This window comes from Candoia aspera, chromosome 17 (genome assembly GCF_035149785.1).
Source record: "Candoia aspera isolate rCanAsp1 chromosome 17, rCanAsp1.hap2, whole genome shotgun sequence".
In the NCBI taxonomy this organism is placed as follows: Eukaryota; Metazoa; Chordata; class Lepidosauria; order Squamata; family Boidae; genus Candoia; species Candoia aspera.
The window spans coordinates 530,633-797,703 of NC_086169.1; the positions used below are offsets into that span (position 1 = coordinate 530,633).

Sequence of the window (267,071 nt, forward strand, 5' to 3'; positions counted from 1 at the left end):
TCTTTCTCTTCGGAATAATGGCATTTCCAGACCTTTTCCGAGAGGCATTACTCAGCGGCTGCTTGGGGCTGATGTCATCCCATTATCTGCAAAGGCTGCCAAGGAGGAAGGGGAGGGGAGGGGGTGGGGATGCTGGACAGCAAAGAAAAGGGAAAAGCCTCACATTTTCTGGAGCTCTCAGCCCCTCTTTTCTCCCCTCTTTATCCCCCCTCCCCAGCTTCTTCAACTGTTGCTGAAAGTTGACACTAATTCAGGGAACTCACACACATCCGGTGGCAGTGAGCTCCACTGGGGAACATCTGCTTGCCCCCAACTTAACTCCTAGTCAAACCCATTTATCTACCTGGGCGAGGCTCCATGATTGGTTGAGAGGTTGCAGCCAACGCAGGACCGATGGGCTGCCCAGCAGACCCAGGGTGAGGCTCCTTTCTGTCTGCCCCCTTAAGGGGCTGTTTGGCTCCCGCAGGAGCCCTGAGAGTTCTCTTGGCTTCAAGGGGATGCCAAACCAACTGTTTGCTCATAACTAGCCAAAGCCCATCTAAGCTGGCTGGCTGTGCTTCTGTGCCAGCAGGAGTTCTCAGGAGGGCTCCTGTGCATCTACAGCAGTGTTTCTCAACCTTGGCAACTTTAAGATGGGTGGACTTCAACTCCCAGAATTCCCCAGCCAGCCAGAGTATTATTTCCTATCTGGAGTCCTACCCTGAGCTACAAATATCCACTTCTTTCCTATCTGCTTGAGGATGGGGCTCCAGCAGCACCTTGTCTGGAAGACCAGAATGGCACAAAATCACCGCACTAGGAACCAACCAGCCTCTTCCAAGCCGGAGGGCAGTTTCCCCTCTGCATGAAGGGAGGAGGTCACCCCCTCAACACACACACACTGACACACGTGCTCACACACACACCCTGGCCTGGGCTGAAACCTGACCCGGGCAGACAGTTGGCACCAGCTGGTGTGAAAATAAACTGGTCTCCTCCCCTGAGCAAGCCACAGCCTCCCTTGGATTCCTGTTGGCTGCAAGCAAGATTGGGGAATGTTTGCAAGAAGCTGACCCCTGGGAAGCCTTTGTGGGGGGCAGGAATGAAGCTGACCAGTGGGACTGAGAAGGACCAGCGAGGGAGGCCTTGAGGCTTTCTGGGCAGCGGGGGGGGGGGGGGGAAGAATGGTTGCTGCTCCTCCCTGGCTCACCCAAGCTGGTGGATCTCCTTCTATGGCCTGCAACCCTGCATGGGAGGGTAGGGGCCCCTGTGGCCCAGAGGCCACCAGTTGCTGGTCCTCCCTGGTCTCCCCGATGAGAAGAATCCCCCCCTGCAGGCCAGGAACCCCCATGTCTGAGGAAGCCTCGTGGCAGGGGCTCCCTCCACTTTGCACCCAAAGGGCAGCAATGAGGGTCTTAGCACCCCACACACACACCAGTCCCCTTTCGACCCAGTGAAATCAGGGAGGTTCTGTCACCTGCCGTGAAGCCCTCTGGATTTGAGTTTCTCTTCCAGGCTTCAGCAGCTGTCCGGAGCCCTCTCTGCTGGGTGGCAGGGTGCCCAAGGGTGGACTTGGCTGTGTCTCGTGCCCAGCTGGCGAATACACCTGCTGCCTCGGCCCCCCGCCACCCTGGGGCCAGGGAGGAGCAGTTGGGCCAGCCGGTGGACCTGCCCCCTCTGGGCATTCCATTCCAGCCTCCCTCTCTGGGCAGCCTGCTGCCCCCAACCCTGCCCGCTGCCTGCTCTCCTTCCAGGCTCAGAAGGAAACCCCAAACCTGGCTCTGACCTCCCTCAAGGGGATTCTGGGGGGAGCCGTGGCAGAGCTGGGATTGCCTCTCGGCCCTCCTCTCAGCCTCCCTGGCTGGACTCTGTAATTACAGAGAAAGCATAATATTTACTGCTTTGGAAACGACTGGCGCCAACGCTGGTCCGTTCCAGGTTTCTGGGACGTTTCCTGAGCTCCTCAGCTTTGCGTCCCAGCGGCTAACCTGACAATTTGGGGGTCTTGTAATGGGCACCGTCTCCTGCTTCCCCGGTGAGATTCTCAGGGGGAGGACAAAGCCATTGGGACAAGGCATGCAGGGAGGGTCCCGCAGCCCCCAAGGGCTCGTTTTGTGGTCCCCTGGCAGGAGGGGAGGCCCAGGGAGTGAGCCGAGCATTGGCCAAGCCACCGCCTCGCCTTCCCTTCCCAGCCTCTGATCAGACGCGGAGGACAGCGGGCTGGGGCTGGAGAAGCTGCAGCAACTGCTCCCTGCTGGCTCCCCCAATTTCCATGAAACCTGAGCGCTCCCCTTGCTGTGACCCCTTCTTCCCAGGGCTGACGGTGGCTCCGGGGCTGCATTCCGGATGGCCCGCCTCCCCTCCCAGCACAACTGGTGGGGCTTTAATCCATCCATCGCTGTGGAGCCCTGTCAAAGGTGAGGGGGTCTCCTGTGATCTCGGCTTCCCCCTCCCCGCTGCGTGCTTCTTTCTCGGGCCGATGCAGGCAACAGCTGCAGACAGGGAAGGGCTGCGGACAGACAACCACCGGACGGGGGCCGTGGCCACGGCCGCCTGCAAATGCCTCTCTGCTGAGGGAGGGTCTCAGAATAGATCTGGGGCAAGGGGCTCTGCCCTCTGCGTTTGCAGCCCCCGGCTGCTCAGGGGCTCCTGCCTGGACGTTGCAAGGCTGAGGTGCAAATGGTGGGCTCAGTGCCCAAAGGTAGGCAGACCCCAGGGAGCGAGTGCCCCCAAAGAGTGCAGAGATCCTGGGGGGGACGGTGCAAAGGTGCTGATGGGGTGCAGATGCCAACCCCCCCTCTGAATTTGTGGCAGCAAAAGCTTTCCCAGCTCTAAGGGCCTTCAGGGTTAGGGTTAGGGTTAGGGTTAGGGTCAGGCCCTCAGCAGTCACGCCACTCCCTTGCTTTCAGGGGCCTCCCCATTTGCCAACTGCCAGGGGGCCCCCACTTTGCCTAGGGAGCAGTCGGCCTTCCCCCCAGCGAGCCCTTCCTGGCCTCAGCACCCAAGCCAGGATGCCCCTTGCCCCCTCCGTCCTCCTGGCCAGCCTTTGGAGCAAAGCCCTCTGGAGCCGCAGCACAGCCTTCCTTCAGAGGCAGGCAGGGACTCCTCGCCACCCAAGGGGTTGGCTTTCCATTGACCACAGTGGAGGAACCAGGGAGCCAAACAATGGCCACGGAGGGGAGGGGGGAAAACCCACCAGCATGTCCTTCATGAGCTCACTTCCACTTCATTTTCCCCTCCTCCTCCTCCCCCTCCCCCTCGGCATTCCTCCAGATGGAAGGGAGTCTGCCTGGCACATTTGCTGCCTCACTACCAGGCAGGGGGTGAGGTGGGGGGTGGCGTTGCCCCATTGTTCGCTGACTTGGGAGGTGGCAAGATGAGGTTTTTCAGGAACCAGGAGAAAGAGGCAACTCATGGAGGGAGCAGACACACAAACTATGTGGTGCAGCAGTGGCGAGAAGACGCAGGAGGCAAATCTCATGTGGGCAGCAAGGAACTCTGCCCGTTTCTACTGAACAGTCTGGGAGAGCTTGAGATATGTGGGCAACAGGCACAGGACTGCTAATCGCCCGCCCCATCTGTCTATGCCCTGCCAATTTTCAGAGTTGGGCTGAGTGAGGTCATTGCTTTGAGGTCATCCTGCCCCCCCTCGCTCGGTCCTTCCTGGCCCCCATTGAAACAGGCCACAGAAAGCTCCTAATTGCCTGGACCCTGGCCAAGCATGGCTGCAGACAAAGGGAGGCCGTGGCTGGCTGGCAGCGCAAAAGAGTTGCGCTGGGGCAGCCCAGGCGGCTCTGGGGTGGGGGGAGCGAGGTTGGTGGGAGAGTGACTGAGAAAGAGATGGCGGTGTCACTTCCACCACAGAGAGACCCTCACCAGGATTCACTGTAGCCGCCTGCTGCCAGAGGCCAATTTGAACAGTCCCGGGATCACCTGCCAGCTTGGAGGACCAGGACCCTCTCCAAGCGCAGCACTCAGCCACAAAGCAGAGCTGTGGGGTCCTTCTTGTCATTCTGGATGCGCCCACATGCACCTCTACCCGACCCACAGCTGCTGCCCAGCCATTTCCCAGTCCCGTTAAGCGAATGAGATCCTGCATCCTCCATCGCCTGTTAGACTGAGCCGCCCCCGAAGGGTTCATTCTTGATCACGGCTGTTCTGGGCCGAGAGCAGCTCCGGATTTACCTGGGGGGCAGGACCGATTTTGCTTCCACCCCACAGACATCACCTAAGGGGAGAGGCCTGGCTTCTTGCCTACCCCTGCCTCCTTCCTCTTTGCAATGAATCCCCACCTCTTCCCCCGGGAAGTAAGTGCAGCACCACGGGAAGGGGCCCACATGGAAAGGGACGGCATTGGGGGGCCGTGTGGCCGAAGGACCCCAGTGGTTCCTCCTGCCCCCTTCACAGCTGTGCGGCTGCTGAGACTCACAGGAGCAACTGTGCTGTTCCGGACCCTCTTGCTTTTCCCCACTGAAGAGCCTCATTCGGCTTTCCTGGGGCGGGTGGAAGCTGCATTTGCAAGGCATCAGTTTCTGCAAAGGGCCCCCTTCTCTGCTCCAGGGGGAGGGGGCTCATTCAGCGCAACAGCTGTCAGTCCCCTCCCTCCCTCCAAGACAGCAGGGAAGCTGGGTTCTTCTCCTGAGCAACGGGACAGGATTTACCCCCCAGAGAAGGGCTGCCCTCTCCAGCACCCCTGCCCAGGAGCGGCTCATTGCTCTGGCTTCTGATTGGCCGCTTTCCCAGCTAAGTCTCCGGAGTCCTCACGACTTGCAGGGACCCACCACGAGTGCCTTATTTATTTATTTAATTTCTATCTCACCTTTATTATTTTTATAAATAACTCAAAGTGGTGAACATACCTAATACTCCTTCCCCCTCCGATTTTCCCCATAACAACAACCCTGTGAGGTGGGTTGGGCTGAGAGAGAGTGACTGGCCCAAGGTCACCCAGTTGGACTACAACTCACAGACTCCTGGTTTCTAGCCCAGCACCTTATCCTAACAGCATGGAAGCAGCGGCTGAGCGGAGCATGCCCTTTGCCAGTTAGGCTGTCCGGAGGCAGGAAGGGCCTCTCCCGGGCACGAGGCACTCTGCCAGTCCAATGTGCCAAGGCCCTTTGTGTCCACAGGCAGCCATGGCTGCTGAAGCCTGGCGCCCACACGATGAGGGCAATGCCAAAGAAAAGGCACCTGGAGAGCATATCTCTTGCTGGTGAGCAGAGAGGAAAAGCAGAGTTAGTTCGTCCCCTGGTGATGCCAAGACCTCTGAGTCAGGTCTGGTTCTCAATAGAAGATGGAGGCTTTGTTTTCCAATTCAGTGACTTCAGCCCTGCTGTTTGCCCTTAAAAGGACCGGTTGGGCCGAGAGGACAGAGTTTATCTGACTTTGGAAGGGGCTTCAGGGCTGATGCAACCTCGAGTGCAAGGCCAACTCCTGGCTTCCACGCCCTCCAGCCTTTGGAAGGACCTGGGATCTGTCAGAGGATGCTGGGGGCAGAGCCCAGCCCCGCCACCCCGCCACCCCCTGCCCTTGAATGAGAGCAGGGGAGGAAATGCAAACTGCTGCTCAGGTTCCATCCAGTTCCTCCCTGTCTCCCACCCTTGAGGGAGGAGACTTCTGCCCCTTTCGTGAAGGGTCCCTCCACCTCCCTTCTCTCTGCCACTCAGGCTGAAGAGCTGCAAAAGCATTTGTTGGCCAGCTGGGTCACCCTGGCATCCTTTTATCAGCCTCAAACTCTCTTGCATCTCCAAGGAGCCCCGCCTGGCGATGGCCCAGAGAGAGATATCGCTGCCTCTGCCCTCCTCCACCTCCGGGGCCCCACAGAGGGATTGCCGGAGGCCATTGCCAGAGGCCTGGGGCAGCCTGGCGCTGCCTCATTTTGCAAAGGTGCTGGCGGAGGCCGGCCACTGGAAAACCAGCCAGCTAGACTTTTCAGCTGGAAATTTCCCTGCTTCAGCCTGCCGGCCAGTTTCAAAGGCTGGCCTTTGCTAGTACTGTTTTCAAGAATATTGTTATTCCCCATGCTTGTTTCTGTTAAAAGTTGCACTTTTGGACACTTTTGAGTCCAAATTGTTTGCCACTCCAGGGCGGATGGGAAGGAACCCCTGGCCGGCCATGCTGCGACTGCTTCAGTGTTAAAAACAGGAGCGAGTGACGGATTCTGGTGGCTTCAGAAACAGGTGGCGCTTTGGAGGGTGGGGTGTCCATTTTTGCCCCGGGAGGGGGAGGGGAGGCAGCCACATTTAACTCTCTTCCAACTCCTTCAAATATTTCTGCTCTCCAGGGAGATGACAACTCGGCTGCATCCGTCAAAGGCATATTTTAAGGTCCTCCATCACTTACACCGTCTGGTCTTTGCTATAAAAAGGGCCCCCTTCCCTGCCCATTCCCCCACAGCAGGGGAGGAACGATGACCCTCTTCTGCCCAGTTACTCAGAGCACCTGTTCTTTGCAGCCGTTGAACATCCACTGCCGAGGGAAGATGCCACCCCACTTTCTAGCACTTTGTTGCCCTTCCTCGGCTAGAAAAAGCCTGCTAAATATCTGAGATACGACATGCGCATCGACAAAACGTGGCTAAGAAAGAGGACGCGGATTTTTTTTTAACAGAAAGTTTCTGAAAACAGTTGAATAACGTCCCTCTTTTCTGCGTGCCCGTTAAAAAATGATTTCGCCTGTATGTTTATGCATCGGCTTTTTTTCAGTAGGGGTTATCATGGCAGCAACCGTTCCGCCCCCCTCCCAAGAATGGCCATGAGGCGTCGCTTTAGAACGTTAAGCAAAACACGGAGCATTGTACATGGTAGGAAATCAATTGCTTTATTAGAGGCACTGCTGTAGAGCTCAGTGGTTTACCATCCAAGCTTAATTTAGAAGGCATCAAGTGCAGGGGGGGAAATGACCCTGGAGACTGTTTCTGAAGCAGACCCCTCGGCCCCCGTCCCCAGCCCTCCTCAACCCTCTGGGGAGCTCAGCCCAAGTTCCGAGGTGGAGCCGGGCCTGGATTACTGCTTGAATTCTTGTCATTAAAAAGGGGGGGGGGGATCAACCTCACACTTGGGGAAACTTCTGCACCCCCCTCCGCTATGCTTCGGTGTTGCCTGAGTCTTCTGGGGCCAATGCTTCATCAGCCCAGCTGGCTTTCCCTCTTCAAACCTTTTTGCCCAAAGCAGAAAGCAGATGCTGGGAGACGGTCATCTGCAGGGCTGGGCAGAAAAGACGAGGCTGGGGGGAGACACGCACCGATTCCGAGCTTGTTCCAACGGGCCGAAATGCTGCCCGGGCCAGCTACAGGGACTGGGGGACCAACCTCTTGTTTGACTATCTTCTTCCCAGGCGGGTGCTGGGAAAATAGGGTTGAAAATGTCAGAATTGCTCCCCAAATTCATGCCAGCTCTGCCTGGGAGTTCTGGGAACTCTAATCCCAGGACATCAGGAGATGGCTGGCTGGGACCAGTTCCACCTCTTTCCCATCACCGGTGTTATTGGAGAAGGACCTGATGAAGAACTGGGTTTTTTTGTGCCAAGTAGGGCCAAAAGAAGGTTAGAGGAGCCTTGCTCGGGCCGACTCCCCAGCCAAATACAGCTGCCTGAGAGACCCTCCCCCGCTCCCAGGGCCGCACTTTTCGGCTTCCCAAATACTTAGGAGCAGGTTACCAGCGGCTTTCCAGTGTTGTGAGTTTTCCCCTCCCTCTTAAAAGCAAAGGAACATCCTGATATTTCTACAGAGAGGAGGGAACGAGGGTTGCCAGTGGTCTAGATCGATCCCATTTAAAAACAGTGGTATGCATGCCAAAATGGGTGCCTTGACACCCCCCCCCCAATAAATGGGAACAGAAAAAAAATTATTCCTGAAAAACCAAGTTAACGGAGAGAAGAAGGGGAGGGAAAGGGAACAGCATCACATCTCAATTACGCTGAAAACTCTGACCAAACTTAGCTAAAATTCCTAACGGCTCTCGCTTCGAGGCTGATCCCTTCACGCCTGGAGCAAATGGGGGCACAGCTCTTTTACGCAGGAGAAACTGCTTTGCACAAAGCCAGAGCAATGTTCCGAGCCTTGCTCTGAAGAGAAGCAAGGGGTGACTACTGGGAAACTGGGCCGGTGGGCTGCTTGACGCTCCCCCTGAGCTGGTTCCTTTATTCCTAGAGTAAGGCACACTGGCATGTCCCTCTAGATCAGTGTTTCTCAGCCTCAGCAGCTTTAAGATGTGTGGACCTCAACTCCCAGAATTCCCCAGCCAGCATACTGAGGAATTCTGGGAGTTCTGCAGCCAGCCTGCTGGGAAATTCTGGGAGTTGAAGTCCACACATCTTAAAGATGCTGAGGTTGAGAAACTCTGCTCTAGATGATGCACTTCTGACACAGGTAGAGGGGGGCTTCGTAAAAATTTGCTGGGACAGCTCCACAGTAGCATAAGCCCAGGGACTGAGGGAGAAAGAATGACCCAACATTTTTGCATCAACAATACAGCCTCCAGACAGGCTGTCTGTCTATATTCGGGGCAACACAGTTCAGAGGTACAGGGTGTCACACTTAGAAAAATGGGGCACGAGACTAGATCTTATTAAACAACTTTTTTTCCTCCTGGGTACGGCCAGAAGCAGATGAAACACAAGATTTTCTTTTTTTGAAATGGTTTCCCAAATTGCTGGTTGCACTTCAAGGGAATGCAAATGCTCCCTTGCTACCAGACACTGGACTTGAATGCCTTTTTTCTTTTAAGAAAAGAATTTTTAAAAAGCCTAACACAGAAAATGTTAAAGGGGTGAAAACGTTGCCCAGTGAAGCTTTTGATTGTCAGTGGGACTATCTCAAATTTCGAAGAGAAGGAAGACAGCTAGAAAAAGAAAAGTTTGTGGAACTGAAAAAGAGGTGATGCATTTAGCAGGAATTACACTGTTTGTCACCGGCTGGAGTTACTGGCTGAAAGGCAACATTTCAGTTGTCTTCCGAAGACTGGAGATCCATGGCCCCTTCAGGCCGGAATTCCAAGGGTTGGTGGCGAATCTCGTCGCCAAACAGGAAAGGCATGGCCTCCAGCTTGGTATCCTTGCCTCCTTTCACACAGGTCTTCTGCCGTAGGTCATCCAGTATGTTCTCATCTAGGGTCTCCAGGCCTTCCTGATCCAGGGAGACCTTCTCAAGAACTTCAGGACTGACATCTCCACTTCTAAACCCTTCTTCGCTGGCTGGGATTGGTGGTGGACTCTGGCTTACGGTCTCTGCCATGGGGAAGTTGTCCAACCCCTCTGTGCAGAACTGTGGGGCGATAGTCACCTCCTTGATGAATTCGTCTCCAGAAGGGTCTGTCTCGTCCTGTCCAACGCCGTTGAGAAGTTCGCTTGTGAACTGCTCCAAGCTGGGTTCCCCCTGTGGTCCGTTAGCATTGCTTTCCGCCAACAGGTGGGGTTCCCTTGGGCTGGTCATGGGAGAAGAGCCCTTCAGAGCCCCTGTGGAAGCCTGGGGTTGATCCTGGTCCAGAGATGCAGGGGGAACATGGACAGACCTTTCTTCTGGGGAACGTTGGGCATCCTTGCCAAGGGCTCCCAGCTCGTCCCCAGCTGCCTTGATCAACTCTTGATTAAACTCCAGAGCTTGTTCTACGATTTCTAGAATATCGGAGTCTCTCCTGCTTTCTAGTGAAAGGCCCACCACATCCTCCGGGAAAGTTTCGGGGAATCCTGGGCCTGGTGGATCTTCCACAGCCATGATTTTCTGCTGAATCGGATCTTCTGGGTCCGAGACATGGAAACATTCGTCCTCGTAAGATACCAAAATGTCAGATTCTACAGCCCCTTTTGGACCAGCCGGAGAGTCTTCTCCTTCCAGCACTATTTCTCCCAAATCAGTGACACTGGTCAGGGGTGAAACCTTTGTGGGGGCCACATCTTCAGGATCTTGGTTGCCAGATTCCAGGGGGGCCTCCTCCTCTTCCTCGTCTTCTTCCTCCTCTTGCTCCTGCTGCGCGTAGCTGGGGTCAAGCCCACCTGCTTGGAACACGCAGTGCTCTTCTGGCTCAAAAGCACACTCTGAGGCCACCTCTTCCTCGGGAACCTCAGGCCCTTTTTCCGCCTCGCCCCCTTGCCGTGGGTCTTCCTCAGGCTCTCTGCCAGGTACCACTTCCAGCTCTTCGTGCGCATCCTCTCTTGCCACCTCAGCCTCCACCGTGCCCTGATCATCATGGTCTCCCGTGAACCGTGGTGCTTGGGTCACGGCTTCTGCTAAGCCCACTGCAGTCAGAGCCTCTTCTGGGCAAGGCCTGTCTTCCTCCGGGAGACCCTGTGGGCTGCAACCCCCTTCTTCCTTGGGAGCCCCGTCTTCCACACCATTTTCCTTTGCTGGCAGGATGCCTGCACTCTCTTCTGCCGAAACAGGGGGCTCATCTTCTTGGGTCAAAAGAGGCATCTCTTCCCTCTCCAGAAAAGGAAGGGGTGAAGTCTCAGTCATGGCCGGCACCTGTCCATTGTGCCCGTGCAAAGCAGTGGGATCTGGCAACGTCTCCTCCAGCAGGACACGCTCCTCTCCAGTCCCGTCTCTCTCACTGTTGGGGTTTGGGCCGGATTCTAGAGGTTCAAGGATCTCCTCGGACCCTGAGTCCTCCCTCTGGGGAATGAGGTCAGCTGCAGGTCCCTTGGCCTCTGGGGGGGATCCCGGCTCTTGGTCTTCTTCTGGGCAGGTGGTCTGTTCACTCCAGGGGGCTTCAGCCACCACTGGCCATTCTCCTGCCTGGCGATTGTCAAGCCCAATTTTTTTGTCTTCAGAGCACTCAAGGGCATTATCCTTGTTTTGCAGCAAGTTTTCTGCCATGAGGGTGCCACTTACTTCTTCCATCTCCAGGGCATCTGTGGCTTCTTCACTTTCTGGCATCTCAGAGGCTGCCATCAGGTCTCCTTCCTTCAAGCTGCTACCTTCAGCTTGCAGTGGAGCCTCTGAGAGCTCCCCACCTCCTTCCTTCTGCTCCTCCAGTGGCTGTTCTTCAGGCGCCTCTCTCCTTTGCTCTTCTTGAAGTGTCTCCTGCATCTGAAGGCTTGCCATATCCTCACCTGGCAAGGTAGCACCCAGTTCCAAGGTACCTTTGGGTGCCTCCAAAACTAGGTAACCTTCTCTCTCTGAGGTTCCTTCATCTCCCACATCTTCTCTGAGAAGACTTTCGGATCTGGAAACATCTTCTCCTGCCTTCTCCTCATCCTCTCCTGTGACTTCCCTGCTCTCAATCACCTTTGGCTCATCTGCCACGGTGTCGTCTTCACCTGTGGCAGAGCTTCTGCTTCTGGGCAGGGAGTCTTCCATGCAGAAGACCTCGGAGTCTAAACCCTTCTCATTCTCTTGCTCTGGTAGAGCAGAATCAGTCTCATGAAAAAGCTCTTCCTGGCTCTCAAACGTCTCCTGCTCCACCTCCAGGAAGAGAGGCTTTTGCTGTTCACCTGCATGGATGGTGGGCAACCAGTCCTCCCTGGCTGAGCTTCCTTCCACCTGCAGATGCTCGCTCCCCAGCACATCACACTGGTTATCTTCCCAGGGTGGACTCCAGGGCTCTCTCCTTTCTTCAGACACAAGATCTTCAGTGCTCACCATCTCCACATCTTCAGCCCCTCCATAGACCTCCTCCATGTCCACTTCTGAGGCTCCTCCAAGAACATCAGGCTGGGGACTGCCATGCTCCTGGCCCTCCTGGTTGCTGCTATCATTGGTAGGTGCCTCTGTGGCAGATTCTGAGCACTTGGGTGCTTCTCCCAAGTCATTCCCCAGCGCCATCCCCAGGAACACAGGCAGCTTCTCATCGGCATCACTCTCTTTCCATTCTGGAGATCCTGCTTCTTCATAAGTCTCTTCTTCTCCAGTGACCAAAACTGCTACATCTTCCACAATCCTTTCTACCCTCGGCAGTTCTGCCCCCAGGGGCAATGGGGCCTCTGCATCCAGAGCCTGCCAAGCCTCTTCTGTTCCTTGCAGCTCGGCCCAGGCTTCCTGGCCACCATTGACCTCAGCCAAGTCCTCACAGGTCTGGAGGTCCTCCAGGAGATCAGTGGGTTGACCCTCTCCCATGTGGTCTTGCTGGGCCATCTCCAGCACCTCAGCACTTAGGGAAACATCGTCCTTGTTCTCCTCTTCCAGGGATGAAGGGCGGTCAAAAGAAACATCTGCTTGGCTTTTGACCGCGTTGAGCAAGCTGGACTCAAGGTGAGCCTCTTTTCGGTTCACTTCCTGGATGGCGATTTCTAAAGCTTCAGTAACCATCTGGCTTGGAAAAGGCCCATTTGGGACATCTCTCTTTCCTGGCGGCCCACTGCTGAGCCATCTCTCTTCCTCGCCCTCCACCTCCTTTTCTCCAGATGCTGCTTCTTCATCCCCTCCTGCACCTTCGGCCTCCCTCTGGACTGGGGCTCCCTTTACACCCTCTGCTCTTTGCTCGAGGCTCTTGGCGGACCTTCCCAAAGCCTCCTCCAGCTTGGTGGAGTTGAAAGGCGGAGGGGCCGGTGTGTGGAAGACGGACTGGGCCATGCTCTCCTTCACCGTCTGGCTTGGCTGGGGGGAGCCCAGCCTGAAAGCAGAGGCCTCCTTTGGTGGCAACAGCCCATCAATGCCTTTGGTGGGCTGAGAGCGCCGGAGGATGGTGTTGGCCTTCTGGAACTCCCTTGCCGCAGAGCCCTGGTTCTTGGGCCCCAGGTTGGCGGAGAGTGACTCGGCTTTGCTCTGGAACCCTCGAAGCTTCGGGGCCCCCTTGGGGAAAGCGACAGGGCTGGGCCAGACATCCCGGCTCCCCAAGCACCCCCAGTCCATCGGCGGCCCCTGCAGCTTGCTGTGAGTGGCTTCCGTCATCGTATCTGTGGGCAACACAAATGGGGAGAGTTAGTGTGCTGGTCAAAGGCAATGCCACTGGCTGATTCCTCTGCCGAGGCTCATCTGACTGAGTGGATGGATCTGCGACACGTTGAGTGTGAGGCAAGTGACAGTCTGTGGAGGGTGAAGGACAGGGTCTCTTTGGAAAGGTCTGCAGGCCAGTGTCACGGGAAGCAGCCCAAAGTAAGGGTTTGTTATTCTCTCCCACGTGGGAAAGAGCAGCCGCCATGGGTGTTTCTAGGGATCCTTGTGCTAAAAGCAACTCAGCACAATCTGTGCTTTCCCCAGGAAGCAGAAATTAGGAAGGGCTGCTGGGCACTGCGGCCATCAATAGGGAGATGTGGCCCAGTAAGTTTTCCCTCTGGGTCAGGGAACTGACAAGATCAGACTTTCCTGCTGAATGGCAGAAAAGCGTTCAGACGTTTTTCATTCTCTGGGCTTCCTGCCGGAGCCCCTGCCTTCATCCGTACCTCTGAGACCCCTGGCAGTCTGGAAATCATTTGCAGGCATCTGCAGCCTTGTGCTCTCCGCTTCCAAGAGAGTCCTGCAATGCAAAAAGGGGGGATTCTTGAGCAGGGTGGGGGGCGCAGAAAGTGCCTGGAGGGTTATTTCTGGCAATCCAAGAGGCCACCAGGAATGTCCACCAACAGCCAGGCATTCCTCCACCTTCCCAGCGCTGGGAGGCTCCCCCTCCCCCCCCAACAGGGGCGGGGGGGGCTGGGGCTAAGGCTAGCAAGCTGGTGGTGACATCATGCGGAGTCTGCTGGCCTTCCTCCCTCCCCCCCCTTACCGGCATTCTCATGCTAATGGAACACGACCCCCCCCCCCGCCTCCTTTTGTGTGGGAACCGTCTGGGGGAGGAGAAGGGAAGGGAGCAGAGGGGAGGGTCAGCCCGGTTCCCATGGGATTCTGCTGGGGGGAAGTTGGGACTCAGCGAAACGTCTGCAAGTAAGGAGGCGCGTTTGCAGAAGAGACGCGCGAGACGAGACTCCCCCCCCCCCCCCCCGCTTTGCGGAGGAGAAAAAACCTGGTCAAGAGCTCTTCGGCCCTTCCAACAGGCAGAATGGCGGGGGTGGGGCTGTGCGTGCAGGGCATTGGCTGCCCCTGGCTTTATTTGGGAGGTCGCTCTGTCCGGCGCCCTCTGTCGCAGGGGGGCAGCTCTCCTCTGCAAGGAGCTGGCGGGGGCGGGGGTCCTCACCTGTAGGTGGCCACTTCGAGGCTGAGCGACATCTTCAGGTGCATCAGCTGCTGTCTGTCGTCCAGCACTTGGGCGATCTGGCTGCGCAGCGACCGCTTCTCTTCCTCCAGAGCCTCCATGGCCATCTGTTCCGGCAGAGAAGGAGACGCGGGGTCAGCGCCCTGGCCCTGGAGGGCTGCTCCCGGCCATCCAGGGGAAGCACCCCTCTTCCGGGGTTCCCCCGGGATGCTGCAGAAGGCCCGGCGGAGGCGCCAGCGGGGCCCTGGGGCTGGGGGCAGGACCCGGCAGGCAGCTGCGGGGCGTGGGGATCTTGCATTTCTGCCACGCGGGTGGGTGTGGCAGCGGACCGCTCAGCTTTCAGCGTGGCAGAAAGAACTTCTTTTGTTCTGCTCTCCTCCCGCATCCAGCACGCCCGCTCCAATCTCTTCGCTCAGCAGCTCAGCCTCAGGAAAGCTTCTCTGGGCCGGTTTCCCTCAGACTTTGTCGAGCGAAGCCATTCAAGAGCGGGGGCCAGCCTTGGCAGCTCACTTTCGGCTTTGCACCCTATCCTCCCCATGCCATGCAGAGCCCCCGCAGGTCACAAAACAGTTGGTCAATTAGCTACTTAGCCCTGAGTGGGGCAGGGCGTGGCCCCCTCCTGCTACGCTCGGGAGGCAAAGAATGTGGAGGGCCCGGGGTGGCTGGCTGCTCCCCGTCTCCAGGGAGGTGTATTGAAATCTCACCTTCAGCGTTGGAAGGATAAACACAGAAAAGTTGAACCCGCTTTCTTTTCCTTGAAAAACATCCTGGCTTTTTGGAATTGCCCCTTCCCAGCTACCCCACCGCCCTGCAATTGATGGCTGCTTGGGCAAAGGTTGACACTGGCATCTGCTGGGGGCCCCAAATACATCTGTAATCATTTTCAGGGACAGGAGGCAGGAGAAGGAGCTGAAACCAGGGACCTCTTAATGAGGGGGTCCTTCACATCCAGGAAGCAAACAGGTCAAACAGAGCGGAGGCTCCCCAAGTCCTGGGAGTCACATTTCTCCTGAGAGAGCCCCACCTCCCTGCTCCGCCACCTGCCTCCCCTAAGCTGGGGGGCTCTCACAAGGTCCTTGGCCATCCAGAAATGTTCTGCAAGCCAGACCACACAACCTGCAAAGAGTAAGGAAATACTTTATAACTGGACCCAAATCGTCGTGGGCTTGTGTGCTCAGGTGGGGGCAGGGTCCTTCCTCCTCCCTCCTGGAATATGGCTGCCAAATTGCTCTAAGGAGGCTATGAAAGGAGGAGGCAAGGGAGGGTATTCTCTGGGAAACACCCTTCACAGGAGACCACTCTCCCCCACAAAACACCCAGACTTGTGCACCCTTGCAAAGCTGGCACGATCCCCACCCACCCTCCAGCCGCTTCCTGCCCCCTCCCCTGCCCAGCCCCAGCTTCCGTGACTCAGCAAGATGCAGGTGGCTGGACCAGAGCCCTGGTTTTTGAGGAAATGCCAGACAATTGTGCCCTTTTGCCAGCCAAGTTTGATGGAGTAGCTCCTTCCGGCATACGGCCACTTTTCCAAGCCACCACGCCCCTCCAAGTGCCACAAGTGAACCCACGAGTCAGCTGCCAACCTGCAACCCCAACCGAGCTCCAGCGAGGAACAGGCTGGACCCATGGCCGCCCCGAGCCCTGCTGGATTCAGAAGGGGCCCCGACCCACCTGCAGCTTCTCTGCATCCCCCTGCTGCTGGGCCCACTGCTGGGAGAGGCTGTCCTCTAGGCTCTTCTTCCGGGCCTTGAGGCTGGCCAGCTCCTTCTCCAGTTGCTGCAGCTGGAGCTGGTTCTGCCGGTTGCGCTCGGTGGCCTTCCAGAGGTTCTCCTTGGCTTCGCTGAGGGAAGCCTCCAGCTGGGAGACCTCCATCTTGTAGGTCTCCACCGCTCCCTTCCAGATGTTGGAGACCCTCTTGGCGTAGTCTTCGACCTCCACAGGCTGGAAGCACCCCGGCACCGCACGGAAGCTCTCGAAGCCGCGGGAGAAGCCGGTCACGTCTCGGTCCAGCCCCAGCAGTTCCTCTTGGTGGGCCTCCGCCAGGGCTTTGATCTCTTCTTCCAGCTGGGCAGCTTTCTCCCTCAGCCAAATGTGGGCCCGCTTCTCCTCCTCCATCTCCTTCCGGTGGATGGACAGGAGCATCTTGGCCTCTTCCTGGGCTGCCCTCTCCCTCTGGCACCTGCTCTTCACCTGTTGGACCGCTTCATAGAGGGAGTCCCTGGCCAGCTCCACCACACACTTCTCCTGATACGCTTGACCCAGAGTGGCCCTGAGTGCCGCCACCTCCTCCTCATACTTGGCCCTCCAGGGGTTCTCCCCCGAGCCCCCTTTCAGGCCCTGGATCTCGGCTTTCAGCAGCTCATTCTCCTCCTCCAGGAACTTCACCCTGGCCAAGTAGGCCTCCAGGCGCTTGTTGAGGTCCCACATCTGGAGGGACTCCTCTCCCATGGACCGCGAGGCCAGGAAACCCTCCATCTTCAAAGATGCCTTTCGGAGGCAGAGTCAGCCGAGCACAAGGCGGACAGAGGCTGGCGGGCAGGGAGGCAGGAGCCTGGCTGGCGAACGAGGGCTGGGCAGCTCTGCACCGCTATTCATACAGAGGGGAGGCTCTTGGCCAAGGAGGCTGGGCTTACCCCCCCCCCATCGCCTGGGAAGAGCAGCATTCCTCGGGAAGCCGGGTGGGAGGAAGGAAGCTTGCGGGAGAGACGTGCCGCCTTGAAAATGCCTCGCCAGCTGCTCCTGTCTGGTGGCAGTGCCCCCCAAGAAAGCCAAGAGGGTCCCCACCATCTCCCTGGTAGGGAGGCCACAGAAGCTCACTTCCAAAGCTTTGTGGGATGCCTGGCTCTCTCTCGCTCTCTCGCTCTCTCTCTCTCTCTCTGCTCCCCCCACCCCCACCCCCCAATTTCTTTCTGAATCTACACCACCATTTGCCTTGGGAGAAAACAGTGCGGATGGGAGAGGCAGACTCTAAGATACGTGGAGCAGAAAATGCCAAAAGGGCAATGCTGGACAGTGACCGCGTGGAGAGGAGAGGGCGGTTTGGAGTGGAACTCCAGAGCGCCCAGAGCGCTGTGATCCAGCTCCAGCTCCAGCTCCAGGCGGGCTCATGCCGGACTCTCCTGCTTCTCCACAAAAGGCATCGGTGGCATCGTCTTGGGGTCTCTGTTCCGGGCAACCCCCCTCCCCCCGCCCAACTGTTGCGTCTGGTCAAAAAGGCAGGCGTTTAGGACTGAGAGAGGGCCAAAGGGGTGTGTGAAGAGAATGGATGAGGCATTGGGGGAACCAGGGAGGGTTTCAAAGGGGGACCAGGCTGGCCGGAAGGGACCCCGCGGCAAGAACGCCCTTCAGAAGGGGAAGCAGCCTCCCCAAAGAGTGCAAGGGCGCCATCTAGTGGACAGAAGGCCCAAGGCAGCACTTGAAGGCCAGCCCTGGAAACTCGGGGGCAACGGCTGGCTGCTCCAGAATCTCCCCCTCCCCTCTGGGATCTGTCTGTCAGGGCCTGATGAAGAGTGCTGTGCGGATCCGAGCTCGATTACCAGCGCCTGTTAAGTCCCTAGCTATGGCGCTGGAGAGAACCCACCCACCCACCCCCGTTTTCCCTTTGCAAATGATGGTGAGATGAAGGGCTGACTGCGAGTGACATCAACCTGCACTGCCATGAAGTAACTCCAGGTGAGTTTTCTTGGCACGATGCTTTGTCTTTCTCACTTCCAGGATTTTTTTCTTTCTCAGTTTCCCCCTGGCACTTATGGTACGTGGAGGCCTTCGGTCTCCAACCACAACCAGCTGAGCTGGGCACTGTTGCCCCTGGCTTGGAACAGGGGCTCCGGGGAAGGTGCTTGCGATGTTCTCGCCGGGCCGCATCAGCTGCTCAGGGAAGCCTCTGGCGCCCCCTGGCTTCGGCTTGGGATCTAACCCGCCTGCTTAACCTCCACAGGGATTTTTGCCTGTGACGTGATAGTATTAATTTTAGCCTGTTTTTCACACAGGTTCTTTCACTTCAATGTTTTCTCCATGACCTTATGAATAATAAACGGCCCTGAGATGTTTGGGATGGTGTGTGGTGTGATAAAGATTTCAATTAGTACATAAATATTGGAAGGGAAGGCAGCATTTGGAGAGAAAACTGGCAGTCTGTGGAGGAAGAGAGATGGTCCCAAGCCATCCAGGAACTGGTCTCTGTCACCACCTGGAGGAGGCACACCCCAAACTCTGACTGGGGTCACCAAAGCAAAGCCCCTTCCTCTTCTTTCAGGGTGCATTTAAAAGAACCCCCCATCCCCACCCCGTGGGCTACGCTTCAATAGCAGACTTTCCAAAGGCTTTATTGAGGGCAGGCAGAGAGCTCAGTCGCTGGATCTGCTGGGGGCGCGCTCTGGGCGGCGGCGGGCGGCGCGCTCGGACCCCTCGCCTCTTCTCTCCAGGCAACCGGCAGCGCGGGGGGCATCCAGGGGGGGCCGTCGTCGTCGTCGTCGTCCTCCTCCTCTTTCTCTTCTTGGTCGTCCGCGCAGAGCTCACGCGGGGGGACCTGGATGCCCAGCTCGGCCTCCACCCTCCAGAGCCGGCTCCGCACTCGGCGCAACTGCCCGCGCAGCGCTTTGATGGAGCGGAGGCACTCCTGGCAACTCCGGTAGTCCCGCTGGCCTGAGGAGCGGGAGCGGGGAAGCAGAAGACAGCCCTCGGGGCTCCGCCGGCCAGCATCCCTTCCTTCCCGCAGCGCCGCTCCGGGAGCCCTGCTCGCCTGCCCCAGGGCCTCCGGAGCCGGGGCGCAAAGGCGAGGCCGAGCGCGCGGGGTTCTCTCCCTGGCCCCGCTGCGCTTCCTCGGCCGCGGAGCAGGGAGCCCTCCGGCCCGGCCCCGGGGACCCCTCCAGCCACCGGCCGGCTTGCCCCAGGAAGGCGACCCCCACCCGCCGCACTCACGCTCGTGCAGGTGGCGCGCCTGGCGCTCCAGAAAGGTTTCCAGCGCCTCGTGCAGGTCCGGGAGCTGCGGCGGCAGCGGGGGCGGGGCCGGCGGCGCGTGCGGCGCGGGGAACAGCAGCAGGGAGCAGCTGGAGAGCGTCGCCGCGGCGGAGAGACCCTGGCGCGGGGAGGCCAAGCCCAGCAGCTCCGACGGGGGCGGGGACGGGCACCCCTGGAAAGCGCCTGCCGTAGGAAAAGACGGCGTCGGCCGAAGTCCCGATCCGGCTCGAAGGGGCGGCGCGCGCCCTAGAAGCCGGCAAGGCCCGGCGCAGCGGCAGGGCTGGGCGGGGGACGCGGGGCGAGGGGGCGGCCAGCGTCCATGCGCACCTTCTTTTTCCCGGCGCTGCAGGCGGACCTCGGCGCGGATGAGTCTCCGGCGGCTGCGGCAGATCTGCAGGCTGAGGGCGCGCAGGGCGCGCGGGAAATCCCGGCAGGTGCGTCGGATCCGCAGCTCTGGAGCGGAGGGAGAGCGAAGGGCAGAATTCGGCGGCGGCGGCGGCGGCGGCCGGAGGGGTCACTGGCCCCAGGAGCTCGGATACTTACGCCCCCGGAGGTACTGGCCTTGCAGCGCCTTCAGCGCCTCCAGCCGCTCTTGCAGCGCCTCCAGGCTGAGCGTGGGGCCCGGCGCCCGTTCCGCTGTGAGGGTGGCCGAGGGCGGCGGGGCTTCGGAGTAGAGGAAACCGGACCCGGACCTGGAGGCCGGCGGAGGCGGAGGCGAAGGAGGAGGCGAAGGCGGCCTCGCTGCAAGAGGCAGGAGAAGCGGGTCAGCGCCGGAGGGGAGGGGGCGCCTCGGCCTCCGCAGGGGAAGGGGAAGGGGAAGGATCGGTGCCAGGGCCAGTCCCGGAGTTGCTCTTGCGCGGCGGAGGGACGTTGGGGGGGCGGGGAGGAACGGAATTCCAGCCTCTGCGGGCCGCCACTCACCATCTTCTGCCTCTTCTCTCTTCCTGGGAAGGCTGCTGAGGGGAGCAAGAAAGGTCAGCGGAACAGGGGCCACGGGAGACTCCCAGGTGCCAAATCCCCCTTCCTCCAGCATCCTCCAGCCGGCCCTCGGCCCACCTGGAGTGGGTTGGGAGACCACCAGAGGTGCCCAGGAGATGGCCACGGCCAGCTCTGCTGGTGCCAGTCGATGCCACAAAAGCACCCCAAGGCCTCCGTGAAGCCACCACGGTTCTGGCTCACTTTGAAGACAGGGGCATCGCCTCACAGGATCCACTGGATCCCCAGCCCACCCTGTCCATTCCCCAGAGGCCCTGCCAACACCGGCGCCTCTGGGCAGAAGAGCTGGGGGGAAGGCGCCGATCCTTCTGACCAGCCGCCAGTGTCAGGAGATGAAGCGGTCCACCCCCCCCCTTCAGCCCGATCTGCTTGGAGGGACGTTCCAGTTCCAAGGGGCCACTCACTCGGGGCTGCTGTCACAGCTGGGCCTACAGGAAGAGCGGAAAGGAGGGCATGGTGAGGTTGGTAGAGGGATGGCAGCCCAGGAAGGGGGGGGCAGGGCAGCCGCAGCCCCACAGAGCGGAGGGGGCTATGCCCCTGGGTCCGGCGGGAGGCCCAAACCCAGAAGGCCCTGCTAAGCACCTCCAAATCTGGCTCGGCCCCCTCCTTGGCTAAAAGCAGCTGCTGAGGGTGGGGCTCCCCCAGGGCCACAACTGGGGGGGGCAAGCAGGGCATGTGCCCTGGTCACCGTGCTGGGGGGGGTGCCAAAATGGGTGCAGAATCCATGTTTGCCCCGGGTGACACAGACCCCGGTTGCGGGTCTGGGCTCCCCTTGGGTGGGCGGAGGTCCTCTTCCATTCCAGCTGCTGCTGATGTGGGGGGGGGGTGAGACACCAAAGTGCCTTTCAACAAACCCCAGCATGCCCTCCAGGCAAGCCTGTTCCTCTGAGGGGTGGGGCAGATGCACCCAGGGGTCAGAGGGTGCCTGCCCCTGCCCAAGGGAGCCTTCCTGTCCCGCTCAGTACCTGCTTCCTAAACAGGACAGCCAGCTTCCCATCCCGCAGCCGAGGGGGCCGGTCTGAGCTGTTGCTGCTGCTGTTGCGGAATCCCTGCCATCTCCCGGGCACCGGATTCCGGGGCCTTATGAGGTCAGAGCTGCCGGCCCAACCCCACCCGCTTGGGGCACCAGCTTCAAGGACTCTGCTGGTGGGAAAGCAGAGACTGGGGGAAGAGGTAGCTGCCCCACCGGCCCCTGGTCTCAAACCCTTCCTAATTGCTCTGGTCATCCTGCCAGCAGGATGGGGCAGAGCCATCTTTCTGCTGGGAGGGCAGCGATGGGTTTGGGGAAGCCCCCAACTCACCACGTTCAACTCAGATATAAACCCAGGACCCATTTCTTTGGGACGCGGAGGGCTTCTTTCCACTGGGCCAGTTCCAGTCCAAGCCAAAGAGCTGTGGGTCACAGAGATTTCTAATTGTAAATCCTGCCCTGAGCAGGGGGCTGGGCTTGATGGTCTCAAAGCCCCTTCCAATTCCAGGATTTCTGTGGACTGGCTCCCTGCCCCCAAATCTTAGGACTGTTGCAGGAGCCACTCGCTAAACTGTGCGAGCCAGCAGCAACGACTGAGCCCCTCCCAGGGGCCAACTTTTTGCAGACACGGGGAACAAGCCAGGCTGGGGCTGAGAAACCCCACCGTGACAAACCTCTACCCTTTAAGGAAGCGTAAAACCTTTTTGGGGAAGGGGGTGGCTGAGGCACCCGCTTTCAAAAGAGCAGAGAGGCGAGAAAACAATGAGAAACATTTTTTTTTTAAAAAGGCATCCAACTGCTTTTTATTCCAAAGTGACTGATCAGTATATTCCCTCTAAAAATTATTACTAGCGCAAAGCATCGGCCGGCCAGGATCAATGCAGGTTGGCTGGGCAGAGACAGGTTCCTATTCCTGCTGTGGAAATGTTGGATCGCGCTGCCTTCCTGCCGGGCATCGGAGATGGACAGGCGAGGACGATGGAATCTGGTTCGTAGCACCAGGGAAACCAGGAGGCCGGAGGGGGCCGAAGAGCAGACGGCCAGTTACAGGCTGGTGGAGCAAAAGAGGGACGGGGGGGGGACGGGGGGGGGGACAGGATTTATTTATTTATATTCCACATTATTTTTTATAAATAACTCAAGGCGGCAAACATACCTAATACTCCTCCTATTTTCCCCACAACCACCACCCTGTGAGGTGGGTTGGGCTGAGAGCGCGCGACTGGCCCAAGGTCACCCAGCCGGCTTTCGTGCCTAAGGCGGGACTAGAACTCTCCGTCTCCTGGTTTCTTGCCCAGCGCCAGGATGGAAACGGAGCCCTGCACAGGTGACGATTCTGCCTCCTCCCCCAGCAGGTGATATTCCAAGATAGACTCCCTTGAGGCTGGGAAGCTCCACCCAACTCCCCTGGTTGGACCTTTGGTTGCCTACCTCTTCCCATGATCTCTGCTTTCCTGCTCTTCCTCTTCCTCCTCTTCCTGCTCCTCCCCAGGGGCTGCCGTTTCCTTCCTCTCTTCTGCTCCTGGCACGTCGACCGGGGTGCCACTGCTGCCATTCTTCCCCTCGTCCCTGGCCTCCAGCAGAGCGGGCTTCTGATTCTCGGCCTCTCGGGCGACGTCCTCACAGCCCGGCTTCTCCCCAGCCACTTCCGCCTGGTCTTCCCCGTCTTTCATGCGCTTGGGAGAGGAATCCTGCAAGGAACATGCTCCTCTCAGCACCCTTCTGGGGCCTAACGCGACGTGGGGTAGCTAAAGAGGGCAAGCATTCAGCGCCAACGCCGCGGGATCGATCAGGCAGGCGTGCTCTGGGGCCAAGAGCTCCTGCCTCCCCTGCCCGGGCAGGCCAGCGCACCGCCAAGGCCCAGACACCCTACCTCCAGGGCCGCCGGGGCCTTCCTCTTGCTGGCAGCCTTCTCGCTCTTCTCCCTGACCTGCTCGTCAATCACCAGGTCCCCCTCCTCGTGGCTGCTGCCCTCAGGACTGCCACCCTTGCCCGTTTCGGGCTCCTGCTCAGCTTTGCCTTCCTCCGCAGGGAGCTTCTTCCGAGCCGGCTGCCAAAGCAAGCTGTGATCAGCGGGAGGTGCTCGGAGAAGGGCGAGCAGCAGGCCCCATCCTGGGGCGGAGAAGCGAGGCGGTGGCCGCAGGGCCAAGGCCGCCTCAGTTTCCACAGGGGAAGCAGGATCAGGCCCGGCTTCTCCGCCTGCCTCCCCCCTCGTCAGCGTGTTTAATGCTGTGCGGTCTATGACCTGCCCCCAGCTGTCCCGTTCCGAAACAAGAACGCCCAATGCATCTGCCGAGATCAGGCCAAAGCTGGGGATGGGACCCTCGGGAATTTGAATAGGAAGCCCAACCCAGAACTGGCCGAGGCCTCAGCCGGTCCTGGGTTCAAGCATCAAGCTTGATGCCTCCCTTTCTTTGCACCAGCAGCTTGGGTCCTTCCTAGCACCCCTCCCTTTCAGCAAAGTGGTCCCGTCCACCCACACCCACCTGGTATCCCGAGGCCTTGACGGTGGGGTTGTTTTCGATCTCCCACAGGCCTTCGCTGAACCCTTTCCGCTTGTTCGCTTTGCCAAACTTCACCTTGCACTCTTCGTATGGAAAGAGGTCCTTGGCACCCAGGAAGGCCCTGCGGGGGGGAGGGGCAGAGAGAGGGGCGGATTGTCAGACTGTGCCAGCATTAAAAGGGCATCTGAAAATTAAAAGGAAGGGGATTAAAGGGAAATTAAAATTAAAGGGAATTTCCCGGCAGTCAGGGGACAAAGTGGGTAGAGACTCCCCTCCAGTATCAGAGGCAGTCTACCTTTCGCTCCCAGGGGCTGAGGAAGGGACGATGGCCGCCCCACTGCATGGGTGGAGGGTTTTTCTGTGGGCGCCTCCTGGGGAGCAAGAGGGCCCTGATCCAGCACGGCTCTTTGCATTACTCACGTTTCATGAGTTCCAAAGAAAAAGACCTGATATTTGTTGGAAGCTGATTTCACAGCGGATTCTGGCATTTCATCAATCTGTGCGGAGAGAGGGGGGGTCAAACATCCTCCTGGCCGGTGGGGGGGCCCTGAATGCGTGAGCCCTCCCTAAGCTCCCGTCTAGACGCTCCAGGCAGAGCAAACGCAGAGCAAGCTCAGCTCATTTCGCAGCAGCTGTGGGGAGGAGCAGCAGCTAGGGAAGACAAAGGGGCCTGGACAGACTCCACCTGGAGGGCCCCTCACCCTCTGCAAGGCCCTCGGCTCGCCCCCCCGCCGCCCCCTGCCCAGCCGGTTCCCCTGCAGGCTGGCTGCTGATGCACAGCAGAACACTCCCCTTCTCATGTTTGACAGGGGAGTGGTTAATACGGCGGGGGCGGTGGGGTGTTAAATAACCTGCTTCCATCCCCAAGAACCTATTCTGTGCTCCCCAACCAAAAGAGAGGACGGAAGGAGCAATGGGTCAAGGGGGCCCCTCCCTGTCTGAAAGCCCCTTCCTGCTGCCCCTTCTGGGAGAGGAAGGGGGGCCCAGAGCAACCACGAATGACCAAGCAGAAGACAGAGTTGCAGCTCAGGAGCTTGGCATTGTTCCTAATTCCCCATTTGCAGGTGAAGACTTGAATGTACCCCTCTGTCCCCCGCAAACCCCTTCACAAAGCCCCCCCCACACGGACTGACTCCCAATTCACACCACCTCCTCCCTTCCAACTCTCCAGAGGACTTGCACGCTTGGAATTCATAAAATCGAGAAAACGTGAGCCCAAACAAGACTTGGCGCCAAGTACAGCCTAATTCCTCCAGGGCCAGGGAAACGCATGCTCCCTCTCCGACCCACCCCCAGGTCAGGAGACGCTAATTGTGGGGGGCATGAGGCTACCTCCCTCTCCCCTCCACTGGGGGGTCGCACCCCAAGGGCTTGAAGTCACAACCAAGTGGCCACTTCAAGGAGTGGAGTTAGGTCAGACAGCAAGGTGGATGCCCCAGGTACAAAGGCAGTCTACCTTTGCATGCTGGATGCCAGCTGGCTCCAGCACATGCCAAGCCAGAAGAGGCTTCTCCAAAAGTCAGCAGCAGACTTTGTCCCAGCCACAGCCCGGCCCAGCGCCGTTAAGTAGCCAACGCTGGAGATGCGGTGAAACTGGGTCAGGTGACCCAGCCGGCTCTTCCTCCAAGGAGGCCCAGCTGCCGACGGTTCCTCCTGACTCACGGCTGCGGCGGCTTCTGCTTAGTCACGGCTGCTCCCACCCAACAGGCCAGCCCCACCCCGCCCCCAGGACTCAGGTTTCCTTGCCCAGCGGGTCAGGCCGAGCAGCGGGCTGGGCCAGGAGTGGTGGTGTCACCCTTTTCAACTGGGGGGCAAGGCTGGGGGGAGGAGTCAGAACAGAGGGCAAACCCTGAGAGGCAAAGAAGGGATCTTCTGCGGGCCAAGAGCTGGTGCACACGAAGCCTTCAAAAGCGTCCCCTAGGGGGAAGCCCGGCACGTGGGGCCGTTCCACCAGGCAACAAGCAGAGGCCCAGGAGGAGGGAGGGAGCCCCATCTTTGGGCATCTCGGGACCCTTCTAGGAGGACTTCTGCTCCCCTGTCCAGGTTTCCGGTGAATCTTGACCGCCCCTGGAGCACAGCCAGCCTATTTTCCCACCACCTCTTCCAGGCATCTGAAAATTAGATACGTGTCTTTCTGGCTCGCAGGGCCCTCTCACAGCCCCGGGTCAGGGATTCCTGGCTCTCCCCTCAGAAGCCTCCTTGCACAAAGGCAGCTGGCGTTCAGGGCAACACCCCCAGCTCTGCCCCCCCACCCTTTGTGGGTTTCATCTTTTGCCCGCTGCCCACCTGCTGAGATCCTGCAGAGCACAGGCTGGCCAGCCGCCTCGTGCACAGAGGGAACAAAGGCTCCCATTATTGTCCCAGGAGATGGGTGGGCACGCCCCTGCTTACCACCCTGCCAGCTCACAATCCCTCAGGCGCACGGGCAGACTTTGAACAGGTGGGCCCAGGCAGCAACTCCTGGCTCTGGAGCTGATACAACAGATCTGGGTCCCATTTTACCCCACTGAAAAAAAATGCCCGACAAGCTAACCACAGAGCGGGGGGGGGGGGGGTAGTTCCATGCACATGCCAAATGCTCAGTGTGAGCACAACACAGTCACGTGCACACAGCCCCTCGTGTTTGCACAAACAACCCCGGGATCACTTGGGCCTTAGGCAGCCTAAGGCTGCTCTTTGGAGGTCTTTCCGCTTTTCAGCCTCAAAGAGCCCCTGTGGTGGGTCAAACTGCTGGATCCAGGGAAGGCAAAGCAGAAGACTGCCTGCCTTTGGAAGACAGGCCCCCAACTTTCCAGGTCTCCTGCTCTTCCGGCTACAAGCAAGCTGGGGTTGCCAAGGGAGGGGACACAGAAACCACTGTTTCACCATCATGAACTCACCCAATGCCATTGCCAGTCCTATCCTAAGATCTTTTCTACCCCTGGGCGTGATACGTGCATGTGGGGAACAGAAAGCCCCACCAGGTTGCAGAGGTGGAAAAAGTCTGGGGAGGGCACAGAAGCACTGCCTACGCTGGCCAGGTGGCTGGGAGGCGTCCAGAAGTGGCCCCTCTGGGATAACGCCCCCCTCCCATGTCTGGCTGCAGATCAGCTCCTTTGTGCCGAGGGGAACTTCGCGAGGGGAACTGTGCAGCCTGGCGGGGAGCTCCTGTTTCTCTGCCCTCCCCCTGCAGGGAGGAGGCCCCTTTCCCCTCCCCTCCATTGGCCAGGAAGGAAGTCCAGCTGGACTTCTGGGAGGGAAGGAGGGCAGGGAGGCAGGCCGGGCTCCTTCCCCAGGTGAGGTGGCTGCCCCACAGAGCCACCTCCAGGGCTCTGGGGCAGCCTCTCGACCTACCTCCCTTTCAGCAGGCGTCAGGCTCCAGTCTGGACTCTGCCACTCCAAAACACGCCCCAGAACCAGCAGGGAGGAAACGGGCAAGGGATCTCTGCAGCCACCCTTGGCGTCCCCCAGTTCCCTTGAGACCCCCGCCCCACAGAGTGTCCCAAACGGGAGAAGCCCCCCAGAAGAGGAAAAGAGCCCCCTTTCAGAGTGGGCAGTCTGAGCGTGGGGACCACGGGCCATGCTTGCCTCTGGCCCCCTAGGGCCGTGTTCTCGCAGGGGAGTAAGAGTCCAGCTGCGTATCCAAAGCACGGGCCGGCTCAGAAATCCACTGCTTCGCTTCTGCTTGGCCACTGCTGTGAAAAACAGCGGGAGGCTTTCTCCCACCAGGAACCCCCTAGCCAGGCACTCTTGTGCCCCAGAGGGAAGACCCTCAGGGCCAGTAGTGGCCAGGCAGTTCTGCCACTTGCCCACCTCTTTTATAAAGCAGTGCTCCTAAAACTGGATCTTCCACACTCTGGTCTCCACCCTCGACCTTCATCTCCAAACACATCCCTGGGTTGCATTAGTGCATGCACATGCGCCCAGTTGCAGCACACAGTAAGAGGCATCATGCACAGAGGGAGCATTTTCTTTCCCTACCAAGGACTCCTCCCACCATTCAGCTGTCCTGCCCAGAAATTAGCAGCATTTGCTTTTAGCCCACCGTCCCTTCAAGCAAGTGGTTGTGCTCAGCGTTCTTACGGGTGTATGGAAATTACATTTTCCAGAATGGCTCCCAGGGAGCATTCGACCTTCCGATTTAGGAGCAGGCATGCTTCCTTGCTGATGAACAGCCAGCGTCCCCAAAACAGGAATGAATTCATTTTTTGACCTAGGAATTGTGAGCCAGATCCTGCCCTCCTGGTGGGCAAATGGAAAACCCACCTTCCTAACGGGAGGCAGCAGACACCCCAGTCCCCCTCAAGAAACCCTGGTTCAACCCCCGTGGCCTTCTTTCTCAGCCCTTGGCTTGATCCAACCAGGAAAAGTCCTCAACTGACCCCAGCAAGATTCCCTTTGTTTGCCCCTGAATGAGGCTGGCTTCACAGAAGGGGCATCCCTCCCCAGATTCTACAGTTGCTCTGCTCCCCACATCTGCCTGCAAAGTCCCTCGGTCCTCAGCCACTTGGAAAGGAGGTTGCCAAGAGACAATTCACAGCTCTGGAAAGAAAGCTATGCAAAGTCTGACTGCCTCCTCCTTGGATCGCCCATCTTAGACCACGGTAATACCAGAGCAAGCAAACCGTGCCACGCTAAACATGGTTTTGAGTAAGCCACAGTTTGCAGAGTTCACCCATCATACACAGCCCCAACTGAAGAAGCCACACTGCAGCTTAGTGCAGTGTCCCAAGTTCACGAATGCTTGTCTCTAGCGCCAACAAATCTGGAACTTAACATCTTTGTAACTCTCGTCAGTCCTCAATAATTGTTGTAACAGCCCCAGCCCTGAAAAAGCCATCCCCCCCCCAGTCCCTCACACTGACATCTCCATCCTTCTGGTAAGCCCCCCAGAGCTCTCCAGGTGTCGGTGGAGAACGCGGGGCCCTGATTCAGAGAAAAAACCCAGTGATTCATAGCTTTGGCTGCTGGACTGTTCAACCCATTTCCTCTTGGCCAATAAACTGAACCAACTTGTATGATGCAAATGCGAGCGGGACACACTATGAAAACTCCCCTAGTTAGCCACCTTTGTTAGGTGGGAGCCAGGCACGCTGCGTGCACAACTCAGCACCCCCTTACCCAAAAGGAGGCCTGCCTGTCTTGGGTATGGAGCTTACTTCCCTTAGCGGGCATAAGAGAGCAGGCCAGGAGGCCCGGCCCAATGGGAGGGACCCACCTACGCATAAGCAAATAAGACTCTTAATTCAGTCAGTCAGCATGGCTACAGTGTCCTTGAATCGCTGAACCTAGGATGACTTTATATCGTTAACTCCAATCTCGGCTACACTTGCACAAGAGCCAGGCTGTTGTTTTGACCTGAACACCACCGCCACTGGATTCATTAAAAAAAAAAAAAGGAAAAAAAGCCACGTTTCTAGTCCTCAGGGTTACAAAACATGCTAGAACTCCAAACCAAAAACCACACACACAGGGCATCTCACAGGTACCTGCCACGTTTTGGGATCCTAATAAGTCATAGCTACAACATGTCCCCAGGGCTATTAGACTCCTGAACCCTTAATAATCCCTTCTCACTCCATGGGTACACATGCTGTGTGTAGGACTGATATTTATTAGGGATCAAGATTAGAGGAGAATGGGTAAAGAATATATATTACATGTTATAGTAATTATGGTATTCTTATTTTATTGCTCAAGCCAATTGCAATGAAATTTCATTCTAATGCACACTTTGATATATAATGAAATGACAATAAAAGTCTATCTTATCCTATCCTATCCTATTAACATCCCTAGGAAGGAAGGAGGAAAGGTATTATTAAAAATATGTCAGGGATGAAAGCGAAGTTAAGACAGGGAATGTATCTAGAAGCCTTATTTTTCCTCAGCTGGTACAAGCCTGCACCTTTTCAGGCAGACAGAGGTTGTGCTCTAAGTCAATCCTTATGGGGTAAACCAGTCTCAGTTTGATTCACTCTTCACGCTACGCCACAAATCATGGTTTACAAGGGAACTAACTGCAATTCCACGGTGATGGTGCATGCATTTTGTACGGGCACTATAAGCTTGCCACATTATTGGCAGAAAGAGCATTTGGGAAGACAGGGAACCAGCCTAGGCACACTGACCCTTCTCACCCCCCCCCCACACCGGGGGCATCCCAGAGGCAGAGCATCACCCCTGCTAATCATTTAATACAAATTACAAACTCCTTTTCGGCAAAGGCAGATCATCTCCCCTCTGCAGTGAGTTCCAAAGATGGGGGCTGCTAGCAAGAGGCCCTGCTTCCCAACCAGCCGGTTCCTGAACCCGCGTGGGGACTCGGGTCTCTGGGCTCTGCGGACCCAGGAACCGAAGTATGCCTTCCGGTTATTCGGGACAAGGAGCAGGACCCTGGCCAGAGTTCTCCTGCAAGGCAACTCAAGGCCTTGGCACCGGCCCGGTCGCTGGGCAAAGGCAGCCGACCCCTCCCGCCACCCCCGGCGCTCTAGGGCTCTACCCTGGCCAGGGGGCCGGGGTTTTGCCAATGTGCAGTCGGCGGCCCGGGAGAAGGTCCGGCGCCGCGCAGGCTCGCCCGCGTCCCGTCTTCCCGCCGCCGCCGCCGGAGAAGTTGAGCGAAACGCGCGAAGAGCCGGCGAGCACGCTTGCGCCCCGCACCCGGTCCGGACCCAGCCCAGGAAGCCCGGCCCGCGGGCAGCGGGGCCAGGCCCGGCAGCACAGACGCGCCACCCGCGGGGCTTGCAAGACGCCCGGGCAGCACTTTCCCGCCGGGCGCCACTTCCTGGCGCGCGACCGCCAGCCGCTGCCGGGTGGGCCGGGGGGGACTCCTCGCCCTTCCGGGCCGCCCGCCCGCCCGGCCTGCAGGCGCCCCGCCGCCCCGGCAGCTTACCCGGGCGGGCCAGTGCGGGTAGCCCTTCATCTTGGCGAAGACCAGGTCGCCGCACTTGTAGTCGCGCGGCCGGCTGGAGCGGGACATGGCGCGGGCGGACGGGCCGCACGAGCGCCCCCGCCGAGGCCGCCCTGGCCGAGCGATCCCGGCGCCTCGCGCGGGCCGCCGAGCAACAGGCGCGCAGGGGCCGCGGGCCGCGCTTGGCGACGCCGCCGCGGGCGCCTTCTCCGACTCGGGGCGCCTCCCGTTCGCGGGCGCCGGGCTGGGCTGCGCTGGGTCGGGTGCCGCCGCCGCCGCCGCTTTCCCCACCCCCTGGCTCCAGCCGAGCAGGCGGGGCGGAGGCGCCTGGCGAGGCCGAGAGCGCAGGGCACGGCGGCGGCGAGGGGCGGGCGCTGGCGGCGGGGCGCGCGGGGGGGAGGGGGGAGGGCCGGGCGGCGGCGGGGCCCGGCCGCCTCCCCCAGCGAGCGCCTTTCCGCACGGCGCGGCCCCGCGGCCGGGACGGAGGCGGGCGCCGGCCGGGAGGAGCGGGAAGCGGCTCGCTACTGGATCCGCGCCCGGCGGGGCAACTGTTGCACGAGGGCGCGGGCAGCCTCCCCCGCGCCGCCCGGAGTGCCCCCGGGAGAGGCGGCGCGGAAAGCCAGGGCGGCCTCGCTGGGGGGGGCGGCCCCCCGGCCCCCCCAGCCCCGCTCCCCTGTGGGGCGCGCCTGACAGCAGCGGCGGCCCCTCCCCTCCGCTAGCTAGACGGGGCGGGCAGGGCTGCAACGGGCGGGGGCGCCCCGGGGCCCGCGGACCCCTCGCTGGGGCGTCCTCGAGAAAGCCCCCCCACTCTTGGCAGGCGCCCCTGCAGCCGCGCAAGGGCTGACGGGAGCAGAGGCGTCTCTTGGAGCTAGGCGAGGGGAACCTTCTGCCCAGGCTCGGTTTCCCGGCGGACCCCGCGCGACCAGAGCGCCGACGAGCCAGTAGCGGCTTCCGCCGCGGGGCCTTCTGGGAGCGGTAGTTCCCCTCCCTGCTCGGGCGCGGAGGAAGGCGGTCGGCCGGCGCAGGGCCCCTTTCTGCTTCCAGGAGTCGCCACCGCCCGGGGCCGAGGGCGGGGGACCGGCGGGCCGCTCGGCCTTCTCCCGGCGGGCGCCGTTGCCATGGGGGGCGCCGCGGCCTAGCGCGCCGGACGAAGCCTGGGACTCGCGTAGTCGCCGCCGCCGCCATGTCCTTAGTGGCCTACGCCAGCAGCGAGGAGGAGCGGGAGGAGGAGGAGGAGGAGGAGAGCGACGAGGGCGCCGCGGGGCCGGGGGGGCTCCTCTCGGCCCTGCCGCCGGCCCGGCCCGGCCCGGCCCCGAAGCGGCGGGCGGCGCAGCCCGTGCGGATCGTGGCGCCGCGGCTGCGCGAGGAGGTGAGCCGGGGGGCGCGGCCCATCGTCCCCGGCCGGCGCCGCCCCGCCTGACCGCCCTCTCTCTCCCGCAGTCCGACTCGGAGGAGGACGAGCCGGCGCCCAAGAAGCCCGCGCGGCCCGCCGGGCTCTCCGCGCTGCTCCCGCAGCCCCGCCGCTCGCCCGCCCCGCCGGCCGGGCCCCGAAGGCCGGACCCCGCCGCGCCGCCCTCCCCGTCGGCCATCAAGGCGGCGGCCAAGAGCGCGGCGCGGCAGGTGGCCCGACAGGTGGCCCAGGAGGGCGAGAGCGAGGCGGCCCCGCAGCCCTTCTACGCGCCGCCCCCCCCCGCCGCCGCCGCCGCCGCCGCCGCCGCCCCCTTCCCCGACGACCTCCCGCCCGGGACCGAGCCCGACGGCCAGGACGGCGCCGCGGCCGACGCCCCGCTGGAGTTCAAGACGGCGCCCGGCGCCCGGCCCGCCCCACCCGGCTGGCCCCCCGCGCCCGGCCCGGGCTATGGCGCGCCCTACGCGGTGAGCGCGCGGGGAGTCGGGGGGCGCGCGGGAGGGGGGTCCGGCGGGACGCCGCTCTGAACCGTCTCCTCCGCAGGGCTATTACGGCGGGGGCTACTACCCGGAGAGCGACCCGGCCTTGGGGCCGCCCCCCGAGGGCAGCGCGGACGCCGCCCCCGCCTCCTTCATGGACGACGAAGCGGTGAGCCTCGCCGTCCCGGTCCCGCCTCCGCGGAGCCGCCGGGTTCGCTGCGCGGGGCGCCCCCTGCGCTTCCCCACCCGCCGCCCAGCCTCCCTTGGGGACCCAGGGACTTGCTGGCCCTCCTTCTGGAGCAGTCACCGGGGTGCTTCCTGATGGGTGCCCCTGGGCCCTGTCGAGGCAGGCAGAGACCCCTGTCTCCGTCCCACCCCCACCCACCCTGCCTTTGGAGGCCCTTCCCCAAACCCCGCTGCCCCTTTCTTCCCCCCTCAGTTCAAGCGTCTCCAAGGCAAGCGCAACCGGGGGAGAGAAGAGATCAACTTTGTGGAGATCAAGGGTGACGACCAGCTGAGCGGGGCGCAGCAGTGGCTGACCAAGTCGCTGACCGAGGAGCAGAACATGAAGTCCTTTAGCAAGGTCTGCCGGGGGCTGCCCGCCTGTCCTGGGTGGGGAGCACTGGGGAGGGGGCTTCGCTTTGGCCAGGACCTCTGACGTCCATTTCTCCTCAGAAAAAGGGGGAGCAGCCCACGGGGCAGCAGCGGAGGAAGCACCAGATCACGTACCTCATCCACCAGGTGAGGCCCTTGGTTTCGGTGGGTTTAGCCCCTCCTCCCGCCTTGGCTGTAGCGGGCAGTGATGTGGGTCCTTCCCTGCGACTGGCCCCTGCCTCCTAAAAGGGCTCGGGCCTCCCACACAGAAGGCAACGCCAAATGCCCTATCTGATGCTGTTGCAGGCGGGCGGTGTGTTTTCCAGGGAGGGCCGGGTGGCGTTTGTTTGTCTCTGGAAAGCCAGTGGCTCTTCACTGACCCTCTGGTTCCCCTGGCAGGCGAAGGAGCGCGAGCTGGAGCTGAAGAACAGCTGGGCAGAGAACAAGCTTAGCAGGCGCCAGACGCAGGCCAAGTACGGGTTCTAGTGGCCCTCCCGGCGGCATGGCTGGCCAGCTGAGGACTGCCCTGGTCCCGAGTGGGGATGGAAAGCCGGGGATCGTGCTCTGAGAGGCGGCAGAAGCAGCTGGAAAAGAGCCGGGGGAGCTGCCAGAGGCCGCGCATCTGGGCGCCTCGTGGGACGGCCCTGGCAGGGCAGAGGGGGCACGTCTGAGTTTGGGGGCTCTTCTCCCCTCGGTTCATGAGACGGCCCGGCTTCCCTCTGGCCGCTTTTCTCTCAAGTAGCCACCAAGACACGGGAGGGGGGGGCCGTCCGGACTGGGGCTGGCCGCCATCCCCACCCCATCCCTCAGAACTGCCTACCTGGGAGGCAGAGGGCTGTTCCAGTCACTCTGGACGTCTTGCTTGACTGTGGGGCTGCTTCTTCCCCCCCCCCCCCCCCCCGTGTATATGGGTGTTTGTTGTCCCGACCGTGTCTTGGTCCTGCTGCCGGCCAAGGCAAGTTCTTGTTTTTGTGAATTGGCATCGCTCCCCACCTTCCAGTTTTAGTTTGCAGAGTGTCCTCAGAGCCTCCCCAGGACTCAGGGTTTCGGTCCCAGGGGCTGGTGGTCCCACCTTCCCCTGCAGAGCAGCCCACCCCCCAGGGAAGCCCTCTAGCACAGTCCAGGAGATCCTCTCCTGCCCTGAGTAAAAGCAGCCGGAGACCTTTTAAAAAAATTGTTTTTGCAGCTTATTGAATTTGTTTTTCTTGGCCCAGCCCCTAAAGGGGGAGCACTTTTCCACTTGACTGGGCTGGCGGCCTTGCCTGCTGCTCTGCTCCTCGAATGGCGGGCGAGCAGACTCGGGAGGGCCAAGCCAGGGGGTCTTTCGTCTCGCCCGCCTCCATTGCTCCTGCAGCCTCAAGCCGCCTCTCTGCTAGGCCTTCCCTCCCCCTCCCCCCTGCTTCTGGTGGTCTTCGTTTGCGGGCACCGTGTCCGGATTGTAGCCGTTTCCTGCCGAGAGGACGTCCCTCTTTGCTGCAAAATATCTGTATTTAGGTTTGTTTGTTTTTTTAAAAGGATCTTGGTTTATTTCCCTGGACACTTTAGTACTTAGAAAAGCTCCCTGTCCCTATTTTGAATATTCAATAAATAAAACTCATTCAGTAATTTATTTGTGTTTTATGAATTTGTCCAGGGAAAAGAGGCTACTGGGGAATAAAATGGGAATTGAACTTGGAAACCCCCCTCCCCCCACAGAGTGTGAGGTGGGGGGAGATGGCTGGAGGGGTCTCTGAGAAAGGGGAAGGGGTGGAGTCCTGGCACCTGTTAGCGGGGTGGGGGGGTGGAGAGGCTCTTGCGTTGATTGCAATTGCTGTGCCAGAAACTGCCCCCGAGCTCCTCAAAGCAAGCACGCCTTAAATAAGGATCCTCCTAAGGAAAAGGGGCAGCGCCCCCTTCTGGCTCCAGCTGCCCATTGGGGGGCTGTTTCCCCTCCTGGTGGGAGTCCGGGGCCCAGAGCAGAACCCCGATGAGCCTAACCTTGGTGGGCTGCCTGTGCCCCTGGGACTCGGCTCTTGGGGAGACACGGCCTGTGCTGCCCCACCTGAGCACGGTGCGGGGGTCTGGCTGTGCCCAGCAGAAAAAGGGGCTCCGAGGCCCCATAAACGCCCAACTCCCTTGGGCTGGGCTCGGGAGAGGATTCCTGCCCTCTCAGGATCTGTTCTCCTAGCTGGCTCTGGGTATAAGGACCCCCGTCCCCTAAAAGATGGCGAAAAGCGTCCTGGCTGGGAGCAGAGGGTGTGGAGCTCAGCAGCACCCCGGCGGGGGTGGGGGTGGGGGCTTGCAGGCAGCTTCCCCCCCTCCCACCTCCCAAACCCCCTTCTCCAACTGCCTTCCTCCCCCAGCCTGGGCAAGAAGGAAGAGGGCAAGGCCGCAAGGTAGACTGCCTGGTGCGGAGGGGCTCGAGGGCTCACGTAGGGGTCTGCCTGCCGGCCCAGGCGGGGAGGGGCGGACCGAGAAAAGGGCCCGGCGCAAAGCCGGCGAAGGGGGGCTGAGCTCGGCCGCGCGGGGCTTGTGGCCCCCGAGCAGCGCTGCTAGCTGTGCCTTGCGGGGAGCTCGCCGGGCGTCGAAGCCCGCGGGGCGCCCCCCACCAGGCCGTAGCGCCGCTCCTCCTCCAGGAGGGTCTGGCCAGGCAGCGCAAAGGGGCAGTCCCGGCCCGCGGGGGTGGCCGCCGTCCCGGCGCGGGGGCGGCTCGCAGCGCACTCCGGCGAGGAAGCGGCGGCGGGCGCTCCGGACCGGGCTCCCTCTGGTGCCCGAGCCGTAGGTACCGGGGCGGGCGGCGGGAGCCCCGGAGTGCACCCCCCTAATCCCTGGCCGCGGCTCGCTTTCGCTGCGGGGCTCTGCGGGGTGCTTCGCTGCGGGGGCGGGCGGGCGACGGCTGAACGAAAGCAAAAGCCGCCACTTCCCTTCGAGGGCGCAGCGTCGTGTCGGCACCTGCGGGGCGGTTTGGCCCTCAAGACGCGAGCGCGTTCGAGCGGGCTGGGGGCCTGGGGTGTCGGGTCTGATTCTCGGGGGCGGTGGAGGGGGGCCAGGTCTGAGGGAAAGGTGCAGGTGGTGGTGGTGGCCCCTTTGTCAGTGGCCATCCCGAAAACGGGTGTTGAGCGCAGCACCTCCTTGCCTGCCTCTGTGCAGCGGGAAGAGCCCTTGCAGTGTTTCCTCCAAGCCAAACCATTGAAACTCCTGAGAAACTCGGCTCTTTTGTTTTGTGCCAGGATATGGGGGAGAGAATATAAAATCCACCTGTCCAGGTAGATGATTCCAGCGCGGTGTTCAGACCTCTCCTGAACGCCGGTGTGGTCTTGGTAATTGGAAGCACGCTCTTTAAATCTGGTGAGATTGTAGAAATTCTGCATTTTTCACACACAGAGGAAGCAGCCTTCTTCCAGGATTGAAATATGACTCAAATTGCAAAAAATGCTGGCAGATTTTGCTTCGTTTTTCTTTTTTTCCCACTGATGGATGTTTTGCACCCTGAGATAGTGGGCTGTGCTGTGAAAGGATTAAACAGAATATGCTTGTTTGCAGGAGCGGAGAATGGGGGCGTTTTTCCTGGAGGTTGTTGCTGAAGGTCTCTCTGCCCCGAGAACAGAGATGTGGGGCTCCTAAGAGAGCACCCCTTCCCCAACCCTCACCACGAAGCTAGGCCTCTGCCGCGCCTGCTTTGTCCGTGAGCCAAAATCCCCTTTATTTGTGAAATCCCTGGCCTGCATGAAAGTGCTGGAAGAGCATCAAGAATCCAGGAATTGCAACATATTTGGACATTTAAGTGCTGGCTCTTCCTTCTGCCTTAAATGAGCCGTTTGTTCTTCTCATTTAGAATATAAAACTCCACCTCGGGAATAATAAATGTGAGATTCTGGGCAACAAGACAGCCATGGTCCAGCTTGGAAAGGAATGCGCCACTGCAGCCTGGCTGGGGGTGGGGTGGGAGCTCCCTCTGCCCTGGTGATTGTGGGCATCTGCCTTTGGGGACTGCTCCCCCCTCCATCCAGCTGGGATGTTCTCTTGATATCCTCTGAAGCCTGCTTGGCGGCTGGCATCGTGGCCAGAGCTTCAAAGAACATCACTGGACGCTCTCTTATCGGCTGGCTTGGCTCGAGGGGCCCTGGAGCCAGGCGGCTCTCCTATCGCTGTCTTGCCCCTTCTGAAACATGGCCAGTGCCCGGAAGGTGGTACTTCCCCCTCCTTCTGTCTGGCAGTTCCCATGCTCCAGCCTCCCAGAGATGGGGTAGCTCTTGCTCTCCCAACCCCTGGCCTGCTGACCCATGCCAGCCAGGCTGGGCTGGCCTGAAGTGGAGGCCCTGCGGAGATGGGGAAGGGAGCCCCCAGGGCACCCCCCTTGTCTGGCAGTGGCAAGGATGGGCCTGTCAACGTTCCAAAGCCATTTGGGGCACACCTTAGTCACTGGGGAGGGAGGAGGTCAGGACCCTGGGAAGGGGGGGGCAATCAGGCAGCATTCAGGGACCCTGTTCAGGGACCCCCATGGCTTGGCTCTGGACAAGCACAGCCAAGGTAGTGCAGGCAGCCCGCCAGGCCCCCGGCGTCGTTTTTCCCCTTGCTGGTTTTTCATCTGTTGAGCAATCTGCGCCCTCCTGCCCCCCACCCCCACCCGAGGCTTCGTTCACTCCAGTCCCAAACCTGAGGGGGTAAGAAGGGAATGCGGCTGGGGAAGTAGAAGGGGAAGAGAGGCTGCAGAGACGCTCAAACACGCCGGAAACGCAGGCCCGGGTAGGAGGCTGTTGTCGGGCCAGGGCGGGAGGGGGCAGGTCGGGGCCGGCCCCTGCGCCCAGCTGCCTCTCCTGTCTCCGCCCTTTCGGGGTGCGGGGCCCCGGGAGTGTTTAGGGGCGGCTGCTTCCGCATGGCCGAGGCGAACGTGCGAAGCGTCTCCAGCCCCGGCTGGCGGAGCGATTCTGAAAGCGCGAGATCCGGATCGGTGCAAGGGAGCCAATGGCCGTGCAGTTTGGGAATTGTAGTCCCTGGAAAGCGGGCCCCCCGCTCTTTTGGGGTATATGGGAAAGGGCTTCTGGGTCACAGAAAGACCCGGGCGGGGGCGGCGGGGGGCGCGGGTTCCCTTCGGGGCTCCGGAGACCTCCAGCCAAACTCTGGGGACCCCACTTCGGGGGCGGCGGGCGGGGAGGGTCTCCCTCTGCTGCTTGTGCAGGTGTGCTGTGCAGCTCCGTTGCCCCCCCGCGGGGCGGGCGAGGCTTCGCGGCACCAGGAAGCAGAGGCGGCCGACTGCCCGCCCTCGCTGGAGGACTGGCGGGGAGCCGTTGCAGCCGCTGGCCGCGGGGGCCCTCGCCGAGGAGGAGACGGGGGGAGCTTCCTGCACAGGGTAACGGGGGCAGGGGCGGCTTTGCCGAGGCTCGGAGCTGCCAGGTTGGGCAGGCGCGATGCCTGGTGTGGGAGATCCTCAGCACGAACTCCGAGAAGGGAGCCCTCCCCGCCCGGTTTGTGTCCAGCTGGGCGGGTCCGGGCCGGGGGTGCGGAAGAGGCGCTTTTGGTACCAATAGGGCCCCCCCTCCCTTAAGGTGACTGAGCGCGGGACGGGACTGCCTGCCTCCCGCCGCTGCCTCTTGGCCCAGCCCGGCAGCCTGACTTGATCCGGAGCGGGTTAGGGGGACCCTCCCATTTGGATAGCGGGGGGGGGGGGCGCTGTTGCTTGCAAAGAGCAAACCTCTTCCTTGCTTCTCTCTGCAGCTGATGGCTAAAGATGGAGGAGGAGCAGAAGTCCACCCTGGCAACCAGGTGGCTGCCGGGATCCAGGTGAGGGGGGGCTGGGCCCCAGGCCTCCCCTGCCCGACCCGCGTGCCTGCCTGCCCGCGGATCGTCCAGGGCGTCAGGGGCAGTGTGGGAGAAGTGGGAGGAGGAGAGCCGGCTTAGCCCAGGGTGGCCTGGGGGCCCCTCTTCCTGCTAACCAGTTGGATTCAAAGGGAGGCTCTCCCTGGCTGCAGCTGCGTGGAAAGGCTGCAAGGCTGCGGTGATGCCGGATTTAAGTTGGGGCGAGGTGGGAGGAAGGGAAGGGGTTATGCAGAAGGAGAAAGCGCCCACAAGTCCCTTCAGCAGATTTCGACTGGGCCCCCCCCCCCCACCGAAGAGGCTCCCCCAGAGCTCAGCAGCTCCCCTGGCCCCTTTCTGGGGAATCCTCTGCTCACCCTGGCCCACCTTGGGCCAAATGGCGGGTTAGGCACCAGCCCGCAGACCCGGGGCCCTTCCTTGGCAAGCGTTGCTGGCCGGCCCTGTTTGCCCTCAGCCTCCATTCCCTGCCGCTTTAGGAGACACCGTGCAGCCTGGAAGACGACGAGGTTTTCCTGAGCACCGAGGCCCCAGCGTCACCGAGGCCCAGCACCGCCCTGGCCAGTCCCTTCCGCCACTGCAGCGTGGAGGAACTTTATGAGCTGCTGGAGCAGTTGGGCAGGTGAGGCCTGCAGGGTGTGGAGACCGGATAGCGCGGGCGTGACCACCTTCGCTCTCTGGCCCACTGAAGCCCGCCGTGCATCTCCCAGGCCCTGGGCACCTCGCCTCGGCCGGATCTTCCAAGGGCAAGAACAGGTTCTGCAGGAGTCAGCTGAATGCCTGACTTCCCGTCCCCCCCCCCCGCCTTCTCCCCCTTCCAGCGGACACTTTGGGGTGGTCCGACGCTGCCAGGAACGGAGCACCAGCCTTTTCTACGCTGCCAAATCCATCAAGGTGAGGAAACGGAAGGGCAGCCGGCTGGGGCTGGACCGCGAGCAGGTGGAGCGCGAAGTCTGCATCCTGCAGCAGCTTCAGCACCCCAACATTATGCGCCTCCATGACGTCTTCACCAACAAGGCCGAGATGGTGCTGATCCTGGAGCTGTGAGTGCCAGGGAGGAGGGCCCCGGGGAGGTCCCTCTTCCAGCCCAAGGGCCCATTCCCCCCAACAGCCACCCAGTGCAAGCACCCGCAGGCCTGGGAGTTGGGACCCTCCCTCTCGAGCCAGACGGGAGATGCTGCAGCCCGTGGGCCCTGTTTGCTCACCCAGTTTTAGATCCTGGAAGGCATTCAGGGAAGATGCAGGCGTGTCTGAAATCGCCCGGTGCACGTTGAGCCTACATTTGCCCTCTGCCTTTCGGTTCTTCCCTGGGACCGGAGGGGAGAAGCTGCCGTTTTCATTAACTATTATCCGTCCCTGTTCTGTCAATTTTTCTGCACATAAAAGTAAACACCAGCGATCAGACACTCTTCGGAGCGGGCATAACAGGCCACCCTTCCCAGGACTGGATACACTGGGGCTTAAGCCCCTCCGGGCCAGCCTGGTTGAACAGGTGTGAGTGCCTTGGGGCACGATCAGTAAGGGGGCACCCCCAGCCCCTAACCCTCTGCCTTGCCGCAGCATCCAGGGTGGTGAACTGTTTGACTTCATTGCGGAGAAGGAGGTGCTGTCCGAGGACGAGGCCATTGAGTTCCTGCAGCAGATCCTTCTCGGCTTAGCCTACATGCACTCCCGCCATGTCGCTCACTTCGACCTCAAGGTACCGCCCTGGGGGCTTCTGGGGTGCCCCGAACCGGAGCCCTGTTGGGCTGAGCGTGGGCAGCAGCGCCAACCCCCACCAGTCTCCCGTCTCCCCTTCTGCAGCCGGAGAATGTCATGCTGCTTCAGAAGGACGTCCCCAACCCCAGGATCAAGATTATTGATTTCGGGCTGGCGCAGAAACTGGAGGAAGGGGCGCCCTACAAAAGCCTCTGCGGGACCCCCCAGTACATTGGTACAGCTTTGGGCCAGGGAGGGTGCGCTTTCCCCGCTCGGGAAAGGGAGGCCGAGGCTGTGCCCGGGCTGCCCCAAAGTCCAACTTCCCTGGAAGGCAGGCAGGCCCTGTTCGAAGAAGGGGACGTCCACCTTTGCGGGGAACCCGGGACCATCTCCAGGAGGAGCTGGGGCTGAGTTGTAGCCCTGGAAACTTCTTGTGGCTGCAGTGGGAATGGGATTTTGGCAGCCGGGAAGGTCTTGGGAACGACGCGTCCTGCCGCTTGGTTCCCTCCCTCCCTCCATTTCTTTCCCCCCAGCTCCTGAAGTGATCAACTACGAGGCCCTGAGCACCGCAACGGACATGTGGTAAGAGGCAGCTGGGGGGGATGTGGGGGGGCCCTTAGCGGCATCGTGCAGGCCTTGGATAAGCATGGCGGGGAGAGGAGGGTCAGGAAGTGGTTACAACGGAGCTTCTCTCTCTGACGCTCCCGCAGAAAAGAAAGCCCATGTGCTAACCCTTTTCCTGGAAAAGAGGGAGGGATCCTGGGGGGGGCGCTTGTTCCTCCCCTCCCTTGGTTGACAATGTCACCAAGCTCATCCAGGGAGAGAAACGGCTGCTAGACGCGGAGAGTCCCTGCTGCGCCCTCAGCTCTTCTCTTTCTTCACTCCTAGGAGCATCGGGGTGATTACCTACATCTTGTAAGTACCTGCAGCTCTTTTTCCTGGGGAAGGCCGGGGGGGCGCATTTCAGCAGATCCTCAAGTACCCCCCAGTGGGATGCTGTTCGCTTAGGACAGGCCACGGAAAGGACAGCCGTGTCCTCTTGGTGGCTTGCGAAAGGAAACTTGCTGGAATTTGCCAGCTTTAAAAAAGATAAATAGAAATGAGGTGGTGCAGGTGGTCCTTGCTTAATGAATACTCATTTAGTGACAGTTCAGACTTAATGACGGCGCTGGAAAAACTGACTTACGACCTGTCCTCGCACTTACAACCGTCACAGCGTCTCTGTGGTCGCATGGTTGCAATTTGGGTGCTTGGCAACCGGTTTGCATTTATGACCATTGCAGCGTCCTGTGGTCATGCGATTGCCTTTTTCAACCTTACCGGCCAGCTTCTGCAAGCAAAATCAATGGGGAACTGTGTGATTCGCTTAACGATGATGCGGTTCAGTTAACACCTGTGGTGATTTGCTTAATGACCGCCACAAAAAGGTCATCAAGTTAAGTTGGATTTGCTAGGACCGCTTCGCTTAGCAACCAAAATTCTGGTCCCCATTCTGCTCATTAAGCGAGGACTACCTGTAGCATGCTTCGGGTCCCGTCAGCCAAGGAATGTCAGCTGGCAGGGACCAGGAAGTGTCCTTTTCTGCTGTGGCGCCTGCCTTCTGGAACACCCTCCCTCCTGATATTAGGATGGCCCCGACCCTGTTGGCTTTCCGGAAGGCCTTGAAAACCTGGCTTTGTGCCCGGGCCTGGGGCCCCGAGTGCGGGAAGGGCCCCATTTCATGGTTAGGTTAACACCATGGCTTTTAGATCGCCCAGCTGTATTTATATTTAATCTTTGTTATTTTTATTGTTTTATATTACGACTGTTTTTATTGTTGTTAGCTGCCCAGAGTCACTAGTGTGAGGTGGGTGGCAATATAAATTGAATGAATGAATGAATGAATGAATGAATGAATGAATGAATGAATAAATAAATAAATAAATAAATAAATAGCTGGGGATCAGACCCCTCCAAACGTCCCCTTTCCTGCCTTCCTTTTGAACCGATCCCTTGATTTCCAGCCGCCTTCCAGGCTGAGGCCCCCAAATCATCTCTCCCTCTAGGCTGAGCGGCATGTCCCCATTCCAGGGGGAGACGGATGAGGAGACCCTCTCCAACGTCGTCTCCGGGAATTACGAGTTCGAGGAGAAGTACTTCGGCCAGACCTCGGAGATGGCCAGGGACTTCATCCAGAAACTCCTGGTGAAGGAGCCCAGGTAGCCACCAGCCCCTGCGAGCAAGACGGGCGCCACACCCACGGACACCCCGTCTGGAAAAGGGGCGCAGGAAGAGCCCCCTGGTTGTGGGGAGCCTCTCTCCTTGGGGAGGAAACAATAGCAGCCAAAATAAGCGGGGGGAGCAGCAGCATGGGCGGGATGGCCCCTTCCCCAAATGGGGTCTCCTCCTTTTGTCCTTTCCTGCCCACAAGAAGCCGTGCATGAAAGGAGGAAAACGGATCTTGGTGTGTGTTTCAGGGACCGAATGACGGCAGCCAAGTGCCTCCTTCACCCGTGGATCAAGGCGAGTGCCTGGGAGTCCTCCCTCCCTCCCTGCCTCCGTTCCTTCCTTTTTCCCTCCCTCCCTCCCTTCCTCCCTTCCTTTTTTCCTCCCTCCCTCTCTCCATTTCTTCCTTCTTCCTTCCCTCCCTCCTTCTCTCTGTTCCTTCCTTTTTCCCCCCTCCCTCCCTCCCTTCCCACTTTGAATCCCCCAAGCTGGGCATGGAGGCCCCCCTGCTCTGCAGTTCCCCGTCGTGGCGGGGCTGGCCATTGGGAACCCAGCCTGGGTTTCAGGTGCTGGACGTTCTCCTTCTGCCCCCCCAGCCGCTGACCCGGAAGCAGGCCACGAACAGGAGCCGCTCCTCCATCAACATGAGGAACTTCCGCAAGTTCAATGCCCGCCGGAAGTGGAAGGTGAGCCGAGCGATGTCTCCTGGCCGTCCCCCCTGGCTGTCCCGGGCTGGGCGGCGGAGGTGCCGACTTTGTGCCCCGAACCGGGAGCCTGTGTCTCCCTCCTTGCTGGGCAGCGTGCCTCGTGGGCCTCGTTGTCCAGGCCTCACCCTGCTCTCCGCCCTCTGCAGCTCTCCTACAACATGGTCTCGGCGTGCAACCGACTCTGCCAGCTGCGGCTCCTGTGTCAGCAGAAGACGGAGGAGGCCCTGGTGGCCCTGGTGGGTGCCGAGGAGCCCCACCACTCCCTGCCAGGCAAGGGGCTGGTGGGCGGGCTGGTGGGCGCTGGTCTTCCTTGCCTGACCCTTCTGCCCTCCTTGCGCCCAGCAGCGGGACTGCGAGAGCGACCAGGAGGACCAGCCCAGCAGCCCAGCGGTCCTGCTCCGCAGGCGGCGAAGCATCTGCTCCTGAGTCCGTCACCGGCTCCCGTCCGCCCACCCCTCGCCCTTCCGCCAGTGCTCAGACGCCGGGGCAGTGGCGTCACCTGCCGGTCCTGAACGGGAGAAGAGGCTCCCCGGTCGGAGGACGCACTTTGTTCTTCTGGATGGCGGCAGTGAGGGGGCCCCTGCTGCCCCCCAGCATGCGTGGCGTGGCACTTCCCTTGCCCTGCCGGAGGGAACCTGCGTGAGCTCCTTCCCGGCCTCACAGCCCCGTCCAGTGTGTCGGCTTCTTGACCCTCCCTTGGCTGCCCCCACCCGCCCAGCAGAGCGGCCTGCAGCAGGGGTGGGGGCAGAGGCAGCCTTGCAGGAGGTCCCCTTTCGAGGCCCCTCAAAAAGTCCAATGGGGGAGCTGGAAGATTCCCCGACGGGGAGTCCTGCACGTCTCTCCCCCTGCTGTGCTCCTTGACCCGTGTTTTCATGGCTGTGGGGAAAGGCGGCCCGGCCAGGTCCTTTCAATCCAACGGGGGGGGGGCTCGCTGCTGCCCCCGCCCCCCTGGCTCCCACTGCTCCCTTTGGAGAACAGACACTCTCCCCAGGCGTCTGAACAAGAACAGATTTGAGCAAGTGCCTGGCTGGTTGTAATTTAAAATTTTTTTAAAAAATATAAATAATAAATTCACCAAAATATATAATATATATTAAATAAATTCACCAAATAAATAAATAAATAAATTCGCCGAAAGGGAGGAAACACCATTAGAAGGTGTCCCATGTTGCATTTCTTTTCTGTTTCACTGAGCTTGGTTCAAATTCAAATTACGAAGCGATCGGAACAGTGAAGTGGCCGAATAAGACTGAGTGCGATGCAAGGATGCAGCAGGGAGTGGCGAAGAGTCCAAGCTGGCCAGGCCTGGAGCCAGGAGGTCCAGGAAAAGTCCCCCCCCCCCCACAGACAGGAGAGTCTCATCAACAAGAAAGGAAAATTCCAGTTGGCTGCAGGGGCCTGTGATGGCCACCAGGGGGCGGCCCACTCCCATTGCTGAAGGGTCGTGCGCAAAATCCTCTATCTGGGGCAAAGTGCAAAATTTCTTCCACGAATGACCAGGGCTTGCACTGGCTGAGCAAAGAAAACAAAGCATCACCAGTTAAGCGCCAAGACACTTCCCCTCCCCGTGGCGGAGAGGGAAAAAAAAACAAGGGCAACGGCAAGCAGACACCGTGGCCTTCTGGATTTCTGCTTGTCATCAGGTGTTCCGCGCCCAGGGGAAAAGGCCGGCCGTGCATGGAGGGGAGACGCGCAGTTGGCATTTGAGGTGCCCTGGCCCTGGCCCTGGCCCCAGACTCAGGGAAGACTTTCAAACGGGGCACTATCAAAATGGGGATCCAGAGCTAACCAGCTCTTGGCTCTGCTACCCACAAGCACTGCCAGGTTGGGGACCCAGAATCCCGGAGAAGGTCTCTCTCGGAGGGTCAACCCTGATGTGATGGCCCACAGAGTCAGTCAGAGCTGGTGGCTTTAGACACCAGTCTCGGGGCAGCCACACGGAAGAGCTTTCTTGCTGCTCTTTTCCCAAGACTGACTGATTGATTTCTCAAGTTAGGGGGATGTCTTGGGGAATTTCCTTTCTTCCCTCCCTCCCTCCCTCCCTCCCTCCCGGTTTTCTGAGACCAGCCAAGGTCAAAGGCCTCATCTGCCACAAGGTCCTTCAGTCCACATCGGCGGTCCCCTCTTGCTCCCGAGCAAACACGCCGGAGACGCCAAGCCTCAGAAATGTTGGCTTGGGGAGAGAAGCCGCCTGTCTGACGCACTGGGGTGTGCGGGGTGTGTGTGTTGCTCCTCTGATGCACTGGCTGGGGGTGGTCTCCTTCCTGCCCAAGCTCTTCCTGGGAATGGTGCCTCTCCCGGTGTCTCAGAGCATCCCCTGCCTCTTTTCCACCCTGATGCGCATCCTGCGGAGTTGAAAGGCCTTTGGTGCTGTGCCTCTCTGAGGACTGGGGGGTGACCTTGGAGCTGTCGTGAGGAGGCTGGGGTGGCACCTTGAGGAGGCAACCCGAGGTGCCCATGCGCTGCCCCCACCTGCCTGCCCCCCCTTCCCAGGCCTGGCCCTTCCCTCGATTTCAGCCAGTGGGCCCCTGCCCAGACCGTGCCCCCTCCCCTGGGTGGGGGCGAGAGGAAGCTGCTGCGCCTGTTGCTCGTTTCCGTCCCTCCTTATTGACCAAACAAGAAGGGCAGCCAGTCCCTGCCTCCGTCCCCATCTCGCTGGAGTTGTCAGGCTAAATATTTTGAATGTAACTTGTGAAAACAGCCCTTGGAACGGATCCAGCCTGAGCAGGAGGCCAGGCAGGGCTGGGGGGGGGGGCAGGCATGAGGGAGGAAAGACACTGGGCCCCACCCAGCCGCCTCCACACCTGGGGCTCCGGACTGGCCATGCCTCCATTTTCCGGCCCTTTCACTGCTGCGCACACGTGCCAGAGGATGGTTGCGGGGGCGGTGCTGCCCAGGGACAAGGCCCCCCTGCCCCCCTGCTGCAGAACAGTGGCCCCGCAGAGAGCCGGGCATTCCTCTCTCTTGTGCCCCCCTGGCAACTGACAAGGGTCCTGGGCTGCTGCCAGCTGAGAAGCCAACCTGGCCCCCAGCCCATCAGAAGCACCAGGAACTGCTGCGCCACATGCAACTTGCTTTCCCTCCAGCACTGGGCCGTTCATGGACCATGGAGATGACAGGGACCAGGGGAGTCCCTGAGGCCCCCCTCTGGCCCACCCGAGCGGCCCTGCTCTTCCTCTGCCTGCTGGGGCTCGGCCCTGCACCAGCCGCTCCAGAAAGTAAGTCCCTCCTGGGTTGGGTGAGGTCAGCCTCCGGCCGGGCACAAAGACACAAGGCTCAGCTGCTCTGTGCCCAGGAAGAAAACCCTCTCCATGTGCGGTGCCTGGGGCACATGCCTTGGCACAGGGCTGGGCATCTGGGTTGAGGCTAAACTAAATGGAAGCTGGGCTGGATTGCCCAAGAAACGCAGTGGTGGCTGAGCCTGTGGGTGGTGTGAACCAGATGGTTCCCTTCCACCGCATGCTGGGACTTGGAATGGGCACAGCATCTTAGCCAATCCTAGCTGTGGCAGTTTACTAACCTGCATTCAGAGCTCAGCATCTTGCGTGAACCTAGCCAGTAGCTCCAGAAGAAAGGCCAGTCAGATGGACGTCCTTAAAAATGTGCTTATTTTTGTTTGTGTGTGTTAGAAATCCAGCAGTTGGCAGTTGCTGAGCAGAAAGGGCCTGCTGGTGTGATTCCACACCCGGGGTCACCTGTCTGAGAGAATCGGGGTTTTGGAGGAGGAGGACAACCAGTGGGGCCCTGTGCTAATAAAAACGATGTTAAGGTGGGGGAGAAGCCCAATATGCTAATCTAGTTTTAAAGTCGTTTCTCTGTGCCTCAGAAGACTGCTAAGCGCCAGTGCTTTGCTCCATCTTTTGATAACATCAGGAGAGAAAACTGGATTAGCCTATTATCTGCAGCTGGCATCTGAAGAGGGGGTCACACTCTGCAAATTAAGAGCGATTGGGCTTCCCACTCAAGGGGCTATAGCTCACCTCTAACAACAGCGAAGTGTTTCTGCTCCCCTGAACATTATTTCTGTGGGCACAGTCCAGCCAGGTGGGAATTTAAGTCCAAAGCAAAGAGGCTGCAAGGGAGGAATCAGTTCCGAGGAGGAGGGGTGGGGTGGGGGGGCAGGACCTTTCCTTGGATAGCTGTAGGCTGGCTACAATTTTGGATAGAGGGCTTTGAGCAACAACCAGAGGTCTTGTTTCTGCTATAGGACCTGTCATGGTGAAAGGAGGACATGCATGCGTGGTTCCCATGCCATTCTGTACCCCTTTCCTCTCTCTTACGTCCTGTTATAACTTCAGGATGGCACAGTGACAGGGAGAGATGCATGGCTGAACCACTGCATGGTCTCTGCTGGGTTCACGCCCCTGGAGTCGGACCCCAGGGGGCAGGGATAGGAAACGGGGTGCACACTCAGGGCTCGGAGTGGGTCCTCTTGAGATTGGCGTGGCTGCAGCAGGAGAGAGACTCGCGTCCGCTGACCAGAGCTGCAGATGCATCCCACCCTGTGAGGGGTCCGAGTCTGTCCGGGGCACGCCTGCCCTTCCTGTTTTCTGTACTCTTGCTAGATTTATAGGCACAAAAGATACTTTCTGTGTTGTCAAACAAAGGAGAACCAAAACACAGCAGCCTTTAGTTAGGCTGGCTGGGTGAAGGGGAGGGTCCTTCCTCTCCGGAAGAAAGGGGAGAGCATTTCTCTAGGGGACCAGCTCCCACCCCCCCCATTAGACATTATAGAGGCTCCTAGCTGGAATCAGGATGGCGGGGGTGGGGGAGACACCTTGGTTCTGAAACTGGCAGGGGTGCCTTTCAGCCAAGCTGAGTGGCACCTAAGCATTTCATCAATTAAAAAGCCATTAATTAGCAGCAGCTGCTAATTCAGAGACTTCCTGCCAACCCCTGCATTTTTTTTTAAAGGAAAGGCTTTCTTTAAAAGAAGGGAGTGGCATATGGGCCTTCAGTTTTTATTGCAGTCCCCGCAGCAATATTTGGGGTCCCTTCCTCTTTCATGCCTGCAAACAGGAACGGGGTGCAGAAGCAAAGGAGCACCAGAAGAGCCCCCCCCCCCAGCCCAGCCCAGTCAGACTGAAAGAACCAAGCTTGGGCCAAGATGAATGCTGGTCCGGCTCCACGTCTCAGTTTCCACCATACGGCCGTCTGGTATTTATTGATTCCCCAGGATATTTTCCAGCAAGGAAGCAAAGATATCAATCCCTCCTCCCAGTTTTTCCACATCAAGCCCACGAGAGAGTTGCGGCCGGGTCAAAGAACAGGCTCAGCCAGGTCCCTCCAAGGCTTAGCGGCTGCATTCGCACAACATGCTGCTTTTGGTTACTGTAACCTTGGTTAGGACTGCTTTCCTTGTTCTGGGGTGGCGTTGCAGGTTGTGAGGATCCACTGGTTGGGTTCCTGTGTGGGCTCATGTATTAACTCAGCCTGTGGCTGAGGACAGGCCAGCATGTGTGTTGAGGGCACCCCTTCCTCTCTGTGCCCCTTGGAGGAAGGTGGGGGGTTAACACCCCCACTTCCGACTGTCGCTTCCTCCCTTCTATGAGGGCTTTCCTCATCCCGTCTCTTTCAAAGGAGAGGCAACGTGTTTTGGCCGCGGCTCCCCAAGGAGATGGGCCGGGGGCCAGGCATTGCTGCCAGGGTGTCGGCTGCCAAGATGTCAACCCCACCATCTGTGGGGTCCCCTCCTCCTCCTGCACCAATTCCCCTTGAGAGCCTCAGCAAACATGAAGCTCCAAGCGGTGTGTGAGTGAACATCTGGACCTCCCCAGACAGAGAACAGCACCTGTTTAAACAGCCCAGCCCTTTCTCTGCAGAAGGTGCTTCCCAGGGAGGAGGGAGCAAGCAGCCCTCAGGGCACACAGGGGCGGGGGGGGGGGTGGATTTCAGGGCTGGCCTGGCATCTCTCTCTTGTGCCCCAAGACCTCTGGGCAAGGCCTTGGCCAGCAATTGTGATCACTGGTTGCTGGGTAAAAGCAGAAACAGACAGGGGAGGTTGCTGGCAGGGGCTGTTAACATAGCCGGCCCTCTAAGCCCCCCTCCCCAATCTAGCTGCTAGAAAGGAGCTGCCTGCAGCCAGCTGTTCCTCTGGAGGGTGCCAGTGTTGGCGCTGCAGTAGCAGGCAATGGCAGGAGGCTTGGGGCTCCTGTGCAAATACCAGATGGGGGGGCTCCAACCCCAAGGCAGGGACCAGATGGCAGCCATGCTCACTCAGTGCTCTGCCAGATGGCTTCTGGGTGTGCTGGGAGGTTAAGGACAAACAGGCCCTTCGTGAATAGCTAGGCAGTTGTCACAGGCCAAGGTGGGCCAGCCCACCCCCTTGCCAGGTGGGAGCACCTGCAGGGACCCACCAACCCCTCTAGCATCACTCCCTGGAGTGATGGAGCATTCTGCACATGCCCAAAGGCACTTTCTCCTTTACCAGCCAAAGCGGGGCTGTTTCTTTTCGGAGCCTCCCTTTGGCGGCTTTTCTTGACCATTTCTCTGTTTCCTTGCGCCTCATCCTAAGCCCCGCAGGATCACCGCCGACCCAACGGCTGTCCTGCATTTTTGCCTGTGGAAGGCTGGACGAACGGGCAGCCGATGGTGACGCTGAAGCCGCGTAGCCTTTCAAAATTAGGCATTGTTTTAGGAGAGGGAGAGCACCGAGGACAGAAAAGCCTTTCGCCGTGCGCCGAGCTGCAACGGGGCGCTTCGGGTCCGAGGACAAGGTCAGGGTCGCGAGCCCCCTAACCCTCCGCTTCGCCTCCGCAGTCTGCGAGAGCATGGACATCCGCGTGGATCCCGCGCAGCTGCGCCGCCTGGAGAACTGCTCCGTCATCGAGGGCAGCCTGCAGATCCTGCTGATGTTCACGGCCAGCGGCGAGGACTTCCGCTCGCTGGCCTTCCCGCGGCTGGTCGTGATCACCGAGTACCTGCTGCTCTTCCGCGTTTACGGGCTGGAGAGCCTGCGCGACCTCTTCCCCAGCCTGGCCGTCATCCGCGGGGCCAGCCTCTTCTTCAGCTACGCCCTGGTCATCTTCGAGATGCCGCACCTGCGCGACATCGGCCTGCGCAGCCTGACCAACGTTCTCAACGGCTCGGTGCGGATCGAGCGCAACCAGGAGCTCTGCCACATTTCCACCATCGACTGGGCGCTGCTGCAGCCGCCGCCCTCGCTCGAACACAACATCATTCTGCACAACAAGCCGGCGGAGGAGTGCGCCGACGTCTGCCCGGGCATCCTGGGCGTGGAGGAGCCCTGCGTGCAGACCCCGGCCGGCCTCGCCGGCCCCATGCAGCACCGGTGCTGGACCTCCAGCAGCTGCCAGAAAGGTGCGGGGGCTGCTGAGCGGGAGGAGGGGCAAGGGCAGCTGGGGGCCGTGGGAAGGCGCCCAAGCGCTCATACACGCGCACAGCGGGCGCGGGGGGAGCCGCTGGTGTCGAGCTCTTAGTCGTTCGCCCTGCTGCGTCGGTTTAATTTGACGAAACTCGACCGGCAGCTGGAAGGGGACGGGCGCACGCACACCACGCTCCCCAGGCCCGCCAGGTTAAGCCCGCCGCGCAGAAGGGAAGGGCGGGGAGAGCAGCCGGATCCTGGTCCTGGAAAGCGGCCGCGCCTCTTCTCCGCCGGCCGCCTCCCCTTTCCGTCTGGGTCTCTCTCTGCCGTGAAACGCTCATAAACGTCCGCGAGTCTCCCCGGAGCCCGTTTGCTGTAAACATGAGAGGTGCTAATGCAAACAGACGGCAGCGTGTCGTGCGGGGGCCAGCTGGCCGCTTTCCCGCGTGGGCGCATCTCTGGCGGGGCAGGGAGGCCGGGAGTTTGGCTTTCGAAGCAGCGCAGCCTCTGCCTCTCCGCCGAGGGGGCAGAACGAGCAGCCCCGCTCCAGCTCCCCTCCCCCGGGTCTGCCTCCGAGGGACCCAGGCAAAAGGCAGGCAACCTTCCTGTGTAGTTGGGGGGGACGAGCAGCCCCACCGCGAGCCCAGCAGCTGATCTGGGTTGGTCTTAAACAGCCAAGCAGAACTGAGCCTCCCAGGTGGGTCACTGCAGGACATCCCAGGCTGTGGGGTAGACCAAGAGCAAGGCGTCAGAAAGATGTCTCAGAAGAAGCAGAAAGCCAGAAACCCCCCCACCCCCCCACCCCAAAAATAGGACAGGGATGTGCAATCTCCAAGGCTGAAGGCTATATTTTTTTTCCAGTGAACAGCTCTGGGTAGAAGATTGCTTTAAGAGTTTCTTGGCTGCTGAAATGTTTTGCTGTGAACCTATAAATCCGATGTTTCAAAAAGTCAGACTCCAGGTCAGACTCCAGAGCCACAGGCAGCTGTGGGAGGATCTGAAAAGGAAGAGGGATTTGGATTCCCCCCCCCCCTTGTTCCGGGTTTGGGGTCCCAGGGAGCGAGGTCCAGCTGATCGGTCAGTTCGATTAATGGCAGCCTCCTTATGCAGAGAGCTCGAGGCTGAGCATTGGTGTTGTCACATAAGAGGGGGCGGGGCATCTAAAGGCCTGCATCCCTCCCCTCCAGCAGGGACCTCCAAACCATCCAGATTTGCTAGTGAGTCTGCCGAGTCTTGGCCTCAAAACCTGGAAAACGTAGGAATAAGGTTAGCTGTTTGGCAACCAGGGAACATCGGCCCTCTTCTTGTTGCCTAAACACCCAGTCTTAAAATCTGAAAATGACCAAATCAAAGAGACGGAGGGAGGCCTGCTGGGGCTCTGTTACACCAAATAAAAGAACGGTATTTTGTAAATAGAAAGGGATAGACATTTTGGCACAAATCTTGACTAGCACACGGCAGGCAAGAGACCAACCTCGATTTCAAGGTCTGGACAGGGCTGAAATGGTAACTTGGGCAGAGAGCCAATTCATGGACCCCCCTGGAAATGTGGGGTGTAAATCTGCTGGGCTTGTGAATGTGGGCGGGGAAGGTGAGTTCCAGACCAGAAGGTCCCAGGTCTTTAAGGGGGCAGTGCAGCAAAAAGGACTCCCCTTTCCCTGGAGATCTTTGTGGGGAATTTTCACAGGAACGTTTGAGAGGTGACTGGAAATCAACAGAGCGGCAGCAATGGCCCTGGCGGGGCGGGGGCGGGGGCGGGGGCGTGTCGTGGCCAAAGCCTCGCCAAAGCCAGGGTGCCAAGCCGCTCACTCCCGTCTCCCCCCTTCAGTGTGTCCATGCAAAGTCGGAGGCGCTGCTTGTACAAGCAAGGAGGAGTGCTGCCACCCGGAGTGTCTGGGGGGCTGCAGCCGCCCCGGGGACCCCCATGCCTGTGTCGCCTGCCACCACTTCTACTTCAACGGGCGCTGCCTGAGCTCCTGCCCAGACCTCGCTTACGAGTACGAAGGGTGGCGCTGCGTGACTGCCGAGCACTGCGGTGGCCTGCGCAAGGTCTCCGAGCATCTCCGGGACTCCTCCAGGTTTGTCATCCATCAGAAGCAGTGCCTGGCCGAGTGCCCCCCAGGCTACCAGAAGAACGAGAGCAGGTGAGGAGCGGCCCCCGGTGTCGTTTCCCCGTGGCTTGGCTCTTCTGCCAGCGGCTTGTTTTCATCCGTTGGTGGGAATGTTTGTGGAGATGGAATTTGATGTTGGGAGCGGGAAGTCTCTTCCTTCGTTAGCACAAGCGTCAGCACTTAATAACTGCTGGCAGAGTCGGCGTCACCATCTTTAAAAACCCATTAAGCTAATTTCCTCCTTGTGGCAGCCCTCTTTAAAGTTGCTTAACTTCCATACACAGCAAGCGTCCCCACCTTTGCTTTCAGAAACCCTCCCCAAATCTCAAGAGCCCTCAGTTGAACCCACCGATGAGATGTTGGCTGTTTGGGACTGGAGGAGTTTTCAGACCCAGAGATACGAGGGCCCCCCAGTTCTGGCTTCCCGACACATTTGTGGGGTGCTGATTAGGGTTGGAGTGGATGCGAAGGCCTGTTGCTCCCTGCAGTGCGCACGGAAGGAAGATGCACCACGCACCTCCCTGGCAAGAGAGCCAATTTTGCACATGGACTTGGAGGAATAGAGTGTGTGGTCCTCAGCCTCTCTTCCTTTCCTTTCCTCCTTTCCTTTCCTTTCCTTTCCTTTCCTTTCCTTTCCTTTCCTTTCCTTTCCTTTCCTTTCCTTTCTCTTTCAGCCTTGTCTGCCACGAGTGCGAGGGGCTGTGCCCCAAGGAGTGTAAAGTGGGCACCAAAACCATTGACTCCACTCGGGCAGCCCGGGACCTGGCCGGCTGCACCTTCATCGAGGGGAACCTGATTGTTAACATCCGCCGGGGCGGTGAGTGGCTCCACCTCTGTTTATGCGCTGCGGGGAGAATTCCTCCACCCACCCACCCCCACCCCCCACACTTGTGGCTACATCTTGCTCAGCAGCACAGTCCAGCCTGGCTCACCGCAGCCTCTCTTCTCCTCCTGCAGAAAATCTGGCCTCCACTTTGCAGAGCAGCCTCGGCCTGATCGAGACCATCACTGGATTCCTGAAGATCAAGCACTCCTTTGCTCTCATCTCCCTGACCTTCTTCAGGAACCTCAAACTGATCCGGGGGGACTCCATGGTGGATGGGTGAGTGGTAGCCCCGAAGTCGCCAGAAGCCTGCCTGCTAGCGGAAGGAAGGAAGGAAGGAAGGAAGGAAGGAAGGAAGGAAGGAAGGAAGGAAGGAAGGAAGGAAGGAAGGAAGGGGCCTTCACCCACGGGGGAAGCAGCTGGGCTCCTCTGCAGCACTTGCTCTTTCAGTCTAGCCTGGCACGGGAGCAGCGCGCTTGGCCAGCAGCATCCTGTGCTCTGTGGAGGGCCAGCCAGAGGTGCTGGAGAACCAGCTCACTGGTGCTGGAGGGAGGGCAGGAGGCAGAGGCTGGGCTAGGGAAGGGCCTGATCCTGCAAGCCGGGGCCTGAGCCCGCCTCCTCCCTTGGCTTTGCCCTCAGGAACTACACTCTGTATGTGCTGGACAACCAAAATCTCCAGCAGCTGTGGGACTGGAGCCAGCACAGGCTGTCCATCCCAGTGGGGAAGATGTATTTTGCCTTTAACCCCAAGCTGTGCCTCTCAGAGATCTTTCGGATGGAGGAGGTCACGGGGACCAAGGGGAGGCAGAACAAGGCGGAGATCAACCCCCGGACGAACGGGGATCAAGCGTCTTGTGAGTCGGCGGAGAAGGCAGAAGTGGTCGTGGGGGAGGGGAGGGGAGAGAAGAAGGGTGGGCGGACACCCCTGATCTTATATTGGTTTGTCTAATATTTCAGGCAATTAACTGTAACTCTTTTGAACAATCGTGGTTACTAGTTTCTTGCAGCAAAACCAAGAGTTTCAACCTATGTCCTTTCAGGCCACAGCCCTGACAGAAAAGTCTCTATGCTGCTCTTCCCCTAATTGGGTAGATAAAAACCTCCCGGTGCTCTTTCCTATTTGAACTTCCCGCTGGCGTTGCCTTCACCTAGCAGCCGCCCTCACACAGGCCCCCCCGGTCCTTTTGGAGGGCTCCCTTTCAGTTGCTTCTTCCCCCTTCCAGGCAAGACCCAGACCCTCCGCTTTGTGTCCAACACCACTGAGTCGGACCGTATCGTCCTCAGATGGGAGCGCTACCAGCCTCCTGAGTCCCGCGACCTCCTCAGCTTCATTGTCCACTACAAGGAATCGTAGGTGCCGGGGAGGGTCTTCTCCAAGGAATCCTCCCTAGGGGAAGGGGCTCCGTGCCCCTCGGGGGCCGAGGGCTGAGGCCGTTGCAACACACACCCCGCTGAGGCTGGCCCAGACTTGCCCTGGCTGAAGGGTCTGGGGGCAGGGCAGAGCCCCGCTTGCCTCCAGCTAACCCTGGTCTCCTCCCCTCAGCCCCTTCCAGGACGTGACGGAGTACGTTGGGCAGGACACGTGCGGGGCCAACAGCTGGAACGTTGTGGATGTGGAGCTTCCCCTGAGCCACGACCAGGAGCCGGGCGTGACGTTGCAGAACCTTAAGCCATGGACGCAGTACGCCATCTTCGTGCGGGCCATTACCCTCACCACCGCCGAGGAGAGGCGCAACTTCGGGGCCCAGAGCGAGGTGGTCTACATCCGCACCCTGCCTGCAGGTGAGGGGGCAGGGGCCCGAGGGGCCCAAGGGGCGAACGGCAGGGAGGAGAGTTCCTTTCCCTTAACTGTCAGCTGCCGAGTCAACTTGGCTGAACTGCCATATTGCAGGGAGAGCACATGCTTTTCTCTGGCAGCTGTAAAGACGAACGTGTGCTTAATGACATTTTTGTGAGAGCCAGGGATAACTCATGCAAAAGAAGGAGGGCAGATGCCTTTGAGGCGGGGAAGGAGGAACGTGCAGTCCCGGACCGGAAGGGGCGAAGGGGCCACGTTCTGGCCCTTCTCCTTCTGCCTCCCGGCTCCCACGCTCCCCCCTGCTCTCCGAATTGCAGCACCGACGGTGCCGCGGGATGTCATCTCCATGTCCAACTCTTCCGCACACCTCATCGTCCGGTGGAAGCCTCCCTCGCAGCCCAACGGGAACCTCACCTACTATCTGGTGCTGTGGCAGCAGCTGGCGGAGGACTCGGAGCTCTTTGTCAACGACTACTGCCACAAAGGTGAGGCCCGGGGCCACTGCAGTGCCTGGGGGCCAGCCTGACCCGTCACTCGCTGCCCGCTTCACCTCCACCTCGCTCCCCAGGGCTCCGCCTGCCCACCAGCAGCGCAGACACCCGCTTTGACACGAGTGACAGCGAGGGGCATGAGGACACGGAGGATGAACGGTGCTGCCCCTGCCAGAGTCCCGTTGGGCACAGCCAGCCCAGTGTCGAAACTGTGTCCTTCCAGAAGAAGTTTGAGAACTTCCTCCACAATTCAATCATCCTTCCCAGGTGAGTCAAACGTGACGGGCAGATTTCCTGCTCGGTGGCTAAGAAGCAGAGGCCGGGAACTGGCTGGCTTTCTCCCTCTTTTTCCAGACCTCCTTGGAAAGTCACCTCAATCAACAAGGTTTCTTCTTACCGGTAAGTTTAAGACCTTCTGAAGGATGGGCGCCCATGTTTTTCTTCGCGCGGAGAGAATCCGCTTTTCTGCTGGGGGGCGGCGGGCCCCTAGTCTTGCCGAAGTGTTCTTACTGGCCTGGGGTGGGGTAAAGTGTGCCCCCCTCAAAGCAGCAGGGCTGCCCGCTGACCCTTCTTTCCCTGGCTGTGACAGAGTCCCTAAAAGGCGCAGAGACACCCTTGCTGTGACAGTGGCGAGCCAGGCCTTTCCCAACACCTCCTCACCTCCTCCAGGGAGCCCAAGCCAGGGAGCCACGGCCCATCGGTCTGAGTTTGACTCTAAGACAGAGAAGGACTTCCGCATCTTTGAAGATAAAGTAGTTCGGGACCGGACAGCAATTTCCAACCTGCGCCATTTCACCGAATATCGGATTGACATTCACGCCTGCAACCATGCGGCCCAGACCATGGGGTGCAGTGCTGCAACCTTCGTCTTTGCTCGGACGATGCCAGAAGGTGAGCGAGAACAGCTTTACGCTTTTCTTGTTGAGAGTAGCAAGTTACTGAACAGTAGATTTCCGGTGTTCCTGAGATAATTAACCGCAGAACAGTTCGAATTCAAAATCTCTCTTAGCGGCCACCCTCCCTTGCAGCATGCTGTGCTCTGGGCTGGCCCAGAGAGTTCAGGGATTCCCCGTGCGTTCCAAGAGAGGCGCAGAGGGAACGTGGGACCTCTGGTGTAAGCAGAGGCTTGGAACCAGCCAGATAACCACCTGGGCACAGGAGACCTTCAGAACATCTTGAGGAGCAGATGGGTGGCTTTCTCTTCTGCCCGCTCATAGGGCATCCTGGAAAGTCTTTAGTGGGATGACACAGAATCTGCTTGGCACAAGCAATAGGACTGCCAAAGGTCTGTGAAGAGCCTGGGCAGGAATGGCCAAGGGAAGGACAGACTGCCACCACCCACAGCGTTTTTCGCCTGCTCCCATCTCTTCCCAGCAAAGAGATTGTGGGAAGACTCCAGTTGCTGGTCCAAAGGCTTCCTTCCACCTTTCTAACCTTTGCCCAACCGCCTTTGCTCTTCTCCTGGCCAGCTCAAGCTGACAACATCCCAGGAAACATGACCTGGGAGCCAGCCAGCAAGAACAGCGTCCTCCTTCGGTGGCAGGAGCCGAAGAACCCCAATGGCCTCATCCTGAAGTATGAGATCAAGTACAGCCGGGAGAGCGAGGTGAGGACTGGTAGTCGGGGCAAGCTGAGGCCCAGACAGCTCCTTGGTGTTGCTCCTCATGAGCAGCTTGTCCTACCGTCCCTCAGCCTGGTGGATCCCGTCTCCAGAACACTTAGCCCTGGCCAAGGTGGTGGGAACTCTGAGAGCTGCAGCCTGGCACCTGGCAGATGCCTCCCTGGGCAACTCTGACCAGCTACGAAGCAGCTCTGCTTCCTTGCAGAAAGTCATCTCTGTGGTCTGCGTCTCCCGCCATCGCTATGCCCAGTATGGGGGCTACCATCTCGCCCTCCTCCAGCCAGGAAATTACTCTGCTAAGGTTCGGGCCACCTCACTGGCAGGAAATGGTTCCTGGACCAGCCTGATGAAGTTCTACATTCTCGGAGGAGGTGGGTTGCATGGCCAGCTGGCTTTCCTTAAGTCGCTCTTCTTCCTGGAAGACCTTGTGCTGGCAAAGGGGCACGAGATGGTTCCTCCCCCAGGTCTCGGGAACCCAGCAGCCCATGGAGGGATGCCAGGGGTCATGGTTTACCAGTATCTGCCAGGTCAAAGTGAGAAGATGCTGGGATGTTTATTCGTTCTTGCATTCACTTAAATCTGCCTCTTCTCTCGTGAGAACAGGGCTCAGAGCAGCCTGCCTAGGTGGGCTTCAGCTCCCAGAATTCCCTGGCCGGATTGGCCATCGCTGAGAATGCTGGGAATTTAAGTCCAGACATCTAGAAATTGGCCAGGTTGGAGAACAGGGTCCTTGAGCATCAACAGACAGGAGGAGTCGCATGTCCAAAGGGAGACAGACAAACTGTGCAAAGTATGGCCAGCAGATTCCTGGTGCTCTCCTGTCCAAGGACTAAATACATGAAATGCTGTGGTTATCAGCCACAGATGAAATTAATGGAAGGAAGGAAGGCAGGAAGGCAGGAAGGCAGGAAGGCAGGAAGGCAGGAAGGAAGGAAGGAAGGAAGGAAGGAAGGAAGGAAGGAAAAAGCTAGCTAGCTGTAGGAATGTATAAATAAGAGAAAGGTAAGGCTTAGTATTAAATTCTGTAGTGCTTTTACTTTCGAAAATAATTGTGAGCCATTTGCAAACGTAATAGAACTTAGTAAAAAAAGGGTTAAGCACAAATGATTGCTTGACATCTTTTAAGAGCCCCCTCAAAAGACACCCCCCACCCCAAGGAAGGACAGAAAGTCTTCCACTTAAGTTTATTTCCATGACATTAGCAAGAGACCAAAGGCTGGCCAAAGAGTTGTGACTTCCCTGAAACTTGTCTGACAAGGCGGCTGGAAGTATGTTGTCAGACAGCGGGAAAAGTAACAACAGGGCAAAAGGTTTATTTGGCACAGTGAAGGGGAGCAGAAGAAAATATTGCATAAATAAATTATTAGACGAGGAGGGGAGGAGAAAGCAACTGCAGAGGGTGGGAAATCACACGCAATCTTGTCTTCCTGTGAAAAAGCAAAAGTTCCCATGGTGAAAGAGGTTGTGTTTGTTTGTTCATTCGTGCTTCTCTTTGGTCAGTTGGGGTGTGATAATCGCATTTCTCTCCCCCTTCCTCCTTCACAACCCCCCACCCCCCTTCCAAGTAGAGGAAGAGGAACCCGGAAATTTTTACGTGTTCTTGACGCTCACCCCGGTGGTGCTGATGGTTGGGATCACGTGTCTGGCCGTCTTTGTCTTCTTGTACAACAAGAAAAGGTGAGCTTCGGAGAGCAGGTTGCCTGAGATGCGGGGCCTAATGCTTAAACAGTAGGGGCTGGGGGGGCTGCTCTCTCTGCTGCCCTTTCCATGAGGCACGTCACTTCCTCAAAGGGGCGGGCGGTGGGAAGGGTGGAAGCCAAGTGCAAAAGCAGGATTGGCCCTTCAACAGGGCGCCGTTTCTGGGGAGTCGCGCCAGTGAACTGTTGCTTCGGATCAGAGGTGTCCCCTTATCTGGGCTCCCAGGCGGCCACATGCAATGCAGAAGCACCCAAAAAATGTGAAGTGCCCCCCCACCCCGTGCCCTGATCTTTTCTATGTGACCCTTGCATTCCAGGAACGCCGAAGGATACCCCAGCGGCACGCTGTATGCCTCGGTCAACCCTGAATACTTCAGTGCCTCCAACAGTGAGTGCCAAGGCCCCTTCCGTGCCAGCCCAAGGAAGGGGGGGTGGCCCAGCTGGCATGATGGTTGTGGGTTGCTTGGGGCCACTGGGGCTTTGGCAAAGGTCTCCACCTTTTCCCCTTCTCAGTGTATGTCCCCGATGAGTGGGAGGTGCCCCGGGAACGGATCACGATCCTGCGAGAGCTGGGCCAGGGATCCTTCGGGATGGTCTATGCGGGGATAGCCAAGGACTTGGAGCAGGAGGGCGAGGAGACCCGGGTGGCGCTGAAGACCGTCAACGAGCTGGCCTCCATGCGGGAGCGAATCGAGTTCCTGAACGAGGCCTCCGTCATGAAAGCCTTCCGCTGCCACCACGTGGTAAGGGAGACACGTCTGGGGCAAAGGGACGAATTTCTCCTGCCAGGAAGAAGAGGGGGGAGCCGTCCCAAAAGTGGTTGGCAAGGTCCGCATGGGGGTTGGGGGCCAGAAAAGGCCCAGCTGAGCCCCCTTTAGCCTGCCCCCTTTTCTGCGGATATCAGCACGTGGCGTCCGTCAGGGTGCAGGCGTTCTCAGGAAGCTCAGCACTCTCGACTCCGGACTTTGTGGACACGATCATCTCGCCAGCCATACGGAAAGGGCCACCGTTGCCTTTTTCCGGGTGTATTTTTAACTTCCCAGTCCAAAGATTCCCCGGTGATTCCCCCGTCTTGGCGGTCACCAGGTCCAAGCCCACTAGCTTTCTCACAAGCCAGTCTGGTTAGGCATGGAAACTGCTGGGGCTGTGTGCGTTAGGGATCCTGAAACGCTTGCCAAACGCTCCGCTTTGTCTTTCGGGCCTCCAGGTTCGCCTCCTTGGGGTGGTGTCCCAAGGCCAGCCGGCCGTGGTCATCATGGAGCTGATGACAAGGGGGGATTTGAAAAGCTACCTCCGTTCGCTCAGGCCGGACGCCGAGGTGGGTCTTTTCCCGCACCTTGTGGCTCAGATTGCAGGCAAAGCAACCTCGACTGAATCATTGGAGACGATCTGGGGCAGAGCAAAAGGCTCCTCCTTTTTGGCACTGATTTCCAAGCGATAGCAGGAGATTGGAGAGACTGTGAATCTGATCTTCGTCGCCACACTTCCTTTCTGAGCCTGGCTCCAATCAGCTGTGTTTGTTGTGCTCTGGGCCCTTGGGATGATATGCTTTCCTAGCAATCCTCCACTCACAGAAGCCACTGGGGAAGTCAGACTGGGTGCCAGGCTGACATCAGTCTGGTAGAGCTCCCCCAGGGATATGTCTGTGTGGCACCTGGCCACAGCCTTCACAATGTGCTCCCCAAGGCCCAACAATTCCCCCAAGATTACAGTTCCCTGTTCTGACTCCCTTGTTACCTCTTCTCATAGAATAACCCCGGTTTGCCTCCCCCTTCGCTGAAGGACATGATCCAGATGGCTGGCGAGATTGCTGACGGCATGGCCTACCTCAACGCCAAGAAGTTTGTCCACCGGGACCTTGCAGCCCGCAATTGCATGGTGTCCGAGGACTTCACAGTCAAGATTGGAGGTGGGCTGAGGCTGGGCAGGCGTGGGGGAGGGACAGTGGCTCCCCGTAGCAGCCTGGGGTGGCTCGGGTGCTTGGAGAAGCTTTGATCCTTGGATCGCCAACCTCTCATCTCCTCCATGGGTTCAGGAACAGCTCTGCTCATGTTTAGCCCCCCTCAGTGGTTTTCTCCCTTCCCAAAGATTTTGGGATGACCAGGGACATCTACGAAACAGACTATTACCGCAAAGGGGGGAAAGGCTTGCTGCCGGTCCGCTGGATGTCTCCGCAAGCCCTGAAGGATGGGATCTTCAACACTCAGTCGGACATCTGGTGAGCCCGTGGGGGCAGAAGAGGTGGGACATTGCAGCTTGGCTTTTTGAAGTCAGCATTGTTCCCCAGGGGGTGTGGGTGCTCCTGGGGCATTTTGTAGCCCAAATGGCAGACTGTGCACTTGGCTGTGCACGGAGGGTTTGGCCTTGGGAGGAGACCCTGGGCAGGGCTGGCCTTGCCATGCCCCTGCAGCCAGAGGAGAGAAGCCCGGGTGGGGAAGGGTGGCCATGGGAGCCCTGGGCTGGGGGTGTGGAACAGCCCTCTCAGGCCACTCTGTTCCAGGTCCTTTGGCGTGGTGCTCTGGGAAATTGCCACCTTGGCGGAACAGCCCTACCAGGGCATGTCCAACGAACAGGTGCTCCACTTTGTGATGGACAACGGGGTCCTGGAGAAGCCCGAGAACTGTCCTGACAAGCTGTGAGTGGCTCCCAGAAAGGTGGCTGTGGCAGGGCTTGCGGGGAGGCTAGTGCCGGCCCCAGTTTCAGCAACCTTTCCCCTCCCGATCTCCCCCTAAGCTGCCCAGACAGACAGCGGAGCTGTTTCCATGGTCTCCCTGAGCTCAGTGCAGCCCCTTCCTGAGCACGTCTCTGTGCATTCCTGACTTCCACCCGACCCTGGTGGTCTCCCATCCCACGGCTCTCTGGGCCCAAACCTACTTAGCTTTACCAGCTCAGACAAGGGCAGCAAGTAGCTGCTTCCTGGTGGAGCAAGGCTCGCTTTCTGCCCAATTTGGTTATGGGGCTACCCCTCTCCTTTCTGGAGGGTGAGTCCTGCACACAACGGACTTGGACTTAAAGGACTGCGCATCCCTGGCTGAACAGCGAGCTGCGCGAGAAGGCCGAAGCCCGGCACCACACGGCCCCGTTCCCTGCCTAGCGGCTTTTCTTCTTCTCCCCCTCCCCAGGCATGACCTCATGACTCGGTGCTGGCAGCAAAACCCACGTCTGCGCCCGTCCTTTGTCCAGATTCTGGAGAGCATCAAGGATGACATGAGCAGCAGCTTCCGCGCTCACGCCTTCTTCTACAGCCTGGAGAACAAGCGCAGCAGCTCTGGGGGCGCTCTGGACCTCGAGACAGACAAGCTGCTGGAGGAAACAGAGGAGGGAGAGCCAAAGCCGGCGGCCCTGGCCCCCCACGGCAGCAGCCCCCGGCTTGTTCTTGGTCCTGGCCAGGCCACAAACTGTTGCTCATCCAGCAGGAAGCCACGCCTCTGAGGCTTGGCCAGCCCAGCAGCACGGAGGGTCGGACACCCTGCCGGTCAGGGGGCTGTGTCCTGGATTGCCGGCCCAGTGGCGAAGGACTCCCCGAAAGCAAGGGAAACTTTTAGGAGGAACTGTTTTATCACTCATTTTGTGAAAGATGGGAGCAGGGGCGCTTCTTTGGGTGGGCAGAGCCTGACTGGCATCTGGGCATGAAACCTGCTCGGCCTGGGGCATGTGCAACTTTATCTCAGGACCAGCAGCCGGCCGGGCTCTCTTTCTCCCAGGCTGCCAGGATCTACGGCGGCTCCAGCTGGGGGTGGGGTGGGGGCTGCTTCCAGAAGCCACGCAGAGAAGTAAAAAACACCCAAATGGTTTTATTAAGCTGTCGGAGGGGCCCAGAAGAGCAGCAGCTTCCCTCCCTGACCGCTCCCTTCCATCCACTCTGCTAAGCCCAGTTCCCGGATGTTCTCTTCGGCCGGCAAAGTGACAGGGACTCCTCCTGGCTCAACTCTGCCCCCAAACTGGTTTTCTTTTGCCAAAAAGGGGAGTTGGAAATGAGCAAAACCATTGAGAACTGGAGAAGTGGTGGGGGTCCCCGTTAGACAAGAGTGACGGCGCCTTTCCAGTTGGGGCTGAATTCCAGTTTCAGTACCCAGTCATGGCTGCAGCCCTCCCCTTTGGAAATCTAACTTGGCGTCAAGCGGCTTCCTCTTTTCCTGCAAATGGCTTTGTTTCCTCTTCCGGCACCCCTTCCTAACCCAGGCTTCAAAACAGCACCCCAGCAATCTAGTCCAAACGGTCTGAAGCTTCACCGGCCGAGTTGCCCCTCTCCCTGAAGAAAGTCCAGAAGCTGAGAACTTTTATCACGTGGCACAAAGGCTCTCGAGGGGAGCTTGGAGGCCACGATGGTGCCATGGGAGGGTGGAGGAGGGGGATCCAGCTCACGCCTCCGGGCCTCCTTGGCTGCTGAACGCAAATGTCCGAGAGGCCCACGGGCCTTGGGGAAAAGTTCCCAAAGTGAATTAACTCACCAGCCCCAAATCCAGCCATTGTCCTTTGCCAGAAGGAATCCACAGGCCTCGAGGGGATCTCGAACTGGGGGACCGTCTTCCTGGGATGCCCAGCCCTGCTGCCTGCAGCTTTTTCTGGAACAAGAAGTGCTTCCTCTCTGCAATGGGTGGGGTAGGGTGGGGAAGGACGGAGGTCCGGAGGCGAGGCCGAGGGTTGCTGGCTCCTCTCTTGGAAGCCTGGGGGAAGCCGGGCTGGAACGAAGCCCCCCAACACCAAGTCACGTCCACTGTCTCTTCTCTCCGCGGAGGCTGTCCCACCGTCCATTGCTAATCTGGGCCAAAGTTAGATGTGCTGGTCATCCTGGCTCTGAGTCCTTCCCTGCGGAGGTCGCTTGGGAGAGGCGGCAGCGAGCAGGCGGCGGCCTCACCGGGCTTGTCTTCGGAGGGGAGGCGACGGTGGGTAGTGCCGGACAGGGGGCACATCATAGTGGCTGGGGATGTGGCTGTTTTTGGGGGAATCGTAGTGGCTGGGGGGGATGGCCAGAGCCCCTTGCGATATGCCTTCTGCCTCAGCCAAAGCGTTCGCTAAAGGCGGGCGAGAGGAGAAAAGAGGGTGAGGGCAAAGGAGCAGTGATGCCCACGAAGCGCCCCTCCCTCCACTTCTGCGTGGCTTCTTCAGGGCTCCCCCCAACCTGACACTGCTTGACTTCCGTGTATCCACGGTTCATTGATTCAACCCACACCACTACTTCTAATCTGCAATTCACATGAATCCATAAGACAGAGTTTCCCAAGCCCCGGAGCGGGTTTTACACAGCAGGCCAAGCCCCCACAAATCCCACCGTGACTCAAGGCAGCCTGTAAGCCAGGCATGTGCGCAGAAATAGACACAGCAATTTGGGGTATCCCGGCACTGAGAAAAAAATCATAGGTGTCGGGGAATTTCTCTGTCATCCTGACCCAGAGGGGTGCAGGAGGGGGAAAGGAGGTCTGCAGTTCTGCTGTGCTGCCACAGTCTCCCCCTCCCCATTTTTTTTTTTTTTTTTGAAAAAGAAAGGAATCCTGCCATGCCAACTTTTGCACCTTTTTATAACGGCAAATTCAAGCTCTCGTGTCTGCAGATCAGCCTTGAAAACTGCAGACTCGAAGTACAAGAGAACCCTTGTGGACACCCAACTTTTGCTTAGGGACATCCCCAAAAAGCCTCCTGGTTGCACCTTAAAACCTTTTTCCCTTCAAAACCATCCATCGCATGCAGATTTCATGGGTCCTCCATCTAATCCACCAGGATTTCTTTAAAATTGAGTGATCATTGTAAAAGACGTGCAGTTTATTATCTTTTTCCTAACCTGATCGCAATTAGCTTATCTTGCCTTGTAATCTTACGGTGTCGGGGGAATGTTACGAGTTTATATTTCTGCAAAAACACCAGGCCCAAAAGGGCAATAAATGAAACCCAACCCTCGGGAGGCTAAGCTGCTGGGTGTGGATGCCACTGCCGGAGCCAGAAGTCGCAGGACAGTGAAAGCGAGCCTTGATCCCCCGACCCCAGTACCTTCCTCTCCCTCGGCCTCGAGGCTGCAGGAAGGGCCTTCGAAGAGACCGATCTCCGCGTAGGACTTCTGCTTGCGGGGGGATTTCATCTCCATGTAGCTGCCCTCTGAGGGCTTGCCAGCGGGGCTCGGACAATCGTTGATGGTGGCGTAGGGGTTCTCGCTGCTGAGCGAGCTGTCGCTATGACCCCAGGGCGTCTCCTTGGCGTGCACTAGGAAGGAAAGAGGCCGGCGGTCAGGCGCGGCATTTGCGGCATCCTGCAAGCCGAGCCTTGGTGCTGCTAGTTGTCCTGCAGGCTCAGCCCAACTTCTGTGCGGTTGGGGATAAGGGGACGGTGCTGGAGGAGGGTCGTGGCTTCTCTTGGCGGACACGGTTGGCCCCCCAAAGCAGCCTTGCGTCCTCCTAGAGATGCGAACCGAGGAGGGCCGTCGTTCCAGCTGCCAGCAGCGGCTGTGCGTGACAAGCTAGCAGCCGCTCTCTGCGAAGGGTCTCCAACAAGTCATGGGGAAGTCCACCCCCGCAGCTCGTTACCTTGGCAGCGGTATTTTCCAAGGCTGTCAGTGTAGCTGCAACTCCGATCTAGGTAGCCTCCCCCTGCAATAAAGGGGGCCGTCCAGTCAACTGGAATTTGCTTTGGTGACGGGGCTTGGAACAAGGGGGAAGGAATGTGCAAAAATGACAGGAGCCGAGGTTCTCAAAACATCCTCTGCCCCAACCACATTTTTGGTCTTTTCCCACTTTCTCAAATCATGGAAGGCAGCTCTGGAATATCTGTTTTGAGGGAAGTGTTCGTGTGTGTAAACAAGAGTTTCCTAGACCCCACGTGAGCACGGCTGCAGCGTGGCACACTATTCTTGGCCTGTAGAAGAGCAGCAACCAGGGCCAAGGGTTATGATTAGGAGGTTGAACGGTCAGTGGGGCAACACACTGTCTGGGGCAGCACTTTCCTCTCCCTGCTCAAACCTGCACCCCTTCCAAGGAGGGTCTGCAGGCACTCACCGTGCCCGGGGCAGCTGAGGGCTGGACTCCCCCTGTGGTGCTTCCAGTCGCCGGGCAAGGTGGCGTTGCAGTCGGCCCCGTGCAATCCTGACCAGTCCCGCTCCAGGCTCTGTGAATGGAGAAAACGTGGCTCTTCATTGCTTGTAAGCATTGGAGGAGGAAGGGCAGCGAGGGGAGGCCGGGCAAAGGGAGGCAAAGCCTCAGAATCAGGCAGGACCGTCGAGTGGGGCAAAAGAATGACGTGCCACAGAGGGGTAATTAATCCCAGGAAAATCATGATATGAGGTCATAAGCCGAGGAACATCACCCGAAGGAAAAAGCTTTCTTCAGCGCTTGGAGGCTTTGAGTACTTAGGAAGAAATCCGGGGAAGTGCAGATTGCAGGATAGGAAAGGTGCCACTTTCGTAGGGATGCCAACCCCTGCCCCCGTCTGAAGCCTTGCCCCCAGGCCACCTCCAAGTGTCCACGGAGAGAGCCTGTTAGCAGCCTTATCGCCCAGGGTTGGGGGGTTTTCAAGGGGAGAAAAGGGCAAAAGGGTGGTGTGGCTGTTGCCCCCCATGGGGCGTTGCAGCCGTACCTTGCCAGGCTGCTCCAAGCTGCTTGGGATGGGGAAGGTTGGAGAACACGGTGAGAGGGTGTGGTAACTGGGGTTGGAATAATAGTGGGTGTGATTGGGAGGCACATCTGGAAAGACAAGAGCCATTTGCTCACATTAGCACGCTTGAAGCGTCCTCTGCTTCGCCCACGTGTCAGAAAAGTTCTCCGAGGGCGCAGAGCAGCCACACAGGGGTCGCCCCACACCGGGGTGCTGTCCCCCTCCCCTCTTCGCTCGGCCCCGAGCACCCTGCCGCCTCCCCGGCCACAGGCTCACCAGGGACGACGTACTCCGAACTGTCCGTCCTCCCTGTGGTGTAGGCCACGGAAACGTGCTGGTTCTCCTCCTTCTGCCGCTGCCGGTAGCAGAAGAAAAGCACCAGCACGGCGGCCAGCACGGCGGCCAGGATGACGATGCCAATCACGGCACCCAGGGAGGAGGCGGCGGCTGGCGGGGCCGGGACCGTCGCGAGCGGGTGGCCGGGGCTGCCTGTGACGCACACAAGGAACGAGAGAGACTTCTGCAGCTTCTGGCCAGGAGTGGGGAGGGCAGTCGAGGAAAGGGTGTTCGGCTCTTCCCTGATGACTGCTTGACAATTGGGGGTGCATGGGGGTCTCTCTCCCCGACTTGCTCTCAGGACCACGAAACCCCTTTACTTTTGCCAGGAACGCAGCAGTTAGGCACAGCGGTGACTGCTCCTGGACCAAGCGGCAGGGTTGGTTGCCCTCTCCGTTCGGGGCCCACGTTCTGTCGCGATTCGGCCTTCCTGAGGAGCCAGGGGCCCGCCTGTCCTGCCCAGAGACCGCCCTCCCACATCTGTGCTCTCTGGATGGGCAAAGCCCCCAGAATTTCTTTTGCATGCAAGGACATCCTATTGTACCCGCCTGGTACGATCTCTCATTTTCTGTTATGATGGAGTGTCCCTGTCCCAGGAAGCATCCCAAAGCATCTGCCCCTCCAGGAAGAGATGGAGAGAAGGAAGGAAGGAAGGAAGGAATCAAGAGAGGGAGGGAGGGAGGGAGGGAGGGAGGGGAAAGGAAAGGAGAAAGGAGAGAGGAAAGGAAAGGAAAGGAAAGGAAAGGAAAGGAAAGGAAAGGAAAGGAAAGGAACTCAGCTCCCAGTACTGGATTGTTTTTATTTTGCTTGTTCCTGTGCCTCAGAACCTGCTGCCCCAAAGAGGATTCTGGAGAAGACGGGACATGGCTTCACCCTTACTGGTCTCACAATGCGCTCCGGTATAACCTGAGGGACACAGGCAGCCCCCTGTGCCTGGATCACAGAAGGCCTCGTTCCGGCATTGGCACTGGGCGGTACAGTTGCTCCCAAAGAACCCGGGAGAGCAGCCTGCAAAGAGACCAGGTGGTTTAGTGTGTGGCATTGACTCATGGACTGCACCAACCCCGAAAATGAGGAATCTCGAGTGAGCAATTTTGGGATGCCCACCAGAGGAGGCTTGAACGGCACAGTCCTGGCCATGGGACTGAGCAGAAGAAAGCCCCCAGGCCAAGATCCTTCCCGACCACTGTGGAAGAGGGGCATTCTGGATATCTTGAGCTAGAAGGCCTGAGTCGCCCCTTGGTTTTGCAGCCAGCTTACTCACGTCTAGAGCAATCGCTGCCCATCCACCCGGGAGGACAATCACAGGAGCCGTCCACGGGGTGGCAGATGGAGTGATTGGCACACTTGCAGGGCACAGAGCACTTCTTGCCATAATGGCCGGGTTGGCAGGCTGCATTTAGGGCAGGGGGTGGTGAGGAGGGGAAGAGGGGTGAGATCAATCCAGTGACCGGGAAGGGAGAGACCAACTCAACATTTCTTGCCGTTAATAGCCAAGACTGGCACTTGAGAGGTTTGGGCCAAGAGATGCAGTTTGCAAGTGGGCTGCTGAGCTGCTTTCTCTCTCCTTGCCTGCCCCCCGCCCTCCAGCGGTGGAAACGGGGGAGAGTGCTACCCAGAGCTCACGGGCTGCTGCCCAAGGTGTCCAGAGGACAAGGATGATTCTTTGAGCTGCCCCGCAGAGGAAGGAAGGCTGGTTTACTCACACCGCTGGCAGTGGGGCCCCCGGAAGCCAGGGGTGCACTCACAGATCCCATCCTTGGGGGAACAGCTGGCGCCATTCTTGCATGAGCACAGCTGGTGGCACTGCTCCCCCCAGAGGCCCTCTGCACAGGGCTGGCTGCAACGGGGTCCTGGGGAGAAGGAGAGAGGTCACAGGGCAGCTCCCTCCGTGCCCCACGGAGCAGGAGCCAAATAGACATAGCTGCCCAACCAGCAGGTGGCACGAAGGCTCTGCTGGGTGGGGACTCAGAAGAGACGTGACTTGGCCAAAGTCAGAAGGGTCTGAACTGGCCTGACCCGGTGCCACCTGACCGTCCTCCAGCAAATGAGGTCGATGCCCCCACCAGGCCCGCCCCCTCCTTCAGCTGGCTGACAAACCACCCAGCCACCTCCCTACCTTTCCATCCAGGGAGGCAGCGGCATTGTCCGGTGACGGGGTCACAGCCAGCGGCGTTTTCACAGGCACACTTCCTGCTGCAGCCCAAGCCATAGAGCCCGCTCTGTGCAGGAAGAAGGGCGAAAGAAAGGAAGAAAGAAGGGCAAAGGCTGGCAAAGCAGCCCCCTGATTTCTGCTTGGGGGCTTGCCCACCTAAGACCTGATCAGGGCCACCCCCAAGGACTTCTTCCCCAGGAATGCTGCCCTCTGCGGCAGCCTCGGGAGTGACCCCAGGGCAGGTCCATTGAGGGAGAGTAACGTCAAGACCCTGGCAGGCTGGCATCTGAGCTCTCTGCCCAGGCCTCTTACCGGGCATGGCTGCGTGCACTGGCTGCCTTGCCACCCAGCGGTGCAGGTGCATCCTCCATCGATGGGGCTGCAGGTCGCTCCGTTGGCACAGTGGCAGGTTTGGTTGCAACCGGCACCCCAGGTGCCCTCAGGGCAGGGGGCAGAACAGTCTGCTCCCTGCCATCCTGGCCGGGGAGGAGAGGAGACAGAAGGAGGGAGATTTGCAGGAGGCCTTGTGTGCCATGCCTGGCTCAAGGTCTGGATTCTTTGCACCACCCCTTCTCTCTTAAAAATAGCCCAAACCCACAAACCAGGGTAACTCTCATGCCACCCACTCAGTGGATCCCTGCCTCTGCCTCTCCTTCCCATTTCACCCATCCCCAGGATGGGGTCCTACCTTCCTTGCAGAAGCAGTCCCCATCTACTGGAGAACAGCCCAAGGCATTTTGGCAGCTGCACTCCTGAGAGCAGTTCACCCCGTAAGTGCCATCTGGGCAGGGGCTGGCACAGTGCTTGTCCTGCCCAAGAGAACAGCAGTCAGGAGATCCAGCTGGGCTCTGGAAAATGCCCCCCTCCAGCCCCCAAGAGGTGCTCACTGTATAGCCAGGGGGGCAGCCACAGTGCCCCGTCTCGGCATCGCAAGTGCCCCTGTTCAGGCACAAGCAGGGATCCTGGCATCGGATGCCGTGATATCCATGGGGACACATCTCGTTGCAGTGCAGGCCGGCCCACCCGGCCTTGCAGGAGCATTCTCCGGAGACGGGGTGGCAGCTGTGGAGGCAAGCAGAGAGACGGTGCCCATCCAGCGGGCTTGTCCTGAGAGACCAAGGAGGCTGTTCTCTCTAACTGTGCCTTCACCCTGGAGACCTCTTTGGCCAGCGCTCAGTCAACCCCTGGGAGCCGCGGGCTGGCCCTGGAGTGGGTCTGCGCAGCAGGGCTGTCCACCTCCCTGGCCATCCCCTCCTTTGCCCTCTGGGCCAGAGCTCCCTCTCCAGCCTTGGAGAGCCCCCCAAGCGCTCCCACCAACATGGAGGGGGAAAGGCGGCAGGCCAGGCAGGCGCCATAAGAAAACAAAGGCCTCTGGACCGACCTCTGCGTGTGCCGAGGGTCGCAGAGACAAGGAAGGCGGCAGCTGAGGCCGTACAGCCCGGGAAGGCACTTGCGCTCCTCGCAGCGGCTCCCGTAGAACCCGGCCTCGCACAGGCAGGCCCCGCTGATGTGGAAGCAGTGGCCCCCATTGGCGCAGTCACAGATCTCGGCACAGTCTTGCCCATATTTGCCAATGGGGCACTTCTCACGGCATCTGGCGGAGGGAGGGAGATGGGGCAGGACGGTGAGGGGGCCAGGAGGACGGAGAACACGTGCGACATCTGCCAACCGGCCAACTGCAACACATGGCTTAGAACGACAATCCCAGAACGTGGATCTGCCACGGCCCAGAGCTGCAAGTGGGGGGGCAAGCAGGCCATGTACCCCAGGTGCTGCGCTGGGGGTGTACCAAAATGGGCGTGGAATCCATGTTTGCCCTGGGTGACACAGACCCTAGTTGCTGGCCGGCTATGGCCAACACAATCCTTTAAACTGGGGGCCGGGGGGGGCAACTTCTGTCAACGCAAACGCTTCCCCAGCGTGTCCAAAAGGGACAGGCCCACCCCCTTATCTGGAGGGAATTCAGTCCGAGATGGGGCTGGCTTGGCATGATTGCCAAGGCCCCCACAGCAGCGCTTAAGACAGCAACAAGTGGCCCCACCTGTGCGCTCCTCCCCGGCTCCCCCGCCTCCTCCTCGGACTTGGAGGGGGCAACCTTCCAATCCTTCCCCAGGAGCATCTCACTCTGCCTTCTCTATTGTTTGCAACTCCTTTTAAAAAGCTGGACCGTGGCAGCGTTTCCTTCCTCCTGCAGTTGGGCGGGAAACACTCGCCCCTCCTGCTAATCAGAGCCAACCTAATTTGTAATGTGTTTCCTCCATTAACGCTGACCGGGTCTGCAAATGGCTGCTGCTACTTTTAGCAGAGACAGGGCGACTGGCCTTGGCAGACACGACATCCCGTGGAAGAGGGTCCAGTCAATGGCCACGGCAGCTGGGCAGAGACCTCCGTCGGTGGCCACGGGGGATCCCACCAGGCATCGGGTCGCCGTGGCGGCTAAAGACAGGAGGTCAGTTGTTGGGAGGCCCTAGGATCCTCCCATCGGAGGAGTGGATATCCGAAACAGATGCCTGGCTAGTTTCTGCTTGACCACGCTCAACCAAGGAGAGCCTTCCGTCTCTGTGGAAAATGGTTTCCTTCTCAAGTTGCTACTATTGTTAGGAAGTTCTCGGCTGGAACGTGCCTTTCTGTGACCGAAATTGTTTATTCTGCACAAGAGAGAACAAGCATTGGCCCTGTCGTGGGACAAGCACACGGGTATGGGGAGAAGGCCGTCCTAGCTCTCTCCTCCTCCTCCTGTCCTCGAAGCCAGATGTCCCCGTGTCCTCCTGTGTCTAGCTTCTAGGTCCTGATGAACCTTGTTGCCCTTTTCTGGACCTACTCCAGCTTGTCTGAACCTGTCCCAAAGGCCAGACGCAGGACTTGAATGGGGGTCTAGCCAGAGCAGAACTGGGGCAATTCCTTCCTGAGATTTGGAAGCGAGACTTCGGCCACCCTCAGCAGGCTGGTGGTCAGCGAAGACCGTCAGGAGGACCAACAAGGCCCAGCGCGGACCCTCCCGTCTGCAGAGGGGTTACTCACTCCTCTCCCATGTAGCCCAGGGCACACCGACACTGGCCCGAATCAGGGTCACACTGGCCTCCGTTGTGGCACTGGCACTCTTCCTGGCAGCTGGAGCCAAAGCGCCCACTGGGGCACCGGGTGGAGCAGATGTCGCCCTGCGGGGGAAGAGGGGGCGAAACCGCCCGGGGAGAGACTTCAGCCAACAACGAGGGCCCTCTTGTCACATCGCACTCTGTTGTCAAACGGCCCTTCCTCCATTCCGTGCTCCGGTTCCCATAAATCGGAAGGTGGAACCGATCGCAAAGAATCAGCGTTTTTCAGCCCCCCTGCAAGGGGCTGGGGAACGCTTCTGGCTCGCAGGTTGGAGGCTGGGGGTCCACCTCCCTGCCCCCCCCACCTACCATCCATCCAGGTGGGCAGGCACATTTGCTGGATGTGGGGGGGTGGCAAACACCCCCGTTCTGGCAGGGGCAGTAGTCTGGGCATTGGAATCCCTGGGTGCTCTTGGAGCAGGAGACCTCGCAGCTGGAAGAGAGGGGAGGGTGGCGAGCTCTGCAGGTCAGCCTCAAGGCCACCGCCTGCACCAAGGCAGTACAAGGAGCCCCTGACCTGCGACCACAATAGGGTTAGGGTTCATCAGAAAATTCATCGTTAAGTGGTACAGTCATTAAGCAAAGTACCACGTGACCACACCCGATCTCATGACATTTTTGCGGCAGTCGTTAAGCAAATCACTGCAGTCAGTAAGTGAATCGTGCAGTCGTTAAGTGAACCACACGGTTCCCCGTTGACTTTGCTTGTTGGAAGCCGGCTGGGAAAGTCGCAAACAGCAATCCTGTGGACGCAGGACACTGCAACCATCGTAAATCCATGCTGGTTGCCAAGTGCCTGAATTCTGATTGCGTAACCGCAGGGATGCTACAATGGTTGGAAGTGTGAGGACTGGTTGTAAGTCAGTTTTTTCAGTGCCATCGCAACTTTGAACGGTCGCTAAACAAATGGTCATAAGTCAAGGACTGCCTGTAATGACCCTGCTTCTGTAGGAAATGAACTTCTCACCTTTGTGCAATCCGTAGAATAATTCTGCCCCCAAGCCTGCTGCACTGTCCGTCAGGGACAGCCAGAACAGCAGAGCTCCCCCAGGCCCTCCCAGGTTTCACCCACCCAGCCGGTGCAGATCTTACGATCGTGCCAGAGGGGATCTCCTAACGTACATTAGACCCTCTAGTCCAGCCCAGATCGAGCTATTTCAGCTCTGCTCCCCTAACGGGCTGGCAGGTGGATGCTTGCCCTGCGCCTCAGAGTGGCGTTGCTCTCGAGCCGCCCTGTCTGCCGGTGCCGCGCAGCCCCTCGTTCCTGCCCCCCCGAATGCCCCAGCCCAGCGCTTCCACCCTATCTCCCCTGCCACTCACTGTGGCCCAGCGTAGCCCAGAGAGCAGAGGCAGGCGCCGGTCACGTGGTTGCAGCCCGTGCCATTCCTGCAGTGGCAGTCCAGCTGGCACGCTTGGCCGTAGGTTCCTGTGGCACAGGGCTCTTGGCACTGCAGGCCTCGGTAGCCAGGGGGGCAAGCGCAGGCCCCGCTCAGGGGGTCGCAGCTGCCTCCGTTCAAGCACGGGCAGGGGTTCTGACAGTTGGGCCCCCAGGACTGGTTGCTGCACTCTGGAGGAAAGAGGGAGAGACGGTGCAGTCCTGCAGACACCTCGGGGCCTTGAGCCAACCTGCTTCCAGGAGCATTGGCTGCCCTCTCCAGAAGGCAGGACAGGTTCCTGGCCTCCACGCCCCTGATGCTACCTCAGCCAAGTGCCCTGAAGGAGCCTGTCTAGACAAGGGGAAGGCCTGGCCCTGTGCCTGCCCACAGGCTGCTCGGGGACTCACTCTGAGGCTGGTGCCGAGCCCCACCCAAGGTCTTTCCTTTCTAGCCAGGGGCCTCTCCAGCTGTGGGCCCCGAGGGCTGGCTCAAGGGGGTGACTCACCACTGGAGCAGTCCGAGCCCCTCCATCCTTGCTCACACTGGCATTGGTCTGGAGCCACGCACCGCCCATGCACACACTCCTGGGTACACCGAGCTGGAACCGAGAGGGGAGAAGGAACGGCATCACCAGCCAGTCCCTGCCGTGCTGTGTTGTGACCAGCAGAGCTGCCTCCCCCGGGGGGCTCCCTCCCTTTCCTTTCCGGGCCGGGCCCTGTTTTGCTTTTGCAGCCGGCCACCTCATGCGGCTGGGCACGCAGACCGTCTCCCCTTCCACAGCAGGAGGGGCATCGCTGCGTGGAGAGGGGCTTACGGACACAGATGTCCTTGCTCTCGTAGTAGCCCTGGCAGCAGTGATGGCGTCTCCGGTAGTCCACTTTTACCCCTTGCCGGTAGGCAGCCTTGTACAGGACTCTGGAAGGGCCGAGAGGAAAGGCTGCTGGGCACCGCCTCTGGGAGAGACCGCTCTGTGCCGCAGCCCGGCCAAGGCCTCCCAGCCGCCACGTGGGGTCTCTGAGGGCGAGAGGCCACCCTCACCTGTGCTGAGGACAGGTCTTTGCCGAGAGCCACGCCGGGCTTCTGCAAGGCTCCGTGGACTCCTGGACGAACGGCTGCACGAAGGACTCCTTGGACACGGTTGTGAAACTGGGGGGACCAACGCACATCTTGAACAGGGTGGGCTCTCGGCCACGGCTCGCCCACCACTCTAAAAGGCAGGGGGCTGACGTGCCCAGGATGAGGGGGAAATGGGAAAAGAAGTGCTTCCCAACATCTGGGTGGGGAAAAATGGCCTCTTCCTAAAAAATTGAGTGGGGGGGACTGAGTCCACTCCCCTTCCCCTTCCAGCCCCTGGCCTTGCTACTGCTGCTCTTTCCCGGCTCCTCACCTTTCCCAGTAGCTGCAGACATTGGGGTCATTTGGGCTAAGTGACAGGGCCCGGTCCAGCTGCAGCCACAGCACCAGGAAGGAGTAACGGTGAGGAATCATCCTAGGAGGAGAGAACAAGGAGGAGGGATTTATGGTGACTGCAAAGGTGCTGAGGGTGAAAGGGGGGTCTCCCTTCCCTTGCCAGGAGGGGCCTGTGGCTTGGTGAATCTGCCGGCAGCGTCTAATGCTGAAAGGGCGGAAAGAAAGGCCACTGGGGGTGGCAGTTACAGAGAGGATGGGCACGGCTGCTCTGGACTGTCTTATAACCAACATCTGGCCAGCGGACCTGGATGCATTCAAAGAAAGTGGGGCTGGGTGAAGCCTGCCCCTGGAGTTCTCCAGATGTAGCTTTGGAAATGGCCTGTTTGCTTTCAGGAAAAAGGAGCGCTCTAAATCAATGCGTTTGCAGAACTGATTAACACTGCCTGACTTCGCCTGCCTCCCTTGTGGCATCTTTCCAGCGTGATGGACATAAACACAGGAACGCCTGTGTGAAAACAGGAAATGCGCAGAGCCAGGGGCTTTCTCGGTGGGGCTGAAAGAAGGCTGGCATCCGGGGAGGACAAACACAGAGACCCCGAACGGTCCTGTCCTTTCAGCTGTCTCCCCAGGCTGTCTCCGAGGTCAGCGTGTCCTCTTGGGAAATCACCATAGCACAGAAAGAGGATTGATGTTGAAACTGAGCTATCAGACAACCACGTGTGGCCTGCAAAGCATGGATGAGCACAGAAGGACAGGGACGTGGTTCCCTCAAGGCCTGGAAATGCCCAAGTGGCCTGGATGAAATCCTTCCTCAGGGCGCTGCGGAGCTCCTAAGCTGCGGCAGCCAGCATCAACAGAAAAACAGACTTTCCTTCTTTTTTCTGTTCCTTCAGTTCCAAGAGCCCAGCTTACACATACGGAGGAGATTTGGGTTTGAAACAGAAACTAGGAAAGTAGGTTGGGAAGATCATTGCGGGATCAGAAGGGAGCCACTGCGATTTTAGGCCAGAAGGCCCAACCCCCTTCTGCAAATTGGGCTTCCATTACGCAAACATAGTCTGCAACAAAGTTTCTGCAACTGTGGCCATCTTTTCCTAAGACCAGGCATGACCGCTGGCCCCGGTCAGTTTCTCATGGCTTAAGACAGCGGGCAGTTCTCCATACGGGAGTTGAGGTCACTTTGATGGCGCCAAAAAAACTCCCGTTACAAAGCAGCAGCTCCCACAGCTGGCAGGGAAGGAGTTAAGCCTCCTCCCCTCTCTTGATGTGCTCCGCCATCCCCCCCCCCGCCCTCCTTTTGGCAGTAGAGCAGCGGCACCATCCACTCCGGCCAATTCCCTTAGTCCCCTTTGCTGAGTCAGCAAAGATTTGCAGCCCCTCTATGGCTGTTCCCAGGTCCCTCCTACTGATGTGGGCTGGGTCTCCCAGGCACACCAAAAGCGGGGAAACATGGGCTTGGGAGAGGAGGATCTGTACCCCCCTCTTCTACATTCCTCCCAATGTTTGCACCCGAACATCTGAGCACCCATCCCTGCCCAGGAGCCGGGAGGTTTGGCAGAAATGCACCCTGACGCGAGCCATAACTGGAACACGGCTGTGCAGAGGCAGGGGCTGTGGGACCCGGTGGCACCGGGGACCCAGGAAACGTCCCTCCAAGCTGGTTGGAAAATCGTACCATCCTTGGGGACCCACCAACTGTCCAGAGATGCTCCTCCTTTGCCAAGGGAAGCAAAGGGGGGCATCTTCTTTGCCCCACCTTCCCTCTCACCCAGGGACCACCCATGGAACATGGAACATGAAGAGGAGGAGAAGGAGAGGCATCCTGCCCCCCCCCAATTGCTCGTGAGTCTGCAAAGCTGCAAGCAGGAGCGTGTCCCGGGGGCAAGGCTCGCCCAGCTGCTTGGATAGGAACGGAACGCAGGCTGGGCCTTTCAGAGGCTTGTCCAACTCCCGGGGAGGCCTGCGGCTGTGTGCGCAGCCCACGCGTGTCTTTGTGAGCAGAGCTGGATGCAACAGCCCTTCGGAAGGCATCCTGGGGCTGCCCCCTCCCCAGATTTAGCCCCTCTGAAGTCTTTCAACCAGACCTCAGGAAGGGGTCCAAATTCTCTTTTCTAGCAAGGCGTCACTTTCATAGCCAGAGCTGTGCAAACATGGCTTTCTCGCTCAGCCAAGGCCCACTGCTCGCTCTCCACCGGCCCTCTCCTCCAAGTTGCTAGGACCCAGCCCCGCCACCAAAGCAGCTCGGGCCCCAAGGCTGACTGGCCCTGGGAGTTCCCCTTCCCCTCTTGCCAGCCCCACTGGAGCCTTTAGAGATACCCTGTCTGGAAGGGGCTCAGCTGGATGGCCTCAGCCCAAAAGGCGGCCCTCTGGTGCAATTTGATGAAGCACTGGGTTCACATCCCTCCCCTGCCTTGGCTGCTCCTCTGCCTGACTGGGAACCGGAAATGATCCTGATGCTTCCCAGATGGAGACTGTGGGAAACCGAGCTGATTCCTCCTTTGCAAGCCGGGGATGTCCCTGCAGCACCCCAGCTGGTTTGGGGCAGGCAGAAAGGAGGGCATCCATCACACCTAACCTCAAGAAGGAGGCAGCCCCTGGATCCTCCTGGCTGGCTGTGACACACAAAGCAGGATGGGACTTCGCTTGCACTGGGTGGGGAACCACCAGGAGATCTTAGGGCTGCAGGCTAAACTGGGAGGCTAAACGCATTCTGCAAGAAGACTGTACTGGTGCCAAGGAAAGTAAAGTCTTGCTACTACTAATGCTAGGACAGGAGGCGTACAGTAAGGTTCTGCCACCTGCAATCTGTGTGTAGTCACACAGAGACCTTCAGATGAAGCAGCACCTGGTGGTCCACACCCTTTCTGCAACCGCCACTGCACCGTGTTACCATTTCCGCAGGCAGGATAAACTACAGAAAGAAGAAACGGGGTACGTGATGCCCCACAAGGTTGCCCACTCAGTTCCACCTTCTTCAGGGAAAGATGATCTGGGTGGGTGGAACGTTGATTATTGGGATTTCAGAAGGGAGAGAGGGGGAACCAGCCACTGCCCCCCAGAAGCACGGGAGGGTCAGCATTGATGCTGCAGCTGGAAGGCTTGATGGCAAGGCCTTTGCTGAGCCACCGCAGAGCCGGTGGGGGGCTGTGGGAGTGGGGGAAAAGTAGGAACAAGGAGAGGCAGGAGAAAAGCTGGTCTGAATTAAAGCTGAAGCCCCAGAGCATCACTGCGTGGGAAGCAAGTAAGCCAAGGGCCAAGAGGCTCTCGCACGCCCCGTCATCCATTGCCAGAACTTGACCTGATTACAAGAGAGATTTCTTGGAAGACAGCAGGATATCTTGGGGGCTGCCCTGGTAACGAGTGGGCTTCCCTCCTCCTCTGCCCCGTAATGGATGGGCAGCAAACTTGAAAGGTGCCCCTGCCTGAAGCCCAGGCTGTTTGTTGGGGGGTGGGGGTGGTTACAGGCCTTGATCTTTCCAGAGTCTCAGATGCTTCAAAAACAAGACACAACGGACCCACAAACAGTGGGAACGGCCCTGCGCTGCCAGCTGAAGGGAGGGCACCCAGCAGCCCACTCACATTTAGCGTGTCTGGAAACTCAGCCATGGCAGAGATGGGATTCAGTCGCCAGGGAGCTGCTTGCTTAAAGGAGGCAGACAGAGGTCTGCTCAGCCCCTCGGAAGGGGGAAAACCAGCTTGGGTTCAAGGAGAGCACTTAGGATGACATTTTCTAAGGCTTAGGAGGTGGATGTTTGGAAATCACTGTGCCTTCTCGTCCTGTCTGCAACTGCCTCAGGGCCTGGGCCTGTCCCCATGACCTCATCACAGGAAAACGCTGCGGCATTCAGGCCAGAGCAGAAGAGGGTTGTCAGGAAACAGGCAACAAATCTGCAGGAAAAGGGTGTTTGCCAAGCGCACGCAGGGCAGGTGTGGCTGAAAGAGGCGGGCGGCGGGCGGGCATGGCATCTCACGTGCCTCATTGTAGCCTGGATCGGCACCGCCAGATGATCACCAGACAAGTTCCTATCCCAGAACGGTAGCCAAAAAAGGTTGTGCCACCAACTTAAAAAATGCCCCTTCCCCTAAAAACAAAGCAGTGCCAGCCCATCTTCTGAAGGCAGGAGGGTGAGATTCGTCCTCACTGCCTGGTTCCTCCGGGCCTCCTGTCTTTCCTTCCCCCAGATAGGGGGCTGCTGTTTACACCCCACAAGACTCATCAGACTCCCATCCTGCTTCCTGTTTATCGGAAATGAGCAAGGAACAGTGTCAGCCGAAGTGGGAGGGCAAGGCTTGAAAGCCATGTCAGACCTCTGCTATCCAAGGGTCACTCTGGGCTCCGCTCCCCACATCGTGCTTGCAATGGGGAGGAGGCCCAGCAGAGAAACGGGGTCACGAAGGAGCCCAGACCTTTGCCCGAGGCCCCTCTTGCAGCCACGTGGTTTTTCTACTTCCCAGTCTAACCTAGGGCGCCACCAAAGACTAACTCAGTTTAACCTTGCTTAGGTTCTTGAGATCGGCCACGGTGGCTGAACCACGCTTGAGGCCTTCTCCCCTCCTGCTCTTTGCAGCCCCCAAAGTGAGCAGATCCACAGGGGAAGTGGGTCCTCCTCTCAAGGCTGATTTCTGTTTTATCTCCAGAGGGACTTTGCAGAGCTTTCCCATGGCAAGTTAAAGCCTGTGGTTTTCAAGGAGACCTGCCGCGCAGAGATAATCCCCTCTGGTTACTTTTCTTGAGTGAACATGGCATTTTTAGAAGGCACGTCAAACTAACCCTTCACCGCAAATGCAAAGCTTTATCTAGGAAACCGTTGTATTTGCAATGTATGCGTAATGAACACTGGGGAGAAACGTAGGCAGGCTCCCAACGTTAAGGCGTCCTGGACGCCACCCAGCACAGCCCGGGACTAAACCTATTTGCTAGGACCAAGGGTAGGAGGCAAAATCTTAGAGAATTCCCAGGGTGCACTTAGAAAAATGGAATTGCAGGCCTCAGTGCACAGCTCCGGAGGTGCCAAAGCATTCTTTAAGCTTTCATCAGTGTGGTACGATCCTGCTCTGTCCGCCCGTTTTGGACACGCGAAGGCCCTTCCGCGGGTACATGTTAAACAACATTGTCATCCGCTCTGGCTTCAAGCACAGCAGCTCTTTCAGAGACGGTCCTGCTGCTCCGAGGCTCTTCTCCAACTAGAGCAGAGACCCCAAGCGGGTTTGGGCCCAAGGAGGGCTTGGAGTGGGCCATTTCCAAATTAAAAGGGCTCCTACAACTTTGGAGAAAGGCAACCAGAAGGACGTGACATTGGAGGAGGAAAGGGACGGCATCCTGCTTATTGTGCGAGAGGTTCCTAGTGCCGTCTTCCCCAGGGAGAAAAAGCCCCCGGGTGTGGCCAAGGCAAGGGCATTCTAGCCAAATGCCCCCCTCCCAACTGGCCAAGAGGAGGGACCTGCACCCTGGTCTAGCTGGGCAGCTGAGCTTGCGCCTGGACTCCCTGCCCTTGCTTAAGCCAGGGGCAAGCCAAGTGTGGTCTCCGCGTTCACCCCAAGAACTTACCTCCCTGAGCTTCTGGTGGGTCAGCCGAGAGAGTCTTCACACCAGGGGTGCCCGCGGGGGGATGCTCTGCCCGTCCTCACTGCTTCTCGCCCGGAAACGCCTCTCGATCTGTAAAAGGCCAAATCCGGTCCCAGCTCCTGAGGATTGCAGAGTGGGACATCCCAGCCCTTCAGGATCAGCCTCTTCTTCCCAGGCGATGTTGGGTGGCTGAGTGAGAAAAGACGAAGTGCGAACATGCAATCGGAGAGGAGGGGGGACAGGGAGGCAGGAAGGGGCCGGCATCAGCTGGCGCCTTCAGGAAGCTTTGACGAGAAAGCTCAGTGGAGAGAAATAACAAAAAAAAATTTTTTTTGGCAAGAAAGCCAACTGTTTGGAACATGCAAACTATATCCTGAGAAAACAGCCTGAAGGAAGAACTTCCCACCCATCTCTCCCCAGCAGTTGGAGTGCAAGATCTGGGGTGGCCCAGGGACCATTTAGGGGTGCAGGGCTCCTCCCCACACCCTGCAGAGCTGGGCATGGCCTCCTCTGCAGACACTGGACAGCTAGCGACACCCATCCCGGCTCAGAACTGGAGCCGCGCAGAAGCTAAGTGGGACACAAAGGGGGTGGCCTGGATTCATGGAGTCCCGGCTGGCCGTTTAGAAGTTCAGCAGAGCTTCCTTGCAGTTGGGCCCAAACTTAGTGGAAACCGATGATGTCCGAAGCCCCCCCGCCCCGCGAAAACCAAGCAGAATCAGAGTTGTAAGCACATGCAGTACCCCGCCTTTCGTTCTCCAGGCGGTCCTCCAAGACTTAAATCGTACGATTAATCCCACTAAAGCTTCTGCATCTCTCCAGCATTTCTGCGAAGCTAAGCAGGGGGGGAGATCACCAGGAATCTGGGGAGGGGGGCTTTTTCAGGGGCCCGCCTAAGGAAGGGTGAGCACAGAGCAAGGTACCCTTCGAGGGTAAACCTTGGTCCTGCATTGCCGGAACTGGGCACCTGGAGGAGCCCTCGGCCCTGTCCCCAGAGAAGGGGGCAAAGATGTGAATCCTTGCCCGGCCAGCAAAGACCCCTTTTGTAAACGTTTCCCCAAGTGTGTGTCTCTCTCTTGTCTCCTGCCCCCCCCCCCCACCGCCCCGGTGGGCTTCTCTGAGAGGAGCCTCAGTCTAAGAGGCTGCCTCAGTCCCTGGATGTCCAGCTGCCTCGGCCTCCACCAGGGGGAAGCAGAGACTCTCTGGCCACCCCCAGGCCATGCGCAGCCTCCCTGGCATCTACTTGCGCAGAACCCTGGAGATGATGCCAGCAGCCACTCTTGCTGTGCCTCGGTCTTTCTTTCCACGGAAGGCTGCCCCTTGGCATGGGTAGGCGGCTGCCTCAGGCTCAGCCACGGCAGAAGAGATCCTCAGGTGGACGCACGTGAGAAGCGGGTTGCCCTTGCTACCTCCTCCCAAGGTGTTTGGGGCACTTCTCAGCCAAGCCTCCAGCTCCGGAGGGCCCATCCAAGATTGATCCAGGGCTAACCCTGCTTAGCTTCTCTGCCCAGACAGGATCCACAGAGGGCAGCAGGGTCCAGTTCCTTCCTGAGCCTTGCCAGGGTCCTTCTGGCTGGTCTCACCCAGGACCCGAAACCATACGGGGCCCATGTCCACCTCAGCATCCGTCCTTTTGCCCGGGGCCAGATCCGGTCACACAACCCCCTTTGCCGGGGGCCTGAATGAACACTTCTGCGGGCTGGCACCCTCCTTGGCGCCGCAAAGGCACGCCAAGCGGGGAGAGGTGAAGTCCCACCAAGCTCAGCCACGGGGGAGGGTGAAGTGCAGCTGCAAGGCCGTTTGCTGCCTGAACCCGCAGGTCAGGTGCTGGGAAGGAGCAGCCCCACGAAGCCCCTGCTGGAGCCGAGGACCGCTGGGGGGGGCCTCCACTTCAGGGGGCACCACTCCACACAAAGGGCGGAGGAAATGTCCTGCATCAGAGGGCCTTCTCCTCCCTGGACCTTGAGCCACCAGACCAGCCACTCCAGCAGCTCCCCGCTTGCTTCCCCAGCTGCTGAGGACAGATGCCAGCCCGCCCCCCCCCCCAGCTAATTGCTTTTCCCCCTTAGCCTAAGAACGCCGATTGCTGGTAATGATTTCCACATTCCATAGGTGCTGCCTCTCTACAAGGCAATCTCCCCACCATCCGGGGCTGCCATTAGTTACAATTAGCCCGGCAGAAGCGGGGGGGCTGTGATGGATGGGCTTCTGGGTGTTTCATGGGGGAGGGAGAGGAGGAAGCCGCAGCACCACCTTGGCGGGAGACCGCCATCAAAGGGCCATCACGCCCTGGGGAGCATTTCAGGACCTCAGCCCAGCTGCTCCATGACCTGCAGGCTTCGGGCCCTCCTCCCTCCCTCTCTGGCTTCCTCACCCCCACGCCCCGGCCTTCAAGTACAGCTCCAGCCCTTCCTGCCCCCCCGCCCGCTTTCAAAGACGTTTCTCCTTTGGAAAGGCATGGGATGCACCAAAGACCCCTTTCCATCTATGGTTCCTAGTGGGGACAGTGCGGGGAAACATTAGTGAAGCCAAGAATCATCCCCCCACCCTGGGGCAGAAAAGGGCAGCAGGGCCTCTCCAGCAGTTCTGGCTGCAAAATGCCCAGCAGCCTTCGTGGCTCGGATGGACTGGGAAGGAGGCCGGGTCCTCCACCCGCTGGTCCTGGGGGCCAAGTGGTGGCAGTCACCCCCCCCCCACATGTGGACGGAGCCCACATTTCCCCCTTCCTGCCTCTGCCGTGGGCAGCCCTCTTCATTCCAGCTCTCAGTTCAGGCAAGAGCAGGTGGGTTCGTGGGTGGGTGGGCTGCATCGCGTTCCATGGAGTTAAAAAAGATGGTCATTGGGACAAAGGAAGCAACACTGGTTGAAAAGGGATGGCTTGGGGGACATGCGAAAAGCGTCCTTGGAATGGCAACGGTCAAGCTCTGGTGAATATTGCATGTCTGTGAGCAGGGCCTCTTTGCTACATCAGAAGAGCCCCCTTTCCCACCTGCTTCAGATTCATCTCTTCTTTATGGTGACACTTCCTGGTATATCTTAGGGGGTTGGCTACCTTCAGCTGTGGCTATGTCCTCACTTAATGACCATTCATTTAACTACAGTTCGGACTTGCAATGCCGCTAAAAAGCCCAACTTGCGACCTATCCTCGCACTTACAACTGTCATAGCATCCCACAGTCACGGGATCGCTATTTTCGACCTTTCCAGCCAGCTTCCAACAAGCAAAATCAATGGGGAACCGTGTGATTTGTTTAACGACCATGTGGTTTGCTTAATGACCATGTAATTCGCTTAACAGCCGCATCACTTAGCAATGGAAATTCCAGTCCCAATTGTGGTCATTAAGCAGGTCACGAATTCATCCCTAGGCTTTGTGGGATGCGGTGGCTGAGAAAAGCTCTCTCCCTGGGGTTGGGCGTCTCCCAGCTCACCCCATCTCTTGGTTAGTTAGAACAGACCATGGGCATCAAAGATGGGCAAGAATGCCCCCTCCACCTAACCCCGCCTCCCCCTTGGTTTTAGGGCTCCTCTTAATTCCCACTTGCTCCCTTTGGCCTTCTCTTTTCCCCAGCCCCTTGGCAGCTTTGCGTCATTTGTCAATATCACAGACCCAGCGAGATGCGCTCTGAAACTTAACGCCACCCCACCCTCATCAGGCCTTTTTCCACCTCAACCCAGAGGTGGGGAAGGCAGCATCAGGAGGAGAGGAGGAAGATTAATGTCAGGGCGGCTGCCACGAGCCTTCCCAGGGGCTGAATCAAGTTTCATCCGCGTCTCCCTCTGCCCGGGTCCAGGGAAGAGCAGGGATGGACAGACACATGGATGCCTTGGGGGGACACCTGGAGCGCAGCCAGAGGTGCTGCTGTTGCACACTCAGTCACACCTCCTGAGCACATTCAGGGGCTTGGAGGAAATGCCTGTGGCTGGTAAAAGCCCCCCAGCGCACAGCTGGCCTCTTTCTGGAATGCCAGGGGCCCATGATCCCTGCTCCTTTTGGCCCCACAATTGCCCCTCTGAGTAGCAATAGGCCTAGAGCACCCATGGCACCCCAACGCCCAGCTTCTGCCCTGGGTGCACATTGCCAGCTCACTGCGTTTGGCCAAAGATGCAACCCTCGTTCCTGGCGCAGTCAATGCTGCCCACACAGTCTTCGGGACCATTCCACGTCTGCGGTTTTCTCTTGGGGCTGGGCAGAAATCTCTCTGCGGCTTTGGGCACCTCCACCTGCAGCGGGTGCCTCGGTCCCCGTTCTGCCCCCTGAGTGGGAAGGGAGGTCTGCTGGCACCCTGAATCAAACATCTCTGCTCCCCCTGCATCTGCCCCTTCCTCTCGCCCTGGGCGACAACCAAACCACCCTCGTTCATTACTTGGATGAAATCAATTCAGCCCCATTAAAGCCGGATCCAGGCCGTGCTGAGCCCAGCTGGGCGTGAGTCGCTCCCCCATTACCCCACAGATGTGATTACTGAGGATTCAATAAGGCTTTTGATTTGATGAAGGTGTGCATTTTCTTTCTCTCGGGGGGAGGGGGCAATCACTTGTCCTGTCACCCCCGATCAGCTTTGAAAGGCAGAGACACAGCCCCGGGTGAGCAGCAGCACCCCCCACTCAGATGGGGTGGGGAGGAGGACCAGGATGCGTCTCTGGCATCTCTGTGCAGGGACGTTGCCCCTAACAATGCAAAGGGGTGGGGAGGCAAGGGGGGGTGACTGAAGAGGATGGGACCCCATTTCCTTTGGCAGAGACTAATAATCAGAGAAGGGAATAATCAGAGAAAGAAGCGAAGGTGAGCTGGACACATTCTGCCTTGGGACCAGACATGGCTGCCCTCTTCAGATCCCAGAAAGTGGTCCCTCGGAAGAGCATCCAGGCCTGGTCTCTCATTCCAGAGATGGAAAAATGGATTTTGGTTACACGAAGGCAGATCTGCAGGGTGCAATGCAAGGGAAAACTTCTTAAAAGTAAAAGCAGTTGGGGTGGGAACCAAATCCTGGATGGCCATCTGTCCAGGGTGACTTAATTGGGGGTCCTGCACTGGGCAAGGGGTTCAAAGCCCCTTACTGCTCCATAATTCTATTGTTTTACACCTGGGCACAATCTCTGCATTTCTGTGAAGAGGAGGGGAGGGAAGAAAATGTTCCTGTGGACCAGAAGGTCCCTTCTGCAGCACCAAGATGGCCTGGCTTCATCGGTGCTTCCCCAAGTTGGAGCGAGTGTTGCCTAGCAAAGTGACTCCCACCCACATCACACAAACCAAGGCCGATGTGGAGCTTTGGGGCTCCCCCCCAATCCTGTGCAGTGGTGCATGAACGAAAAAAAGGCAGGCACGTCTCCCTCCAAAGATGTGAGTGAATCCAACAGATTTTATTTTGCTATTCGGGCCAGGTTCTTTCCAGCACCTTCTTCCAATTCATACAAACATCTAACACCGAGAGCTCAGCCTGGGTGTGACGTGTCCCCCAAACATCCTTGAGCGCCTGGTGACCCTTCTTGGCCGCCTGAGAAGGATTCACCCCGGGGAGGGGAGGACAGGCGGTGTCTGTCCAGTCCCAGGACGAGGTCTTCATCACCTTGCTAATATAGTAAGTGCTTAGAGAGGGGGGCAGGAGGACTGAGGAACCCCTCTGGAGGAGCCTAACACCTATATCAGAGGTCCCTAATCCCAATTAAGTATCATTCCTTCTGCCTTGAAAATTGTGTTCCACCATCAGCGCCCCGTAAGAGCTGGACACAAGGAAAAGCCCATGTTGCCAGGTGTGGGGCGGGGGAAGGTGACCGATTGTCCTGCGCTAGTTTAACAAAAGGCATTTTTCACAAGAGCCTTTATCCCAAGCTGAGCAGCCCTGCTGGCTGCTGATAGCTTGGGGCTCTCCCATCAAGCTTGTCTTCCAAGTAAGCAAGAAAAGCCACCTGCCAGGGCAGAGGGGCAGAAAGCAGGCCGCTGCCGTCAGGCTCTCTCCTGAGGCAGGAAGGCTCCTTGCATTGCAATCTCCCTCGTATTACGGCTTTAGCCTACATTAGAAACAAGTCCAGGTTATTTTGGATGCAACATAGGTAGTCCTCGACTTACGACCATTCGTTTAACGACTGTTCAAACTTAAGACGATGCTGGAAAAAGTGACTTATGACTGGTCCTCGCACTTACAACAGTTGCAGTGTCCCCGCAGTCACATGATCACCATTTGCGACCTTCCCAGGGGGCTTCCAACAGGCAAAGTCAATGAGGGAAACTACATTTGCTTAATGACTGTCATGATTTGCTTAACGACCATGGCAAAAAAGGTCGTAAAATTGGGTGCAACTCACTTAATGACTGCATCACTTAGCAATGGAAGTGCTGGTCCCGAATGTGGTCATAAGTCGAGGACTGCTTGTATTCAAGTCAGAAATTCACCAGCAGGACCGGAGCTTCGTTTTAGATCATGCTTCAAACGGATGATGGGACTTCTGCTCGCCTCAATCAACCGGGGTGTCAATCTCCCTTTCACAGCCAGTTCTAAGTCTCGGGTTGCTTCTCGCATCCAGGTTTGTCTGGATGCTCCGGATCCCCCACCCAAAAGCTATTTATTATAATGAAGATCGACAGCTTAAGACAATAAATAATAATTTGCAGCAGCAATGTCTTTTCTCACGCCTGCTCTGACACCGCATTTGTTGGCTTCCCACAAAAGGCATCTGGAGAGAGTCACTTTGATCGGCCGGTGAGCACCGATGGAAAAACAGGTTGACGTCACCCAGACCAGGCCGAGCGGCTTCCCTGCCTCGCCCCCACCCCCACCAGTGGGTCCGTTTTGAGTCTGCCCGGCTGCCTCCTAGGACCCAGCGTTGAGAGAGGGGCGTCGCTCCAGAGAACCGCTGTCTGCCGAATGGGGCTTCCATCAGCAGATCGGGGCCCTTCCCCCAGATGGGTCTTTATGTACACAAGGCCGAGAAACGGATGCCTCTCTCCCACCTCCTGCCCACGTCAGGCCGCGAAACCAGTTTGCTTTTCCACGAGGGAAGAGCGTCATCCCTGCCAGGTTGAGTTCGGAAACGGATCTTGCACGGGTTGGGTGGCTTGGCTGGATGGACGGATGGACGGATGGATGGAGAAGTTGGGGGCAACGCCCCCCCTCTCCCCCCCGCTCACCCTTAGCTGAGAATAGCCAGATACACGGGGGGGGCCTTGACCAGGGCTTGCAAGCGGCCGTGGATGTCCTTCATGTTCTGCCGCTGCTGGGGCTCCCGTTGCCAGCAGCTCTGCATGATGTCGTAGACCTCCGAGGGGCAGGTCCGGGGTCTCTCCAGCTCCCGGCCCTGGGTGATGCATTCGATGGCCTGTGGGCGAAGTGCGAGAGGGAGCTCTGCTGTACGTGCCCCCCAGAAGCAGGGACAGGGTGCTTAGGGTAAGAAACCGCACGGGGCGGCCGCCGCCTTGTCTGCACACCGCCGACGAGCTTCCCGCAGCGAGAGCGCCACCTAGACCAGTGTTTCTCGACCCTGCCCCCTGAAGACGGGCGGCCTTCGACTTCCGGAATTCCCCAGCCAGTGCCCAGGCCACCCTTTACCTCCGTGTTGGACAGCTGGTACCAGGGCTGCTTCCCGTAGGTGAAGATCTCCCAAAGGACCACGCCGAAGCTCCAGATGTCGCTCTCGGTGGTGAACTTGCGGTAGAGGATGCTCTCGGGGGGCATCCAGCGGATGGGGAGCATGGTGCGGCCCCCCACCTGCGGGGGAGGAGGAGGGGGAGGAACGTGGTGAGCGGCTGGGAGGCACAAGCCAGCGGGGCCATGTGGTGGGAGCCGAGGCGGCAGAGTGCCAAGGGCGCGGTGCAGCAGATGCCACGTCCTGCGGCAGGGTCTGGGGCAGGCGTGTTTCTTGCCACCCGGAAAGGAGGGGGCAGGCAAGGCCCCAGTGGATGGGTGCCAGTGGACAGGCTCCAGTACAGAGGGGTGCTCAGCACTCTTAGTCATTTGGGGGGCGATGGCAGCCTTGGGGAAGGGCACAACATCTGGCCCAGGAAGGAAGACGTCCCTTCCGTTCCAGGAGCGTTCCTGTAAGTGCACTTAGAATGCCTTCTCCTGGAGGCCCCGAGCAGACGCTGCTGCTGCTGCTCCTCGCTGGGAACCCTCCTGTCTCTTCCCTCGCAGACTTTCCACCCTCCATTTGCCTTCTTGCTCCGCGCCCTCTCCCTCCTTTTAATTAACCATTAAATGGCAGCTCTCTGCCCCCCTCCCGCCTTTCCACCGCTAAGTGCTTATAGGTTTTTCCACCCCAGGCCCCATTAAAAATGGATAGAGGCTGGGGGAGAAACTAAAAGGGAAAAAGAGAGGGAGGAGTGGCCTGGCAGGTCTCCCCTGTCCCCCCCCCCCCCCCCCGCCTGTCAGGAGGTAAATCCCTTCAAGGCCTGGGAGGGGGAAGAAAGCTGGTCCAGGATGCTGACAGCCACCACTTGACCACCAGGCCTCACAGGGTCACTGCGCAAAGTGCAGAGGAGTTTGGCGGCGAGAACCCAAAAATGCCTGGTGGGTCTTCCTTGGCGAAGCCCTCCTCCCACCCACCCCCATGTTGCAAACCCCAGAGAATCGGCATTGCTGGGGGAGGACGCCTGTTGGAGTCTTGGGGGGAGGCCCAGAGGAGGAACTGCCCTAGAAACAAGAGGCAGAGGCTGCCCACGGTGATGGGCAGAGAAGAACAGCAGGTGCCAGCCAGGAGAGAGGAGCATCTGAGGGGGACTCGGAACAGCCAACAGGAAAGCAGCGGGCTCCAGATTGGCAGCAGGGAGTGGGAGTCTGGCCAAGGCCAGCAACAGCCAGCGGGAGATTGTTCCAAACTCTCCAGAAGGCTGCAGGTTGTGCCCCGTCCTTGTCCTTACCCGATAGTAGTCTGTGCTGTAAATGTCCCGCGACATGCCGAAGTCCCCGATTTTCACCACCAGGCTGTGTCCCACCAGGCAGTTTCGGGTGGCCAGGTCCCGGTGGACAAAGTGCTGGGAGGCCAGGTAGACCATGCCGGAGGCGATCTGCGTGGCAATCCGCAGCATGTCACCCAGGTTCAGCTGGCCGAAGGACTGGCCGTTCCCATTGTCCAGGATCTTGGCGTCTGGCCCGTGTGACCTGCAGGGAGGGAGATCGGTGGGACCTCGCTCGCGGGGACCGGGGTGTGGCCAGCATCCTCTTTGCTCCTTAATTGGATTTTGTTTAGGGGATTGACCCCCGCAATGCAATCCTCTTTGGAAGTCGAACGGGCAATCCACAAATTGTGCGTGGCCTCACCATGGCAACCTTTTTGTGCAAACCTGCACCTGGAATTTGGGAAGGGCAGGAATGCAGCTGGGCAGTGAGGGCAAGGTGTGGTAGCTGCCACCCCTTTGGGTATTTCTTCCCCCATCTGCCCACAAAAGATGGCTACTCACGCCGTGCGCGGAAGATGCAGCAAAACCCTGAACTATTTCCGACTCAATCACCGTGAGCCAGGGAGGAGAGGAGGATGGCGAATGGGCACTTCCGGAACCCTGCACCTGAAGACAGCTGGATGTCCTTTGGCTCCCTCCTCTGCCCAGGGTCTGCAGGACACCGACCCACCCACCCCAGGAGGGCTAGTCCAGGGCCATTTCCCAAAGCAGCCTCCCCATTTTCTGTCCTGACACAAAACACGGCTGACGGTACCGGCCAAGGTGTCTGCAGCAAGCCCTCCATTAATGCCAACTCTTATCACCATAACCCTCCGAGCGGAGCTGCCCATGCGTCCGAGGGATGCTGGCAGCTCTCGCCTACGGGCAATACCTGGGGGCCGATCGAAAGAGCCTCCGATTGTTCCAGCTGATGGCCAATCCCCTTCAATTTGAGCCTTTCAGACAACTAATCTAATCAATATTGCAAAGGGAAGATTGCATTAGCCGGGGAGGGAGAAAGGCTGGGGAAACTGCTCCAGTAATGGAGCAGGGGAGGGGGAAAGAGACACGGGGTGGGGGGTGGGGAGCTGCAAGAAGGGAGGAACAAGTTGGGACAGTTGGGTGCCACGGCTCCAACAACTGGAAACTGGAAGGAAGCGGGAGGGTCCTCTGTGCCTTTCTGTGCTGTGTGGAGAGACGTGGTCCACCACGGACACCACAAGGGTTTCCTCCTGGGCTCACCAGGGACACACCCGGCCCATCTGAGGTGGGAGCAGGAAAACAGGTGCTCTGGCTTATGGGTCTCCCACCCAACAGATCTCAGCCAGGCCTTAAGGCAGTGTTTCTCAACCTTGGCGGCTTGAAGATGGGTGGACTTCAACTCCCAGAATTCCCTAGGCAGCATGGCTGGCTAGGGAATTCTGGGAGTTGAAGTCCACCCATCTTCAAGTTCCCAAGGTTGAGAAACACTGCCTTAAGCTCTTCGCTTGTTAACCCGGAACTGTGCATTTTGTCTAACCAGTGCATGGGACAAACGGGATGGTCACAGGAATGGATGGACCGGCGAAGGGCGCAAAAGCAGAGCCTAAAATGGACATGGTGTCCTATCTGAGGTGGGCTGCCTGCATCTGATAATGTATTTTATTTTATTTCCTTTTTATTGTGTTGTCACAAATCCCAACACGTTATGTTATTTCAGTACAATGATATTTATAGGAAATAATTACAAATTCTTGACATTCTAATTATTTAGGCAATTCAGAGCATGGGTAATGAAGAAAAGAAGGGAGATGTTCCATCAGTGCTAGCTGCAGTTTAGTATATCAGAGTCATGAGCATCCAAATTATTTGGCTCTTTCTTTCAAAGTTCAGCACAACATTGGAAAGGAAAAAATTTTAAAAAAAGAAAGAAAGAAAGAACGCGCTGAGACTTTCATCAAGGTATTTGCCATACAATAAAGGTTTCGGTCTTAAACCAAACAACCCAATATTAAAATCTCTGTTTTATTGCCACCTGATGTTTGTGTGTGTGTATATACATCACACACACACATTAATGATAGGAAAAAATAGATGAACAAGGCGAATTTAACAAACATGAAACAAAATCAACAAAAATTAAACAGAAGTAACGAAAAAGGGAAGAGAGAAAAAATAAAATAAAATAAAATATATATAGGTAAAGGTAAAGGTTTCTCTCGACATTAAGTCCAGTCGTGTCTGACTCTAGGGGGCGGTGCTCATCTCCGTTTCAAAGCCGAAGAGCCGGCGTTTGTCCGTAGACACTTCCTCCGTGGTCATGTGGCCAGCATGACGACACGGAACGCCGTTATCTGCCCGCCGAAGCAGTACCTACTGATCTACTCCCATTGGCATGTTTTCGAACTGCCAGGTTGGCAGGAGCTGGGCCTAGCCATGGGAGCTCACCCCGCCGCGCGGTTTCGAACCGCCGACCTTCCGATCGGCAGCTCAGCGGTTTAGCCCGCAGCACCACCGCGTCCCAGACAAAATATATATAAAAAAGGGTTATTAAGTTTCTGACTCCCCATCTACACATCTGCTAATCTGCGACGCCCGTTTGCATCCAGGCCGGCCCAGAAGCCACGCGCGCGATGCGTGGCTTGCGTGGGAGCCTAGCCAGACCTCCGCCGCGTGCGTGCGCTGCCCACCCCGCCGCTGCTCCGAGCCCAGTGACGTATTTTGCACTGGCTGCAGGTCAGGGCACTATCTGTGCAGTTTAGGCTGTCTCCCACTTGCCCCCCACCCCGGTGGGCCAATGCAACGGGGCACAACGCTGGGGGCGGGCATCGCAGTGCCGGCATCTCCCCGCTTCCGGGCGTCCTACTCACCGGAGAAAGCGGTTGAGGTCCCCGTGCTTCATGTACTCAAAGAGCATGATCAGCGGCTCCCCGTCGGTGCAGACCCCGTAGAACTTGACAACGTGCTCATGCTGCAGGACCGTCAGCAGCTCCGCCTCCCGCCGGAAGTCCAGCCGGGCATTTTCCGTGCCTTCTTTCAGGGTCTCCAGAGGGAGGAAATAGGGGGGCTGCTCAGGGAGGAGGGCTGGGGCCCCAAACCGAAACAACCGCAGAACCCAGCCACGGGGACCCTGGCGGTCCTTCCGGCCATCCCTTCCCTCCTCCCCAGGCTGCGAGCCCAGCCGGCGGGGCAAGAAAGGCGGGGCGGGCGTCCTCACCTTGACGGCCACCAGCATCTTCTCCTGGGAGGGGCTGAGGTTGTGGCACTCGGCCAGGAAGACCTTGCCGAAGGCGCCCTCACCCAGCTCCCACTTCAGGAGGATGTCTTCGCGCTTGACGTGGCGGACGGCTGTGCGGGGAAGGAAGCAAGCGACAACCACCCGGGACGGTTAGAGGGAGCGGGGATGCCCGGCGCCGCCATGGGCCCTGAGATGTGGGGGCAGGCAGAGGGAAGAAGGGGAGACCTCCCACAGGGGAGACCGCCTAGCTGGGGCCCAGGAGGGGCCGGAGGATTGGGGTCCCCCCGGCCCTCCGGCTGCGGAGCCTGGATCAAAACCCTCAGAGACCAACGGAGGCCGAGTGCCACCCCCTGCCCCCTGGCACCCACCAGTGTTGCAGAAGTACTGGGGATTCTCCACGAAGCTGCTCTTGGGCGCCTCCAGCTTGCTGTCTGCAGACGAGCGGGGGCTGCTCCCCACGTCCATGAACTGCAGGGACATGGCCAGGTCGTCCTCCTGGGCCAGCACCACGGACCCTGCAGAGAAGGCGGAGAAGGCGAGGGGATTGCCAAAGCCCCTCGGCGGCCACGCTCGAGCCCCGGGGGTAAGGTGGGCTTGGTCGGTCTTGTTGGTCAGCCAGGGCTATTGGGTCAGCTGGTCAGGAGTCGAATGGTCACGGACAGAGAGAGACTTGGGGGGGGGGCAAGCCAGGATGCAGCCCCGTTCCCAAAGAACCTGGCCAGTTTAGTAAGGAGGGAGTGGCTGAAAGTGTTTGGCGTGGCCAGCGTGTCTGCGACTGACCTAGTTGTGTGAAGCCCAGCCCGCCTGGTAAGTGTCTAGTTCCCCTGGGGAGGTGAGATCCCAGGAGAGACTCCAGAAATAGCCTTTGCAGCCAAAAGAGGAGGAAATTTTCTCCCAGGTCCTGGGATCCAGCAGCCACGGGGTCCCAGGGGGAAAGGAGGAGGAGGAGGAGGAGGAGGAGGGCCTGAGCTGCATCATAACTTCTGGGAAGTTTGCAAATTCTGGAAGAGGATCCACAAACATCTTGCAGAAGTGGTTCCAGGATGTTCTTTGACTTTCTAATCTAACAGGTTGTTCAGGTGCCCCCCCTGCCAAGATCCCCTTTTCCAGAGGGTCCCCCAAGAGAGCCTCGAGACCAGGCACAGATCTTTATGGCAGATGGGAGGCGGCAATGGAGATCGTGACCACCAGCGCCTGCTTGGAGAGCATCTGCCATCTGATGGGCCTGCGGAGCGCGAGGGGCGTGTTTGCAGCGCCAATCTGGTGGCCCCCCTTCTGAAAGGGAGGCAGTGCCAAGGGAGCCGTAAGCAGAGCGTTTAAGCCTCCAGTAATTACCGTGAGAGGGCCCATACCCCGCCAGCCATTCCCCATGCATCTTCATCAACGTCAGGGCATGGCTGCCAGAGCCCGGCGGGCGGAGATAACGGCTCCAGAGCCGCAGCACTCCACGTAATATGGGGGCAGCGGGCTTCCAAGGGAACAGACCGCTTTCAGGGGGAGCTGGCATTTCCTTGCAGGACCTTGAAGGGCTTGGCCCTTGCCCACTTCTGGTGTGCCTCTGACTGGCCGGCCCAGCCTGGGCAATAGGTCCTGGTGGTCTCCCCTCCACCCTCGCACCTGTAAAGCTTTCACAAGAGCAGCCAAAGGCAGCTGAGGTCTACCCGGGCCTGGGGAGGGGGCAGTAAGGAGGACTGGCAACATGGCATTCCTAGGAGGGCAGCCTCCCTCGCTTCTCAGCCCCTCCATGCGAGGCTTGTTTGCTGAGAAGTGGATGTCGCAGAGATGGCCCAGGATGCAGAGCCCAGCTTGGTCTCCTCTGCCAGCTGGAGCAGCTCTCAAGCAGCAAGTGGGGGGTGGGGTGGGGGTGGGGGGTCTGGATGACTCTGACAACAACAAGTGGCTGCTGCTTTCTTCCCTCCCGCCCCACTGCCTCTCCCTGCCTTTCCAGCCCCCCTGGGGGTGATTCAGGCCGATCAAGCCCATTTACAGCCTGAATCAATTCCAGCAGTGAATTAGCAGCTGATGCCTGCTGAAGGGGGAGGAGAAGGCTAATGAAATGGGGGGGAGGCTGGGGGGAGGCAGCTCCTCCTTACCCTGACGCCTTCCATTCACCAGGGCCCAGCCCTCAGGACCACCTCCGCCCGCCCGTCTGTGCCAGTATGGCCACGGCTGCCCTTGAGAGCCACGAGAGGGACACCAAAGGCCGTGGAAGATGCCAAGTCCCTGGACTGGCATGGAGGGCAGTGTGGGGGGGGAGAAATCCCCCAGAGACTTGCAGGGGGGCCAGGGAAGGAGACAGAGTACCAAGGCTGCTGGGAAGATGAATGGGGGGGGGTCCGTCCCTGACTAACCGGCAGGTGGTCTTTCTCCCCTCCAGGCTGCAAGCGGGCATCCCCCTTGCCCAGGCCCTGAAGGAGGTGCTGTCAGGGCAGAGCTCCCTCCAGCCCCAGAGCAGAGGAGGAGGCAGGCAGGGAAGTCCAGTGCTCCTCCTCCCACTTACGCTTGATGCTGAACTTGGACCGCTGGCCGCATTTGTTGAGGATGACCAGCATGACAGAGAGGAATATGCAGGCGCAGACTGCCAGGACCACGGCCACGGAGATCTGCGGTGGGGGAGAGAGAGCGGCACCCTAGGCTGGCTGCCCCGAGAAGAAGGCAACAGGGATGTGGACCGGCAACGCTGGCCAGAGTCCTCGTTTGCTGATGGCCGTGGGGCCTCCCCCTCCCTCCCCAGGGAGTCACCAGCATCTTGGCACTTTACCCCAACAGGGTGCTCCTCTGACGTCTCCACAGGCCCCTCCTCAGTGCTGTTCGTGTCCTTCGTTCCTGGGCACGAAAGAAAGAACAGAAGGGGTTCGTTTCCGGGCAGCCGGGCGCCCCTTGGCCTTGGCAGGGCCTGAGGTTCTCGTCTCCAGCCCCGCCTTGTCCAGGGCCTTTTCCCGCACTTGGCCTTCTGCCCCCGTAACCGCCCTGCCTTGTTTTCCCCACCCTCGCTGCCCTTTCCACAGAAGATCTGGGGGTGGGGGGAGGACAGTCTTTGGGTGCTGCCTCAACCCACAGAGAGAGGATCTCTCCCTGGGAAAGCACCCCAGTTTCTACACCCCATCCTTCTCCCAACCAAGCTCTGTGTGTGTGTGTGTCTGACTGGCCCTTCTCCATCCCAGTCGGGCCTCCTTCCACCTCCCAGTGGCAAACAAGAACAACACTTACTGCCTGGTGTGAGGGAGCCTAAGGCAGCGTGGAAAGAGAAGGAGGAGAAGAAAAATTGGTGGCCCTCCAAAGCTCAGGTCTCCAAAAACAAACAGCCCCTGAATGGCACTTTCTCTCCTTCTCCCTCTGTCTTGCACACACATTCACTCCGGCGTGTGCGTACACATCGGCCCCTCTCCGGCTGAAAGCAGGAAAAGAGGGCCTCCCCAGCACATTTAGGGTGCCCTCGATTCTACACACGTCACCCATTTTCCTAGGGAAAGAGGCAGCAGGGTGCCTCTCCTCTTCCTAATTCATGCACCGCCCTCAGTGTTTCTGCCACCTCTGGCAAAGCCCAGTTCTTCGCGGGAGGGGTAAGGCATCTTCAGGGAAAGCGCATCTCTGCGGTCGCAGACCCCGTGTCCTCTGCGCTCCCCCTCGCGGGGCCAGGAAACCAAGCCCCTCGCGCCCCCCCGGCCGCAGAAGCAGCCCCGGACCACGGAGCCCCGTACCGTGGAAGGGTTCCTCCTCCTGGAACGTTCCGTCGGGGATGTCCATGAAGTGCTGGTAGGTGGTGCACGAGGCCGTGCCCAGGGCGTTGGCGACCAGCAGGGTGTAGTTGCCATTGGAGAAGTGCGTGGGCTTGTTGAGGTTCAAGCAGCCGTGGATGGTGGTGGAAGTCCGGGCGCCTTCCAGGAAGAGGGTGGTGTAAACGTATGTCGTGTTGGGGAGGTCGGCGTTGTTGAACTGCCACCGGATGCTGGGCGGGGGGTTGCCATCCACGGAGAAGGGGATGCATGACTGGTAGTAGTTGACCGCCTTGCTCACCTCGCGAATCACAGCCGGAACTGCAGAAGGGAGAAGAACGAGGAGGGGGCTTCTGCAGGGCAGGCGGAACCGGACGGCCCCGTGCCCCTGCTGGGAATCTTCACTTATGAGACTCGGCAGGAACTTTTGGACGGGACACCCTGCCACCAGATCAAGGCTGGACTGCGGAGGGGGCGTGGGGAGTGAAAAAATTACCCTTCGGTGGAATTATCATTTTTTGTCCCTGGGTCTGGTGGCTTTGACCTCTCAACTCAGCTGCTGGCAGCCGGACAGGAGAAGAGGGGGCTCAGAAGCATGGCCATTTGGACACATCACCAGGCGGGTTTCTTGTCGAGCCACAAGCTTTCTCCCGGCTTTGGATCAGCAGCAAACTGGGTGGTGGAGTCCTGAACTCTAAGGTTGGACTGTACCACTTGGGGAGGAGGTAGCAAACCGTATTTCTTTTCTGGTTTGCTGGGAGGCCTGGCATCCGCCCTGGGGTGTCTTTTCCTCTCTAACCTTCTTGCAAGGAATTAATATCCTGCTGGGAGACAGAGAACTCACCGCCCCCAGCTAATATTGTTTTCTAAGCCCCCTTTGCTGAATGCAGTCTCACAGCCACCCTGCCCCGTCTCCTTTCCCCTTACAGGTCACGTTCAGCCGGGCCACGGCTTCCGCTATGCCTGCTTCGTTTTCTGCTCGGCAGGTGATGTTTTGCAAGTTGAAGCTGGAGGAGACATTGGTGATCTGCAGCGTGATTTCAGACTCCGACTTCTGGACGGGCAAGAAGCACAAGCCGCTGACTAGCCCCTGCCCTTCTTCCCAGGCTGGCAGAGGGGCCCTTCCGAGTACACCCAGCCTCCTTTGGAAGCCCAGATCCCAGATTTCACAGTGGAAGGGCCGAGAGAGCAGAGGCAGGCAGGTGAACGAACCCACCCCTGCGAGATGCCCAGAGCCGTCGGCTTCTCTGCTTTAAGGGCTCCAGAGGCCCCTCCCGCCCTGCTCCACCAACTGGGCATGCCCCAGGTCCCAGGGGGTCACCACCACCTGCAACTCGCCTTGATTATGATGGGGGGGTCAGGCCCAACCTGGGGCACATCCCAATCCGCCACCGGCTGTGGCTTTCCTGTGATGTGACACGTCAGGTTGACGCTCTCGCCTTCTCCCATTGGGGCGGGATCGTAGTCAATACGGACCGTGGGGAAATCTGCACAGAGACGGAGTGGGAGAGCGGGGCCTTCACCCAGCTGCCATGAGACCCCCTAGCTGGGAAGGGATGCTCTCACAGTGGCTGAAGGAGCTGGGAAAATTCCGGGCTGGGCTGGAATCGTGGCAAAGCCACCAGGCAGGAAGGATGCCATGTCCACTGGCGGTTCTCGTGCCCGGAGAGGCTCTGCCCTTACCGCAGCCCGTGAGGGTGAGGTTGAACACGGGAACCAGGGTCTGGTCCTCCTGCACGCACTGAAAGGACTGGTTGCCTGACCACTCCAGCTGCCTCTTCTGCCACCAGGACTGCAGCCACAGCAGCCCACAGATGCACCGGAGGGGGTTCCCCAGAAGGACCCTGCCCAGAGAAAGGGGGGGGTGAGGTGGGCACAGTCAGGCTGAGAAAGCCGCAGAACCCCCAACACTCCCCTCCGGAACGGGGAGTCCGGAGAACATCCATTTCCTTGTTTTTAATTTTTTTTTTGTTAACGTCTCTGGCTCTCTGGAATAGCATTAAAAGGGAAGGGTGATATTTGCCAAGACGGATAAGGAAACCCAATTTATCCATGCTGCTCTTTTAATACTTGCTTAAAGTGGAGTGGATCTCCAAATTGCATTATGGAGTGGAAGATGCGGCCAGGCATCTTTTGCTCTGAGCTAATCAATACAGATTGAGGAGGGGTGCACCTAGCAGGAAAGCTGAGCTGCGTCTGGGAGGTGGACTCGGCCAAAAGAAAAACGCCATGTGTAGCTGTGAGGAAGGGGGCTTGGCCGCCGCCCCCCACCCATCCCGGCCAGGCCTGTCCTCAGCAGTCAAGCAGGAATATTTTGCACATCCTTAGTCAGGAGAGGCTAATTCGCTTCAACAGGAATGGTAAGGAATCAGCAGAGCCCTTCAGAGTAAATTTGGAGGCTTGAGAATTCGAAGGGCCCTGAGGAATCCTGGCTGGTTTCAGCAAAGCCCTCCTATTACTTGGGAAAATGAAATCTAAAGACAGACCGGATGATGGCACAGGAGGGGAGAAGGACAAGACCAAACTCTGTGGGCTGGAGGGGCAAGGGGCGGGATGGGGACCGGGGGCAGGGACTCACAGCTCCTGCAGGCGGAGATGATAGAAAACCCTCCAGGACAGGAACTCCAACTGGTTGAATGCCAGATTCCTGCAAGGAAGGAGGAAGCAACAGGTGTCACGGGCTGAGCCCCCACTTCCTTCCCACTGTCCCTTCCCCGCTGCTGTCCACAGCCTGCCTGCCTGCCTGCCTGCCACCTTTCCCAGCTGGGACTGGCCCAGAAGCTTCAGCCAATAATTCTATACCTATTTGTTGCATTGCTAGGTTGACATGGGTTGCTGAAGGGACAGCCTCGAATGGAGGCAGCCCCCGCCCTGGTGCCCTGAATGGACCGGGGTTTGGATGCCTGGCTATTATAGCCCAGCCAAGCCTCATCTAGTGTCGGGGGCTCCTGTTTGTTTGGGCAGCAGCATCACATCTGCCTTTGCTTGGAGGTGATGCGGTCTCTGGTGTGAGGGAGGCTGAGGGCCAGCTGGACAGCAGAGCCCAGGAACGAAAGCAGTGGTTTCTCCCCTATGGAGCCCTGTCCACCTCCCCCTGGCCTTGGCACTGCCCTCTGCCCCCGGGGGTTGCCCAATAGAAGCCTCTCCAGTCGCTTTGGCTTGCTCTCCTGCAGGGCACGAGGGGCTGCCACCTGGTGGGCCGGGGCAGCCACCAGCCCTCTAAGCCAAACCCCCTTGGGCAGGAAGGGACGGGAGATTTGCTGCAAGGCCAGGGAGGGCTGTGCTGAACAGGAATCCATCGATCATTCTGGGTTGCAGAGGGACATTAACCCTAACAATGATTAATCGCGTTCCAGCCAAGCCGTTAATGAATGAAGGGGAAGGGGCAAAGTGGAGACATCGACCTGGAGGGGGAGGGAGGGGCCCCTGGGATTCTCAAGACTGAGCTGAGGATGGGGGATTCATTTGCTGGAGCCTATCCCCCTTCCTGAAGGAGCTTCTACGATCGGCCCCTGGCCATGCATTCCCTGAGCCAGGACCGGAGGAGCCATCCAAAAGCTCAGAGGGCCTCCCAAGTTGGTCCTGGGGAAGGCTTGAAGGAAGGAGTTGGCTCCAAAGGAGTTGGTACCAAGAACAGAGATAAAGGCCTCCCCCTGTCCCACCGTGTCTGATCAGGTGCTGCCCCAGCGAGATCAGCCATCATTCAGACACTTCAGCTGGTGGTCCAAGGTTGGGGCTATTGGCCCAGGATATTAGAGCCCACCGGACATGCCCAGAAGTGCTGTCCAGACCTGGCACCCCACCCAAGGAACAGCCCTGGACATAGCATGCCCAGGCTGATGTGCCAGGCCTCTCCTATGGCTTTGTGACCAGACCTCTGCCTGCAGAAAGCAGGTGCCTTCTCGGAGACCCTGGTCATTCTGCCCAGAGTGAGAGCTCGGCTGCCCACCCCACTTCCGTGGCATGCGACAGATGTTCCCACTTGATCGTCCTCTCAGCTGGAGGGGAATACCAAACCAATGGCCCACCCCCTGCCTGGACCTACAAGGCATTTTAGACAGAGATGGGGAAGGAAGGCCCCCCAGCTGGAATTCTCCCCTGGAAGAGTGGCCGGCCCCTCTGCCCTCATTTTGCCAAGGGGAAATGGAGGCTCAGGAGCAGGCGCTCTCAGCCCCGGGGCTGGGCCGGTGGGGTGCCAGAGGAGGGAGATCCAAGTAGCCCCCAGCCAGAAGGGCCCCAATTCCAGGCACTTACACGTGAGTCAGATTAGGGCTGGCTTTGAAGGCATCTGGGGCGATGAACTTCAGCTGGGTTCTTGCAATGGTCCTACAAGAAAGGAAGAAGGTCGTATCTTCCCCAGGAGGGGCCACAGCAGGGAGCCCCAAAGGCCACCGGCTTTCCTGTCCCTGTGTGCTGCCTCCAAGGGGCAAAGGTCACCCGGCCCTCCCTGGCCAAGAGGGCTGCGTGAAAGGATGCCACTGGGCTTGTCGGAAAGGGTCCTTGTGAGGCAGCCAACCCCAGTCCCTGCCCAGGAGGCATCTCTCTGTAGTAACAGCTGGAAGTGGGGGTCCCAAGGGAGGCTTTCAGTGGAAGGGGCCCTGAAGAAAACAGCGCGGCCCCCCGGGAGGAAGATGCCCAGGATAGTGGGCAGCTGGTTTTCCAGCTGCTTTCCTATGCAGACCTCGAGACACTTTGCCCGGGTCCACACAGCCCACTAAGCCCTTGTGGGGTTGACCTGGCCTTCCCCTGCACCCTACGCTTCATGAACCACAGGTGGAGGCAGCCGGCTGTGGCTTGCCCTATTATCCGTTTTTCAGACAGCTTCGTGCAGCCTTCCCCAGCTGCGGGCCCAGCCTTCCAAGGAAGCAGCGCTTATGAGGGGCTGGTTCAGAGTCTGAGCGTGTTCAGCTGGTAGAAGAGGGAAGTATGGTGGCCCTTGCCCACCCCTGCCCACCCCCCTGACCAGAGGGAGGAAGGAAACGGACTCTCTGCACACGCAGAGCCCCTGTGCCAAGCCCTCCCTCCGCCCGACACTCTTGCCCTGGCCGAGCCCACCATCCCCCGAAACTCACAGGTTCTTCAGCTCGCGGGGGGTCTTCATGTCCTCCCCAGTCAGGTTCATCAGCCCAGCCTGGTTCTCAACAACTCTGAAAAACAGGAGACCCCCTTTGGCCTCTGCAACTGAGGGGACCCTGCTGGAGCCTGGCACTTTCTGGCCCAGCTACGGTTCCATTCTGTCATGAGTACTGATGGGGAGCAGGAGGGGGCCCCTATCCAGGGGGGGAAACGCATGCATAGTACTGAGGAGTTAAGCAGCCATTCAAAGAGACACAGGTCAGACCCGCCTTGACTTTTGGGGTTTATCTGTCTGGGTTTTCCCACGCTTCTTCAGTTTGTTAGGATTTTCTGTCTAATGTAGCAGTAATAAACACTAGAGACCTATTCCTTGTCTCAGCGTGGTTCCTGGCTGTTAGGACACATTCTCACCCTTACCAGCAGGGCCATAAAATGGAGGGGGAGGGGGGGTGGGCAGCCTGCCTGCCTGCAGGTGGTCAGATCCGGGTCTGGGGAGGAAGGAGGGCAGCCAGTCCCCCACCGCTGCCCCTCCATTTCCTGTGGCTCCTCCAGGGTTTCGACTAACCATTGGTAGCTCAGGTGCAGATAGAGAGGAGAGGAGAGGATTGACCGGTGGCCACAAACATGCTTGCCCGTTCCAGCCCGGGACTTCCCATCTTTCCCGCAGACCCCCCCCCACTGCCTGCTTCTCAAAAAGAACCCTTTCTCCATCTTCAAACAGCCAACCCAACGATGCTGCAGGGGAAAAAAAACAGACTTCAGACCTAGACGGGGACCCACCCACAAGGCATTTCCATGGGACGGGGATTGCCTAGTGAAAACGCGAAGTGCCTTGGAAATCCAGGAGCCGCATTTCGGTCAGGTGCCATTCAGCGGGGCTTATGCTCAGCCATGGGGCTAGTGCACTCTGGCTCAGCGTTGGGAGGACCGAGTGGCATCTCCCCCCCCCCCCCAATATGGCTCTTACGGGAATTCCTGTCTTCCTGCCACCGTAATTGATGGGTCCCTCTGATGTTGGGAAAAACACAGTGTGGCATAATGGCCCATCAGCTTCTCCCCACTTAAGCGGTTCAGAAGATAGAGAAGAGCTATTAGCAGAAACCCACAGCAGAAACCTGTGGGCAAGCGGGAGCTTGAGGACCAGGCAAGATAGTGTCCCCATCCAAAGGGCAAATGAAAATACAGTTCACACACACACACACACCATTCCTGCAAAAATCTTATAAGAAACCCCTGATCCAAAAGGCTCCCAGATTCCCCACACCTTTCACAAACAAGCAAGTCATACTGGGCCACTGGAATGAATCTCACGCCAGACGAAGCAGCATTCAGAGTTGCAAAGGGTTTTTTAGGTGACTGTCCCTGAGCAGCACTTGTTTTCTATGCATTAATAGAATAAATGTGTTGACAGTTTTGATTCCCCGCCTTTATTTTGTTCCTCGCACCAAATGAACGGAAAAATGTGACGAATGTGGCTGACCGCCACATTTTGAAATATTTACTGGCCGCCTAATACATTTAGATCCCGGTATTCAAACTATTGATTTTTCCTCTCTTCCAATATTTCAGTTCAGTCCTCTTTGCCCATCACACGTAAAACTGAAGTTACATGTGATTTTGGTTGGTGCTGCTTACAGGCTGTATGTCAGTGCTGCTAAATAAGATTTCCATCAATGTGAAAGAGAGGAAAAATGTCCACACTCTCCAGTTTGCAAGTTATAAACAGCAAAAGGGAGTTGGTGGGTTCTAAGGAAAAGGGCAAGGTTTATAAAATAGTAAACAAACATCCAGGTTATCAAAGAAAGATGACGTTAAAAAGGGGAACAAGTTGCGTGTGTGGGTGTGTGTGGGTGTGTGTGGGTGTTATGGGGGAGGAATAGAAAAGATGTGGGTGGTAAAGCAGTGCCAAGTGACGGTCTCCGCTGCATTGCGGGCACAGGAGTATGAATTGCGACCTGTTGCGGGCTCAGGATGTGAATTGGGGCCTGCGGACTGCCCTAGCGATGCCAGAGAGCACCAAGAGTCTCCTGAAAGCTGCTGGGAAAAAGAAACTGGCATTTTTTGGGTGGAGGGAATATAAAAAGGAGTTGCCAATCTATTCCACCCTTCATTGAGAAAGTGGGGGCGGGGTTGGGGGTCAGCCGGTGGTCTCTGTGTTAACCAAGATGACCCACAGTGGCACTCAGTGCCCCCAGCCCTCCAAACAAGGGGTGGGGTGGGCACAGAATTGCTCAGGCTGCTGTGCGCTGGGTGGCACACTTGTTTCAAATCCTACCACACCCCAGGTTCATTACTGGAACCCAACACGCCTTCCTGGCACCCCTCTTTCACTTGGCGGAGGTGCTCATCAGCATGACACGGCTGCTCCATTATTTGGGGGACTGCTTCCCAGCAACACTCTTAGCATTTAGTGGCACAATCTGCCATGCCACGTACTGTGTTTCCATTCACATTCTGACCCCCAAATTCCTTTGAGGCTGGCCTGAATCCCCACCTCTCTCTTCCAGGAACTCCCTGCCAGCCTGGCCTTCTTCCACAATGCCCAGTGTCTGCCCAACGTGGTGAACAGTGTTCGGCTGCCAAGCGTGGCACCCTCTCTCCGGAGGCCTGGTCTCGTGGCACCTCCTCGGCTCTCCGGCTTACGACAGGACAAAGGGCCCGCCCGGGGTGGGTCTTCTAGGAAGCTGGCTAATGTGCGGTTCCTGTACCAGCCGAGGGATGCATTACGCCCCCCAGGGGAGCCAGCCAGGCACGGCCACGCTGAGTGAGCCTCCCAGTTCCTGGAGATGAGGCGGCCTCCCTCGCAGGGAAGATGGCTGGTGGCCAGGAGGCCAAGGCGGCTTGCTGGCGGAGGAGATGCCTCACTCAGATGCCCAGGCAGGATGCAGCCCCTGAGCCCCGATGGAAAGGGCTGCATGGCCCCTCCAGGCGAAAGTGGGGGGTGATTCCATGGCAAGTCTCCCCTGGCTACGTTGGGAGTGAGGAGACCCACTGGGCCCCCTCCCGATCCAGGAGCTGCGCTTCCCACCTTTGGCGGCCCAGCAGAGGCTGTTAAGGAGAAAGACCCCCACGGGGAGAGGAGAACTCCCTGCTCCTCCACTGGGGCTTGTCTCTTTGTCTCCAGGGAGGGCCGAGGAGAGCTCAGTCTCACCGATCCTCCCTCCCTGGGGATTTTCCTCTGCAAAAGCTGCTGCTGACCCCCCCGCCCCCGGTGCCCCTGCTTGACAGGGCTGGCTAGGTCCACGCCAACCAAAGCGCACTCCCAAACCTTGGCCGCTTTCTGAGCGGCGCTTCTAGCTTACTCGGTGTGCGCGGTTCTTGAACTCTTGGCTCCGGGCACAGCAAGGACCTATTTTCACTTCTACAAGCTCTTGGGGCCTGGCCGCTGCCTGGCACTAGAAGGCACACCTGTATGGGCAGCGTTTTACATTCGTCCCCCCCCCCCCCCGCATATCTTTGCGTCTCCCTTTTCTCTCCTGGCATCAGGGGACCTGGAAGATGGGCAACCAGGTAAGAAACAGCAGCTAAACTCTTCTTTCGCGTTTTACCCCAGGAGAGGAAAGACCTCGGAAACGGCCATCTGTGCAGGGCACAGCTGCACACACAATCTTTTGTGAGGGGGTGTTAGCACGGCAGCCGTGGATGCGTCCGACCCGGGCCCTGCGGCAAAGCAAAAGCCTGGAATCACCCCGAAGTCTGCCCAACCGCGTTAGCAAAGTTTGTGCAGAGGCGCTCAGGAAGAAGTTGCCCAACGCCCCGGATTGGGTACCCTGCAAATACCATTTGGAAAGCAGCCTGCCTTTGTCTTTGACCCAGGCTCACAGGTATCTTAACTGCGATGGCCCTGAATTCATCCGGTGGGGAGAAACGGTCCTGAGGACAGAAGAGGGAGGGTCCTGGGTCCTTTGAAAGCAGCACCGGCTCCGCTGCCTCTGGGGCTTGTCCTGCCGCCAGTCCAAGAGGGGCAGAGCCGGGCAGAAGCTGGGTTAGACCTGGCTTGGTGCGGAGGCTGCGCCGGCTGCCAAACTTTGCTTCGGGATCCGGTCTCTCTCGGCTCCTGCGAAGACCGGCTCTGTCCTCTTCTGGGGAGACCCGCGCCGCTTCCGCTCGCTCCCCGCAAGGTGGGAACAGGGGATCCCTCTGGCCCCGGACAAAGGGTGCCTCTTTTCCCGCCCTCCCCTCCACCTGCCCAGGTTCCCACCGAGACTCACATTTCGGTGAAATTCTCCAGGCTCCGCAGCTGCGCCAGGGACTGGATGGTGTTGGGCTCCTGGCAAAGCAGCGCGGTCAGGTAGCACCGGCACTCCTCCAGGCAGGGGGAGGCGGCACTTGGCGGCAGGCACAGCCACCCCAGGCAGAGCACCAGCCCGGCCGAGGCGCGGAGCAGGCTTCTCCCCCTGGGCTGCATCTTGGGCCCGGGAAGCAGCCGCTCTCATCTGCTCCCTCCGAGAGCCCCGCGTCGCCAGGGACGCTCCGGGCATCTGCCTCCGCCCGGCTCCTCTCCCCGACTGAGGGACATGTGCGGAGGCAGCGGCTGCTCCATTCCTGGAGGGACTTTCAACCTTCGAGGGGCGGGGCTGCCGCCCAGGCCCCTCCCTCCCAAAGACACCGTCCCGCCCTCTCCCCCGCGGCCGCCTCTGGGGATGCGGGCCGGGCAGGACTGCCGGAATGCTCCGGGGAAGGCAAAGAGGCTGCACCTGCCGCCTCCGATCAGGGCGGCGGGGAGACGCTGGCCCAGCACCCGGGAGTAAGAGCGCGCCGGCGAGGGCAGGCTGGCTCGGGGACCTGGGGCTGAAGAGGCAGAACCTCGTGGGGAAGGACGCACCCGGCTGAAGGCCCGTTCACGCGGAGGCAGGAAGGGCGCAAAAGAGGCGCTCTCTAAAATGGGAGGCTGTGCCCAGAGGGCAGGAAACAGCCCGTTTTCCCTCCCCGATCGGCAGCCACCTCGGTGCGGCTTTTATCATCCTTCGCCCTCGTTCCTTTGACCTCCGGACAGCCAGCAAACTGGCAGATCGTTGGCTCAACACCCGCCTTGAAATGAGTAATCACTTAAAACATCCACAACGTGGACATGCATTTACGTGCGGCAGAGGCAAAGCCACATCTGGATAAGGGGCCATTGGAGCACCGCCGCTTCCTCCCACTGTTAGAGGGACCCACCACGTTCCTGGACCCGCTGCCCTTGTTGTGACCCACCCCCGGGCAGAGGGGACTATCGAACCATAGAAACACCGATGTTTGACTTGCCAAGCCAGTGGGGCGATGCTACCTACTTCGTGCCCCCCACCGCGCGGAGCAGGAGATGCTAGGCTTCGTTTCCCGGGTTTGCGTTCAGCCCTAGGGCTACACCTGCCATCCACAGAGCAGTGCACCTGACCACGTGCAGAGGGCATCATAAAGAAAGGCAGGTGCCCACAGAGTGAGGATTAGCGGAGAGTTGTGAGTTTGGAGGAGGAGGAGGAGGAGGAGGAGGAGGAGATGAGGAAGGCCAAAGAGGACCACCAGCTCTTGGCTTGGTTTCAGCTCCAGACCAGCTTGTCTCCCTCCCTGCTCTTTCCGCGCAGCGTTTGAGCGGAGGACGGGCAATGTGCTCTCCCGTGAAAAAGGAGGTTTCGCAAGGCCCTCCGGAAGGGACTCGGCCGCTGCTGCCTTTCCGTGATTTTAATCCCCTTTGACCCTCCCTGCTCCCCCGACGCTCTGCGGGGAACGAACCCCCTCGCCGGGGCGTAGTGGGAGGTCCTGGTTCCCGTGGATGGGGCTGCGAACGAGGCAGCGTCTCCCCGCCCCATCTGGTCCGGTGGGAAGGAGGTCTCGGTGGGAATAATCGTGGCTGGCTATTCTGCAGCAGATGGCTCTGAAGGCCCGTTCAGCAAGCGCTTCGCTTTCATTAAAACAGGACAGAGGATGCAGATTTGAAACCGACGCAAGGAAGTGCGTTTGCAGCCCGTTGCATAATGGCTCCTCGGTCCAAGCAGGTGCTGCCTGCTGGGAAATTCTGGGAGATGAAGTCCACATCTTGAAGTTGTCGAGGCTGAGAAACACTGCTTTAGAGGGATGTCAGTCTCGCAAGGCCCCAAAGAATCTGCAGTTTTATTAGCATGCAGGTTAAGCTCAGTTTTTCTCTGATCACAGCAGCAGCTTTCCTGGGAGGGAGCTACCACACCTTCCCCCCACACCCTGCCTTGCTTAAATGTCTTGAGCCAAGGAAAAGGGACGCAGCCCTGCTCCAACAGCTCCAAATTTTCAAAGGCAAGCCTGGTGCAGCAGCCTCAAAAGGCCTCTTTCTTGTGGCTTATCTTGGCTACTGTCCAGAGGACAAAACCCTAGATTCCCACACCCTTCCCTACCATGGCCATCTCTGCTCCCCTCTGCCCCCTCCATTACCAGATCCAGTGTGCAGATCCACCCCATAATGCCTTGATTGTTGGGACGAACAGAAAAGAAAGGTTACATCCCTATACTCAGGTTTCCTGATTGTGTTGACACGCTGGATTCATCCACCATTGGAAAGTGGTCTGGGACCAGTTTGTTTCTCTTACTTACTGGGGGTAGGAGGGGGGCAGAAAAAAATCCATTCCCAGGCCCCTAGGATGAGTGTTAGGGCTTAGCTATTCAAGCTTGGATAGGCTGTGAGCATTTGGCTTCACCATAAATCTTGATTCTCCTCTTGCTAATTTGTTTTGACAGCGATATCTTGACAGACTTAAAGTAGATCCCCCGCTTTCTCCACCCCCCCCCGTTGCATTTGGGTGCGATGCAGAAAAATCAAGTTAGCAACAGCACTTTGAAGGCATTAATTGCCTTGATGGCAAACGCTTCTGGGATTGATAATGCCAACAAACGCCATTTCTCATCCAATTAATCACTGAGAAAGGAGAACGCTCGCGAGTCAAGAGCTGTCCAGTGGAATAGGATCTGGGCTTTTTAAAAGAACCCTGAGTCATGGAAAAGAGGAGAAGCAAAAGAGTTTTCCTGGAAAACCGGGAATCTTATTCCGTGTGGCAGCTAAATGGCAGCTAAATGGCCCGTACGACTTAAATCAGCAATAAAACCTTGAAGCTTCAGAGAGATGCCAGGCTCTTCCCACTAATTGCAAGAGGAAACGTGAAACTCCTACTTCGCAGGCTTTCTGAGATATTTAGCGAAAAGACGAACACAAAAAGATTTCTGCATGTAAATTCTTTGGGTCAAAAACGTTTAAAAACTCATTTTGTAGCACTAATCGGAAGTACTTCCCTTTGGGCGGGGGAGATTGTTGAGGAACTGCCCTTGCTAAGTCAGCAACGCGGCAACCCTTCTGGAGGGGCCACAGGACGCCCCCGCCTGGCCCTGAGTCTGTGGAACTCGCGGCCACGGCAACTTCCCGAAGGAAAAGGTCCCAGGACGAAACTGGTCAGAGCCGAAGTCATTTTTCCTTCTTTTCCTCCCCAGCCCGCCCCCGAGCGGACCGATTCCCCCCATCGGGAAGGCTCAGAAGCTGCATTTTCGCGACGGCCGGCCGGTGATTCCCGAGCCACCGCTCGGACACCGCTCTCTGGCGGAGCGGCTGCTCCAGCAGCCGCCCCGGGGCGCAGACGAGGCGCGGCCCCTTCCGGAGAGACCCGACCTTGATCGATCAAAGTTTGCAGCCCCAGCGGGGGGAAGGTGGGAGGCAACGACACAAAACGCGCGTGGCAACCCGAGGAGGCGCCCCTTGGTGCACGCGTTGATTTATGCTTTGCACGTGCATCTGCATTTATTCGTTGAGTGGATCATTCCTTGATGGACTCCGCTGGCACACGCTTCGCTCGCCCTCGCTTTCCTCGGGTGCAAAATCGGCCGCTGCTGCTGCCGCCGCCGCCGCCGCCAGGCAAACGCGACTCCTGCACGGGCGGCCTGTAGCCTTCCGGGTGGTGCCCCGTCCAAGCCACGCCGCACGCGCACGGCCGCCGCCGCCGCCCTCTGCCCCCGCCCCTCGCGCGGGGCTGGCCCTGCGCCTGCGCCCGCGCCCGCGCCTGCGCGGCGGGCGCGCGGGAGGCGGGGCGGCGGCGCGTGCGCAGTGGCGCCCGCCCTGAGCGGCGTTGCTGGTGCGACCGAAGGGGAGGGAAGATGGCGGCCGGCGGCAAGGCCTCCTCCGCCTCCTCCTCCTCCGCCTCGGCCTCGTCGTCGTCGTCGGGCACGGCGGCCTTCTCGGCGGCGTCGCCGTCCTCCTCGGGGCTGGAGGCCTCGCTGGACAGGAAGCTGCAGGCGGTGACCAACACCATGGAGTCCATCCAGGGCCTCTCCTCCTGGTGCCTGGAGAACAAGCGCCACCACGCCGCCATCGCCCGCCGCTGGATGCACTGGATGCGCCGCTGTGAGTCCGCGCCCCCCGCGGCCGCGAGGGCAGGGGCGGCGGCCGCTGCGGAGGGGGCGGCGGGGGCCGGGCAGGGGGCGGGCGGCCCGTTGGGAGGGGAGGCCGGGCGGGGGGCGGGGCTGGCCCGGAGCGCTCCCTGCGGTCCGCCGCCGGCGGTGTTCGGGGCGCCCCCGTGCCGGCGGCGTCGGTGGGGAGCGGCCGGTCCCCGCGGCCGCCCGGAGGCGGGCTTGGGCTTTGCCCCCGCGAGCGGCGAGGTGGGCTGAGGGTCCCCGAGGCTGCGCCGCGCCGGCCTTGGGCTGCCGTTGCCGGGCGGCCCGGGCAGGGCGGGGGAGCCGGGCCGGGAAGAGGCTCGGGGGACGGGGCGGGGCGGGGCAAGGCCCTTCCCCCGTCCCTTAACTCCCGGGGGGTGAAAGCCGGCCGAGGCGGCGGGGAGACCCCCCAGCCGAGAGAAGGCGCCGCTCCGCCGGGCGCGCGGTCTGTGCGGAGCCCTCCGCGCAGGCGGCCTGCGGTGCAAACGGCGCGGGTTCGTCCCGTTGCTTCGGGCGAGGAAGCGGTTCCGCGGAACCCCTCCGTGCCTCGGGAGGCGGTTGTGAGCGGGGCTGGCGCAGAACCGCCCGAGCCCTGCCCTTGCGGAGAAGGGCTGGCTGAGGCTGTGGTCTGCTGGGGGTGGTCTGCGGGTTGCTCTCGGATGGAGCCAGGATGCCGTGAAGTTTCACAGAGATAACAAGAGAAATTGTCCGGTTCTTGTGATGTGTGCAAATTCCAGAGGAACGGGCGGCCGGCTGTTGTCTCTGGTTCTCTTCACAGCTAATTTTTCAGACAGAAAGTATTGAGGGTAAAGTATTGTCGCCAATAAGCCCTTAAAAATGGCTAGACTGCTAAAAGGTTTACAGGTTATTTTCCTTGAGACAAGCTGATTGATTGATTGATTGATTGATTGATTGATTGATTGAACTTCTGGACCACCCAACTCGTACACAACAACTCTGAGTGGCGTACAGCAATAAAAATAACATACCACTAAAAGTACAATGTAATAAATATATATAAAGATAATATACATATAAAGATACAAGTATAAAATATAAATACAAGATGGCAAATCAAGATCTTATCTCTGTCCGTCCCCCCCAGGCTACTGGACAAGTGGCACTTCCAAGTTTATAGGAAATTTTTAGATGATTACGAGTCTTATTTCCACTTTGTTGGGTACATTTCTTGTCTTTTAAAAATCCTTGTCACATAGGAGATTTTTAGAAAAATTGCCTTGTTTTGTAAACATTGTGAATGTTACTTAAACACGCAGGTTGGTAAACTTGCAAAGTCTGCTTGCCGAGTCAATCTGGTGTTTCTGAATAATCTATACCAACCTGCCACCCTTTATCCTTGTTGCAGCTGTGACTCCCCAGATCTGTCTGGGAATGGCAGGAGGAGAAACACATCTGGAGGGCAGCAGATTGGGGGAGGCAGATTGAGATGGGCCTTCTGTTTCAGTCTTTGGAGATGGAATGAAAAACAGGCCAGGCATTTTACTGGAGGAGCTTTAGAAGTATGGAAACCTGAGTTGTGAGTGAGTAGCACTGCTGGTGACAACAGTTCCTTTTTGCATGGACTAGATTCTGAGGGGGTGCCTGATCAGGCTGTTTGTCCTTTTTTTTGTCCTTTGGGCTTTTAAATTCACTTGATTTCTCTCATGAGTTGGAGAGTGAATTTCCCTGAGTAAACTGAAGGAAATTTCCTGTGCTGGAGCCTTTTCACTATTTCATGGTTTCATTTGCAAGGGGGAGATGCAACTTAGTCTTTCTTTGTGAGAGAATTTTGTTACGATTCACAGGTAGACAGGATTTGCTGTTTTCTCTACTGCCAATGTTGAGGTTGCGGTAGAATACAGAAAGTATGGCTAGCTGCAACACATGTCTTGAAGAGGAATGAAGGTTGCCTTGTCAGATTCCTAAAAACTGCCGGTAGCTGCTCTGGAAAAAATTCTGCTGTTTGACATGAATGGTCATTCAGTGGAAAGGCTTCTGGTGCTCATAGTAAGTGAGAGCACATTGGCAGGTCTTCCCCACCTTGAAGTGCTCCAAATGTGGTCGGACTTCAGCTCCTAGAAGCCCCAGCCAGCAGGAGAGTGCTTGCTTAAAAGGAGAACCCACCAGCCTAGAGACTCTGCTGTGTCAGCCTCCAAGGTCAAGCTTGTTGTTTGAGAGGTGCTTTGCTTACTCACGTTTTCTAAACTTTCCTGTGAACCCAAGAGTCTGGTTTACATGCGTATGCGTTCTCTGAATTTCTGAATGTTAGGAGTTGCCCTCTTTCTAAGATTTTCAGAATTTATGGGATCTGGAGGTTGGCATGAAATTGTATATATGAATTGGATATTTGCTGGAAATGTCACGTAACATTAAAATCTTGAAGGACTGAAAAATGTTTCCCTTAGCTACATCCCTGAGGGAACATCACCATCTGCAGCACAATTAGTAATCTCATTAATTTGACTTGAATTTCCACCTAAGGCTTAGAATCAAGATTATAAAAATTATCCTCAGTTTTCTAAAAATGGCAAATTATTACTGTAAGTTACAGGTTTCTGTTTGCCAATAGTGTTACTGACCACCATAAGGAGCGCAATACAAAACTAGTTTAAAAACTTTATGGTGCAGTTGAAAAAAGCCATATTAATTGTCTTATACACGTGGGTGGGGGTGCAATGCAGTCTGCCTGTAGAAACAAATAATTTACTATTTCAACATTTTAATCAGATGTCTGCTATGCTCCAGGATAAGAGAGTTCTCACTGGGCTAAAATCTCATGGCGGATACATTTGCGGAGTTAAATATACAGAGTGAGGGCCCTTTGTAAAGTGGAAGAGAGGGGTACATAGAATGGAGCATTGGCTAGTCTGGCAGTACAGTATTAGTGTGAAAGGCGCCTCCGGCCTTGTTTTCTGTGGCTGCAGAATGTTCTGTCCCTGGCAATTCTGTGGGGAAAGATAGCTTTCCCCTACCCTGGCTGTGGGGTGCCCCAAAATTTTGGGTCCACCTACATCAGTTGCTGAAAAGAATTTCCATTCTCAAGAGCAGAGCTGGTTAGAAACGCAGATCTTGCTGGGCGCTTCAGGGGGTGCTGTCTGTCGAGTTTCAGCCCATCAAGAGCTGGGTGGCCCCAGGTGTCAGGTCTGACTTTGGGTCGATGCTCAGTTGCTGACTCTTGAATGGACAGAAATGCTCTGGTTGTGTATTTTGGTCCCACCTTTGTTGTATCTTTTTATATTGGTGTAACGAGAGAGAGAAGAGAACGTGTGAGATGCCCACGTGTTACAGAGGATGGTGAGGAAGGGGCCTTGGCAGCTTTCAGACGGGTGGACTTCAACTCCCAGAATTCCCCAGCCAGCCAAGGAAGCACTTCCTTACAGGAATGTTTTTCAGCATGTCCTTGCAAGTTGGAGAGAGCAAATGAGGTTGGAGCGGTCTGGTGCAGCATCAGTGTTGAGGCTTTGGAGCGGGTTTGCGCTGTGCTGAAGGAGGGTTGCTGGGGGTGGCAGGAGTGGCAGAGACACTCCAGGTAAGTGTCTCTGCCGCTCGAACCCCCTGCTCAGTCTGAAGAGTTTTTTGGGGGTGGGGTCTTGCACCAGAACTCTCACCATGTCCCTCTTGCACTGATTTGTCCTTGCACAATTATGGCGAGGATTCCTCAGACAGTCTGTGCAAACTGCACTTTGAAATTGCAGGACATGAATGGCTATAAACATCTCTCCGAGGGGCATCTCAGCACTTTGCTGCTCTCCGTTGTTGTTGATGCATTGATTGGGTCATTGTTTACTTAAAGATTTATCCAGCCCTTCACACACACAAAAATGTTCCTTGGGTAGCTTGCAAAACAGTGATTAGATAGTTCCTGCCCTCAAAGATGCAGTGCGCAAAGAAGAGGAATGGTGGTGGCAGCTGGTTTGCTTGTCCAGGTGAATCAAAGTACGCAACGTACTCAGATCGTGCACCGGGTCCCTTCTCTGCCTGAGCTGCCTGTCCTTGCACAAAGAGGAGCGCGGTCCATGACCAGGTTACGGTTAGGATGTACCGTCCATGACGTTGCAGCCCTGCTCTTCTGAGTAAGCCACTGGTTGGTTTCGCACCAACTGCATCACCGAGCCAAACGCTTTTGGGCTTTGTTCGCGCATTGGCCCATCTTGTGTGTATCCATGACTCCATTTGTTGCAGGAATACAACAGATGTATTCCTCATCCGGTTGGGAATCATGGCAGCCAGCTGAATAACTGGTTTGTGTAGTCCCCTGATATAACGGTGGAAATTGGCCCACTGTACCCGGAGGGCACCAGTGTCGGACTCAGTCATGCTAGTGATATGATTTCTTTAAAGTGCCACAGAATGTTTGCTGTTGGTCGTTCGTTGTGGCGATGGGGGCTGAACGTCCTTGTTAATACCTCTGGCAACAGAAATCGCCTGAGAAGGATAGCTTGGCCGGTTGCCATTTTAGCCCAACAGGGACTGAAAAAATTTAGCCTACAGTAATCCTGAAAGGAAAGGTGGGGAGGGTGGTCTGCCAGTGCAGCAGCCCAGGGCAAGGGGTGCGCTTCAGCAGTCCACTTGGTCCTTGGTTTGCCAGGGTCTTTGGCCCCTGCAGCATGGCAGAGAGAATGGCTCTCCTGTCCCCCGGCAAGGGGACAGACAAGTGAAGGCAGGCATGGGGTGGGGAGGAGAGGCCTGTGCAGGTTAAGATTCCTAGAAGGTCAGCCCCTGGGAAGGAGGGCTTTTGCTTTGCTTTTGCTTGTGCTGGCAAGGTAAAAGATGCTCTTTTCTTTCCTGGCCCAGTGAGGCAGCTGATAGAAATAGCACTTTTGCAAATCCTCAGCACCCTGTTCCTGGCTGTAAGTGGAGACGGAACTTGGCTAGGTCACTCTGCACACTCTTCCTAGCTGGTAATCCAGATTTTTGGAAATCAGGACGCTCAGCCAATATGTTTAAAATAGTAAGGTAGTTCATCCCTTGACTTGGGAAGAGAAAGCATGCGCCTTAGGAGTAATTGCGCTCTAAACGTATTGAAGCGCTACGGCGGTTGCACATACGTGATCCTTGAGCTGTGAGAAGCGTTGAGGGCTCGCAGTAAAGGAGACACACTTTCCTTGGGATTTGGGCGAATCCTGTCCTGAGTAAGGATGGCGGGCAGGGGGCTCCCACCCAGACTGTCAAGCGCATGCGTAGCACTGAGGAACTGTTCAGCCATTCCAAGAGACACAGATCGGGACTGCCTTAACCCTTGGGGGTTATATGGCTGGGTTTTCCCACGCTTCCTCAGTTTGTTAGGATTCTTGTTAAGTACTACTAATAAATATTAGAGACCAGTTCCTTGTCTCAGCGTGTTTCCTGGTAGTTAGGACAAATCCTTCTCACTGGCAATGAGCAAAGTAGCTCAGGGGCTTCTCGCTGCTCTGTCCCACAATACGTTGCCACTCGAGTCTTGCTTATTTAGTTGGGTATTAGATTCATTTCCTGCCTTTCATTCAGGAGTTCTTAGTGGCATACAAAGCATTCTCTCTGCCTATTTTTCCCCAGTACAACAGCCCCTTGAGGCAGGTTGGGTTGAGCGGGAGGGACTGGCCCCCAGCCCCCCAGAACGTCTGTGGCTGATGGACACTGCAGCCTGGCTCTGCCTGCTCCTAGGCCAAGACCTCGGCCCTACAGCACAGTGGCTCTTTTTCAATAAAGGGAAAGGTGCGGATTACAGAAATAAGGCTGCGTGGGGTTGTGCAAAACCGTTTCTCTTCTGTTCTGGAGTGTTTCCATGAAATGGCCCTGCAGCTAAGCACAGAGAAGCCACTGATCCCTTGTAAATGATTTGCTTGGATCCCCACACCTCCAAACACAGCAGAGACTGGTCTCCTCTCTAAAAAATATCCTTGTCTGTTTCTCAGAGGGAAGTCTTAATTGTCACAGGAGAATCCGCAAATGTTTTTTACTGGGATTTCAAACTTGCCTTTCAACCCAAAGAAACCCCAAGCTACTTTGACCGAGAAAGAGATCGCTCCATGTTAGATTTCCCCAGATTGATCCTGTGTGCAGAATGAATATAGAAGAATTATTATTGTTATTGTTAAAATTGATATGCCACCCAACTCCCAGTGACTCTGGGTGGTTTACAGTTTCAAACATGACAATAAAAACAAGCATAAAAAAGGGTAGAAATGTCAGAATAACAGATGGGGTAGAAACAAAGAAAAACAATCTAAATTAAAAGGAGGGTTCAGTCATCCCCACCAAAGGCCTGGGTAAAGAGCCAGGTTTTCAGGCCCCTTCAAAACACTGGAAGAGTGGGGGCCGTCAGGATCCTGGGGGGAACCTCATAACTACTGTAGAGAGCAAGCAGGCCAGGAATAGCAACCACCACAAAATCCATTCAGCCCAAAGGGAGGTACCTACCCAAAGAGCGTTTTGCTTTCAGGGCAGCGTTCTCCCAGCTGTTTTGATGAACAGACAAGTCTTCCCTTTGTGCTGAAAGCTTACGGAACCCAATGGGAGCCACGGGCCTTTCCTGGGAGGCCTGACTGGACAGGGGCACAACAGGCCAGCATTCCGTATGCAGGTGGCATGCTGTACCAGACATTGGTGGTCAGTTTGGGCTGTGCTGGCATGTAAAAGGCTGCCTGGGGTTGTGAGCAAACAGAACATGAAATGCAGAAGACGCTGGGCTGCTTCTGGTCGGTTTGGAGCTGGACCAGGGGGAAAAAGTGAGGCACCCTGGCATCTTTGCAGAAGGGAGTGGCCTTAATTTGCCTGGTGTGGGTGTGTTTGCACACACAGACACACGTGTACATTTGAGTAGAGAGGGGAGGATTTGGAGGCTATTTCTGGCTGTCTTAAATATCCTAGTGGGGAATGGAGGGACGGGATGGTGAAATGAGTTGAACCTGGAAGATCTACCAGCTTCAGCCTTCCCCACCCCACGGCTGAACCTTGTACCCCAAAGGTTTGTGTGTTTGCTCCATCAGGAGGCTGCAGTATAAACAGAGGGCTCCATTGGCCGCCTCTGCCTGTGGAATAGATCGAGCAGGCAGGGAGAACTTTTTTTGTCCCATTTTAATTTCTTTTGAAATTGGCCTTTGGACTCTTACAAGCGGCATTGTGCCTCTGCTCTGCTTTTGAAAGCCTGCTAATGCTAGTTAAGACCATAGTGAGCTGAGTGGAGAATTTCTCTCTCATGCACATGCACACTCAGCTAGTGCACGAGGCAGACTTTTCCAAACGCCGGTCTTTGGTTTTGCTAGCTTGCTCCTCGTGCTGGCTGGGAACAATGGGAGTTGTTGTCCCACAAATCTGGAAGGTGGAAGAGAGCTGACACATAGGCCAGTAGGAGAGCCTTGCCTCATAGACCTTGGGGCGATGTGTCGCCCGACTTCTCTAATTGGTCCTAATGACTGTGTTCCTCCTAATTGGAGGAGAGGTGCAGGCTTAACCTAGTTGTGGTGTGGGATTTGTCAGACATCAAGCAGCATCAGTAGCAAAGTAATCTCAGAGCTTCCCTTCTGAGGTGTCACCCAGTGCAATTGGCAACCACTCAGGCTGGCTGGCTTGGAAAGGGAAGAGGGTGCCCCAGGGCCCCTTTTTGGGTTAGGACCATGGATGCTCTAAAGGTTCACCTCTGCTCCTGGGGTGGGGGGGAACTGGGCAGGTAAAATGTCCAACCCACTGCCCTGACCTTGCTTCCAGAGAGTGCAGAACTGGAAGAAAAGCAGAGGAGGTTCGGTGGGTAAGGTCTTAAATGCCCAGGGGTGGCATTTCCTGATGCCAGCAGTCGTCCGAGCTTTGCCAGGTAGCATCGCAAGGCCTGGCAAAGACAGGCGTCTTTCTGCCCTGGGAATCTGATTGGCGGGGCTGCAGCTGAGCGGGTCTTTGAAGGAGAGGCAGCAGCGCTTCCTTTTGAACCGCAGATTTGCTTTTAAAAGAGGGGCAACTTTTTAGGTGGTTCTCCATGCAGAAATTGCAGCTGGGAGGAACAGCTGCAGGGGTAATAAAAAGGGGCTGGGTAAATAGCACGGGTGAAGAGGGGATTAAACATGATAGGTAGAAGATGAGCTGAGCTGAGCTGTCAGCTTGTCAGGACTTCGGGCATTGATGACCATCCTCTGTTTTTCTTCTGCTTCCAGCTGCCTTTCCTCATCGACTGAACCTCTTTTACTTGGCCAACGACGTCATACAGAACTGCAAGAGAAAAAACGCCATTGTGTTTCGTGACACGTTTGCCGAAGTGCTCCCTGAAGCTGCAGCTTTGGTGAAGTAAGTTAAGAGAGCTGAGTTGAGCTGAGTTAAGAGAGCCAGTCTGGTCTACTGGTTAAGGCAACAGGCTAGAAACCAGGAGACGGAGAGTTCTAGTCCCGCCTTAGACACGAAAGCCGGCTGGGCGCCCTTGGGCCAGTCCTTCTCTCTCGGCCCAACTCACCTCACAGGGTGGTGGTTGTGGGGAAAAAAGGAGGAGGAAGGAGTATTTGGTATGTTCGCCACCTTGAGTTATTTATAAAAAAAATAATAAAGGCGGGATAAAAATAAAATAAAATATAAATAATAAATAATAAATAAGGCCTTCCTGCAGCCGCGTTGCTTTTCTCTGCTCCTCCCAGTCCCAGCAGATGTGTTCGCAGGTTTGCTTGTGAACGGCCTTGAAAGGGCAAGGTGCTGCCCAGAGCATTGCTTGCTTGCTCAGGTGCCAGAGGGACGGGGCTTGCCGTTTGAAAGGAGGCTTTGCAGAGCGTCCTGCATCTTAAGAAGGTGCTGCATCTCTTAGAAAGCCACAGTTAAACCAAACTGAAGTTTATTTGTCAACAATGCAACAAACACTTATTTCTTCTGAGGGCGGCAAGCTGTATTTTATCGCAAATGGTTACAACTCTGTCTCTCCATTCTTTGCCTTGTGTGGTCTTCCCCAGACTCACATACTAACTGGAGATTTGACTGAAGCAAGGTGGGAAATGGGGCTCAGGAGCCTTCCAGCTAATTTAGGGATACGCCTCTTAGTTTTAAAACTAGCATCAGAAAAAGTTCTGAGGCTCCTAACTTGGAAATACGATGAGGATGCTCTATAGAGGTGACTGTCTTTTGCTGGCTGGTGGAAGTAAATTGCAGGTGGCCGGTTGGCAGCGTCGTCCTCCTGCTACCCTGCCTGGAGACGGTGCTCAGCTGGATCTCCTGGGGGTGGGGGTCAGAGGATCCTGTTTGATGTCTGTGGCTGAGGAGCTCTTCCTGGTTCTTGAGCGTGATCTGGGTAGTTCTTAGCTTAGAGATGGTTCCTGAGAAAAGAGCATTGTGTTTCTAAACAACTTGCTATTTTTTTTTCTCTTGGTCATTCTGGGGCTTTCTCCTCCTTGGTGAGGCTTTTGATGATGGGTGTCAGCAGGCTGTGAGCTTTCCCCAGCCTAATTAGAGCTCCTTTGAAGTCATGATACCTTGCCACTGACTGACTTGGTGCCCTGCTGCCTGTCTGAGTAGTTACTTGTGTGAACAGTAATTTCTTGCAGAAATATTCTAGGGCAATATTTGGCTTTTCTCAGGAAAGATGCACATACTGTGGTAGTGCAGATTTACCTCCTGTTGACCCCTATGTTACTTCCTGTGGTCCATTGCTTGTAGCAATCCCCAAGGCCTCCAGTGTTCGTTTCTTTTGGAACGGCAGCTGTGCTGACCAAAATCTGGGGCAGTCTTTGCAGCCTGGTTTTGAATGCTCTGGGAGGCCTCACTTCCTTGCGTTGCGGGATGAGGTTCCAGTCTCCCAATGATTAGTTAAGGTACGTGGCAAGATTAAGATGAGGATACAGCTGGTGGGTGTTTAGGGGAGGATATTTTTGAGGACGTACTTTTCTCCCACTCCTCACCACCCCTTGAGGTTTGAAAGGGCAGGTGAGATGATTGCTTGGATCAGGGCGTGAGGAACGAGACTTGTTCGGTCCTGTGGCTGGAACTGCGTGGAATTTCCCTGTCCTGATTGATCGGTGACTGTGGCCTGTGGGACAGTGTCTGTTTGGTTGTGAAATTCTCTCTGTGGTCGGAGAAGCTGCGTTTTGCCTGTGTTTTCCAGAGGCGGCCAAAGATAGATCTCTCCAGTGGGGTGATAGGAGCTACTGTGAAACTGAAATATTTATAGGAAGGTACTGTTTTAGTAGCCTTCTTTTGCTTGTTTGTTTTCTCACTTTGAGATTTAGAGAAAGTCATCAGACCAGCTCCTCAGATCAGGGCCTCTGTGTTGGGCATTTCTTTTCCTTCTTTGTGTTACTGATAAGACCCCCCTGTTCCAATCGGAGCCCTTGCCAGGATCTGGGGGTGAGTTGATTTCAGTCCTAAAGCGGAATAGCTGTTGAAAAAGAAATTAGCCATCTCTTTGGGTTTTGAGAGTAATTGCTTAAATAAAGGGAAACAGAGATGAACAAACCCCAACCAGCCTTCTCTCTCTGTGTTTGTAGAGATCCATCTGTCTCCAAATCTATAGAAAGGATTTTTAAAATCTGGGAAGACAGAAATGTGTATCCCGAAGAAACCATTGCACTTCTAAAAGAAGCTTTAAGTAAGTTCCCCAACATTTTTCTTTTTCTTTTTCTATACCTATCTGCAGTTTTGTTCATGTGCACACAGGCCAGACAGAATGAGCCAGGGATGCTGGGCATTGTAGTCCAAGTCAACTGGACAGACAGGAGGAAGGAGGCTGCAAAATTCTGATCTCTCTGCAGTGGTTGCTGCAGCTCTGCTTCGTCCATAATATCTATCCTCTTGAGTAGCTCCGTGTTGTAAAATAGTTGAAAGTGGTGCGTTGAATGTCACCTTTATCTTGGTTCTCCCCCTGGCCCTTTTCCAACTTGCGTTTAGGAGGGGAAAAACAGTGGGAATTTCCACTGTTTCCTGTAGTTTTACCGTTGTACTCAGTACATGTTAATTTGGGGAGCAGCTCATCAAGTTAAACTAGAACAGACTTTCTGAAGCTGGTGGTACATGCAACAGTTGAATGCATTTTTCTGACAAAAGTTAATGCCCCGGTATTGAAAAGCAGCTCGGGATTGTGGCTTAGAAGGCCCACTTCCTTCATCCTCTTTCTCTCCAAGTGTTTTAGGACTGAGTTGGCTTGGGCACAGGGCATGGTGGACCCCATCGTTCCGACAGAGCATAATAGCCATGGCCGGAGATGGCAAGTCTGCTTTGCAGCAAAGCTGCATTCCAGCCATTGCAGTTGGAATAGAAGTCCATTGCTTATAAATGTGTGGAACCATGAAGATATTTTGCTTCTGCAATAGAGGCTGGATTCCCCCTTGTCCCACACCCAGCCTGTTGGCCCGTTAACTCAGAGGCCTCACAACCGTGGCATTGTGGCAAACCGGGTGGAATCCTGCTTCCAGGATAGGGAACAGTGCTTGCCTATCCTGAAAGCAGGATTCCACCCAGTTTGCCACAATGTGAGGCAACGGTTGTGAGGCCTCTGAGTTAGGGCATGAATCTCTTCCTCTTGTAATGCTATATCTGCGTGGGTATCTAGTCTCATGCAACTACAGACTGCTTATGTGTAGATGTTCCCACATACTGACTTGGCTGAACAAGCAAGTGATGAGAATTGCTGTACTTTTGACCCACCTTTGAGTGGGCCAGAAGCGGCCTTTAAGCCACCCAGTTAACAAGGACATAAGGCTTCCTGTCTGCTCTCTTAAGCCAAATGAAAAGGGCTTTAAGCTCAGCCAGTAGTTAACTCTGTTCCTTGAGATTGCCAACTTTGTCATTTCCATGCAGAATCTGAGAGCCAAGGGGCTCTCGTAAGCCCTTCAGATGACAGGTTAAATTTAATTTAGGTCTCTCCGCCCCAAGTGCACCTTCAAGCTGGTTTCCGTTGGTCTCGTTTACGATGAGACATCCCAGACTACAGAACACAAACACAAAACAATGTTTTCCAGGTTCCACTTTCAAAACTCAGAAGCAGCAGAAAGAAACTCAGAGCAAACAAGCAACTAAGTCTTGGAAGAAAGCTCAAAGTAAGAAAATCTCACGTATGAACTGTCTGAATGTGGTAGCCAGAGGCCTCCTTGCAGAGGGGCCTGAAATGGCCAGTCTAGAAAAACTCGTCACGTAGACTCTCCTGGGGCCGGCAAAAAGAGCTGCCACCGAAGCGTATGCAGAGTCCGAGCAACCCTGATGCCCCAAGTAAAGGTTCATGAGAGGCACGAGGGACCCGTCCCAGTAGCCAGCGTTAGAGGGCCGAGAGAGAGCGGGGTGCCCCGTGACCAGAGACGGGCTGGGGAACAGCCTGGTGCTCTGTCCAGAAGCTGAGGCTTAGCCTCTGTCCGCGGCCCATGCCAACTCAGCCACCTGCCCTAAAGCTTGGGGAGGGGGCAGAGAAGCTTCCAGGGGATGACCCGTCTTTGGCATTCTCGGGAGAACAGCTCATCTGATCAGCCTTTGCCGGCTGCGAGTCCAGCGGTGATGCTTAAAGTCCAGCCCTGACTGGCTAAGAGAAGACGATGGCAAAACGTCAGACAGGGAAGGGTTCTGTTCCTCTGCCTGAGAGGGCAGTCAGGGTGGAGTTGGGGGCTGTTGGGGAAACTGCTTAGCGCCGGTTGGAAGCTCGGATTCCTCAACAGGTGCCGCGCATCTCCTCCACCTCCCTTCTGAAGCTTACAGTGTGAGCCGAGCTGCATGGCCCTCACCTACCCTGCCTTCCCCAAAATTGCTGTGGGTGGCAAGTAATTCATGGCCCCAGCCCAGTGCTTGCAACAGCCTTCGGAAGAGATGACCCCTCACATCTCTGCATGAAGCACTGTAGCTCACACAGAGACCAAGCAGGGCTAGGAACGCCTCCCCAGACCTTGGGCGGGGGGGCAAGGTCATTTTTAAGAAGCTCATCTTTCAAGCTGTGGAGCTTTTGGTGGGGAGCAACCGGGTCCCTCCTCCATGCATGAAGTGTCCTGGTTGAAATGGAGTGGAAGAAAATGCAGCAACATCCTGGAGGATCGCAGGAGAGCCGGGCTGCCAATCTTCCTGCGCAAACCCTGCAGACAGCAACCTCGTGCCTCCCCCGAGGGAGATCAGAGTCAAGCTCCAGCATGGAGAAGAGGGGTGGGCCGAGGTGCTTTGTTTGGGAGTGGGGGGGCCAGTTTGGGCGTTCCCAGGGGATCCTTTTCTGACTGAGATGCTTCTTCCTTCCTGCAGCCTCTACCAATCCGAAAGCAGCTTTGAAGTCCAAGATCGTGGCCGAATTTCGAGTAAGTCCGACAACGGGGCGATCGGCCAGCCTCGCTTTTAGTGCCCCGCGGCAGTTGGGTTGGGAGGTCCTTGGATTGTGGAGAGATAAGCAAAGCTCTAGCCAAGTCCCGGGACGGGGAAGGCTCTCCCAAGGCAGAATGGCCACGTCCTCCGGCTTTTTGTTTGGGGCCCCAGAAGCGAGTCCTGAATGTCTGCCGTCTGAGCAGACCCTTGAAGTAAAAAAAGCCATTTTGTCAATCTTCTGGATTTTTCCCTGGCTTCCTGAAAATTCTGGAGAAAACTCCCTGTGGCTCACAATCGAGGCAGGCTGTTAGTTATGCCTTAGGGGAGGTGCTGACCCTGCTCAGAACGTGAGAAGCACGCCTTGGTGCTTTTCTCCCCAGCGCTGAGTTTTAAGTGAGTTGGCTGGGCCGGGCTGGCTGCTCACCGGGTCTCGTTTCCCCTCGTGCAGCCGCAGTCCCTGGTGGATGAACTGCTCTCCCACAAGCGTTCGGAAGACCAGATCGAGCTGAAGGAGAAGCAGCTTTCCACCATGAGGGTGGACGTTTGCAGCACCGAGACCCTGAAATGCTTAAAAGGTGAGGGTGAGATGGGCTTCAACTCCCAGAATTCCCCAGGCAGCATTAGGTCCAGCGTCATCCGGCATCTCCGTGTTGGGGAGGAGCTCTTCCGGCGGCTCAGTCGTTATTTTCTTTCCCGTGGCTTAATCAGGCGGTTAAAGTGTGGGCGCTGCCCTATTCTCTGCGTTTCATTGTCCTGAAAACGCTCTCCTGGCCTTCCAGACAAAACAGGAGGGAAGAAATTCTCCAAGGAGTTTGAGGAAGCGAGCGCCAAGCTGGAAGAGTTCGTCAACAGCCTGGACAAGCAGGTGAAGAACGGCCCTTCCCTGACAGAAGCGCTGGAGAACGCGGGCATCTTCTATGAAGCTCAGTACAAGGAGGTCAAGGTGGTGGCCAACGTGAGTCTACGGAAGGGCCCCTCCCGCCGCGTCTCAGTGTGGCTGGCTCTCTGCGGTAGGGCCTTGTGGGGAGATGCACATCGGGGCTCCTCCTCCTCTGCTGGACGAGGAGCAAAAGCCTTCGGCTCCCGAGCGGCCACCTGGCGCCCAGTCCTCCCCTGCAGCTGAGCGGGCATTGCGTGCCTGCGTTGGGCAGCTGGAGGGGGACATTTTAGGGGCACCAGATATCTGGCCTCCCTCCCTCCCCTCCTGTTTACAGGCAGGTCTTGGGCCCTGCTGGTTCAGAGTGGGTTTTTCCCCACTTAGTGCTGAATTTGCTTCAACCGAAATGCCTGTTCCTTTGTCCGCCCGTTGCATGAAGGTGGCGACTTCTCGCCTGGTGTGCCGCTCACTCTCTTCTGCTTTCTTCTCTCAGGCTTACAAAACCTTTGCCAACAGAGTGAACAACCTCAAGAAGAAACTGGATCAGTTAAAGGCGACCCTTCCTGACCCGGAGGAGTCGCCCGTCCCCTCGCCCAGCATGGATGCGCCGTCCCCAACGGGCTCCGAGTCCCCTTTCCCAGGAATGGGGGAGGAAGATACCTCCCCTTTGCCGGGGGTGGCGAGGGAAAAGTCTCCGTCCCCAGAGCTTGCCACAGACAATCGGGATGTGGAGGACATGGAACTCTCCGATGTGGACGACGACGCCCCAAAAATTATTGGTATGGCTCCTGGGGGCAGGGAGGGAGGGAGTCAGGTGGGAAAGGGTGGTGCCCCTCCTGGGCTACCTGACAGCCAGCTGAGCGGGGAGTGCACGACAAGGGGCCCCCTGCTGAATGCACGATACAAAGGGTTGCTGGACTGCTCCAGACGGAGAGGGACTGGCGTGCTCCCAGGTTTGGCCTTTCCGGCTGCAAAACGCGCCTCTGCGTGCAGCTCCTGCTTCGCAGAGCCACAAGGGCGTTTCCGCAGCACGAGCGCTGATCTCCCCGATCTGCCCTGCCCCCCAGGAAGGGGGGGCCGCTTTGTCTCTGGAGAGAAAATGCTTTATAGGTCTGTGGCAGCTTTCCCCAGCCCTGGACCCCTGAGACACCCCGTCCTTTTAGGCCCGCCGTCCAAACTGACCCACGAGCCCCACGGCCACAGCCCCTGGGGCTGGTTTTGCGGGCTGCCCAGCGAGACTCTCAAGTCCCCAGTGTCTAACAGCCGCCTCACTTGTCTTCTGAATTAGTGGAAGAGCGAAAGGAGAAACCGGCTGCTTTGACCCCGGCTCCTGCCAAGATGACTGACAGCACCCCCAAAGCTCCCCCGTTGACGGTGGCTGCAACAGCCGCAGCCACGGCCTCTGCACCCGCCCCGGCAGCTGCCCCCGTGCTGGCGCCAACCCCCATCACTCCCCCGGCCTCCAAGCCGACGAGCCAGGCCCCGCTTCCCCCGTCACCTGCTCTCGCCTTGCCGAACCTGGCCAACGTGGACCTGGCCAAGATCAGCTCCATCCTCAGCAGTCTGACTTCCGTCATGAAGAACACGGGTGAGCGCTCGCAGCGGGGCGGCAGTTGGGGGCCCCCGGATGCTCGGCCAGAGGGAGAAGGGCTCCTCTAGACAGAAGGGGCCTGCCCACCCGGGCGGCCTTCTTCCCACAAGGCGAAACTGGCCCAGTGAATTTGTACGTGGTTTGTTTTCCCAGGAAAGAACGATCGCGTGTGAACAGTTAGTAGTTCGGAGGACAGCCCAGTCGGGGAGGGGAGGGGAGGGGAGGGGAGGGGAGGAGCCATGAAAACACACTTGGCCTGGGGTCAGATTTGCTGCCCCCCTCCCCCGGCAGCTTCCTGCCAACTCTGCACCCTCGATCTTTCCTGTGTTTGCGTGTTGCTCGATGCTCAGTAGAAAGCCTTCGGCTGCATGTCAGAGTCTGGCTTTTGGCTTAAAAATGGCTCATCTTCGCACCGGTCTCTCGCTCCAGGGGTCAGTCCTGCTTCAAGACCTTCCCCCGGCACCCCGACGAGCCCCACAACTCTCATGGGTGGCCTGAAGACTCCGGTTACGGGACCTCTGGTAGCTCCGCCCAACCCCTTGGCAAACATCCTCTCCAAAGTGGAGATCACCCCGGAGAGCATCCTGTCCGTGCTCTCCAAGACGCAGGCTCAGGCTGCCCCGGGCTTGCAAGGTAAAGAGTGGGGTCGCCCCATGAGAACTGACCTGCCGAGCCGTTCCGAGTTCCTGGCTAGAAGTTCTAACTCCAGGGTGGGCTGAGGGCCCTGCCATGACAGCGAATCAGGTTGAAACCCCACTTTTGTTCTGTGGGTCTCTTTGTGCACGATAAAAGAGCCACACTGGGCAGATTCGCAAAGCGGCTTCTGGGCCCTGAAAGGCCCGGGTGGCGTTCCGAGGGTCGGGAGACCCGTTGCTCAGGTGGGCTCGTGTCACCAAAGGAGAGAAGCAATGCCTCTCTGCCACTTTAATAGCTGAAGGGTGAATGGGTTTTGGAAATACTGCTTTGCCCTCTGGATACCTGATTAACGTGCTGCTCTTCTGCCTCAGGTTTGTCCTCGTTTCTTCAGAGCGTTGCTGGAAATTCAGGCCAGCCCAACGAGACGACACCCCAGAGCACATCTCCAGCACCCGCAAACACAACCGCTCTTTCCGGGAAAGGAAGGAATGTTTTGTCCAACACGCAGTCCTTTGTGCCCCAGAGTCTCGGTTATTCTCCGAATTCCTCCTCTTCGGCCGAGGTTTCTTCCACCTCAGTCAACAAGATGCCCTCTGGACACATCCCCGGGCTCTCGGGGGCTGGTTTCAAGCCTCCAGCCAATTCCCTGGGGTTCGCCAGCTCACAGGCCACCAGCCCTTCCCTTCAGCCCGTTGAGAATCCGACCCCTCAGTCTTCGGAGATCTCCGAAACGAAGATGGAGTCGGAGCCCACCTCGCCCAGCCTGGAGATGAAGATACACAACTTCCTGAAGGGGAATCCGGGGTTCAGCGGCTTAAATCTGAACATCCCCATTTTGAGTAGCTTGGGCTCTTCCAGCCTGCCCCCCGAAGGCCATTCTTCATCCCCAGATTTCAACCGTGGGCCCACCAGCACTTCGATGGACAGCATAGACGGGACTCCAGTCCGTGACGAGCGGAGCGGGACGCCTACCCAGGACGAGATGATGGACAAGCCGTCCTCCAGCAACGTGGACACCGTGTCTCTGCTGTCGAAGATCATCAGCCCTGGCTCTTCGACTCCAAGCAGCACGAGGTCGCCTCTTCAGAGCCGGGACGACAGCTACCCCCAGGAGTACAGGTCTTTCGGCCTAAACCGGGATTCTCCCGCCGGGATGTATAAGCAGCCCTCAGATGGCGTCGAGCTGCCTTCCTCACTGATGGACTCCCCGCAGGAGAAGTTCTACCCTGACACCTCCTTCCAGGAGGATGAGGATTACCGCGACTTTGATTACCCGGGTCCTCCGCCGTCGGCCTTGGTGAACCTGGAGAAGCAGCCGGCTAAGTCCATCCTTAAATCGGGTAAGCTTTCCGACCCCTCAGAGTACCCGGCGGTCATGTCGAGCTACCGCCAGAGGCCCTCGGGATTTGGCCCGAAAGCGCCTTTTCCCCAGTCCGTAAGATCTCTCCACGACCAGAGCGAAAACTGCGACCCTCTGCCCTCTCCGGGAATGTACGGGAGCTACGGTTTGCGGGGAAACGACGCCGGCTCGGACGCCTCCCCGACGCCGAGCAAGAATGACATCTTCTTCCCGCCGGATTCCAATCACAGCGGCTTGCCCAAATCCGTGCAGCACTCCGGCCTGCTGCAGAAGCAGTATCCCGACTCCCCCCACCTGGTTTCCCAGAGGTCCCTTTTCTCCTCTCAAAACGCACTCGGGAGCCCCGCCAGCCGACTCCCGGCATCCAATACTGACAAATCTGTCCTGTCGTCCATCTCGGCCACGTCGACCATCGAGTTCAAGAACATGCTTAAGAATGCCTCCCGGAAGCCCTCCGAGGAGGGCAAGCTCTTCGGCCAGGTCCCCAAAGGGAGTGCCAGCGACGGCCCCAGGCTCTCCCCAGGGGGGGAGCAGCAGAAGCAGCAGGAGGAGCATTACCGGATCGAGACCAGGGTGTCCTCCTCGTGCTTGGACCTGCCTGACAGCACGGAGGAGAAGGGGGCGCCCATCGAGACGCTGGGCTACCACAGCGCCTCCAGCAGGGGGATGTCCGGGGAGCCCATCCAAACGGTGGAGTCCATCCGAGTCCTCGGGAAGGGGAGCAGGGGACACGGGCGAGAGGCCTCCAGAACAGGCTGGTTTGAGATGGGCAGCGCGGGGAGTACTTTCGATCATGGTCCTTCAGGCGCAGCAGAGGTGGCCGCCCTGGGGACCGGCGGCGGCACCGGCGGCGTGTCAAGCTTCCAGAGCCAGTACAAGGACCGCCTGGCGTCGTTCCAGGAGAGCGTCAGCAACTTCCGGGCCGGTGGCTTCGGTGCCCCCTTTGACCGCCATGTGCCGCCGCCTCCCCTTGAGCACGGGGCTTCCTTCCCGAGGGACCAGATTGGGCCACCCCCCTCAGGCCCTCAGCCTCTTCCACCCAAGGATCTCAGCACCCTTTTCTCTAGGGATCACTCGGTCCCCCCGCCACGGATGCCGGCGGTGGATCACGCCAGCCCCTTCTCAAAGGAGGTGTCCTCACCGCTGACGATGCCTCATGGGGTGCCTCCTCCCCCGCCCCCATCCCTCGAACGCAGCGGGGTGCCGTTCCCCCCCCAGCCGCCCCCTCCTCTCCCAGTGGAACACGGCGGCGTCCCCCCATTCTCCAGCCCTCCGCCCCCTCCCGGAGATCTCGGCCTTCCATTTCCAGCTCCTCCCCTCGCTTCTGAGCACGGGGCCGTCCACCAAGGAACGATGAAAGAGCATTTTGGTCTGCCGCCGGGCACCCCCCGGGAACCAGGAGCCCAACCTCCGTGCGACCACAGCGGTCAGCCCCTCGGCCGGGCTCGAGAAGGCTTGGGCCTAGCGGGCCTTTCCCGAGATCCGCTGGGCGCGGCCCTCTCCATGGGGTCCTCGGTCCCTGCTCAGCGAAATGGCACAAACCGAGGCGGGCTGGGGGTCAGGAACCAGCGGCCGGATTTTAGACCCCGGGAGTTCTTCCTAAACCGAGATCCCTTTAACAGCCTGAAAAGGCCTCGGCCCCCCTTTGCCCGGGGCCCCCCCTTCTTCGTACCAAAACGCCCCTTCTTCCCTCCCAGGTACTGAGTGAAGGTGTGTCCGAACTTTCTAGATCAGCGCAAGTGGCACTTTCGCTCCCCTTTCGTTTCGATTCCCTCCCCCCACCCCCGAAAGGGCCCTGCAGCTTTTTTGGGTTGTCACCGAAGGGAGGTTCCCTGCAGCAGTCTACTTTTTTTCCCCCTTCCATTCGTTCCTTGGCTTTCTTTTCCTCAGTGATGGGTCTCAGTAGAGGGGAGGGGAAGTGTGTGTTTCTGTTTTTCTTCCTGCAGAGTCATTTTAAAGTTAATCTTAAAAGTGGTTGTTGAAATAAAAGCTTTCCAAAGTGACTAAATTAAACTAAAATGGGATTTCTTTTTAAAATTGGAGCTCCCGCAGAAGGAGAGTGGGATTACAGCAAGGGTCCTGCCCTATGAGCGTTCAGGAAGGGAGACGGACCCCCCGCCCTGCACCCGCCCTCCTGGTTCCGGCCTCAGTTTTCCTTGCCTCGCCTCGCCTCGCTGGTTCCGCTGTGCCGCCGCCGCCTCTGTTTCCCTCTTTTGCCCCCCCGCCATCTTGGGCCGGGCCCATCGCAGGAGGCTCTGCCCGTCTCTGCCTCAGCAGCTAATCTTGTTTGTTTTTTGCAGTCTTTTAGGCTTTTAGCAGTTCTCGTGCACGTCTCAGATCGCTGAGGACGAGAAATCTGTGACGGACTCGCTTGGTTTGGCTGGGGTCCGGAGGCAGGAGATCAGTGCGGAAGACGGGCAGGTAGCGAGACCCTCCTTGGCCTTTTTGGGGGGGGGCTTGTTGCTTCTGGGAGCTGAAGGCTTGCCCGAGGGAGGGGGCCGGGCCAGGCCTGTGGGGCGCAGCCACCTCGCCCTCCTCCCGAAAGCAGACTTTTCTTGCTTGGAGGCAACAGGCTCCGTTCCTCCTCCCCCTCCAGAAACATTTGGGGGGGATGCTTTCGGTGGGCTGGCTTCAGTCTTGAGGTTTGAAGTTGCTGACGGGATGAAACTGGCTCCCCGTAATCTCTCTCTCTCTCTCTCTGCACCCCGGTGGGACCAAGAGGCCGACTTCTCTGAAACTGCTGTGTGCAGACAGCAGGTCTTGTCATCTCCAAAGGAAGGGGGTGTGCGCGTGTGTTTGTGTGGAAGGAATGAACATCCACCACCCATTCCCCTCAGAGGCGGGCAGATGAGTTGGCGTTGGCTTCCCACCGAAGCACCTGCTGCTTTGTTTTTTTATAAAAGCTTCTCTCCCCACCCTTTTTGATTTTCTTCCATAAGTCTTTTTCTGAAAAACAAACCTGGAATTCTCTTAATAGCTTTTTTCCCCTCCTTTTAATCAACAGGAACCTGGCGTGTTTTGTTTTGTTTTTAATAGTTCAGTTCTGCCACAGCAGGGTGTGTGTTCCATCGCTTGTGTGCACAATAATATGTACAGTTTTGATACACTGAGTGGATTTCAGAATTCCTGGATATATGAAGACCACCCTCCCACTCCCTTTTTTTTTTTTTTTTTTTTTTAAAGCTGGGCAATTCTTACACTGCTGACTTTAAAAAAAAAAAAGGCTATTTTCTCTCTGTTCCTCCTTATGCAAAGTCAGCTTCCCCTAGCCAACATTTTGGGTTTGGTTTTGCTGAGTCAAGCATCTGAAGAGTTGAGCCCATGAACAGACTGGTTTTCCACAGCAGTAGGGGACCTGTTGTTTGTATGTAAGCGTTTTGGGGTTCGTAATATGAAGCAGCTGGGATTGTTAGTTCTGCCCCAAGCTAATTTTACCTGTGTCATTCATTAATGTCAACCCCCCCCCGCCCCTAGATCCATCAGTCTGGAGGTCCTGGGCGGAGGCTCTGGTAACTGGCTTTAGTTGATGTCTGCCCCCCTTAGTTTTGCCTCGTCTTCAGACACCAAGGATACCTGTCCCAGAAAAACACCTGTTTTCTCGTGCGGCGCAAGAAAACCAGCAGCGTGGCTTGTCTGTACAGCTCTCCTTTACTGCATGACTTCTACACTCCTGATATAAGCTTTGTCTCTGGCTCGGGGGGGGGCTCTTGGGGGGGTGGGAAGGGGGAGAGAAACTCACTTCTGCTGTATATAACTCATCGAGGCTACCTTAAGAGAACTCTTGTGTGCGTCCCTTCGGGAGAACCTCCTTTCGTGGTTCTGCAGCTCAGCTTCGGGACGCCAGCGGCTTGATGCCAGATGAGCAAAAGTGCCCTCTTGGGGTGTCCCTTATTTCTGCTGCTCGTGCCCGCTTTCCTTTCTCACGGCAGTTTTGTGGATCTTTTAAGAAAAGGTCTGGAGGGAAGAGAAAGATCCAAAGAGCTACCACTTCTCAAAATTGCCACCTAAAGTAGAGGACCCTTCGGGCGACTGGTGGGAACAGAATGGAAAAAGATGATAACTGATAAAAAGGCAAAATACTTTTAACGGTAAAGCTGTGTGTCTTTTTTCTTCTTCCCTTTGTCCCTTTTGTTTGGCCCCTGATTTTGTGCTTTCACTTTAAAACGTTCGCAGTTAACGAATGGCAGCAAATGTATATATGCGTGTAGAGTAGCAAAACAAGGAAAAACTGCTGCTTTGGGGGAAGGCACTTCCTGGTCTGGTTTGATTTCCCTTTGCTGTTCCTTTGTATTTCACTTGATTGTGGGGGATGACAACAAAATGAAAGAAATAGTCCCTTATTTTTGCAGAGGAGCACCAGTGTCTCTGGGAAGGATGGGTTTCCCACTTCCTGGGAAGCCGAGAGGCAGGGGATTGGGCCTGGCAGCCACTTTTGGGCCCATCAGAGACAAAGGGGCTTTGGGGGGACATTACGACAGTGGGGGAAGCCTCCCTCTGCCAAAGCAGTTCCCCTTGGAGATCACATGGGGTGGGGGGGGTGGACATCAGTGTAGCAGGGAGACATCCCTCGTCTGGGGCAGCAGACCTGCCTGCAGAGTAGACGCTTTGCCCAGAGACGAGTGTTGTGGGGGGCAGAGTTTAGAGAGAGTAAGCAAACCCAGACTTTGCTGCCCTTTGGAAAACACTGTAAATACCATTGCTGTGCTTTTTTATTTTTGTGCCTGTTTAAAGAGCTGGGTATTGTGTTGGCTTGACTTATTTTCAAGTGTTTTCTTGTGCGGGGGAGAGCAGGGCGGGAGACTCAAGAAGCTTTGTGGAAAACAGCAGTCTCTGAATTGTACATGAAAACATTTAATAAAATAACTAGTTTGAATGTTTTGATATTCTTATTGTAAATAAGCCCTCCCACAGGTGTCCGGTGGGTGTGCAAAGTCAAGCACACGGCCGAAGCGCAGACGCTTCCCTCCCTCGTGTTGCAGTCCAGAATTCCAGCCGGAGCTTCCCTCGCCTTCGCCCGACCGAGCAGACACGGAGGCGCAGAGCTGCTGTGGTGCAGTTGAGGGGGGAGGGGGGAGAGCCGCCTCAGAAGGAAGACGCGTGGTCAGGTCCACCACCAAAAGACCCACAGACACGTTTCCCTGGAAGTTTAGACTGTTGATCTGAATTACGCATATTGTCTATATTTTGGAAGGAGACTTAGAAATGGTGCCATTCTTCAAGTGAAGTGACGCATCTTTGAGGTGTTGTCCTGGCTCGGTCTCCTTCCTGCCCTTATTTTTGTACTGTATGCTAATAAAGTGTTCTTGACCTGGTGTGGCCTCCATTTCTAGGACGTAAGGAATGGCATCCCTTCGCCCACGATTGCCGAGGTTGATTATAAGGATGTTCAGTAATTGGTCCTATGTGTACAGGTCAATTGCAGCTGTGCTTTGTGGTTTGATGTTGCAATAACTGAATTGTTTTCCTTCCAGGCTGGGTGGCATCTGAGGATTCTGAATTTACCTTTTTATGTCCAAATGCAGGCAAGCTCATTTGCCTCTTGGTCTCACCTACCCCAGCCTTTTCTGTTTCAACTATGTTGCTGTTGTTTGTTTATTTTTTAAGATACAAGCTGTCACTTTATCTTTAAAAACAAAACATGATGGGGTGGAAGGGGCCCACTGCCCAGGCCTTGCTTGGAGCGAAAGGAAAGACCAACAGAGAACTTGGGTGGATATAACACACTGAGTGAAAAAAGTGTAGATTGCAAGCTGTCACTATGTCCCTCCGCTCCCAAGTACCATGAATAAGATGTGGGTGTGGGGGGTGTTCTGTATGTGGGGTTGCAGTTCTGTGTGTCATGGCGTCTGGCTTGTTCCGGTGTGTTTATTTTGGCCTTAAATGAGGGTCGGTCTGGTGCCAGCTGTGCAGTCATTTTAAGGGAACTCAAACTTCAGACAGAAACAGAGCATTTTATTTGCAATAGATGGGGCTGGAGCAAGAACTTGAATCATTATTTACCGGAATCTGGATTTACAACACAACAGCCCCATGTTTCCAGTCCAAGGCCAAAGAAATCCGGAAGATGATTGATTGTTGTGATCTTCCACTAGGCCTTTTGTGTTTTAAGAGCTGCTTCAAGAATCACATTCTGTGACTCTGCAGATTCCATCCAAACTGTTTGTTTGGACCTTTCCCCATGCAAACAAGGAGCCCTGTTCTCTTGGGTGTCATCCTTGGACAGCTTTTGGGGGGCGCAGGAATTCTCTCCCAGCTTCCCCGTGTGAGGTGTTCAAATATGGGCAGCCAGTGTACCTGTTGAGCAAGTGATGGCATCCAGAATATGAAGCCTGCCCATGCAATGCTCCTGGTCATACTTGGGGTAGTCAAAACATTGTAGGTCAAGCTAGGCCATTGCAAGAAATACTCTGATTGCAGACCATTTGAGGACAGGCAAGGAAGCAGGGCTGGGCACAATGCTTTTCTGCAGCCAAGGCTGTTCCAACTTCTCCATTTGGGTTGCAAAGGCCTGGGGCCAGACTTGCCCACGGTTGAGCTGCTGCTAATCTCATGGAAAGGGTGCAGGCCTTGGCCTGTTTTGCCGGGGGGGGGGGGCGCTGGTGACGCGCTCAAAATACCTGGTTGGTCCAGGCCATAGGACAGGATCACATTTCTAATACAGCGTTGGACGGCAGAACCAGCGGCCCACTGTGGAGAAAGGGCCGTGGAAGATCTTTTATTTGGGGTGAGGACTTGGACTCGATGACTGAGCATGGAAAATGGGTCCCAGGATTGCAGCTATGGGTAGGTCCTGTACCAGGGTACAGGATAAGCTCTTGGGGGACACAACCTGAGCATCCCTGCGTGCGCAAAGCCAGGGGATTGATAGCTGTGGAATGTTCTTTGGCCAAGCTGTCAGCTTCCTAAGGATAGGCTGCAGAAAGCTGGCCAGAGGAAGCAGGCCAGTTCTGAAGGTGCCATCTGACTTGTAAACTAGCTGAGCGCATTTAAGTTCAAAGCCCCTGTTTTCAGGCTTTGTTAATCTGTATTGCTGGGGCTGCTTCCATCTTGATTTGCCCGAGGAGATTCCCTGGGGGAGCCCAAAATAACTCCGCCGCTTCCAGAGAGTTGCTACCACGCTAGAATGCGCAGCATGCCCACTGAGCGAAGCAAATGGGTCTCCCAGCTGACCATTGGTGCCCTTTGCTGCTGCCAACTGTCTTCAATTTAACCTACAAGTGGTTTTAAAAGCCATTGCACATGAACATAATCAGGCCAGTGAAAAATCTTAATGCTAACCTGGGTTAGTTTTAAGGGGCTGGATGTTCTTCTGGCTTAACGTGTTGTGGGAACACAGCCTGTGTTCATACTAGCTTACGGTGGAACTTCTTATCTGAAGCCAGAGAATGGAATGAAGGAGGCAACTAAGGGGTGGAAAGTTGCTGAAGGCCATTAAAGCTGCAATTTTGAACCCAGTTGCTTGGGAGTATTTTCTACTAGTCTTGGAGGGATCTGCTTTAGGAATGGCAAGGGTAGTGCAAGCAGAAACCTTGGGGTTGGAGGAGAGCCAAGGAAAAAACTGGAAGATGGGAGGAATCCCAGGGCAATGTTAAATGCTTGGAGGGACCAGGTTGTGGCACACCATCCACATAGCAAGACCGACGTTAGGAGTGAGGGAGCTCTGAGTGCCCTATGCAGATTTTGGGGCTTGATGAGAAAAGGCAAATGGCTTCTATTTATAGATTTAGTTACAAACGGAATTCAATGCAAGGACTGTTACTGGGGTGTGTGGGGTGAAATCACTGCGGGATTTCCTTTTGTTTATGTTGCCAGGGAAATGGGGGGGACAGGAGTGGTGCCTTGTGGCAATGCCTTAGGATGTTCTGTTGGGATTTGTGATGGAGCTGCCATCCTTCGTGGGAATTGCTTGGCTGGGACTTGGTGTGCAGAGTTTTTGAGGTTGCTGCCACTACAGGCTATGTACATGCGACACCCGGGGCCACAATGTGATTGGTTTGATTTTGTGTAGGTAGAATGTGACTAGAACTGAGTCAGTTATGTAGCAAGCCGTTGGGATGGATGCTTTATGAAAACCTTTGGCCTGCTTGGAGAACTGGGCTCTGCTCCCCCCCCGCCCCGAGCCTGTGCGTGCGCCAGGCTCACAGAGAAGCCCATCCTTGATATGGGGGTGTGATTGCGCAGGAACACTTCACTGGTTGAGGTCAGGACTCACACCTGTTAATCCCTGGTGCATCTGAGACACAGAAAAGTGTGAGTGGGAAAATCTGAATGGGGGAATCTGCCAGCCTGCACATCTGCTTAAGTGAGCAGATTTGCCTTCGGTCGCCTTTTTCTCTCTTCTGCTATCTCCTTTGGTTGTATGAATGGATTCATGATGCCAGCAGGACCTCTGCTCCGTGTAAATGCCTGCTTAGCTCTTGGGCCTGCTTGTGCAGGTTCTCTCTGTGTTGCTCCTTTCGCTTTTTTCCCGTTTACCATCTTGTCTCCCCACCTCATACTAAGGGCATCTGATTATTGCTTTTATTGTTTTTCATATACGTTCTTCCTCTGCCACTTGTGCTTACTGGTTTGCAGTGAGTAAGGGGAAGTAGATGCGGCTTTGAGGGTTTCTAGCTGTATCTGCCCCCATGGGCCCATTAAAGGATCTGCGTGCTTTGTGATAGACCAGAAGCAAACTGGTGGCTCCATAGATGGACTGATTCACCTCACTGATTCTGTTTTCTCCCCTTGTTTATTCATTAAGAGAATTGCTTTGGCATCTAAGGCCTGGGTCCCCCTGTTCTGCAGGGATAAAGCCCTGTTGCACTCAGTAGGATCTGCTCCCAAGCAGACATGAGATCAGGTGGAGAGTGCCCTTGTCAGACATTTAGGGATCCCTAGAACAACCCTGAAAGTAGCCAACTCTTTGTGCGTTGGCTTTAACATAATATGGAAAGCAGGACAATAAGCTAGCCTCACCATTGATAGGAACTCAGGGCTGAAACCTGGTTATTGGATCAGGAGAGGGAGGTGGAGGATGGAAGGGCATTGTGACTTGCTAATCCCCCCTCCCCAGAAGGCAAACAGTCCAAGGGGCCCACAGGGTCTAATTTAGCCTTTTTCAGCCATTGGCAAGATCCCATTTCTCCCAATGGAAGACGCTTTAGCACCCCCGGTAAATAAGTCAAAGCACGTTTGAGGCTGCATCGAAGGCACCATAAATTGCCTAAAAAGTGATTTTATGCGGGGGGGGGGAGGCAGCCAGAGCGAGCTGTCGCTATCGCTCCAAATAAAGCCGGAACTGTGTTTCGTCGGGTCTTTGTTGCAGGAGGGGGGAGGAAAAGAGCGGCCCCCTCCTTCCGGGACTGTCGAGGGAGAGAGCCTATTGGCCGGCCGCGCAGCCAATCCGCGTTCTCTTCCTCTTTCCATAGGCACGGCCACGCCCACTCGCTGCCTGCCTTGCCGTCGCGTGTCTGCGTCGACCCGGGGAGGGATCCAGCCGGGACCCGAAGCCTTTGCACGTGGGAACGCGGTATTTGGAACGGGTTTCCCGAGAGATGCGGTTCCTTCGGTTCTGGAGGAAGACCTGGGCGAGGAGGAGTGGCCTCCGCAGAGAGTACACGGTCGGCTGCCTTTTGTTTTGCTTTGCTTTTGTTTTTAGCGATCGTTTTATTTGGGGTGCAGAACAGTGCTGCTTTCTGTGCCTTTTCTAGCGCAAGCGTGCCTCTCAGGTTGCGGGTCCAGTTTGGGGAGGCGCTACTGCCCCCCACCTGCTCTTTTCAGGAAGCGGCAGGCAGGCATTCAACCGGCAAGGCTTGACCTCTGCTGGCTGGATTTTCAAGCGTTGCTCTTCGCGCGTGCAGGTTCTCCAAATCGTCGGTGCCGGCTTTGGAGGCTGGCAAAAGAAGGCCCGCTCCCCCTGGTTTTGCCCACCCTTAAATTTCTCTCTGGGGTCTCTCTGGGTTCTTAAAGGAGGTCCGGGAAGAGAAAGCGAGTTACAGCACCGAGTTCAGTGGCTATTTCCAGTTGGCTTCCTTTTATTTGCCCTGCATTTAGCCAAAAAACCCTTCCCCAGTCATGCGACGAGGCGAAACGTTTCAGCAGGCAGCGCTGCAGCCCGCAAGGAAGCATATTTTGTAAAGTACCTCTCCCTCCCCTATTGGAGGTTTTCAGTGGGTATTTTGGTCTCTGTTTAAAATGTATTTGGTGATCTCAGTTTGCTGCAGCCGATCCGGGGCCCTGCAGCATCTGGGGTGGACGCGGTGCATTAAACAACCCAATCCCAGGACGTGTGTCCACCAAAGACTCTCCTGTCGGGTTTCTGGTGTTCAGCAAGGAATATTCTTGAAGCGCAGGGTTTCGCTTCTTATTTCAGTTTCTGCCAGTTCTACTTCTGTGTGTTGCCAGCCTCACCATGCACCACATTTTGTCCTCTACTCTGTTTCCCTTCACAGACGGGAGCTCTGCCCTCCCAAGTTGCCGAGCGCCTCGCATTGTATGAGAGGCTCAAAGCCACCTCAGACGAGTGCCAAGCTGAGCAAGCCCACCGGGAGAAGCGGCCAATCTTGGTTTCCTTGCCAGACGGCCAAAGCCTCGAGGGCGAATCCTGGACTAGCACCCCTTATCAGCTGGCCCTGCAGATCAGGTGACTCTTGCTAAACATCCCTTTCCTGCTTGCCTGCAGCATTTCTGGGCGACTCTTTCTACTGGAGAAGGCTGGCTCTGGGCTGCCTCGGAGACCAGATTGTGACCCCTCCACCAAGTAGTAAAGTTTTCTTGCTGGTAGGAGGTGGACAGAATCAGGTGAATTGGATGGTTTTGCTTTCTGACCACACATAGGGGACTCGCCCGCATCACACTGACTTCCCAGTGAGTGTTAGTGATACTTGGAAGTGGGGTGGTGGTGGTGGTGGTGCTAAGCCATCTCCTGGTGGTCTCTCGTGCCTCGCAGCCAAATTATAGCTGCAGTCTTCGATGCGCTGACTAGGAAACACCCCTGTATGCGCAGAGGCCTTCATTTCTTTATTAATGGAGTTGGGAAATTGCACGTATGCGTTTTGCTGTTAGTCGAATTACGAACAGCAGCATCCTCGCAACTGCAGCAGTTAACAACTGAAAAATAACCTGTATGTGTCTGTCAAAGCTGCAGAGGTTGGGAGGAGGGGGGACAAAATCATTATTTCTTTATATTACTCTTGACTATTTCCCATTACTATGAGAAATGGAAACTATTCATTTCTTTTTATTTGTTTTGAAGTTTACTTATTTTGTTTGTTTGGAAGTCGCGATCCTATTTCTAAATATCTGAGCAGCTCTCAGTAAAATGTATAATAAAGGCGGATCCACAAAATATACTTGTGTATGTGCGTATGAGATATTTTATTACTTTACGTTATGGAGTAGCGTTCGTTTATTCCAGGCAAACCTTTTCTTTAGTCAGCCAATTCCCCCACATCTTCTAAACTCTCCTTTGTCTTCCAGCCAGAGTTTGGCCAAGACTGTGGTAACGGCACGGGTGAACGGAAGCCTTTATGACCTGGACCGTCCTCTGGAGGGTGATGCCACCATGGAGTTCCTAGGTTTTGATTCGCGGGCCGGACAAGAGGTGAGGGCCGAGGAAACGGCCCGTTTACTGGGGAAAGAGAACAGGGTGGGGCGGGGGCTGCAGGCTCAGTACCAAGGCGCAGAGCTTTGGGCTGTCAAAATGTATGTTGTACCCCTAAGAAAAGTGGCATCCTTTTCTGGCTAAGCTCAGAAAGACCAGCTCCAAGAAAAGTCTTGTGTCTCCGGTGGACGGAGGCAGAGGAGTTCCAGTTTGCTCCCTACAGCCCCATTTTACTCCAGATGCCCTTCCACCCACCCATCTCTCTTGGCAAGAATAACACAGCAGGCTGACTCTGCCCAGTGCCCCCAGGAGGGTCCGGGGCCCAACCGTCCCTCTCTCCAAATTTCTCCCCCAGCTCTTCTGGCATTCCAGCGCCCATCTCCTGGGGGAGGCTGCTGAGCGCTTCTATGGCGCCCTCCTGTGCCATGGGCCCAGCACTGAACGGGGGTTCTTCTACGACATCTACTTGGATGGGGAACGGTAGGTGGGAAGTGGAAGTGGGGAGGGTTGGACGGGGCACCGGTGACCGCAAGAGGAGTTTGGTCCGCTTTGCTGGATGTGTTCGAGGAGATGCTGGGCAGTTCTCCCTCCAGGATGGTTTTGTTGGGATTGGTCTGGATGGCCTCAAGGATCCCTTCCAGCTGCAGGATTCTGTTAAAAAATGCATTAGGAGTAGAAATGGCACAATCCCTGCTCCTTTGCACCCTCTGTGTTTCACACCAGCTTTTTCTTACAACAGTCCCCTTTTTTCAGGATGAAGTTGGCCAATGTGGGGGGAAGGGGCATTTTGCCCTCTTGGTGCCACCATTGAGCCGGCTCTGGCTCTTGGGCCGCTCCTGTGCCCCTGTGCGATGGCAGGAGGGAGAGTAGCCCTTCTCATGCCACTCACAACAGCCAGCCAAATGGTCAAGGGGGCCTGTCATGCTTTTAATGCCCACTAGGTGTCCTCGCAGGCCAAACCATGAACTGGCTGTGGTCTCTCCCTCCCTCTAGATTGGCCGGTGATTCTGGGGGCTCCCAGCAGGTGGCAGCCTTGGCTGAGCATGAACCGCTGAGCAGGGGTGCGCTTGAATGGGGGACCACCTGGAGATCCCCATGTTAAAGACTAGGTCAGGAAGCCAAACTTGGCAAAGCCCTGGCAAAGATGAAGAGGCACTGCTTCCATATCAGTGCCCAGAAAACTGCCCCTCTCTTTCCTGATTCAATTTCCACCAAGGCCCCCAGTTTTATTCCCCCCTCCTGAATCTTCCCATGTCAGGAAGGTGTCCAGCAAAGACCTCCCTGCACTGGAAGAGATCTGCAAGGCCACCACTGCAGCCAAGGCCCCATTTGAGCGGCTGGAGGTCTGCCGGGAGGATCTGATGGAGCTCTTCAAGGTAGGATCCCTTCACGCCGGGGTCCCTGGTGGGAGGTGAGCCCACCCCTCTTGGAAGCACCAGGTGCGGGGGGGCAGCCTTCGGCCAGGTCAGCTCAGATTTTGCATTCGTTCTTTTTCTGAGCCGAGATCAAGGTCCTCAAGCTGGGCCTAACTGCCAGGCCAGACAGTTCTGCCGATTTCAAGGGTTCCAGAATTTTGCATCTCCGCCCCGCCATTGGAGCTGTTCTCTATTTAACGGCCTCAGTGTTGCCGACAGAGCCCAGCTTGGCGGACCCTCCGAAGGTGCCATCTCAAAGGGTTGCTGCTTCTGTGCTGGAACTTCCCAGCCCAAATTTTAATCTCCTGAACATCTGGGGAGAGGAACAGGTTGCTCAAGGTTTTGTTTCTGGCAGCTGACACAGTTTTTAAAACGAGAACAACGGTCCTCGGCTGCTACAGGATGTGCGGAGGCCCTGAGGTCTGGAAGAGCAGCTTCCTCAGCGGCTCTTAGTCACTGCGGCCAGATAGATCCTCTGTGGTCAGGAGCAGTATACCTCAAGTGCCGGTTGCTGCAGAGCCGGTCGGCTGTTTGAGGAAACAGGAAGTTGAGCTGAACAGGCCGATGATCTGAGTGAGCAGGATTGTTTGTGGTAACAACAGCTTTGCTGCCAAGGGTTACAGATGGTCTGCAGATGAGCAGATGTGTTTCACGAGTTGATTGAGAGAACTGCATCGCAGTTTTACCTACTTGTGTTTGCAAACCATCCCGGCTCTTCCATCCAAAACGCTGCTTATGACAACCGGCAGTAATAAAAATAGGAACTGAATTATCGTTAAGTGAAGCTAAACCTGTAATTAAGGTGCAACTAAAAATAACACAGCAACCAATTAAAACCCGCTCTGGCAGCCGAAGTGGCCTGATTTCAAAAGTTGGCTCAGGTGGGAATGTTTTTAGCCGCAAAAGAGCAATGGGGAGGGATCGAGCCTAACCTCCAGTGGCGGGGAGTTCCAAAGCCTGGGGAGCAGCCACTGCCAACTTTATGAAGTTTCTCGCGGGCGTTGGAAGTGGGGCCTCCGTGTCTAAGAGCAGCGTACTGCCTTGTAGCTTCCTTGGGAGTTTCCAGAGGAGTTTAGAGGCAGGGGTCTTGCCCCAGAGCCCAGTCCAGCAGGGCTGGTCTCAGGTAACGCGCCCCAGAGCTCTGCTTTGCGACAACCCCAGCCCAGCCGAGGTCACCAGCTGCGATTCGTTTCAAGGTCCGTGTTTTCCTAAAACGCAGCAGGGCCCAGGCCGTCTTCAGGCTTTCCCCTCCAGCAGTGTAGGCAATTTAGAAGAGATGCCTCGGAGGGAGTAATCCCTCTTTAGATAAATAAGTATTTAAAATTGCAGAGGGTTTGGTATTTACCTCAGCCTCATTTTCTCTGGACTTTTGCCTAAAGCAATGGCAGGTATGGGTGGGGAGTGGTACGCGCTGCTTTGTTTTCAGCCCCAAAGAGATAGGACATGCAAGGAAAAAGGCGCTGTTGCGGAGGAGGAACACACTGGCGGCTCTCCTGAAAAGCACAGCTCTGGGCGTGGGATGGAAAGGGGGGAACATGGAACTGGTGCAAACAAACAGCCTCCATCTGGCCCTCTTGCCTTAGAGGGGGTGGAAAGGATTTTTCTGAATTTTCTTTTCAACTTGTTATGGAATAAATTAATGGGGGGTGTGAATGTTCTCCCCAAGTGTCTGGGCCCTTCGGCAGCCCAAATGACCACAGATTTCTCTTGGTGCCTCTCCAGCATAACCGATTCAAGCTGGAGATCATCAAGCAGCGGGTGAAGTCCCGGACGGCCACGGTGTACAGGTGAGCTCAGCCCTGCTTTAACCCATGGCCCGCAGGGCGGGGTGGGCACAGTTGCCCAATGGCCTGTGCCCAGATCAGCCGCAGAGGATCTCCCCAAGGCGCTTCGGTCCGCATTTGGCTTCCTCTCTGGACTGGCTCGCTTGTTGGAGTTACCTCCAGGCCTGTTGCTTTTGCCCAAGGATGGGCCTGGCTCAGCTCCCGCTGTAAAAGAGTGGGGCTTTTGTTCAGCCCAGAGATGACCCCCAACCACTTTCGCGCCCTTCTGCGGACATCGCCAGAAAATTGTGGACGGGCTTTGGAGAAGAAGCCGCCATCTCCCCTTTTCAACCTAGCCTTGGGGGTCTGGAAACATTCTGGCCTACATTTTAGCAAATTCTGCCAGGGCATCAGTGGGTTTCTGCATGAGCTCATGAGGACTAGAAGCTTGAGCAGGGTTCAGATGGCTTCTTTTTCGACGATGGCTGTAATTCTCGTGAGTTTTGCAGTGGCTGTGGGGGAACTACAGCATGAGTCTTCTCGTGTTTATCGCGGTAAACCATTGAGGAACTCTGCCCACCTGGCTTCTGCGTGGCCTGATCTGCTTCCTCTTTCCTGTGTGTAGGTGTGGAACGTTAGTCGACCTCTGCCAGGGGCCCCACCTCCGGCACAGCGGGGAGATCCGAGCCCTGAAACTCACAAAGGTTTGTCTGCCCCCCCGCCCCCCGCCCCCCGCCCAGAGGAACATACCCGAGTGGTTTTCCAGCACATGCCAGGCAGGGCGTTAAAATGCTCTGGGCCCTTCTGAATGGCAAAGGAGATGTCGTTTAAAGGCGGCGTAGAAAAAAAGGCACCCGGTGGCAAATATTTTACTGTGAACTGCACAGAGAGCTGCAGCTGCTGGCAGTTTAAAATGTGTAATCAGTAAGTAAAGTACACAAAAATGCCCCTAATTGCACCGTGCCTTCGGGGGCCCCTTCCCTCACCTGAGTCAGGTTTGCTCAACAGCAAGCTGCCAGGGGTTTCGCAAGGCAGCATTTCCCTTGTCCTGGTAGCCTCTAGTCTAGAGTGGCTTCCCCGTGCTGATGCAGGACGATGGGGAGTGTAGTCTCTCCGTTTGAGGCTGGGTCTTTCCCCGCCCTCTCTGGAGAATGGAGTCGGGCACATGCTGTGGTTAAATCTGGGGCTTCCCGGGCAGCAAAGGAGCCGAGGGGGCAGGCCCTGGCCGAGCTGGGCACAGTCCCCAGGAGCCCCCTCGGAAGGTGCCACTTGCCCTCCTCTTTGGCAGAGCGCTGCCTGCTCCTGGCAGGGAGAGCCCTCTGGAGAGTCCCTGCAGCGCATTTACGGCATCTCCTTCCCGAGCCCTCAGCAGCTGGCGGCATGGGAACGTGCCCAGGAAGAAGCTGCCCAGCGGGACCACCGGCGCATCGGAAAGGTGGGTGCCCACGACGCAGGCCCCCTCCCTCTCCTCTCTCACCCAAGGCTGCAGCTGTGCCCAAGACAGCCCCCGGCTCGCAACCTCTGAGGCTTGCCAGAGCAGGAGCGGCATGGTCCAGCCACAGAGGGGAATCCGTGGACTCTGGCAGCATCCGAGAACCGCAGCTCACTCTGCAAACTTTAGTGCCTCTTAGACAATGTGGGGCGGCGGGTTCTGAGCACAAGCACCATCCCTGCGCAGCTGAAATCCATGAGAATTTAGGGAGGTTTTTTTTTGTAATCTCATTAGTTGGGGTCTGTTGTAGGCTTTCTAAGCAGTGAGTTTCTGAAATGAGAATCTCAAGTGAAGGGACACCCCCCCACCCCTATACAAGCCGTTCAAGGGTTCCTTCTTTCTGATTTCCTGCCAGGATCAGGAGCTCTTTTTTTTCCACGAGCTGAGCCCTGGAAGCTGTTTCTTCCTCCCCAGAGGGACCCACATCTACACCACCCTCGTGGACTTCATCAAGGTGCGTGTGAGTCATAGAGTAAAGCCCGGCCTGGTGGGTGGAAAACTCGGGGGTTTGGCCCGTGAGTCCTCTGAGTTCCCCACTTCTGCAAAAAGGAGGCTGTGTCTTCTGGTCTGGTCGGTGGGAGAGGAGCGCGTTTTGATCGATGGCTTGGTGCAACCGATGGATTATTTGATTTGGCTGCTTTTTGCAGAAGAGAACGTGAATGCCGGCTCCTCACACAGGGATCCTTCCCTCTCGGAGTAATTTGCTGTGGATGGGGAAGACGGAAAAAGTGGAAACGTTGAAAGCCCTCTTTTGCACTTGTTTTTTTTTTTTTTTGCAAGATTAATTCTTCATGTGCGGAAGCATTATTTAGGACAGATTTTAGATAAATTAGCAGGGAGGGAAAACAGGTTGCTGCGTCTTGCGAGCGTCATTAAAATCAGAGTGTTGTTTGTCAGTTCCACACACACACACGCACAAGTGGCCTTGCTCAAGCACACCCGTTTTGTTTCCAGAGCGAATACCTGAAGCGTGGCTTTTCTGAAGTGATCACCCCCAACATTTTCAACGCAAAGCTCTGGGAGATCTCTGGACACTGGGAGCACTACAGCGAGAACATGTTTTCTTTCCGCGTGGAAGACCAGGTGTTCGCGCTCAAGCCCATGAATTGTCCCGGCCACTGGTGAGTTTGGGGGGTGAGAGCGCCAGACGCCCATCAGGACCCACCCCAGGGAGCCCTTGGAAATCCCGCCTGCTTCTGGGATCAGGAACAAGTGCCTCTGGGCATGTGTCCCCCTCCCCTGGATTTGTTTTCAGGACCTGAGTTTACAGCAAAACACCCCTCACCCCTTCCCAGCTCCCAGGGAGAGGGGGAAGAAATGACATTTTGCGGGGAGGGTGGGTGCAAATGCTAAACAAATCTTTCACGCTCCGGTTCTCGCTCTTTTTAAGCCGACTTTAGCTTCATGAGCATTAAATCATTTTAAAAACAAGCAGCCATGCAAGGCAGTTCCTTCTGGAAGCTGAGATCTCCCCTCCTGTTACAGCCTCATGTTCGGCCACCGGCCCCGATCCTGGAGAGAGCTGCCCCTCCGGCTAGCCGACTTCGGGGTGCTCCATCGCAGCGAGGCCTCGGGGGCCCTGATGGGGCTGACCCGTGTCCGTCGGTTCCAGCAGGATGATGCCCACATCTTCTGCTCCATGGATCAGGTGGGGGGGCTGGCAAGGGGGGTAATGGTGACGCCAGCGTGGCTGGACCGAGGGCTTTCCCTCTCCCTGCTGAGAAACGCCTGGCTCGGAGCCCGTCTGGCACGCGTGGTGCCTGCTTTGAAGGGGACTGCTCAGGAAAGCCCGTTCTGGGGAGCACTTCCTTCTCCCCCCCCCCCCCCCGAGTAATTGCCTTCCCTTTCTCTTCCCAATTCAGCTGGAGGGGGAGATCCGAGGCTGCCTCGATTTCCTGCAGGCGGTTTACTCCGTCTTTGGATTCACCTTCCGCTTCTACCTCTCCACTCGCCCCGAGCACTTCCTCGGGGACCCTCCTCTCTGGGATCAGGCCGAGCAGGTGAGAATGCGCCCTCTGGAAGCCCCTGGAGCCCCCCCCCCCGCCAGCAGGGTGTCCTCCCATTGTGGGCAAGGGGCTCGGGGGTCCCACTTCGACTCCACTGCCGGGGAAGAGGGCTGGTCTGCCGAGGGGGGACTTTGAGGGGCCTCTCTCTCCACTACCTGTGACCCCCATGATGGCACCCTCCTTGTTGGTTGGCCCAGCACTCTGCGGGGCTGGTTTTCTTTTGGGGGCCCTGTTTGCTCAGCAAGCCTTTGGGATGTTCTCGGCTTCCGTGCTCAACCTTGCCAAAGATTGGCCTTTCCAGCCTCCCCACCACCACCACAGCACCCAGTAAAACCTTTGATCGGGGGGATCTGACAATAACAGGGGTCATGACAGCCTGGCTGGCGCCTCCTCCGGTGCCAGGGGGTGTTTGAGAAGCACCACATAATGCCACCCTCTTTCCCCCCAGCTGCTGGAAAAGAGCCTCCGGGATTTTGGCCAGCCGTGGGAACTCAACGCTGGGGACGGCGCCTTCTATGGGCCCAAGGTCAGTGGGGGCTGGTCTGGCAGCAGTTCGGGGTGGAAGGACTTAGGGCCAGTCAGAATCGGAAAACAGAAGTGTTCCTAGAGGTCATGTAGCCCAGCCCCAGTGGATGTGAGATATCTTGACAGGTGGCTTCCAGACCCGGGATGAGGGCTTCCCCACTGTGGAGAAGGCAGGAGGCCTGGAAAAAGGGGAGCCAAGGAAGCCATTGGCACTCTCTTCCCCCTACCCTCGGTGTTACTCATGGGAAATTGCCTTCGCCTTTTTTGCTGCTGCCTTGCCCTGCTGGCTTACGTGGCACAGTCCCAAGATTCTTTCTGTCAGGGCTTGACAGGCTTAAGAGAAAACAGCTTTGTATTTGAATCACCAGTTAGGTGGAGACGTCCCCAGGCCGGTGATTCATTACCTCTTGCCACACAATTTGGAGGTCAGAGCCATGGGTACGATGGAAGCTTGGCCGAACAAAAGCAAGTGGGCAATGGCCAAGTTTCTAGTTCTTATGAATTGCAGGTTTACAGCCCCACCCCCCGGCACTTGCATGACCTCTGTGGCATGCTTTTCACGCCAAATTAATACCAGGCCAGGAGGGCAGCCATTTAGGAACAACCTGTTGTTAATGGGGGAGGGGGGAATCTCAGTGCCTCTTAAGTAGTGGCCAGAATTTCTGTCTGGGATTTGCCCCAATGCGCAGGGTTGAAATTCAGCTGTGTGATGTTGCTGGGCAAAGCTTGGATCCACAATAAACCTGGGGGGTTCTCCAGCCTTGGCAGCTATGGGGCGGGAGGAGAGGCCTGTTCTCCCTGGGGTCCGTGGCACAGAGGATCCAACTTAGCAATGATCCATCCCGGTTCCATCCTTCGGTGCACCCGTGCCAAATCACCCTTTGGGCTACAGTTGCACTTCAACCAGTTTAATGTTTATTGTTCCAGTAGCCATGAAGCCAAATGCTTCCGTGGGGTAGGGCGGCTCGCCCGGTGCCTGGTCTTCCTCCTCTGTCATCCTGGCTCATAGGAGCAGTGGTGGCAGAGTTTTGAAGCATCATGGCCCAACCCCGGGGGGGAATGTGGAAAGAAATCTTTCCGTCTCGAGATGCCTGTGCCTTCCCTAGCTGTCGGCCTTGTCGCAGTTCAACTGGTGGAGCGCCTCGCAGGACAGCAAAGCCAGCGGAGGAGGCGGTGGCTCTTCCTGGGGATGGACATCGGCTGCTTGAGCAGCCGGTGGGGCCGGCCACGCCCTGATCACTCTCTCCGGCTTTGCAGGTGGACATTCAGATCCAGGACGCCCTGGGGCGATATCACCAGTGTGCCACCATTCAGCTGGATTTCCAGATGCCGCTCCGTTTTGACCTCTCCTACAGGGGGTAAGCCCTGCCCCAAACATTCCAGAGCTCGCAGGGAGCCGCTTCCAAGCCTTGCTTGCACGTTCTGGGATGGGAAAACTGGGACGAACTGCCTTCTGCCAAGCCAGAGAGCGGGTCTCCCTTTGGCCCATCCCCGCCGATTGATCGGCAGAAGGTTTGGGGACCCCTCCTGGCCCCGAAGCCCTCCTGTGTGCAGAGCAGGTCCTCCGCTGCTGCCCTTCCCAAACCACCCCACCTTTCATCCCAGAATTAAAACATGGCAAGCTTTTCTTCGTCCCATGTTTCTGGCTGCCGCTACGAAAACGAAAAGCCGCACGTTGCATATTATAACACCTTCAGGGCTCCATGTAAACTGCACGACATCTATCCACACAGGCCTGCAGGATTGGCAGGGATCCTGTTTGTCAAATCCGTGGGGCCCTCTCCGTTTTCTTTTTTAAATGCCTCAAGAGATTACTGTCAGCTTAGCACATTGCCATAACAGCCGAGCTGTGACGGCATAAAGCCTGCATGACTCATGTGGGGCATCACCAATGCAAAGGGCACGGGGCGCTTCCGTCAGAGGCGTCTGCTCGGCCTCAGAGCCCAGAGTTCCTTTTTTCCTTCCTTCGCCTTCTTCGCTGCCCACTTTAGCAATTGTTCTGATTTTTCTGTGCCGTCTGACCACAGAGAGGAGAAGAGGAACAGCCAAGCAGGAATGCCTGGGGAGGGACATCCAGAGATCAGGTTTCCTGGCAGACGGGGGGGTGAAGAGGGGGGGCTGGCTCCAGCCAGCCCCTGATGCCAATTCCACACCAACGATGGAAGACAGGTTCCCCCAAACATGGCACCTCAGGGGTAGAGGAGCTCTCCCAAAGGGCTGCAGTGGGCCCTTTTAAAAACACTCTCCTGAGCGGCAAAAAAATGTGGACCGAATTCCAGGGTGTGGCTCTTTGAGCCAAACACCGTCTCAGCACTTGGGGTCTGGTGCAGAACAATGTTTCTGCCCGCCCTCCCCAGTCCTTTCAGCATGGGGGGGGAGTTGAGAGCGTGGGCCGGGGTTCAAAGCCACTGGAGGTCCCGCACGCCTGTTTTGGCTGGTGCTGGTCTTGATTAATAGATGCAGGACCTTTGCGTTTTGCACTTCCTAGTCCTTATGAAGGCAAAGGGACGCTTCGGAGTTGGGGGTGGGGGGTGATTCCCTGGAAGCCTGGCCCTTTGCTGCACGGGTGAGAGGCCCCCTCTGGTTAATGGGAGGCGAGATGGTGCAAACGGTACGTGCCTCTTTCCTCTGCCCATGGGCTGCGGAAGTGGGGCTGGCTTGGCCCGCGATGGTGGCAGGGAAGGGCTTCCATGGGGTGGCGAGAGAGGCCCAGCTCTGCCCCTCTGTCGTCCCTGCAGCAGAGACGGTGGGGCCCCGGAGAGGCCGGTCCTGATCCACCGGGCGGTGCTCGGCTCCGTAGAAAGGATGCTGGCGGTCCTGGCGGAGAACTATGGTGGCAAGTGGTGAGTGGCTGCACCCATTTTGGTCGTCCTCCTGTCTCCATTCCCGCTGGTTACTCCTAGCACGGGGGGGCCTCTGAGAAACCCCAAAGCGAGGTCTGTCGGGATCTCTCCCAAACAGCCAGGAATCAGAAGCCAGGAGCCCAGCTGTGGTTCCAGTTAGGGGAACAGCCAATGGCTCGGTGTCTTTTGCCAGCCGCAGAGGCCTGGAGGACCTCCGAGTTTGTGGGGTTGGCGAGGTGGGAATTGCTGGGGAGTCAAACCACGTGTTCTGCTTTCCCCAGGCCGTTCTGGCTGTCCCCCTCCCAGATCATGGTCATTCCAGTCGGCCCAGACGCAGAGGCGTACGCTCGCGAGGTGAGGGCCGAGTTCCTCCGCCACTGGCTCAGCCTGGGGGGCGGGTTTGGGGCAGAAAATGGTGGGGGTGGGATAGGAATTGCAGGCAGAAACACTGAAGTGCGCAGACAGCAAAGGAGATGGGGAAACTTGGCAGTTTTCGGTCCTCGTGGTTGCTAAAACCTCAGAATTAACTTATGCCGAGGAGGGAAATTGGGGCACCTTTTGGCCAAGGCTTGATCAAACACTTCTGTAGGAAAATTCCTTCCCATTTGGCCAGCGAGCAGATCTGCTGCCAGTGAATATGGCCAGTGCTGAGAAGCTCGCTCGATTTGGGATTGGCATCACAGCAGCGGGGGGGGGGCTTGACTGGCATTTGAGGGTTCTCCTTCTGGGCAGGTCCACCATCTCTTCCATGAGGCAGGATTCAGGACTGACCTGGATGCCGATTCAGGAGCGACTCTCAACCGCAAAATCCGAAGAGCCCAGCTGGCACAGTACAATTTCCAGTTTGGTAAGTTGGCACCTTGCCTTGGCAGCAGAGCGGAGAGCTGGGCTGCCTTCCACCCAGTCCTCCACGCGGGAGGCCACAGCCTTTGGCCACACGCCATAGTTCCTCTGGGTGGCGGAAGGGAGGAAGGTTTAACGGGGAGACTTAAACCGGAGCCGGTTGGCTAAACTTGGCTGATCTCAAAAAAGCTAAGAAAAGTTGGGCCATCAGGAATCTCAGCGCCGGAGACCCCCAGTTCGCCCTGCAAGGAGGCAGAGGGGGATATGGCCGCTTCCATATGCTGCGCAAAAGCATCCCTGGGCGTGTCCGTGAGGATCCCAGGCACCGAGCTCTCCCGGAAGGAGGCTTCCCTTTGTCGTTACCATTCAAATCACTTTTGCTCGATTGGAGGCAGGGTGAGGATTCTGTGGTCTGAAGAGGGGGAAACGGGCCAGTGGGCCCGTCAAGTTTCTGGGCCTTAGGATTTTTTGAACAGGCGTAGAAGCGCAGCGGAAAAGAGCAAGGGATTTATGCTTCTACACGCCGTTTGGTCAACTGCCTTAGGGGTCCTTCTCCCCCACAGTGGTCGGCCAGAAGGAGATGGCCCAACGCACCGTGAACGTCCGCAGCCGTGACAACCGCCAGCACGGCGAGAGAGATTTGCATGAGGTCCAGCACCGGCTCCGAGAACTCCGGGACGCGCGGGTCAGAAATGTGGAGGAGCTCTTTTGAGCCAAAGGCGGTTTTCCTGCGGGGTGGTGGGGGTTCTTGGGCACAGGAGGGGCCCTCCAAGGCTTTCACGCTTCGTTCGGGGGGCCTAGTCCTCACCGAGGAGCACAAAGGCCGAGAAGCAGCCGCCCAGGAGCCCCACCTCCCTCGTTGCTGACTGTTCTGGAGATGCCACCCTTGGTGGGTGGGTACAGTTTCCCGGAGCGCCTGGCATTGCTCAGGGATGAGTCGTCTGCTCAAAGGCAGTGCTGAACCACCTTCCAGGTGTTCTCGGAAGCCCTTGTACGCAGGGCCGGGCCTCACCCTGCCCACCCGCCCAGTTCACACCCTTTCTTTTCCTGGATGCCTGCAAGGGGTTGCTACAAAACCCAGGCCCGACGGGTGGGAGGGTCAGCGCACCAGTTCCAGGTTAGCTCTGCAGCCGCTGGCAGGTCCCCACCAAGGCCCCTCCCTCCCCCACTCCTGGGGATGCTTTGATGCACCTGCTGATAAGGGCGGGGCCCCAGAGAGGTCCAGGGAGTGACTCAGAGGAGGCCGGGGGGGGGGTGGGTCCTTCCCCCCAGCTGACTCAGAAGCTGTTGTCCCCCTGCTCCACTTAAGAGCTGGAAAGAGTTCCAGAATATGCAGGAATGAAAACTTAGGGCTTGGGAGGGGGGACGGTGGTACGATTTGAGCTTCCTTGCAAGCCCCCCCCCCCCCACACACCAACAATTGGAAGGGATAGGATGCCTCCAGTGGCAGAAGAGAGGCTCCGCACGCCCGTGAACCCTCCACAAAGCAGAGCCTCCATGCTCCGAGGCAGTCTGCCTCTGCGTACGGGGAGAGCTCCGCTTCGGGGAACAGGACGTGCTGGACAAACAGGATGCCTGAGTGTGATGCGGTGGCTTTTTCTAGTCTCCGGAAAACAGTTGGGACAGAAGAGGTGACTCGGTCGGTCGGTCAGCGAAGACTCAGTCAAACGTGAGCCCAGGTGTGGCCTCGGCTGGCTATTCTTCTCCTTCGGAGGCTCAGAACGGCGCCCGGGGCTGAGCGGGGACCGGCCAGCTCTTAAGGGGCCGCTCGAGAACAGGCGCTGGGCTGGGGGGCATGGCCCTTCCCGAACGCCTCCCGGAAGGCCGGCGTGTTTCAGGAGAGGCCTGGCACCAATCCCAGCGATGTCCTGCCTCCGAGATGGGAGCTGCCCTTGGCATGCGTCCCCCCACCCCCCGTGGCCTCTTGGGGGCTGGGGGTCTCCCGAGGGAGTGAGCTGGGCTCGGGGGGGCCAAATGCCACTGGTTGATGCCACAGTAGCCCAACTGTGTCCAAAACAGCCGTGGAACAAATCCGGGGTCTGCCACTTCAGAGTGGAGGGAGCTTTTTGGGCACAGAGCTTGCCTTCCACCAAGCCCCCCTCCCTGCGTTTGGGACCCCTCCCCGAACCAGAGGCTAACCGGGTCCCCCATCTGGGGCTGCTACTGACCCTTGTCTGACCCTCACCCTCTTTCTGCTAAAGTTCAGTCTGCCTGCCCTTGGGCAGAACAGCTGGCCGTCCAGGAAACTACCTGGGCCAAAGCGGGCAGACACATGAGAGGCCACTGAATAATCGGTTGCCGACCAGGGTGCCAGTGACCAGCCCTTTTCTAGCATTTTATGCCTGTTTTCTTCTGTTGGGACAGAGTGCTTGCTTTGATCGCAAGCCGGGTAAAGGGAAAATAGGGAGTATCACGTTTAGTCTGATCAAGGAAAAGGCCGTTCAGAGGCTTCCTGGCCAGGCTCTCACAATGCACCGGGCGCGGCTGCCGAAGGGCCCCGTTTGTGGAGTTTGCACCAGGTGCTGAGCCATCCCCGACCCAAACGGCCTGCGTTCACATAACTCGCCTGGCCAGAAGAGCGAAGCCACGTGAGGGTTTCAACCAAGCCATTTGTGTCTTAGGAATGCAGCCATTGACTCGTTAAGACTGTGCGGCAGACCCTGCCTGGGGAATTATTATGGGATGTTCTCCAGTGGTCTCTCAGCTTGATTCAAAAATAAAATGGGGGAAGGAGGGGCCAGATTCCTAAATGGGGCGAAAACACCGTCACCCGGCATTTTGGAAAAGCCTGTCTGAAGCATTTCTCGCATGAAGGAGAATGAAATAAACTCTCTTAAATCTGCGCTGGTTCAGTTCTGTTCCTTAATTTGGGGGCCTTGCTGTTAGTGATGGGGAACGTGGAGGACCTGCAGTAACCCCCGAAGCCAGGCGCTCTGCCCATACTCAGGAACGTGCTTTGGTTGCTTCAACAAGCTTAGAGTTTGGATTTGGATCTCGGGGTCCCCTGCCTGCTAAATTGTGCATGATCGGATCGCCTCTCTTCAGGTCACACGCGATGGATATAACACGGAGGCTTATTATGGGATGCCAAGCCGTGCAGAGTCCCCTTGGCTTGGGTCTGGTTCTCATTGCGGGGGGGGGGGGGGGCTGGGAAGCTTCCCACGCAGCCGATGTCGCTGCCTTCCAGGGCTGCCAGCATGTCCCCCAGGCCCCCTTTGACCTTCACCCTCTCATTTGGAACACCCTGAGTTTCAGAATCAAGTTGGGCATCAGCAGGCATGTTGCCAAGGCCTCCACCTGCCCGTCTTGCTGGCAGCAGGCACGTTTCCATTATGCATTTTTCCCAGCAGCGTCTTGGCAGGGACGGAGGGCCCCCTTCGCCCCCCTCTTGGGGCTTTGCAAGAGGAGGAGGAGGAAGAGGGAGCCTGTCTGGATGGGGGGGGGGGTTCATTTTCATGACATGCCACTTGTTTCTCAAGGAGCTTACGTGTCAGTGCAACGTTCGTCTTTCACAACCGCCGTCCCCACCGCCCGCTGTTTTCCAGGGAGCTGGGACTGCTCATGTGAACCAAGAGTGACTTGGAGGCCCTGATGCAACCTCACTGGCGGGCATCGTGCTTGGCTGCCCTTGTGCAATCGGCCGCAGACACACACCCACACACCTGTTCCCTTCAGAGTGGTTCTTCTGTTTTTCTTTTAAACAATAAAGAAGGACCCTTAAAAACTGCACTTGTCTGAGAAAGGTTTCCTTTTTCATTTCCCCCCCTCCCCCCTTTTCCTGGTGGAATGGAAAACTGCACTCAAGTGGTTGAATTGTGCAAGCCTCCTGTTTGCTGCCACAGATTTGCCTTTGGGAGACGGGGCAGTTTCAAAAGAGGTGCAAAATTTTCCTTCATTATCCATCCCCAGCATGGCCAAAATTCAGGGGGAGTCTGGGGGCACCTTTTCAGCCTGCAAAGGTTATTAAAAGGCGTGGAGGTTGCATAGCTGAGGAAGTGAGCTTTAATAAAATGCCTGTTAATAAAAGGGACTGGTTGGAAGAGGTGCTCCCAGATTCTTCTTTTTGACCCACCACAGACTAACATGGTGTCCTCCCACAATATCCACATGGAAACGGGGATAAGCAACTGGCCACGTTTAACAGCTGAACCATCCAGGAAAAGAGTTCAATGCGGGGGGTGGTGGGGTTGATTGGTTTTTATATTGTGGATTTTAATTTTATAAGCTGCCTGAAGTCACTGTGTGTGAGTTGGGCGGCCATATAAACTCTTAAATAGGGTTACAATTGATGAAAAATGGCATGAGCCCAGCTTGGCTCCTGCTAACTCCAGGCCCACGTCCATGATATTTTCCTGGCAGCAGAATAGATGTGGCTTCCTGTTGCTGTCTTCCAATTTTTTTGGGGGGTAGGGGGGTGATTCTGGTCTAGCCTACCACCTTTGGATCTCCTTGTGGCCTCCCATCCATAGATTAACTGGGTTCCACCCTGCTCAGCCAGGGGCTGCCCTCTGCTCTCCTTGATCGCTTGGTCTGGATGATTTTGTGCATTGGATGGGGCCACCTTGCCAGTCGAAGCAAACTGGGGGAGGGGACGAGACCCCGGTGCTCCCCAAGCCACAGCTGTGTGAGAGGGGGGGTAAAAGCCGACACACATCCTGCCCCCTCCTCTTGAAGAGCTTCCTCCCACGAGAAGAGCAGAGCCACAGAATGTGTTTGCGTGCAAATCTGTGCCACTCTGGATGTTCCAGATTAAGTGCATGTGTTGGTTGCTAAATCGCCTGGACTCCCGCCTCGTTTTGTTAACATGGCACTTCCCTTTCGGAGCAGACCTTTCTTGTTACGGCCAGCCCGGCTTCTCCCCTGGGACTTGCCTGGCTTAATTCCGGGCAGGACAGGGCGATGTGGATCAACCTGCCGCTGTTGGGCCCGGCCTTTGCGTCCCAAACCCACCGAGGGACAATGACGGTTTTGTTCCTTCCTGCGCATTACTCATTGTGGCACCACTGGGTGGTGAGCTGTCTTAAGGCTTTGCAGCTAGTTACAACAGCCATTTTACTTGGAAAATGAGGCAGAGCCACTTCAGCCCTCCGGCCGCGCGTTCCTCCACATGCCGGCCCCGATGAGGAGAAGCGGGGCGCCTTAATTTCCTCTGATAAGCTTCTGGCCAGTCTGTTCCGGCGCCAGCCCTCCTGGGGCCAGTGGGCTGATCGCATTTGCTGCAGCCAAAGTGTGAGGTGCCCCGGGGGCCTTCCTGGCAGGCTGTTCTCAAACCAGGGTCAGGTTTCACCTCGCCTTGACCCAAAGCAGTGCAAGGACACCCAGCTGGCTTTGGGGGCATTAAGGACAGCATGTTTCATTCCATGGCGTTGGCGCCCCGGAAGGTCTGTCCGTCTGAGACATCGGCCTTTGCCAGCCACGGCCTTTGCGTGGCTCTGGGAAGCCCCAGCGAGGAGGCCTGCTTTGATCTCAGTGGACAGACAGAATCAAGCCCGTCCTGGCCCCGCTGAGGATCCCATCAAACCACCAACAAATTAGGATGAGAAATGAAGGGGCTCCCCTCCGATTAAGTGCCCAGTTTAGTTTCCAGGCTGATCTGGAAAGAGCCAGGCAGGGTCTGCAGAGCGCCTGGATTTGGCCCAGAAGAAGGGGGTCCCAAACCGCCCTTTAAAAAACATCCCTTGACTTGCAGCACTTGCAGTGCAAACAGGCAAGGACTGTCCCTCGCCCTCAGGCGGATAATAAAACTCCTTGTCAGATCATGGAGGAATCCAGAAGGTTTTGAGCAAGCCTTTGTGAAGGCAACTTCTGTTTATTGCCTTTGGAAATAAGGAAGAAGGGAAGGCTTTGGGAATGGGGGTGTCCAAGGGCATCCTGCAAAAAAAAAAAAAAGCACCTTGGGGAGGGGGAAGGGGAAGGGGAGGAGATCCCCTGTTTCAAATACCAGAACGGAGAGGGTCTTCCTGAATCCCATTGCTTGGCTTGGATGGTTGCTTTCTGTCTGTCAGGTGGAGCCCAATGCAGGAAGGCTCTTACTCCCTGGGAGACCCATGACGTTGGCAGCCGGCTCCACATGCGTTGCCCTGTGCCAAAAAACCAATCCGAACATCGGTTGCTGTGATGTCCAAACCAGGTCATTGCAGCTTGCGTAGTTTAACGTTCAACGCTGCACATGCTCCCCTCCAGCAACAGGTAGACTGCGCTGGGAGAGAGGGACCAGCCCACAATTGCCTGGTCTTTCCCACAGCCACCAAAGGGCTCTTGACTTTTGTGCTTGGGCTGGAAACAGCCTGCAAGGGGGAATGAGGAAAAAGGAAAAACAGGAGTTTTCACTGCCAAGGGCTGGTGTGAGAATTTGGTGGCAGCTGCGAGGTCAAATGCAAGGTGTCAGTAAAAACCAGATGTTGAAACAGCACAGGCAAATCTCAAACGAAACCAAAAAAAGGGTTTGTTTTAAAGGCTGGGCCACTTTCTCTGGGAACCAAAAGGGAGGTCAAGCCTTTGCCAGCCTCGAGGTTGCCGCAATTCGCATCCTGCCAAAACACGTTGAATTGTTGGGCCGGAGAAGCTGCGGATAAAAGCGGCTGGTGCCATTATGCCTGCTGTCGAGGCACTGCAAAGCCTGCGGTTGTGTTTTGCTCATTTAAGGTTCCCCCCGAAGATATTTGGGAAGGCATGCCAACACGGTAAAGTGAAGGAAGGGAATGAAAAAAGAAAAGGTTACAAACGAAGGAAGCTGATCAGGAAGTGCGTATTTCAATATTTTAAGGGTCACCAATGTAATTAGTATTTGCATTTGAAATCCCTGGAGTGGCCTTCTCTTGATCTCTCCTTCTGCTAGGGCAGTGTTTCTCAAGCTTGGCAACTTGAAGATGGGTGGACTTCAACTCCCAGAATTCCCCAGGGGAATTCTGGGAGTTGAAGTCCACCCATCTTCAAGTTGCCAAGCTTGAGAAACACTGTAGGGTCTTCCTGGAGACTCGGTGATTGCTGAATTCATAGATGGCCTGGCCCCAGAAGGGGTTGATGGGAGTTGTAGTCTGAAAGAATACTTTGCTGGGCCAGGCAAAATCACCAGGCTGCTGCTTGGGGGGGGCTAGGCCAATCTCTGCAGAATAAGTCTCCTGAGCCTGCGTGGAGGAAGGCTTTAAAAGCTTTAATCTCTGAGCATGTGTAGAGTCCATTTTTCTACCCCAGAGTAGCCACCGGCCTAGACCTAATGGGTACTGAGGAGGATTGGTCCTACAGGTTTCTACCAAGAATGTTGTTTTCCTAGTGTGCTGTGGCTTTGGGTTAACTAAAACAATTCACCAAGTGAGCAATTCCTTTCCTGAAATGCTGATTTTAATCTCCTCTTTGTAAGTCATCAGCAGCAGCAGCAGCAGAAGGGGGGCAGGGAATTGTTCAAGCCACCTTTCCAGTGACAGTTACTTTTGAGGGTTTCTGAATTTCCCAGAGAAGGGGGGCCCCTGCAGGGGTCTTCAGTGAAAGCGGTAATATTCATCTCCAAGGAAAACCAGGCCCTTCGGTCTTCTATAAAACCACAAGCCAATGAAGGGAGAGCAAAGGGCAAAGTGGTGCAAAAGGGAAACCAGATCCTGCTCAGAAATCCCGTTTAAGATTCTAATAAAATATAGTGGGGACATTGCAACATTCTGGAGAGGAGGGATAAAATTGCTACTTCCAGGCATTTCTCCAGTCCTTCCAAAATTATTACTCTCTTAAATTTGGAGAGAAAGGAGGGTGTGAATCAAGGGCTGGATACTCCCCCTCCATTATGGTTGCTGTTTGTTGGCTTTTAAGCCACTGTCCAACTACAAACTGGGGATGCTCCAAATGCAGAAAGAATCGCTTGGAATTACAGCCGGGCTTTGCGCAAAATGTCATTTCTGCTGGTCTCTCAGCAGAGCACGGATTTGGATTCGGCACCTGCTTGATGGTGATCCGGCTCATCTTCCTCGCTGCAAACGTCACTGTGTTTCACTGTCAGCCTAATCCCTGTTGCAACCACCCTGAGGGATGAGATAGGGGACGAAGCGGCCATTTGTTTTATTTTCAGAGAAGGCGATAAATTGTTAAAATTGTTCATACGTGTTGTGGCGAAGGAGGAAGTTACTTGCTTTTCTATTCCTTTTCTTTCTTTTCTATTTTTCTTTTTTATTTCTATCCTTCTATTTTTTGTAGTCGGTATTAGTTTTTTTATCTGTATGATTGTCATATCCAGTAAAATTATTGTAAAAGAAAACGAAAAGGAAAGAAACGGCTCATGTCTGGAGTTGTGGCTGTAAAGTTTGCGGGGCCTGGCTAAGCTATCCAAAGGGCTCCCCCCCCCTCTAAAGGGTGTACGTGACGTCAGAATGAGGGGCCCCTCGGGGGGCTGGCAGTGGCTCTGAGGGTCAACTTCCCCAGAGGTGGCTGTCGGATCAGCTTAGTCCAGCCCTCCTGACTGCGGTCACCCCTTTGCACAAGACTTCCACGTGCAATCCCAACAAAGGGCCACCGGCTGGGGAAAGGGATTCAGCGGGGAGGATGAAACCCAAAAGCAAGTGACCCCGGTTTGAGCCGAAAGGAGGCGGAAGCGGGACACAGCATTTCAAAACCAAAAGAGCTGCAGAAGCCCAGCACCCCGCGTTTTCCCCCCTATAATTTTTCAGCCTGGCACACCGTTCTTAAAATGTTTGCCAAGAAAACGGCAAGCTTTTGTCCGGGCCAGGAGCCAAGACTGACTTGAAGGCACAGCATTTTGATTCGAACGGTTGGCACTCAGAAGGAACGATTACTCAGGATCCCCCCCCCCCAACAATAAACCAACCCATTTCCACCATGTCAGCTATCCAAATGTGTCGGTTGTGATTTCTACCGATCTACTGACTGTGAAAAGTGTAGCCTGGACTACGCAGCCGGTTGGATTCTGCACCCAATTTTCGGCACCCTGAGCTAGAGGGAGCGCGCTTATTCCCACGATTTAGGGAATATTCGCAGTCTGGCTTTTGCCCAGGCGGATGAAGCCGTGTCGGGTACAGTTCATCTGGCCGAAAACTGGCATCAGGTGGCAATGATCATATTCTGCTAGGAGGAAAAAGGGACGCCTTCCAGACACGACAGCTTTGGGGTCCCCCCTCAATTCACAAGCCCCAGCGGGAGAGACGACGCCCCGTTTTCCTCCTTGAATCGGCTCCGGGCCAGGGCGCCTGCCTTGGATCTGATCCCAGATCTTGGATCTGGGCAGACATTCCCCCGCTGCCCACGTTGCTCTGCAGGTCCGAGGGTTGCCGCCCCCAGGATAACCCAAATCCCTTTTCCGCTGTGGGGGAGGAGACGCTCCCGAGGGCAGCCCGGGCGGCTCCAGAGATGGGTCTCCGCCTGACGCCGGTCGCCGAAATCTGCAGCGGCATCGCCTTCCAGACAGGCAGGCGCGCATTTCAAGAGCCCCGCGCTGCGTGCGCTCAGAACATGCCCCGGAGCTGCTGGGTGTGGGGCGGGGAGGGTGAGAAGGGGCTTCTGGGGGCTGAGGCGTTCTCGACAAGTAACTCCCCCCCGCTCCCATCCCCCGAAGCAAAGGGGCGAGATAAGGAGGGGGCGGTGTCCCTCCATAAACTGGAGCCCGGCTTGGTCGCCCCGGCTTCGCTCAGCGAACCTGCTGCCCTCCACGCCCCGCACGCCCCCGCCCCCCGATTGGGACATACCCCGCTGCGATTTCACAACAAACGCTTCGCCGCCGCTTCTTCTTTTTTATTGCCTTGCAAGCTGGTTCTGGGATGGGCAGAGGGGGTGGGTGGGGGAGGGGGGAGCCGCGGCCCTTCCACCGCCGCGGCTCCGGGCTCGTTCCGTCCTGCCGGGAGGCGGGGAGGCTGCCGGGCCGGTCCCGCCTCCCGCGGAAGGCGGTGACTCCGGCGCGGCCCGGAGATAAAAGAGCCGGAGCCTGCGGTGGCGGCAGTCCAGCTTCGAGCGAGACTCGCGGGAGCGATCGCCACAAGGATGGCCCTCTGGCTCTGGCTCTGCTGCTGCTGCCTGGCCGCCTGGCCGGCCCCGGGGCGCTCGGACACCGCGACGGCGCTGCCAGGTGGGTGCTGCTCCGGGGAGCGGCGAAGGGGATGCCCCGGCGGGCGGGAGGGGGCCCGGGGGAGTAGGCGGCCTGGGCCCCCACCCGAAGAGCCACCGCGGGGCGGGAGGGCCCCTGAACCCCGCTCGCGCTTCCTGGCAGGCGTCCTCGATGCCCAGCCTGGCGGAAGGGGCTCCTGCCGCGGACGGTCCACACCGCCCCCCACCCCCACCCCCGTGTTCCGGCCCGCTTTTTCTCTGCCTTTTGCAGATTTTTTAGCTGCTGGGGGGGCCGGGCGAAAAGCGGCCCTCGCTGGTTCCCGGGAACAGCGCCGCCTCTGCCCGCTCCTGCCTTGCCGGGGGATCCCGCCCTTGGTAGAACTGAAAACAGCCGGTTTCCGCAGTTGGCTGTTGACAAGCCTTTCGCTGGCTGCGGCCGTTGCTGTTACCCCCGGTGGTCTGAACGCGGCTGGGCGCCGAGATTCCTTCCGAAACCACAACACCCCCCTCCGGGTGCTGCACTTTGCTTTAATTAGAACAGCGTGCGACTCTTATTTTCCTCTGTTTTCTGTTTGTGCCCGGAGGGTAAAAGGGAGAGGAGACGACGACGCCCCCCTTTGGGGCTGGTTCTCCAGGCCAAACTGTTTGCCAAGGGCTTAAGAGTCCCTGGCAGCTGTTCCTCTCTCCGCGAAAATGAGCCGCGGCTGCAGCTGGTCAAGGACTGGGCTGCAGATGCGGAAAACGGGCCGCTGCGAAGGAGGAACCGCCCTCGCGGAGCCTTCGCTGGGGCCCGGCGGAAGGAGGGGGCCCTTGAATGGCAAAGGGCCACGGAGTTCCGGGCTGGGATGTCGGGGGCTCCTCCACGGTTATCCTCCAGAGAGAGGGAACCCTGGCTGGTGGGTCTGCCCAGTGGAGGCTGAGACAGACCGACAGACCTTGGGTGGGCGCGCTGGAGGGGCTCTCCCCCAGAGCGGCAGCCGGGTGCCAGGCCTGAGCTGCGGAGCGCCCACAGAGGAGGAAATGGGCATATCAGCTTGCTCTTCCTGCCGGTTTTGATCCTCCCTAGCCTTGGGATGCAGAACGGATGCCGAAGAAACCAAATAGGAGGCAGTGAACTGGAGCCGGGGAAAGCAGTTCCCACGGGTCGCTGGGCCCTGAAGCAGGGCCAGCTCTGCCAAGGGGCCCGGCCAGGAACCGGTCATCTGTTGAGCTTGTTGTGAGTTTGGCTGATGCTGTGTCTCGTTCCTCGGAAACCAAATTATGAGTAATCCTCCAGTGGGCAATTTAGGTTTTGCAGCATAGTCTGTTTACTTCCTCCTAAATATCTCTGCACCTTGTTTTGGGAGGGCAGCACCAATGGCCAGAGGGGAGCGTAACTCTTCCCGTCTCCCCAACCTGGCACTCTCTGCATGTCCCATCGTCCATAACTCAGCATCGAGAGCGGCTGCTTAAGTTCTCCTCAGGTGTGCCCTGCCTTCAGCTGGTCCAGCTCAAAAGCCCCAGTTCCACAAACATTTAAAAAGTTTAGGAAACGAGCTACCATCGAGCCATGGTTTAGTGCGAGACATACTTTGGGCTGGACCATGCTGTGGTCGGTCCCCTTCTGGTTTAGCAAGTGGTGCATGCTCAGCCACTTGTGAGCTAACTGGTCAACCACAATCAAACAAACCATGGCTTGACACGAGAGATGCGTTTCTGGGCCTGATCCACTGTTAACCCCCTCTTCCTTCAGCTTTTCCAGAAGGCGGAGGAGAACAGCCACTGCCACCCATTTCAGCCGACTTCTCCCAACACGACATTCTTCAGGATGAGATTTCTCAGGAGTTCCTGCTCCAGAAGATCCGTGAAAGTCTTGGAGATGGTGAGGCTGAGAAGGGGGGAGGCATTTTTGGGTTAGATGGATGATAGATAGACCCAAACCCATCCAGAGGTGTGATGCGCACACACGCACACCCCCCCTCCCATCTTTTGGACTGAGGTAAAAAGCCCTCGAGGCTCACCAATTCTATTGCCTGGGACTGTTGCTGTGCGAGAAGCAAAGGGCCTTGTTCCGGTGGGGAAGGAAAATTCACACTGGCTGGGGAAACTCTGTGCCCCCAGTTGAGATGCAGGAGCCCTGACAGGGCTGCGGGGAAAGGCAAAGGGCAGCCCGAGATGACAGGTCCCCCCCAAGGAACCAATGGAACAGCGAGAAGAGCAAAGAAGCATTTACTCCTGGGAACGCAGGGTCGAGGCACGCATAGCCATGGCTGCAGAAACCAAGCCGCCTGTCAGAGCTGTGTTTTCTCTGTCATCGGAACCCAGCCAGGGTGGCTTCGATGGCAGGGTCTGCAGCTGTGTCTAATGCATGAAGGGGGGGGCAGGCTTGGGGCAACCCCTTGTTACTACTTGCCCCTTCTCCTCGTTTAGACCACCAGTTCCCCATCCTGGTCCATGGGGAGCCCCAGGCGGTTCCCCTGAAGCCCAGAGGGAGAAGCCCCCCTTGCAGCAGAGTCGGCTGCACTCGGAAGCCCCCCCTCTACAAGCTGGAGGACTTCCCGCCTGGCCGCCCCACCCACAGCAACCTGGGCCACCTCTGCGCCCCGGAGCGGAGGAAGCCCAGCTACGGGCCCTGGAACCTGCCCCAGACAAGCTTCAGCCACCTCTCCCGCCAGGGGGAGGCCATGAACAAGCTGGAGGGCCAGTTCGGCCACTGCTGCCAGCTGGCCGAGGGCGAGAAGCTGCCCTGCTGCACCAGGACGGTGAGTGTGCGTGGGGGGTCCCTGTGGCTTTCTGCAAGAGGAGTCCTTTCGGCCAGGCCAAGCTGCACCCTGCAGAGCGTCTGCTAGCCGCGGGGGTCTTCCTCTGCAACCGCTCTTTGGCCACCTGGCCTGGCGGAACGTTCTGGAGACCCCAAAGCTTGCCCCCTGTATGCCCAGTTTCCTTGGTTCCTATTGCTGGGGGGCAGGTCCTGTGATCTTAACCGCATGGGTGGGTGGGGGTCTTCTGGACACTCTTGACCAGGTGTTAAAGCAGCTTTAAACTTTGTTTTAAAACTTTAAACAAACTTTAAACTTTCACCCTACAAAAGAGATTTTTTTAAGTAGAAAAAGTTATTGAGTTATTCGGGTATTGTGCATCCAAGCCCTTGGTCCTGGAAGGATCCAGGGTTTTGTCCAAAGCACTGAACCCTTTCTTTCCCCCCAAACAAACTATCTGGGGATCATGCTGGTTCTGCAGTGTCAATGGGGGGGATCCCCCCCAATAATTTTAAAAAACGGCTGGTTGGACTGCACTTGCTGGACCCCCCCTCCCCAAGGCCCAACTCCATCTTGCAATCTCACCTGGAAGACAGAACTGAGCGGGCTGCTGTGGATACTGGCGAGGCAAGGCCAAAAGTGGCAACTTTGCCAGGCTGGGTCTGCAGGGCTGAGCATAGACACACCCTTATCTTTCTGCAGAACGTCTAATTAAAAAAACCAAAAACCGTTTAAGAGCTTGGGTTTACTGTGGGCTGTCAAACCTGCTGGTTTCTGGTTCCCGCTGTCTTGTGGCGGGGGACCTTCCAGCCTCTTCTGGACCCTCTTCCCTTTTCTCCCCTGAGCCCTTCCTTTAGGGGGGGGGGAAGAGTACCAGACACAGTCTTCTAATGCTGTTCCTTTCTGGTCCCCCCCCCACCGCCCTGCCCCTTTGTGCCTTTGTGTAGGGCAGCGGGTGAGTCTCGCCTTCCCTCCCCTTGTGGGTAACCCCTTTTCCTGCTTTGTCCCCCACTCCAGTGGGAAGGAGGCCTGATGCACTTTTGCAAGCAGGAGTACTCGACCAAGACCCGCCCCTTTCACTGCTGCCTAGAGGCTTCCAAACAGGCTCGCCTTGCCTGCTTCACCAACCAAGCCCCCTTCCCCGCTTACGACAAAGAGGGGTCATCGCTCGACATGGCCCAGCTTACCACCCCACTCCTGGACTCCCTCTGCAGCCAGGCCCCCCACCAGAGCAAACAGTGAGTATTTCTCTGCCACTCGGACTAACCCATCTTTTGCTGGGCTCAAACCGCAGTCTGTTCGCCAGCTGGGCGGGAGGCCGCAAGCAAGAAGTTCTCTTTCTCCTCTGGAGTCCGAGTGCCTAAGAAGCTCTTCTCTGAGCCTCTTCCTCTCCCTGTAGGCTGGACTGCAGATCCCATTCTCCTGGCTGGGAGTGATGGGGGTAGTAGTCCAACACACCTGGGGGTGTTGTGCTCCAAATGTGCTCTAGTGCCATTTATGCCAGCCGGTTAGGCTGCAAATAGAGGAAGGCGTAGGACGTTTGTAGGGCTGGCAGACTTTCAGGAGAACCCCAGATAAGAGCGCCTCAAACACGATGCTGATTTACTAATTTGAGGCCGTTGTATAAATTGCTGAGGGCGGCAGTTAAAGGATTAAATCCAGGAGGTCAGATGCGTTGGCCTGCGTCGCCCTCTTGTGGCCGAAACATGAAGTCCACCCCTGCTCTGCCCATTCTCTCGATGCCTCCTTCCCTTCCCTGGCTGGGGAAACTCTGCAATGCATCTTTTGCACGCTTTTGAACACCCCCGAGCACTTAATGGGACATCAGGCAGTGCGCCTGGCCTCCAAACACGGTTTGAGAGATCCGAGTGGCTTAAAGGCACCCGCCACCTCTACAGGCTTCCCTTTCCTCCTTGCTTTTCAAAACTGTGAGTCATTCATATGGTCGTAACACAAGGCATTTTGTGTGGCTTTCCAGGAGGCCCAGCCCGGCTTTGGTCCAGAACATCACCGACTCCTGTTGCAAACTGCAGGAGAGTGAGAGGACTCAGTGTGCCGAAGAAGTGGTGAGCAACTGATCGGGGGTGGGGGTGCAGATCCTCTCCTCCCAGGGAGAGGTGGGCTCCCGAGAGCTTCCTTCCGACCCGGAGCTGTGGAGCGTGACTGGAAGTGGCCACTAAAATGTTGGTGAAGCAGCCACTCTCAAAGGGGTGGGTGGGAAAGAGCCCAACTGGGTTGTCCCTGATCCATGCCTTTCTCCTTCTCCCCCAGAAATTGCAGTTTATCGCCACCTTCTGCGGTTCCCAAAAGCGCAGCTGGAAGGACCCCCAGAAGTGCTGCGCCCAGGACAACGAGGCCGCCCGCAGCGACTGCTTCAACCGCAGCTACCTGGGGCACATCTCCCTCCTCAGCAGCGAGCAGGCCGTGCCCCCCACTGAGGCGACCTCCTGAATCCCCCAGGACGGGTTCCTGCCCTGCTAAAAGACCCCCTCCCTTCTCCCTGCCCCGTCCCCACCCCCCTTCCCTCTGGCAGGTTCGGCTCTGCGCTTGGGGAGGGGGTGAGCTGTTCTTTCGGCCTTTAGATTGTCAGATCTGCTCCCCCTCCCAAAATCTGGGGGCGGGACCAGAAACCATCCATGCACTGACTTTATAATCAAAGAGGGGCCTCCCTCAAGCCCTCCTCGCTTGGATGCACTTTATCTCCTCAACTGAAGCCGCAGGCAGGTCAAATCCCAGCCTGTGAAGATTCTGGAGCTCCCTCTTGGCTTTGCTGGCAGAGAGCATTCGGTGGCATTTGTCTGAACCTGGGAGGGGAGGAGAGAGGGGCCTTGCTTGTGCCCCACACGCCTCCCCCAGCTTGGCCAACTGGCCCAGGGGACGTTGTTCCCTCCCAGCTGGGCAGCTCCAGATCCTGGTTGCCTCTCTGGGTCCGCAGTGGATCCCTGGAGAAGGATCGGCCTTGGTGGGTCTGCTCCATCTAAAGTGATTGACCTGGTCTTCAGCCACAAAGGCAGGTGGTGGCAGCAGCGGCTGGTTGGCATCGTGCTCTGCCCAGTTGCATTTCTGCATCGGGACCAATCGTAAACTTTTTGCTTGTAACAAATGCATTTTTCATATTGCAATGAAATGATGACATGGATCTGTGCCGGGGCAAAGGGGTTCAATAAACCACTTTTTTGGAAAAACAAGGCACCTTTGTCTGTCCTCTCGCTCTTCCTGCGGCATCAGTACAGTAGCCCACCCCCAAGCCCTGCTTGGCAGACTTGAGTCCCCATTAGCTCAAAAGATGATGCATCCGGTTATTATAGCAGCTCTGGGTCATCAGGACCCGTATTTGGGGGGGTGGGGGAATTCCTGTGGACTTCTCTTGACAGGAAGAGAGGAAAATGGATCTTGTCTAATATGGTTCCCTTGAGGATCTCACAAGATCGAGTCTTGGCTTCGTGTCGCTGAGCTCACACTTGGCCCGCTGTTCTCTGGGGGAGCTGTTTGTTTGTGTTCTCCCGGAGTTTGGCCGGCCGAGTTTGGTTTGGGAATGGGACAGCGAGAGGGATGAAGGCACAGCATCTCACGCAGCCGAGGAGAAGCTGGCAGCCGCGCTCCTTAAAGCAAACAGCCTTGGGGCAGAGCCTTGGCAGGCAGTTTCCTGCAAACAGCAGATCCAGGGGCCCTTTTGACCACACGCCCCCCGCCTTCCACTTGTCAGGCTGGGGAAAGGAAAGCAGAACTGGGGTCCAAGGTCCAGACTGAGATCCCAGAGAAAGGGGGGGGGTCTCCGATCTTGATTGAAAGAGAGAGAGAGCACTCTGAGCGGAGTCCATTTTTAAAAACACTTAAAGCTCTGAATCAAGACACCCCCCTCCCCATCGTCCTCTGAGCACCGAGAAACAGCATGACTGGGCAACAGACGGTCCTTCACCTGCCCTGGTGCCCCTTGAGCGTCTTCATCCCAATCTTATCTGGGGCTGAGGGCTTAGCAGCCTTCACTGCAGGCCAGCAGCATAACCCGCAGCAGCGTCAACTCTGGCTTCCTCTCCACGCCCGGTTGAGAGCGGGACCCCCGGCTGTCTCTGTGGCCGGCGGATTGGGCAGTTCCCAGGCAGGGGGAGCCACCACTCAGCCCTTGATCCCAGGTGCCTTTGGTCTGCATGCAGCTTTAGCTGGGGCAGAGCACAAGATGCCCGGGAAGGAGGAATGGCCGGGAATGGGCGTCCCTGCAAAAGGGGCTGAACAGCAGGGAGGTTCACCTGGGGAAGGGAAGGGAAGGGAAGGGAAGAAGGCGGGATGAGCCGTTTCACCCTGACTGAAATGGTGACAAGTGTGCCCCTTGGGAAGCCGGATCTCCAGGTGCCACGTTCGCTCCGATGCTTGCAGGGTGCAGCCATCTCCCCTCACCCCTCTGCAAGTTGGACGTCCCACATCTTTCTTTTGAGGGACACCGGTGTGGATGGAATTGGCAGCCGCCACATACCTAGCAAGGAGCTTCTCCCTTTGGGGCAGGAAGAAGGCTGGAGATGCGGGGGGGAGTATAGGCCCTACTTGCCCCCCCTGCCCGCCCCCCCCCGCCCCCGTTTCACCCCTGCGCTGAACCCCAGCAAGGAACAGCCTTGTCCCACCGGCTGTCAGTTTCCTTGGACCAAGACAGCAGCCAGAAGAGGTTGGTGGCCCCAGGCCCAGAGCCGGGGGCTGCTTTGGGGGGGCCGGGGGCCTTCCTGTCTCCCGCCTTCACCCTTCCCAGCTCCCAGGGCTGCAAATTTCCCTCCAGAGTCTGGGCTGGGAACGGAGATCCCCTCTCAATGCTGCTCGGTGGTCAAGCTGGTCTGGCATCGCCACCCACAGTGGGCACGCACAGCTTCCCGTGGGGACCCCTCCCCCCAAAAGCTGGCCCTTAAAAAGCGTGTGTTCAACGAGGAGTTCAGACATTGCCATCGACAGCGAGGCTTGGCTGCCTCTTGATCTGTGTTCTTTGGCCTCCCTTCCCCGGAGAAGCTGCTTGGAAGCAACTCAGGCTGGGCCGCTGATCTTTATGTATTTTTCCAGGAACACTCTTTCGCATTGGGGGGAGAGTTAGCGGAGCCTCTCAGGGCAGCTCTGCCTGGCTGGCACCTTCCTCTTGGCGTCCTGGGCCAGACGGTTGTCGGGCTTCAACCACTGGAGGCAAAGGGGGTCCCAGTTGGGCCACTGCAGGACGAGACCCTCAAGAGGGCGGCTTTTGAACCCCACATGTGGGGAGCCATATCCTGGTCCTGGCAGCATGGAAAATTAGAGTGATCTGCAGGCTAAGCCAACCCTGTGTGTAGACTGAAAATATTGGCAGAAAAAAACATTGTCCCATATAGTTCTTGGTATTCTGTGTGTCTTCCGTTCTTTTGGCATCGTTTGCCTCCTGTTCGCTGAATAAAAAGTGCCTCTGACCATGTATGGAGCACTTTGCTCTCCCAGTTGAGAACTGCTTTTGAATTCAGAAAGCCAGCTAATGATCAGCTGATAATGATAAACAATAATGATAAAGATTGCAGTCTTTCGGAGCCTGTTAATTCCTAGACAGCATGCACCAAAGACAGCAAAATCTTTTATTACCGAATTCCTCTGGCATCCTCGTACCAACACAGGCCTTGAAAGGGACCGGCCGCCTCCCACCCCAGTTTCCGGTCTCCAAAGGCAGCCAGGTTAGACAGGAAGGCCCACGCCTCCCTTTGTAAAGCCAGCTGGGGATGATGGGCGTGATAGGACACTGCCCTGGGAACAGCCCATTAGGAACGGGTGCATTGGCCTCCCCAAAGTCCCCCACCCCAAAGCACAGGCTTGGAGGCGTCTGCCTCGCCAAGGCCGGCCAGTGAAACCCTGTTTGTGCCCCACCTTCTTCACTGCCTAAACGGAAGCATTAATTCATCTTTTCTGCAGAGGCCCTTTTTTCATGTACAGTTTTAAGAAGTTTTGCTTTTTTGGCAAAGCAAGAGCCCCGCCCTGTGGAAAACGCAGCTAAGCCATTCCCTGGATCTTTCAGCTGCTTTCCCCAGTTCTTTTCCTGCCGGTCGGAGGGCTTTCGCCCCAGGGCAGCTGTCCGGCACCGTCTTGCAGGGCGGGAGCCCCCCTCTGATTTCCAGCAAGGGTGCAGCCCTCGGCCTCTGCGGGGCCTGCTGGTGGCCCTCTGCCGTGCGCAGGGGAGGCAGGGAGCCATCCCTCCCTGTTCGCAATAATTGCCCTTGTCTTAGATTGACAATACGGAAGTAGACTGGTGCTTTTCCTTAAATCAGGAAACTTTGCCTGGGTTCAGTTAAAGTTATTCCTGGGATTCCCTCTGATCCTGCTCTGCCAGCCTTTCTGGGCGTCTTCTGTTTACCTTCGTTGCTTTGAAAAAAATTACACAGCAGCAACGTTTTGGAAGGTGGTTTCCCTACCCAGGATTGTCCCTCATTCCCTGATGGCTCAAGAGCAGTGCTGCCTGGGGAATTCTGGGAGTTGAAGTCCACGTATCTTAAAGGGGCCGAGGTTGAGAAACGCTGCTCTAGAGGTTGCAGCACTTCCTCAGTCACCTCCTCAGTCTTTGCAAGACAGAGGACTAGAAACTTGCTCCTCAAAGCCCAAACTGGAAAAGGAGCCAACAGCTTCCCATTTCCAGCATGTGCAGGACAGTGAGGAAATCTGGAATTTCATGCAGAAATATTCCTTCCCGGGGACAGCAGGTCCACCGTCTGTTGGCTAAGTACAAGCATTTTGTGGCAAATAATTGATAAGCTTCAGAGCAATAATCGCTGGAAGATTTCAATATTCACCCTTGCAGTATTATAAATCAAGCAATGCTGGGTAACAGTTCAGCGAGACAAGATGAGACATCATGAAACATATTAATTGATGTTGTGGTAGTCTATTTTAAGGAGCCAGACTCAGCAAGTTAAAAATAGTGGGCTTAATTTTCCCCCCCATTTGTTTTGGTAGATGGCAACCTGACAATGGATTTTTTTAAGGCTTCTGAGCAGGCACAGAAAGAGATAGGCAGAGTCTAATTTGTCATTTTGATTTAGCTGGGAAATTTAATTTTCGCATCATACATAAAAGAGAGATGAAACAAAGGTTTAAAATGAGGTGGGTGGCGTTCCATAGAACGAGGAGGGGTTTTAAAAAGACAAAGTGGAAGGGCGCAAGTTTCCTCCGTTAAAAATACAGCCACATGGGTATGTGTGTAAATGAAGATTAGGCCTACTCGCTGTTGACCTCCAATTTATTTAAAAGGCACTTTTTCTTCTTCTTATAAAACTGAACACCAGCATTGCTTTAAGCTTGGGTTTATAAACCTGCAGACCAAGCCTGAATGTGGTTTCCTTCCAGATCCCTTAAAATTTAAGCCTTTGATGCCTTTCCTGGCCTGCTTGCTCAGCTGTTCAGCCACTGGTGGGCTTCCTTGGCCGTACCATGTGGTACAGTCAGGGCTGTTCTGACGTCAGATGTGATGGAGGGTGGTGGAATTGGGGGGAAAAGCCATGTTTGCCTCCCCGCCTTGCGCCCAGATTTGGACAGCAAAGCAACCCTCGCTCTGCCCCTTGGGCACATGCGGCATCCACCCACCCCACACACCTCCCTCCTTAGCAAGCATCTGGAACTGCAGCTCTGCTGGGCTTGGCTTTAAAAGCACAACATTTGCTTGCATGAATTTTTTCCATTTTAGGCTGGCCCCACGGCGGTCTCTGCCAGGTCACGATGGAAAGGTGGCGGGGGGGGGGGGTGTTTTTTCCAAGAGAGCTGCTAATCCCCCCACCCCACCCCAGTTCTGGCTGCCAAAGACTCAGAGGCCGTGCAGTGTTTGGTGCGTGTGTGCGTTGGTGACTTTCTATGCGGCCGTTCGGTTTTTTATTTGAACTGCAAGGAGCATTAAGTGTCTGTTGCAGGCTGGGCTGAAATTATCTCCTCGTTGTTGAGGGTAATGCTGAGCCTGTGAGTCCTCATTATCACTCAGGGAAACTTAACTCGTAGGCTCCAGTGGAGTTCCTTGAACTGGTTTGCTCTGGTTCTAGAGAAACAGTGGCTTGCTGAATCCTAGAAAAGAGAAAACTGCCTGTTTGGCTGGAGTTTTGCCTGTGGAATTCAGCACTCCAACAAGGAAAAACGAACAGCAATCAAAAGAACACGAAAGCATTAACATCAACATGCACCGGGAAATATTTACAGTCCCAGACATTTGCAGAAGAAAACACAATGATAAAATCCGACACTATAAAGCTGCCGGGTTTATTCTGCAATTAAGATGCATTTCATTTACGTTTTATTCAGGTTGGTAGACCTCAAGGCTGCCAAAGGAAAGAGGAAAAATCCAGCTGGGGACTCAGAAGCTTGCTCTTTTCCAGCTCCCCAATTCATTCTGCTTTAGAGTAGGATCCAGGGTGAAAAGGGAGCACCCTGCATTTGTGAATTCCCTTTGTGTTGGTGGTCAGATTGTGGGCTGTTGTTCCACTGAGGTTACTTTTAATAGCCAGCTGTTTTGAGGGGATAAAAATACTAAGATGCTAAACAAATTAAAACAATTTAAACCAGCCAGAAAGAGGCAATCTGCAATTTAACAAACATTCTGGAATAATGGAACCTCCTCCCCACAACTGGCTTGTTAAATCAAAGATTTCGTTTCTGCTACAGTAAGCATTAGAGCTAATAAATCTGTAGCTGTCCACAGAAGGAAGCAGGATTAAACAGATGGTGATTATTATTATTATTATTATTATTTTCTTGAATTGCTCACTGAAGCAATTCAGCCAGAATTAAAAATTAAAATTATTTTAAAACTAGGAAGGCATCTGCTCTTTCTTGACTTCCTCTCCAAATCATGCTCTTTAGATACCGTCTTGGAGAATAATTACCCTAGCAATAAATCTTAGGGGGAAAAGATGGTCTGTCCTCATTAGGGCCAAAACAATGTGGCAGTGTTGAAAGCGACACGTTTTATTCCTGTTTCATTTTAAGGGGATGTTTTTAATAAGCTGCCCGGAAGGATTCTCTTTCCTAGAGGTGTGGCCAAGAACCAGGGAACTTGTGGCCTGAAGAAAGTTTGCACAAATTAAAAAAATAATGAGAAAAAAACTGAGCTGCATTCAGCTCATTGCAGACCAAAGGGCCATTATTTACTGGAAATTGATTTCTTTTACACCTCATCTGCTCCAATATTTTCCCAAGTGATCGTTTTAGGGAATGCTCAGCCACTTGGCTTCCTGCCAAGGGAATTCTGCACACACTTAGGTGGTAGAACGTCCAAATATTCCCAAGAGAACATCTTCCCCTTAGTTAAAGGGTTGAGTTTGCCTTTTTGAAAACAAATGGAATTGCCAATCTCCTTGGAAGCCACTGGGTCTACGGGGGGCAAAAATCCTCTATGCGTGTCCACAGGGGCTGAGTCCAAATGTTTGTTCCTACAAATGTGTGGCTACCTTAAATTCTTTATGGACACCTCAAGTTCCCAGTCCCTGGTGTTCTGAAAATTGGCAGACCAGGTGCTGGGGAATCTTGAGAGTCAAATCCTGGGGTTTGTCCCTGCCATGAGGAAGTCTGGCAGAGATCAAGCCGCTCCCCTGAGGGTGTTGACAGTGGGCGGAAAAAGCCAGGGCAGGCGGTCGGTCATTGCTAAGGGTTGGCAGGAGGCCCAAGTGGGCAAGGGGCGTCTTGCCTCTGATAATCCCCCACTGCCAGAAGGCAAAGCGGTTTCCCTGCTTTGAGGAAAGGCCCCAACCAGTTTTCAGCTACCACCAGCCAGTCGGTCATCTTTCCAAATTCCCCGAAGTTTTTTCTATGGATAAAGAAGCTTTGATGTTTATCTTGTTCTCAAGTTTCTTTGGAAGTGCTACATGGAAAAACAAAGGCCCGTTTTAAAGAGGTTTCTGGGGGAATAGCTGCTGAAATATCCCGGTGAAAAACCCAGATTCTTATCAACTCCCCAGCACGGAGGAGAATGTTTTTTTCTTGATCGGCACCCACTTTTAGAGCAGGGTGTTGGATGGAAAGAGCAGAGAAGGTTCCTCCTGAGAATCGACTCCTCCATGCTCTTCAGTGAGGATATTATCTGGACCAGGCTTCAGGGATCCAGCAAGCAAGCAAATCTGAACCCCATCCGGGGACCTGCTTCCCTTCATTTCAGTGTGCCTCCCTTTTCCCCACTGGATGCCCCACCATTGACAGCAATAACGGCAATAAAAATAGAGCATCCTACGAGAAAAGGCAAGGCTTTTCTTTTTTTAAACCAAGAAACAAAGCAGATAAAAATAAGCCTATCTAAGCAACCAGCTAAAATAAGTTGCAAAAATATTTACAAGTCAGCTTCGGCGCTTGTCTGAAAATAAAAGATGGCAGGAAGCCACCGCAGATGGAACCCCAGGCGTCCACTTTGGCAGCACGAGGGACTGGGGCCAAGCACCTGTTGGGCAGGCAGATGGGTGCTGGATCGGACCCTGGCACCCTCACCCAGTTGAGGCCACAAAGGGCTGGATGGTGGCCGGCCTGCCGAGGTGCTCAGTCTCCCAAGCCCTGTTTCTGAGCTAGAGCATGTGCAAAGCGCCTTTTCTTTTCCCCAGCCAGTGGAACCAGTTCAGAAGCTGCTCCAAGCTGCAGAAGGGGCAGCCAGCTGGCAGATAAATGGCTGCTTTTATTTTGCTAGGGTGCCACCCACCAATCCTCGTTGTGCCCCAAGCCTAATCTTAGCCCACTTCTGACTTCCCACTCAAGGAAATAGAGATGGTGTGAGTCACCAGCCCCAAAGGGAGGGATTCTCTGGGCTTCGTTGGCGCCAGCACCCTTTTCATGCCAGATCGTGAAGCTGGGGGTAAGGAAGGACTCATGGGCACGTACAGACAACCTTCCCTCCCCTGCTCCGCAACGGGGCCAGTCTCGATCAGGGCTTCTGGCACAAGCGGCCTTCCACTTAAACCTGGGTCCTTCAAGAACATGAGCCCCCCAGCCCAGAATTTATTTGCAGTTCGGCAGACTTTGTGCTCTGGGCGCTGGGAGCAATTTGGAGTCACCTGGAGCTGCTAGAACAGGTGACCTGAACTTGGCAAGATTCAGGGACCCACTGAATCCCTCGGGATGCACAGCTGGTTCAGATGGATCATCCTGGTTTTAGGCGAAAATGGCAGCTCTTCCTCCTCCTTCCCTCCCTCAAGTAAACTGGGGCCTGATCCCCCAGGACTGTCCTGCAAAAGCCCTGATTCTAGGGCCAGGCACTGCCCAGAGGAGAGGGGGGCCACAGCTTCCTAATTTTGGGGATGGGTGGGGGAGGAAGGAGAGGCTGCTATGGGTCCCCATCCATCATCCAACTCTTCCTCTCTTGCTGTGGCCTTATCCAGGTGTTTCTGTCCATTTTAACTGTAATCTTTTGTCCAGGTATCCATAAATATTATTATTAAACTTCCACAAGAGAGATGTGTTTTGCTCAGCCTGCCTCCCTCCCTCCTTCCTTCCTTCCCCCCAGCCACCTGTTTCCTTGGGCCCCGACTTCACCCACAGGCCACTGAGGTTCTGGGGTTTTCTTAACCTTGCAATTACATGGCCGTGCCTAGGCCACAGGCAACCCAAAGGCTTTTCCCGCCCAGCTCTGGAGAGTCTCGCTGCCCATAAGTACAAGTCTGCGAAGCCAAAATCAGCTCTGCTCCCAGACACAGAATGGTGGTGCAGAAAGGCGGATGGGGCTGTGGGCAGAGAATGTGCTTCACTGTGGGCATCAAACCCGCAAACATTGGCACCCAGGGTGTCCCCAGTTTTAATCATTCTGGTAATCAGATGCCCTCCGAGCGGGAACCTCCTTGCAGGGCAGATCCGGAGGCTCGCTGATCTTCTTTGCTCTCCAGAGACATCCCGCAGGTTGGGCCTGTGGAGCTGGAGGGGGTAACTTTCCACACTTTGGGGCATGCAATCTAGAGAAGAAAGAGGGCTGGGAACATTTGAAGTTTTAAAAAAGAGGGTTGCCCAATTTTTCTGGAACTCTGCAAATGCTGCTTTTGAGCGCTGGGCTCCCCTGGAGCACAGGGGATTTTCCAAGCCATGGCCCTCCAGATGCTCCGTCTTCCAGCTCCGGTCTTTCCTTATCCCTGTTCCAAATAGTTTGGGGAAGGGTGGGCGGGTGGGATCCTTCCATCTCGCTTCCCGTAGCAGTGCTGGTTTCCTTGGCAAATAAGGGACCCCCTCCCCTCCCACCTGTTTTCCTCCTGGGGAGGACGCAGAGAACAGGCCGAGCTTTATGCTCCAGAGCGCACCAGCCGGGTGTCCAAAGTGTTTGGTGCCTGCCCCACGAAGAACCAGGATGTGGGAGGGTGCAGCAAAGGACTGGCAGCCTGCAGGTTCTTCTTGGGGTGGGTGTGAGGGTTTAAGACACTTTCTTTTCCACCCTTTCATTTTCAAATGTTGGAAAGGGACAAGGACCCCTTGATCCGAAGGTCAGCTGTGGGACAAGTCTGGTTAAACTTGTACGCCAAAGGTTCCTCCCAGACCTGGTTTTATGAAGAGCTGCTTGTTGTCTCTGAGGGCAAAAGGGAAGAGATGCTAACGTCCCCCCTCCTCATCAAAGCCCAGCATTTAGGACCGAGGGGGAGGCTGCCTCTGATTGCAATTCCTGAAACCGGCTAAAGACAGACCAGGAAAGAGTCCAGCATGGCATTCCACCATAGGTGGCCCTTTTCAGGTAGACTGCCCCTGCACAGGGCGCACGCAGAGCAGCAAGGCCTCCGAAGAGGAGGCCCGCGGGAGAGAGAGAGACCTTCCGGCCAGCCCACCCTCCTTGCACTTTCTGTAGCTGCGACCGGTTTCCTCAAAGGGCCAAATGTTGGCAGCTGTCCCCTTTGACCCACAGGCTTCAGCCGGGAATAGCCGCTGCCCTCCCGGCCCGCAGCTCTGCAGGCCCATAAATAATCCGGTTCGGGCGCCTGCGTCTCCCCCCTCCCCCCTCCCCCGGAAAGTTCAAGAAGTTTCTTGGTGGCGGACGGAGGGCGAGCGCTGCCGAAGGAGTCCGATGGACCGCAGCAGCCGGGCGTGCAGGCGGCCCCTGGCGGGGGTCTCGGCCTCCCCCCTCCACCGGCCCCGCAGTGCTGGCCGCTGCTGCCCCTCCCGCAAGCGCACCTCCGCCAGCCGCGGCTCCCGGGGGCTCCGCTCCCCGTTTGCCCGCTCTGCCGAAGCCCCGGCGGTCCTCCGGTGCTCTGCACGCGAAACCCGAGCCGACGAAGAGCGCTGCGGATCGCGCAAGGCGGCACCCACCGGGACGGGCAGGCACGCAGGCAAGCGGCCCCCAGTCTCCCTCCTTGGCTTCCCTCGGGGAGCGCGCGGGGGGGCCGGTCCACGTGGAAGGAGCTCGAGGGAGGGGGAAGGGTCTCCTTTCTCTCTCTCTCTGTGCCCCCCTCTGCCTATTGGGCGGGGCCGCGCTGCGAGGGGCGGGCCAGGAGCAGCCAAAGGAGGAGCCTCGCGGGTGGTGGGGGGGCGAGAGGCCTGAAAGGAGGCGGGGGCGAGCCAGGCCGAGGCCGGCGGAAAGGAAGCGCTGCAGCGCGCCCAGCCCGGGAGAAGTCGGGCTCCGGCGGGAAAGGCTTCCGCCCCTCCGGGCACCTGAGATGGCAGGTAGGGGGCTCGGGCGGAGAGGGGGCCCCTCTCCGCGCTTCTTTCTCTCCACCCCTTGGCTCGGGCCACAGAGCCCCTCAGCAGGAGCTCTCCGAGTGGAGTCGGGGTCCCGGAGGGCGCCAGGGTGGGCGCGGCGGCTCTTCCCTCGCGCGCCCGCTTCCACTTCGCACAGCGGCTTCGCGTTCTCGCCCGCCCGCCGGCAGGCATTGCCCTGCCCTGCCCTGCCCTGCCCTGCCCCACGGCGGCTGCCTCCTCTGCCCCGGCCCCAGCTTTTCCTTCCGCCCCCGGTCTGCGGCGCCCAAGCCCGGCGGGGGGGACCCGCCTCGGATCCGGGCTTCCGAGCCCGCCCGCCTGCCTCCCCTCCCCTCCCCGCCCGGCCTCTTCAGGTGCCCCCGAGCCTTCGCCCACCCTGCGCGCCTGGCTGACGGAGCCGGAGCCCGCTGGGTGAAGCTGAGCGGAGCCCCGAGGCCGGTTCGGGGCCGCCTGACCCGCTGCGGACTGGGGTGCCCTGGCATTCTCTGTAAGGCATTTTCCCCGTTCCCTCTTGTCTCTCCAGACGGATGATCTGCCTGTCCCCGGCTGGTCTCCGCCCGCAACGAGGCTGGGAAGCGCGAGACGGAGAGAGAATCGTAAGAGCGGGTGAGAGAGAGGGAGATTTGCCCAGCTACCTCCAAGCAGCTCAATTTCTGCAGGGAAAGACTACTCAGAGGCCCTCAGCCACAATCCCCAGGGGAGAGGAACAGGTGAGCACTCTGTAGATGCTCAGAGACAACCTCTGTCTGTCCTGCATAGTTTCAGTTGTTTCTTTTCTTTGCTCAGATGGTGTTTTTTAAAAAAGATCTTGGAAGTTTTTCAAAGCAGAATAATATTATGCACATCCTGTGATTTTTACCCCCCCCCTTTATTTTGACGCCCGCAGACGAAACCTTTCATCCTGCCAGCACCCTGGGCTGCTGATGGAAATTTCCACGGGACCTCGCTTTCACCTTGCACCTCTCCTGGCTTCCTTATCTCTGCGTGTGTCAGTTGCAGGAAGCCAAAAAGGGTGGCCAGAAGGAAAGGTGGCATGGCGGGACAGAAAACCATCCTTCGCGGGGTGGGGTGGGGGTGCTGAAGGAACTGGTTCCCCCCCCCCAGACCACAAACAATCTGGCCAGGATTCTTCTGGCTCTGGCTGTGGGGTGGTCATTCTGCTGGGCCTGTCCTTAATTATTTTGGATGACCATCAATGGGGCATTCTTCTTTCGCCCTTTCAGCTGCTCTCGGTTTCGGAGAAGCTGGCTCCAGACCACCCACGATAGGAAAGACTTTGATAATTCCTTTCTTTTTTTTTGCTGGGCCAGGAGGACAAGGGAAGCTGGTCCCAAACCTCGGCTGCCTCCTCGTAGGCCCCTTTCAGCAGGGCCCTGTTAAGGTGTGAGTGGGCCCTTGTGGTTCCTTTTCAGGACCGGTAATGTGATACGAAAGCAGGGGAGACATTCAGAAGGCTGGGAAATGTCAGCTCTGCTGGTTTCATCTATGCAGACGGGTGTCCTCTGTTCTTCTCTCCAGCCTTCAAAAGGGTTTTATTATTCCTCTCCCGCCTCCCCCCCCCCAGAAACAGTGGGAGAACAGAAGTGTGCATATTTTCATTCTTACAGAAAGGTGCTTTGCCTGGTCCTTCTCAGGTAGACTGCCTCTGACAACGGAGCTTCACCACCGTTCCCTTTCAATGGAAGGGATTTGATTGTGGGGAATGGGGGCGGGGGGGCAGTCCTAAAATAAAAGCCAGCTCTTTCTGTCCCTTCCTAACCTCCACCTGCCCTGAAAGCAATTTAAAGGAGGTCCTAGATGGGGGGACCCGGTGGAAAGCTGAAAGCTTGTGGCTTCAGAACTGGGGTGGAGCTGAAGATGGGGTGGCTTAGGAAGAACTGGGAAGGCATCTTGAGGAATTTGCCTTGTGCAAGTGAGCTCCCTTTCTGTTTGCAGCCCCAATTTGGGGGGGGGGTCTTTTCATCCTGGCCTACGCTGTGGCATCCCCTTCTTCCCAAAGAGTTTTCCATTTTTAAAGTTAAAGGGGAAGAAACCATTCCTGCATATCAGTGCTGTTTCAAAGGAGTTTACGGTTTTGATTTCTCCCAACCCAGAAGCTATTTTAACGGTTGGCGCTTTCGAGTTCCCCATTTTTGTTCGGCTTTGTTGTGGAGATGGGTAGCAAGGGCTCGGCTGGCCTGCCCTGCCCTGCAGAAAACGTGGCCTGTCGCAGCCGTGGTAAATGCAGAAATAGCCAAAAACAACAGTACTTGTGTGAAGAGAAAAAGTTTTTCCATTGAACTGAGGAAGTTCCTCCTGGTTTCCAAAATAACCCTGACCGTGCTACAAAGTTAGCCCTTGAATTAGAATTCTTTGTTTTAGAGAAGGCGCCGCTCTCTCCTCTCTGACTTTACAACCTGCACCTGCCTTGCCAACCTGGCAGCCTAAAAATGCCTGGGACTTCGGCTCCCATCATACCTGGCCAGTGTGAACGGTTATGGGATGTGAGACCCAGGATAGTTAGGGTATGCCAGGCTGAACCAAGGATGGCACGCTGTGCTGGTGAGCGGGTGAAGATCTGTCTGCACGAAGACCCAGGAATGCAGCAACATGATGCTGCAGGAAGAGGCTTTAAAAAAAAAAGTCTGACAGCCTGCTGAATATTGCCCAGAGAGGCGCTGTGAATTATTTGCTGTGATGTCCAGGTTATTCTTTTGTTTAAGATGTCCAGAGGGGAAATTATTAGGCTCCCCTGATAGCCAGAGGAATTCAGGAAACTAAGTTCTCTATTAGTCAATGGGGCTCTGCTTGCACTGGGGGGGAACTTAATTCTGCAAACAGCAAATACGGGGGACCGCTGCATGGATCTGGCACAAGCACGCAGTTGATGCACCTGGGGGTTTCATTTTTCAGCAGGATCCTTTCAGCCAAGGGCCAAAGAATAACTGATGAGCCCTGGAGCTGAAAGCTTTCTTTTCTGCTCTCCTCCGTTCCCTAAACATGTACGATGCAGGTGGTTGTGAAGAATCCTTTGGCCCGCCAAGGGAAAAAGCGATTTAGAAGTGGGAGCCCAGACTGGTGAGGAAGGAACCGGTCTGAAATTGGGGTGGGGGTGCAGGTGGAGGGGGCAAAGGGAACTGGCTTGGCTTCACCTGTGCCCTCTCCGAAAAGAGGCAGGGGTCAGCTGCAATCCTCCCGGTGGGGAGGAAGTTCTTGTGTGGTCACCTAGAGGCATTTCTGAATCACCACTGGCGACTAGGCAAATGGCTGTTCTCAAACGCCTCGTTCCCACGCTTGTTGCTGGACTGCAGTCTTACAGCTGCAAGCTGGCCAACCAACAGGGGCGATTCTGACCCAATTTTCTGCTGTGTTTATGCGGGACAATCAGTTACTCATCTTTTGGAGACCTCTGGTTCAGTGTCCGTGCGCACCAGTTGTAACGAAGAGTGCTCATCGCCTCCTCCCACCTGCAGCTGCTGGAGTAAGGCTTGCCTCTGGCCAGCCCCCCATTTGCACGGCGCTGAGGCCTCCCTGCAGAGGGGCCAGCCTTCCTGGGGAGCAGGGTGTCTTCACTGAGCCCTCCTCATTCCTTTTTGCTCAGGGGAAGTCTGAGGATCGTGCACGCTGCTCAGGATTGCTTCACAGCTTAGCAATATGCCAATGGGGGAGACCCTCCCATCAGCCACAGGAGCCCAATGATGGGAAGGTGGAAGCCTGCCCCGGCTCTGGGTCAGCCACGGTGGGGCTGGAGGAAAAGGGACGCATGAGGTAGACCCGAGATGGTGGTGGTGGAATATATCCGGTGAGCTTCCTCTTGCGAGCCACGTGGAGTCGGGTCTCCAACAGGGTCCGACAGGGTCAATGAGGAGAATTAAAAGGCTTCCAAGGGAAGGGAGCTTGGATGGGTTGGGGTGGGCTTTCAACCCCTGAGGGGTGACTTAGGGGCCGCACCGCTTAGCTGCAAACATGCGGAGACCGATGGGGTTCTCTCTTTTCTCTGGGAACCAGGGAAAGGGCGCTCTGCCCGCGCTCGAAGGCGGAGGAATCTGGTGTGAAACTGGATGAGCGTTTTTCTTCCCTTCCATTATGCTTGGATGGTTTTCTTGTGAGAAAGATTTTCTTCTGCAACAGGCTGGCCTCCAAGGGGTTGAAGCCCCACATCTCTCTGGGGAGCCTTCCAGGGCTCTGAAGCCCAGCTAGTGGATGTGGGGGAGGCCTCATGGTGGCCCCTCCAAAGGAGGAACATTGGGTAGTGACTTCAGGGCAGCCCAGCAGGAATCTCTCCCTTTCCGGTGTATCTCGAAGGCCCCAGCATCTCCCGGGGTTACCAACGCGGCTGTTTGGGAGCTGGCCTTCCCCTTGGCGTCCTTCTGACGTGCTGGGCTGCCACCTTGGCAGTAGCGCTTGGGATGATGGGAACGGCCATCCCAAAGAGCTGGAAGGCTGGGGTCATCCTGGGGGCCTGCACCGCACCCTGCCTGCAGGAGGAGAAGACGCCCACAGGGTGCCGAGTTGGGCACAGCCTTCCTTCTTCTCGGCTCCGCAGCAGAGGAATTGTGAGGCTGAGGGGTGGCCCAGGATGAGCAAAAGCCCTCCGTGTTCTTCAAGGGGAGGGCCGTGGACCAAAGCCTCTCCCACCCCCCCGCCGCCCATGGGAGGCTCCCATTCCTGAGGTGACGCCTTGCATCTGCCTCCCTGGGCGATGGGTCTTCCTGGGGAGGTCAGTGGAGCGTGCTCCTCCTGGACCGATCCCCCTTCCTTCCTTCAGCACGAGTGCAGATGTTCCGCCAGCCCTCCTCGGCCTCCGAGGGCTTCCCTGGACAAGCAAGCAGCACGGCCCCAAGCCGGCAGGCTTCCAGAGCCAATGCGGCGGCGAGGTGATCTGGAGCGGGCGGGCGGCCCACGTTCCAGATCCCTTGGATCTGAGCTGCAGAGGCCGGGCCAAGTTAAGAACGCAGGGCTTTGTCCTGGGGCGGCTGCCCTGAGGGTCAGCAAGCCCCCCCTTCTTCCCGCTGGCTAAACCTGGAGAGGTTGCAACTGGAAAATGGCTGGGAACATCTGGAAGATTCTGGTCCCCTTAAAAATTAGCCTGAAATGCACCTTGGTCTCTTGGCTATCACTTTGGGAAAAGAGGGCCGGGGCTGTGTATGGTGGCTTGCTCTGGAGGCAGAGAGGATCTACCTGGCACGTCCCGCTGCAGCCAACCGGACAGGTTCTTACATGTTGCCTGCAGCCCCCATCCCACAGCCAGCTCTGAGGCTTCCTTGTCCTTGTGTCTTCCAAACATGCACAATGCTCAGCTAAGGCGTGTGCCAGAGGGCTTCTCTTTCTCTTCCTCCCTTGCCCAGAGGAGCTACAAAAATGTGGAGGTGTGCCGTTTTGAAAGGGGGGGAGTGCAGAGCAGAGTGGGGGAGTGGGTGGGGGGAGGGCTCCCCGCTGAAACGCAACCCCGAAATCTGTAACCTGCCTGACTTTGGCCTCTGTTGCATCCTCAGCCTCCCTCTCGTCCAAGCTGGATGGGGAGGGGGGCGACAGGTGCCTGCACTCCTGGGGATCCCAAACCATGAGGACGGGAATCTGCTCAGGCCCTGTTCGATCCTTGGCATCCGGGAAGGTTCCCCTGCAAAATCCTGGAAAGCCGCAGCAGGTCAGGGTAGAAACGCGGACCTGGATACAGCAACCGCTGAATTTGGCGAAGGATAGTGAATGATCTTCCAGAAATGTGGCTTCCCAGGATACTGGGGCTAGCCGACCGGCGGGGCAAAAGTCTTGCAGGCCTCCTTTTCACTCAGTGGAGTTGGGTGGGCTTTCCGGGGGTGCACGGCCTGGGAGGGAGCCTGCCATTCCCCCGTGGGTGGTTGAATACTTTATGCCCAAGAAGGGCTGCATTTGCATAGATTATCCAGGCCAGCGCATTCCAGTAATGCCAAACCTGGATTCCTAAGGGGATCCTTTGAGGTTTCTGCCTCAGCATGTCATCGCCAGGAGCCCACTCTGTGGCGCAGGGGCTGTTGGACGGTGGACTGCAAGTGTTTGAAGAGAGAGAGGCTGAGATCTGTCAGGAATGCTGGAGACAGAAGGCCCCTTGGCTTGCTTTGGGCGGGGGCTAGGATAATCCTGACCGTCTTCCCTCCGGGCAGACCAAGGAAGTGCCCGGTGGGTGAAGAAAGAGCTCACATCTCTTTCTCCATGACGTGGTGTACGTCTGCCTTCTTCCGGGACGTTTCTTGACTTCCCCCTCCACTGATCTGCTGCTGGTCCCCCATCCGGGTCCCCAGCAGACCCAGCCCTGCTTCGCTTTTCAAGGCTGGCCGAGGTTGGCTAGGTGGAGCCCCGACGTGCGATGCGGATGGGTGGGGAGGGCTCGCGGGTCAGCCGTCCTCGCGGGCCGGTGCGTGCAAGGAACAGCGCACGCACCTCTGCCTGGAGACTCGCTTGGGCCGCTCTGGCACGCACGTCCTCGGCCTCGCCAGCACGGCCGGATTGCCAAGGGGTGGAGGGTGGCGTTGATTGAGGGGGGTAGCTTGGCCTGCGCGGCTGGGGAGGGAATTGCGCCGAGTGCTTAACCTTGGCTTTTAAAGTTTCCTTTGGTACCCCGGTCAGTTTCCCAGGGAATGTGGCCTTTTCTCTCTTACTTTCCAAACAGCCAGCCAAGCAGAGGGAGGCTAAATCATTTTTATCATCTTCCCCGCCCCCCCCCCGCCTCTCCTTCTGGCTAATAATGAAGTAAGAAGAGGGGAATGTTACTGTAATTATCGGAGCCAAGGCGGGAGGGATCTCGCTCATCCGACCTTTCGGCAGAACTGCCGGGCAGGAGTTGTGTTTGCGCCCCGCCGTTTGTTTATTTTGACTTTTCTCGGCAAAAGAGCCCTGCCGCCCTGGCTTCCCTTCCTTCGCTTCAGCGGTGGCTGCCCAGGAAAGGCGCCCAGGTGCTCTGCGCGTTCTCAGAAGCTCCCCTCTTCTTTTTTGCGGTTGTTACTGCTTCCGAAGGCATTCCAACCGCAGCAGACTCAATATCAGAGCCTTCTTCCAGCTTTGCAGCCCCCTCCTAACAGGAACCACATGTTGGGACAAAAAGCTCTCTAGAGTGGTCACACCGTTGGCACATGTTGGCCGCCAAGTTGGAGAGGCAGAGGGGCCAAGTCCTCCTCCCTTGGCCTTCCCACTTTGGTCCAGGGGTCAGCTGGCCATTTTCTGGCCTGAATCCTGGGGTTCTTCCGCCTGGAACCACTGTTCCCCGAGTGCTCAGGAGCGCCCCTGGCCTGCGGGACCCCCTTGCCCAGGCAGTCCATCAGCTGGCCTGCAAGAGCCGATCCTGATTAAAAAAACTGGTCTGCACGTTCCCATCAGAGGAATCGCTGATCACCCAGCCCTATAAAAACTTGGTCCTGCGCGTCCGGGCTGACTGTTGTGAAGGCGAAGATGCTCCTGCAGCCCTTTTGCCATTCTCCTGGTTCCTTAGATCAGGGTTCCTCAACCTTGGCAACTCTAAGCTGTGCGGACTTCAACTCCCAGAATTCCCCAGCCAGCAAAGGAAAGGAAAGAGAGGACAGATCCATCCGTTCATTAATTTTTATATCTCTGCACATGTGTGTGTGTGTGTGTGTGTGTGTGTAAATAAATAAAGCAGGAAAGCATCATTTTACCAAATTTAGCTGCAGATTTTTTCCAGAGCTAAGTCTAAATCTTGCCGTCCTTTTTAAACAATCGTTTGGCAGTGATTTCATCTTCAGACATAACTCATTTTTCTCTTTTTTCCCGTTAATTGCTTTTCCAGTATCAGCCACCTTGGCTGCCTCAGCTTGCTCCTGTCACTGCCCTTTTCAAAAATGGCCTGTGGGATGCTTCCCGGGGTCCAGCCTGATGTGTTTCTGGACTGGGATGTGAAAATATTAGCCTCACTGTATTGCTTTCCCTGGCTGCAGGCACCAGGCTAGAAACCAGGAGACTGTGAATTCGAGTTCCGCTTTGGGCATGAAAGCCAGTTGGGTGACCTTGGGCCAGTCAGTCTTTCTCAGCCTGGCCTACCTCACAGGGTGGTTGTTGGGAAAATAGGAGGAGGAGGGAGCATTTTGTTTTATTGTAAACCACCCAGAGTCCCCCACACCCCCGTGGGGGGGAGATGGGCAGTGGTAAAGTTTGATAGATAAATAAATAAATAAAATTTAGGTATGTTTGCCACTTTGAGTTATTTATAAAAATAATAAAGGTGGGATTTTAAAAAATCTAAAAAAACAAATTTGGGAGATTCTCTCCACCCAACTGTCCCCACAATAAATTCTGAATGCGGGGAGAAAACATCCCCACTGAATGCACCCCCGTAGGTCAGGATCCTGGCATGAGGCTTTGACGGGCCCCTGCGTGGGGTGAGCGGTGGGGCGCCAGGGAGACTGCAGAAAATGGATGGGGCTGAGGGTCAGCTCAGGGACCCCGACAGGAACCTTTCCCACACACCTCCAAGCAAGGGGGCTCTGTCTAAAGCGACCCCCCACCCGGTCCCGGATGATTTGGACAGATAAACGTGGAATGTGGCGGGTATATTTGGATTGGACATCCGATCCTGTGCAACGTAGCAAAACTCTGCACGGTTCCCAGCGGGATAAAAATACCGCCGGACAGATTAGGAGGCGGGCTGGACAAACAAAAGGCTGGGAGACCCAACTTTGCAGTTAGGTGACCATGGCAACGCTGGCCAGGTCTCCGGACCGCTCCCCTCGGCTTCTGGCCTTGCTGCCCCTCCGCATTGTGGCGCTGGGCTCGTGCGTTTTGGCTCCGGTGAGGAGAAACAAGCAAGAAATGTGTGTGTGTGTGTGGTGGGGCGCTGATTTTTTAAGAAGTGGGTGGAAATGACTGAGCTCCACAATCCTGCGTTTGAAGTATCGCCCGATGCCCGTTTATATAAGGCCATCCATGAATCTGGGTTGTACAAACAAATTATGGCCGGTTTAATTCCCCAGCCCGAGGGGTTAGCAGTCTAGAATTTGGCACAAAGGAGAGCCGGGTGGGAACCGGGAAAAGGATGCGCCGAGATGGACTGATTTCAAAGATGCCTTGCTAGGGAGCTGGCGAGGACCAGCCACTTTCTGCAGTAGAGCATCCCATTTTGGGAGTCGTGAGAAGGAGGGGCCCAGACGACGCGACTGGGGTCCGGGGTTTGACGCGCAGAGCTGAGCCCGGAGGCGGTTCTCCGTGTCTTTTAGAAGCCTGTTCCTTAATTTCCTCTTTCTGCTTCATCCCATCTCCGGCCTTGGGTGAGTCACCGAAGAAAGTTCAAATAATCAGCATGTTGGCTTCTCCATTCTTACTTTCGGAAGGTCGATGCAAGGTTGAAAGTTGAGAAAAAGTTCAAAAGCTTTGAGAGAGAGAATCCCCCCTTGTCTGCCCAATTACACCCCCCCCCCCATTCCCTCTTGCAGAATCCCTTCTGTAAGTCAACATTTAAAAGGGTCTGGAAAAAAGGCATTTTACGGGCTCCGGTTATTGACTCTACCCAGGTTGACTCTTTTTTCTTGTTCAACTTTATTACGCTTTTAGGGGATTGAAGCGTTCTTGAAAGGGGGACCCCCCCAGCCCCTCAAAGAGATGGGCAGGCCAAGCAAGCCCTGAAGCACCCACGAAGCCTCTCTCTTTCCAAGCAAAGACACACTTCAAGAAACAATGGGAGCAGTGGGTCAAAGCCTGATTGGGAGGTAAGGGGGGGGGAGCTTACTGGGGGGGGGGTGCAGCAGGTGGGTTGGGGGGTGTCTGTGTGGCTTTTGAAACTTTTCAACCTCTTATTCTCCACATTTAAACTTATTGCCATCATGAGGACTGGAGGCTTGCTTAGTAATCCTTCATTTTCCCTGGTTGACTGATTTTGCATTTGTACCAGGGTTGATTAAGGGGTATTCAAAAAACAATAAATTTGATTTGATGGATATGGTGGTGATTTGAGAGGATCATCACCCAACTTCACCACCAAAAACTGAGACACGTATTGGATTTTCTGCATTTCCTGTGTCTGGAGAGTTCAGGTAACCATCTCCCACTTCTGCAGGATGCGCGTGAAAGGTGTCTGTGTGTGTGTGTGTGTGTGTGTGTGTACTGGATTGCACAAACTTACAGGGTGGACTTTGGGGTCTGGCCTTGCAGAAGGACCTTCCCAGAAGACCCCAGCTTCCATATGGTGCAAGAGAACTACTTGGACGTGTCCAAGGGGGTCACCAGGAGCTGAGCTTGATTTCTTTAAGCTTTCTTTTATTTGGAGGTTATGAAAGTAAAAATTAAAATGCATATTATAGGCTGTAGGGACTGGTTAAACTTCGAGGCTGAGAAGGGAGAATTCAGGATCGGTTTTTATTAAGAATAACATTGGATGTGTAAAATTTGTTCATTGGAGGTGTTACTTGCTCATTTGTAGTAGAAATAGTAGTAGTAGTAGTAGTAGTAATAATAATAATAATAATAATAATAATAATAATAATTCCATCACCCATTCCTTGTGCTGTCTATGCTTTCATGGTGGCACTTGGACAGATGTTCCTTAGAAAGTTCTTCCTTGAACTAAGACCAGACTTCTGGCTTCCGCGCAACAGGCAGAAGTTCAACAGAGGAAGCTTGGAGTGTGTTTAGGGAAAGCCCAGCCTTTCAGAGGGATGGCTTACTTCTCCTGGCCTGTTGTTGAAGCCCCAGAGTCGCTCCACCATCCCCTTGAAAAGAAAGGCAAAGGAAAAAGGGAGGGGGCTGCAGAAATGTTCTTTTCTGCTCCCAATTTAATTCTGACGTGGAGGTCTTGGAATGGCAAGTATCTGCAATATTTGGTGGCAGTTTTGACACTCCAGCTGCAAATTCTGCTGCAGACCCTGCTGGCTTTGATATCCACCTCCCAGGCTGATGCTGATTAACTGGGCTGTGTGTGTGTGTGTGTGTGTGTGTGTGTGTGCTTGGACACACTGGGCTTTTCCAGGAACACCTGCACAATTGTCATGGGCAGGATGAGCTGAAATGCAGAGAAATGCCACGGTGAAGCTGTTTTAGCAAAGCCGGGTGTGCAGACTAGGACTTCTTAAGCTACCGAAGCGGCCAAGCAGCGCTGTACATGGCAGCCGTGAGTTTCACGGGCTCGGCTGCCACAGGAGGGAATTTCTTTCCACTTGCCTTTGATTAAACGATCTTGGAGCCACGGATCAAATTACATCCCCCCCTCCCGAGCCCTTTAGGGCAATGAATCGACCAGATCATTGGGAACCGATTCTACCTTTTTTATAGCGCTTATTTTTTAAAAAGGGCAATGAACGGCCGAGTTGGCTTCTTGCCGGTGTTTTGCTTTGCGTCCCCATTTTGCCACCTCTGGGGCCTCTTGAGGGACGGAGGAGTCTGAGGGAGAGGCGCCGAGGAAGCTGCTGCCTTGGCGGAGATTTTCCCATCATGCTTTGCGCCAGGAGCATCCCACGGTGGGCCAAGGAGCACGACCAGGTGGGGTGGCTTTGTGCCGTTTAGCTACAGGGCTCTTGGCCCGGAGAAGGGGGGTGGCCTGCCACAGCTTCCTTTTCGCCAGCGTGATCCCTGCCAGCAGCAGCAGCGGCGGCCGTGATGGACGGAATCCCTGTCCTGTTTTTCTTTCTAGGTTTTGCTTGGCCGGCTTCTCCCTGACCTTCTCCCTGGTGGCGCTGAGCCTCGCCTCCGAGAAGGTGAGTCACTGTCCGTGAAGAGGCTTACTCACGAGCTGGCTGGAGAGGCCGGGGGGGACCCCGGGTGGTGTGTCTCCGCATGGAAGCCTGCAGCACGCCTTCCTTGGGAGGCCGAGGGCCAGGCCTCCCCCCGCAATTAAGGCTCCCGGGAGCTGAACATGCCAACAAAATTCCCCGTGGCCTGTCTTGATTTCACGTCTCAGCCCTGAAGCTCTCTTTTAGTCCTTGCAAAAGAGGAAATATATTTCTATCTGGAAGGTGCTGAAGCCTCTGATTGTTGCTATGTCTAATATTCTATGCCTGAGGACTAGAAACTTGAAGAACCCAATTTGCCACCCATAACTTAAAAATCTGGCCCAGTCCCCACAATCAAATGTTTGCAATTAAGAAATGTCCGAGTGATGATGCAAAACATGTACAGGTCGTCCTTATATAACGACCACAGTTGGGACCAGCAACTCGGTCCTTAAGTGAAGTGGTCACTAAGTGAAACCAGGACTGTGCTTATGATCTTACTCCAGCTTTCCTTTGCTTTACAGAACTGCGAAGGTCATAAATGCGAGGATTGGTAGCAAAGTTACTTTTTCAGCACTGTTGTAACTGCGAATGGCCACAAAATGAGTCAGTCACTAAATAAGGACTGCTTGTATTAGTTCCATAATATAGTTGGTGAAAATAAATACTGGAATTTTATAGGCAATGGTTTATGAAATAAAAGGGGGGAGTATTAAAAAAGTCTTCAGCTTTATTTAAAAGTTTTCCCCCTTCACTTCTACCTTTATGCATACCTTTTTATGCCTCATACTTTCTCTGAGTCAAAGATGATAAATTTTGGCAGCAACCAACGAGTTTGCAGTTCAGGCTTTATCCTGTGGATTAACTGTATCTTTTAAAAGGCCAAGGAATTTTCTTTTTTTTTTTCCTGGTGCACAGGATATTCTAAATATCCTGTAATTCTGACTCTCAACTCCCCTGCCTTCCTTTTTTTTTCCTCTAGAGGCTTTTCTTTAAAAAAAAAGTCATATCTTGCAGCTAAACTGTTCGCTTCCCTTGCACCTATGCAAGCAAGCAGATCTTACAGTTACAGGTAGGCCTTGCTTAACGACCACAACTGGGACTGGAATTTTGGTTGCTAAGCAAAGCGGTCATTAAGCGAATCCAACCTGATTTTATGACCCTTTTTGTGATGGTTGTTAAGAGAATCACTGCAGGCATTAAACAAACCACGTGGTCATTAAGCCAATCATGCGGTTCCCCACTGATTTTGCTTGCTGGAAGCCAGCTGGGAAGGTCGAACATGGAGATCACAGGACCACAGAATACGGCAACAGTCTGAACTGGTTGCCAAGCGCCCAAATTGTGATTGTGTGACTGCGGGGATGCTGCGACAGTCGTAAGGGTGAGGGCCAGTCGCAAGTCATTTTTTCCAGCAATGTCATAAGTCTGAACAGTTGCTAAACGAATGGTTGTTAAGCGAGGACTACCTGTATACAGTTAAACCCAACAACAAGTTGACTGAAATAACAGTTCACGAGAGGGAGATGCGTTGGGAGCAAGAGGACTGAAAAGGTTTTAAGGTAGCAGCACCCTTAAAATTTGAACCAGAAGGAAGAGCCTGTAGCCCGTCCCTGGGTCTGCATTCCTCATGCTGCAAAAACCTGGCTGCTTTAGAAGGGGACAGTGTATAGGCAAAGAAGGTTTAAAGGAAAGGCCCCACTTCCTCCCAGCCCCTGGTGGTGCGAAGAGGCCGCAGAATCAGGTTCTCCTGGGGTGAAATCCATTTGCAAGCTCAGAACTGGCCCATCGCCAGCCCAGTTTTGACACAGCCCCCCCCCCCCCCCCGTCCGAGGCACCGTTTGTGTCATTTGAGCTGGAGGGCCTGCAAAGCCAAAAGCTGGCAATTGCATCACGGTTTAAAAACTGCCACTGAGCACGCGGGAGTTCTGCTGAGACTCGGAGCATTTCCACATTGTAAGGGAACATTGCGGAATCAGAATTTCTCGAATAAATTCATTTTTCTCGCCAATCTGTTTTTTCTCCTGATGGAGGGCGGAGGTCTGTTTTCAGGATGGGGGAAAGGTGATGGAATCCACCCCCCTTTTTTCTGTAATCCTGGAGAGCTTGTATGGACTTACAGGCCCCACGGAGCTTGATGGACTCACTCCGAAACAGCAGGAGGTGATTTTCTGCATCTCAGCCAAAACCCTGTCTGATAAGGGACAGCCCCAAAGCACAGTGGTTTTCTCCTTCCTGATTTCTGAATGGCAGAGGGATAGTTTCTGCAGGAAACACGGAGAGGAAGGCTCATGCACGCGTGCCCTTGGTCAAGGAGTGTGCCTCCGTGTCCCTGTGTGTCTGCCGAGGGCACAGGACCTCTCGCTGGAGGACCTTGGTCCCCTCCTTTTGATCAGCGACTCAGAGAAGGGGGCTCCGAGCCCCCTTTCGGCCTGATGCCTGGCCCTGATTGGTGGCCCCTTCCCGGGCACCTCCTTTGCCCGCTCCTCACCACGACCCCTTCAGCTTCCCTAGAGCAGAAGAAAACGGTGTTGGGCTCTGCCACCAGCTGGCTGCAAAAACCCCCATAGCGTCATGGACCCGTGGCTTTGCCATGCGGACCAGGCCAGTGTGGTGCAAACAAGCAGGCCCTGCAAGCGAGGGGCATGGAGGAAGAGGAAGAGGAGGTGGAGCAGGAAGAGAAAAAGATGATTATTCCCTGCCACCCAGCGAGCCAGGGGTACCTTGTTTATTTACTGTCTGCCCATCCAAAAACCTCCCTAACTGGGCCGCTGAGCAAAATCATCTTCATTTTATTAATTGTTTCCTTTTAAGGCTGAAAAATGTGCTGTTTTTGGTTCCTCTCCTCCTCGGTGTGCCTCTGACATCACCAGCCCTCAAGGAAGGGACCAGCTGCTGATCCAAACGCCACCAGCTGGGAAGCCTCCTGGACACCTCGGAGGGGGGGGATGGAGGAGGGGAAAGGGCACACGGTCCCAATCTGCGCAGGGTCCCTTGTTAGTATCCCCGCTTGGAGGAAGAAGGAACTGTGTCCAGCGAGCTGAAAAAGCAAAGAGAACGATTGCAAACCTTCAGTGATCGGATTAAGCTGCTGTGTTAAAACAGCCCTAAGTTTCTAGTCCTTAAGGTTCAGTAGGGGAGATGCTACACCTGGGGAACAGGGGTTGAGCAGGACCTATGAAGAACCAGCCATCTGTGCCTCCTGTATACCTACAGTACTCTTTAGCAAAAGCTTGCAATGCCAGCATTTTAATGTTTTTCACACAGAGGCCCGATGCTCAGCTGGGGTTGCCAAATTCCTGTTGATTTCTGGGTTTCCCGCAGGTTCCCCCAAGGACGCCGCGGCAGGCCTCCGGAGAAGAGGCTGTGGGGAGCAGAGCCCCCGGCCTCTGGAGCAGCTGGGGCGCCTGGTCCGCCTGCTCGCAGCCCTGTGGCCTGGGGGTCTCGGAACGGGCCCGGACCTGCCGGGCCCCCTATCAACATGGCCCCTGGGCTGGGAGGACGGAAGGGGTCCCGCAACCAATCTCGCAGCCGCAGCAGCAGAGACCCCGCCTTGAGGACCGGCCACCTCGCCCATATGGCCACTGGCCGGCTCACCCTCTCGGTCCTGAGAGGAATACCTGGCCGGCATCATCCATCTCTGGGAACAGCCCTCACGGCTCTGCCAACCGCCACGTCCGGCAGGAGGCCATTGCAGCCCTGGACGGAGCCCTGACTGCCTCCCGCCCCGGCCCTCCGAGGGACCCTGACCCCTTCTTCGAGGCCACGCAGCCCTGGGGATCCCCCCACGGCCGCGAGGGGTTCCCCAGCCAGCCCCAAAGGCCGTCGGCCGCCCAGAACGTCCTCCCATTGTTCAAGCCGGCGAGACGGGGGGGCCATGAGGGGAACCGTGAAGAGCCCCCTCCCTGGAGCTGGCCCGACGACACGCCCTTCAGCCGGGCCGCGTCTCCACTGCCGGACTCCCAGGTGGCCTGGAGGTGAGTGTCGGGGCCCATTTGGGGCTCAGCAATCAGGGAGGGGCGCACTGAAGCTTCCCCCCCAGTCCAGTTTACAGTGCTGGGAGTTCCTCATCTTTTCTCATCCACGTCCGACCCTGCTTAGCCTTTCGGAGATCAGGAAACTCCAGGGATGCTTAAGAAAATGGGGGGGGGTGCCCCTCCCTGCCTTCTACTCCAAGTCTTGCCCAATGTTGTGCTTTCCAGGTCCCGAGTCCGAGAGACCATCAAGCCCGGCAAATACGGCTACGGCAAGGTGCCCTTTGCTTTGCCTCTGCACAAAGACCCGGCCGAGGGGGGCACCCCCCGTTTTAAGCGGCACCACGGAGAGAGGACCAGGGAGCTCCCCCCCGCCTCCACCCCCCCACCTGTCCTGCATGCAGCCAGAAGGGAGACACCCACAGTGGTCCGGCCTTTGGCCCATGAAGAGCCCCCAGCCTCTGGCGAACACCCGTGGACCCAGGGCGAGATTCAGCCTCCCCTGCCCGGAACAGAGGAGACAGAGGGCCAGGCAGGACTCTCCTTCCCTGGGGGCCTGGGGACAGTTGTGGGGCTGAAGAGCAGACCTTCTGGTGAAGGGGACCCTCTGGGGGGGTCATCAGCCCCCAGCGGCCCTCCCCAGCAGGGCCCACCCTTCACCCCTGCAGAGACAGAGCCCCTAGGCAGCCTCCCGGGGGCCCCCCCAGGACCACAAGAAGACTCTGCCTCCACATCTTCTGTCAGTGGCTCCGTGGCTGCTGGGAGCAGCGGGGCAGAGGAGGGGGCTTCTGCCACCCCTGCCAGGCCCCCCTCTCCCCCTGGCAGCCCCCCACTGCCCGCTCAAGAGGACCTGCGCCGGGCCCCCCAAATCCTGAAGAGCCACGCCTCTGCTCCTCAAGGGAAAGGACCGGGAAGGCGGCCGAGCCCACAGGCCACACCAGGGCGGTCTCCCCGACAGCTGCCCAGACCCAGCCCCCTCTTGACCCCCAGCCGGGCCCGTTCTCGGAGCCAGAGGCAGCACCAACCTCGGGAGGGCGGCCGTGGCCCCCAGCCTTCACACCACCTCTTGGCGGGCCAGCCCAGGCCCCGTCGCCCCGCCGAGCCTGACATTTGGCTGCTGCAGCAGGGTGGCCCGATCCAGTTCCCCACTGGGGGGCAGAGGCCCCGGAGTGAGCCCCCCCAGTGGAACCTCTATTCCCCCGGCACAGAGACCTTCCACTGCGAGGGGGAGACCCGGCAGTTCAAGGCTTGCAGGCAAGAGGTGAGCTCCTTGCGTGGGTTTCGGGGAGATGCCCATTCCTTTGTCTGAGAAAAGCTTCCTGGGCACTGCGCTGCAGATGGTGCAAACATAGCAGCTCAGGGCAAAGATAAAGTCCATTTTGAAGTTGGATGCCGAGAGACCTCTTTGTGTAGAGGGGTGGCCCTGAGGACTAAAAGCGTGAAGGTTGGCGTCTTTCTTTACAGATTCTCCAGACCTCCTCCCTGGGTTTGGGAGAGAGCCTCTGTATTCACAGAGAGAATTCCACTGCATTTACTCACTTGATTTTCTTTTTGTCCTCTAAGATAAAACAGAGTTAGTGGGTTTAATTTAATGCTCCACGGCTGTAAATAAATTAAAATGGAAGCAGTAAAGCTTCTGTAGCATGCATGACTGTCGGCACCCTGGGCAGCTGCTTCTCTTCCAAGCTACCTTTGGCTGCCTGGGAAAAGGGCCCAGGGCCAGCCCTGCGGGGTCAGCAGAGGCGTGAAAGGTCGCCGGCCCTTTGTAGCGGACACCGGGCCCATCCTCGGCAGGACCGTCCTCTCCTTCGGGTGATTAATCTCCCAAGCATCCGGTGTTCTTAACAACAGGGTTTCCGTGTTTTCACAACGGACCCGATGCCAAATTCCAAACGAACTTCCCCAAACGGTTTGGGATAAATAGCTGGGAATGGACTTTGTGCCAGGCCAGGATCTGGCCATACGTTAGCCAAACTCGCAAAAATCCTTTCTGGGTAGGCATCGGAGCTCCTTCATGCCTTACGGGGCTGTTGGGGGGACAGAAGGGGGCCCCCCTTCAGGGGCTGGGCAGGAAACTTGCCACCGCGCCCAGAGGGGGAAATTTGGGGCAGGGGAGCGTCGCAGGAGAGGCAGCGCCTCCTTCCGAAGATGGCGCGGAAACGTCACCCCGCTGTCGGTTTCCTTCCTCTCGCGCAGCCGTGTCCTCCGGACCGCCCCGACCCCCGAGCTGTCCAGTGCACGGCCTACAACAATCAAGAGTTCATGGGCCGGTTCTACCAGTGGGAGCCCTTTACGGACGGTGAGCATCAGCCTCCCCACCTTTCCCCGGTGCCCTTTCTCCACCGTTCCCTGACAGCTGCGATAGGGAGGGGAGGCTTAACCCCAGAAGGCTGCCCCCCCCATCCCTGCCATTGCTCCCCAGACTTCTTGTGGCAGTGAGTTCCACGTGACCCCTCCTGTACTTTTTGGGCGCTTTCGCTCAGGTGTTGCATCCCAGGAGGGGACAGGTGTGGTCCAAGGTGGTTTTTTTCCACCCCACCCACCAGGAACCTTATGCAGGAGCTTGGAAGGACCCGCCGCCCCGGACAGGACCCACTTCCTTGTCCAGACCTGCAACTCTCTGGGCTGAGAGTGCAGCCATGTGGTGCTGGCGCCCTCTGCTGGCAGGTTCTGGGAATGCCCCTGTGATTGCATGATGTCCCAGAAAGGGGTCATCTGCCTCTCCTCTCCCCGCCTGCCAGTTTGGGAAAGAAGCAGGATGCCCTAGTTTGGGGGTGGCCTTCCTCCTTCCCCGCTTGCGGCCCTTCTTTGCTCATCCCTGCAGCCAGCACTGATGCTTTTGGAAGTCCTGGGAGTTTTTTGTGGGGGGCGATATGTGGAGTCGCTATTTGCTACTTGCTCTTGCCTGCCCACGAAGGATGAGCCTCAACAACTGTGACGAGCAGAGCGTGTCCCTGCCGTGGATTCATCTGAAGAGCAAAGAAAGCCTCTGCTGGTTACAGTTGTGTACTGAGACGGGTAGTTCCATGGGCTGTACAAGGTGGAAAAAGGAGGTGGGTACCGGGAGAACGGGGACAGCGAGAAAGTGAAGGACCTGAAATTCCTCTCCTAAAGTTCGATGCTTCCCTAACTCATATTTTCGCTGTTTATCTGTTGCTCCGCTGATGGCTTCAGAGACTTTTCGCTCCTTTGCCCAAGGATCCTTATTTGCCAGCCGAGCGTGTGCGTGTGTGTCGGGGTGCGCGTGCAAATTGCGGGGGATCCTGACTCCCTTCTCCCTGGACATTTCCTAGTGTGGGGCTCCCACCGCTGTGAGCTGAACTGCCGTCCCCTTGGCTACCGCTTCTACGTCCGCCACACGGAGAAAGTGCAGGACGGCACGCCCTGCGAGGCCTCGTCCCAGGACATCTGCGTGGCCGGCCAGTGCCTTGTGAGTAGCCTGGCTTCTTGGGGATGGAGATGGGATCTGGTTTGAGAAGCATTCCTCTCCCCCGGCACGCACTAGCCTTGAGCCCCGCAGGGATCCCAGGACCACTCCCCATGGGTGCTCGGAGGGATCTGCTACCTCCCCCACCTCATTTTTCCTTTCTCCTTTGGCTCGCAGTCCCCTGGCTGTGATGGGATCCTGGGATCGAATCACACGTTGGACAACTGTGGGGTATGCGGTGGGGACCACACCACTTGCAAACTGGTGGTGGGCAATTACAGCGAGACCCACATTCCCATCGGGTACCACCGCATCTTGGAGATCCCGGCGGGGGCCACTCAAATCCAAGTCCGAGAAATGGCCCGCAGTCCCAACTATTTAGGTATGTCCAAGATGTAGCATAGGCTTCGTTCTTGATTATTCCCAGCCTTTTGCTCCCAGCTGCCTCGAGGCCAACATGAGGCGTGAGACATACCCGGACTGTGGGATGAGGCCTCCTGGCATGGTCGAGCTGGCTTTGCCCGGAGGATAGCAGAGGGCAACTGGGGCTGCGCATGGAATGATGGGGGCCACCCTCCCTCCCTCCCAGCCCTTCGTACCCACAGCGGCAAATCGATCATCAACGGAAACTGGGCGGTGAATCCTCCGGGGCGCTACGAGGCGGTGGGCACAGTCTTTGTGTACAGCGACCAGGAGGAGGGCGAGATCCTGACGGCGGAAGGACCCACCACCAAGCCCGTAGAATTGTATGTGAGTAGGGAAGGGGAGCTCTGGACGGCCGCTCTGCCTGACTGTTTCGAAAGGGTTCGGCACTCACGCAGAGTTCTGCCATGCCGCACGAGGCCCTTCCTGGCGGAGAGGCGGCGTAGAAGCGAGGACGGGGCAAACGAACGCCTCTTTCCTTGTTGCACCTCTGCAGATGATTTTCCAGCAAGACAACCCCGGGGTGTCGTACCAGTTCTTCCTGGCTCAGCCAGGGGACTCCCATCACAATGTTCCTCAGCCTCGGGAGGATTTCGGTGAGCAGAGCCTTGCCCTGTTTAGGTCTGAGTTCAAGTCTGCCTGTGCCTGGGAGCCCTCCACCCGTTTCTGCATTCCGCCCCTTCCCCTCCCGGCTTCCCACCCCTTGATTCCTGCCTTTTGTCTTTTCTGTCTGTTCCACCCCTCCCTCTTCTCTCACCCTTGCCCCCTCCAACCTTGCTCTCTTCGTCGCCTTCTAGCACCCTTTGCCCCCTCCCTGGCCCACCCAGTGGGTGCCATTCCTCAAGGAGAGGGAGGTTAGACGTGATTTTGGAGCTGAGGCCGAGCCGAATCCTGTTTTCTTAATAAGCCGTTCCAATGAAACCTCGTCTATAACGGCTTATGAAACCCCCTCCTCTCTCCTGCCCAGGCGCCTTGACTGTGGTGGAGCCTCCAGCTGGCCAAACACGCCCGCTGCCTCCGGCCAACCGACGGACCCTGGCCTCAGCCCAGCTGCCCCCTTCCTCCAGCTCGTGGGGAAGGCGCCGAGTCGTGGCGCCCCTCCCTGCCTCAGCCGGCCAGTCGAGAAGGAGCCTGGGGACTCTGCAGCGCAGCGCCCGTGTCCCGCCGCTGCCGCCCCCCCCACCCCCCCTCCAGCCCGGCCAGGACTTTACCTGGCGGCGGACCGGCAACACGGAATGCTCCGCCTCCTGTGGGAAGGGTGAGTCTGGGCGGGCGGGGAGGTCCCAGCCCTTTCTGCTGATTCCCTCGGCAGGTAGACTGCCGCTGAGCAGGGAGATTTACATTTTGCTCTGAGCCGCTGGGGAGTTCCCGTAACCCGTCTCTTTTGGAAAGCCGGAGGAACCCAATGGTTGAGAAGCCAGCCGCGTGCCTAGGGATGGACAGGGTTAAATCTCGCCCCCGCTGCAAACTTGCCAGATGCCTCTTAGTGTGCAAGGCAGTTGTAAGTTTGCAGCTAAATCACACCTGGAAATGTGCTCGAGGTGAGGAGGAGGAGGAGGAAGAGGAGGCAGCCTGTGGTCTTGCCTAGATTTTCCATGGTGCGTTTCATTTGAGATTAGCCTGTCCTAAACTCAGTGCATAAATGGAACTTACTTTGAAAGCTGTTCTGGGCACACAGAGAGACAGCGGGCTCGAGACCCTGGAAATGTGGCTTTGAGCATTTTTGAGGCCGGTTACAAAACATCCACCCCCACGAGCCATTAGACCTTTCCCTGAAGGTGACAATTCACAGCCACGCACCGTTGCCCTGGATGGCTTTTCTCTTCCTTTCCAATCAGGTTTCTGGCAGTCTGTCTACCGCTGTGTCTCTCGCATTTCCCACGAAGAAGTCGGGGAAGAAAAGTGCCACTTGGTCCCCAAACCAAGCGTGCTGGAAGAGATCTGCAACACGGAGCCCTGCCCGGCCTAGTAAGCCATTAATTCCTTCTCTCTGGGCCTTTCAGGGAGACCCATCGTCCCCTTCCCCCGTCTTCTCCCCTGGTTGGGGTCGCTGAGGGGGTTCCTCCTCACCCTGAGCTCGGTCCAGCGGCCGTGAGATCTGTGGCCAAGAGGAGATATTAGCTAAGGACATGCTGAAGTGTTTCGGATTGGTGACATTTTGCATTGGAAACCGGGTCTCTGCAGCACACCGGAGGGGTCCAAATTTGCAGCAGCCACGTTGGCAGTTCCAGTAAAGCTGGATCAGTCTCTTGCAGTCTGGAAATCCCTAGTGAGGCTTTTCCTTTTGCAAAAGCGGCTTAAGGGCCGAGCAGCCCAGCTGGCCTTCGTGACCCCTTGCACCTGTTCCCGTGACGTTTCTTCTTTTGCTAGGTGGTAAGCATTTTGTCCTGAAATATTTTCCCCGCTGATTAATATGCTGTGTCTCAGAAGGTCCAACAGCACTGGGAAAGCAAAATATGATGTATTTATTTAATTAAAGAAATCTAGGAGAACCACATTTCCAAAAGGTTCACTAACGATAGTAACTGTTGTGGTTATTAGCAAGCACCCGTTTTTGCTCTACGCTCATCAGCAACGTGTCTGTTTCAGCTGGGATGCAGGTGAGTGGTCGGCCTGCAGCAAATCCTGCGGGCCAGGAACCCAGCACCGCCAAGTCCTCTGCCGGCAGATCTACGCCAACCGCACTACGATGGTGCATCCGCAGCGCTGCGGCCACCTGGAGAAGCCAAACGCCACCCAGAATTGCCAAGTGCAAGTCTGCAGCCGCTGGGAAATCCGCAGCAACTGGAGCTCGGTGAGGGGAGGCAGAAGGGCTGAGAAGAAACGGAGGGGGTGCAGTTTGGTTTCGCTGCCCAGCACCAGCTCCGGGCATTTGAGAATGTGCCTCAGAGCTGGGCACAAATCCAAATTTTTCAGCAGGGAGAAATGTCTCCAGGGCAAGGAGAAAGCCTCTAAAGATTTTTCAAGGGCAGGATTCCACCCACGTGGTCAAAGTGGCACGGTCTGCCACCAGAGTTGTCACAAACCACCGCTCTAAATAAGTCTTGCGTCCACACACACACTCAGCAAGAGGAGGGTGTGTTGAAAGAATTCTCGACCACCCGGTGCAAACCTGCCCCTCCCCACCTGTGAACCTTTCTCCCCAAATCCCCTCCCTTTTGGATTTTTTAAAGCAATTTCTCTTGGTCAAACTGAGGGAGCATAAATTATAAATCATACTAAATTATAAGGATAGCTGTGCTCCGCCTTTGGCCACGAGAAATGCAAGAACGTCCAGAATTCTGGAGTTGTATCCTTTAATTTTGCGGGTTTCGGCCTCTCTGCCTCTTTTCTCCCCCCGTGCTAGTGCTCGGTCCTTTGCGGCACAGGCCACCGGACACGCCACGTGCGTTGCGTCAGTAACCACGGAGACCTCTTGAGGGACACGGACTGTCCAGACAACCACCAGCCCCAAACCAGCGAGGCCTGCAACATGGGGCCTTGTGTGCAGACCTGGTTTTACAGTGACTGGAGTAACACAGTAAGAATAACCTCTGGGCAGCCCTGAGCCCTTCTGCTCCCCAATTTTTAGACCCGTGCCCCTTCCGAAGCTGTCTTTGAAGCTTCCCCATCTTTCTTCCGTTTCTTGGTGCGCCCCTCTTCTTCTTTCCCTCCACTTGCCCTCTGCGGTGGCCGGAAAGTTTGGAAAACGACCAATGGAAGGGGCTGGGTGAAATTCCTGATGTTCCTTTTCAGTGCTCAGCCGACTGCGGCACCGGCATCCAGCGCCGTTCGGTGGTCTGCCTCTCTGGCGACGCTGGTGGACAGGCGGATGAGGACTGCACCAGCCCCAAGCCAGCTGATATGAGGGCTTGCAATGGCGGGCCGTGCCAGCGTGTGACTCGGTGGTACAAGGGCCCATGGAGCTCGGTAAGGGCTGGGAGGGTGGGTGTTCCCTGGGCTCCTGTCCCAGCCCCTCTGAGTCCTCAAAGCTCAACTGCGATGGGCATCAGCAAGGCAGGAGCTGGCTGTAGTGGAATGTGGGAAAGCGCTTGGGAGATGGGCGAAGGGAACGGTCAGATAAGAGGGGGCATGGCCCGCAGCTGCATAATGGGTGGGGCAAGAGGCTCGGAAGGGACCCTCCCTAGTTTCCTGGGCTGTGAAGGAGACGGCGGGAGATTTGTACTTTCAGGCTTGCAAGATTCTGTCAATGTGGCTTTACAATAAAGTAGAATTAGCTCTGTCTGGTCTGCCTGGGAAGGCTGACACCGGCCTTCCTTGGTGTGACTTTTGAAGGCAGGGCTTCTCGACACCTCTTTGCCAGCCGGCCCCCACAGACCCCTGCCCTCTCCTCTCCTGGTGACCCCTGCCATTTCCACAGTGCTCGACCGAGTGTGGCTCCGGCACCCAGAGGCGGGACATCATCTGCATCAGCAAACAGGGGACGCAGTTCAACGTGACGGAGGCCACCGAGTGCGCCCATTTGGAAAAGCCCCCCGCCCTGCAGCCCTGTCTCGGCACGGACTGCGAGGCCCGCTGGTTTTCCTCCGCCTGGAGTGCAGTGAGTGGGGGCAGGTCTGTGGGGGGGCAAGGCCTCTTGCTTGCCAAGCTACAGAGCCCCTCTCCACCCAGACAGGCTTCACATGAGAGGCTTCCCCAGATCAGGAGAAGGCCCCCCACGGCCCTCCGAGCATGATCCGTGTTGGGGCTGCACCAATAATGAAATAATCCAAGAATGATGCAGGACCAGGGGGTGGGGAAGTTTGACCCCCTGTGGTTTCTTTTGCCCTGGCAGTGCTCCAGATCCTGCATGGGGGGCGTCCAGGCGAGAGAAGTCCAGTGCCTGACGCAGAACAAGACCTCGAGTGTCCTTTGCCCCCCTCACCTCAAGCCGGCCACCAAACGCCCTTGCAACAGCCAGCCCTGTCTTCCTGCGCTTGGTAAGCACACCGCTGCAGCCCCCCAGGGAAGGGGGGCGAGGAGGAGGGCAGACCCAACAAGGCCAGTCCCTGCCGGGGGCGGGCAGGTGCTCTTTCTATAGCCAGCTAGGTGTCGGGGAAAGGGAGAAAGAATGGGAGCCGCCCGCCTCGTTCTTTTTCTCCAAAGGGTTGGTATTCCTTTGAGCTGTCCCCCCCGCCCATCTGGGAGGCTGGCTTGTTCGAGCCTCCCCCCCAGCTCTTCCCCTGCCTCTTCCCTCCGGCAGATGAGACCTGCAGGGACAAATACGCCAACTGCGCTGTGATTGTGCAGGCCCGGCTCTGCGTCTACGCGTACTACAAGGCCGTCTGCTGCGCCTGTTCCCACGCTCTGGAGCGGCGCCAGGCGGACCCAGGCCGGTAGCGTCGGCTGACTCGGGCAAGGGGGCTTTGCCTCCTGCCCCCTACTTGAACAGGGGAGAGGACAGGGGGTGGCTGGGAAGAGAGCGCCAAGCCTTAGGAGCGTGCTTCTTTGCCCGAGGAGGGTTCGAGCTCAGGGCTGTGACAGACCCAGCCGCGTCTGCACTGGGCCCTCCCGGGAGGAGCGTCCCATAAGGTGGCCGATCTTTGGGGGCATGATCACGTCCCTGGAGGGACCCATCACGCACAGTCGAGCCTTCGCCCGGCTCCCTCTCGGGCAGCAAGGAAGAGGGCAGAGCGCTGCACGGATTGGCCCGAGGACCCTGAAACTTCCCCCGGCAGTGCCACGTGGAGCTTCGGAGGATCCATCTCCAACGCTTCCTTCTCCCTCCCCGAGGGTGCATCGACTCTGCATCCTGCCCTCCCCAGCCGGAAAGGGGTGCCCGCCCGTGGCGTGGCTCTGACCCACAGGGCTGCCCCATGAGCCAAACGCCAGGCGTGGATTGTACCGTTGCTGCTGATTTTTACCTCCTGGACACACCAAAGGCCTTTTAAGCAAAGACGCAGAAGGAAAATAAAAAATAAAGCACACCCGGAGGGGCCGATTCAGGGTCTGCCCCTGAAACCATTTCCAGAACTGCCAAATTTAGTCTCAGGGCTGGGAAGGGAGGAAACATCTGTCTTCTGCACCTCCAGAAGGAGCAGCTTGGCAGGGGGTTAACAGCAGCCCCCCCACCGCAGCATCTTTGGGGTGAAAGGGGAAACTGATAGGAAAAAGGGTGGGTGGACCCTTTTTAAATCATTCGCCCTGCCTTGATGCGGAAAAAGTGCTGTACTTTTTTTTTCTTTTCCTAAACCAAAAAAGACATGAACGAATTGCAGGATACAGGCAGTCCTCGACTTACAACCACAATTGGGACCGGAACTTCCATTGCTAAGCGGAGTGGTTGTTAAGTGAGTACGCCCAATTTTACGACCTTTTGCCATGGTCATTAAGCGGATCACATACTCGTGAAGCGAATCTGGCTTCCCCCATTGACTTTGCTTGTTGGAAGCTGGCTGGGAAGGTCGCAAATGGCAATCATGTGATCCCAGGACACTGTGATGGTCGTAAGTGCAAGGACCAGCTATAAGTCACATTTTTCAATGGCGTCCTAACTTTGAACTGTCACTGAATGAATGTTTGTAAGTCGAGAACTGCCTGTATACCTTATTACGTTTGCGATCTACGATGGACGTTGCCACCTTCCTTTTCTGGCAAGGCTCCTGTGCCTTTTTAGAACAGAAATTTAACCAGTGGAGCCCTTTTCCTGCAGTTCCATCAAATCCAGCCAGTCCTTAAATTGAAACCCAGCGGGCAAGCGTTTCAGTCTGATGTGCTGCAACGTAAAGGCGCAGCAGCTGGACAGAAAATTTGGCAATTGCACCGTGAAAATGACAGGCGTATCTGGGGCTAAAAGGGGGGGGGATTTTTGTACATTCTTGGACCTAGAAAGAAAATGGCTTGGCCCTTGGGTTTTAAAATCTTAGTAGTAAAATCCTTTAATAGAAATGGCTCCAACAGAGTGTTCAGATTATATATATATAAATATATATATTTTATATATATAGAAATATCTATGATAAAGCTGAATGTATGCAGATTAGTTTTGCCCACCCATATGTCCCCCTCATTTTTTTTTGTCCAAATCTAATTTATTTTTTATTAAAGATTATTTGATTTTACCCAAGGCTGTTTTCATCTTCAAGGGGTTTGGTGCAACCCCGTTTTGGGGGAGGGGATTGCATCATTTCGGGCTCTTTAACTAAAAAGATGGGGGGGAGAGGGAGGGAGGGGCAGGAGAAGGAAGACCGATAAAGTGAAGAAAGTCGGTAAAGACGAACTGAAGGACAACCGATTTGGGGAAGAAACTAAAATTAGCCAGACTTTAAGCGCGAGGGCCCTCCAGATGCGCTGGATGACGAGTCCCATGGTCCCCAGCCCTCCCATAACGGGGCATCTCATCTGCTGCGCGGGCAGGGGACGGAATGGAACTTCCCCGGCCGGGCGCATTCTATCTCGGCTGTCGGGAGCACGCAGCCACGCTCCAGCAGGGGGCGCCGCTTCCCGCCCGCGGTGCGTCCCCCACCCAATTCCGAGGATGCTCCGAGTCGCCCAAGTGCACTGAAGCGGGTCAAAAGCGGGGGCCGCCCTGCCTCCCAGCGCGCAAACTGCGCCCGATTTTCAGCTGCGCCTCCAACTTCTGGAGGGGGGGGGTTAATACTTGAAATCTTGCCCTTTTAAGCGCACCCTGCATCCGCGCACCCGCGAGTGAATTTGCAAGGCTCACCGGGGAGTGGGGGCCGAGGAGCGCCGCGCACTTCCCCGCAGGGATCCGGCGCAACCCGAGCAACCCCGCCGCGCGTGCGCACAAGCGACGCTCCCTCCTTCCCTCCGGAGCCCGCCCCGCCCCGCCCCGCCGCTCCCGGGGAGAGACGCCGCCGCGCACGCGCACGCGCGCCGCCTGGCCCTTCGGCTCAGGCACTGGTGCGGCCACCTCTCCGCCGCCTAGCCGCGCGGGGTCCTCGCAGGTTTCGGGGGGCGACGAGGAGCCCCGCGGCCGCGCGCCGGGAAGTGGCGACTCCCCCCCCCGGGCCCCCCGTTTTCCCCGCTCCCCGGCCCGCAGGCGCGAGGACCCTCAGGCGGCGCGCGGGCAGCCCCGGCTGGGCCCGGCAGTGGCGGCGGCGGCGGCGGCGCGGTGAGTGCGGCGGGGCGGGCCTCTGGGGCGGCGGGGGGCGATGGGCTCTGGGGTCCGCCCGCGGGGGCCCTAGTCCTCTGGCTCCGGGGAAGTGGGGGGGGTTGGAGTCGCCCCTCGGGCCGTGGGGGCGGAGGCCCCTCCCCTGCAGGGGGGATCGTGGGCAGGGGATGGTGGGGGGTGTAGTCCCACTGGGGAAGCCAGCTCGAGGGGCCCCCCTGTCCCTGCTGCGAGCGCGGCCCTTGGTCCCCTCCACCCCGGCTGCAGCTGCCCCCTTTATGGGGGCCCCCTCCCCTTCTCTCTCCTCCCGAGCACCTTGCAAGGTAGGCGGACGGGCTGGGGGGGCAGCTGGAGCGGATACCCAACCCGTTGCAGGCGGCCGCCCCTCCAGATCCGCCCCAGCCCCCTCGCCCCTCCCTCTGCAAAGGCCCCGGGCGCCCCCTGCCCCCCGCGCCCCTTCATCCCCCTGCGGGTTCTCCGCCGTTGGCCTGGAAGCCTTTGGCCCCCCTCGCCCGGTTCCTCCTGCAGGGACTTCCTCCAAGGTCTCCCCCAGAGTCGTGGCCCCCATGGCCCCTCCCTCCCTGCCGATCCCTTTGGGTGGTGCTGCCCCCCCTTTGGATCCCCCCGGGGGCCCGGTTGCGAGTGGGGGAGGTTGCAAACGTTGCGCGCTTTCTGCAAGGTCGGTGTTGCAATTCCTGCCCGGCGGAAGGAGCCTCTTCCTGCCCGGAGTCGAGGCGGCTGGGCGGCTGGTCCGATCCCCAGCATGAGCCCGGGTGGCCCAGCCGGCATGCACGTCGGCCACTTCCTTGGTTACCTAGGGCGCTCAGAGTGGCACTCAGGTGACCAGCCGGCGGACACTGGACAAACGGGGCCCTTTTCTCGGCAGCCGCCTCTGCCCAGCTGGGAGACAGTTGGGGGGACAGCCGGGGTAATGTTAAACAGCTATTTTGAGGGGGGGCGCTCTGTACACCCCACTGCTGGGCCCTGCACTTCCCAGTCGTCTTTTCTGCCAGCGTTTTACTTTAATGCCAGGACGTCCTCTGGGCGTCGGAGTCTTTTTCCCTGCTCTGAGTTGCCCAAAAGCAAGTTCGGAGAGGGAGTTAAAAGCTTCCTTAATTATATTCTTGTTTTTGTAAAGACAGGAAGATGCAAATTCACCTCCGGGGTGGGGACAGCCTGCCTGATGCTGCCTGGTAAAACAGGTGCAAGGAACTAGTTTCTGAGGTGATGGGAGGGCTAGAACTGAAGGGGATCCCCAACTCCATCTCCCTCCAAAGCAAGCTGGCATTGCGTTTGTCACGTTTGCTGCCTGCCCCCGTGCGACTCAGTGTTTCAGCTTGAACCGTGGAATCGAGTTCCGCATGTGTGTGCCAACTCTGCTTTTGCTCTTTAAGGCAGGCTAGCTGCCCTTCCGAATGGGAGCATTTTCCCTCTCCTTCCACAACAGAAAGGAGGGATTCCTTGCAAGGTTGCATGAGCTGAATGTTCTTCCAGGGTTTCTGTTTTTCGAGGGGGATATCGAGTTACAGGCGGCTGGGCTCTTGCCAAGGACGGGGGGGCGATGCTGAATGGCTGAGCTCCATGCAGCCGGCCACCACTGGAGACCCCGGGTTTTCTCCCGATGAGTCTTCCTCCTCCTCCTCCTCCTCCTCTCCCCAACAGCTGTGAAGAGTCATCCTGCCGAATCCCTTTGCGTGCCCTTCTCTAAAGATGGCCAACTCAACTACTGCTGTGGAAGCGCATCTGAACCGGGGAACGGGGCCGAGAAGATAGAAATGAAACAGGCAAGTGATGAAAGATGGTTTTTAAAGGGGATGGCCGGCTGAGCTCTCTCTCGGATGCAGCCAGTTCATCATGCTTGACCCCTGGCCTTTCAAAGAAGGGTTCTCCTTAATTGGTTAATTAAGTTTAAAGTGGGGCTGCCTCTTTCAGTTCCCCCCCCCACAGCGACAGCTAACAAATGCAGGGATGCACTCCCAGCCAGCAGGAATCTCCACGCTTCACTTTTGAAAGCCCGCTTTGGCCTGGATCGCACGTCACCATTTCACTGGGCTTTGTTCAGCAACCCAGCTGGGTTCATGTCCATGAATTGTGGTTTGCAAGCCGCAGCAGCTGCGTTCACACAACATGCCCAGCCGAAATCAAAGAGCCTGCGTTAGGGCTAAGCGTGGGGGTGGATCCAGCTGTTGCATATTGTCCGTCTGCAATGGACCAGCGCTGCTTGCTGTTTCTGGCAGGTGGGGTGGGGTTCAGAGGAAAAGGCCCCCACCTGTGGGGTACACAGCCAAGCAGTTTTCTGAGCTCGTGTCTCTGTGTGACGCATCAGCTGGCTGGGGCCATGGGAGAATCCATCCCTGCGTGACTCAGCAATGGCAGGATCCTGTTTGGACCTGCCTCGGTGTGCCCGAGGAAGAAGACGAAGCTAGGTCCTTCCCTCTTCCTTCCAAGTGGCCTTGCCTTGCCGAGGGCTGAGCTGCCTCCCCAGAGGAGAGCGTGCGTGCAGAGGTTCCTTGGATCCCTCCTTGAAATGGGCGAAGTGATGTAGTGCGTATCCTGCTGGGTGAGTTCAGATTCCAAGCAGCCGTCTGACCTTGGCCACATCTGGAGCTGGTCCAGAAGATCCATGGGGAGGAGTTGGATGGGATAGACGTCCTGCTGGACAGGGACCTGGCCTTGGGCCATCTTGCCCAGCTCTGTGGGGTGGGGATTCTGGAAGCTGATTCCATGCTTTAGGGCTGCCTGTGGAGAGCACCGTCTTCTGCCCTGAGTCCTAGCTGAGTCTGCTGGCGCGGGGCCTTCTTCGTAGTGGCACCCTCTCTTTTGAGTTGCTTATTCGGGGGGAGGTGGCAGCAGCCAAGGGGTGGGGTAGGAAACCAGAAGGAAGAGGAGAGATGCAAAAAAGGAGGGCTGTAACCTTGAGGTGGATGCACAGCGTAAGTATGACCGGTGGAAGAAAGGTTCAGCTTGAGCATTGAAGAAGAGCAGCTGGTCTGAGTGAGAATGTGGGCTAAACGCAGCAGCTGTTTCTGGTGCCTCTTGAGCACCTTGGGCTGAACGGAAAGAGGCCTCCGCTTTTCAAAGCAGCTGTTTGTTCTTAAAAGAAAAAATGGGTGTGTTTTGCTTTGTTCCCTCAACTGGATTGCTAGTCTGGGGTTGTGCCGGCATCTTTCTCTGACCCCGATCGTCGCCCTCCCGCCCAACCCCCCCCGTCCCCAACTAGCCCTTGAAATGAGGGGTTAGAAGTGGGGCATCCAGCCTCGGTAATGGTTTTGCTGTGTGCACGCAGCTTGATGTTTGCTGCATGTTCGCTCTTGGGGGGAAGAAAGGGCGTACGTTACATCTGTAAAGTGCTGAGCGCGGGGAAGAGGCAGGCCGCCTAATGGGAACCAGATGCCTGCAGCCGATCCGGGGGGGCGCCCGTGCAGGCTTACGAGGCTGGCTTTCCCCTGCAACGTGTAATGGACATCCTTGCTGTAGAAGTCTTGCTAGTTAAAGCAGCTTTTTCTTTTAAAAAAAAAAAAGCGTTGCAGAGGTACGTGAAACTTTTACTGATCATGGCAGTGGCACTGAACCTCCCTCTTTGGAGGCACTCTACCTGAGAGTAGTGTGGAGGGAACCAACGGCCTGTGGGCAGACGTCATGGCAGGATCGAGCCAGCCTCTGCTTGAGCTCGGCGAACGCCCTGTGGTTCAGCTCGTCCCACCCGGATGGTGGCTTTGCTTTACAGTGGAGCTGCGTGGGTTTCCCAGGCCTCCCCTTCAGCTCTGTTGGGTGAGTGTGCCCTGGGGGAGGGATGGAGCCCCCCCCCAGTTGCAAGGAGGCCCGAAGACACTCTCCGTTGGAAAAGACGCCCCTGCGCCTCTTGTTTTTGGGAGCAAATGGACTCCAATCGATCAGAAAGGACTGCAGTTGGTGGGCTGGTCTCGGGGGCAAGGCTGCACGTCTGGAAACGTGAGAAAGTTCTCCACTTGAGTGAATGGATTTTCCCCACTAAAAAAACCAGCCCCGCATCCCCCCTTTATTTTATTTGGTGCGTGTCTGCGGTGCGAACCCAAGAGGCAAAATTGCTAGAGAGAAGCGTGGCTCCGTGTCTTGCTCGCCCCGCTTCCGTAGAAGCGGATAAGCCACGTGCAGTGTTTCTGGTGGACTCAACTTTGCCCTGCCATTAGCGGGGAGGCCTTTAATTCCAGACCTTGTGATCGGCCAGCCCGTGCTTCCCGGGCCATAAATCATTCTTGGCAGAAGGCTCTCCTTTCAGGAAAGAGCAGGATTCAGCGCCGGCGTGTGGGGCTGAGCTTAATCCCAGGGCAGGAGCCGTCCTGCTCCTCTGTTGAAGGGGCTCTGAAAGCTGAATGTGAGTCTGAGATGGGCTACACCGGAGTGTGCTTTGTTTGATCCAAGCTTGGTTCATCTGGCTTTCTTCTGTATGTCACCTGTACCTTGGTGGAGCGTACGAACCAGATTGGCCCAATTTGGGCGCTTGGCCACGTCCAGATTAGGCCGTGTCTGACAGCCCTCGGTGGATGATGTTTTAACCACTTTAACGTGGCGTCTATTTTAAGTGATTAGCTTGGCTCCCTTGAAGCATAGGTCTGCCCTCTTCTTTAAATACAGAGCCCGGCCCCCTGCTCCTTGAGGATCTTTGTGATTCTCCATTCTTCCAGCAGGAAGACCAAGCTTGGGCGAAGATCCCTGCGCGTTCTCGGCAGAGTCCTGGGCAGTTGAGGCCTTGCCTCTTCTCCCACCCATGACGGGCCTTGGAGAACCCTTTCCTTCTCCTCATTAAAGTCCTGCCAAATTCCACCCTTTGTAATCGCCTCCCTGCCATTGTACCCACAGTTTCTTTCTTCTTCCTGCTTCCTTCAGTTACTGACCCACGAGATGATCGCAGCAAAGGGTGATGGTTCTCAGCCCCTGGATTCTTATTCCTGGCTAAACTGGTCTCGTCAAGGAGCACCGTGGGTGCTAATTGGTGGAGGGCTGTCTGTCTGCGGATGGTGCTGCGTGCCGAGACGGACGGCTCTCTAGCTTTCAGAAAAAAGGTGCACTAGAGCACGGTCTTTTCTGCCTTCTAATTTGGAGCAAGTTGGGAGGAAAAGGAAGTGGTGATGTGGTTTTGCCCTTGGTTCTCTTTCAGGATTCTCAGGAGCTCGGGTAAGTGCCCAGGCCATGCACAGAGTTCGTACCGGAGGCTGCGAGGGGGATCAGGCTGATGATTCCTCCTGGGGGGCTCCTCTGGACGACCCCATTCAGCTCTGGCCCAAAGGCAGCATCTGCACTGGGGTGTTTCCAGGCTCCACTAAGCCATGGAGGAGCTGAGTCTGTGTCGCAACCTGGCTGCTTTTCAGGTTCAGATTTTTGTTAGTCTCTATTTACAAAGTGAAGGTGAATTTGCTTCAGAGCACTCTTGGGATGAACTGGTCACCTAGGGGGAGTTAAAAAATTTTCCAGGTAACCCAGCAGAAGAGTTTTGCCATCCTCTCTCCCGTATTCTATTCTCTTTCCCTCTTTCTCTCTCTCTCTCTCTTTCTTTCTTTCTTGGTTGAGAAACGGTCGATGTGAAGTTACAAGGTCAGCACCCCAACGCAGTCCCTGACCTTCTGTCTGGATTTCTTGAGAAATCAAGAAAGATGGTAATCGCAGCCGAAGGTGGGTGGCGGTAGCAGGCTTTGCTTTTTTTTCAAGCCGCCTCTCTCCTCTTTCCAGCTTTGAAAGAGGACAGACCTGCCTTGGATATGAGTCGCTCTGCCGCAGACCCACCGCCACCGCCACGAGAGGGAGCGCCGGCAGAGACGTCGGCCCCGATGCCCCCCCAGGGGGACGGCGGGGCGGCCGCGGCCCTGGGGGTCATCACGGAAGGCGTGGGCGAGCTGGCCGTGATTGACGCCGAGGTGGCCCAGAAGGCCTGCCGGGAGGTGCTGGAGAAGGTCAAGCTGATGCACTGCGCCGCGCCGGAGGGGCCCCTCCGCGCACAGGACCGCACGGGCGGGGCCCGGCGGCTGGGCCCGGCGGGGCTGAACGGCGAGTGCTGTGAGATCAAGTGCCTGGACGACCCGCCAGGCAAGATCTGGGAGGAGGACGAGCCGCCCCCCAACTCGGTGAAGGGCGTGCGGCGGCGCCAGAGGAACAACTCGGCCAAGCAGTCCTGGCTGCTGCGCCTCTTCGAGTCGAAGCTCTTTGACATCTCCATGGCCATCTCCTACCTGCACAACTCCAAGGAGCCCGGCGTGCAGGCCTACATCGGGAACCGGCTCTTCTGCTTCCGCAACGAGGACGTGGACTTCTACCTGCCGCAGCTGCTCAACATGTACATCCACATGGACGAGGACGTGGGGGACGCCATCAAGCCCTACATTGTGCACCGCTGCCGGCAGAGCATCGACTTCTCCCTGCAGTGCGCCCTGCTGCTGGGCGCCTACTCCTCGGACATGCACATCTCCACCCAGCGCCACTCCCGCGGGACCAAGCTGCGGAAGCTCATCCTGTCCGACGAGCTCAAGCCAGCCCCCCGGAGGAGGGAGCTGCCCCCGCTGAGCCCGGCCCCCGAGGCCGGGCTGTCCCCCTCCAAGAGGACTCACCAGCGGTCCAAGTCTGATGCCACCGCCAGCGTCAGCCTGGGGAGCACCCTGAAGCGCACCGCCAGCAACCCCAAAGTGGAGAGCGAGGACGAGGTAACCGGGCGCGGAGGGGGCCCTGCTGCGGCGGGAATGCAGCCACAGCGGCTGCGCGTTGCCGGGGTGGGCCAAGCAGGGAGCGTGCACGGGTGGCTGTACGAACACACACTTGTGTGTTTGTGAGCTCCCTCTGGTTTCTTGCCTCTGTCGCTCCGGCAGGACCCGGCTCGTCCTGAGGACAGATCGTTCTTTGGGCTCGGCTCTGTGGGGAAGGGCATGCGTGGCCCCGTCGGAGGGAAGGGTTGTGGGTCCCTCTTTTCTGTCTTCCGCTGTGTCTACAGTCCACATCCCACGCCGCAATGCGACACGCTTTCTTGCTGCTGTTCAAGGCTGAAAGGGGAAATCCCGTCCCTTGATAACTTTAGGAGCTACTTGCGAGTCCTGCCAGAAAGTGGGGTGAAAAACATGTTTCTGAAGGGAAAAGCTGGGGAGGGGCCAGTGCCCCAGGACCGTTTGGGTGTTCTCTGGGCTCCTGGAGGGTTCACCCCACCTCTGGGCCCTGCTTTCTCGGACCCCCTTTGCGTTCTTGAGAAAGGGCTGGGGAAGAAGCACTGGGTGGAATTTCAGGGCCACTGGATCGCAGGTGGATATTTTACGACGCCAGGGGTAAACGTCTCCGCTGCCATCTCAGGATTCCTCGGCGGGGCTGAGCAAGTGGGGGCGGCCTTTCCGGAAAGTCCCCAGCACTCCAGGGCTTCCCCAGCTGTCTGCTGAGTTGGCCATCCTCAAGGATAATCTCACACTGCAAGCTGGTTTCTGGGGACCAAAAAATAGAAAATGGTTGTCCCTCTCCACTTCTGATAAACAGCCCTCCTGTCCCGCCTGTTCCTCACAACGATCCTGTGAGGCAGGCTAGGCTGAGACAAGCAGGGCAGGGCAGGCTTTGCTGCTGAATGCCAGGCAGGGAGATACCTGGCACCCCTTCTTCCCTCTCCCAAGGCCAGAGAACCCAGTCGCGCTGGAGCGGTTGGGAGCTGCACCTGCTGCAGAGCAGGCTGGGCTTCAGCTGACTCTCACTTGGCCCCCAGGGCCCTCCCTGTTGAACTCCCAGCCACTTCATTGTTGGCCCAAGAACAATGGGCTGATAGAGAGCCGGGTGCTGGGAGGCCTCTGGGTGCCAACTGGGAACTGGCGCGCCGGCTTATGCTTGACGCCCAGCTCCACTGAGTCCAGACGGTCTCGGCGGCCCCATCCCAGGGCCTGGTGAGGCTGCCCGCCTGCTGCTGTCCAGGCAGCTAAACCCCACCCCCTGCATTGCACAGGGTGGCAGTCCAAGAGAGTCCAAAGGGGGTCCGATTGGCGGAGGCCAGGCTGTGCCAAGATCTGCAGGGAGAGTCATGTAGGCAGTCCTGCAGCTGTCCCGTGCCTCAGGCCTCCGAAAGTTGCTCGCGGGGTGCAGCTGAGGGGGGAGGGATTAAAAGCCAGGCTGCAGACACATCCTATGAATGCTTGTTTCGTTTAAATGATGCCTCAAAATCCTCTCCAAGGTTGTTTTTGTCCTTTGTGCCCAGCTGCCCCCTTTTGTGGGAGGGCATCCCCCGGCCCCCACGTGAAAACCAAGCGCCGGGAGACGCTGCCCTGTGTCCCTGACTGGAAACCAGATTCTTTTTCACCACCAGATACAAAAATGCACCAAGTGAGTCTCCCCACCCCGTTCACACCCAGCAGGTAACCTTTGGCAGCTAATGTGCTGCCGGTCTGGCCTTGAAGCCAAGCACCCAGGAGACGTTTTATTGGCAGGGTTGGCAGCGGGAGGCTCAGGGTATTGCGGAAGCTGAGTCAGAGTGAGCTGTGGCGGGCACAGCGGGGTGGAGGAGTGTCACCCTCACCACAGCCGTTTCCTGTTTGGCTTGGGGACTCTAGGATAATCTGCCCCAAGGGATGGGACGAGAGACCAGCCTCATAAGGGCAGGCCTGGCACCTGCCCCGGGGCTCGACTTGAAGGCAAGGCTGCTGCCAAAAGGCTGAGCGGGGTGAAGGCAGGGGGCAAGGGCAGAGCTGCCCACGGCCCTTGACGGCTGCCAGCCCAGTGGGCAGGCCTGTTGGGAGCTGGCCGCGTGCCCTCTGCGGTCTCCCACTTGGTTCAGGGTTTGGGTCTTTTGGGCGGCACCGAGAATGCCAGCGCTGTCTGCCCCCTTGGTACCTTGGCCACGTTTCCACGTGGAGCGGTTGGTTGCCCAGCTTGCCCGGCCCTGGTTCTGCCGAACCTCCCTCGAGTGCACGATTGGGCCCAACGTGGGGGCCCTCGAAACGAAGGCCGTCCCGCTTGCCGAGCCAAACCAGGGTGGCCTCCCAGCGTTCTTGGTTGAGGGGGCGGCCGTTGGCCGTTCCTCCCCCGCGAGCTTGCCAGGGGTGTCGTGAAAAGCTCCCGATTCCCAGGAGGGCGAAGTCACTGGGCCCCCTCGGACTGCCCCTCCCGGCCCCCCAGCTCCTTCCCTTTTATTTCTGGGCTGCTGAAGGCAGATTTCCCCTTCCCTGAGATTTGGGCTCCCCAAGTGCTCACTGTAAACTAATTCTGGTTTGCTCAGCTCGGCAAGCGTGTTTCAAGCGTGGATGATGGTGATGATGATGATTTTCAAGCCCTGATGGGAAACCGCCTTCTGGGGTGCCCCAGAACCAGGATTTCAAAGCCCAGCCTGCCATCCTTTCCCTTCCTGTTTTAGTCCTAGGTTTATATCCTGTCTTCCTCCGCACGATGGCTCAGCCAGCCTCACGAAAACAATTTAATTAAACGCCACCGTGGAGATCCTGCCTCATCCAAGTGGCTGCTTTGGTGGCCTGAGGTTGAAACCGTTGGCGCTAGTGCCATTCTGGAGGCTGCCTGGAGGCTGCCGAGTCGCCCAGGGTGATCGGGGTGCGCCTGTCGGGAGCCCTGTGTCCCCGGCTGCGGAGTTTCTGTCCTTCGCTTTGCTTTTAGGCAGAGAGAGTCGTTCTTAGCCCACCTTCCCTGATCCTGGACACTCCATCCTAACTCTTACCCTAGAAGCCCTATCCTCCTTAGCCAACTGGGGATGGTGGGGGTTGGAATCCAGCCCGTCTAGATCAAGGAAGTCTGTTTCACTGCTAAGTGATTTTTGTGGGAGTTGGTCGTTAAAAATAATTAAAAATAAAAAAAAATAATAAGATGCAGGATTTGGTGAATGTTAGCCTGTTCCTCCCTCCCTCCCTTTCTTCCAAAGCATTTTTCATTTTGAACGTTGCATCGTTAACGGTGCACTGAAACGTGGAGCGGGTCCGTCGGTGCAACCTACTCGTGCCTCGGGGTTGGGGTCAGTCTGCAGTGAGGGAGGGGAAACTCCCACCGGCCCTGTTGGCGGGCTCCCCTGGGGGCATCTGCCTAACCCCTGGGAGTGACCCAGTGCGGGGCAGGACCCAGCCGGGCTGTTTTGGGGCACTTGCTTTCCTCATCTGTGGTCGCGGCTCAACTGAAAACGTGGCACTTTTAAGGAAGTGTCACAAGTCGCCACCGGCTTTCTGCAAGGCCCGTCGCCCCTTTGCCGGATGGAGGGGAGGGCGGGGGGGCCTGCAGGAACCAGCAGGGGGGGAGGGAGGGGCGGCAAGAGCAGAGTCCGCTGAGGTCTGCCTGGCGTTCCTCCACTTCCTGGCGCAGCCCGTGGCTTTGCTGGGCAGGGATGGGCCACCTGTAGCAAAGGTGGCACTACCTGCAAAGGCCGCGGGGTGGTGGGAGCCGTGTTTTAGAGCCTCCTGTTTAGTTTGGATGCTGCTTTGCAGCGGCTGGGTGGGGGCCCTGCGCCTGCTGCTGCTTTCCCCTTGACTCTCTCCCAACAGCCCTGCGAGGCGGATGAGGCTGAGAGAACGGGGGTGAGGTGGGGAGGTGAGCCTCCCTGCTGGCCACTGGGTGCTGATCTGTTATTTCCATTCTTGCCTGCCCCCCGAGATTTCCTTGTGGTCTCCCATCCAAAGATTCCCAGGTCAACTCTGCCAAAGCCAGCTGCAGGCAGGGCACACAATCCTTCACCCTTCTGGCATTTTGCAGTGAGGTTGGCACCATCCTCCCGTTTGCAGCAGGCACCTCATTTGGCCCCGCATCCATCTGCCACTTCCGCCCCATTACTCCCAAGCCCCTTGCTTCTCCCCTGCCCCTGAAGGGAGGGCCATGGAATTTGGAGAGGGACCCCTAACTTGAAAACCCTGCGAAAAGAAGGCTCCGACAGCTGCGTGGAGCTTCCCTGCTCAGGGGCAGCCTACCTGTGGACGTTACCGATTAAGGAGCGATGGCCTCAGAGAGGCTGCCCTTCCCTGGCAGGCCCCAAATTCCCAGAGTGTGGTCCCCATTTCCTTGGGGGAGCGGGGGGGCAGGACGGGGAGTAGGTACGAAGAGCTGTTTTTAAACTCTTGCCTTTTCTCTCCTCACTTTCCTCCCTCCCCCCGCCCTGAAAATAAATCCCCCCGCCTCCCTCCCTCTCCTCCGTTTCCCAGGAACTGTCATCGAGCTCCGATGATCTCGATAGATCATTTTGTTCCGTAAGTGCCCCCTCCCCCTTCTGCCCCCAGAAACTGGGCTGCCTGCCTCTTCCGTTTATTCTTCCCTCCCCCTGGTGATTTCTTCCCCCCCACCCCGCCCCACAGCAGCATTTCCTCTCTCTCGTGATCCTCAGCCGCTGTGCTACTTCACCGCGCCGGCCAGGTTGGCACCGCATCACACCAGCCAGCGGGGCAGATTGCCGCCCTTGCCTTTCCTCTCCACCCCCGCACTGCCAGGAGCTGTTTGGGGCTGGCCCTCGGGCAGAGCGACTTCTTCACTTCCGTGCCTCCCCTGTCTCCCCCCCCACAAAACAAAAACATGCCGCCATCACTTGCATGCCCAGCTCTTGGGAGCTGCAAAGTCCTGCATGGCACGCAGCTGCTGCTTTCTCCCAAAACATGTCAGCTGCTTTTCAACCGCCCAACCCCCCCATAAGTTTGAGGGGTGGGGGGATACCCCCCAGCACATGCCAGGGAAGAAGACACTTTGAATTAGGCCTCGTAGCACGGGGGCAATCTGGGCAACTGTTACAAGGTGGGGCCACCAGTTCCTGACCTGCTGGCCCCCCTCAGTTTCCCCAGCAGAGCCTGGCTGTTCCACAGTGGTCTCTTGATTTGGACATTGCTGCGCTACCATACCTTGCCCCCCCTTCCCCCCAGCTGATAGAAAAGCAGTTTTGTGTAATACAAAACCCTGGTTATTTCCACTTCGCACTTCCTAGTCCAGGGCTGGTGTCTGAATTATGGAAATCAACGCATGGAGAACGATCCAGCTCCATTTTCCCAGGTTCAAACCTTTTGTTTTCATTTTGTGTGCACTGTGTACTGTGTGGAGAAGCACTCTTTGTGCAGAGTTTTGCAATAGTCTCGATAAAAAGCGGGGGGGAGAGAGAAAGGAAAAACAAGGAAGTTCAGGGACTGCTTCGTAGCATTCGCTCCACCCTTGAGCTGCTGGAAGCGGAGCAGATTTTACAAGCTCAGTTGTGCTGCGAAATCTTGAAAGCAGCCGAATGTTCTCTGTTTGGGCCGTTTCCACCAGCCACCTGCCTTGGAGACGGCAGAAGGCAAACGGGTAGCCTCGTCCACTTACCGAAAAAAAGAGGAAATGCTGTTCTTGGGTACCTGGCATTGGTTTTGATTTAGCATGTCCTGGGTTTGGTACAAATTTTCAGCGGTTCCTTCCCTGCCTAAAATTAAAAATCAGTTTTCTCTTTCTGCTGAAATTTTGCTCTCGCCAATCATGCCCCGGATTCCCCCCCCCCCCGCCTTCTGCAAAGTTGTACTTCCCCCCGCTGTGTGAAATGGGTAGGACGACGAGACTGGTAAATGGGGCGAAAGTCGCTGGGGGCTTGGCGAGGGTTTTCAACGCCACCCCGCCCCGATCAGCAGCCTCTCCTTCAGTGCAAATTTCATTCCCATCTCATGGATTCCTAACTTCTTTCCAGGGTGGGAGAAGATGTGAGATTGATGCTGTGTCCTTGGTCATTGGATCGAGGCGGATGTTTTATGAGGATGGGGGAAGCAGGAGAGCTACCCTGACTCTCGGGGGGGTGCTGAGTACCACTCCTTAGCACCCTAGCCTTCATTGCCCCCCCTTCTTTGCTGCCTCGTCCACCCTCATTCCCACATCCTTACCCTGAGCTCCATGTGGTCAGGAGGGAGGAACGTAGTAGCCAAGCCGGCAATTTAGTCCACCTGACCACGGCCTGGTCTGTCCCGAAAGCAGGGCTTCTCCATCATCCGCCGAGGGCTCCGCTGGAGATGCCACACAGGTGGTACCCGGGAATTTGCAAGGTGGCTCGGCTGGGGCGCTGGGCACATGCTTGAGGCTGGAACCCAGCCTTCAGCCACCAGGGGGTTGAAGCCAAGAGTTCTCCTCCTGGGCGCCTGGCCCTGGGCTGAGTGGGCTTTCCCACTGTCAGTGCTGCCCCCAGCTGGCCTGGCTGTGGGAAGCTGGACAGGGTGGGCACAGGGTCTGAAGCAGGACCCCAAACTCGCCTTTCCTTTCTGTTCCTTGGGGCCCAAATTGGCTTAGGGCTCAAGGAGGGCACGTCCCTTTCGGGGCTTGGAGGCTGCACACAGTTGGGAATTCTCTCCCCCCCACCCCAGCGCATGCCCCTCTCTGTTGGCATCACTGCTTAATTGGATTTGTGCCCTTGGATAGCTGGTGCTAGGAAGAATGATGAGCTAGTGCACGTAAGTGGTCGCCCACCCGGCCCCCTCCCTTGGTGTGGAGGGGGGGGAAGGTGGGCAAGACAAACGGATGGACCGATGGAGCGAATCCTCTCCGGCGTGCAGGACTGGAGACGAGCCTCCTTTTTCCATCCTGCAGGGGCGTTTTGGGAATCAAGGACGTCTGGCGCACGAGGGCCGGCCTGGCCTTTAGCAGGGGTAAACAGGAAATCAAATCCTTTTTAGCCTTCTCTCCTGCTTGGGGCAGAGCGAGGCTAGACACACAAGCCCGCCATCGAGTCTGGGCTTCTGGCAGGGAGAGCGGTTCAGATCGGAGTGCGCTGCCAAGGCGTGGAGCTGCCACTCCACCTCCCCCCACGGGTGCAGCTGGAGACACCGGGTTTCAGCAGCAGGCCACATGTCTCCCGTTTGGCCCCACCTGTTGGCTCCTGCAGCATGTCTGGAGCGCCTGGAGAGGGGGCTAAGCTTCCTTCTATCCCAGTGCTGGGGGCTTCATCAGAACAGGCCCCCCTCTGCAAAGAAAATCCAGCTAAAGCGTCTGACGGCCCCAGGCCTAGGCTGGGAGACCGCCAGGTAGGATGTCCCCCACCTGCGAGGGGCTTCACCTTCTCTCTTGTCTTCCTCCCCTCCCTCGAACGCCGGTCCCCCCCGCCCCCCCCACGCAGCCCGTCCGGCTTGCCCCCGAGCGAGAGTTCATCAAGTCGCTGATGGCCATTGGGAGGCGGCTGGCAACGCTGCCAACCAAAGAGCAGAAGACCCAGCGGCTGATCTCAGAGCTCTCCCTGCTGAACCACAAGCTGCCCGCCCGGGTCTGGCTCCCCACAGCCGGGTTTGACCACCATGTGGTGCGAGTCCCCCACACCCAGGCAGTGGTCCTCAACTCCAAGGACAAGGTGAGGCGGGGCGGACAGAGCCGCTGAGGGGGAGGGCAGGGTCTGGGGGAGCCACGGGGGCCGGTTTGTTCGGGGGGGGGGCTTCAGGGATTACCTGGGGCATCCCAGAACCTGCACCTGCTTTCCAGGGGAGTCTCTTTCCAGTGCTGTTTTGTTCTTGGCACCTGCAGATCCGGGTCAAACTTCCTCCCTCCCCATGTCCTTCAACCTCTGCCAAAGGGTTGTCTCCAGGCCATAATCCCCACTAGATTCCCCCAAAGGAGACACCTAGACCAGGGCACCTTGCTCCTGTGTAATGTGAGATCCAGGAGTGGCAGAGCATCCGCCAAGGAGCCCCACTGCATCTCCCATCTCTCCTCCTCCCCTGCACAGGCTCCCTACCTGATCTACGTGGAAGTACTTGAATGCGAAAACTTCGACACCACCAATGTCCCGGCCCGGATCCCAGAGAACCGGATCCGCAGCACACGCTCAGTAGAGAACCTCCCCGAGTGTGGCATCACGTACGAGCAGCGCGCCAGCAGCTTCACCACTGTGCCCAACTACGACAACGATGACGAGGCCTGGTCCGTGGACGACATCGGGGAGCTGCAGGTGGAGGTGAGCCTTTCCCGGAGCCGGTGTTGAAGAAGAAGGTGCCGAGGATGTCTAGGAGGAGCGTTGGGGGCCGAGCTATTTGCAGCCTTCGGCCCTCACGGCCTCCTTCCACTGGCCCCCCTTTCCCCTCCAGCTCCCCGAGATGCACACCAGCAGCTGCGACAACATCTCGCAGTTCTCTGTGGACAGCATCACCAGCCAGGAGAGCAAGGAGCCGGTTTTCATCGCCGCCGGAGATATCAGGTGAACAGCCCCTTCTTGGCCACGCAGGCGGCGGGCGCTCCCCTTCGGCCACAGGGGCCACGGCCCCTCGCCTCTCCTGCCCTGGAAGGGTGGGCGAGTTGGAGCGAGGCTGCTGTATTGCATTAAAACAAACAAACAAACGGGGTTATCCCCCTTTGGTAGATCTTTTTGCGGTGGCCTGGATTACAGGCTGCTCACGCGCCTAAGAAAAAGATGAGTAGAACAGCTTAGCCGGCCCAGTTTTAAGAAGAGGGTGTTTATGCTGGGAGCTGCACGTGGTAACTGGATTTTCAGGAGGGGTTTTGAAGCACCGCAGCTGAATGCCTGCTGTTCTCCTGGTAGCGATTCAGAACTTTAAAGCAGTGTCTGGCCATCCGTCCGTCCGTCCATCCTCTGAGCCAGCTGAGCAGCAGCCAGGATTAGAAAGCTGGGACGGGAGAGGCCCAGCGGGTGCTGGCCATGCGCAGGCTGGTCTGCCCGCAGAAGTGGCTGAAATTTGCTCCCCCTTGCAGGCGGCGCCTCTCAGAGCAGCTGGCCCACACACCCACGTCCTTCAAGAGGGACCCTGAGGATCCGTCAGCCGTCGCCCTGAAGGAGCCCTGGCAGGAAAAAGTGAGGTGAGGACGGGGCCCGGGGGGTGGGTGGGCGCAATGAGCCTCAGCTCTGTCACCCCTGATTTTGGGAGGAGGCTCCTTTAGCGTCCACTGAGGAACCGAGGCACCTTCCTGGAGTCCTTAAACAATACTTTGTGCAGAAGCCAGGGAGTTTCCAGTCTTAAGAAGTGGACCAGGAACGAGGGCACGAAAGGAGACTTACGGCCGGCCCTCGTTTCCGTTTGCTAATGAAAGCGGGAAGGGTGGCTGCCGCATCCCGCCGGCCTCCTTGGCTGGCAAGACCAGGGCTGGGGGATCGTCAGGGCTCCCCGGAAGAGCGCCCTCGCGAGGGGAGGCCGGCGCAGCCTCAACTCTGCCCTGCCCTCCCCAGGCGGATCCGAGAGAGCTCCCCCTATGGCCACCTCCCCAACTGGCATCTGCTCTCCATGATCGTCAAGTGCGGGGACGACCTCCGGCAGGAGCTGCTCGCTTTCCAGGTTCTCAAGCAGCTGCAGGTGGGCAGGAGGGGGGGCTGCTGGGGGGGCTGCCTCCCCACAGACGTGAGGGCCTGGGGGGTTCAAATCCCCTCCACCTGCCTGTGGAATTCAGAATAGGCACGGGTGGAAGAGCCACACGTCCAATTCCCCGTTGTCTGCGCCGGGGGCTCCGTTGGGCTCTGTTGCGATGCCCGCCCCCTCCCCTCTTCTCTTCCAGGCCATCTGGGAGCAGGAGCGGGTCCCCCTGTGGATCAAGCCGTACAAAATCCTGGTCATCTCGGCTGACAGCGGCATGATCGAGCCGGTGGTCAACGCCGTCTCCATCCACCAGGTGAAGAAGCAGTCCCAGCTCTCCCTGCTGGATTTCTTCCTGCAGGAGCACGGCCAGTACACCACCGAGGGCTTCCTGACGGCCCAGCGCAACTTCGTGCAGAGCTGCGCCGGCTACTGCCTCGTCTGCTACCTGCTGCAGGTGAAAGACAGGTGAGGCGCAGGGGGCGGCCCTCTGGATCCGGCGTGCTTGTAAGAGCTTCTGTTGGAATCCCTTTATGAAGGAGGCCCTTCGTACTGAACGCCCTGTCTGAGATCTATTTATTTCTAAGAAATCAAAACAACTCTCAGGAGAGGGAGGGGAGAGACCGGACTTCTTCTACCAGGAGATGACAGAAATCTTGCAAAAAGCAAAATGCCCGATCCTTTTTTCTTCTTCTCCCCCCTACCCCCTTTCAAGGCACAACGGCAACATCCTACTAGATGCGTACGGGCACATCATCCACATAGATTTCGGGTTTATCCTGTCTAGCTCTCCCCGCAATCTGGGTTTCGAAACCTCGGCCTTCAAACTCACCACCGAGTTCGTTGACGTAAGTGGCGCAGCGGGCAAGAAGCGAATGGTTAGAAGCCTGGTGGGGAGGCAGCGTGTGGCCCTGATAGCCCCTCTGGGTCTGTCAGGACTGCAAGCCCAAGAAGGCCCAAGCAGCGTGCCTGGAGGTTGGGAACGGTAGTCCTGGCACACGCGGGGGGGCCGGATTCAGCGGGCAAACCCCGGTGCTTCCCGGTGGCATGTTTTATTCTGAAGGCCGCGGTGCCTTCGATCCACAGTCCCTGGGCCCCTTTTCCTAAAAGCGCTGGGAGCTCCTCAGACCCTTCCCTCCGGTCTTCCTGCATTGCGACGCGCTTCTCCCTCCTGTCTCCTCCCAGGTGATGGGCGGCATAGGGGGGGACATGTTCAACTACTACAAGATGCTGATGCTCCAAGGCCTCATCGCCGCCCGCAAGCACATGGACAAGGTGGTGCAGATCGTGGAGATCATGCAGCAAGGTAGGAGGGCGCCCTCCTGCTCTGGGCAAGCCAGCCAGCCAGCCAGGGTCCTTGCGGAAGGGGCCCGTTTCGGGGCGGCCGGCCCCCTCCTCGCCGCTGACCTGCTGCCGCCGTTCCCCCGGCAGGTTCCCAGCTGCCCTGCTTCCACGGCTCCAGCACCATCCGCAACCTGAAGGAGCGCTTCCACATGAGCATGACGGAGGAGCAGCTCCAGGTGCTGATCGAGCAGCTGGTGGACGGGAGCATGCGCTCCATCACCACCAAGCTGTACGACGGGTTCCAGTACCTGACCAACGGCATCATGTGACGGAGGGCCCTGCCGGCCTCCCCCCTCCGGAACCGAACCTTCCCCATCCTGCGGCCCTGCTCCTCCTCCTGCTCCTCCCGGCCCAGGGTCCAAGATGCACCGGACGCCGCTTTGGATGGGCCTCTGCTGGGCTTAGAAAACGGGGGCGGGGGGCGGCCACTGAAGCGAAACCAAGAGGAACTTTGGACTGTGGGGACGCGGGACGCTGACGGAGCAAAGGATCGTGCGGAAGGACCTTGTCGAGATTTGCCTCCCGGGGAAGGAAGGGACGCAAGGGACCTCAGAACCGTCGGGGGTGGGTCTGCCCCTCCGGACCTTTTTTATTTCAGTATTACCCCTCTTCGTGTCCTCTTCCGCTGGCTTCCCAGCCGCCCCGCCAGCGTTTTGGGGGCTCTGGGAGGATGGACTGGGAACAGGGGAGCCTTTGCTGGGAAGGCCACCTGCTTCTGAGCGCCTTCTGTTTTTATGGCTCTTCCTCCCCCTTCCCGTGTGCGGTTGGGGGGCAGCCCCCTTCCAGACTCATGCATGGTGAGAGAGGGTGTGTATACATGTGTGTTCCTCGTGTCACTAATTAAGGCCCCCGCCCACCTGTGCCCTCTTTCCTCCCCGCACAATTGAACGCCGGGTGTCAGCAAGGATGTTGCACGCCGGACCTTCCCCTCCCGCTTCAGCTGCCGGAGGGCCCGCCCATCCCTGCCTGAAGCACAGCTCCGGCCTTCCTCGGACTGGGGCGTTGGCACAGCGTCCTGCTTTGCGTAGAAGTCTCCCGGCCCCTTCCCCTCTCGGTGGGGTTTAGCCTGGCACCTTTGAACTGCTGCCCATTTTGTGTTTACACCGTTTATGCCAAGGGATGGGGAAAGGGTGGTGAAGCTGGCATGCAGATGATTTCTCGGCTGGGGCTGCCTTCGAGCCCCCCCCCTGCCCGGTGCTGCTGCAGGAATTCAGGCCAGTCTGTGGAAAATTCCCTGGTGAGCATCACCCCCTTCGGCTGGGACATGCTCCGTGTCCTTCCCCTTGGGAGGGCCCTTCAGACCCCAAGATTCCCACGCCTGCCCTCGGCCAAACCAGCTTCCTTTTCCCTCTGTGTGCCTCTAGGTTTGGTCCCAGTGGAATTGAGCAGAAAAGCCCCCCCCCCTCCAGGAGCCATGTCCCTTTACAGACAGAATCCCCCCCTTCCTTGCCTTTGGGACCGTGGAAAAGGGTCTCCCCAACCTCCATGCAGAACGCCCCCCTTGGTTCCTGGGAAACGTGAATGCAGAAGCAGCTTGCAATGTGAATTTCAGGCATGGCTCTGCCCTTACAGGGAGGTGTCCCTTTGCAATTCCTCACCCGTGGGGGGGAGAGATACACTTTGTTGAGCCTTTGATTCACTGAAAATGTGACTGTTTATTTGGTCCTCTGCGGCCCAAAGAAAGCCCACCGCAGTTTGAAATTCACGCTGGCCAGCGCTGAAGTGCAGCGGTATACCAAGACCAGGGGAATTTGTGTGTCTGTTTTCCCATCTTCTTCCCTTTCTTGTCCAGTCTTCCCCTTTCTGAATATGAACTTTTTTTCACACTGTACTGAGCTTGTCATGTGTGCGTATCTCTCACTCTCACATCTAATGTTTAACAAACTCCCCCCCCCTTTTTTTTATTTTTAACAAAAACAGAATATGTTGATCATTGGCTGATAATTAACATGGGAAACGGCTGCATGGATGGGGGAGGGAGGACCATGCCTATTTTATCTGGGCTTTTTTTGTTTTTTTAAATTACCTCTGGACTCCCCACCCCCCCGCAACACACCCCACACACAAAAGTGGGAAGAAGTGGCCTGGTTCTGCAGCCAGGTGACTGTCAGGAAACTTAAAGAGAGCAGGGGTATTTTCCTGCAAGTGGTCTGGAAGACAGTCTTAGAAGCGTGTGCCTGACACACTGCGGTTAGAAAACCACTTTCCTACGGTCCGGCAGGTGGGTTGGATTGTGACTCCCCTCAGTGCCAAGGTGGTGCCTGTGTGGGCTGGAGGTAAAGGGGGGGGGGTGTAGAAGTTTGCAAAACCCCAGGTGAGGGGGGTGCTGAACCTCTGGGGTGGCTCTGCAGGGCTGTGGTGCTTAGCAAGGAGGACCCTGGAGGGCTGGAAGACTCCTGGCCTTCCAGAGGGCTTTTGGACCTGCTGCCCACCTGCCTTGGCGTTGTCTGGGAGAGCCGCCCCTTGTGGTGGCCGAGGAAGGTACCAGCTCTGCTCCCGTCCGCGCTGCTTCCTCTCGATGGGTGTGGAACAGGTCCGGTCAAGCAGCCATGCCCTGCAGGGCAGGGTTGGGATTTCCTAGACCCAGGTGGGCTGCCCCTTTCACCAGTGTGCGACTCGGTTCCTCTTGGAGACGGGTGGCATGTCTCCCCGGGTATCTGCCAGTGCAAGCTAGAAATCCCGTGGCTGCCTTCTTCCCCGCTGCTGTGTGGGCCCCTCTCCTGCTGGTCAAAAGCCACCACCACCACCCTGCTTGTGCCAGGAGCAGACCCTGGCCCTGCCCCTGCTTGGTCTCCTCTATGGTGCCCCTGCCCAGCCAGGGTGGGGGGGCTGGCTGGGGAATTCTGGGAGTTGAAGTCCACCCATCTTCAAGTGGCCAAGGTTGCAAGAGAGTGGCCACTCTGCAATAGAGTGAACTTGGGTTTCTAATTTTAAAAACAAGCTTCTGGTCCTTTCCTAGGAAATGTGGGGTGGGACTGGGGCCGAAGCCGTCTGCTGGGATCGATGCCGCTATCCCGGGGGAGCCGCTCTCCAGGCCGGGTCCCGGACACTCCTGCTTAGGGAAGCCGCCCTCCTCCTCCCTTTCGCACGTCCATCAGCTGGTGGCTTCTGAGTAATGAACGAACACGCAACCATTTGTCGTTTAATCCAGATGGCTTCGTATGGTGTCAGGGCTGCCCTGCCAGCCGCGTGCGGAGGGTTCGCCTGAACGGCCGTAACAGCATACACCTGCCCTCTCGTGGGCAGTCGCCCTCAGGACCCGTCGGGCCGAGCGGTTGGCGTCACGCGGGAAGGCGCTTTTCCCCGCCCAGGACTAGAAACTTGGTGGGTCGGGACTTCCGCCGCGCTCCGGCAGGGGGCGGGCGTGCGCGAGCCTCTAGCCCGCGGCCGCCCGCGCGTGGCGTTCCGCTCCGCCAGGGGGCGCCCGCCCGCCAGTCCCCCCGCCCGCCCCAACCCGAAACTCGACCGGAGCGCCTACCTGTCGGAGCCTGTCCGGCCGCGCCGGGAAGGAGCGGCGAGCGCGCTTTGTCTGCCGCGCCAGGCCGGGGGGAGCCGGCCGCCGCCCGCGCCCCGCCCCGCCCCGGGTCGGCGGGCTTCAGCGGAGAGGCGCCCGGCGGGAGCGCGATGGCCCGCTGACCGCCCCGGCCTCCACCTGCGAGGGGCGCGCCGGGCAGAGGGGCAGAGGCGCCGCGGCGGGCGAGGAGCGCAGCCGAGCGGGCACCATGGTGAGTCTCCGCCCGCCGGGCGCCCCGGGTGGGGAAGCCGGTGGGCGCCTCCGGGGAGGGGCCCGCCCCCTCCGGCCCCCTCCGGCCCCCTCCGTGTCCTTGGGGGCGTCGGGCGCGGGGGGGCGGGGGCTGCCCGCCGCCCCTCCGGGCTCCCCGCGGTTGCGCTGCCGAGTTCCGTGGCCCGGCCGGGGCGCTTCGCTTCGCTTCGCTTCGCCGCGCCGCGCCGCGCCGCGCCGGCCGGTCGCCGCGGAGGGCAGTTCAGCTGCGGAGCAGCCGCGGCCGGGCTCGTCGCTGCCCTTCCTGCTTGGCCGGGCGGCGGCAGGGCGGCTCCGGAGCCGTGGCTAAAACTGCCGCCGCGGAAAGCCCGTCCCCGGCTTTCTTCTGATCCGGTGACCCTCGAAGATAGCTCTGCCGGCCGCCTGCAGCAGCCCCTGGTCCCCCTGGCTTGTTTGGGGAGGGTGCCTTTTTGGGCGCAAAGGGACCCTTGAGGCCATCCAGCCCACCCCCCGCTCAGGGCAAGAATCCCACTTAAAGTCTCTCACAGCCTCTGCCTGGACCCGTCCCGGGAAGGCCCGTCTAAGGAACATTCAGCCGGTTTACACGGAATGTCCTTTAAATGGCACAGTCCTATCTGGACTCAGTGGGGGACCAAACAGCCTGAGAGACTTTTTTTTAAAGGTGCAGAGGAGGGTGGGGAGCTCGCCAGGCAGAAGACTCCCAAGAGCCTTTCTGAGTCTCTGTATGCCCAGCAACACATGCCTGGGTGCCCGGCTGAGCCCGCATGGTTGGCCTGAATCCAGCACGGAGGTGCAGTTTGCGCTGTAGCACCCAAGTCAAGATTTGTAGGATTGCATCCCCCACTCCACCCTGTTGCAGCAAAGGAACAAGATTCACTGTGGTTGTAGGGAAAGTCTTGCCGGATGAATGAGTGATGTGGGGGGGGGCAGAGTTTTCCCCACTTCTGAGCCTAGAAGAAAGACCTGCTCTATTTGGGTCACCCCCAACAGGAGCCCAGCCCTTGCTTTATGTTGATTCTGGGATATGGACAAACCAAAGCACAGTAACCGTGAGCATGTGCAGAGTGCCTTCCTTCACTATTGCTTGCAGTCTCTATGTAGTGAGATGGTGGAGGCTGATGCTGGTGGGAAGGGTCGGTTAGGATTAGCCTGCAAACATTTTGGGGCCTGGGAATGGAAAACGTGCACCAGAGGAAGCAAAAGAGGACCTTTTTCTTTCAGATCATTCCCCCCCCCCTTTTTTTTCTAATTTTCCAGAAGATTTGGATTTTCCTGCTGTGGGCCCCTGAATCCTGCCAGGGGTGGGGGCGCAATGGGAACTATAGCCCAAGGAAGATACCTGGAGGAAGGTGGCTGGCTGGGAAGTTGGTGCCTTGACCCTCTTAATGCCCTGGCTCAGCTCTTGCTTCCTGCCGGGTGAAACAAAAGCCCTTTTCCCACTGACCTGCTTAGCTAATGTTTAACTGCTTGGTCTGACGGGAGTTTGACACCAGCTGGAGGCGCATGCGCGGAAGGTGACGCGCCACCCTGTCCAGCCAGGTTGGGCAAAATTACACAGGACTAGGCATGACACTGAGACGGCTGTGGAATGCCTGCCCACGGCCTGACTCACCGCCCTCACCGCCTCCCTTCCCGGTTTCTTTGGGGCCCTGCAGTGGGGGACAACTTGAGAAGCCGCCCCCAGCCTGATTCAGAAGGGCGAGGCCTCCCCTCCGGCCTGGGGGCAGCGGGTGCTCACTGGCACGCCTGCAGGGGTTCACACGTGGCTCTTCACCCGGTGGGAGGGGGCGGATGCAGCAGCTGGGCTTGCCCAGCCCCTCCGAGCTTTGCAGCCACGTTATTCCCGTCACTGCCTCTTCCTCGAAAGCTGACGCGGTTCCTTTGGAGCGTGGATCACAAGGGCCCCGCGAGGAAGCCCACAGTCTTGTCTTTCTGGGAGTGTGGTAAAAATCCACCGTGCGTTTTGTCCTGCCATCATTCTGCTGCCAGATGCCGTTATTACGTCTTCCTTTCTGAAGATCGTCCAGCAAATACTGGTGGCTGGAGATCAATTCAAGCCTCCTTCTGGAAGCCTAAGAATTGTCAAAATATCATCGTAATATGCGTGTAGTCCCAAGCAAAGCTGGTTTTTTTAATAAGCTGAATGTTGTGAGGTGGAATGCTTCTAGTTTCGTCAGCTGTTTTGACAATTCTGTTGCGAGATTTTCTAAGGCTCCAATAATGACGGGGAAAACTTGCTGGATTGTGCCACAATCTCTGTATTTCAACGTCCCCATCATCATCTTGCTACTTTATGCAACTCCGCTAAAACTTTATACTTGCTTATCCGGCCATACTTGCAATATATTCCTTCCTATGGCTGAGATTATCCACTTCTGCAGAATTTTGGCTTGGAAACCAGAGGGAGGAAGTATATCTGGGGGAACCAGATGCAAGATTGGCATTGCAACTCTTTCTTCCCTTAATGACCGACAGGTAAATCGGGCACGAGAGCAGAATTTCTGCCTGGCCAGGAATGTCAACTGCCAACGTGCTGAAGAGTTTGCATCGTCTGTTCCCAGACTCCGACCCAGATCAGCACCTACATTCTGCGTTGCCGGGGGGGGGGGGGGCGGGTGAGGAAGCAAAGGCGGATGTCCCCCTCATTCCTGTGTGGTGCATTTAAGCCAGGCAGGGTTGTTTGCCATGCAGTCGTCGCTGCAGACTGGCGCAGGGTGGAGCCTCATTCGCACTGCAAATACGTTTCACATTCCTTTCCCTGGCCTGGAATTGGGGAAAGGACTTGGCAGCCTTGTTAGCATCTGCTGCATCTGGCATTTAGGTTGGCAAAGTGGTTTGACGTCGCCAACTCCCCATGGGGAGCTCCTGCTTCTGGAGGCAGGCTTGAGGCGGGCAGAAAAGGTGCCTGTGGCCTCCCTCTCTTTCTCGCCCTTGACTTTTGGCCAGGGAGTTTTCCCCAAGGCGGAGGGGAATCTCAGGGCACCCAACCCAAATTAATGAAGGAGAAGCTAGTTTCCCAAGCCATACAACAACTCCTCCACCCAGGCACAGACAACTCATCCCCAGCCTGGAGCAATGGAACTAAGGAGTATAAGAAATGGGAAAAAAGGCTCGCAGAAAACCGAGGAAATGCTGCGTATCTTTAACTGGCAATCGTTTGCATTGGCTCCAGTGAGACAAGGCTGTCTTCAGTGTTTCTCAACCGTAGCAACTTGCAGATGTCTGGACTTCAACTCCCAGAATCCCCCTGGCTAGGGAATCCTGGGAGTTGAAGTCCAGATATCTTCAAGCTGCTAAGGTTGAAAAACACTGCTTTAACTCCTTCGCTAGTCTGGTCCTAACCATGCTCAAAGAACTGGCTTCCCACGATGACACAAATCATCCTAACCAGGAAGCTTAGTAGGCTGTGTGCCTTGGCTTCCCTACACCGGGTTAGGTGTGCTGTGCGAACGCAACCTCAGAGGCGATCCAAGGTGGCCAATGCATTGCTGTCTTTAAGGCGGTAGACAGGAGGAACGCTGGGATGTATTTCACTGTAATTTTGCTTACGCTGGATTCAAACTGGGGTGGCCTTTCTTCTTGGTTTGGCGGGCCAGGCCTTCTGTTAGGCTTTCCAGGGCTGCACAGACCCCCCCCTCAGCTCAAGCATGCTTCCAAGTGGTAGAATTCAAACTCATCTCCTAAGGTTGTGGAATAGCTTTTGATCTTCTCCGTCCCTCCTGACGTCACTGCAGGGCGAAGATTGTGCCCCACTCTTTGGCAGATGCTGCTCTCCACTCCGGGCACCCAACAGTCAATCAGCCCGTCGAAGCGCCCGGCATCCTGCCCTGCGCCTCCCGGCTGGTCGCCTGGCAACTCCTAACCGGCATTGTCTCTGCCGGCTTGGCCAGAAACAAACCTTAGCAACCGGCTTTGGAAAAGTTTGCCGGGGGGTGGAGGCGGGATCTGCCCTGAAAGGCCACCCAGGTTTTGTGGTGCGGGGGAGACTGGCCATCTCCGAATGTGGGGTGATGGGAAGGGTAATGGGGCACCCCTAAACTCACTCCCAGCCCAGACCCAAACCTCACTGCGAAAGGAGGGCCGAAAGGCGAGCAAGAGATCCATCGTTGCAAGGTCTCAGCAGCGCACCATCCGCCCTCCCTCCTGGGGGGTTTCGCCTGTCCAGCCGCTCAGTCAAAGCCTCTTGATCGCAGCCTCGCAATGCTAATGAAGTGCAAGTATTTTTAGCCGGCTGCTCAGCTGAAACCCCACATTTCCTGGAAGGGTTTTTAATTTTTTTTCCCCTTGCAATGCCAACATGTTCTTTTTTGGGCTATGGCTAAAGCTTTTTGGGTTTTTGTTTTTTTTTGGCAGCTTTAGCTGTAATTTATTGTTAAACGTGGCTAAACAGATTTTTGAACCGGCAGCTGCTCGGATGCTTCAAGTCCTTCGGATGGCTGTTGCCTGTTGGTGGTGACCCCTCGCCCCCTCCCCCCGGGAGGCTAGAAAAAAAATTAGCCATAAGCATGGAGTCTGTACCCCCTTGGCCGCCCAAGATCTGAAGACAAATGTGGCTTGCGGAGCTGTGCAGCATGGGCATTTCAGACCACGTGGCTGTTCGCTTAGAATATCGCCTCTCTTCGCTTTTTAAAATTTTCCTTGAATTTGAACATTTCTTTCCTCGGCTCTCAAGGTGCTGCCCAGTTCCGTCTAGAGCAGCATTTCTCAGCCTTGGCCACTTTAAGTGGAGTGGACTTCAACTCCCAGAATTCCCTGGCTGGCTGGCTGGCTGGCTGGCTGGCTGGCTGGGGAATTCTGGGAGTTGAAGTCCACACATCTTAAAGTGGCCAAGGCTGAGAAACACTGCCCTAGAGGGAGGGAAGGCAAGGCAAGGACCCCACCCAATTCCTTCTGCTTTTCAGGGCAGCAAAGAGCGATATCACTGGCAGATGCAGAATGTCAAGCAGAGCGGGGTGGATGACATGGTCCTCCTCTCCAAGATCCACGAGGACGCCATCGTGGAGAACCTCCGCAAGAGGTTCATGGATGACTACATCTTTGTATCCCTTTCCATACTCAGGGCGGTAGGGATGTTAGCCCCAAGGAGGAGAGTCCCTGTGTGCAGAATTAACGCCAGGGAATTTGCTGTCAGGCACCCTTCAGGGTGGAGCGGTGGAGCCTCCATGTCCATGGGTAGTCTATCTCTGGCAGGGGAAGGGGTGCCGTGGGAAGTGGGGGGGGCAGACCCTTTGCAGCCTGACCCTTCACAGCTCTGAGCTGCTGACCACAATGCTGCCCCTGCTCCTGTTGGCGCTTTCCCTGGCATCCCTTAACTTGGAAACGAAAAGACATATATCGGTCCCGTCCTGATCTCTGTGAACCCCTTCAAGCAGCTGCCCTACTTCACGGACCGTGAGATTGATATGTACCAGGGGGCGGTAAGTGTGGGCCGGGGGCCTGCTTGTGCCAGCGTGGCTCCGTCCGGCCGCGGGCAGAGTTCTTTTTCCACTTTCAGGGCAGAGAAGGAATACGGGAATTCCGTTGGCAAGCCTTTCTCGAGAGGGACTTTTCTTTGTGCCAAAATAGACGCATCTTTTCCCCTTTTTCGACCCCCCTCCTGGTCAGCCACCTTCCCGCTTTTTTGCTGCCAAAAGCCTTGCGGAGGACTGTCCCACCTTGGCGCGACTTTGCCAGCGTTGGCGGACGGAGGGCGTAACAGGCGCACTCAAAAGCATCAGAGGCCTGAAGCGTTCAAAGCAGGAACATCACACCTTGCTCGAGAACGCCGGCTTCTCTAGGGGAAACCGCAGCCCTCAAAGGCCTCCAATTACATCCTTCCCGGCCCTATAATTTTATCCTGCCGTTGCTCCTGGGCTGAGCGGAAAAAAGGACAGAGGTTTGCCCTCCAGATGTGTGAGACCTCTGCCCCCAGAACGGCCGCTGGGATTACAGGCACCGAAGCCTAACCGAACGGCAAAGTTTCCAGTTTGGGTCCAGCTGGACCAGATGACCTCTGGCTACTCCACCAACTCCGGGAGGTGATGGTTTCTGGCCTGGAGATGCTCAGGCCCCCCCTCTGTGTGGTTTCTCTCACAGGCCCAGTACGAAAACCCTCCCCACATCTATGCGCTGGCGGATCAGATGTACCGCAACATGTTGATCGACAGCGAGAACCAGTGTGTGATCATCAGGTGATGCTGGCGGGCATCTGCGGGGGGTCCGTGGTCCGTTGAAATCTCCTTTCGCGGTCCGATTCCTCCCCTTTCTCTCCTAGTGGGGAGAGCGGCGCTGGCAAAACCGTGGCAGCCAAATACATCATGAGTTACGTCTCCAAGGTGTCCGGCGGAGGGCCCAACGTCCAGGTAACCACCCAGCCGCTCTGATGCTAGGCAACCCCCACCCCGTCCCCACGGCCCAGCTTTCGTTTAACTGGCAGCAGGGAGACGGTCCTGTGCTGAAGCCATTTTCATTCCAGCACGTAAAAGACATCATCCTGAAATCCAACCCGCTTCTGGAGGCGTTTGGGAATGCGAAGACGGTGCGGAACAACAATTCAAGTCGATTTGTGAGTGCTGGGGGTGCCTGGCTGGGATTGGCCGGGAAGAGATCTGGCGGATCCTAAATCTGTCCAGGGGCTTTGAGCGCGTGTTCAACTCGCTCAAAGAAACTGGCTGGAAGAATCCTGCTTTGTTTCAGTCCTTAAAAATTAGCATACAGGTAGTCCTCAACCTGTGACCATTCGGTCAGCGATCATTCCCCACTGACTTGTGGGAAATGTAGTTATAGGAAGCCAGCAGGAAGTTGCCTCGCCTAATGACTGTGGAATGCAGTTAACGACGGCAACCAGAACTGCAGGTCCATAAACAAGGAAAATATCGTCCGACTCTCCAGAAATTGAACTATGTAGCAATTCTGTTTTAAGGAACGATTGTCTATGAGGGTGCGTTGAATAGGTGGGATTTCTTTTCATCCAGATGTAATTTCAACAAGTAAAAATGAATAAGGTTTCCTCGGAGAAGAGTTTACCTTCTGGTGACTCGGCGGATGTGTCTTATAGTTTTCTCAGAGGCAACATGGAAGTGCTTTACTGTTGTCTTCTTTCAAGGCATTTTTCTGCCTTTCCAATCCAAAATACTTCCCTGGGATCTCCTGGTGGTGTCTCAACCAGGTCTGACGCTAAGACGGGCGAAAACTGAGCAAGTGCTGCCCCCTAGCGCATCTGGTTACAACTACAGGGTCCAAAGGACCAGTGAATGCCTCATTGATCCAAGGCCGTCCCCAGACACACACAACCACAAACTTAGGCAGAATGCATGGGAGTTACGGCAGTGCGGCAGGAAAGGTTCCCCTTCAGGATTGGGAGCAGGGAGGGAACCGGAGGGGGGCACAAAAGGGGGCAATTTGAGGGCACTCCGTCTTGCCCCCAGGGCAAATATTTTGAGATCCAGTTCAGCCGCGGTGGGGAGCCGGACGGAGGCAAAATCTCCAACTTCCTGCTGGAGAAATCCCGTGTGGTCAGCCAGAACCCCGGCGAGAGGAACTTTCACATCTATTACCAGGTGAGCAGGCCGAGAAAGGTCTCTGCGCCCAGCGGGACCTCACCCTAACCCTTGAGATGTGTTCGGCTCCCATCCCCATCATCCACACCCTCACCAACGGCCATAGGTTCTGGGCAAGAAGTTTTATCTTTCCTTGCGGGATCGAAGTGCCGCGTTTTCAGCCTGCCCCCTTTTGTTTCTTTGCCTGAGCGCAGTTGCTCGAGGGAGCCAGCCCGGAGCAGCGGGAGAATTTGGGGATCACCACCCCAGACTATTACTACTACCTCAATCAGTCGGCGGCATATAAGGTGGACGACATGGACGACCTCCAGGAATTTCGGGAGACTTTGGTAGGGACGCGTGGCGGAACACGCTGCTGGCTGGCAACGTTGCCTTCCACGCAAAGCGTTTCGCTCTTTCACACCCAGCTTTCGAGGAAGGCACGCTGGATGTTGTTTGAAAGGGGGGGCGGGGGGAGCATTCCTCAGCCCCTGGGTCTGCTATCCTGGGCTGTGCCCCTCAGGATCCCTGCCACTCCTTGTGCACGGGGCCTGGCAGAGCTGCAGTCCAGAAGAGGCTGCTCTGCTCTGCTCTGCTCCCCTCCCCGAGGTTAGACGGGAAGGAACAGGTTTAAAAAGACGCCTCCATCGGTCAGATCTTGAATCTCTCTCCTATAATATTAGCCTGGAGCAGCTCCTTCCTCTGGAGCCAGGCCCACGGGGATGGGGCCGGGAGACCTGCCCCTGTGCTGCGTGTGCAAAGCCGGTTCGGTTCCCAGGGAACACGGCTGGCCGGGTTGCCACCGAGTCCCTTCAGGATTTCCTTCAACCTTTGCCGTTTTCTCCCCACAAAAACTGCACAAGGGGCTCCCAGTCTGGGCTAAGGATTTAAGAAGCAGAGAGGAACCCAGTTTTGCTTTTCGGTGGGCGGGGGGTTAGAGCTAGCAACTCTCAAAAGCAAAGGAAGTGCCAGGAGGAAAATGGGAGCTGAGCAGCTGAGCCTTCGCCCAGAGCCCACGCCTTTGGGTTGGCTTCGCTCTCGCTGTGCCATGGGGGAGCCCTGCTTTCACGCAGTTGATGCCCCCCCCCTCCTCCAGACAGCCATGGAGGTGATTGGCCTCTCGGAGGACGAGCAGGCCCTGGTGCTCCAGATCGTGGCTGGCATCCTGCATCTTGGCAACATCACCTTCCAGGAGTCAGGCAACTACGCCGTGGTGCAGAGTGAAGACTGTGAGTCTGGGCAGCGCGACTGGCTTCAGCCGGGAGCGCTGGGGCTTCGGGGAGGGTCCCAGTCAAGGGCCCTGGCCCAGGCAGGGGGCCACGGCCTCCGTGGAATGGCTGAGTGTCCCACGGGGCATGTCCCCCTCAGCCCTTTTGGGCTGGGTGAGGAAGAATCAGAAACTCGGCCATTTCAGCTGCTCTCCATCCCGCTCTGCAGTCCTGGCCTTCCCATCCTACCTCCTGGCCATTGACCAGCAGCGCCTTCAAGAGAAACTGACCAGCCGCAAGATGGACAGCAAGTGGGGTGGCCGGCAGGAGGTCATCGATGTCACCCTGAACGTGGAGCAGGCCAACTTCAGCCGAGACGCCCTCGCCAAAGCCCTCTACACTCGCCTCTTCGACTACCTGGTGGATGTGAGTGGCCGGCCAGACCTCAGCTGGCCTGCAAGGGGGGCCTCCGAAGCCGGGGCGTGGGGAATACCAACGAGAGATGCCAGCCCATGTGCTGCAACAGTGCAGATCTCACGAGAGAGCGCTGCAGACCGCTGCTGCTGGCTGGGGGGGTGGAAACTCCGCTTGGAAGAAGACGGGGGCCAACCACTTCGGTGTGGCTGCCAGGAAAGCTGCTTGGAGGGGGTCACCAGGAGTCTGATTCGTAGAGCTTGGTGGTAGAAGAGCCTGTTTGGTTTTGGAAAGCAGTGGTGGGTCTGGGAGGCCACTCTGCAGTCGTAAAATTCACGCACCACAAAATTTTCTCCCCCTCCCCCTTTCCTGCTGCCCTCCTCTCCACACACTGTCTCTTCTTCTGGTTCCCAGGCTGTCAACAAGGCGATGGAAAAGGAGCATCAGGAATACAACATCGGTGTCCTTGACATTTACGGCTTTGAAATTTTCCAGGTAAACCTGGAAGCACAACTTCCTCCATTTCCTGGGTCCCCACGGGGTGAACAAGAGGTCTTCCCATGCCAACCTCTTCCCTGGGCTCCGTGCCTGTCAAAAATTGTCAGTTGAAGTTTAGAGTTAATTTAATGAGCAAGTGGGTGTTTTATCAAATCAAATCAAATGGTCCTAGGAAAGGAATCCTTTTTGTGTGTGAAAGGGGCATGCCTCTTTGGAAAGAGTGACGGAAGAGGCATTCCCTTCAGTTTTAGCAAAGAGAACAAAGGTCTCTTTGGAAGCAAGTCCCACCACAGTGGCCTTACACATTCATTATTTCATCACTATTGCTGCCCTGTGCCAATCTCTTGGATGGCTAGGATCTGGAAGAGCAGCTCTGTTGAACCTCAGAAATTATCAATAGCAGAATTTCATAGATAGCAGGAGTTAGTGAGTGACCTGGGAAGCAGATACCGAGATGCTGTTCAAAGTTCAACTTGCAGGTTCCCTACTAAACCAGCCATGAAGGAATTACGAAGTGATGCAATGCCGACATTTTTGCACCATTGCACACACTTGGGAGCTGAATTTGGGGAGCCCAAAACAGGCTCCAAAGCTGAGCAATCAGTCGCGTTGCACCTGGCGTGGCCGGTCCGAGTTCTGATTCTCTCCTTCCAGAAAAATGGCTTTGAGCAATTCTGCATCAATTTTGTGAATGAGAAGCTGCAGCAGATTTTCATCGAGCTGACCCTGAAGGCTGAGCAGGCGAGTCCCTTTTCCCAAACTGGGAACCTTTTGCATTTTTTTGATCGTGGGTTGGGGGCAAAGATTGGAGGTTTGGATGGGGCAGAATGCTTGCCTTTTTCAAAGCAACTAGTAGGTCGATCCTCTTAGAGGCTCTACGCAAAATGGCTGCGCAGTTGATTTGGGAAACAGAATTCAAGTAGCTGCATTCCAGAACAAATAACATAATTCTGAATAATTGCTAGGTGTACAACAAATACCCACTTTATGGCGATTGTTGACAGTTACTTGAGAAAACAAACCGCTATGGAGACAGCGCTGTAAAGTCATTCGCAATGTGGGGGCTTCAGTGGGAAAGAAATGATGAGGGCTAAGATGGATTGGCTAGCATTGGGGACATCACGAACGCTCAGCCAGAAAGTTCAGGGCCAAGCTGAGACTCATGTCTATTTTTCTATCAATCTCTCCGTTTTTATTCTTTCTCCCGTTCTTTCTTCTTCCTGTCTGTCTGGCAACCTTCCCACTCCTGTCGGCAGGAGGAATATGTTCAAGAGGGCATCCGATGGAATCCCATTGACTATTTCAATAACAAAGTTGTGTGTGACCTGATTGAGAACAAAGTGGTGAGTGGAAAGCCTCCTTCCCAGGGTGGACCGCATTTATGGAAACAGCTATTTGTCTGGCACCACGTCCCTCCGCTCCAGGCGGCTGAAAAGCACGCTACACTTTTCTGCTGTTCGCTGTGCTGAATTCCCTGCAAGGTGCCTCAATTTTATAGTCTGAGATGCTGTTAAGTAAATTTGTAAGATGACTTGAAGGTCCTGGCCTACGCAGGGAAAGACCAATTTTCTTATTCCTTTTTTTTTTAATTTTGGAGGGGAGGAAAATATTACCAGATTGCTTTAAATGGGCAATGGGAACATGCCACTTCTGGATTTGCACAGAAACCTTTGCATGGTTTTGCAGGGGGAGGAGAAGACTTTCCAGAGGAGGAGGAAGCTGGGCCTCCTGGTAGAATCAGCAGGACTTGTGGGGTGGGGGGGGGCAGCACTCCTTTGCTGTTTGCCTTTTATCTTGCTTTTCTTTTCTTTGCCCCCCCTCCAGAATCCCCCTGGGCTCATGAGCATCCTCGATGACGTCTGTGCCACCATGCACGCCAAGGGCGAGGGGGCCGACCACACCTTGCTGCAGAAGCTTCAGTCGGCTCTCGGCACGCACCCCCATTTCAACAGTTGGAACAAGGGGTTCATCGTCCACCACTACGCTGGCAAGGTAAGGGCCTGGGGGACCCCAAGCGAGCCCACAGGGACCACCCAGCGGCCAGCCGCAATTCAAGCAGCCCGTTTCCCGGTTCTGCAGGTTTCCTACAACGTGGAAGGATTTTGTGAGCGCAACCGGGACGTCCTGTTTACAGATCTCGTTGAGCTGATGCAGAGCAGTGACATGTGAGGGCATGTGTGCCCGTGTGTGTGTGTGTGGGGGGGGTTGCAAGATCTGATGGCCCCCAGAGCATTTCTCTTCCTCCCACCCCCCATATTTTCCTACACCTCAGTTCTGCTGCAGTCTCACTCGCTGTCCAAACAGCGCATCTCATGAGGGAGGCGTTGCACCTGAAGGACCCCTTTTGAAGCCTGCCTCCCCCTCCTCAGTAAAATGGGAACTTCTGAGAGTTGATTCCCTCGGCCAGGCTGGGAGAAGGTCTAAAACAAAGAGGCAGGGACGTCCTTGGAGTGTGAATAACGCCCGACATGGGAGGGTCATCGCTGCTCTCCAGGCAATCGATCGATCGCTCCCTCCTGGGAACTAAACCTCACTGCTTCTCCTCTCCCACTTCAAGCCCGTTCATCCGAGACCTCTTCCCTGAGAGCCTCAGCATGGAGAAGAAGGGGCGCCCGACCACAGCAGGCAGCAAGATCAAGGTATGGGGGCGCACGCCCAGCCTGGCGCAGGGAAGGGAGAAATGCAGACGCTCCTCTCTGCAGCTGGCCAGGAAGGAAAGAAAGAAAACCCCGTTGCTGTTCGGGAATCTATTTGCACGTAGAATGACGACAATGATGATGGCAGCAACCAATTTCTTCCCCTTTTTCCTCCCTCCCCCCAAAAGAAACAGGCCAACAGCTTGGTGAGCACCCTGATGAAGTGCAGCCCCCATTACATCCGATGCATCAAGCCGAACGAAACCAAGAAGCCCAGAGACTGGGAGGAGAGCCGGTGAGGCGGGCGGCTGTGGGGTCCCGGGCCCGGGGAGAGCGAGGGAGGGGGCCACCAGATAGTTCTGCGTGATTCTTGAGGCCGGGGGCTCCTTGACTCTCAGCCGCCTGGGGGTGCTACTGTGGCTGTTCCCCCCAGTTCGGTGCCCTCCCTCCACTTCCCATCGCTCCGGCCACTTGGAGTCCTCTGAGAGGTTAAGCAGCTGCTTCCTTGCTTGTGTAACGGGTGACAGCAGCCAAGGAGCAGGGGCTGGGCTTCACAGAGGCCTCAATCTTTGCATCCTTCCCAGGGTGAAGCACCAAGTCGAATACCTGGGGTTGCAAGAGAACATCCGGGTGCGCCGGGCTGGGTACGCTTATCGGCGAGTTTTCCAGAAATTCCTCCACAGGTGAGACCTGCGTCCTGGCCTCCCAGCAGTCACTCACGCCAAAAACTTGCTTCTTTGGCCCACCTGCCTTTTGCTGAAGCCCGAGCTGCTGCTGGGTGTCTCTGAGGAGCAGCGCTGCTCTCCCCCGGGGCTGGGCCTGGAGGCCCCGTCAGCATTTAGGGCAGCACCCAGGGGTGTCCACCCACCTGGGGAGTATCCCTTCCTTCTCTCCACCTGCTCAGGTACGCCATCCTGACGCCGGAGACGTGGCCGTCTTGGCGTGGTGACGAGAGGCAGGGCGTGGTGCATCTGATGAAATCAGTCAACATGGACCTTGACCAGTTCCAGCTGGGGAGGACCAAGGTGTTCATCAAAGCGCCTGAATCGGTGAGCGCGAGGAAGCAATTGGGGAATGCAGACAACCTGGTTCTCCCGCCAAGTATTGGAGAAACCAGTGACACCCGGATGGACACCTTGGAGGGGGAAATTGTGAATGTCTGTCCCTTTGCCCTCTTGCCTCGTAGTCAAACCAGGCCTTGCCATGTGGGCAGCATGCCATTGCCCTCTTTCATGTTGTTCTCCCTGCAGCTTTTCCTTCTGGAGGAGATGCGGGAAAGGCGCTACGACGGCTTTGCCCGAGTAATCCAGAAGGCCTGGCGCAAACACGTGGCTGTCCGCAAAAACATGCAGATGAGAGAAGAAGGTAAGTCGCTGTGCGCCTACCCAGCCAGCCCTGCACGCTTGGACGGATGATTTGCAGGCAAAAGGAGGCCGTGTTTTTGCTGGGCTGTGACCATGCAGCCAGGACCACCCCCGCCACGCCACCTTGCGCAGACCACGAGGAGAGGCGCCAGATGTTGGGTGCATCTTTTCACAGATGCATCAGCTATGTTTCTGCTTTGCTGGTGCTGTTTTTCATGTTTTAATGTGAAGTAAGACTCCTGCAATCGGGCTAAAAACTGCTGAAAGCTCCTCTGAGAGGAGGGGGGGGAGGCTTTAAATATTTTACCACAGTAATCATGATCTGCCTCTGAAGAGCAGCTTGCCCAAAGCTTATTGAAGCGGGCAGGATAGAGCTGCATTGTACACTGAGCCCACATACCTTGTGCTTACAACTGAATTCCCAAAAGGTAGCAGAACAGCGGATGCTGATTTTGCGCTTATCTGGGGCTGAGATGGCCCAGATGCAGATGCCTTCATTCCACACTTTCGCTCAGTCCAGGTGGGGGCCTTGGTCAGAAGCGCATCCCTCAGGGCTAAGGGGGATGAGAAATGGCAGAACCCTCCCCGTCATTTCTCTCCTCTGCAAAAGTTCCGCGGAGATTTGAAACTGTGTTTGTCCTCTCCTTCCTGAGTGCAGTGACCAACCTGAGCCACCAGGGGGCAGCATTTTCTTGCCCTTTGTAGAAGCCCATCTCTTCTCCCGCAGAGAAATGGGGGCCAGGCGGTCTCTGAGCATGGGAAGAGGGGCTTACTCCTCACACCCCTAGCCAATTGCAGCAGGGCCTAACCCAGACCTTTCCACCTCCCCACAAAGCTTCCAACATCGTCCTCAACAAGAAGGAACGCCGTCACAACAGCCTAAATCGCAATTTCATGGGGGATTACATTGGCTTGGAGAACCGCCCGGAGCTCCGCCGCTTCCTGGGCCGGAGGGAGCGTGTTGACTTTGCCGATACAGTCACCAAGTACGACCGGCGCTTCAAGGTGAGCTGCCCACAGTGGCATTGCTGCCTCTCCCTGCTTAACTCTTTTATCGACTGGCGTAGAGGTAGGTGACTCCTGTGGCTGGAGGTTCTACATCAAGGCTAACGACAGCCTTCTCTTGTGTGCTTTTCAAGACGTTTCGCGGCAGAATTTGGCCTCCCCTCCCCCAGGAGGTCGTGGGGAGCTGCTGTCGCAGGTATGGGGTCAAACTGCTGCTTGCTACAGGTGTGCATGGCACCTCTGGAGAAGCGCCACCTGTGCGTGCCCTTACCGGCCAGGAGCACCTGTTCTTCCCTGGGAACTGAGCCCTCCTCTCTGTTCCCCTTGCAGACGGTCAAGCGGGACCTGATCCTCACCCCCAAGTGGCTGTACCTGATCGGCCGAGAGAAGGTGAAGCAAGGGCCAGACAAAGGGGCTGTCAAGGAGGTCCTCAAGAGGCAGATTGAGGTGGAGAGGATCCAGTCGGTCTCCCTCAGGTGAGCAGGGGGAATCGGGAACGGGGCAGGCAGTGCCTCTTCCTCGTGGCCTCAGCAGAGCTGGTTGGAAGTCCAAGGCCCATCTGAGCCGCTTGACGTGCAGGGAGGCTGTGGAACTCCCTGCCACTTGGCAGCCTGAGATTCCCAGACATCAGCAAATTTTCTTCTCCTCCTCTGGATTCTTCAGCCAGATCCGACCTCCCTGTCCCCCCACCCCAAATTCCCAGAGCCCGATTCCCACCTGTGGCCTCCCAGCGCGATTCCCCCAGCGCGTGGCCCCTTCTCAGAGCTTGTGGGGGCGGGCCATCCAAGCCCAGTGGCGGCCATACAAACAGGACACGCGTCTCCCTGCCCCCTCCTGATTGCCTGTGGGTCCCTTTCAGCACCCTGCAGGATGACTTCATCATTGTCCATGAGGCCCAGTACGACAGCGTCCTGGAGTCCGTCTTCAAGACCGAACTCCTGAGCCTGCTCTGCAAGCGCTATGAAGAGAGGACCGGGAAGCAGCTTCCTGTCAGGTTCAGCAACCAGTACGTAGCAGCCTTCCTCTTCCCCAAGGCCTGGGGAATCCGTTGCCCTGCTCCTCCTGCACACAGACCCCAGTTTCTGCACCACAGACCTTGCATCTGTCCTCTGAACTCCCCTCTCTTCGTGCGCCTCCCCCCCAGGCTGGAGTTCAAGGTGAAGAAAGACGGCTGGGGACCCTGGGGAGCGGCCGGCTCCCGCCAGATCCAGTTCCAGATCTGCCAGGGGGACCTGGCTCTGCTCCGCACAAACGGCAAAGTGTTGGTGGTCAGCATTGGGCCCGGCCTACCCCGCAACGCCCGTAAGTCAGGGGCCCTTGAGGCGGGAGGGATGCCGAGCTGGCATGCGTGGGCGGGAGCCCAGCAAGGCCCTGACTGAGGTGGCCTTGAATGGGCTGCAGTCCGGCAGATAAACATTTTGTAAACTTTCCAGGACCTAACCGGAAGGACTCCAGGAAAAGCCGGTATTCTGGTGGAGGCCCTGCCCTCGGCTGGAACGCTCAGCCCAGCACAGGTAACCATTTCTTGGACCACAGATGAGCGGCTGCGTTGCAGCTTCCTGATCAGCCGAGCTTTGGGCCATCATGATTTGCAGACCAACCCCTCAGAAGCCCCAAAGTGACTCTTTGGCCTGGGAACGGATGTCCGCCCAGTAGGATGATGTCCCAGTTGGAAGGGGCTGTGCAGAAGCCAAAAAAGCTGCCTCCAGACCAGGCGGGTTGGTTTCCGACTCGCTTCCAGGATGACGGTCTAAAACTTCTCTAGTACCGTGTTTCTCAACCTTGGCAAGTTTAAGAAATCTGGATTTCAACTCCCAGAATTCTGGGAATTGAAGTCCAGACATCTTAAAGTGGCCCAGGTTGAGAAACACTGGCCTAGCATCTTTCCACAGTTTGACTGCATCTGTATTGTGGAACTGCTGGTCATTTGGCACTTTCCTTCTCAACCAGGGGGCGGTGGCTTTCTCCTTCTCTGCAGGCCCACAGTGGGGCAGCCGTGGCCGTGGGACAAGGCCCCCCTTCCAGCATCGCCACTCCATCACCCGGCAGGCCAGCATGGAGCAGCCCAGCCTCCCCCGCCAGGGAGCCAGCCCGCGTGCCCGAGCCTTTCCTGCTCAGTTCGACCTGGGTTTCATGAACGTCCCTGACCAAGGAGTAGCTGGGTGAGGAGGGGTCTTCCTTTTGCAGGTCCAACCACATTCCTGCAAGTTTTCTTCGCTTTATCCCAGCTGGTCTCCTGTGGGGTTCGCCACCTTAAAGCAGGGGCCGCTGAGGCTTTGCGGCCCACGGCTTGACACTTTGCCCACCTCTTTTTTGGGAGGCTGGGAATTCTCCTCTGCGGCTTCGCTCAGGGCTGTGGGACCATCTGGAGGACGCTCCCTTGAAAAAGCGGGCATCCTCTCCTTTGGTGCGCAGATATCAAGGCACGGCTGCCCGCCCTGGCAAAATGCAAGGTGCCGTGGAGCTGAGGACTCCCTTTTCTGTCTTTTCAGCCTTCAGCGCCACCTGAGTAAGGAGGCCAAACCCGTCCCGGGAGGAGGCCGGGCCAAGCCTAAACCCAAACCCAAACCCCAGCCATGCCTTCCGCGGTGCAGGGCGTTGTACGCCTATGATGCACAGGACACAGACGAACTCAGCTTCAACGCGAATGACTTCATTGAAATCATCAGGGAAGGTGTGCCTCCTCGGGGAGGATGGGGAAATCTTGAGGGGACCGGGCTTCCCCGACTCTCACCACACAGCTGCTCCTTTAGTGGGTGGGTTGTCTTGAAAGAGACCACTGAGGAGTGTGCTGATGGCCCCCTTCCCCCAGAGGCATCTAGCAGAACTGGAGGACGGGTCCGGTCCAGGAGCCTCCTCCAAATTGGAACTTTTCCCTAAGCGTTGCTAAGGTTTCCCTCCTCCTTCCAGATCCAGCGGGATGGTGGGAAGGCCGCATCCGTGGCAAAGAAGGGCTGTTCCCCGGGAACTACGTGGAGAAGATCTGAAACGGAGGGTGGCACAGCCTCTCTCCTGCCCTGCAATGAGGCACTGCCTTGCGAGTTTTGCCTGCGGGCCGGAAAAGTGCTGGAGTCACCCCGCAGGACGCTGCAGTGGGGCAGCTCGCTGGCACCCGCAGGAGAGCAAAGAAAGGCGCCCAGGTGACCTCCAATAGCACCACTCCTCTGTGCCCTCTGAGAGCAGCCAAGATAACCCACGTGCCTTGCCTTGTACTGGGCAGGAACAAGTCTGCTTACTGCGCGCGCAAACGGCTGTCCCACTGTCCTAAAATCCGCATCAGTGAACCCCAGCCTGGTGGACCTTTAACACGGGGGGAATCGGTAGCTAGGGAAGAAGGAGAGCTCAAAATATCTTAAAATGCAGAAAAGGGGGAAAAAGGGGGGGAGTTTTGTAACGACTGTTTTTAAAAGCCTCCCGCCAATGTGGCAAAACCTAAAACGGAGATCGCAGGGGCTTGAGTTTTAAAATGCGCGGCGGCACGCGAGCCTGGTGTCACCGTTCCCTGCCAACCGCGTGAATCTAGTCTTCTGAAAGAAAAGAACCACAGCGGGGGAAACCTATTTGCGGGCAGCTGAGGGAATGTAGAAAATGCAAGTGAAATAAATTATGTACGTCAAGGCCCTTTCTGAAAATGGGTTTTATTTGTAGCTGCATTAAAAAAAAAATCACCTCGTTTTCCCTGGGAAAGGATTCCAGGACAAACATTCTCATAATTTGCATCGGGGGCCAAACCCAGGTCACTATGGCTTCAACAGACCATGATTAAGAAAGCAGCCCAGCTTAGCACGATGCGCAAATGGAATTACTGGCCGAAACCACCTCCTCCTGCTGTTCAAGCAGAGAGTCCGTAACTTCAAAGGTGCAAAGGAACCCCGACCAGCTCCGATTGTGCACCACAGAGACACCGTGTTCGGCCCCTGGGAAATGGAAGCAAATGTACTAGAGTAAAAGCCGCTGCGAGAGCCCTTTGCTCTGCGTAAGAGCTGGGAACAGGCTGTGTTGCGGGAGAGGAAAATTCATCGAAGGAAGGCCTGGAGGGTTTAAGACCACCAGCCTCTGGCCTGCCAGAGCTGCTGAGAATCTCCGTGGGGCCAAGGTAACTCTTGCACAATCCCTACCCCAGTAGTACTAACACAAGCACCAAATTAACAGGGACGTCCTAAGCAAATAATAAGAAAATCCTCATTTTAACCCATCTCCCGCCCTCCTTTTTTTGCCAAGCAGGAAAGGGCCTTTCTCCCCAGATGCTCTTTCTGGAAATAAGAAGTTACCACAGTCACTGAACCTGTTTGCTTTCACTCATTTTTTCTTTTTTGTGTATGTTACAAGATTTGTTTAAAGGACGCGCGCTTGGTTAGTCTGCATTAGTGACAACTCAAAAAACCAAACCAAACCCAAGAATTAAAATAGACACAAATCAAGAGAGACACCCCCCCCCCGCCCCGAAAGAAATACCTTAAGAGAAGAATCAAAGTCATTTTCTCCATTCAGCACGATTCAAGGGGGGGGGGGGATAAAGCCCGTGAAAGCCTAAAGCACAGAAAGGCGCCTTTTTGAACCCGCAGCTGCAATCTAAGCTTCGAATAAAAAAAGGTGCCGCCTCTCGCGCCCAGCCGGCGCCAACCGGGTTGGGCTGGAGTTCCACCGTTTTCCAAGGGGCTGAGCTGGGCATCATCATATGGGCACGTGGCTTCGGATTTGGTTGAACGACTGAGGAATGCTCGGGGTGGGAAGGGGGGTCCAGGATGGTGCTGGAAATTGGGGTTTCGGTGGGAAGAGAGAGGAGGGGAGATCAGACTCCAAAAATCACTGTGGCAGACAAAGACATGATTACCCAACCGATCCCTGCTGCAATACCAAGGATCCCACAAAGGGGAGCCTAGGGATGTGGGGGGGGGGTGAGGAGCAGCACACAAAAACGCCCTCCCGAGCAGGCTTGGCTACCTGCCCGCTTGGAGAGAGAGAGACGCCCCCAACCCGTTCATGGAAACCAACTTCCGTCTCCTGCCCCCCCACCCCACCGCGGGTACAGACGCACGATTGGACTTTACAAGCAACTCTATGTTGTGAAAAGCATGCACAAGGTCAGTCAAGGTGGGGCCCTGCCCTGCCTGGTTCTTCCTAAGCACCTGATGCTCTTGAGGTATTCCGGACTCCAGCAGAGACGAGCGGACAGAGGTGAGCGGAGGCAAAGTCCCAAATACCGGGAGGGCACCGCGGTAAAGGCGAGAAATTGGGGCCACGCTCCAACCTCCAACTCCTGTGCCCTGGAATGATCGCAGAAGCTTCCTGCTTGCTTTATGTTAGCCTTCATCATCGGTCGGTGGAGGACACACAGAGCTACCTTCCTTCCTTCTTTTCGGGGACACAAATCCAGCCATGATTTGGAGTGAAAGATGGCCCCCCTGCCCAGGAGCCGCTCTTTCCAGACAGAGGGGAGAACCACCCCGAGGTTGAGAAGTGTGAAATGCTAAAAGAAAGCAAGCGTTGGATGGGGGAGGAATAATCCCTTTGGGGGAGCATCGCGGAGCCCTCAGAAGCCCTGGGGCAGGAAAGGAAAACCGGAGTGCTGACAGCGGGAGAGCAGGCGCTCCCTGCCTTTACGCTGGGGCGCTTTCCCGCAAAACAAACGTCCTCTTGGTGCATCGCGCTTCCACCCGCGGGACGTGGAGGCGGGAGGGGGTGACGAGCTGAAGTCCAGCCCCTCGGTGGGGCACGACCGGACATGCCAGGATGGCTTCTGGGCATGAACGTGCAGATGGGAGCGGACTTAATGCTTCTACTCTCCCTGCTACTCCAGCCCTACCACCTTTCAGCACAAGGGGTTTTAAAAAGAGAGCGTGGCACCCCCAGCCCCACCCCAAAGTCCCCAGCCAAGGAGGCGCCTTCCCTGTCCCCAGTCAGGGCACCTCGTGCTTGACCCGCGGAGGAAGCCACGCGGAGGGCAGCACTCCCGGCGTGGCCCCGGGGCCCACCCTCGGCCCGGCTAGTTCTCGGCCCCCACGGTCTGTCGGGCTTTGATGAAGGCCATGCCGTGGGTGCGGAAGTGAGTCTTGAGGTTGAGCTGGGTGTCGAAGCCTTTGCCGCAGACGGTGCAGGAGAGGCTCCCTTCGGCGGCCGAGGGGGAGCCTTCCTCCGGGCCCCCCCGGGGGACGCCGGCCTCCCCGTCCCCTGCCCCTCGCTTCTTCTTGTGGGTGATGAAGCGGTGACGGTTCAGGGAGACCTGAGAGGTGAAGCAGAGTCCGCACTCGTGGCACTGGTGGGCGCTCTCGCCTGTCCTGTGCCGGGGGATGTGCTCCTGGAAGTCGGCCGCCGTGGAGGCGACGTAGCCGCACTTGCGACAGTGGTACGGGGACCGCCGGCTGCCTTTGGGGGTCTTGGAAGGCGGGGTGGTGCTGTCCGGCTCTTCGCTGCATGAGTCCCCTTCGTCGGAGGAGAGCTTGCGCTTCCGGCCGGAGACCTGCAGGGCGAGAGCAGAGGCGGGAGGCGGCCAAACCTCGGTTCGCAGCCGGCATGGAAGGGTCCCACCAACCCTGCCACCACCCACGAGGCAAGCCACGCCACGCCACGAGGGGATAGCAAGCTTCCGCCTCTTTGGCAGGATTGGAACGAAACAGGTTCCGCGAGAGCTCACTCGGGGTTCCCTGGGAGATCTCGATTTATTTAAAACGTTATTTCAAATTCGGGCCAGGTCACATTAAAGAGGCAAGTTTCATTCTGTATTTTTAGTTTAAGAAGACTGTTTGTGCATATAGACAGGCCCACACCTGAAAGGAATATAGTAATTTTTTAACTCCTGGCCTATATTTGAGCCTGAATGTGCAGGGGCTCCCCGAGGCCTGGAAAATATTTCAAGGGCTCCTCCGGGGTCAAAGGTTGAGAAAGACTGGCCCAGAGAAGGGTGAGAGGCCCGGTCTTTGGAAGGAAGCAGGAGAGAAGCCACGCCGTCATTCGGCCAACTGACCGGAGCGCACAACCCCCCACTGCAGAGACCCCAGCCTCTTGGCCACGGGAAGGGCCAGCCCCACGCAGCCCCTGTACCTGGGAGTTCCTGGAGCCCAAGCGGGTGGCAAGCACCTCCTGGCCCCGGTTGGCATCGGTCACCTTGATCCCGTGCCGCACCTGGATGTGCTTCTCCAGGATGAGGCGGCTGCTGAAGGTCCGCTTGCCTTCGGTGCAGTACCTGGGAGGGCAGAGACGACAAGCAGCTGGAGCCGAGCAGCCCCGGCCGCCCCCCCGGCCCTTCCCATGCCGCCAGAGGGCCCGGGACGTACCTGCAGGGGTAGACCCGCTTGATGCCCTCGTGGTTCACCCGGATGTGCCTCCGCAGGCTGGGGGCGGAGCAGAAGGACCGCTCACACAGGTGGCAGGGAAACTTCTTCACACACTGGGGAGGCAGAAGCGGCTGGCGTGAGGGAGCCGCCCCAGCCCCTTCCTTCCAGGGAGAATGCTGGCTCCTGGAAACAGCCCCCCAAGCGGCTCTCCCTGGCGGTGTCCACACAACTCGCCCAGCTGGACCCGTGGGCGTGCCCACGTAACGCGCAAAGCTCGCTCGGAGGTCGCTGGACTTCTGCTGTTCTCGCACCGGGGAGAACCTGCCAGCAAACCCCGAACCCCGGCCACGGAGACCCCCGGAGAGGATGCGCCAGGCCGCTCCCGGCCGGAGGGTCTCCCCCGTCCCCAGCCTCACCTTCCCGTGGATCTTCTTCATGTGCACCACGTACTCGTCGCGCTCTGGAAACCAGGAGTGGCAGATCCCACAGGTCCAGCCGTTGCTCCTGGACCGCCTGCCCAGCTCCGCCTTGCGCTGAAACCGGCCCCGTTTGCTCTTGCGCAGCTCAGGGGAGCTGGGGGGCTCGTCTTCCGAGGAGGAGGAGGAGGAGGAGGACGGCGGCTCGGGGGCCTTGGCGGCGGGCGGCGGGGGCTCCTCCTCGGCCGGCCGCTGCTTGGGGGTAACTGGGGCAGCGGCGGGGGCCGGCTTCGGCACAGGCTCTTCCGTGGGCTTCTGCTGCTGGTGGCTGTTCTGCGGCCCAGGAGGAGGAAGGGAGCAGTGGTCAGGCTAGGCCCAGCTGCCCTGCCCTGCCCTGCCCTCTGGGGAGGTTCCTTCCCAGGATCCCGTCAGTTCCCATCCACCCCTGCAGTGCTGAGCACGGAATGAGCTGCCTGTGCTGCTGTGAGGGCCAGCAGGGCCCACTTTCAAGCGGGGCGGAGGAAAGACGAGACGGCCCCCCAGAAGTACGTCTACTTGAGGAAGACCCCTCTAAATCCAAGACGGCTGCTCACGAAAGATCCGAGAAACGTCCGCGAGGCTGTTCCCGGTTTGCCTGAGACAAAGCTCCCACGTTACTAGATGGCAACGCTGCCTGGGATCTTTTTTTTAGCAGGCAGCCCCAGAGAGAAGATTCAAGGGAACGAAGAACTGATTTGAAAAGGGGGGTGGGTGGAGGGGAGACAAAGCAGGGAAACTCAGGAGCTGCGCTGCGCACCCCCCTCCCGGCGCAGGCCCCCTCCTCACCTTCAGATGCTCCAGCATCGTCCGCTTCTGGGCGAAGAGGAGCGGGCAGTCGGGGCACTTGAACACGCTCACCCGCTGGTTGAGCAGATGCTGGTCAAAGTGCGAGGAGAGCAGTGGCTTGTGGGTGAAGACCGTATCGCACATGGCGCATTTGTAGATCATTCTGAGGAGTGCACAAACCGGGGGGGGGGCAGGGGTAAGAGAGGGCAGCCGTGGAAGGACCAGAGGGACTTCTGCCGCCCCCGCGCTGGCTGGGGCCCCTCAGCCCTCCTGCCCTCCCCAGGCTGAGCCAGGACAGGCGGAGAGGCGCAACCACGGCCCAGCCGGGCCTCTTACTTGGACTGCTGGTTGCTGAAGCCCGGGTGCTGGGTGTAGATGTGCGCGTGGGCGCTGGGGGCCGACTTGAACGCCATGGGGCAGATGGGGCATTTGTGGAACACTTCGCAGTGCGACGTCTGGATGTGGGACTTGATGGAGTTCACGCCCCCGAACACGACGGAGCAGCTCGGGCACCTGAGGGGAGAGCAGGGCAGGGAGGAGCTGCGGAAGAGGGCCCCCCCACGCCACCGTCCCTGCGGCAGGGCGATCTGCCACCCCTCGTCTCGGGCACACACATGCACGCAGCTCTGGGGCCTCTGCTCAAGGGCCGGACAAAGCTGGGGCAGGAGTGGGGGAGGAAGAGGACGCAGCCCCAAGTCGCTCCTTTTCCCTTGGCAGAGAGGGACCTGGATAAAAGGCAGAGGGGTGGGGGGGAGGAGCCATTGCTCGGTTTTTCACCTTCCTCCCTTGAAAAACAAGGGAGAAAAAGGACAGACTGTCTGCTGAAGGGGCATGGGCATGGAACAAGCCTTGTAAGCGCTTAGCCCTTGCCCCCTGCAGCCTTTTCAAGAGGGAGGAAGAGGGCCCCACCTCTGGTGCCCCAAATACTCTGGCCTGGATCGAAACCTGCAACAGGCAGTTCTTTAAACTAAGTGGAAGCTGGGGGAGTCTGTGGGTCCAGCCACAATGGCTGAGTCCACACTTTGTGCCAGGCCCGAAGCAAAAAGCTGAGGTGATGATCGGTTGCCCTTAACCTTCAAACCTTCCGGACTTCCCACCCGGCGCTGGGCAGGGAGAGGAGGAGAGCTGTGTCCGCTCCGCCGATGGACAGCGGTCAGGCAAAGCTCAGCTCCAAATTCCACATTGTTCTGCTGCGACCCGGCGCCACGGGGCTAAGAGGCTCGACCCAGCCCTACCTGTAGCCGATCCTGCGGGAGAAGTGGAGGCAGGCGTCCTTCAGGTGCGCATCGAAGTTGGCCAGGAGGAAGTTCCCCCCACACTCGGGGCACACGTGGGGCGGCCGGCTCTTGTGCATGCGCTGGTGGGCACTGAAGCTGCAGCGGTTAGCCATGATCATCGGGCAGCTGTTGCACACCTAGAGGGAAGCAGAGAGGGGGGTGCAAACAGAGGTGGTTCGCTCACTGATGGGAAAAGAAGATGGCGCGGAACCAACTCGGGGTCTCCATGGACAAGCACTGAGCAAATCCCACCCTGGGTCTGCCCACCTCCATTCTGTTTCCAGGAGGACACACTTTACCCCCATGTGAAATTCTGTGCGGTGGTGTGAATGGCCCCCTCAGCAGGTTGCAGGAGGAAGAAAAGTTCAGCACTAGATTGTCTCCTGATATGGGACCTTTCAGGGTACAGGTAGTCCTCATTTAGCAACCACAATTGGGACTGGCAATTTGGTCATTAAGAGAAGCGGCCCCTAAGTGAAACAGTGACTGCTTATGGTCTTATTTCAGTTTTCCTTTGCTTTGCGGACCCGCGAAGGCTGCAAATGCAAGGACTGGTCACAGAGTTACTTCACCATTGTCGTAACTGCAAACGGTCACTAAACAAGGCAGTTGATAAGCGAGGACTACCTGTACAAGACTTCCACCGCCCAAAACCTCTGCAAAAGGAGGCTTCCAACTAGGGGTTCGGAATCTGGTGCCCTCCAGGGGAGTTGGACTTCAGCTCCCATCAGTCCCTGCTGGTATGGCCCAAGGCCTGTGGGAGCGGAGGCCCCAACTGACCGGTGGATGCTGCGCACTTACGTTGCCGAGTTCCGCTGCACAGTCCACCCCGCCCCTCCCCTTTCTGGGCATTTACCGTGGAGGTCGCGCTTCCGGCCTGCTGGAAGTGAGCGGCCAGGCCGGCTTTATCCTTGCACTGCTCTTTGCACTCCAGGCACTGGCAGGAATTGGTGGCTGGCTGCTCGGCACCGCTGTTCAAAGGCAGGACGGGCAGATCCTGGGCAGCGGCCCCGTTGGCCACCCCCGGATCAGGCGCGACACCGGCGGGGGTGGCCGCCTTGCCGGCATTCAGGGAGGCCAGGGGGAGCAGCGGGGAGACGTCCGGCTGGCCGATCATCTGGTCGAGGGCGATGGGCCGCATGACCAGGTGGGAGCACTGCATGACCAGCCCCTTGTCCTTGTGCTCCCGGGCGTGGAGCAGGAGGCTGCACTTGTTGAAGAAGACCAGCCGCTTGGCGCAGTGGTTGCAGGTCACCTCCACCCGCAGGCTGCGGCGGTCATAGTGCCGAGCCAGGCTCTTCTCCAGCGCAAAGGCGTCGCCACATTCCAGGCAGCGGTAGCCAAGCGGCGGGAGGGCCAGGCTGGCCTCGGCAGGGGGGAGCAGGTTGGGCCGGTAGGTGGGCAGCAGGTTCTTGCTGTTGAGGATCTTGTTGAAGGCCTCCACCAGGCTGGACTGGCTACGGGAGATGACCGTGCCGGCGACAGAGGGCGAGGACTTCTGTGGCTGCATCACCACCACGGTGGTGCCGTTGACCTTCTGGCTGGTGGGGGCGGGGACTGCCTGCGCCGCCCCCCCGCTCCGGACCTCGGCGGCCTTGGGGAGGGCCTGGGGCACCAGGCTGATGATGTTCTTGGCCAGGGCCTTGCTGGGAAGCACCACCGCTTTCTGCTGGGCCACGCTGGCAGCCATGAGCATGGCACTGCTGGCGTTCTGGATGGTGGAGACCGGCAGCACCGTCCCCTTGATCTTGGTCCCGTCCCCCAGCTGCACACTGACCACCTTGGGGCCCTCCACCACCTTCACAGGGCTGGCAGCCACCACCTTCAGGCTAGGGTTCTCCGGGGTTGCCTCTTCCTTCTGAGTGAGGGCGGGGAGCAGCATATCCTCAGCCGCCGGGGTCTCTGGGGCACCGTGATCCGAAGGCAGCTTGGCAGGCTCAGAGTCAGATGAGACCCTTGTCACTGTCCGGGTGATGCTTCCAGACGACGTCTTAATGGTCTTGATCCTCACCTTGAGGGGTCGTGAGGAAGTGGACGAGGGGGAGCCAGTGCTCTGGCCCTCGTGGTCCCCCTCATCGTCGTCCTCCTCCTCCTCCTCTTCTTCCCCCCCACTGGAAGGGACAGGCGGGCACTGCACAGGCTTCTCCACCGGCTCTTCCTTCAGGGCTCCATCACCAGGGTGCTTTGGGGAGACCAAGGGCCCAGGGCTGATTCCTTTCTGCGGGGAGCTCTGGAAAAGGTGGTCCTGAGGGCTCGAGAGCGTGTGCTTGATGTCGGGCATGCCGCTTAGATCCCCATCAAGGCTTGCATCAGAACCAGGCCAGGGGACTCTGGGGGATGCCTCTGCAGAGTAGCAGGAAGAACCGGACTTTGGAGGCCTCAGTGGGCTGGACCCCTGACAAGGCATCGCGCAGTCCGCCTCCTGCTTGATCACGGGAGGAGCTGGGACAGGGACAGGAGCAGGAGGGGGAGTTAGGGAGAGGCCGATTCCACCAGCTGGACACGTCTCAAAAGGTGGAGGGAAGGCTGGAGGTGGCGACGGTCCAAGGCTCTCCCGAACGGGCTCGGGGCAGTCCAAGGGCGAGGCAGAAGACAAGATGGGCGCTGGGGAGATGGCTGGCCCTGAAAGGCCCGGCTCTTTCACCTTGCATCCCCGTGGCTGGTCAATGAGGTCTGCCTCGCCCTCCTTGTGAGGCTCGGGGCTGAAGGGAGAGAAGATATCGAGGCTCTTCGGCGTCTTCTCTTTCAGGGCCCAGCACTCCCCCCCGTTAGCAGGGGCCACAGCTTCAGCGGAGGAGACAGGGGAGGCGCGAGGCACCTCCGGAGCAGCGAAGCCATTGTGCAGCAAGCGGGAGCCCACTGGGTGCGGGTGGCTGTCCTTGACGCGCCCGTCCACCGACTCCAGCTGCTCAGGACAGACCGTGTTCTTCACGATGACGCTGACGGTGGTGATGTCGGCGTGTGGGAGGACGTGCTCGGGGGCGGCCGCTTCGACGGGGACAGGCCTGATGTGAGTCTCTGCCTCCTCATGGCCAGAATGGATCGCCTCGCTGGTGTCAATGTCAGGGATGTCAAAGGCCGCCAAGAGGTCGTCGAAATCCGGGGTCTTCATGTCCCCCATGGCGAGGTGTTTGGAAGGCTCTGGAACACGAGGGGAAGAACAAAAAAAGCCACTTTGCAACAGGAATATTAGAAGCTGCCCCCATGATCGATGCTCCCCCTTGTCGTTCTTAGCAGCTCCCCAATGAGGTGGAAGCCGGGATGACTCGAGTGCCATCTTTGCGCAGGAGCCAGGCACAAAGGTAAAGGAGAAAGCAGTCTAGCAAAGCCCTGGGCTTACAATTTCCCTCTGCGGCGGAATATTTTCGTATCGGGGACCCCTATGCCAAGATGGGACTTTTCTGACCGATTAAAAAAGGCCCCATCTTTTCGGCCATCAAAGTGGTAGCTCTAGAGAGCCCTTCTCCAGGACGATCCGTCCCAACCTGGCCCTTCACCGGCCTTCCGGCTAGAGGACGCGAACACAATTTAGTAGCGGATGGTCGGCCGATAACTCCCGACCCTCCTCTTTTTCTCCGCTAATGGAGCTGTCATGCTGGCTTTTCCAGCTGAGGGCTGAGGAGGCCTGCTTTACAGCCCGAAGTCCAGAATGCCGGTCTCTGAGTCCAGCCCCTCCTGACGAGAGAAATCTCTTCTCAAATTGCTTCCAGGCAAATCCAATGGAAGCGACGCCTCTTTGCAACGAAAACAGTGGGATCTGAACGCAAAGCATGTATGCCCCAGGTTAGGCCAGAGCAGCCTGGCGCAGGACGGAGTTCGCATCTTAAACATCCGCCCTCCGGCCCTGCCATTTGGATCCTGGGCACCGTCTGCGCAAGGCCAGGAGGGGGTTGCGCCTGCTACAACACCTGCTCTGGGCTGCTGGTTCTTTGCAGAGAGAAGACTGTTGCATCTTGCTCTTACATTCAGGCTTCCCCCAGGGGGGAGCTGCGCATGCGCCCAGGCATCGTTTGAGCATCCAAAGATCTTGGACCGTTCCTGGGCTCTGCTCTGAGCTTTCTACGAGGGAAAAGCGAGAAATTTGTATTATGTTTATCCATTTAAAAAATTACATGCTGCCGCCAAGGACAGGTTTTCCCAGGGTGGCTTGCGAGTGTTTTAAAAGCGCACACGTGCACACCTATTAGAAAAACGAAAAATAAACAAGAGCAAAAACGACACCGGAAAAATAACAAACCAACCATTTTTACGCCAGATACATAAAACTTGGACCCGAGGAGCTCCCCTGGTGCGGGTCTATTCTGAAGACCCTCAGCTGAATACCAACCATGCTTACTCCACTTCTCCGGGTCACATCCTGGACTTTGGCTACCCTCAAAAGCAGGAAGAAAACCCCACAACTGTGGGTCAAGAGAAACCGCATGGCTACGAAAGGAGGCCGTCGTGCCAGTGGTCCCAGGCAGGGCCTCTGGAGGCTGGGGGGTCTGTGATTACAGCAGCCACGCAGTGAGGGATGCTGGACGGAAGCCCAGGAACTTCTGAGCCTGGCCGCTCCCTGCCATAGGCCTCCCAGCTAGGGAGAGGGTCCCCCAGCACTACGGAAAGAGGCTATTTGGTGACACTCAGCTAAGCAAAAGGCGACCGGATGGCAAATTTCCATGCGCAACTTTGTGTGTTCCTACTCGGGGGGGGGGGGGGGAGAAAGACATGCGAGGGAGAGCCCTCATCCTGGTAACAGCTGCAGGGGGAGATGTTACCCCGCTAAGCCACAGTAAAAGAAATGGCTGGAAAGGCCAAGCAAATCCAAGATGGGGAAAGCATGGTCCCAGTGGGGTAAAGTGTTCCCAGGTACATCCTGCCCCAGCAAGCAGGTCAACCACTCTCACGCTGGGGGGGGGGGGGGGGCAAGGCTCTCTTTCTGAGGATGAGCCCATACCGGCTGCTACCTTTTGCAGTGGCTTTCTCTGCCAACCCCCCCCCTGCAAATTATTCAGAGGGCTGTTTGTGGGGGGGGGGGGAGCTTCTTCTGTTCCTATCTTGAGAGGGTGTTGGTTTTTTTTGTATAAAGGTTTCCCTTAGGAAAGGGTAGAGGAGGGGCCGGGGGGAAATTAGGGAGGCCCAAGCCAAGACGAGAAGACGCATTTCCCTTCTCTTCGCCACACCAGCCCCCCCCGCCCCCGTGGGCACAACTCCCTTGACAAGCACGGGGCCAGACCAGACTCGGGCATCCCGGAGGCCAATGCAAATGGCCGGGTTGCCACTGGCAGCAGGCACCAACAGGGAGAGAGATCCTGCTTGACAAAAGGCAGGGAGGGAGCTGCAGCTGAAGAGGCCTCCCCAGGCCCCTGTTCCAATTTCGCCTCCTCTTCTCTCGCGGCCACCGCCGCGTGGTGGGCCTGATGCCTGTGCCTGCACCCGCATACTGAAGCCAAGGCTGGTGTATAAGGAACATTCAGCTGCAATTGTTGCTCCCCAGTTTAATGTCATTTTAACCAGGCTGCAGGTAGAAAGCAGACACACACACACACACACACAGCCATTGCCTGGAGGTCTGGTGGCCACTGGATGCTGGGAGGGTGAAGACTTGGGGCTAAAAGTGGTTGCTCTGTTCTCTCCAAAGAAATAAAGGCATACGGAGGTGCTCCCGAGGAATACAGTCCCTCTATCAGGTGGCCCTCGAGGGTGCCACACAATCTTGGCTTGGCGATTACCAGTGATGAGGCAGGCGGCCACGCGTTTAACTTACAGCTCTGCAAACGTACTTGGGGAGGCCCTTCCGAGCCAAAATGTGGAGGGACGCATACCTCTGTGGCTTTGATCTGGGATGGCACCTATTCTTCACCAATATAAGCCAACTTTGTAAGTTCAGCTTATAAATTTATAGGCTGCCAACGCTTCACAACTCTGGGGAGCGTCCGAGTTCATACAATTTTTATTTCCAGGCTAAAGGGAGCCCACTGCCTGGGGATTAGAGGAACTGCCTTCCAATCCACCCGGAGGGCACCACCATGGGCAGGCTGCAGGTCTGCCTGATGTTCTGTGCAGCCAGATTGCAAAAGCCCTCTCGTTCCTCACCCAAGGCTTTTAGGGCCGCAGGGGAGAATCAAGGAAAGCAGTGACCGGTGCCATTTCTCTCCAGCCACGCAGCAAGACGGCAACCTGCAGAACCGCACCACTAACCTCACGAAGACGCTCCCTAGGGGAATGGAGAGCAGGAACCAGGCAGGAGTGAGGAGACAGGCAAAGGAGCCGAGGAGGGTGGCAGCTGAGGGCCATGGGCTCCCACAGGCTGGCCAGCCAGGTGCTGCCTGAGGAGAGAGGCTGGCGCAGCCGCTTTGCCCAGCCTCCCAGCACCAGCCCTTGGCGGGGACAGCTGCAGGGGGAGGAATGGGGAGGGAAGCGACAGAGGAAAACAAGCACCCAACTCCCGAGGGGCCGAGCCAGGGAGGGGAAGGCAGGGCTACCTTTCCTGCAGATCTGCTCCTCTCCAGGCCCAGGCAGCCTCAGCAATTACGCTTCCCCCTCCCCAAGGACGCCCTGCTCTCGCCATCTGGTGACGTTAGAAACGGGTTAGGTGCAGCCCCCCCACCCCGCCCTGCTCGCTGCACAGGATGGAGTGCAAGCAAGGCCCAACAGGCTCCTGGCGAGAGATAAAACAAGGCCTGGCTGGCAACCTGTTTTGCAGGGAGGGAGGCCCACTGCCAGCCCCGCTGGGGTGAAGGAAAGGCCCCGCCATGCCAACGGGCTGGAGGAAAGGCCTGGAGATGGCTCTGCCCTTCGCTCACCCCATCTCTGCCTCTGGAGGTGGGTAAGATCTACCAGACGGACGCGAGGACCTCTTGGAGGGAGAGGGAGATCTGGCCCAGGCACAGGGCTGGGGAGTGAAGCTTCTGCTCCAGGAAAGGTTAAATAAACACGCGCCAACATCCTGCCACTGCGGCAGGGCTCCTGAGGAGCAGACCCACATACACCTCAAGCTCTCTCTCCCTGGCAGCAATGCAGCATTGGCTCCGCCAACCAGCAGATTCACCCAAAGTTTTGGGGAAAAACAGCCGAATTACTTATTTGCCATGGCAGCCCCTGGCCGGGGAAAGGGCACCCTGCAAGAAATGAGTCTGGCATCCTACAGGAAAAAAAGGAACATCTGTGATTGCGTCTTCTTTTGAGCAAGAACAGCTGAGGCAGGGATCCCTTCACCCAAAGGGCTGAAAATCCCTGCAGGCTATGCATGGAATGCAGCGAGGGACAGGTCTGGGGACCCTTTGCGTATAATGGCTGCCTGGTCTGGTAAGGAAGGACTAGAAACAGACATTTTAAATGTTTTTCAAGCAACAGTAGGAGCTGCCTGCTTGACCCCCCATTATGGCCCCTCCAACTTCCCCAAGGCTCCTCTACTTCAGAACATTTAGAAGTAGCCCAGCCCCAACTGCAGTCTAAAAGCCAATTTGTCAACACCAAGATATTCCGCAGCTGTTTTTCTAGCCCCGTTCAATACGTTATTTTTCCCCCGAAGAGATTTTATACGTGCAGGAACAGCTGGTAGCCCCCCAGTATGGGCCAAATCTGCACAGTTGACTCTTTAGCCTTTCTCACTGCCAAGAGGTCCAGAGAGGAAAACGCCCTGCCATCCCTCATAATCCCTGCACGCCAATCCCAAACAGACCGGTTTCCTAGATCCGGAAGCCAGCGTAGATCCACACCAAGATATGCAAGCATCTTCCTGCTCTGACACCAACACCGCCCCTCCTGCTCAGAAACCTTTAGGTAGACCCAGCCAAACAAAAGCCTCCAGGCTCCCTGGATTTAACCTGACCTCTCAAACCCTCGGGAAGATTTAAATTTAAATCAAGTCATTGTTAGGCTAAATGTATGACAAGGGCACCCATTTGATGCGCAGGGGTTTTGATATGGGACAATCAGCTTCCTTTCTATTGGGGGCAGATAATGGAAGAGAAGGCCCTCTTAGCAAAGGCCAGGCGTTTTCCTGAGCAACAGCTGGCTCCCTTGCCATTTTGCTCTATGCCCGCGTCTCGCAGACAGCACCCAACACCCTGCTCCTGGGAACCGGTGCACCAGCCGGGAACCAGCTCTTGTCCAGAGCAAATGTGCGCACACAGCCCCCAGCCTCCGGTTCCAGGAATAAGAAAACCCTCTGGACCCCTGTGACAGAAAATTAAAGTGTAACGTCTTTGGGGCCGGAGGTCTGCCACATTGGGACGCCGAAGTCACTTGGGGAAAAGCCCAGTTGCTGGAAAAGCGCCATGGTACTTCTGGCCAATGGTCAGCATCAGGTTTGATTTGGCACTGGGGTGCACGATACTGCTGGGTCCTGTTTGCCCGCACCCTGCCCATAGAGAATGGAGAAGCCATTCCTTCAGGTTTATTCCTTTGGTGTATTAAGCAAGACGCTGTGTGCTGGGGAAGGATGGAAAATTAATGGACAGGATGAATAAGGGCAGGAGCTGGGGAAAGGGCCCACAACACAGGAGCCCACCTCTAAGAGGGCTGATCAGACATTAGCCAAGATGCGATTTCACAGCCAGAGGGATCTGGGAAGCCTGCTTCCGTCTCCTTAGCACCACGGACTAAGCTGTGCGTGTTGATCTCCCCCCCCACCCCTTTCTCTCTCCCTTTTGCCTCCAGCTGCATTGTAAACTTGGGGCAGGGATCTAGAAAAACATGAGGCACAGCAGCAGCATCTAGCAGGGCCTCCTGAATTTTCCAGCCGGAATACGCCACTCTCTCTGAGGAGACTTTATCCTTGCGCTGCTGAACATGTACAAAGTCTCATCTCTCCCACCCTCCAAGGCCGAGGCAGATCACCCACTTCTCAACTTGCCCAAATCAGGCTGCCTTTTCTCCGGCGCAGGGCTCAAAACCCACACTCTCAACAGGTGGAAGCGCTTTTTCATTCCCTTCGTCCAGAACGTACTATTCCAGATTCAAGCCCACGGCAGCTGTGCACCCCGACCCAGCCAGGTCTGCCGAGAGATTAAATTCCAGCCCATCTAAGAGAATTAAGACAAGACCATCTGCTAACTTAAAATACTGGGCAGGGAGTTGAAAAGAGAGTCCCAGCCAAGCTCACTCAAGGGGGAGGGGAAGTTAATTTTAATGAAAACACAGTGCCGGTCGGCTTGCGGTGGTAGAAGTCTTAAGCATAACAAACCAACTGCAAGGCAGCACTGGCAGGAGAGGGAGGTTTGTGAGCCCACAGAGCACATTATCACTCTGGCAAAAAGGGGGATGACCACTTTTGAATAGCACCAAGTGATTTAAGCCTTGCCTAGGTGGCACCAATTCAAATGCAAGCAACAGTAGGAAAAGCAGCATTAAGAAAAATACAGTGGTATGCCTGGAATCCGAAACCAGCATCTCAGCAAAAACAGCCAACTTTCCGCCAAGGCTGCTGCCCGGTGACTGGCTGTGTCCATCACCCCTCTCCACCCTCTCCAAAAGGCTTTTTGATGGGACACTGGTCATTTTGATGCTACGTGCAATGCCTGCATTTTCATTCACCGCACCCCTTTCAGAGAACGTAGCTCAAAGCTCCAGGAAGTGCACACCTCACCTCAAAAACCAAGAATGCCCCAAATATGTGGCTCTCTTAGCAGGAACCCTCTTCACGCCCCCTCTGAAAAAGCACAGTAAAGGGTTTGGGGTTTTTTTTTACACAAAAATGAAATGGTAAAACGAAGAGTCGGTTGGTTATTTCTGCAAGCTATGAATTCCTCAAGGATTAGAGGGATCCAATGTGAAAGTAAAAAAAGAAAAGAAAAAGAAAAATCAGCAAAGATCTTTAAACTTTCCTCTCTTAATAATTCAGCTTTCTGTTTTAATCAAATCCACACAATGTTGGCATTTATTTACTTATGGCAAAGTTCCCCAATGCCTGCATTCTGCAAAGACTGGGAGGACAGCTCAAGTTTTGTCAGCTGGAGAGAAGGGTGGAGGGAGAAGTTGCGCAGGACTTGGGAAGAAAGCAGGAAACCAAGAACCAAGCCACTTAAACGATAACTCCCTCCATCACCAGCAGGCACCAAATACAGCAGCTCAAAACTCCAATTTGGGGAGAGGGGCCTTCACGTTCTCAGCATCTTTCCGCTTCCCCAAGTTTCACTGGTAACACAAGAATATTAGGCTCTGCCATACCGCCAAAGAGAGAATTTCCAGCCTTCAAAAGTGCACCGCATCCCCCAGCGAAGCTCCTGCAAGCGTGGTCACGCGCATTGCCAAAACCAGACGGACAGATGTGAAATTTGCAGACACGCCTATGATACTCCCATCTCCCCAACCCGGGTAGGTGCCCGCACGTGGCCGACTTTTGATTCATTTCAAAAAAGCTAAACAGGCCCAGGGCTGGTCAGTACTTGCACGGTGAATGGATAGGAAACAGGGTGGGGGTGGGGATAAGCTATGCTGGTAAAGCTCTTCAACATCTTGACGTGCTAAAGGCCTGCGTTATTGCCTCCAGGAGAGCGATGAAGGGATGCGGCTCTTAAGTCATCAGAGAAAAACGTCTGGAGGAAGGTTGGCAGCCGCCCCCCCCCCCCCCCGGTAACTCTGCATCTCCCTGAATGCCCTGGAGAGCAGGGAGGCTTCCTGCATCTCCTCCTCCTCCTCCTCCTCCTCCTCCCAAGCCTCCTTCTTCCTGCAGGGCTGGGCTGGGGGGTCCCCCAGGTCAGCCCCTCCACGGCAAGGCATCCGCCCCGCAGTCGCATCAATGCGATTTTAGCTCAGGGTGGAGCCTCAGAAGACCCCTAAGGACACTGGGGGGGGGTCAGTCCTTCTGGGACGGGGCGGTCAAAGCGACCCCCTCGCGGGGGCCAACAGCCCTCCAGGATTGGGGGGGCATTTCTTTCGACCCCCTGGGGCTGGGCGGGAGGGGAGGCGGCTTGGAAACGCCCCTTTTTACCCGAAAAAAAAAGGCACGGGGGGCACCGGGGGAGGAGCTTCTGCCCGGAGCGCGTTCTCCTTCTGCTTCCTGGGGAAATTCTCGCCTGGCGAAGACGAGGCGCCCCATCCGCCCCCAGGGAAGACGGGGATGGGGTCTGTAGTCCGGCGCTCCCCCTCGAAGGCGACGCGGCTGGCAGGGCAGCCCCAGGCGCCCCGGGGCGGGGAGGGGCTCCCGCCGCGCCTGCGCGGGCCCGTCGGGGGCGGGGGGCCGCGGAAGGAGACCCCCGCCCGGGCCCACGCGGGCCGCCCCTGCCCCCCCGCCTCGCGGCCCCGGGGGGGGAGGAGACCCCCGGGGCCCCTCCGCCCTGGGGCGGCCCCGCGGCGTCCTACCTGCGCGGCCCCGGCCCCCTGGGCGGCGCGGCGCGGGGGCTGCTTCGCGGTCGGCGCGGCGCCTCTCTCGGCTGCTCTGAGGGCCTCCGCCTCCTCGGCCGCTTCCTGCTTCGGCCCCCCCGCCCGCGCTCGCCACTCGGCATTGGAGCGCTCGCCCGCCACTCCAGGGGCTCCGCCGCTCGCCGTTGGCCGGGAGGGACGTCTGTCAAGGGCGGGAGCACGCGCTCCGGATGGCTATAGGGTCACGGAGCCGTCGCTGCAGGGGGAGGCACCGCCCACTTCGACCTCGCTACTCATTGGAGAGGCGGAGGCAGAGGGGGCGGGCCTGTTCCGGTCGCCTTGCTTACCTATTGGTCGCGCGGCCTGCCTCTCGGCGCTCGGCACGCCTCATCCGCTGGCTGGGGAGATCGTTTTGTGCGGCCCAGCTGGGGAAATTCAGTCAGCAGGACGATCTCCCCCCCCCAACTGTTCTATTGGCTAAGAGTGCCATAATTGCCCGAGGGTTTCTCGTCACGATTGGTTCTCATGAACGTCACTCAGGCGGACACTGAACGTCGCATTTCAATTGGCGGAAACTTTCACTAAATTGGCTCCTTGCCTGAGAATACAGAAACTGCAGCAGGTGTAACGAGCCGCCTATTGGTACTCGACCATGGAGAGGCGGGGCTGTTTCTCGTTGTTCCGTCATCTTATTGGGTGCTATTCTTGTCATTCAAAAGAATTGCCCGCCTTCTCGTCCCTGCAGTTTTCTATTAGCGAAGCCACACGGGAAGGCGGTCGATCAGACCAACGACCCCGCCCTCCAGTGGACCTACCTATTGAAACTGTGGCATTTCGGTAGCCATTGGTGAAGGCGGACGTCCGTCACCAGAAACCCCTCCCCAAGGTGGAAAACATGAAAAACACCAACTCGCAAGGCATAGTGGGAGGCCAGCTGCCAAGGGAGCCGCGCAAAGGCGTCTGGGAGAAAATGACTCAGGCGCCTGAGCCGAGCCCAACCTGAGGGGAGCGCAAAGGATTGTGGGTGATAATGGCCAACGTGCACTTCCGGCCAGGAAAAAGTGTTTTTTTTCAAACACGAAACTGATTTCTGCTTAAATCCAAGGCAGAAGGACGCTTAAAAATTGTCTAGGAGGGAGGAGACCCTGTTCAAAAGGTTGGCTGCCTTTCTGCTCCAAGCCACGGCGGATTGCCCAAGCCAGCGGCCGAAGCCCCATCCAAGCCGGCATTGCTCTGCCTGACCAACCTCGCAGGGGTGTTCCTAGGATAAGATGGAGACGTGGCCGGAAGATGAGGAGAAGCCAATGCGTAAAACTTTGCAGCAGGGGGCCCTTGCTCCTGCAACCCTGAGCACTTTCCCAGCTCTGCACAACAGCCCTGCGAGGCGGGTTCGCCCGTGTGGACTGGAATCGAGGCGGAGGCCGGTGCCTCAGCCCCGCAGGAGAGCGAGACCCTCGTCCTCCTGCGTCTCCTTGAGGCGGCCTTGTCCTTTGTTTCTCCACCTGCCTCGGTGCCAAGCCAGATCTTGATCTCCCTGGCCCTGCCCGCCATGGCAGCCCAGCGTCTCGGGAACAATCCTCCTCTTGTGCTCCTCCGAAGCCAGGGTCTCTCTTTCCCCCCGCCCGAGGCCTGGGCTTGGAAGCCTTCCGAGGCCGCCGTGACGGGGCGCTTTTCCTCGGACGGAGGGGGCCTTGTTTGGGCCCAGTTGGGGCGAGCGAACAGACCCGGGGCGTCTCTTTCAAAGGCGCTTTGTTTCCTCCGAGATACCAGGTGGTGGAACCTGAGGAACATGGCTGGAAACGGAGATGGGCCTGGCTGCCGAGCCAAATGCTCTTCTCGGACCCCGAAACAAAGGATGCGTTATCGTTTTTACCCGCTTTTCTTGCAAGTGAAGCAGGAGAAACCACGTGGCATATTGTGCGAAGCCATGCTTGGCTTGAGCTTGTACTCCCAGCTCTCCTGAGCTATTTGAACCTGTAGACGACTCTTCTTCCTTTTTTAAAAACTTTTGAAAACAAAACCCTTATTAAGTGGGCATTGGATTGCAAAGGGTGATGCAGCAATAAACTGACCTGGATCTTCCCTTGTTTTTCTGCTTGTCGGTATGGATCTTGGCCGACTGTGATCGAAATGACAGACTTTTTGGAGTGTTAGAAAAGATAAATCAATAGTCCTTACCCCCAAGAGATTAGCGACACTTTTGACTGCCTAAACTCAACTCTCGTATCTTTCTTTAGAGCCAGGCTCATGTCTCCAAAAGAGAAAGTATCCCATCTCATAGGTAGGGTATCCTTGCCTTTTCTGTGATGAAGGTGCTTTCTTCCCTGGGGGGGTGGAAATATCAGTTTCCTGATCCTGCCTCATGACCTTCAAACTTACTGGGTGTCAGGGAGACAGCTCAGAGCGCAACAGGATTTCTAGCCCAGAGGATGTGGCTGACGATGCAGAGCTGGGAAGTGTATAGTGGTGCATTGTTTGACTCGGCTCCCAGCCAGGTGGGTGAGGCTTTTGCAAGTCAAGTGCTATAAAAGAGGCCACCAGGCTGTCCCTGCCTTTGGATCTGTGCTTCCATCCCAAACCCATCAACAGGACATGGCAAACGAAGAGAAACACCCGGATTCCTGGCCAGGAGGACTGTACCTGAAGAGCCCTCCCTATGTAAGTGGTGGGTTCAAGGCATCCTGGACCCTTGTGGCTACTGGTCTTGCGTGCTGTTGTCTGCCTGCTTTCTCTTTCCAGACTTTACAATTTGTTTTACAGACTCTCCATTCTGGTCGGGAGCTATCAGAGACCCCTGCAGGGTCGAACCACAAGTTGATGATTGTGACAGCGGGCGCCATCTCTGCTCTGACCATCAGCCTCGCTGGTGTCCTCTTGGCGATGTTCCTTGGGCGAACGGCTTGCATCCAGGTACTGAAAGGGAGGCAGCAGCAGATGTCTTGGGGTGGTGCTCTTGTGGCCAAAAAACAGGGTACTGATTAAGAAGGGGCTGGAGCACAGCGCAGGAAACCCCGGGTTTAAGTGTCTGAGCGGGTCAGGTTGAAAGAGCGAGGTCACACCAAGCCTCTGGCCCAGGACAAGGCAGCTGGAGCCAATGCAGTCCTGGACCATGAGAACTGAAGGCAAAACAGCGCACGCTGTAGCCATGTGATGACCAAGGAGCAGGATAAACGCTCAAACATCCTGCACACCCAATGTTGGATTCACAAGATTGAATCGACCTAAATAGGTAGTAACTTCAGTGCCCCTGAAAAAAAAGAAAAGAAAATAGTAAGGCATCAATGGGAACGAGAACTCACAGGTGGGGTTGTGCTTCGGTGAGACCCCTGGCCATTCAGCTGTTCTGCTGGAGAAACCCAGGCGGAAGGCAGCACTGAGCGCACCAATCTGACTCTCTCCCTGCGGTCTTTTTCTCTACCTCGGTGCTCAAAGAGGGGCCCTTTTGGCTACCTGCCTCAAGTTAATGTCCAGAATGAGGCTTCCCTGCTTCTGGCTCTCAGCGAACTCGATGAACAGGGCCTGTCTCCCGGCATTACCTGCGATCTGAGAAACGTGAGTCACGGCATCGGCTGCTCAGCCAGAGCTTGGGAAGTGGTGAGGTGGGGTAGTTACCGTCTTTTCCCCCTTCTCTGGCCTAGCCTCGTTAATTTATCCAAAGTGCTTTGGAATCCCTGAAGGACGTTCTGGTGGGTTTTCGATGCCCGAGCTTGGCTTTCCCTTCACAATCCTACCACAATGAGCTGGTACTTCAAAGCACTCCCCAAAGTGCCCTGCCGGTTCTTGACTGGCAAAATGCAGAGAAGCTTGGCAGAATTTTCTTAGTTAAAGCGTAGCTACTTTTATGAATTACAATTCTTTTTAAGAAACGTTTTTAAAAAGCAATGTCTGAATAGCAAAAATCTTTGTCGCTGCTTCGGGAAGACGCTGTTACTGGCTTCGGGGGTTCCAGGGAGTGGATAGCCAGTGAAGGAAGACTCCTGAGCCACTTTTGTTGAATGCAACATCTCCCCCTGCAGCTATAGAAATGCATCCTCCCGCGGCTGGGCAAACGGACTAGATTTAATTGAACAGCGTCGGGGTGTATTTTCTGGACCGTTCTGCCAAGCGGGATTGATGATGCCACTAAAAATGAGGTGGGAGAGGAAAAAGAGGGGTCTAGCTGTGGATTACTGGGAGCAGAGATTACCTGCCGTGAGCGCCAACCCCATTGTCTTTTGGCCCTTTCCCCTCCAGCACTTGATGGTGTACCACGGCCAGCCAGAAGGCTGTGTGACCCGCAAAATGGAGCCCTCTGAATTGCTGCCTTCGTGCCAAGAACTGGAACGCTTTTTCCAAGCTGTCCTGGTAATTCTCTGCTGCTTTGGGGCAGGGGCATTATTCCCATCGCAAAGAGCAGGTGTTCTGGCTCTGCATAAAGTGCTCCAGCAACACAGCTGCCTGTCGCTCTTTCTCCACTTCCTACCCCCTGGTCAGAGAGGTGGGTGCAAAGGGGAAGAGGAAAGGATGACTCAGTTCCCAATGCTCTTGCAGAAGAACGCCACGCTGGGGATCACCACGGAGGTGCAGTTGATGGGGACTGGGGCCCTAGGAGGCCTTGCCACTTTGCTGTGCAGCAACAAGCCAACATACCTGGTTGGAAGCTCAACATGTAAGTTGCACGGAGAGGCCAGGCTGGGCAAAAGTAGCCACGGGGGAACAGAATGCTCCTTCCCTCGAACGAAGCCAGATCTCCTTTTCTTTTCAACCATTTTTTTCAGCAGCTTTTCCGAGGCATTCAGCGACCAGACCTACGTAGGAAATGCGTCCCCCTCGGAATCTTCCCCCGCTACAGAAGAGGCCACAAGATGATTGCACGGATGGCTCGGTCTACCATGGAAAGGAGACAAGCCGCCGAGACGGATCTTCCGCTCCTTGCTTTAAAATCCCTGATTTTGTAACAATTAAAGAAGTATGTGGAAGGATGTTGCTTCCGACTTAAGAGTTTATTCACAAGTGCGAGGGTCTGAACTGCAGTCCACTTCACCAGATGCAGTTTTCCAGGCGTCTTCTGGTGTTTGGCTGCCGCAGGCTAACACGGCTCTCGTCCTGCAACGTCTGTGAGCAGAGCGTCGTCGTAGTTAAGCGAGGTTGAGGCAGTGTTTTATAACCAGCAGCAAGTAATGGCTCCAGGAGAGGGTCATTTTAACGGGAGCGACTAACAAACAAGGATCCAGAAAGTGGTTGCAATAATGCCTGGGGAAAATGAGGCCTGGGGAGCAGCTCAGGAGCGGGGGAGGCTTCTGCGGAAAGAAATTCCAGCTGCTCACCTGCCTCCATCAGTCACAGAGACAGATCGGCTCAGCGCAAGGTTTACGCGCCTTCCACTGCTTGGTTTTAACCCAACCGTGATGCTTTATGAGCCCGCTTTGAAAAAACACACCAAGTACAGAGAAAACGTAAGGGTTTTATTAACTGTTCAACCAGAAGCAAAATGAGAAAAGGATCCCGCCCCCCCCCCCCACATGGCCCCACGTCCCTGCAGACAGACAACCCAGAAAGATTACGGAAACTGGCCGCTATGAGGCCAGGCAGCCCGGGAGGTGCACGGGCACAAGGACAGGGAGGGGCTCAGCCCCCCCCTCCTCACTTCTTGTCTTCCTCTTTCTTGTCCTTGTTCTCCTTGGAGGCCTGGGAAGCCAGGGAGCCCATGGCGTTGCGGATGGCCTCATTGTTGGGGTCAACCCCCGGAAGGTTTTCCAGAACACTCTGGAGGAACTCGGGGTCCTGCATGACGTCATAGTCGTCTTCTTCCTGAGGGAGGGAGGGAGGCAGGCAGGCCGGGGTCATGCATCACAGTAAGCCACGACTGGGCTAATCTGGGATTAGGGAATAAGCCACAATTGGAGCCCCCCCATCTAAGCCAGGAGTCCTGTGAATGCCACATGAACAGGAGAGGAGACAGGCCCAGGCACCCCCTTGCTTCTCCAGGCCAGAACTTCCTCTCTGCATCGCTGCCATCCTAGACCCCTTGGCCCCCTTTAAAGATCAAAAAATGCCTGGAGAGCTTCCCCAAAACCACAGCCTTAAACAACAGGAACACGGGCTGGGGGAGAGTCTCTCTCATGGGGAGGCCCCGAGGTCCCCAAGCGTTCACCCTCTGGGTCTGGGGA

General features: G+C 57.2%; 17 protein-coding genes across 24 annotated transcripts in view; 10 read left to right on the top strand and 7 right to left on the bottom strand.

Moving 5' to 3' along the window:
- Nucleotides 1-8,441: 8,441 nt before the first annotated feature.
- Nucleotides 8,442-16,827, bottom strand: NES (nestin). Its single transcript, XM_063316974.1, has 4 exons — nt 15,711-16,827; nt 14,022-14,146; nt 13,294-13,367; nt 8,442-12,807 (listed from the first exon to the last, which is right to left on the bottom strand). Exons 1-4 carry the CDS (start codon nt 16,512-16,514, stop codon nt 8,921-8,923), a joined length of 4,890 nt encoding a protein of 1,629 aa, XP_063173044.1. The 5' UTR covers nt 16,515-16,827; the 3' UTR covers nt 8,442-8,920.
- A 1,536-nt stretch (nt 16,828-18,363) lies between these two features.
- Nucleotides 18,364-21,220, bottom strand: LOC134506809 (caskin-1-like). The gene is made up of 7 exons (XM_063317164.1): nt 20,960-21,220; nt 20,743-20,803; nt 20,399-20,647; nt 19,920-20,054; nt 19,542-19,739; nt 19,326-19,451; nt 18,364-19,181 (listed from the first exon to the last, which is right to left on the bottom strand). Exons 1-7 carry the CDS (start codon nt 21,218-21,220, stop codon nt 18,364-18,366), a joined length of 1,848 nt encoding a protein of 615 aa, XP_063173234.1.
- A 518-nt stretch (nt 21,221-21,738) lies between these two features.
- HDGF (heparin binding growth factor) lies at nt 21,739-31,542 on the bottom strand. 2 transcript variants are annotated; one of them, XM_063316976.1, is made up of 6 exons: nt 30,340-30,650; nt 23,889-23,965; nt 23,451-23,589; nt 22,838-23,014; nt 22,396-22,655; nt 21,739-22,015 (listed from the first exon to the last, which is right to left on the bottom strand). In XM_063316976.1, exons 1-6 carry the CDS (start codon nt 30,424-30,426, stop codon nt 22,009-22,011), a joined length of 747 nt encoding a protein of 248 aa, XP_063173046.1. In that variant the 5' UTR covers nt 30,427-30,650; the 3' UTR covers nt 21,739-22,008. The 2 variants fall into 2 exon arrangements, with proteins under 2 accessions (XP_063173046.1, XP_063173047.1); XM_063316977.1 differs by lacking the exons at nt 21,739-22,015; nt 22,396-22,655; nt 22,838-23,014; nt 23,451-23,589 and having other exon boundaries at nt 23,885-23,965; nt 30,340-31,542.
- On the top strand, nt 31,541-34,443 carry PRCC (proline rich mitotic checkpoint control factor). The gene is made up of 6 exons (XM_063316989.1): nt 31,541-31,726; nt 31,798-32,232; nt 32,309-32,413; nt 32,684-32,827; nt 32,920-32,985; nt 33,238-34,443. The coding sequence occupies exons 1-6, from the start codon at nt 31,541-31,543 to the stop codon at nt 33,322-33,324; spliced, it is 1,023 nt and encodes a 340-aa protein (XP_063173059.1). The 3' UTR covers nt 33,325-34,443.
- Nucleotides 34,444-35,443: 1,000 nt separating this feature from the next.
- LOC134506702 (death-associated protein kinase 2-like) lies at nt 35,444-44,282 on the top strand. Of its 3 annotated transcripts, none has more exons than XM_063316984.1 (13): nt 35,444-35,595; nt 38,533-38,598; nt 39,108-39,250; nt 39,450-39,671; nt 40,189-40,327; nt 40,432-40,561; nt 40,860-40,908; nt 41,215-41,241; nt 42,372-42,524; nt 42,783-42,828; nt 43,128-43,217; nt 43,385-43,474; nt 43,581-44,282. In XM_063316984.1, exons 2-13 carry the CDS (start codon nt 38,536-38,538, stop codon nt 43,662-43,664), a joined length of 1,236 nt encoding a protein of 411 aa, XP_063173054.1. In that variant the 5' UTR covers nt 35,444-35,595; nt 38,533-38,535; the 3' UTR covers nt 43,665-44,282. The 3 variants fall into 3 exon arrangements, with proteins under 3 accessions (XP_063173054.1, XP_063173052.1, XP_063173053.1); XM_063316982.1 differs by lacking the exon at nt 35,444-35,595 and adding an exon at nt 36,245-37,840; XM_063316983.1 differs by lacking the exon at nt 35,444-35,595 and adding an exon at nt 36,245-37,840 and having other exon boundaries at nt 43,584-44,282.
- A 2,062-nt stretch (nt 44,283-46,344) lies between these two features.
- Nucleotides 46,345-62,535, top strand: INSRR (insulin receptor related receptor). The gene is made up of 23 exons (XM_063317165.1): nt 46,345-46,456; nt 49,075-49,179; nt 49,998-50,558; nt 52,391-52,706; nt 53,348-53,490; nt 53,631-53,775; nt 54,136-54,350; nt 54,720-54,846; nt 55,040-55,278; nt 55,612-55,779; nt 55,863-56,052; nt 56,140-56,184; nt 56,375-56,676; nt 57,255-57,391; nt 57,612-57,777; nt 58,972-59,083; nt 59,421-59,491; nt 59,617-59,846; nt 60,311-60,421; nt 60,853-61,012; nt 61,192-61,321; nt 61,604-61,738; nt 62,226-62,535. Exons 1-23 carry the CDS (start codon nt 46,345-46,347, stop codon nt 62,533-62,535), a joined length of 4,230 nt encoding a protein of 1,409 aa, XP_063173235.1.
- Nucleotides 62,536-62,877: 342 nt separating this feature from the next.
- PEAR1 (platelet endothelial aggregation receptor 1) lies at nt 62,878-80,843 on the bottom strand. Its single transcript, XM_063316660.1, has 22 exons — nt 80,602-80,843; nt 75,031-75,132; nt 74,682-74,789; nt 74,458-74,558; nt 74,149-74,241; nt 73,588-73,834; nt 72,577-72,700; nt 72,194-72,330; nt 70,554-70,766; nt 70,060-70,234; nt 69,861-69,981; nt 69,485-69,648; nt 69,137-69,239; nt 68,724-68,870; nt 68,282-68,410; nt 67,897-68,025; nt 66,958-67,170; nt 66,664-66,770; nt 66,087-66,195; nt 65,619-65,681; nt 65,089-65,298; nt 62,878-64,118 (listed from the first exon to the last, which is right to left on the bottom strand). Exons 2-22 carry the CDS (start codon nt 75,129-75,131, stop codon nt 63,958-63,960), a joined length of 2,955 nt encoding a protein of 984 aa, XP_063172730.1. The 5' UTR covers nt 75,132; nt 80,602-80,843; the 3' UTR covers nt 62,878-63,957.
- A 5,119-nt stretch (nt 80,844-85,962) lies between these two features.
- NTRK1 (neurotrophic receptor tyrosine kinase 1) lies at nt 85,963-106,044 on the bottom strand. Its single transcript, XM_063316676.1, has 16 exons — nt 105,712-106,044; nt 101,497-101,571; nt 100,679-100,750; nt 99,003-99,071; nt 98,108-98,268; nt 97,763-97,911; nt 97,352-97,478; nt 96,410-96,745; nt 95,470-95,534; nt 95,209-95,311; nt 93,077-93,223; nt 92,688-92,818; nt 92,341-92,513; nt 89,474-89,714; nt 88,167-88,325; nt 85,963-87,936 (listed from the first exon to the last, which is right to left on the bottom strand). The coding sequence occupies exons 1-16, from the start codon at nt 105,906-105,908 to the stop codon at nt 87,751-87,753; spliced, it is 2,391 nt and encodes a 796-aa protein (XP_063172746.1). The 5' UTR covers nt 105,909-106,044; the 3' UTR covers nt 85,963-87,750.
- A 3,520-nt stretch (nt 106,045-109,564) lies between these two features.
- Nucleotides 109,565-130,554, top strand: RPRD2 (regulation of nuclear pre-mRNA domain containing 2). The gene is given in 12 exon segments (XM_063316999.1): nt 109,565-109,835; nt 117,988-118,117; nt 120,292-120,392; nt 121,762-121,839; nt 123,014-123,066; nt 123,519-123,645; nt 123,850-124,025; nt 124,441-124,726; nt 125,236-125,535; nt 125,968-126,171; nt 126,546-129,152; nt 129,155-130,554. Coding segments are annotated over 12 exon segments (4,671 nt in total). The 5' UTR covers nt 109,565-109,588; the 3' UTR covers nt 129,517-130,554.
- LOC134506719 (threonine--tRNA ligase 1, cytoplasmic-like) lies at nt 129,873-152,847 on the top strand. Its single transcript, XM_063317000.1, has 19 exons — nt 129,873-129,955; nt 136,945-137,136; nt 137,968-138,158; nt 138,995-139,118; nt 139,474-139,598; nt 140,377-140,494; nt 142,256-142,320; nt 142,922-143,000; nt 143,585-143,731; nt 144,144-144,242; nt 144,743-144,909; nt 145,274-145,436; nt 145,651-145,788; nt 146,243-146,320; nt 147,577-147,677; nt 149,058-149,162; nt 149,444-149,516; nt 149,895-150,009; nt 150,569-152,847. Exons 2-19 carry the CDS (start codon nt 137,071-137,073, stop codon nt 150,715-150,717), a joined length of 2,103 nt encoding a protein of 700 aa, XP_063173070.1. The 5' UTR covers nt 129,873-129,955; nt 136,945-137,070; the 3' UTR covers nt 150,718-152,847.
- A 7,090-nt stretch (nt 152,848-159,937) lies between these two features.
- ECM1 (extracellular matrix protein 1) lies at nt 159,938-165,965 on the top strand. The gene is made up of 6 exons (XM_063317153.1): nt 159,938-160,065; nt 161,776-161,904; nt 162,453-162,784; nt 163,799-164,019; nt 164,760-164,847; nt 165,053-165,965. The coding sequence occupies exons 1-6, from the start codon at nt 159,981-159,983 to the stop codon at nt 165,230-165,232; spliced, it is 1,035 nt and encodes a 344-aa protein (XP_063173223.1). The 5' UTR covers nt 159,938-159,980; the 3' UTR covers nt 165,233-165,965.
- Nucleotides 165,966-185,907: 19,942 nt separating this feature from the next.
- Nucleotides 185,908-201,229, top strand: ADAMTSL4 (ADAMTS like 4). Its single transcript, XM_063317166.1, has 17 exons — nt 185,908-186,057; nt 187,974-188,037; nt 191,377-192,029; nt 192,255-193,287; nt 194,223-194,325; nt 195,320-195,456; nt 195,631-195,835; nt 196,043-196,203; nt 196,373-196,472; nt 196,844-197,134; nt 197,715-197,844; nt 198,466-198,670; nt 199,223-199,396; nt 199,612-199,785; nt 200,237-200,416; nt 200,651-200,795; nt 201,059-201,229. Exons 1-17 carry the CDS (start codon nt 186,026-186,028, stop codon nt 201,193-201,195), a joined length of 3,924 nt encoding a protein of 1,307 aa, XP_063173236.1. The 5' UTR covers nt 185,908-186,025; the 3' UTR covers nt 201,196-201,229.
- A 2,680-nt stretch (nt 201,230-203,909) lies between these two features.
- Nucleotides 203,910-223,291, top strand: PI4KB (phosphatidylinositol 4-kinase beta). 5 transcript variants are annotated; one of them, XM_063317149.1, is made up of 13 exons: nt 203,910-203,929; nt 205,589-205,710; nt 209,633-210,597; nt 215,041-215,085; nt 217,944-218,171; nt 218,544-218,771; nt 218,902-219,011; nt 219,524-219,628; nt 219,996-220,119; nt 220,319-220,584; nt 220,832-220,964; nt 221,302-221,422; nt 221,548-223,291. In XM_063317149.1, the coding sequence occupies exons 3-13, from the start codon at nt 209,662-209,664 to the stop codon at nt 221,727-221,729; spliced, it is 2,478 nt and encodes an 825-aa protein (XP_063173219.1). In that variant the 5' UTR covers nt 203,910-203,929; nt 205,589-205,710; nt 209,633-209,661; the 3' UTR covers nt 221,730-223,291. The 5 variants fall into 5 exon arrangements, with proteins under 5 accessions (XP_063173219.1, XP_063173220.1, XP_063173216.1 ...); XM_063317150.1 differs by lacking the exons at nt 203,910-203,929; nt 205,589-205,710 and adding an exon at nt 207,424-207,697 and having other exon boundaries at nt 220,433-220,584; XM_063317146.1 differs by lacking the exons at nt 203,910-203,929; nt 205,589-205,710 and adding an exon at nt 207,425-207,697.
- Nucleotides 223,292-225,167: 1,876 nt separating this feature from the next.
- On the top strand, nt 225,168-244,280 carry LOC134506789 (unconventional myosin-Ie-like). Its single transcript, XM_063317131.1, has 28 exons — nt 225,168-225,185; nt 230,104-230,241; nt 230,530-230,619; nt 231,278-231,372; nt 231,456-231,543; nt 231,657-231,746; nt 232,609-232,740; nt 232,935-233,069; nt 233,816-233,948; nt 234,157-234,353; nt 234,756-234,836; nt 235,494-235,580; nt 236,096-236,182; nt 236,664-236,831; nt 236,919-237,004; nt 237,397-237,478; nt 237,664-237,770; nt 238,060-238,158; nt 238,380-238,524; nt 238,726-238,840; nt 239,675-239,844; nt 240,175-240,320; nt 240,704-240,850; nt 240,989-241,146; nt 241,278-241,358; nt 241,823-242,006; nt 242,337-242,518; nt 242,755-244,280. The coding sequence occupies exons 1-28, from the start codon at nt 225,183-225,185 to the stop codon at nt 242,829-242,831; spliced, it is 3,303 nt and encodes a 1,100-aa protein (XP_063173201.1). The 5' UTR covers nt 225,168-225,182; the 3' UTR covers nt 242,832-244,280.
- ZNF687 (zinc finger protein 687) lies at nt 243,467-252,927 on the bottom strand. Its single transcript, XM_063317130.1, has 8 exons — nt 250,493-252,927; nt 249,595-249,773; nt 248,696-248,872; nt 248,360-248,522; nt 247,535-247,867; nt 247,119-247,231; nt 246,886-247,027; nt 243,467-246,304 (listed from the first exon to the last, which is right to left on the bottom strand). Exons 1-8 carry the CDS (start codon nt 252,911-252,913, stop codon nt 245,831-245,833), a joined length of 4,002 nt encoding a protein of 1,333 aa, XP_063173200.1. The 5' UTR covers nt 252,914-252,927; the 3' UTR covers nt 243,467-245,830.
- A 10,420-nt stretch (nt 252,928-263,347) lies between these two features.
- LOC134506813 (uncharacterized) lies at nt 263,348-265,770 on the top strand. The gene is made up of 5 exons (XM_063317168.1): nt 263,348-263,580; nt 263,662-263,832; nt 264,355-264,474; nt 265,156-265,266; nt 265,453-265,770. The coding sequence occupies exons 1-5, from the start codon at nt 263,515-263,517 to the stop codon at nt 265,768-265,770; spliced, it is 786 nt and encodes a 261-aa protein (XP_063173238.1). The 5' UTR covers nt 263,348-263,514.
- A 577-nt stretch (nt 265,771-266,347) lies between these two features.
- LOC134506814 (putative PIP5K1A and PSMD4-like protein) overlaps nt 266,348-267,071 on the bottom strand; it is a 23,571-nt gene continuing 22,847 nt past the window's right edge. The window contains exon 28 of the mRNA XM_063317169.1: nt 266,348-266,712. Within this exon, the coding sequence (XP_063173239.1) occupies nt 266,545-266,712 (168 nt within the window). The 3' untranslated portion in view covers nt 266,348-266,544. The remainder of the gene's footprint in view (nt 266,713-267,071) is intronic.

What these genes read in the sequence shown, in the direction of transcription:
- NES (XM_063316974.1), bottom strand. Translation starts at nt 16,514, where the DNA reads ATGGAGGGTTTCCTGGCCTCGCGGTCCATGGGAGAGGAGTCCCTCCAG. An exon ending in GGGATGCAGAGAAGCTGCAG is followed by an intron (nt 14,147 to 15,710) that starts GTGGGTCGGGGC and finishes CTGCCGGAACAG; the next exon opens with ATGGCCATGGAGGCTCTGGA. An exon ending in CTCGAAGTGGCCACCTACAG is followed by an intron (nt 13,368 to 14,021) that starts GTGAGGACCCCC and finishes TTTGCATTGCAG; the next exon opens with GACTCTCTTGGAAGCGGAGA.
- LOC134506809 (XM_063317164.1), bottom strand. Translation starts at nt 21,220, where the DNA reads ATGACCAGAGCAATTAGGAAGGGTTTGAGACCAGGGGCCGGTGGGGCA. An exon ending in CTGTCCTGTTTAGGAAGCAG is followed by an intron (nt 20,804 to 20,959) that starts GTACTGAGCGGG and finishes CCCCCACATCAG; the next exon opens with CAGCAGCTGGAATGGAAGAG. An exon ending in GAGAGAAGAGGCAGAAGATG is followed by an intron (nt 19,740 to 19,919) that starts GTGAGTGGCGGC and finishes TGCCTCTTGCAG; the next exon opens with CGAGGCCGCCTTCGCCTCCT.
- PRCC (XM_063316989.1), top strand. Translation starts at nt 31,541, where the DNA reads ATGTCCTTAGTGGCCTACGCCAGCAGCGAGGAGGAGCGGGAGGAGGAG. An exon ending in CCTTCATGGACGACGAAGCG is followed by an intron (nt 32,414 to 32,683) that starts GTGAGCCTCGCC and finishes TTCCCCCCTCAG; the next exon opens with TTCAAGCGTCTCCAAGGCAA. An exon ending in TCACGTACCTCATCCACCAG is followed by an intron (nt 32,986 to 33,237) that starts GTGAGGCCCTTG and finishes TTCCCCTGGCAG; the next exon opens with GCGAAGGAGCGCGAGCTGGA.
- HDGF (XM_063316977.1), bottom strand. Translation starts at nt 31,542, where the DNA reads ATGGCGGCGGCGGCGACTACGCGAGTCCCAGGCTTCGTCCGGCGCGCT. An exon ending in ACCCGCACTGGCCCGCCCGG is followed by an intron (nt 23,966 to 30,339) that starts GTAAGCTGCCGG and finishes CTCTCCGCACAG; the next exon opens with ATTGATGAAATGCCAGAATC.
- LOC134506702 (XM_063316982.1), top strand. Translation starts at nt 37,694, where the DNA reads ATGGCCGAGGCGAACGTGCGAAGCGTCTCCAGCCCCGGCTGGCGGAGC. An exon ending in TCGCTCACTTCGACCTCAAG is followed by an intron (nt 40,328 to 40,431) that starts GTACCGCCCTGG and finishes CCCCTTCTGCAG; the next exon opens with CCGGAGAATGTCATGCTGCT. An exon ending in CGGGACCCCCCAGTACATTG is followed by an intron (nt 40,562 to 40,859) that starts GTACAGCTTTGG and finishes CTTTCCCCCCAG; the next exon opens with CTCCTGAAGTGATCAACTAC.
- INSRR (XM_063317165.1), top strand. Translation starts at nt 46,345, where the DNA reads ATGGAGATGACAGGGACCAGGGGAGTCCCTGAGGCCCCCCTCTGGCCC. An exon ending in TGCACCAGCCGCTCCAGAAA is followed by an intron (nt 46,457 to 49,074) that starts GTAAGTCCCTCC and finishes GGTGCTTCCCAG; the next exon opens with GGAGGAGGGAGCAAGCAGCC. An exon ending in CTCCAGCAGCTGCCAGAAAG is followed by an intron (nt 50,559 to 52,390) that starts GTGCGGGGGCTG and finishes TCCCCCCTTCAG; the next exon opens with TGTGTCCATGCAAAGTCGGA.
- PEAR1 (XM_063316660.1), bottom strand. Translation starts at nt 75,131, where the DNA reads ATGATTCCTCACCGTTACTCCTTCCTGGTGCTGTGGCTGCAGCTGGAC. An exon ending in AAGACCTGTCCTCAGCACAG is followed by an intron (nt 74,559 to 74,681) that starts GTGAGGGTGGCC and finishes CGGCCCTTCCAG; the next exon opens with AGTCCTGTACAAGGCTGCCT. An exon ending in GAGCAAGGACATCTGTGTCC is followed by an intron (nt 74,242 to 74,457) that starts GTAAGCCCCTCT and finishes TCTCGGTTCCAG; the next exon opens with CTCGGTGTACCCAGGAGTGT.
- NTRK1 (XM_063316676.1), bottom strand. Translation starts at nt 105,908, where the DNA reads ATGCAGCCCAGGGGGAGAAGCCTGCTCCGCGCCTCGGCCGGGCTGGTG. An exon ending in CCCCGCGAGCTGAAGAACCT is followed by an intron (nt 100,751 to 101,496) that starts GTGAGTTTCGGG and finishes CCTTTCTTGTAG; the next exon opens with GACCATTGCAAGAACCCAGC. An exon ending in GACCTCAACCGCTTTCTCCG is followed by an intron (nt 89,715 to 92,340) that starts GTGAGTAGGACG and finishes CCCTCCCTGCAG; the next exon opens with GTCACACGGGCCAGACGCCA.
- LOC134506719 (XM_063317000.1), top strand. Translation starts at nt 137,071, where the DNA reads ATGCGGTTCCTTCGGTTCTGGAGGAAGACCTGGGCGAGGAGGAGTGGC. An exon ending in CCCTCGTGGACTTCATCAAG is followed by an intron (nt 144,243 to 144,742) that starts GTGCGTGTGAGT and finishes TTTTGTTTCCAG; the next exon opens with AGCGAATACCTGAAGCGTGG. An exon ending in ATGAATTGTCCCGGCCACTG is followed by an intron (nt 144,910 to 145,273) that starts GTGAGTTTGGGG and finishes CTCCTGTTACAG; the next exon opens with CCTCATGTTCGGCCACCGGC.
- ECM1 (XM_063317153.1), top strand. Translation starts at nt 159,981, where the DNA reads ATGGCCCTCTGGCTCTGGCTCTGCTGCTGCTGCCTGGCCGCCTGGCCG. An exon ending in CACCGCGACGGCGCTGCCAG is followed by an intron (nt 160,066 to 161,775) that starts GTGGGTGCTGCT and finishes CTCTTCCTTCAG; the next exon opens with CTTTTCCAGAAGGCGGAGGA. An exon ending in CTCAGTGTGCCGAAGAAGTG is followed by an intron (nt 164,848 to 165,052) that starts GTGAGCAACTGA and finishes CTTCTCCCCCAG; the next exon opens with AAATTGCAGTTTATCGCCAC.
- ADAMTSL4 (XM_063317166.1), top strand. Translation starts at nt 186,026, where the DNA reads ATGGGAGCAGTGGGTCAAAGCCTGATTGGGAG. An exon ending in TCAGCCTCGGGAGGATTTCG is followed by an intron (nt 196,473 to 196,843) that starts GTGAGCAGAGCC and finishes TCTCCTGCCCAG; the next exon opens with GCGCCTTGACTGTGGTGGAG. An exon ending in CTCCGCCTCCTGTGGGAAGG is followed by an intron (nt 197,135 to 197,714) that starts GTGAGTCTGGGC and finishes CTTTCCAATCAG; the next exon opens with GTTTCTGGCAGTCTGTCTAC.
- PI4KB (XM_063317146.1), top strand. Translation starts at nt 207,634, where the DNA reads ATGGTGGCTTTGCTTTACAGTGGAGCTGCGTGGGTTTCCCAGGCCTCC. An exon ending in CTGCTGCAGGTGAAAGACAG is followed by an intron (nt 220,585 to 220,831) that starts GTGAGGCGCAGG and finishes CCCCCTTTCAAG; the next exon opens with GCACAACGGCAACATCCTAC. An exon ending in TCACCACCGAGTTCGTTGAC is followed by an intron (nt 220,965 to 221,301) that starts GTAAGTGGCGCA and finishes GTCTCCTCCCAG; the next exon opens with GTGATGGGCGGCATAGGGGG.
- LOC134506789 (XM_063317131.1), top strand. An exon ending in CTGATGCAGAGCAGTGACAT is followed by an intron (nt 237,005 to 237,396) that starts GTGAGGGCATGT and finishes TCCCACTTCAAG; the next exon opens with CCCGTTCATCCGAGACCTCT. An exon ending in ATCCAGTCGGTCTCCCTCAG is followed by an intron (nt 240,321 to 240,703) that starts GTGAGCAGGGGG and finishes GGTCCCTTTCAG; the next exon opens with CACCCTGCAGGATGACTTCA.
- ZNF687 (XM_063317130.1), bottom strand. Translation starts at nt 252,913, where the DNA reads ATGGCACTCGAGTCATCCCGGCTTCCACCTCATTGGGGAGCTGCTAAG. An exon ending in CCGGAAGCGCGACCTCCACG is followed by an intron (nt 249,774 to 250,492) that starts GTAAATGCCCAG and finishes GCTTCCCTCTAG; the next exon opens with GTGTGCAACAGCTGCCCGAT. An exon ending in TTCAGCAACCAGCAGTCCAA is followed by an intron (nt 248,523 to 248,695) that starts GTAAGAGGCCCG and finishes TGCACTCCTCAG; the next exon opens with AATGATCTACAAATGCGCCA.
- LOC134506813 (XM_063317168.1), top strand. Translation starts at nt 263,515, where the DNA reads ATGGCAAACGAAGAGAAACACCCGGATTCCTGGCCAGGAGGACTGTAC. An exon ending in GGCGAACGGCTTGCATCCAG is followed by an intron (nt 263,833 to 264,354) that starts GTACTGAAAGGG and finishes CGGTGCTCAAAG; the next exon opens with AGGGGCCCTTTTGGCTACCT. An exon ending in GCTTTTTCCAAGCTGTCCTG is followed by an intron (nt 265,267 to 265,452) that starts GTAATTCTCTGC and finishes ATGCTCTTGCAG; the next exon opens with AAGAACGCCACGCTGGGGAT.